The following is a 216,868-nucleotide window of genomic DNA, read 5'->3' as shown; positions in this document are numbered from 1 at the left end:
TCAAATTGTAGGCGACGCCTGGCATTTGTTCTTAACGCGTTGCCATCTTTGTTGTTTTCATTTCGGAGGCGGTGCCCTGTTTCCCCGTGCTGCCGTGGAGGTGGAGGATGGGCTGGGAGAGGGTGCAGGGGCCACCGCTGTAGTTGTGGTTGACGCGTTTGTCACTCAAGGCACGAGTAGTGAAACTAACAATGTTACACAAAAAATGCTTTTAACTACCACAAGGTTTTTTTTTACAACATAACTCGCCCCTATTTACATGAGTCAACTGGATTAGTAAGACCGACATGACAACACAGTTCATACAAAATTAAAATTACTTGGATGGCTGGAGTAATCATAATGCCCTTGATTTAACGCAGGAAAACTTCACCGAGTGTCGAAACTTTTCTGCTCCGGTCTTGCAATGGGATGTTTCATCAATTCTCTTTCGGAGTGCTTGGCTCATGAATGGAAACTGTATTAGCCAGAGAATTCAAGGGATAATGCTCAAAGCTCGTTACGAAATCTTTTGTAGTCCTGCCGTGGAAACCATAATTGTCCTTAATTGTAAAAAAAAATAATCTCATCAAAGTCGCCCAGAATGCACCCCCGGTCTCATCAGATCTCGGATGAAGAAAAGGAGGCGCTGAGCCTGGAGAGTGCTTGGATCAGGATCGTCCATGCGCACGCGTCGTGAGCAGTGCATTTTGCACCCAGCCAGCAGTCGCCATCCCACTCTGACGAGCGTGGTGAATTCTAGATCTGAAGCTTTCGTGGCTGCAAGGATTCATACTCTTTGTTTTTTTTGGTAAAGTCACGTCGGTAAAAAAAGAAAAAAAAATCACGACGTTTCAGAGGCAACACAAGCTTCCGTCTTCAGGTGAAACCGTCACAGCAAAATTGCTGTACACAAGCTTCCGTCTTCAGGTGAAACCGTCACAGCAAAATTGCTGTACTTGATACAGCAATTTTGCTGTAAAACGTGATTTAATTGATTTGTTTTCTTTTTTAACCTACGTGGCTTTACCGAAAAAAACAAAAAGTATAGCGTGGTGAAGTATGGTCAAGTAGCCCCCCCCCTCCCCCCACGATCGCTAAAGGCGTGGGTAGGCCCTCATTCAGCAGTGGATTGACAAACAGGCTGCTACTGCTGCACGTACGTGCCCACGCACCGCAGAGGTGTGGGAGGTTTGAGTGCATGGGACGCCCCATAGTTGACCGCCAGGGGGCGAGAGAGACCCTACCCAGGCCCGTGGCATCGGTGCAAATAAGCCGAGTTGGTGCCTCGGGTCGGTGTTTCGTTAACTTTCTTAGAAGGAATCCGATGTAAAACCAGCGCGGTGAAGTATGGTTAATAATATCGGCACGGAGAGGCACTCATCCACCAGTGGATTCGCATCGGGATGTCCACCGCCCGTCACGCCGTGCCTTTTATTAATTTAGATAACGTCCATTGCAACATTGTATCGTGCCTTCGAACAAATCTGCAATGCGTCCGACTCCAGGGTCTGGTTCGTACTCTAATTGGTGGACCACCACGAGGCTTGCCAGGCGGTGTCGGTGGGGCCAGGAGACAGAAGTGATGCGGGTCAACCCGGTCGTGTGTCACGTGGTCGCTGCGTCTTCCCCGGGTCCACCACCGTCCTCCTTGCCACCCAAAGCCCAAAGTCACTCCTGGTCAAACATTCCGCTTTAGCAGGACCCTCCTGGCAACTACGTCTTGAGACTCGGTGAGGATATCCTGAGTTAACAGGTAAACAATTGGCATTACTCCGACTGATGATATGATCTGTGTGGTTCTGGGTAGCCTGTGGCATTGACTCATCTGGTTCTGTGTTATCAGTTTCAAGGGCAATGCAGATATCAGAACACGTTTGTTTGCATGTTCACCACAAACACTTTGTGTGGTTAATGCGGTACTTGATTCCTTGCAAAAGGTTTCTATTTGGTGTTTGAACATCTTAACACAGCAATCTAGATTAACACAGCTCCTGTTTTATTGGCAGAAAGGGTAAAACCTATTCTTTATTTTCACGCATTGATACTGGCAAAGAAGAATCCCGTGATATTGTCTCGTAATATATTTTTTTGAGAATAAATCAATCATGTTGGGAGTTTTATCGGCTTTGAAAACGTAAGTCTCACATTGATCACGTGTAGTGATTTCCTGCACGCGTGGCGTGTAGAGCAATGGGGAGTGTCATTTGAATGCCCCCCCCCCCCGTGCGAATATCCCAAACGAATGATAACCACGGCCACCAGTGAGAGCGTGCGACGGCGATGTTCAGAATAAAAGTTGTTTGTTTTCAATTGACGGGATATTTCGCGCGACGTGGAGTGTGGTGAGTGCAGCGAATGCTTCGTTAGAGGACGGGTAGTACAGGTGTGCATGATAGGTATATGTAGTCGAGGAAACAGTACAGGTGTGTCGTACAGTAATGTAGTGCAGGTAAACACAAGATAGTACACGCGTGCAGTACAGATGAAGAGTACATGTGTATAGTAGAGGTAAGAAGGAGAGCATAGGTATGTAGAACACACCTGTACTACAGCTAGTAGAGGTGGATACTACATTGAGTGCACATATATAGTACAGGTAATAGCATCGCATCGGGAGAACAGTTATGGAGTAGAGGTGTGTTGTAAAAGTAGGACTTGTAACGAGTACACTTGGTATCGGCACACAATCATGCAACGCCTTTAATAGACTATTAGGGCAAGGTGTTAGCGAGCAGGGGTGAAGGCCGGCAGGGGTGGCCAACACCACGCCCGGCCGCATTTGTCTCCCCAGTAGCGATGTTTACACACCACAACAGGGACTCATTTGAGGCTGAGTCAACCTAGGGGAGGCCCAGGACCAGTTCAAATAATCGTGACTGGTTATTGGCCGTGAGCGGGAATCGAACTCGGGTGGCCGCTCCCCCCCACATAGTCACACGGGCACTTAGACACGCACACAGACACCACACGTACGTACGCACACACACACCGACACACACTGAGGAACAGACACGAACACACAAAGAGACGGCGACACACGCACGCACAGCTGCCCCATCGGCAACAACGCAGCATCACCCCCACCCATAGCAACAGCAGCAACAGCAGCAGGAACAGCAGCAGCAACAGCAGCAGCAACAACAGCAGCAGCAACAGCAGGGAGCAGCAACAGCAGGAGCAGCAACAGCAGGAGCAGCAACAGCAGCAGCAACAGCAGCAACAGCAGCAACAGCAGCAGCAACAGCAGCAGCAGCAACAGCAGCAGCAGCAGCAACAGCAGCAGCAGCAACAGCAGCAGCAACAGCAGCAACAGCAGCAGCAACAGCAGCAGCAACAGCAGCAGCAGCAACAGCAGCAGCAGCAGCAACAGCAGCAGCAGCAACAGCAGCAGCAACAGCAGCAGCAACAACAGCAGGAACAGAAGCAGTAGCGGCCCGAACATAAATAGGAACAGCAGTTCTGCTACACTCAATTAAAAACTAAACTTTGTATTTTTGTATTTTACCAGGTAAGGCTCACTGAGCTCTGTAGCTATTTTGCAGATGCGACCTGGCCACAAATGACAGCTCAGAGGAAGTGGGTCATCATCATCATCGTCATCATCATCATCGTCGTCGTGTGGAAATGCATCGCAGCCAAATACTCTTAAACGCACGATGTCGATTCTAAATGTGGAGGGGGGAAAAAATCGGAGGAGCCGGAGAAAATTCCACGCGACCACGAGGAGAGAGACCCACAAACTCCAAATATACGGCGGGTGTCAGGGCATGGCTCGAACCCACGACCTCCTGCATAGCAGGAGAGGTAGTTAACATCTCCGAGCCATTGTGGGTAGCTCCCGATGTCGCTCTGCTATTGTGGCAGGGGCTTTCAAGGACCCGAATGAAACGTCAATCTGCAGTGGGTTACGATAACCTCTCTGTGTGGAATTGTGTTGGCGTTATCTCCTCGTCCACGTGGGGTTTCTCCGGGACTTCCTGCCGAACGAACAACAACAGCTCGTTGTTGTTGTTTTTGTTGTTAAAAGGGGTTGAACAAACAACCCAACGTAAGCATCACCCTCCTGGCAAAAATAGTAACGGGCGTATTGGTACACAGTAAATGTCTGCTCATTATGTATTGACAAAAAAAGCGAGTTCATTCTCAAATAGGTGAGTACACGGGCGTTCGCATTTCCACTCCACTGCTGGATGAGGGCCTCCCCACACGGGTCGTTGATGGAGGGGGGTTCTTGGGCCATACTTCCCCACGGAATAACAATTTATATTATTCTCGAGAGAAAATTTCGTAGACTTTATAGTTTAAACACTGTGGACTTACATCATCATCAACGTCAATATCACGTTATTAGTAGTAATTCGTATTAGTCGTAATTATAATCATTAATATTACTGCGGTGTTCATCATCATTTATTATGATGAATATCAGATCATGCCCATAATCGGCCCCAATTTACAATGGTTTTGTAATTCCACTGCTGAATGAGGACTTGTGGTATCAGTGGGGGTTGTTTGACCATACTTCCCCACGCTGGTCAGTGTGGGTTAGGTGAAGAGTTGGAGGGGGGAAGGGGGTGGCTCAAAACCGGAGCAGATATCATCACTCGCCGCGGATGTTATCCGTGGCAGGGTATTGAATTTATGTTTCGAGTGCGCTGATCACTGCCCCACCACTCCTCACTTTAATAAACTGTCATTACAATAATGATCACAATCATGTAAGCATCACATCACCATGATTATAATAATTGTACATAATTCCCATCATCATTATAGTCGTGTCACGTGATCAGCATTATCATCACAAATCATCCACATGATCAATAATCATCACCACGATCATGACGTCATTATAAAATCAATCGTCATAATCACATCATCACCCTCAAGTCATCAGACCATCATCGGTTCGGGGTTGTCTCTGCGGGTGTGTGAGTGAGTGTGTGTGAGTATGTGCGAGTGGGTGGGTGTGAGTGAACGTGAGTGAGTGTGTGTGAGTGGGATTTTGTGTGCGTGGGTCAGTGTGTGAGGGTGGCTGTGTGTGAGTGTCTGTGTGTGAGTGTCTGTGTGTGAGTGAGAGTGTCTGTGTGTGTGAGTGAGTGGCTGTGTGTGAGTGGCTGTGTGTGAGTGTCTGTGTGTATGTGAGTGTCTGTGAGTGAGTGAGAGTGTCTGTGTGTGAGTGTCTGTGTGTGAGTGAGAGTGTCTCTGTGTGAGTGTGCGCGTTCGTGAGTGGGAGTGGATTCGGCACAGCCCCGCCTCGACCCCTCGCCGCTGTCGTGGGCTCAAGAGGCTGCAGCCAATCGCCACGACTCGGCGTGCCGAGCACGGGCCAAAGTGCCGCTATAAAAGGGACGCGGCCGCGTTGCCTGCACGCCGACCCGCGCTCAGGAGAGCAACTCTCCTCCACCACCCCCCTCCCCGCTCCCCCGCGCTCTCTGTGCGGAGTCGCTCTCTCTCTCTCTATCCCCGTTGCATCTCTCTGCGTCTCTACTCCACCGCTACAATCCGCACCCCACCACCCCCCCCTCTCACAACGCGCACATATTCATCAACCCACCACCACCACCTCCTCCTCTCTTCACGTTGCGCCCACGTCTCCCCGTCAGTCACTCGCCCATCAACGCGCTCACTCGCCAGGTCGCTCTCGAGCTCACTCAAGGCGCGCGTGCGCTTTCGCTCGGTTGTCAATTCGCTCGCTCCACTCTCCCACTCACTCACACAGTCTCCCACTCACTCACACACTCTCCCACTCACTCACACACTCTCACACTCACTCACACACTCTCCCACTCACACACTCTCCCACTCACACACTCTCCCACTCACACACTCTCCCACACTCTCCCACTCACACACTCTCCCACTCACACACTCACACACTCTCCCACTCACACACTCTCCCACTCACACACTCACACACTCTCTCACTCACACACTCCCCCACTCTCCCACACTCCCCCACTCACACACTCTCCCACTCACACACTCACACACTCTCCCACTCCCCCACTCACACACTCTCTCACACACTCTCCCACTCACACACTCTCCCACTCACACACTCACACACTCTCTCACTCACACACTCTCCCACTCACACACTCTTCCACTCACACACTCTTCCACTCACACACTCTTCCACTCACACACTCTTCCACTCACACACTCACTCTCCCACTCACACACTCACTCTCCCACTCACACACTCGCTCCCTGCTTGCTCTCCACTCGACCGCTCGCTCCACTCTCCACCACGACCACCGCCGACATCCGAGCCGAGCCATGCCGCCCCAGTGCCTCATCCTGTGCGTGTGCCTGGCCGCGTTCGGCCGCAACGTTGGCACCAACGCCGAAGAGGGGGCATCGGTGGGGGCAGCCGGAGGGGCAGCGGCGGCTGCTGCGGGGGCAGCGGCAACGGGGGCGACCTCGTGGGGGCCCGGGGAGGAGCAGCCGGAGCGCGCCGAGTGCACCCCGACGTGCATCTGGAGGGAGCAGAGCAAGGCGCTGCGCCTCGAGTCCATCAAATCGCAGATCCTGAGCAAGCTGCGGCTCAAGCAGGCGCCCAACATCAGCCGCGACGTGATCAGCCAGCTGCTGCCCAAGGCGCCGCCGCTGCAGCAGCTGCTGGACCAGTACGACTTCCAGGGAGACCAGGGACCGTCGTCCAACCACGCGCACTGGGAAGACGACGACTACCACGCCACGGCCGAGACCATCATCATCATGGGCAGCGAGCGTGAGTAGCGCCACGGTCACACGCAGCGCGCGTGTCACACCGCCTCCCACCCCCCACCCCGGCCGCACCGATAACCGCGCCAGCAGCAGCAGCAGCAGCAATGCGCACGCAGCGACAGCAGCGCTCAGCAACCCCCCCTCCCCCGCCGCTGCCGCTGCTATCGTCGCTGATCGCAGCGACAGCAGACGAGGCAAGCGCACGGACTTCACTCGTCGGTGCCACCCTGGGGGGCGGGGGGGGGGGTGCAGCGTTCTGCTCCGCGGTTCCAATGTCTCTCTCTGTACGTGGCCGGGGACGGTGGATCAGGTTGATGACCGCTTGGAGGAAGTGAGTGCGGTTATCAAGTCAGGAGGTGGGTGGGGGGTTACTACAGATTGCCTGTAGGTTGTGTTGGGGGGCGGTACAGATTCCATGTAGGTGATGGAGCGATGTGTCGCCCTGTACGCCCGCGTGGACTAAGCGCTCCTCACGCAGCCGCCCAGAGAGAAGCGGACGCACGCGCAACGCGAGCCGCGCCAGGTGTCACACCTGTTGCCGACAGGTGTGACACCTGTAGCCGGCTACAGGTGTGACACCTGTAGCCGGCAGAGGTCACTCCTGTAACCGGCTTCAGGAGTGACACGGGGACCCGGCAGGTGTCACACCTGTAGCCGGCAGGGGTCACTCCTGTAGCCGGCAGGTGTGACACCTGTAGCCGGCAGTTGTGACACCAGTAGCCGGCAGGTGTCACACCTGTAGCCGGCAGGTGTGACACCTGTAGCCGGCAGGTGTGACACCTGTAGCCGGCAGTTGTGACACCAGTAGCCGGCAGGTGTCACACCTGTAGCCGGCAGGTGTGACACCTGTAGCCGGCAGGTGTGACACCTGTAGCCGGCAGTTGTGACACCAGTAGCCGGCAGGTGTCACACCTGTAGCCGGCAGGTGTCACACCTGTAGCCTGCATGTGTGACACGGGGACCCGGCAGGTGTCACACCTGTAGCGCTTTCACGACGGCGGCAGGCTACCTGTGAACGCCACGTGGCTGTTGTCGGTTTGCGACTGCGAGGTGGCCAGGGGATGGCGGCGGTTACGGCAACGGGTTATGAAATCCATCTGTGCGGAGTTTTGGGTTCGCACCTCGCCAACCCGCCCGCTCGCCCTGCCCTTCTCCCCGTGCGCGTGGTGGGGTTGCCTCTGGGCCTCTGGTTCCCTCCCAACATCACCGACAGATTCGCGTCGGATCTCGTCACCTCAGCAGGGGTTTGAGCCTGGTTTAGGACTCTGCATTTGGTGATCGTCCCGCACGGGATGATCAGGAGAAGGCAGTGCTGGGTGTCTCTCCCTTCGTGTAGAGCACCAGTGCTGTGCTGGGGTTTAACCGGGCCATCTGGTTCCATGGGTATCTCTTCTCGTGTAGAGCACCAGTGCTGTGCGGGGTTTTAACCGGACCATCTGGTTCCATGGGTATCTCCCCCTTCGTTTAGAGCACCAGTGCTGTGCTGGGGTTTAACCGGGCCATCTGGTTCCATGGGTATCTCTTCTCGTGTAGAGCACCAGTGCTGTGCGGGGTTTTAACCGGACCATCTGGTTCCATGGGTATCTCCCCCTTCGTGTAGAGCACCAGTGCTGTGCGGGGTTTTAATCAGGCCATCTGGTTCCATGGGTATCTCCCCCTTCGTGTAGAGCACCAGTGCTGTGCGGGGTTTTAATCGGGCCATCTGGTTCCATGGGTGTCTCTCCCCCCTCGTGTCCAGCACCAATGTTGTGCTGGGATTTTAACCAGACCATCTGGTTCCATGGATGTCTCTCCCCTCGTGTCCAGCACTAGTGCTGTCCGGGGTTTTTCGTCCGGGGTTCTCCGGCTTCCTTCTCCCGCACGCGAAGTCAAAACTCTCGTTCATTGAATTCACGGCCAAACCTTCCACCCCGGCAGCCACCCTCCTCATACGCAGTCTTGCGGTAAACGGCGACGCTCTCGCTGCGTAAACAAAGCGCGCAATTAGCGCAACCGCAGCGTAATCAATTAGTTGATTAGTTCCGGGCCCCCGGGCCCACAGACGGTTCTGTTCGCGAACAGAACGCGATTGTAACGCGACAAACAGGACCACGGAAACGCCTGACCCCCCCCCCCCCCCTCCCTCCGAACTCGTCTGATTCGCAAAACGCGTGGCGGACGTTGGCTCCGTGCGGATCTTGGTCTGAGACGAACCCTCTTCGTGGCGAGTTTCTGGGTCCTGTGCACCGAGTCGAGAACGCGCGGCTGAGACGCACGTGGACTCTTCGCTACATTCGCTCCGTCCTTCTCTGCCGCATCCTCTCGTCTCCCTGCAATCTGTGCAGACGATGCTCGGGTGGATGTTGGGGGCAATCTGCAAGGAGGAGGATGAGGAATGATGACGATGAGTGGGTAAGACAGGCCAGGCTCAGGCGTCCTGGGCGCGTGTTGAGAAAGATCTCGGAAGCGGAGCGCGATTTCAGCCTTGCTTCTGCTGCTACTGCTGCTGCTACTGCTGCTGCTGCTACTTGCATGGGGAGTAGCAGATGTCGCGGCCTCTCTCGTTGCGGGGTGGAGGATTATGATGACAGCAGAGCGCAGCCGATTCTGGAGATCTGCCTGCGCCCAGCTTTGAGTAGGCAACCCCCCCTCCTCGTACGAGCGGTGGGGGTTCCACCCCCCCCCCCCCCACCACGCCGACTCTGCGGATTCACCCAACGCATGCGAAGCAGCAGCAGCAACGCGTCTCGCGAATCGAGGAAGTGGCCAAACATCGTCGTGTGGCAGGGCACCCTCCCTTCGCGAGGGTGCCCTGCCACTCGGTGGAGACTTTTTCAGAAATAAACAACAACAACAAAAGCACGCAAATAAGGCCGCTGCTCGTTATTCATGCAGCCAATTGACGCGCTGGTACCGCCTGGATCGTTTCATCGCAGGGTCGTGAGAGATCGCGACGGTTTGCGGACCCATTCGCGCAGCAGCGGATAGATTGTGGCTGATGATGACGATGATTATGGCTCAGCCCTCCATGCAACTTCCCTCCCTCCATTCATCTCGCCATCCATCCACAGATCCATCATCATCATCCTCCTCCTCTTCTTCCATCCATCTCCCTTTCTCTGCATGCGTCCTCCCTGTCCCATACTCCCCCCTCCGTCTCTCCCCCTCTCGCACTGGCCCCCTGGCCCCGTGCCTCCCGGCCCATGGGGAGTGTTGACAGCCGCCGCGGAGAGATCCATTCTCGGCTAATTACAGGAGCTCGCGCCGCAGGAATGCGCGCGAGCCGCCCTCGTACCCGGACCGGGACGCTAAGCAGCACCAGCAGTAGCAGCAGCAGTAGCAGTAGTAGCAGTAGTAGTAGCAGTAGTATCTGCAGCAGGAGTAGTAGTAGCAGTAGTATCAGCAGCAGTAGTATCAGCATCAGCAGTAGTATCAGCAGCAGAAGTAGCAGTAGTATCAATATCACCAGCAGTAGTAGTATCACCAGCAGCAGGAGTAGTAGTAGCAGTAGTATCAGCAGTAGTAGTGTCAGCAGTAGTAGTATCAGCAGCAATATCAGCAGCAGTAGTATCAGCAGCAGTAGTATCAGCAGCAGTAGTATCAGCAGCAGTAGTAGTATCACCAGCAGCAGTAGCAGTATTAGTAGTATCAGCAGCAGTAGTAGCAGCAGTAGTAGTAGTATCAGCAGCAGCAGTATCAGTAGCACCAGCAGTAGTAGCATCACCAGCAGCAGGAGTAGTAGTAGCAGTAGTATCAGCATCAGGAGTAGTAGTAGCAGTAGTATCAGTAGTAGTATCAGCAGCAGTAGTATCAGCAGCAGTAGTAGTATCACCAACAGCAGTAGTATCACCAGCAGCAGTAGTATCAGCAGCAGTAGTAGTATCACCAGCAGCAGTAGTATCACCAGCAGTAGTAGTATCAGCAGCAGTAGTATCAGCAGCAGTACTAGTATCACCAGCAGTAGTATCAGCATCAGTAGTAGTATCATCACCAGCAGCAGCAGCAGTGGTAGTATCACCAGCAGTTGTAGTATCAGCAGTAGTAGTATCAGCAGTAGTAGTATCAGCACCAGTAGTAGTATTAGCAGCAAAGTAGTATCAGCATCACCAGCAGTAGTATCAGCAGCAGTAGTAGTATCATCATCAGCAGCAGCAGTAGTAGTATCAGCAGTAGCAGTAGTATCAGAAGTATCATCATCAGCAACAGCATTGTTAGTCGCAGCAGCAGCAGTAACAGCTGCAGCAATAATAGGAGTATCATCATCAGCAGCAGCAGTGACATCCAAGTTGTGTCGTGCACCCCTTCGCCTGAGCAATTATCATATGCGCCCCCCCCCCCCCCCAATTTAAATAAGGTCACGCTCGAGGGTGACACGTGTTACAGCGTGACACGTGTGACAGGAGTGACGTCACACGTGGATTAACAACATCAACAACAACAATAGCGACCGGACTCGAACCATCACGCACGGAGCTCGCAGGCCGCTCGCTTTCGGGGTGTCCGGTGCGTTCATTGTACGGTGCATGCGACTTGCTGCCGACCACGTGGAAACTACCTCGTTGCCACTGACTTGGCCAGGTCGTAGTTGGGACCTAAAAAAACTAAGACACAGACAAAGATCCCCCGTGTAGCCTTAACAGACTGTAGGGGCAAGTGCTGTTAGCGAGCACCTATAAAGGCCGGCACGGCACACGAGGGGGTGGGTGGCCAACACCATGCCCGGCCGCCTTTGTCTCCCCAGTGGTGATGTTTACACATCGCACCAGCTACTCATTTTAGGCTGAGTCGACCTAGGGGAGGCCCAGGACCGGTTCAGATAATCGTCACTGGGTGTTGGCCGTGAGCGGGAATCGAACTCAGGTCGCCAGGTTCGATAGCGCAGCGTAGCGCTCACCGCTACACCACCGCTCACCACAACAAACACACCCAAGGTCAAGAGGTCATCATGGCCAATGCCGTCGATACCTTCACGGATCGCCATCGCCTCCTTCCTTCTGCAAAGTTTCCTAGCTGCTGCTCAGTCGACTTCCTTGGTGCGACCTTAGACTCTCACCACCACCATCTGGGTCTAGAGTCGTCCCCTTGGAGTCGTCCCTCCAATGCCCGTGCAGATAAACGAGGCTCTGCTCATGCACCCTGCACATACTCGTCCCTCCCATCACAACCTCCTCCTCCTCTTTCTGATCGAAACAGATGAAGTTGTCACTGCGTGTCTCCTGCACATATCTGTCTCTACACGTAAAGAAAAGCAAACAAAACCCCAGAAGTAATTCCAACACAACCTACAACAAGCAAACTCTGCACCGGTTTCGACCGACAGTGTCTCATCGACAGCGTCTCATCGACAGCGTCAGACTCTTTGTTGTCATCAGTGCTCGTGAACTGCAAGATTTCATAGGCATCTAATCACATCTACAGCGCTTTCCTACCAAGTACTATTGTTAACTTGCAAGTTGCTTACACGATCTTCCTCCATCCTTCACGCGTGTCACACCCATCATCACCACCACCCCCATCCACCATCCTCCTCCTCTCCATCCACACATCTTTGTCTTGCTACGTTCTACCCCCAACCTCCAAGTTGCTTACCCCTATGTGTCCACGCACACACACAAAACGCATACACACACCACACACACAGGGCCACACTTAAATCATCCCCGGCTGGACTGTGGTTTAGAATTTACGTTGGGCCGAGTTTGTGTGGGTGACCCCCAACTCCAGGGTCAAATGCCAGGCTGCCCCGTAACGCAAATCATCCCTGCCCCTTGCCCCCCCCCCACCACCACTGCCGTGCTGGGCGTCCCTACCCCCCCCCCCCCCACGAATTCGTGAATTTATTCCGAGTTGATTTATGGAGGGGGGTGTGGGGGGTGTGGGGGTTGCGTGCCCTTGACGTCACGGGCAGGAATCGAACCCGATTGACTTAGCTGATGGGCGCTCGCTGTGAGCGCCTCCCTCTCCCCTCCCCGTGCGTCCGTCCCCCCCGACACAAAGCGCTCATTCATCGCGCCTCGCAGTTGGGGGGGGGGGGGAGTGGTGTGGGGGGGGGGGGGGGTCGCGCTGTTTGCGAGAGCGCATTGTGTGAGAGAGAGCGAGCGAGAGAGACGGGGGGGGCGGGGCGGTGGAGTCTCCACCACGTGTGCGCGTGCGTGTGTGTTAGTGCACACACGCACGCACGCACGTGTACACGCGTGCACGCGTGCGTGAGTGTATAAGCGCGCGTGTGCACGTGCGTGTGTTAGTGCATACACACACGCACGTGTACACGCGCGTGTGCACGTGCGTGTCTAAGTATATTCGCACGTGTGCATGCAGCGTAAACACGCGCGCGTGTGCGCGTGTTTGTGCATTCACGTGCAAACGGAGGCGTGCGCGCACACATATACACGCGCGCGCGCGTACGCACGTGTGTGTATTTGTGTACACGTGTACACACGCATGCACACTAAGACATATGCACACACACGCGCGCGTGTGAATGTCCTTGTGTGCACACGTGCTCGGGGAGACGCGGGCACCGCGTAATTTTTGATGGGGACACAATGACAAAGATCCCCCGTGTAGCCTTTTAACGCTCTTGGGGAAAGTGCTGTTAGCGAGCACCTATGAAAGCTGACACGGCGCGCAAGGGGTGCATGGGTGTCCAGCACCACGCCCGGCCGCCTTCGTCTCTCCAGTGGCGATGTTTTCCCACCGCACCAGGTACTCATTTGAGGCTGAGTCAACCTAGGGGAGGCCCAGAACCGGTTTTAGATATTCGTCACGGGGAATCGAATACTGGGCGCAGCGCGCTCACCACTGCATGACCGCTCCCCATCATAGACACGCGCTCTCTCACTCACTCGCACACGCACTCACGGATATTGTTACTTACGCTCCACTCTGACACACTTCTATGCACAACAATCTTCATTCGCCACTATGTGGTTGCATCACACACGGGGCTTGTGCCAGACTAGGTGCACTTTGAGAGCACGCAAAGTGTCGAAGGCTCGCCTGCAGGAGGCCACGGGACAGACCCAGGTGCCATGAGTTGACCGGGAAGACTGTGCCCGTCACTGCACCAGCTTGCTGCGTTTTATCCACCCGGCGCTGCGCTAAGTTGTTGTGAGCGTCGCTCCTCCTCCGCCCTCCAACTTGCTCCAGTAACTTCAAAGTGCACATAGCCTGGGACTGCCCAGTAGCGTCCTTCACGAGTATGTTCCACAGAGGCCGATCTTGACACCGCTGGTGCCAGTCATCGGCAAGTCCACTCCGCTCCACGTCCTCCAGCCCATCCCCGCTCCAAACCGTGCCGCGCCTGTTCAGCACCCTCTATTCAGCCCAACATACACACTCACACACACTCTCCCTTTCTCTAACACTCACTCACCCTCGCACACAAAGACACAGATCCCCCGGGTAGCTTTCAACAGCCTGTTGGGGCAAGTGCCGTTAGCGAGCACATATAAAGGATATAAATGTCCGGAGCATGAAAACTGATTTTTTAAAAGATCGCTTTATAACTGATGGGGTTTCCATCGTGTGACAGTGAGCACACGGGGACTTGCAATCCAGAGGGCGACGGTTCTATTCCATCTCCGGGCACGCCAGGTGAAAAAATGGTGCAAGTTCATTACCCCTCCCCCCATCCCCGCCTCCAGCAGTACAATGGGTACATCTGTGAGAAGGAGATTTGTAGCTCATAGGATTACTCCAGTATGCATACATATTCTGATTCCGATGATCGGCAGATCGCGTGTGGTGGCGGTAGGGTAAAGTTTAGGTACGTCCACCTCTCCCACGACGTCTGAGCAATATGGAAGAGTAGGCCAAATACCACTCTCGAGCTGCCTCCAGCGGAGGCTGTTCCGTCGGCAGTGGCGTCTGGGAGACATTGCGCGACTGCACCTTTACCTTTCCACTGAGAAGTGAGAAGCACGTGACCCACGCGGTGACTTACGCCGCCGTGCCGTTTGTTGTTCCCAACATCCCAACGGCAATGACTCTCAACGAACGTAACACACACACACACGTGTGTACACACACAGTGTACACACACGGTGTACACACACACACACACAGCACTCGTGTGTACACACACACACACACGTGTGTACACACACACAGTGTACACAAACACACAGTGTACACACACACACAGCACTCGAGTGTACACATGTACACACCACTGGTGTGTACACACACACACAGAACTCGTGTGTACACATACACACACCACTCGTCTGTACACATACACACACCACTTGTGTGTACACATACACACACCACTCGTGTGTACACATACACACAGTGTACACCACACACAGTGTACACACACACACAGTGTACACACACACACAGTACACACACACAGTGTACACACACACACACAGTACACACACACACAGTGTACACACACACACAGTACACACACACAGAGTGTACACACACACACACAGTACACACACACACAGTACACACACACAGCACTCGGTCTTTTCGCGGCAGCGAGGTTCGCACTGAGAGGAGCCGTGCGCTTCACAGACAAAGATCCCCCGGGTAGCCTCAACAGACTGTTGGGGCAAGTGCTGTTGGCGAGTAATACTTATGCAGACCACCACGGGGTGTGGGTGGCCAGCACCACGCCCGACCACCTTTGTCTCCCCCAAGTGTTGATGTTTTACACACCCCCAGTGTCGACCTCGGGGAGGGGGGGGGGGTTAATCGCTCCTCATTGACCGTACGGAATTCCATCACCGGCACCGCAGCTCAGATCCGTGTCCTCCATCCATCCCCTCCCATCCTGAGCTCCATCTTCTTCTTATTCTTCTCCCCTCTCGCCGTCCTCCCGGCTCCTCCGTTGTCTCCGCAGCCGACCCCCTGGTGCGCGTGGACGGCTCCCCTCGCTGCTGCTTCTTCCGATTCACGCCCAAGATGATGCTGAACAAGGTGGTGAAGGCATACCTGTGGGTGTACCTGCGGCCCGTGGATGCTCGCAGCACGGTGTTCATCCAGGTGCTGCGCCTCATACCGCTCTCCAAGGGCGGCACCGTGCGCATTCGCTCGCTCAAGACCGACCTGGGCTCCCGCGCGGGGCAATGGCAGAGCATCGACTTCAAGTACATCCTCCACAACTGGTTCCTGCACCCCGAGACCAACTGGGGAGTGGAGATCAAGGCGGTGGACGAGCGGGGCAACGACCTCGCCATCACAGCGCCGGGACCCGGCGAGGAGGGACTGGTAGGTGGAGGTGGAGGCTGCTGCTGCTTGTTGTTTGTTGTTGTTGTTGGTGGTGGTTGTGGTGGTGATGGCTGGTGTTGGGAGTGGTGATGGTGGTGATGGTTGGTGTTGGGAGTGGTGGTGGTGATGGTAATGGCTGGTGTTGGGAGTGGTGATGGTGATGGTAATGGCTGGTGTTGGGAGTGGTGATGATGGTGGTGATGGTAATGGCTGGTGTTGGGAGTGGTGATGGTGGTGGTGATGGTAATGGCTGGTGTTGGGAGTGGTGGTGGTGATGGTAATGGCTGGTGTTGGGAGTGGTGGTGGTTGTGGTGATGGTTGGTGTTGGGAGTGGTGATGGTGGTGGTGATGGCTGGTGTTGGGAGTGGTGATGGTGATGATAATGGTTGGTGTTAGGAGTGGTGATGGTGGTGGTGATGGCTGGTGTTGGGAGTGGTGGTGGTGGTGATGGTAATGGCTGGTTTTGGGATTTGTGATGACTTTGTTGGTGGTGATGGTAATGAGTGGTGATGGTAATGACTGGTGTTGGGAGTGGTGATATTGGTGGTCGTGGTGGTGATAATGGTGGTGGCGGAGGTGGGGATGATAGTGAGTAAAGTTCTGGCAATGGTGATTATGGTGGTAAGTGGTATGAGTGGCAAAAACAACCCCCTACCTCCTCGTGGTGCCGGACGGCAACACTATGGTGGGCAGTGCCGTGGGGGAGGGCCAATTTAGATTGCCCTTTCCCTTCATGGCATTTGTAACCACCAGTGGCCAAATGGGAGCTCTGGATGGGTGCGAGGGGCTGGTAACCCCTCCACTTTCAATTAACTACCACTAAACTACGATTCAAAAAACGTATTAAGCTTGTGCCAGAGGCCCCGGGGGGACAGGCATCTATGACGTCTCCTGGCCAAACCTCATTTGGCAGGGCCAGGAGACTGAATCCTTACCCTTGGGGCTCCTCCAGAAACAACAAAAAGCCACTTCGTGTGGCCACGTGGGGTATTCGAACGCTCACTGCGGAGGACAGGCTGCCACTCCTCTGTCGGGAGCTGGATCAGTACCGCCTGGATCTCTGTGGTATTCAGGAGGACCGGTGGACCGGCTCTGGTTCCTGCCACCTCTACTCGGGCCAGGAGACTGCCAAACAACATGGAGTGGCTCTTCTTCTGAACAAAATAATGAAGGGGGCGTGGGACCGTGGCGGTGAGGTGTGGGAACCTGTAAGCCCCAGGCTACTTTGGGCTCGCCTTCCCATCAACCCGAGGCGAGGAGTGGTGGTCATGGTTACTTATGCCCCCACCGAAGACAAACATCCGTGGAGGGATGCAGGCAAGGCCGATGAGTCAGATGCCTTCTATGACCTCCTGTCACAGGTGCTGGCTAAAGTGACCCTCGGGATAGAGTCATCTTGTTGGGTGACTTCAATGCCCGAATTGGTCATGATACTAGCACCTGGTCTGGAGTGATTGGAAGACATCAGCTCAATAACAACGGTAGGAGGCTGCTAGATTTTTGAGCAGCCCATGGGCTTGTAATTACCAACATGCTGTTCAGGCATCGGCGCATCCACACAACATCATGGGTGCATGCCGGGTCCAAACAAGAACATCTGCTGGACTACATAGTGACGGAACAGCGGATGTGGGCCCATGTCCTTGAGACCAAGACCTACCGTGGAGCTGATCTGCCCGCCGACCAACGACTAGTCATCTGTAAGATGCGCCTGCCATTCTTTCACTCTTGTGGTGGGTGTACACCCAGGACCCCATTCAAACCCATAGTGGCCTGGTCTCAGCTAGCTGATGAAAGTTGCAAGCGAGAATTTCATCATCACTTGCGGCTGGGGTTAGCATCGTCCCCCACTCCTTCTGATGTCGAGGGGAAATGGGCTAGGTTTAGGACTGTGGCTCATGCAGCTACAATGGCTGCTTTGGGTACACGGTCTAGACCTCCTCAGAGACCCTGGCTGACAGAGGAGGCTGGCTTAGAAAAAGCGACAGGCCCACTCTAATCGTCTCCAGCATCCAACGTCAGAGAATGAGGAGGTTTACCGCAGCCTTCGCTTGGAGGTATGGAGAGCCGTGAGGTGCTGCAAGGATGGTTGGTGGTTGAGGGTTGCTGAGGAGATGGAGTCTGCCTCAATGGCCCGTGATCAAAAATGGCTCTTCAATTCCATCAAAAAATTTACCTGCAGTGCCACACCTATTACCATCATTAGGGGAAAGAAGGGTGATGCATTTTCTGACCCCCAGGAACAGGTTTGCAGATTTGCTGAGCATTTCTGTGAGATCCTGGGGGAGGGGAAATCCCTCAGCCTGGAAAGCATCGTAGCACAAAGTTGGGATGACTATGCTAAGGTTGCGGTGCCTCAAATATTGGAAGACAAAGTTACCCCCTGTGAATGGCTGGCTGAGGTGCCGTCTGTTGAAGTACTGAAGGCGATCCAGAGCTTGAGACCAGGAAAGGCATCGGTCAGAGATGATCTCCCTCCTGCCAGCCGGAGTTCGACACTTCACTTGGCCTCAACGTGCACATAGCCTGGCACAAGTGTCGTGGTGACGTCACCGCCATTTAGTGGCGGTTGTTGTTGTGTGGTATATCTAGTGTGTGAGTGATGATGGTGATGATAATGGCTGTCGTGGTGATTGTGAGGATGATAATGGTGGTGGTTCTGGCAGTGGCGGTGGTGATAATGGTGGAGGTGATGTTGATAATGATAATGGCGGCGGTGGTGACAGAGGTAATGATGAATGGTGACTAATAATGATGCTGGTGTTGATGGTGATGATGATAATGGTGATGATGGTGGTGATGGCGGTAGTGATGGTGATAAGCGTGGTGGTCGTGATGATCGTGGTGGGTATGATAGTGATGGAAATTGTAAGGATGATGGTGGACGTGTTGGTGGTAGTGGTAATGGTGGTGGTGGTTATATTACTGATGGTGGCAATGACAATGATGTACACGTGTTTGAACCTGTGTGTGTATGCATACACAGTGGGGAGTGGTGGTGTAGCGGTTAGCGCTACGCTGCGCTACGAACCCAGTGATTCGAGTTTGATTCCCGCTCACGGCCAACACCAGTGACGATTATCTGAACCGGTCCTGGGCCTCCCCTAGGTCGACTCGGCCTCAAATGAGTACCTGGTGCGGTGTGTAAACATCGCCAACGGGGAGACAAAGGCGGTCGGGCGTGGTTGCTGGCCACTCACCCCCTCGTGTGCCGTGCCGGCCTTCATAGGTCCTCGCTAAGAGCACTTGCCCCAACAATGTGTTAAAGCTACACGGGGGATCTTTGTCTTTGTGTATACACAGCAATTTTACGTGTGCATGTGGACGTGTGTGTGTACACTGTTGGGGAAAGTGTAGCAGTACTTAGGAAGACAAAGGCGGCCGGGCATGGTGCGAGCCCCCTACATCCCACTTGTGTTGTTTTGCCCTTCAAAGGTGCTACTCACGAACAACACTTGCCCCAGCAGTTTGTTGGAGGCTACACAGGGGATCTTTGCCTTTGTATGTTGTGTACTGTGTCTATGCTCATCCCTGTAGTGTGCACACCCGCCCGTGTTGTCCTGCGTAAGCATGGGCGCCGCGGTGGCTAGGAGATGTTAACTACCTCGCCAGGTATACAGGAAGTCGTGGGTTCGATCTTGACTCTGACGCCTGCTGCTGTGTATTTGGAGTTTATGGCGTCTCTCTCTCTTATCATCATCATCACGGTAGCTAGGAGATGTTGACTACCTCTCCTGGTATACAGGAGGTCGTGGATTTAATCCCGACCCTGACGCCTGCTGCTGCTGTGTATTTGGAGTTTGTGGCGTCTCCCTTCCAAGTGGTCGCGTTAATTTTTCTTCGGCTCCTCCGGTTTTCCCCTCCACATTTAGAATAAACACCACGCGTTTAGAGTATTTGGCTACTATAACTGTCCACGTCATGTGTAGCTATATAGCTAAGTGGGACTTACCTGGTAATACAAAAATAGGAGTTTAGTTAGTTTAGTTTTTTAATACTTCATCAGCAGCAGCCATGATCTATCCACTGCTGCGTCGAAAGCCTCCCCGAACCGTCAGGATCAGTCGTGGTCTCACGATGCAACGGCACGAGCTGGTCCGAGGACGAGAGACGCGTTCGACAGATGCACAATGTATACGACTCCTACAATTTGGAGAGGAAAACGGATGATAAGGCATCGTTGTTGGGGCGCTGCGGTGGTGCCGGCATGTTTACCTCCCTCGCCTGGTACCACGTGACCCCCGTGTGGGTTCCATGCCGGACCCTGGCAATGCCTGTTCTTGCATATTTGGAGTCCACGTGTTCGCTCTCTCTTTTTTTACGATCAGAGGAAACAAGAAGATGCTCGGTGTAGTCGGTACTTTGCCAAGTTCATCATTTCGTTTTTTTTTCAATGCTTTGCTTTATGTGCCCCCCCCCTTTTTTTAAATGAAAGATTTCACAAAATATTTCACGCTCTGCTCTCCTCCTTCTTACCCCTTCCCCCTCTCTCTCTACCCCCTCTCTCCTTACTCTGTCTATGTTCCCCCTGTTTTCTATGTAATATTTGTAATTTTTTATTTCTTTTTTTTTATTTCTCTCCCTCCCCCCGTGGTGTTTGCGTGGATTTTTCTCCAGATTCCTCCGGGTTTGCCCTCCTCCTCCTCCACATTCAGAATCAGATGATGATGATAATATCATGGTGATGATGATGATGGTAATATTAGCCACTGCGATGAGCTGTGATCACGTGTGGCCAGGTCGCTTCTGAAAAAGAGATTCGAATCTATAAAACTATCACCTTTTTTATTTGACCAGGTACGGCTCACTGAGCTATTTTTTTTATAAGCGAGCTGGCTATCACAAATGATAGCTAACGATGTGGACTTCTGGAAATGTAGAGCAGCAGCCAAACACTCTAAACGCGTGGCGATGTTAATTCCAAATGTGGAGGGGAAAAACCGGAGGAACCGGAGAAAAATCCACGCGACCACGGGGAGAGAGACACGCAAACTCCAAATATACAGCAGCAGGCGTCAGGGTTGGGATCGAACCCACGACATCCTGTAGACCAGGCGAGGTAGTTAACATTTCCTAGCCACCGTGGGAGCCACGGTGACGATAACAGCTCAGGAGGCTTACCTGTGTAATACAAAAAAACAGTTTCGTATAGTTTACAAAAAAATTTAATCGGTAGCTTTATTCAGTACATGTACTATCCCTGTTTGTGTTCATGTGCACATGCGTGTGTGTGCTATATACAACTATGTGTACATCATCCCTTGCGTACTCGTGTGTGTGTGTGTACACATTCACGTATACACCCTTTAGCTTTCGCACATGCTGTGTGTGTTTCTGGCGCTTGCGTGTACCTGTACTCGTGCATATTCTCCAACACCTGCGTTTCTACACATTTGCGTACAGCATTTCCATGGCAAACACGTGCGTGGCGCTAACCATGCCCACTTGGGTGGGCGTGCTCGATGATCAGAATCAGAAAGGGTTTTATTCGCCATGAAAGTTCGCACAGACAAGGAATTTACTATGGCAGGAAGGTGCATACATTCAACATGTAGGAATCTTAAAACTTAAATAAGTGGTATACAGTCTAACTATACTAAAGTTACAAAGTCTAACTAATACTAAGGAGCTAAAGTATGTAAAATTTTGAATAAGTATAGAATATAAAATGTGAATTAGCCGTAATATACAATCTTAAATATGGCAAGGTGTAATTTTGTAGATAAAATGTTATAGTAAGTGTAAAAGTCATTCACTTGCCCCCCCAACAGTCTGCAAGGCTACACGGGTCTTCTCTCTCTTTGTATGTGCACCTGCGACGTAGGATAACGATCGTCATTCAGTGTGACTGCAAAAAATGGCGAGCAATGCACCAACAATATTTGTTCATTCATTTAAAAAAAAAATTGGCCCAAAAATCGAAACTTTTAAAGAGCGAAAAGTTTCTTTCCCCGCGCAAGTTTAGCCCATTGAGCGCAGAGAGCTCCGCTCAGCTCGTGACCTCCGCTGCACACCCGGGGCACCCCGTGCCTATTGACGAGAAGCGAAAAGACTCGGTCATCACCGCCTCACTGCCACCTGCGAGTCCCGCGAGCGCGACGGAGACGTTGAGCCGAGACCTGAGCGGGCAGCAGCAGTGCGGGTTTGGGACAAGGAGAAGAGAGGGGGTGGTGGTGGTGGTGGTACAAGCCATCATTCACCCACAGTGGTGAATGGACAATTGCAGACAACGGTTGTGGTTATCAGATGGTGATGAACACGGTAAACATGCCTCAACGTAGCCTCAACGTTGAGCCTCAACGTTGTCTCGACGTTTGCATGTTTAAGGAGAGATGCCGCTCTAGTACATGCATTCATACGGCATGTAAACGTGGACGACAATTTAAAACAATGCAGGAAAAGAATGAATACGCCACATGGCTTCTGAAATGCTTGACAACACGTGTGTGTGTGTGTACGTGTTTTGTGTACGTACGTGTGTGTGTACGTGTGTGTGTACATCGTCGCTGGGGAGAAAAAGTCAGCCGGGCGTGGTGCTGGCCACCCACCCCCTCGTGTGCCGTGCCGGCCTTTATAGGTGCTCGCTAACAGCACTTGCCTCTACAGTCTGTTAAGGCTACACTGGGGATCTTTGTCTTTGTACGTGTGTGTGTGATGTTGGCCACCCCACCCCTCGTGTGCCGTGCCGGCCCTCATAGGTGCTCCCTGACAGCACTTGCCCCAACATTCTGTACAGGCTATATAGGGGATCTTTGTCTTTGTGATGGGGAAGCGGGGAGAGGTGGCGCAGTGGTTAGCACGCTGCGCTACGAACCCGGCTCCCCGAGTTAGATTGTGCTCACAGTCAACACCAGTGGCGGATATCTGAACCGGTCCTGGGCCTCACCTAGGTCGACTCTGGCGGTGTGTAAACATCAACACTGGGGGAGACAAAGGTGGTCGGGCGTGGTGCTGGCCACCCACCCGCCATGGCGGTCTTCATACGTATTACTCGCCAACAGCACTTGCCCCAACAGTCTGTTAAGGCTACACGGGGCATCTTCGCCATTGTCTTGTTTTCGAGAATAGTTTGTTTAATGAATGCGTGCAACTTGAGTCCGTGGCGACGTGAACAATTCTCATTCACGCGTTACTCCATCCTTAAATACATTATTCATGTACGTGATATGAAAAAGGGCCGTTGCCCGAAACGTCGCCTATATTCCCCCCCACTCGCCACCACCTTTAAAGCCACACACACAATCCAGTGTCATTGACGAGTGTGTGGATTGTTTCGGGTTACTCAATCCACGCGCTGACAATGCATCCCCACAAGCAAACAATTGGAAGGGAAAAAAACCCAAAATAGCGGACCCGGGATCAATAATGTGGAGATGGGGGCGGATAATAGTTACAAAAAATATTTTACGTAACTGAATTCCACAACGAAGAGCGCCGTGCCAATTATGAATTTAGCGAAATGAGTGTTCAAAATGAGTGTTCAATCCGTGCCCGTTGTGAACGATCACAATCGGAGGCACCGTGGCAAACGGAATAAAAGCTGAGACGCAAGCTCGGATTGACCCTGAGAGACTTGCACAAGCAGCGCGTGGATCAGAGGAGCCATGCTCGTATCGCATTGAGAGACAGCAAGAGAAGCATCTGTATCCACACACACACACGTGTGTACACCTGTGTGCCCATCTGTGTCTGTACTTGTGTGTAACACGTGTGTGTGTGTGTGTGGGGAGCGGTAGTGTAGCGGTTAGCGCCTAGCGCTACGAACCCGGCTACCCGGATTCGATTCCCTCTCAAGGCCAACACCCAGTGACGATTATTTGAACCGGTCCTGGGCCTCCATTAGGTCGACTCAGCCTCAAATGAGTACCTGCTGTGGTGTGTAAGCATCGCCACCGGGGAGACAAAGGCGGTCGGGCGTGGTTCTGGCCACCCACCACCTCGTGTGCCGTGCAGGCCTTCATAGGTGCTCGCTAACAGCACTTGCCCCTGCAGTCTGTTCACGCTATACGGGGGATCTTTGTCTTTGTGTGTACCCGTGGGGAGCGCTGGTGTTGAGGCTAGCGCACTGCGCCCCAGCCTCTGGGTTCGGCTCGGCCTTAAGTGAGTGGTGGTGATGTGTCAACATCAGTCTTGGCAGACAAAGGCGAGGCCCGGCATGGTGCTGGCCACCCCCACGTGTGTCATGCAGATCTTCATTAGGTGCTGCTCGCTAACAGACTGTCAAAGGCTCTATGGGGGTCTCTGTATGTACCCACATGTGTCCACGTGCGTGCCAACTTGCGTGTTTACTTGTCAACAATTTGGTAACAAGTTAACACAGTTAATGCAGTGGTTCGCTGTGCGCTGAACTACGAACCCGCGACCCGGGGTTCGATTCCCGCTCAAAGCCAACACCGGTGACGATTATCTGAACCGGACCTGGGCCTCCCCTAGGTCGACTCAGCCTCAAACGAGTACCTGGTGCGCTGTGTAAACACCGCCACTGGGGAGACAAAGGCGGCCGGGCGTGGTGTTGGCCACCCACCCTTCATGTGCTCACTAACAGCACTTGTCCCAACCGTCTGTAATGCCTACACGGGGGATCTTTGCCTTTGTTAACGTGTCCATGTACACGCCCCGTACATCTGCATGTGTGTGTACTCGCCTGTGCACCAACCTGCCTATACACCGATGCATATCCACCTGTCTGCACACGTGTTGACACACACCTGCACGTGTGTTCTCACCCTGTGCGTACGTTTGCTGGAACCACTCCTGGAGGTGACGATGGTGTAGACCAGCACGTGCACTCACCTATATGTATATACAGCTGGACACACATGTGTGTGACTCACACACTCACCTGTGTCTAAATGCCTGTGCGACTGCTTGCAGCAATCGTTCCTGTAGGTAGAGGCATTGGACGCCGTATGTGCTCACCTGTAGACACCTGCTTGTGTGGGTCGCAACCATTATTGTAAGGGGTGACGTAACTCTACGTATATTAACCCGTCTATACACCTGGGACACGCACGAGCGTGTGTGAACTCACACCCGTACTTACCTGTACGTCGATACACCTGCGGGATTGTACAACTCGCCTGACGGTGCACACACCTGCGTGTCCACCTGTGGTGCAGCAACCCTTCCTGGAGGTGAAGGTGACCGAGCCGTTCCGGCGCTCTCGGAGGAACATCGGACTCGACTGCGACGAGTCGTCCAACGAGTCGCGCTGCTGCCGCTACCCCCTCACCGTGGACTTCGAGGCCTTCGGCTGGGACTGGATCATCGCCCCCAAGCGCTACAAGGCGAACTACTGCTCGGGCCAGTGCGAGTACATGTTCCTGCAGAAGTACCCGCACACGCACCTCGTGCAGCAGGCGAGCCCGCGTGGCTCCGCGGGTCCCTGCTGCACCCCGACCAAGATGTCGCCCATCAACATGCTGTACTTCAACGACCAGCAGCAGATCATCTACGGCAAGATCCCCGGCATGGTGGTGGACAGGTGCGGGTGCTCCTAAGGGGGCCGGCCGGTGGGGTTCGACCCACCACCGCCTCCACCACCACCGCCACCACCGCCGCAACCGCCACCACCGCCGCAACCACTTCCTTGCTCTTCCCGTCTCGCCATCTCGACCGTCTGCCTCTCGGCTCTCACTTGCTCAGTTTTCTTTTTTGCGGGGTTCGTGGTGGGGGGGAGAAGAGAAGACAGAAGCAGTGTGGGAACAACAACAAAATCGGGTTTTTTTTTAGGGGATGGGGACTCGCTGTGGAAGGAACACCACGTTACCATCGGGGGGGGGCATCAGGGGGGGGGGCCCATGTGGAGTCGTCAGAGGTAAACAAAACGCAGCTTTGCCTCGTAAAAAAATGGGTCCCCAATAGAATTATTTTTTACACCCCCCCGGAGGGAGTGGGGGGGTTGCCCCCTACACCATGGAAGAGGGATGGAGCAAGTGAGTAGTGGATGGAAGGTGTGACCTGTTCTCCGCGTGGCTGAGCAGCTGATGGACGGAGTGGGTGTGTGGCCGGCTGGCAGGAGCATGTACATAGAGCAAGTGCGACCCCAAACACACACACGAGAGAGAAGAGACTATTTTTGTACACCAGGAGAACACTTTATTAAGTGTAACGTAAATAATAATAATCCACCATCTGCAGCATGGAACTGAAGATGCCCTCCCCTTCGTCGAAATTTTGGGTCACGGTCAGCGGCGCTTTTTGTACAAAGCTGTGTAATTTATGCTGCCAGTGCAGCACTTTCCTTCCTGGGCTTGTCTCGCCGCGTTTAATGCGTGTCCACTTCGAGCTCTTGCAGATTATTGTAAAAGCCTTGGTGGTTACAGTTGGCTCTGCGTCTGTCATTCCCTCGGTCAATTAACATGTCCACCAATTAATACCCACACCCGTGGGTTCACCATTAAGCTGATTCGTGATCCCAACCCACCCACACATTCACTCAAACACCGATGCATCCCTCAATTAGCCTAGGAAACAATTTACAAAACGCTGCCATTTCCTCTAACACCAATCTGCCAGCCGATTAGAATACACCCATAAGTAAGCAGTTCAATTACTCCATCCAACCAGACTCTAAGCCCTCCACCAAATACTAACCAAACCAACTGCAAGCACCCTCAGTTCAGATCAGCTGCAAATGTACCAGCCAGTTTTTTTTGCTAATTACCAACCTCGCCTATGAATAAACCTGTTGATGCACCCCAATCAATTTAGGGTTGTTGTAGGGGGGCAAAGAGGGGGGGGGGGGATCACCTGTGCAATAAACCCAGGTGTGTGCCCCCACCACCAACCATCATAAGTAGAGTAACTGGAAGTTACACCAAGTGACCCACCACCCATGTGATCCACCCATGTGACCAATAGCACTCATGTACATGTGTATGTACACCATTGTATATGTATCTATATATATAAAATATAAAGCCCCACCAACCAAGCACACGGACTCCTATCTATGTACAAACAGCAGTTTTGAATGTAAACACTTGAAATGGTGAGGAATGCAAAGATAAGTCCCCTGGTGACCCCTGCTCTCCCAACCCCCCCTTGTCATGACCCCTTCCCTAATCATCGCTCGACCCCCCCCCCCCCCTCTGCCCCCATGAGCCTCGCGGGGACCGGCGCTCACTGTGGAGGTAACAGCCTTGCGCGCAGCCGAATTGTCGTTGGAGGTCCGGCGGTGGAGATGAACAAACCAGGGGCTTCATAGACGAGCCTGCCGGCCTGGCGCTCCTGGTTTCGCGCTGCTTGTGCGCTCCTCGAGGCTAAGGGAAGAAGCGGCGTGTGAATAATGCAACGCCCGTGCGGCGACGTCGCTTCGCCGCGCTCTGCGACTGGATTTAAACGGGTCGGCATCGCCGCCGCTGCAACGACGTGCTGTTGACCCTCCGTTCGCCGCGTGACGTCGCCGTCAATCGAGGAGATAAGGGAGAGGTGGAACCACAGATGTGGAGGTGGCCACGTCGGCGTATGGGGACCGCAGGCACTTTCACGAGTGGCCTCCACCTGAACCCAGACGTCGTCGTCGTCGTCGGCATGGCAAGCCGCTCCTCGTGCTCTCCCTACTGCCGCCCACCGGCACCAGGAACCGGAGTGTTGAACCCGAAAACAAGAAACCGGTTTTAACTGTCAATTTTCTAGAGCTGAACCCAAATAAAATTTTGTTGCTCTGGAATGAAAACCAAAAAAATATATATATGGTTACCGGTTCAATAACTTGCACTTTTTTTTATCCGGGGATGTTAAAAGGAACGCTTGGCTGCAATCCGACAGCTCCTCTGGGCAGTTGTAGCCAATCACCGACTCGGTGAGCCATCGCACGCGCAGAGCCCGTGCGCCTTGGTCGTTCGCACGAGACCACAACGCTCCCCGCGACTGCTGTGATAGGGACGGATACATCTCCGTCTGTCTTTCTGTATGTCTCTGGCTACGTCGTACGGTGCGAAATACGTTGTATATACGTACACACATATGGGTCTCACCGTATTCTGCAACACACGTACACAGATGTTTGAAACGTTTCAAAAACATCTCTCGGCTCTGCAATGAATACCGCATATTATCAGAAAAACATTTAAAAAGATGAAAGATTTAACCTGCTTGAAACCGGTTTTTAACACGGTTAACAATAACACGTTCCATTAGTTTTTGATTAACTAAAACCGTTCCCGAAAATCATTCGGTTTGACTCCCTGCCAGAAAACCATCATGAGCATCCATCAATACACATACAGCTCCCATCAGCAGAACCCACATCACATACACCGACCACTAGCCTCCATCACCACCTCCACTCATCGGCAGCACCCATGAACACACGGATCTCACCATCATCCATTGGCAACCACATCACTCGCACTCATCATCCACCATGAGAACCATGACCAAACTTCACCGAACCACAGCACAATCAGGGGCTCCACTGATGCCGCTCTTGGCAAGGCCATGGGGGACCAGTGACACCCCCCCCCGCCTACGCAGCTCCCCAAATGGTCCCTCCCCCTCCGCATCTCCCACCAGACGACCTCCCACGTGCCAGGCGAGCGGGGCCCACCACCCCTCTCCACGGCGAGCATCGACGGAGGGTCTCGTATTGCGCGAAGGTTCATGTTCCCACGCGGTAGGTTTGCGTGTAGTAAATGTGTTGTTTTTTTATACTGGGGCATGCTAACTAGAGTAGCCTGTATTGCCGTCTTAGAGAAGAGAGCCTTGTTGCAGAGACCAAATGCCACCTTACCGCGTTGCCACGACGAGATTTTGGGGCGCGGCGGGATACGGTTGGAGTGGCGTGCGACGTGAGGATGGAGCTTGATGACGCACCGCCGTGCTCGCGATGTGACAAGCCGAGGTGAAGCGGATGAGTTGACAGAGACGCAGATCGAGAAGAGGCCGCATGGACACGCGATGAGAGGATGCGGCGACGCAACTAAAGATGGAACAATACGCCATGGGGGGGGGGTGGGATTTGGATGTGGAGATGCGACGACGGTGCGTTACAAATCTCGATTGAGGGACCCACCCGCGACGATGGTGGGGGGATGGTGGGGGGGGATGGCGTCGCGCAGTGGAGGCGAACCCTCGGGCGTGTGAAGTGTTGAGCTTGTGTACAGTAGCAGGTGGAATAAAACCGACCCAAAGCCTACGTGCGTCGCCCTGTCCGTTAAAATCTGGAGCGCCTCTGCATGCCTCCACGGAGCGAGCACACCGGCCAAAGTCTACGTAAATCGTCCACGTTGTAATAACGTTTCACATTGGGGGGGGGGGGGGAGAAACGCCGCATCGCGCATTCGCTGAAACTGCGAGTACGGTGCAGCGAGCGAGCGAGCGAGAGAGCGGCGCGCGCCTCCCCAGTTGGCAAACACTTGGTGAACTCTCCGATCGTTATCTGCGCACGGGACACGGGGTTCGCTTTCACGTCCAACACCACCGTCGGTATTTGCGCGCGAGCCAACAAGCTCTCGCCGCCCGGAATTCCGGGGCTCGTTGCCCGAGGTTCGCGGGTCGAGCGCTGCGGCCGCGCCGGTTCGCACTGCGGGTTGCGGTGCGTTGAGCTCCCGGGGAAATGTAGAAAGGCAGAGTGTGTGCCGGAGTCATGGTTCAAATTTGGCTAATTAGTGGGAAAGCCACGTCGCAAGTGCCCCCCCAATTCTGCGAATCCATTGCCGACCAAGTCCGTGGATCACCAAGGGCGCCTTCTTTCAGCGCTCACCTTGTGCCATGCCACGCAAATACAAAGTGCACCTGTGACTTTCTGCGGTTTCAAGGGCCGCTGAAATTAACCTGGCCGATTTGGAAGAAATCTTCAGGGGCATTTTCTGCTCTCGGGACGAACCGTGAACACGTCTGTGGCCGCACAGCTTCTCTAGCGGGGGCAGCAGCAGCAACGACGAATTAACAGAATCCGCGAAATGCAAGCGGCGAGCGCCTCTCATCTCGCAGCTACGCGCCTGGGCCGAGCACCCCGGGTTGCCCCGCGCCAGTCCGACCAAGCAGTCACAGGTGACCTTGCGCAGCGGCGCGCTGGTGACATCACCAGTGTGACCCTTTAATACCCGACTGCGGTGACGTCACTCGGGCGCATCCGAAGGTCACGTTTCTCGCCGACAAGCGGTGCAAACGTCCAGCCGAACGACCCCTGGGTGCGAAGCGACGAGAGAGGCGCCTCTCCACGTCGCGAGGTCGAACCGCCTCTCCCTCTAACGACAGCGGCCGCAGCGCCCGTTACTCTTTTTTCTCGACAGCGCTCCCACCGTGCTCGGGCCAGGACCGCGTAGTCACTCGGCACGACGTCCGACGTTTCGTTCCGCGTGCTGGGGAAGCTTCCTACGGGGAGAGCCGAATTCTGCCGGGCCGCGTGGAACGGAACGCCGGGCGTCGTGCCGAGCGGCGCGCGGTCACGGAACCAGAGAGAGTGCAGCGGCGAGCGTGAACACCTTCGCAGCGTGAGCTCTGTCGTTTAGCTCGCGTTTTTTTCTTTTTACGACAACGCCAGAGCCCGACAATATCACGCCGAACAGGTTAACAACGGGGTACAAACTAAAATCCGCGGTCATCTATTCCGGCGGAACCACACGAAACGGGAAGAAAAAGAAGGGAAATGGGGCCCATTGCTCGCTCCGTTGTTGTTGTTGGGGTTGCCTTTCAAGCAGAGGGTGAGAACTCTGCAGACCAGGGAGAGAGAAGAAAGCTCAGGCAGCAGCAGCAGGCTGGAACAGCGGCGTCGCCACCCACTCTCGCAGGCACGCGGGAGGTTGAACATTTAGCCGTGCGACCCTCGGCAATCACAAATGCCACGCAGCAGCAGTAAGCAGCCATATGTGGCACGTAACCACACAGCAGCCCTGCCAACCCACCACGTACACACACACAGCAGCCCTGCCAATCCACCACGGACACACACACAGCAGCCCTGCCAATCCACCACGTACACACACACAGCAGCCCTGCCAATCCACCACGTACACACACAGCCCGCTTGCCAATCCACCACGTACACACAGCAGCCCTGCCAATCCACCACGTACACACACAGCCCGCTTGTCAATCCACCACGTACACACACGCACAGCTCGCTTGTCAATCCACCACGTACACACACACACACAGCAGCCCTGCCAATCGACCACGTACACACACACACACACAGCAGCCCTGCCAATCCACCACGTACACACACAGCCCGCTTGCCAATCCACCACGTACACACACACACACAGCAGCCCTGCCAATCCACCACGTACACACACACACAGCAGCCCTGCCAATCCACCACGTACACACACAGCCCGCTTGCCAATCCACCACGTACACACACACACACAGCAGCCCTGCCAATCCACCACGTACACACACACACAGCAGCCCTGCCAATCCACCACGTACACACACAGCCCGCTTGTCAATCCACCACGTACACACACACACAGCAGCCCTGCCAATCCACCACGTACACACACAGCCCGCTTGCCAATCCACCACGTACACACACAGCAGCCCTGCCAATCCACCACGTACACACACGCACAGCTCGCTTGTCAATCTACCACGTACACACACGCACAGCTCGCTTGTCAATCCACCATGTACACACACAGCCCGCTTGTCAATCTACCATGTACACACACAGCCCGCTTGTCAATCCACCACGTACACACACACACACAGCCCGCTTGTCAATCCACCATGTACACACAGCCCGCTTGTCAATCCACCATGTACACACACGCACAGCTCGCTTGTCAATCCACCATGTACACACACGCACAGCTCGCTTGTCAATCCACCATGTACACACACACACAGCCCGCTTGTCAATCCACCACGTACACACACACAGCCCGCTTGTCAATCCACCACGTACACACACGCAGAGCTCGCTTGTCAATCCACCATGTACACACACGCACAGCTCGCTTGTCAATCCACCATGTACACACATGCACAGCTCGCTTGTCAATCCACCATGTACACACACAGTCCGCTTGTCAATCCACCACGTACACACACACACACAGCCCGCTTGTCAATCCACCACGTACACACACACACAGCCCACTTGTCAATCCACCACGTACACACACACACACAGCCCGCTTGTCAATCCAACACGTACACACACACACAGTCCGCTTGTCAATCCACCACGTACACACACAGCCCGCTTGTCAATCCACCACGTACACACACAGCCCACTTGTCAATCCACCACGTACACACACACACACAACCCGCTTGTCAATCCAACACGTACACACACAGCCCGCTTGTCAATCCACCACGTACACACACAGCCCACTTGTCAATCCACCACGTACACACACACACAACCCGCTTGTCAATCCAACACGTACACACACACACAGCCCACTTGTCAATCCACCACGTACACACACAACCCGCTTGTCAATCCACCACGTACACACACACACAGCCCGCTTGTCAATCCACCACGTACACACACACACAGCCCACTTGTCAATCCACCACGTACACACACACACACACACAGCCCGCTTGTCAATCCACCACGTACACACACACACACACAGCCCGCTTGTCAATCCACCACGTACACACACACACACAACCCGCTTGTCAATCCACCACGTACACACACACACACAGCCCGCTTGTCAATCCACCACGTACACACACACACACAACCCACTTGTCAATCCACCACGTACACACACACGCACAGCCCGCTTGTCAATCCACCACGTACACACACACGCACACAGCCCGCTTGTCAATCCACCACGTACACACACACACACAGCCCGCTTGTCAATCCACCACGTACACACACACACACAACCCGCTTGTCAATCCACCACGTACACACACACACACAACCCGCTTGTCAATCCACCACGTACACACACACACACACACAGCCCGCTTGTCAATCCACCACGTACACACACACACACAACCCACTTGTCAATCCACCACGTACACACACACACACAACCCGCTTGTCAATCCACCACGTACACACACACACACAGCCCGCTTGTCAATCCACCACGTACACACACACACAGCCCACTTGTCAATCCAACACGTACACACACACACAGCCCGCTTGTCAATCCACCACGTACACACACACACACAGCCCACTTGTCAATCCACCACGTACACACACACACAGCCCGCTTGTCAATCCACCACGTACACACACACACACAACCCGCTTGTCAATCCACCACATACACACACACACAGCTCGCTTGTCAATCCACCACGTACACACACACACACACAGCCCACTTGTCAATCCAACACGTACACACACACACAGCCCACTTGTCAATCCAACACGTACACACACAGCCCGCTTGTCAATCCACCACGTACACACACACACAGCCCACTTGTCAATCCAACACGTACACACACACACAGCCCACTTGTCAATCCAACACGTACACACAGCCCGCTTGTCAATCCACCACGTACACACACACACAGCTCGCTTGTCAATCCACCACGTACACACAGCCCGCTTGTCAATCCACCACGTACACACACACACAGCTCGCTTGTCAATCCACCACGTACACACAGCCCGCTTGTCAATCCACCACATACACACACACACAGCTCGCTTGTCAATCCACCACGTACACACACACACAGCTCGCTTGTCAATCCACCACGTACACACAGCCCGCTTGTCAATCCACCACATACACACAGCCCGCTTGTCAATCCACCACGTACACACACACACAGCCCGCTTGTCAATCCACCACGTACACACACACACAGCCCGCTTGTCAATCCACCACGTACACACACACACAGCCCGCTTGTCAATCCACCACGTACACACACAGCCGCTTGTCAATCCAACACGTACACACACACAGCCCGCTTGTCAATCCACTGCTGGATGAGGGCCTCCCTCCCCCCCGCGTTGCGTCAGAACGCGCGGGCGATATCTGACCATACTTCACCGCGCCGGTCAATGCGGCTTGGCCAAGGCGGGGGGGGGGAGTTGTCTGTGCTCCTCACTTCACTTGACGCTGGAGTGAAACTCGCCAAGTCCCGGGGCTCTCCGCAGTAAAAAAAAAAACACGGAATGCGGCTGCCATCGTCACGGCCCAGCGCTGTGCCCCCCTCGCCCGTGCCACTCTTCATTCGGTTCCCGGGAAAAAGAGGGGTGGGGGTCGAGGGGGATAGAGGGGGGGGGGTGCGACCCGTGGCAGGAACGCGCGTCTCCTTTGCCGTGGCAGGGTTCCCAGTCGTGCCGTGGCACCGTGGGGCAAAGAGCACGGGGGGGGGGGGGGGCAGGAGCGGAGCGAGGCCCTCCCCACCAACTCTGCCACGGCCTCGCCGTTAACAACAACAGCAGCAGCAGAAGCAGCAGCAGCAGAAGCAGCAGCAGAAGCATCAGCGAGCACCAACGCCTTCAGCCCTGCAGAGTTTAACACTCCCCCCCCCCCCCCCCGCTTCACCCTGAACCACTTGGGGTACCGGTCACCGACGACTCACGCGGAGGGACACTCGGAGTCCGTGTTCTCAGCCGTGGCTCTGGCTGAGCGAGTCTGGGACCGTGCTCGGAGCCAGCTCTGGTAAAAGCACGGCTCACTTGAGCCGGAGCCGTGACTGAGAATACGTGACATGAGACTCGCGGGGAGAGCCACGGGCTCGCGCAGAGGGGAGTTGCGATTAAGCGAGGTTTTCTAAAAGCGTAGCGTGTTGATGGTCTCGTCCCGGTCACCGTGAAGCAAAACACACAAAAGTGTGACGAGCGTAACGAACGCCGGCGAAATCCTCACGTATTATCTCTGCCGTGCAAAGTTCATAAACGCGGCAGATACCGGGATATGTTTCAAGGAATGCGAATCAAATTGTATCTTTGCACAAACAGTAAATGACAAAAGGGAGATTTTTTTAATAACATTTCAGATGCAGCGAACAGCTAATTCACTTGGATATTTCTGTGGTGGTGGCCGGCTGCCTCGGAGGTCAGAGGACGACAGGGCCGGCACCGCCGGGAACCTGGGTTCGAATCCGGGTTCCAGCCGTTGCCTCCCGATGAAACCGGCTTCTCGAGTGCAGCGAACCGATGCACTCAGCACCGGTCACGGTCGCCTCAACGGATCTCGGAGGTAGTTGTGCGACATCCGCTTTTGCGCGCTGTTTTTTAACAGGAAGTGGTTGCACCGCTGTCTGCGAGAGGTCTGAAAAAAATCTTCGTCCCGCGATGCCGAAGTATTTAGTGAAATAAACCAACAGTAGATATATCAAAAGAAACACGGCCAGTGCATTTTTTTGTGAATGAGCCAGAACACTGGGGGGTGGGGGGGGGCTGTCTTCGGCAGCAGTAACAACATCGTCGACAAATTTAAACGGAAATAAAAAGCTACCTCGATGCTCACGGAAAACTCGGCGACGGCCGGGACGATCTCATCGTACTGGCGGCATCGTCGTCACAGACACCGGCGGTCACAGGCGTCGCTCGCACAGAGGCAACAACAGCGGCCACCGCAAGACGTCGGTCATCTAGACACCGATCTTACAGGTGTCAATCTCACCGCCGTCGACCGTACACGCGTCGGGCTTAGACACGTCGCTCTGAGAGACGACGTCTTGCACTTCCGTCTTGGCTCCATCGGTTTCGCAAACTTCATCGTCGGTCGGACCGTCGGCGCTTGGGGTCGCGGCGGCGGCGGCGCTTCCGGCGGTGACGTCACCGTCAGCAGGGACGGCGGCGGCGGCGGCAGCGCGCGTCGCCACCACCCGCAGGTACTCGGCGTGGTCGCAGAGGCCGCTGGTCACGCTCTTGCTCTCCTCAAACTTGGGCAGCACGACGGCGATGTAGCCCTCGCACGACGGCTGCCAGGGGGGACACGCGGGCGCTCGTCAGCCGTCGGTTCGGGTGATGGATGGTGGGGGTGTGGGGAGGTTAGGGTTCAAGGGAGTGGCACGAGGAGGAGGAGTGGGCAGCAGCAGCAGCAACACGGGGAAGGATTAATTGGAGCCGTCAGTTTCGGCAAGATGCAGCTGCTGGCGTCACACATGGCAGGGAGCTTTGACCGGCGGCCCACGGGCCGCATCCGGCCCCTAAAGGCCCCGGCAGTGGCCCCCCGAGTGGTTCGCCGAGCAATGCGAAGAGAGAGCGACAGCTTGCCGCTCTTCTAATGTGCAACTGTGCAAGGGCACGCTGTGCCGTCTGCTATCTCGCAGGAAAAATCTGGGCAAAAATAATGCCAAGTTACACCCCGCCCACCCCATTTAATCATTGCACAATGTTTTCCAAAACCTCAACCGGCATGGGTTACAGACTTATCAGTAGAAGTCGTCTCTTCACCTACTGACACATCCTTGTGCGGAGGCTTGCGTCTCACTATTCTGGACGCACATTTCAGGCGTTGCGCAATCGCGGGCATTATCACACTTCGTCATGGGCAGAGCTGAGTGGAAGGAAAGCCAGGATCACGTCTCACGAGAAGAGAGAGTGTTACATCGCGCCATCGTGGGAAATGGCCGCGGCTTGCCGAGTCCTTCATCCAGCAGTGGATTGACCAAGGATTGCTGCCGACAACTACGGCGTAGCATTAGTGCATCTAGGCTGGCGCAAGCGCCGCGGCGACGTCACCACCACTTACGTGGCGAGCATCAGTCGGTGTCGTTGTAGTCGTAGTAATAAAATGACTGTCATCATCATTGTCATTTGGAGAGGTGGCCAAGAGCGCAATACAGCTGACTTCATTGGACTCCCCTTGCCCTGGCGACGACAGCGGGCGCGGGGGGTAGCTGCCAGCCGAGCGCGGGGGGTTGGTCGTACGCACAGGCTAGGAGCAGGCTAGAAGCGGGCTATGAGCGAGCTAAGAGCAAGCTAAGAGCAAGCTAGGAGTGGGCTAGAAGCGAGCTAGGAGCAGGCTAGAAGCAGGCTAGGAGTGGGCTAGGAGCAGGCTAGAAGCAAGCCAAGAGCGGGCTAGGAGCAGGCTAGAAGCGAGCTAGGAGCAGGCTAGAAGCGTGCTATGAGCGAGCTAAGAGCGGGCTAGGAGCGGGCTAAAAGGGAGCTAGGAGTAGGCTAGAAGCAGGCTAGGAGTAGGCTAGAAGCGGGCTAGGAGCAGGCTAGGAGCTGGCTAGGAGCGTGCTATGAGCGAGCTAAGAGCGGGCTAGGAGTGAGCTAAGAGCAGGCTAGGAGCGAGCTAGGAGCGGGCTAGGAGCAGGCTAGAAGCGTGCTATGAGCGAGCTAAGAGCATGCTAGGAGCGGGCTAGAAGCGAGCTAAGAGCAGGCTAGGAGTAGGCTAGAAGCAGGCTAGGAGCGGACGAGGAACGCGCTAAGAGTGGGCTAGAAGCAGGCTAAAAGCGAGCTAGGAGCGGGCTAAGAGTGAGCTAAGAGCAGGCTAGGAGTGGTCTAGAAGTAGGCTAGAAGCGAGCTAGGAGTGAGCTAGAACCGGGCTAGGAGCGGGCTAGGAGCGGTTTAGGAGCGAGCTAGGAGCTAGGACCGGGCTAGGAGCGGTTTAGGAGCGGGTTAGGAGCGAGCTAGTAGCGGGTTAGGAGCAGGCTAGGAGCGGGCTAGGAGCAGGCTAGGAGCGGGCTAGGAGCGGGCACACGCGCGACTTGGCGTTACATAATCAGGGTCAATCAGATGCAGCCGTCGTCATCTGCGCGCTTGTGTTGGGTGCGCGCGGTTGTGCAACGCGCAGATCCCGTTACCCGCTCGCTGGCTCGCTCGCAAACACAGCGGCAGCAGCAGAGTCGTACATGCGCCTCTGCTGCTGCCGCTGCTGTTTCTGCTGCCTTTGCCGATACCACTGCTGCTGCCGCTGCTGTTTCTGCTGCCTTTGCTGATACCACTGCTGCTGCCGCTGCTGTTTCCGCTGCTGTGTTTATTGCTACTGCTGCGACTGCCACTCGTAATGCTGTTGCTTTCGTTGCTTGCTAGCGGCGGTACCGCCGCTGCCGCCGCTTGCAACCGTTGTCCTGCGCGACCGCTAATCGCCGCCGCCGGTGCGCGTTTTGCCAGGGCCCCCCCGCTTCCCGCAAAGGAGGTGGCACCTTGTCTCTGACGAGGTGCGGATTTGCGATGAGGTTCTCGTTCACTTCCACGAGTCGCCCGCGGATGCAGCTGCAGCGGGGGAGACAAAAGCGCACGCGGTGACGTCAGCCACCGCCGCCGCCGTCGCACAGCCCCGCGCTCGTTTTCCAAGAAAACGGATTTTCAACGAACAAACGCTTTCTCCACGGGAGCACCCGGGCCTCGCGCCCCCCATCAAACTTGGGCCAGGGGGGGGCGGGGGCGGAGTGGGATGGGGGTGGTGGGGGGGGTAAGGGGTGCGTGTGGGGGGGGGGGCGGCCGCGTGTCACCGAGCTGCGCTTACACAAGCGACAGGACGCACGGACGCACGCACGGATGGATGGGAACACGACCCGCGGGCCCGGCACACGCGGTTCCAGATGTGCCGCTAACCGTCGCCGAGCAAAAAAACAAGTGACCGCTCGACCCCTGGACGCACGGCTCCCTCGCCGCCCCTGCCATCCCCTGATGCAGCCGCAGCAGCGGCACAAGGGAGGGAGGAGGACTCAAGTGAAGCGAGAAGCCGGCACGCCACATGTTGACAGGCCTAACGATGGAGGCCGTAATTGTGCGTGCGCCTTCACTGCCCAGGTCAGGGTTAGGTCGCGCAGAGAGCCGGGGTATGAGCTGGGGAATTGCTGCACTGCTGCCCAGTGGCATGTGGCCGTTTGTTAGCCCGTGACCCCCACGACCTTGCACCTCTCTCTCTCTATTTTTTCCTCCGGGTGGACGCGGTGACGGGAAGACGGGAAGACGGAGGCTTTTGCCGGGGAGAATAAACGCGGTGGGTTGCGCACGCCCGGTGCTCCCATTCCCTCGTGCACTCTGGATTCTTGGCGGAATACATTTTTAAAAAAATGTTTTCGTCTTAGGGTCCAGGCCAACTTGTAATTAAATGGACAGGATTGAAAAGCTGCGACAATCGTGGCGGAAAAGTAAATAAACGCCCCTAAACGACGTACACGGAGGCGGTACCTGTAGATCGTGTACTGCTCCCCGTTCGTGCAGGTGATGCGGCACAGAGGAGAGAACTCGGTGAGAAACTGCCCGCCCTGCGGAACAAAAACAAACGGGGCCCGAGTGGTCAGATCGCCGCCGCTCTCCGGCGACGCGCCCTCCCGGCCTGTGCCGCGTGGGCAACGGCGTCCGTGACGTTTCGGACGTCGCGCCGAAACGACACGCGGGACGACGACCCCCCCCCCCCCCAAACCCACGAAGAGCGGGCGACGTCCGAGAGCAAGGGGGCCGCGGCAAACGGAACGCGGCGGTGCAACTCGAAATGGGGTCGCGCCACCGAAACATCGACGAACGTTTGCTGTGTTTGGAAAGCAGAGCGCCGAGGTAGGGGGGGGGGGCTGCGGTTGTTGCGTGGTGCGGGCTGCAGCGGTGGTGCGGGGAGGGAGGAGGATGGGGGTGGGGGTGCGCGGGCTGCGGGGGCAGGGGGGCGATGGAGAGCGGTGGGAGGGTGGGGGTTGCGTACCCGCTTGCTCTTCCCGGAGACGCGGTTGTCGAGGCGGCTGCAACCGGCGCTGATCTGGTAATCCACGGCGGCGACGTCGCGCCCCCCGCCCAGCACGGGATGCGACTCGGCCACGGTGATCACGCAAATCCTGGGCGACGCGCCGGAACCGCCCCGTTAAAAACCCCGCGGCGGCCCGCGCGACCACGCGTCTTTATGCGAGAGCGCGGGGGGGGGGGGGTGGGCTTTGTCCGCCGAAAGCCGTCTCCCCGCACGCCGCTCCCGCCGTGCACAAAGGGGAGCGGCCGCGCCTTTCAGCGGCAGCGCAGCGCGCGCCGATTGTGGGTCGATCACTCAACGTCGCCGGGGCTTTTGTGCCGCAGAGGCTCTGGGGCGAGCGTTGTCCGAGGGGATTGTGGGAGCCCGCGGCCTCTGTTTTGGCGATCGCCGCCAGCGAGCGTGCGAGCCGCCGTGAATGGAGCGAGGGTTTTTTTTTCCAGGTAATCTGACAAATTAAAGCAACGTCAGGGCGCAGGTCTCCCGCGGTACCCCGATTCCCCCAGTTAACCCGACGTGGGATGTGCCCCCCCCCCACCACCACCACCCCCCACCCAACCCCCCCTCCTGTCACCGGATGGCCCAGGCCACGGCGAGAGGAATGGAGAGGCACATGGTGCCACCATCATTACCGCCGCCGCCATCATCATCACTCTTCCATTGCTACGAACGCAGTCGCCGTTCCCATGAACTTCACTCAACGGTTCCTCCACCCGCGTTTAGGAGCCCATCCACCACCGGGCTGACTTCGCATTCTAACTTTACCCACGCCACGTTTGACTGCGTTAAACCCGAATAAAGCTTAGTAAATTGATTGTGATGAAGGCTGCAGACTCGTTACATCCAAGTTACACGGACGGATTGTTTCGCCTCAACCACTACCACCACGATCACAACCACCATCACCGCACTGCAGGTCACCACCTCACTTCTCTTTCTGCTTCTTCCTCTCGCTCTGCCGCACTTAGAAATTCGCCTCTTCTCCCAGGTTCTTACAGCCTCCCTCGATCCGAAGAATCGTGGGAACTCGCGTTACACACAACGCACTTTGGTCGCGCCGCTGCTGCTTCGGCGCGAGACCGCTCGGCACTTCGTGCCCCTGGTTCCGTGGCTCGGCAATCGTGATAACACAACCCATCGTCGCACGATCGTTCACCATCGCAAAACGTGGCAGCATGCTGGCGCTCGGCCCGGCCGCTACGCACGAGGGCAAACAGCGACCGTCGTTTGAGCTACCGCTGCCGCTGCCACCGGACCCGGAGCGAGCGGCGTTTTGTTTGCCGATTTCCAAATTCTTTGGACGGAGGAGATAAGGAAGCGATAGCTCACGCCGCTCGCCGTTCTTGGAGCGCCGCGCTCTCCCGGCGCCCGCCGGTCCGGACCGGAACGCCGCAGAACCTGCGCCAGGCTCGACTCTCGGCAAACGTGCGCTTGTTCAGGCCGTGCCGTCACAGCGTGCCGCGGGTCGCTGACGTGGGTCGCTACAACACGGCACCGGTGACAGAGAGAGAGACGCGCTCACGGTGACGCGAGCGGAGGCAACGCGCAGGAGCCGGCTCGTCACGTTCGCTCACGCTTCCAAACTGTCGAGCACCAGCACCTGCCCACCACCGCAAACTTGTTAACCCCCAGCCATCCACCTTCACCTGTCCACCACAGCCATCCACCTTCACCTGTCCACCACAGCCACCCACCTCCACCTGTCCACCACAGACACCCACCTCCACCTGTCCACCACAGACATCCACCTTCACCTGTCCACCACAGACATCCACCTCCACCTGTCCACCACAGACATCCACCTCCACCTGTCCACCACAGACATCCACCTTCACCTGTCCACCACAGACATCCACCTCCACCTGTCCACCACAGACATCCACCTCCACCTGTCCACCACAGACATCCACCTTCACCTGTCCACCACAGACACCCACCTCCACCTGTCCACCCCCGTTATCCACCCGCTCGCCCGCCTGCCATCCCTTCACCACCCCCATCGTCCGTCCTCCCCCTACGCTCATCGCCAGCTCGATGCGAGACTTCGGGCGGCCGAGGGGGGGGTGAGGGGGGGGGCGCGGGGGGGCAGGGGCCCTCGTGAACGCACGCGACTGTTACGTAGCCCCCCCCGGCCGGTTTGTGTTACTCGTCGCCGGCGGAGGCCAGCGCGCCGAGGGAGCCTCGCCGCGGCTCAGCGGTCGCGAGATTTGGCAATGCGCAGAAGAGCACCGGGCGCAGGGAGCCCGGCAGGGATCTACTACACGGGTCCCCAGAGTTGCACCGAGAGCCACAGCCCCCGCGGAAAATGCGGCGCGCTGGTCGCCATCGTTACCGCGTGCTGCCCTCGACAAGGAAAAGCAGACAGCACGTCGCCTCGCACAGGAACCCGTAGGCAAAGGAACCTAAGCACGTACATAGAGACCCATATACGCATTTGCCAACAAACCTATAGGCTTGTCTTGAGACCCATGGGCTTACAGAGGAAAGCGGAGACAAATAAACGCATCGACAGATATTGAAACCCATATATTTATACATGAAGCAACAGGGAAACCAATAGGCTTACATACAGACCCCTACAGACCGATAGAGGTAGAGATATCGAAAGACTTGCATAGGGCTCTAATAACTTTTATGGAAATCTCTATAATTACATACAGACCCATAGACATAAATGGGAATCCAGACTTAGAGAACAACCCATAGTCGTACACAGAGACTACTAAACTTACACAGAAAGCCATCGGCTTGCATAAGACCCAGGTAACAGACGTAACCGCTCGCACACAATAGGTACGCTCTAACACTCAAGCGTGCGTTCTAACACCCATACGCGCATTCTAACACGCTGTGCCAGTTCACTGAATAACATTGTATTTACCCAGCATGCACTTTCCGTGTGTCTTGAAGCAATTTATTTTTTTAGTTTCTATACAGGTTTCGACAGACGTCTTTGTGGCCCTATATAAGCCTATGGGTATCTTTAAACTCGAGGAGGTCCGCCGTGTAATCCTGCAGAGTCAAGCAGTCTCTTTGCCAGGCTACGTAGGGATCTCCAAGCCCGCGGATCGTCGAGTTGTACGTTGCGAGTGCAGGTCACGTGACCAAATTTTTATTTGGTAAATTTCACAGTGCGCAGTGCACCACCTCGTGTTGCGGGGGGGGGGCGACGACTCCAGAAGGTGACGTCATCGTCGTCGTCACAGAGGCATCGGTGGAGTCTCACGTCCACGAGCAGCGTTGCCACGCACAGCGGTCGCGCCGACACCAGTTTGTACCTCTGTCACTGGGAACGCGCCGAGTGAAGCGGGAAATCAACTAACGTGGAGGGTTTTTTTTACCGTACAGCCGTTATTTGCCGTTAATTGGCCAAATAAAAATCAATATAATTTGCCGATAGTTTTTTTTTTTGCGTTTGCAGTCATTTGCTGCTGCTGCTGCTGTTTATCATCGCGGGCGGCCAGTCCGGATTTGAACCCAGGCCTGCAGCGACCGGTTGCCGTCTCTCGGCGCATTGTGGCACATTGTGACGCATCATCATCATCATCCCCCCCCTCCCCCACCGCCCCCCGACCCCGCTGCCCTCCCCGTGCCACCGGGCCCAACTCTCGCAAAACGCCTCTTAAACGCGTCGTTGACGAGATAATTGAACGAGCATGTGCACACGCGTGCGCGTGCGTGCACACACGTGCGCTTACACACACACACGTGCACACACACACGTGCGCTTGCACACACACACACACACGCGCTTGCACACACACACACACACGTGTGCGAGAGCGAGCACACATGCGTGTGCGGGCCTCCCGGCACGGCGGCGATCCCGCGGAACCCAGTAAAAATTCCTTCTCTTGTTCGGCGGTTCCCAATGCGGGGGCCCGACAAAGGCCGGACCCCCCCCAGCGCGACACTCAAGCGCGCCGCTGCCCTTCTTCTTTACAATGGCCGGCCCCACGGCGCACACAAAGTGGCCGGCGAGTCGGCAAGATTAACGGCAGGAACTGCTCCGCCGCAACGCTCTCCGCGAAGTGTCAACCCGGCACCCGTTAACGGCACAGAAGCCCTCGCTAAGTAAACACGCGGCGTGTTGAGCCTGCGAGCCCCCCCCCCTCCTCCTATCTTCCGCAACCCCCCCCCCACCCCCCACTCATGCACCAACGCCCGATGCGCTACCACTCTCTTGCTGCTCTAAAACAATTATTTTTTATTTGACCAGGTAAGGGCCCACTGAGCAATGTAGCTCTTTCTCAGAAGCGACCTGGCCACAAATGATAGCTCAACGAAGTGGGCTTATCATCATCACGCAGAAATTTATAGCAGCCAAATACACACGCGACGTTGATTCTAAAGGTGGTAAGGAAAAACCGGAGGACCCAGAGAAAAATCAACGCGGCCACAGGGAGAGAGAGACACCGCAGACTCCAAATATATAGCAGATGCCAGGATCGGGATCAAACCCACAACCTCCTGCATACCAAGCGAGGTAGTTAACATCTCCTAACCACCATGGCGCTCTGGGGGGGGGACAAGGGGGGTGGCGGGGGAAGAGGGCAGCAGCTCCAACACCCCGCACAATATTTCGATGGCCTAGTTGTGGTTTCAGACAATTTTTTGAGATTTAAAGAAATAACAGGTAATTAATATTATTATTCTTGACGCGTATTTAATTGGAAGTGCCCTAGGCTGCGATTGACTGGTGTGCACAGGGGCGGGACGGTACGGGAGCGCGGCCACTCATTCAGCAGTGGTTCGACCGCGGCACCTCGGCCGCTGACGATTTCATTCCAGATGCAATGAATACGATGCTATGCAAACCACAATCCGCGGTGGCCAGCATGCGGTGAAGTATGGTGAATAAAATCACGAGCGACAAGGCGTGGGGGAGAGCCCTTCCTCTATTGGCAGACATAACATATTTGGATATACTTTTTATTTTATTTAACGGAACTCTAATGTATTATATACACACACACGCAATTTAGTTTTCCGGAATGGTTTTCCACCGCCCTATGCCACGATCCCTCCACGGAACGTTCGGCCGGGTGAGCGCCATCGCTCGGCACCACGGTACCACCTGCTCGGCCTGCACGGACCTCATTTTACGCAACCAGCTGCTCTCTGCTCTGTTCAGTTTGTGTCACGTGTTGCTCAGCGTATAGCCAGCTGCTGCTGTTGCTGCTGTTGCTGCTGTTACTATTGCTGCTGCTGCTCATGTTGCAGGTTCAGCATCAAGAACTGGCAAAAGCAGCAGCAGCAGCAATAAGAGCAGAATACAGCAGCAGCAGCAATAATCACAGCAGCAGACAGCAGCGGCATCAGCAGACGGCAAGAACAACAGCAGGAACAAGAACAACAGCAGCAGCCAGAACAGCAACGGGGTTTGGGGCGTACGAGTAGACGATGGTACACCACCAAGAACAAGACGATGTGATTGTTGCTCTCACCGCGAGCGTTCCTATCAATAATAACGGAGTGCAGGTTCAGCTCCAAGGGGTCAGGTGACGTGGAGCCAGCAGGGTCGAGCACCTGCGTTCGAATCCGGGTTCTCAGACGTAGCCACATTATGGTGCGGTGATCTCACTGGTAACCGAGCAAAATAGCCCCATCACATTACAAAATTTGAACAAATTCCAGCTGTGACAATTTTAATGTCTGGTTTGGCCCGCATGCGTTTAAAAGGCGAGGGCATAGACGACCGAAATCGTCACATCCGACGTATTACAGAGCAGTCCTCTTAGCACACAGTAGTGCACTGCTTGCTCGCAGAGTTCCAAATGCAAATTTAATTGTGCTGTTGACTCGTGCCACCGACACAATTTTGGAAAAAAGGGCAATACTTTTACGACAGAACAAAACGGGAGCAGAAGTTGACACGTGGCAGATATCTGCCTTGCTAGAGTTCAACCTGGAAAATCATCACCATCAACTGTGACCTCTCCACTGCTGGATGACTAACTCCTCACCCCGTTGCTTTCTCGCAAGGGGCAGAGGACTGATGAGGCTCCACTCCGGTCTTTTAGCACTCGGGAGAGTGGTGGCACAGTGGTTAGTACACTGCGCTGAGTATTTTCCCCCTAGGTAGCACGCTGGGTTTTCTCTGGGCACTCCCGATTGTTTTACCGCTCGGAAATATCTCTTCGCTAAAAAAAAGGCAGGTGGCCAAATGTATCGCGATACCGGAACCGTGATAAAAGGGCCAAGCCAAGACTCGGCGCAGTTTTCCTGGAGAGATGAAGACCCTAGTTCACACGGTGGCAAGATGTTAACTACCTCGCTTGGTATACAGGAGGTCGCGGGCTCAATGGTTTTTCCCTACACATTTACAATCGACGTGCGTTTCGAGCATTTGGCCGCTGTAAGTTTCCACGCGAAAAGCCACATCGTCGGGCTATCATTTGTGAAGGGCAGGTGGCTTCTGAAAAACGAGCTGTGTACCACAGTGGGCTCTTACCTGGTAAAAAAATAAAATTAGTAAATAAAAAAACATAGTTTAGTACTCGGATGTGAACGCCTGCTGGCAACCGCGCTCGCACTGCTACTGCCGCCACCGCGATCGGGAAGCCATCGCTCGATCGCCCTCCGCAGGGGACCAATCACAGCGGCGTGGCGGCGCGAGGCGCGCTCACGACGTCCGCCGGGCCAAACGTGCGAAACCAAACGAACCGGGAAAAAAAAATCATCCGTATAAAATTCCAAACATGGCTCATAAACGTCACCTTGCGACACCCTATAACAGGAGGCAATAAATTTCGTTTGTGTGCGGGGATGTGTGGGGCTGGGGGGGGGGCAGTGTGGGGAGGTGCGGGAGAAGTGGGAGGGGGGGTAGGAGGTGGTGCGTATTGCGATGTTAAGGACACAAAACGCACTTAGCCTTATGTTTCCTGCTGTAAACCGGGGCACTAAAGCTTTTATCGTGCGACAAGAACGCAAGGTCATGGGCAATCACACGGGTGTCCGTTATAAAACCCTTAAGGCGGCCGTTAAACTCCCAAACGCTTCTCTTTGTGCTTCGCCTTTGGAGGGAGCTGCCGCTTCCTACACGAGCTGCCGCTGCCCTTTGAAGTGCTGTTCACTTTGAACAATTTGTCCGGCATTCGCGCGGGGATGCAACATCTGTCCCCGCTCGTTCGCTCACTCGCTCACGCACACACGCACTCGCTCGTTTGCTCACTCACTCGCTCACTCGCTCGTTTGCTCACTCACTCGCTCACTCGCTCGTTTGCTCACTCACTCACTCGCTCGTTTGCTCACTCACTCGCTCGTTTGCTCACTCACTCACGCGCTCGTTTGCTCACTCACTCACGCGCTCGTTTGCTCACTCACTCACTCGCTCGTTTGCTCACTCGCTCACTCGCTCGTTTGCTCACTCGCGCACTCGCTCGTTTGCTCACTCACGCACTCGCTCGTTTGCTCACTCACGCACTCGCTCGTTTGCTCACTCACGCACTCGCTCGTTTGCTCACTCACGCACTCGCTCGTTTGCTCACTCACTCGCTCGTTTGCTCACTCACTTGCTCGTTTGCTCACTCACGCACTCACTCGTTTGCTCACTCACGCACTCGCTCGTTTGCTCACTCGCTCGTTTGCTCACTCACGCACTCGCTCGTTTGCTCACTCGCTCGTTTGCTCACTCACGCACTCGCTCGTTTGCTCACTCGCTCGTTTGCTCACTCACGCACTCGCTCGTTTGCTCACGCACTCGCTCGTTTGCTCACTCACGCACTCGCTCGTTTGCTCACTCGCTCGTTTGCTCACTCACCCACTCGCTCGTTTGCTCACTCACGCACTCGCTCGTTTGCGCACTCGCGCACTCGCTCGTTTGCGCACTCGCTCGTTTGCTCACTCACGCACTCGCTCGTTTGCTCACTCGCTCGTTTGCTCACTCACGCACTCGCTCGTTTGCTCACTCGCTCGTTTGCTCACTCACGCACTCGCTCGTTTGCTCACTCGCTCGTTTGCTCACTCGCTCGTTTGCTCACTCACGCACTCGCTCGTTTGCTCACTCACGCACTCGCTCGTTTGCTCACTCACGCACTCGCTCGTTTGCTCACTCGCTCGTTTGCTCACTCACTCACGCGCTCGTTTGCTCACTCACGCACTCGCTCGTTTGCTCACTCGCTCGTTTGCTCACTCGCTCGTTTGCTCACTCACGCACTCGCTCGTTTGCTCACTCACGCACTCGCTCGTTTGCTCACTCACGCACTCGCTCGTTTGCTCACTCGCTCGTTTGCTCACTCACGCACTCGCTCGTTTGCTCACTCGCTCGTTTTCTCACTCACCCACGCGCTCGTTTTCTCACTCACGCACTCGCTCGTTTGCTCACTCACGCACTCGCTCGTTTGCTCACTCACGCACTCGCTCGTTTGCTCACTCACGCACTCGCTCGTTTGCTCACTCGCTCGTTTGCTCACTCACGCACTCGCTCGTTTGCTCACTCGCTCGTTTTCTCACTCACCCACGCGCTCGTTTGCTCACTCACGCACTCGCTCGTTTGCTCACTCACGCACTCGCTCGTTTGCTCACTCACGCACTCGCTCGTTTGCTCACTCACTCGTTTGCTCACTCGCTCGTTTGCTCACTCACTCGTTTGCTCACTCACTCACGCGCTCGTTTGCTCACTCACGCACTCGCTCGTTTGCTCACTCACTCGTTTGCTCACTCGCTCGTTTGCTCACTCACTCGTTTGCTCACTCACGCACTCGCTCGTTTGCTCACTCACGCACTCGCTCGTTTGCTCACTCGCTCGTTTTCTCACTCACGCACTCACTCGTTTGCTCACTCGCTCGTTTGCTCACTCACCCACGCGCTCGTTTGCGCACTCCTGCGCGCACTTGCTCACATAATCGCGGAAGCGCCCGTGGGCAAAATTCACTCTCAGCGCACTCGATCTCGGGAGCCGAGCAGGATTTGAGCTTGTTTAGGAACTGGATGGATGGGTCGTCTGTTTATGACTCTTTTATTGCTACTACGTGTGCAGTACTTGCCGTCTCACGCCAACCTCACTCATCGATTCCTCTCCACCCACTATTGAGGACCATATTCACTGTGGAGTCTCATCACTTCTTTGTTGGACCACAACCACACCGCAGGTCAAAAAGGTAGGTAGGAGCAGGTAGGAGGGAGAGTTTACAAGGGCCAGATGGCCGCAACTTTGTGACCGCTTGCTGTTCGCGAGCACCTATGAAGGCTGGCACGATACACGAGGGGGTGGGTGGCCAGCACCAGGCGCACGCGCACACACACTCCACACACATAAAAAAGACAAAGATCCCCCATGTAGCCTTTAACAGTCTCTTGGGGTAAGTGGTGCCAGTGAAGGCATGGTGCACAACGTGGTGGTGGGGGTGCAGCTGACACCACGCTCGATCACCTTTGTTTCCCAAATGCTGATGTTTGCACACAGAACCAGGTACCCATTTGAAGCCGAGAGTCAACTTTGGGTAGGAGGCCCGGGACCGGATCAGATATTCATCACCGATGTTGGCTGCGAGCGGGAATCGAACTGGGTTCGCCGAGTTCATAGCGCAGTGCGCTGACCCCTACGCTCCCGCACTTCACACACTCACACAATGCCGCATCATCGTCATCATCGTCGTCGTCATCATCGTAAATATCGTTGCGAATGCAAGAATCTGCGGTCACTTCCCGTGTTGAATTTGTGGACGGCAGAGAAGTCATTGGCGACCTGGGGTTTTTGTCCACGAGAAGAAGCCAATCTCCTTCCTAAATTCAACGCTTTGTAAATTCCTTCTCTTGAAGAAAAAAGAAAAACGCAACCGATTCGCCTCGCGCTCTGCGAGCTCGAAACGAATCTACGCGACGGAGTTGCCGACGCGTCGTCGCAACCCCACCAGGCAGGCGGCCGCATGAAGAGCACCAGCACTGGGAAACGCACGGACGCACGCACGCACGGACGGACGCACGGACAGACGCACGGACAGACGCACGGACCGAGGGCGCCGGTAGTGGCACCCAAATCTCGCTCCCTTTGCTGCAGTGCGAGTGGGGGCCCCGTGTTTACACGAGCTGTCATGGGGGGCCTTTCAGCAAGTGCAGCGCCGACCCCTTGGGGCACGGGGGGGCACCGGGAGGGCACCGGGGGGGCACCGGGGGGGCACCGGGGGGCGACGTGGGCCACCGCGGGCGAGCTTCGCGGGGGCGCTGGATTCGGGGTCAGCGATTGTCGAGACCAGGGAGAGCCGGGCAAGTCCTGCCCGTCCGTGGACACTTGGCTCGAGATGACTACGCGCGCGCGCACGCACACACGCACGCGTGTAGCGACAACAATAATAATAATACAAGTTATGTAACGGTGTAAAACGACACGCAACGTCGAGGTCGCGATCAGGGAGGAGCGGGGCCAGGCCCGGCGGTGTCTCGAGCACCGCGCGGGGCAGACGAGATGAGCGGACGAAGCCTTCAACCGCCGCTTCAAAGACGGGGATGGATTGGACGCTGCGAAAGTGCAGCGGGGATGGAATTCCAGATGACTGGGGGACGGCTACGGAGCGACGAGCATGCAAACACACGCACGGATGTTCATGACAAACACGAGTTCAAGCCCGCACACACGTACACACGTACACACGTGTGAATATTGACATTCACTCATCCAAACGTGCATTCCTACATGCCGACTTTCAGGATACACAAGCTAAGCACGCGTAATTTAGACAATATGGACATTCATGACAGACGCCCGATTTGATACACACACACACAAACGGGAGACGAACGCACGTTATGAACCCCCACGACCTGGGATCGTGCGAACGAGCCGATCTCATCGCTCCATCTCCGCAGCGGTGGAATTGCTCACTACGTAATCTGTCTTATTGCTGCCAGCATCTTCCCCATCATCCCTTTACAGCCGTCATCCAGCAGCGGAGAGATCACACCACCCGAACCACACCATTCACCACAACCCCTCCCCATCCACCACGACCATCCCTAACCACCACGTACCACCCCCCCCACCAACAACCACCCCAAACTCCCCAACCACCCAACCACCAAACTCCCCTCCACCAACACAACCCTTCAACCACCATCCCCCCCCTCCCCCCAATACGACCAGAGATTAAATAAAAACACAATGCTCAGGCGCCCACGCACACAATGGCGGCGCTGTATTATCAAACTCCGCCGCTCTGGTGAGCGTTAGCAGACAGAGGTCGCCCCAACTGGCTCAGAGGTCAGAGATCCGAGCTGTCACGGCCGAGGCCCTGGGTTCGAATCCTGGCAGGCGGATGCGATTGAACCGGATTTGAGTGCGCCGCGAGTTGACGATCTCAGTCCGGTCACCGATGACCGTGCAACAAAAAATCTACGCATTCACATTTCGTTCTGCGCTTCATTTGGCTCTCTTCCATCTCTGAACGTCACGCCACAAACGTTACTCTCGCACGCAGAGCGGGTGGGGAAAGTGCTGCCCTCTTACGGAGGTCGCTCAAGAAGCAGAGGGGGAGCAGAGAGGGAAGATGATGGTGAGCGAGAGGGGGAGCAGAGTAGGGATCAGAACGGGGGAGTCGAACCACGGGAGGAGGAGAGTCACTGGAAGGGGTTCAGGGTGACGGGGGAGGGCCCGGGTGGGAGCCGGGCGGCAGAGAGAGAGCGTGTCCCTCCCCACCCACCAACCTCCCCAACCACCAACCTCTCCACCCACCTACCCATCAACCTCCCCACAAACCTACCCACCCACCTCCCCACAAATCTACCCACCCACCTCCCCACAAATCTACCCACCCACCTCCCCACCCACCCCCCACCCACCCACCCACCACCCTCCCCAACCCACCACCCTCCCCAACCCACCACCCTCCCCACCCACCCACCACCCTCCCCACCCACCCACCCACCACCCTCCCCACCCACCCACCAACCTCCCCACCCACCCACCCACCAACCTCCCCACCCACCCACCCACCAACCTCCCCACCCACCCACCACCATCCCCACCCACCCACCCACCACCATCCCCACCCACCCACCCACCACCCTCCCCACCCACCCACCACCCTCCCCACCCACCCACCCACCCACTACCCTCCCCACCCACCCACCAACCTCCCCACCCACCCACCCACCCCCCCACCCACCCCTCCACCCACCCCCCCACCCCCCCACCACCCACCCACCCCCCCACCCACCCACCCACCCACCCACCCCCCCACCCACCCACCCCCCCACCCACCCACCCCCCCACCCACCCACCCACCCACCCACCCACCCACCCACCCACCCACCCACCCACCACCGTGCTGCCCGGGCCCCTGTCAAAGACGCGGCGGAGGCCGTGCTGACGAGCCAAAAGGCGGGCGACCTCTCGGGCGGCCGCTCTCACAGAGGTCACGGGGTGGGTGGGGGGGGGGATGGACGGGGCAGTCATCGGCAGCCTGCAGCTGCAGAGGGCGTGGGGTGGCGGGTGGGCGGGGGGGGACGGAGAGACCGCGGCAATGATGGGGTTGAGCGGGCGATGGGGTTGAGATGGCGATGGGGATGAGCGGGCGAGGGGTTTGGGGGAGCGGTTGGTGCGGCGGGGAGGGGGGGCTCCAGGCCCACGCTCGTCAACTCGCACTCCCCGGCTCCACAAACAGCTGAGGCAGCATTTTGACATCCTACAGGTGTCGAATTAAACCCCCAGCTGCACGGGTTTATTTGGGAAAAATGTGTCCTTTGTGGGAATGTTGCCCGTCACCTGCTGCGGCTCCGAATACAGCCCCTGCCCCCCCCCCCCCCGCGGCCCCCCCTTGACAGCCGTAATTTTAAATAAACCCAACGCACGCATTTTTTCGTTCAGGGACCCCTTGCGGCCTGGGCGATGTCATCGCCTCGCTGAAAAAGTTTATGTTAGGAAAAATAATAATAATGATGATGATCGACGTTCGCAAGCAGCGCTCGCTGGACAAAACACCACTTAATTAAGCTGTTTGTGTTTTGGGACGGTGGTGAAACAAAGGCGGAAATGAGGACCCCCCCATGCGTCGTTCAAGGGGGTTCTCATTAATGCAACGGGGTCCCCCGCTGCATCGCACACGGAAACAAAGGCTCTTTAACGAGCCTGCAGATTTTCTGGGCCATCTCTGTGCGTGCGCTAAGTGTGTGCGTGTGTGCCGTTTTTTTTTACCCAAATAAAAACCTGCCAAAACAAAGAACCCCTCTCCCCACCCTCCTCCTCCTCCTCCATCCTCCACCCTTGCTCCCCACGCAACCCCTCCGCTGAAAAGCCGCTGCTGCTTTGGCTGCTGCTGCTGCGTATAATCCAGCCCTGACAAGTCCAGGGGACTCAGCACAGGAATGTTAACAAGATATAAGCGCGAGTGAAAGCTTTGCAAACAGTGTAACCCGAATCAATATAAATAGCGCAGCGTGCCTGCAACAACGCGCGCTCTCTACCCCCCCCCTCTCTCCCCGTCACTGTGGCGGCACCACCCAGCCCCTCGCAGTCCGGCCCAGGTGTCCGCTTACCTGCTCCGTGACCCCCTGCTTACGTTACCTGCAGCCGCCCGATTTTTTTTTTTTTAAACCCGAGTAGCCTCAGCGTCACGCGCGACCTTAAATAGATCGCGACGGAAATAGACGCGCACACGCGCGCTCCGTCGACGCGTTTCGGCGATAGCGCGCGATCGTGTTGGCGCCGTTGAGCTAAAAAAGAAACCGACATGCTTTTGGGGGGGGGGGGGGGGGTGAGGGCAAGATAGCAGAATAAATATTTGCGTAACGATTAGCCGTGGTGCTTATCTAACGGCAAGGTGGCGTGATGAGGGAGCACGCAGGTGTGAAGTGTTGACCGCCAACACAACCACACAATCACTGTCCCTTGGCGCTAACCTGGGCATTAGAGATTGTACCCCCCCCCCGCCCAAAAAAATATTTGCTCTCGTAGGCACGAATATTCATTCCCACCCCGCCCCTTAAGAACCAATACTCAGGAGGTACAAATATTTGAAAGGGCAACACCGCTCCACCGGAATATTCCCAAATACTCGTACCACTTCACGAACGTTTGTTCACGGTGAGCGCAAGTGGTCACGGTGGACAGAGTAACTTGCCGACGGTTCCACTCGCATGCAAACTTGCGCGCACACACACAGGCATGGTATGCATGCACGCATGGGCTCTCGGATGCACGCACGCACGTGCGGCGGTCACAGCAAGCGGGCTCAGGCAGCTGTCCCGACACCAGAGTTGATCAACTCCAGTGTTCCAAACTATCAGGTGCATGCAGTGTGCAGTGGCCCTAACTAGCGCACTTCCACGCTGTAATGGACCATCGCAGCGCAGGTTGCGACACTTTTCGAGCGCCCCTAAACTGTTAAATTCCCTCCCATCGTCTCTTTTTCAACTTCCTATAGCGACCCAAACGCTCACTCACTCTCGTAACATCCACCACTCGCTCACAACTGTGAACAGGAGATGAGTGCCACGTTAAGCAACATTGGCCATTCAGTGTTTTGGGCCTTTGGAGTTGCGCTCCGAAAAAGATTGTGATGGGGAGGGGGTGGGAGGGGTGGGGTGGCATGGGCCTGGAATGGAGAAACGCCGGTCAATCACGCGGTGCCTTTCAGCCGCAGCGAACGCAGAGCGCGGAACGCGGGGGGAGGGGTTTGGGGGGGTGAAAATCTGCAGGTGACACGCTTCGCATGTTTCACGCCTCGTAACCGCGCCAGCAGCAGCAGTAGGGCTAGCAGCAGCAGCAGCCGCCAAACATCTGCATCGCAGAACAGGACCTTCAACAGAGCCAAGACCAACAGTCACCCAGGGCCAGAGAGGTTGGAGCTCGAGATTTATATATTTTTGCCATTTCCCCCCACTCGCAATTATATTCCGGCCGAAGAGCGTGTAATGGAAAAACTGGATAAGCCACAAAAGGTCATTGTCCAGGGAGCAGGGCTGGCACCTGAGAACCCGGTCTCACAGTTTCCGACCCTACTGGCTGCAGCCGTCGGCTGCCGTTGTTAAAACGCCAATTGCCACGTACCGATTACGAGGGCGTAAAATTGCTGAATGTTGTTCGCTGTCGACCTCGTAGTGCGGTAAAAGGGGCTTTAAAAAAGTGGCAGCTTAAATCGGTTCGGTTGCCAAGCAATCACAGACAGCCACAACCCGGATTCGAACTCAGGTCCCAGTGGTGCTGGTTCAGTCCCTTAACATGGCCCTCATGAGGCCCCTCCAAACCACGATCCGCCCGCCCCCCCTCTAACCCGAGCCACCTGGCCACCACAGCAGTTCGGTGATTTTTAATGGCTCGTCTGCTCGTTTACCCTTCAGCTGAATGTTAATTAATTGTGAATGACGATCGGCGCAAATTGCTCCGCGTCATTTCCATCAATCAGGCTCCGGCCACTTTTCCCATCGGACGGGGCCCGGGCACCCACGAGGGTCGTGCGCCATCGCGGAATGAGCCAAACGAGGGTTAACGAGTCGATTCGTTAATTGGCGACAAGCGGGCTCGCGTGAACGGCGTGCCGCGTGGGCGGGTGGTGCGCCGCTTGCCTGTTGGAGTGCTGCAGGACGCAGTGGTCTTCGCAAGCCTTGCCTTTCATATCTGCACGCACAGCACAAACGCACGCATGCAGCATGCACGCAGCGCACACAGCACGCAGCACACCGCACGCAGCACACCGTTAATTAGTTTTGTCATTCGACACCGACCGCAGCAACGTTAGTCCTGACAAGGCGGCGAGGACACGACGACACGACAGCACGGGGCGTCGAGCGCAGCAGCCCTCGGACGGCGTTCGCAGGGCGGGGGGGGGGTGCGGTGGGGGGGGGGCAGCGTGCAAAAAAAATCAATCAATCATTTAAAATAAAATACTCTCACCCTCGGAACGTAAACATTTGCACGGGCTCTTTATATTCTTTTAAAAAGGTCTCACAATTAGTACTTTGCCGATGTTGGAAAGGTCAAAAAGTCAGTATGTACAATGTCATTAAACAGGGCACTGGCAACTGCAGGGCTGTAAAGCCAAGCCACTGGCCATAAACCAGCAACTGTAGCCCTTAATTAAAACCAAACAGAAATAATAATGGGAATGGGCTTCGGCTTTCAACATCAATTTTGGATTTACTGTAGATGTGCGAGCCTCAGTCAAGCAGATTGCGCCGAAGAATTTCTCCTGGCGCCAGCGCCCGCCGGAGCCTTAATCAGCATTTTGTGGCGGCCGAGGAGCGAGCGTGGATGGAGGAAGCGGCGACGGCGTCGGTGCCCGCCCGCCCGCTCCGAGAGAGGAGGCCTGCCTCTCTCTCCGGCAGGAATGCTAACAACAGTAAATCCTCGGGCCAGGGGTCTCTACTCGCGGCCATAAAAAATGTCAACAGTGACCTGCGAAGCTGCACCGTCCCGACCCCTCGTTAAATGACTTCATTCAACCTCGGGGGCCCCCCCAAGCCATCGGCCGCTCCTTCCTGTGCCTCCATTTCCCCGGGACCTGCTCGACAATAATGGAGTTTAACTGCCACCGCCGCCACGGACTGCCGATGCCACCGTCACAACCGCGACCGGTGGTCGCCACCTTGCCGAAGCCGCCATCCCATCGTCACCGCCTGCCGATATGACCACCACCGCTCCCTCCACCACCGCTCCCCTCCAACACCAACACCAGAGGCACACGTATAATGGGAGGGTGGAGGACGAGCTATGATTTCTGTAAATAAGGGAGCGTTTAGGGCGCCCGGTGTCTCCCGCGGGGTTTCTGAGCGAACTCGTCCGAGTCGCTGCCGAGGGGCAGGACGGCACCTGTAGGAGGGACCCCTCCTCCCCCATCCACTGGGAAGAGGGAGTGCTCTCGCTCATAACATCTGGCAACAGGGCAGCGTTTGTTTAACAGGCCTGTCTATGCTGATGAGACCCAGAAGGTGGAAAAGCAGCCCAGAGTTTGCTTGTTTAGGCAAAGCCTGCGGGGATAACATTGGTCTGCAAGGTCAATGAGCTGCATGACCTTTCAAAACACAAACGTGGAGCAAAAATGTTCAAAAGTGCACAAAGAAGCGCGGAGAAGGGCATTCGGGGAACGACACCGAGAGAGGAACACGTGGATCAGAGGGCATATGCCAGTTAGCGGCATCATATTGACCGTTGTGGTCGAGACTAATGACGGCGGAGTAGCAGCCAATGGAGTGAACACGCCTGAGGATACGTAGATTGGGGAAACTCAGCAATGCAAACCAGCTCGTGTGTTCAATGCAGGACCGTGACAAACCGTGACGGCTAGGGAAGGCCTTTATCCAACCGTTGATAGATCATGGCTGATCAGGATATTTATTTGTACTGGAGGAATCTGATGAGCTATAAAGATCTTTTTCACAGATGTCAAACAGAGGTGGGTCAGAACGTGATGTAACCCTGCATGCCATTGATCAAGATCAATTATCATGATCACGATACGTGCATGCATCGTTAATAGATTATTTTCGATCTTGATTTGAAGCTTTCGTGACTGCAGGAGTCCATACTCTTTGGTTCTTTCGGTAAAGTCACGCAAGTAGAAAAATAGATCACGACGTTTCAATCGCAACACAAGCAATCGTCATCAGGTGGGACAACCACAACTAGTTCAGCAGGTTTTTCTTGCGCTGGTTGACCCACCTGATGACGATTGCTTGTATTGCGATCGAAACGTCGTGATCTATTATTTTTCTACCTACGTGACATTACCGAAAGAACCAAAGATTATTTTCGATTCGCACACGCTGCGACTGGTTCACATGAAACCCTGGAGCCACGAGAGAGGGAGATCCTACAATCACAAAAGATGGAGAATCACATCTTGAATTGAATCGCGCCCACCGAATTGTGACGATCCCTTGAATCACGTGGTGGGGGACATGAATCGTTTCATGGCTCACGGCAGTAATGGGAGGTACCCAGAGGTAAACTAAACTATTTTTATTTTACCAGGTAAGTCCCACTGAGCTATGGAGCACTTTATCAGAAGCGACCTCGCCACAAATGATATCTCAACAAAGTGGCTTATCACGTGGAAATGGCAACCAAATACTCTAAATGCGTGATGTTGATTTTAAATGTGAGGGGAAAAACCGGAGGACCCGGAGATAACTCCACGTGACCACGGGGAGACACGCAAACTCCAAATATACAGCAGGCGCCAGGGTCTGGATCGAATCTACGACCTCCTGCATACCAAGCGAAGTAGTTAACATCTCGCTACCGCAGCACCATGGTACCTAAAGAAAATCCAATGCAACTCTGCACAGATAGATTCAAGAACCGTCACTTGCTCTACAGACTCGCAGATCGGGGGATTTAAGAGTTTTACAAATTTGGCGAATGCGGTTCACATACCTGGCAACCCCTTATCAGTGCCGACCTTATTACAGACCAATTCAGACCTTATGGGTCACCCCGTACCCTTATAAATCTCAACGTTCATCCTACAAAGTCCAATCACAAGGCACAAACACAAATAGACAAACTAAATTATGTGCCCGTATTGAAACGGCTGTACTCCGTATGAACCTGGAAACTCCCTGTACAAGAACACGGGTTAAACCGTGTGGGTTTGGCAGCCTATGAGTTTACTCTGCGCGTTGGGCTTCACGTGGGGAAGAAACCTGAGAACCCGACCCCACCATGCACACGAAGCGTGGATTCGTGAAATCCATCATCGCTGTACCGCCAACCCCCTAAACCCAATCCTACAAACGCGTGGAATTCCACGGCAGACTCCCGTCAAAAATAACTGAACCCCTAGGCTCAATCCCGCTGAGCTTCCCAGATCCGATGGAGATCGCCTCCAAGCAAGATGATTGGGCTCCCATAATGCGCATGCATCACAATGTGCGTTGATTACCACCTCAATGATGCAGTACGTCTACTACGCCTCTGGTTAAGGAACGAAATAGGTGGACTTCTGCACAAATCTGCCTGATGGAGCCAGTTGTAATTACCGGTGAAACGTCGTACTCAGATTGGCTTGGCTTTGCAACACACCGGTGTTGCTGCTGTACGAGTGACGAATTGGCCACGTTCTGTTTAGGTGACACGAAACCTTACTAATTGGCGGTGTCGGGTGGTGGCGGGTTTAACGACACATTATTTTTTTTACGCGATCTAACACCCAAATAAAAAAAACCCTGAATTATGGAAGGTGATCCTGTTGCAGTGGGTTTAAAAAAATAATCACATGCCAGCGTAGTATTAAATAAATACAATTCCTTATAAGGGAAACAAATACCAATGAATAACAATTGAATGATTACCCTGATGCTGCTCTATTTAAGACCGGGAGCAACAGGAGAGCTTCACCATTCTTGCCCGATGAAGCTGATTGTAATTACCAGCGAAACGTCGTACTACTCAAATTTTAAAATGCTGTTGATTCTCTCTTTAACACACCGGTGGGCTAAATAAGTGAATTATTTAGTCCTTTAAAAAAACGTGACACTTTTTTTACTGTTTGGCCGTGTCGGGTGGTGGAGGGTTACGACACATTTATAAATAACGCGATCCGACCCAAAAAACCTATATTATGAATAATATTGATCGCGAAAGCCTGCTACGTGTTACATTCACATGCCAGCAGTTCATCCCCACAGACAACCGCACGGTCAAATCCACAGACGAACGCGGCTGCCTCCCTACAAGCCCATCAGGCAGAGGTCACAACCGGGTACCCGATACCCGTACCCTACCCGATACCCGGCTACCCGTTTGCGACGCTGGTGCGGCCGGGTACGGGTAAGGAATCAAAACCCGTTTGCGACCTCTGCCATCAGGGGGCCACCCCAGCGACGTTTCACGCCCAGCACCGCCCGCAGGCCACGACACCGAGAATCCCGCGGCGCGGCTTCGTAGAGCCCCGCGGCGGCCGCCGCCACGTGCGCGCCACGTGGGGGGGGGGGCAGGTGGTGGCTGCGTGGAGCCCGCGATGGTCACGCGCTGACAGGGCGGAGTGGCAGGCTACAAGGGGGGTGTGTGGGCTGCGAGGAGTAGGCCCGAGAGGACGGGATATCGCCTTCGTGCGGCAAGGAGGCCGCGGTAGATGTCGGCGGCGGCCGGGGTTGGGGGTGGGGAGGCCTTCATCCAGCAGTGGATTGACCAGGGCCCGTTTTGACCCGCGCACAGCGGCGCCTGCGTCGCGGTAAACAAACGCACGTGGGCCGGTCGGGCAGGCGGGCGGGACATCGCCAACCCACACCCCCTGCACAAGCCTCTCAAGGCCCGGCTCTCCCCCCCCCCCCGCCAAAGAGAGGATGTGGGGGGGGGGGTACCTGTCTTGTAATAGCGGGTGAAGTATCGTTCCAGCACGGTGGGGGGCCGTGACGACCCCAGATCTCTCGCGTCCCGGTTCGCGTCCCCGGCCCGGCTCTCCATTGTCGCCCTTCACGAATCCCCCCGCCGCACCCCTCCCCCCACCTCCTGCAGCCCCGCCCCTCCCCCCCCACCGCCGCGACGGGCGCTCGCCCATTGGTCGTAGCGGCGAGGAGGCCGGCGGCCAATGGGAAGGCGGCGCGAGGAGCAAGCGCGCGCGCGCCCCTGCGGTGAGTGGTGGGGGTGGGTGGGTCGAGCGGTGGCACGCGTGTTGGGGTGCAGCACGTGTTGTGGTGGCACGCGTGTTGTGGTGGGTGGCACGCTTGTTGGGGTGGGTGGCACGCGTGTTGGGGTGGGTGGCACGCGTGTTGCGGTGGCACACGTGTTAGGGTGGCACGCGTGTTAGGGTGCAACACGTGTTAGGGTGGCACGCGTGTTGTGGTGGGTGGCACGCTTGTTGGGGTGGCACACGTGTTGGGGTGACACACGTGTTGGGGTGGCACACTGGGACTTCACTGGCACACGGAACTTCTCATAGGGGGGGGGGGGGGAGAGACGGAGCGGGTGAAATCGGCTCGCGTGTGGGTGCTGCTGTGGACGAGAGACTGACTGACGCGGTACGGGAGGATGTGGAGCTGAGTGGACTTGCCGAAGACGTTGGTAACCAGTGGTATCAAGATCGGCCTCTGTAGAGGAGGCTCGTGAAGGACGTTACTCAGCAATTTATAGGCATTCGCCCTCCAACAACGACCGAAGGCAAAGGAGCAACGCTCACAACAACGAGCGGAGGTGGCTAAAGTGCAGCAAAGTTGGCACAGTAGGGGGTAGAGCTGGTACCATCTGCCAGTCATCTCAGCCAACTCATGGCAACCTTGGGTCCTGTCCCGTGGACATGTCTGCAGTGGCCTGGCACAGGCGCCGTGGTGATGTCACCGTCACTTAAGTCGTGAACCGCGGGTAATGGTATATGCCTTCACAGTCGATTGATCATGGCTGACCGCCACAATGCGCCAGAACTCGGGAAGCGAATCAGAACGTTGTAGCCTTGAAAGTGCTTGGACGGGCGACTATCACGTGATGGGCAACCGGGGGTAATGCAACATTATGCGTTGTACTGTACTTCCCCACCCACTCCGCCCCATCTATGCTCCCCGCCTTCACTAACCAGCGTAGTGGTTGTGGTCAAATAACTGACACGCCCGGCAACCACGTGAAGTTTGGCCCTCGCTCATCCAGCAGTGAATTCAAGTTGATTTTCTTCAACCTTCACAACTCGAGATAGCAGTGCACCCTCATCTACAAGGGTGACCCTCATCCAACAAAGGTGTTGCACTTTACAGGTGCAACATCAACAAAATCCAAGCACTCGGTTCCGTTTCATCCGCAGTCAATTTATTTTTTAAAAAAATGTTTATTTATCAATCGCCACCTTTGGAAACGATACAAAACAAAAGAGTTGTCGCGTCAGCTGCGTGGTAAGACGAGGTAAACGATGACACGCCATGTCATACACGTGGGTGGACAATGTGGATTCAAATAAGACCGCGTTTTCACTCTTAATTCGAGCAGTGATCGGACTGATAAAAAATACACCTACTTTTTAAAAACTCAATTATCAGGATACTTGCACAACTATATAGAACTAAAATATGTGATACATTTTACTGACATAAATGCAAACTTATTTCAAGCAGTATAATTGTGGAGGGGGTTTCCTCGAGGGTTCTTGATAACCCACAAAATTACACTTTACAAAGAGTAGGCTTTTGTTGGAGGTAGGCATATTGAATTATAAATTTAACTGGCGATCTCAGCCAAGATTATACAATAACGATCTGATTAATTGTGAAGCTTTCCTCGGGGTTGTATAGTTAAACAAATGTGGGTTATCAAGTTTTCCCTGGAGACCACCTTGACAATTTCGTCGAGTTGATTAATTTCCCCTGCCTATGAATGGAAAGCCCCAAGTGTCAAGCTGTTTCCTTCCTGTCAAACTCTGCTCGTTAACAATTCCACGTGGGCACGCATTACATTGCTAGTGAACACCCCCCCCCCCGCCCGCCCGCAGACACACAACACACACACCCCCACGTACAAATGTGATAGTGTAACGTTTCCCAGTCGCTGCTCGGACGACGAATGCTTTGTGTGTGTACAAGGCAGCGCACAGAAGAATGCGTGCCAGTGAATACGAATTGGTTGTATTAGGCAAACAAAATCACGATCCACAAACCAAGACTCGACTCGTTTGCCTTGAGGGAGAGAATATAAAACCGGAACAATAAAAATAATGCTGGTTTATGCAATGCCAAAACGCTCCGCTCTTTTCAGCTTCTTGATCTGCAAAAACGAAAAGACGCAGAAAGCCAGCGTTTCGGTTACTTTACAATACGAGTGAGCATTACCACGACGATCCACATGGCACTCACAAATACAATTTAAATAGACATTTCCTTTGCAAAATACTTATGGCCTCAATACCCTTTATTGGTAATAAGGTAAGAAATATTCCACCTGAAGACAAGAGGTTTGTATTTTTGCATCACAATTTATGAGCACAGTGCCAAAGGTCCCAACATGCCAAGCGTTCAGTAACAAACAGAACCAACTTGCAGGTGTAATGGATACAAATTGTTAATTTGCTTGAGAGCAAGGTTATAATGAACTTGGGAAAAGAGACAATGGGAGAGAATTCCAAATTTAAGCAGCGCAAAAAGATGTGTGTTTTGTCCTGCAGCGGGGTAGCAGTGGGGATGAGTTGAAACAGTTATCCTGGTAGACCCGAGTCTTCAGCATGGGTGGAGGAATTGAGTGACGTTCAGTTACAAGAACATTGGCTGGAAGCCACTGCACAGCGATTCACTCAAGGCACAGTATGGAGAGTGCTTTACACGACTCGTATTTACAGAGCCAAAAAGGTTGACACGAACACAGCACACGAGCTACGGAGATGGGGTTCAGATGAATCTTAGTCACCTAAGGATGCATTGCATCCTTAGGTGACTAAGGATGCAATGCAAGTCTTCAGAATATACCTCTAGTCCATGTAATCATTCTAATAATATAATTGCTTGTTCATGAAAACCTCACTGAGTCTCAAGGCTTTTCCATGAGGGTCCTGCTATATTGGGATGTTTACCCGATTCCTTCTTACGGGGGTGTTTCGTGTGCAAGAGCTGTGCAGGGGATGACCCTTCTTAATGAAACACAACCAAAAAAAAACAAATATCCCTTACCAAACACCACCACCACCATCAGAGCAGGAGTTGTGGCGCTTGTGATGGCTTCGTGCACGCTATCTCACACCACCGCTCGATCTGCCCAACTCCTGTTTTTGTTGCTATTGCTGTTAAATTTAAATTTGAATGTGTATTTTTCATTTGGGTTTCGGTTATGCAGGTCATTACACGAAGTACCTAAAGTTGAATGTGGATTGAAATGCTACACAAATTCAAAATATCACCATCACCCTTTTCTCAAATATTACTGCTCCGATAAACCAAGGCACAAGAGTGACATTAAATGGCCATGTAACGAGTGTGATTAAGTACCACGGTTAAAATCCGGCGTCCGCCCTGGTCAATACTGCGGGCGTCTCTTTCACAGAGGATGTTCATGATCCCCTGAAGTCATTCACAAGCGTAGGCCATGGTGTGCCAGCGTCATGATCCAATCTTTCCAGATTTGAAAAATTACCCACAAATTACTGAATTGCAATCTACAAAATAAGCATCGGCCGAAACTGCGAAAACTTGGCAGGACCCTCCATAAAAAGGTGTCATGAGACTCAGCGAGGTTTTCCTGGGTAAACGAGCATTATAATAATGATGAAAAGGCCACGTCACCCACCTCCGTGTCTTCGGTAGCGACAGCCGCAGCTGCAGTCACCACCCCAAACCGTTCCTTTCTCTTCTTGAGTTTCCCCTCCACCTCAATCTGCGGAAGGGACGCGCGCGCGCATATACACACACGCGAAGTGTCGTGTCGCTGGCGACAGCACGGACAAGAAACACGATGCAGCGAGCGATCTATCGCACGCGCACGCCTAAAAACAAGCCCAACGGAAAGAATGTTCAAAAAGAGCCCAACTATTTTAAAAACAAGTTTTTTTGCAAACGCATTTGGTATTCTCATAATTTCAACAGTAAGCATTCTATTTTTGCGGGGTTACATTTGGAAGGGGGGGAAATGTGAATCTATTTACCCGGTAAGTTGAGCTCGAAAACGTACACAAGTTGGTTGCATTCTACAATTATAGTAAACCTGGCAGCGGCTCAAAGAACACATTACCAATATAGTTTACTAGTTCGGCTTCCTCTGCAAGAATGTTCCATCCACTGACTCCTCTGACCCTCCCACCCCAACTCCCCACGATCATTAAAAATGATCCCAATGCGCGCGGCCTGGTTCCAATTAGCCGGGGTCAGAGGGCATCTGCTCCATTAGCCTACGGGGCTGTTATGTGGCCCGATGGTGTGAACATATTCATCTGGCGTGGCGGCAGCCTGCGGCTAGCCATCACCCCCTGGGCAGGCAGCAACAACGAAGATCGCGTCCGAGGTGGCTATACCTCAACCCAGCGCTGCTTTAAACGAAGGAAAGTTGTATTCCACCGAGGGAGAGCGAGAGAAATCGTGAAGGAGACATGGCACTTCGATCGAAGATTACTTCTCAAGAGGCTCTTTTTGAAGCTGGGGCCTATTGCACCATCAGCAACTGATTTATCAATCCGAGGCTTTCAGTTGAATGTGCTTCACTTTAAACACTCTCCCAAGCCTTTGTCAAATCATGGTGGGTGACAGCATCCCCACACCATCACAGTTATGGGGGTTGTCTGACCACACTTTAACAGGCTGGTAACTGTAGATTGGTCAAGTGTGGTGGAGAGCCGAAAATACTCGCCACTCGCGGTAGCCATGGTGGGGAATTAAACTCGGATTTTCGAAGTTGCCGAGTTCATCGTGCTACGTGCACATCAATGTGCCACCACTCCCCCCGGGTTGTGAATACGCTGTGGACACGTAGCCCAACATCAAGAGAGGATGCTGCACTCAAGAATCTTCTATTTTAAACCGCGAAGTGAAAGCCAACCTTTTGAGCCACGGTGGAGACATTGACGCCGAATCGCTTGGCACGCTCCTGCAGCTTGGTGGTGTCCACCTGAACAGAGGTCATGCGGTGACTCACTTAGATAATTACAATACGACAAATGTGTGCAAGAGTTATTAAAACTTAGAAATACAATATCAAACGTAAAACTGTTTTCTTCTTTCAATGTACGTTTTAGACGTTTTTCCCATTAATGACGAGCATTGTAGACCTACCGGCAGTTTGGTAGCGCCAACAACACCTGAGAATGAGACACGTTCATACATTAGATTAGAGAACATAAAATGACTTAAGAAAAATAGTGGGAAGGGATGATGGCCACTGGCAGACTAATGATGGAATGGCAGCCGAAGGAGACACCCTGGAGATGTCTGCTCGTGACGAAACGATTAAATCGGCTGTGTTCAGGCGCTAGACGGATTTATCATCATAAGAACACGAGAGATATTGACAGCAATGGGAGGCCCTTCATCCAGCAGTAGATGTATCATGGCTGATGCCAATGACAGCTGTTTACATATAGGGTATTTCATATTGGATAGAGGAGACTCAGGATATGGGATCAATACCTGCTTTGTTCGTTTCGGTGGTTACAATCCCAAACCTGAAACAGGAAAAAAAACCGTGTTAATTCAAGGTTCACACACTTGTAAAAAGCAGCACCTTTTAAAGCGAGGTACTACACAAAAAATTATATTCTCTCGTAGATAAACACCTAGCGTGTGTCGCAGGCTGTCCGATTAACTTAAGTCATGAAAAAAATACTGTGAAGTTGCAGTCATGGATATGTCACTGATATTTTGAATTGGGGTACGTTAAATGGCATATTGGTCAGTCACCAATAAATGGAACAATTTGAAGAATGCACAACAAAGCCATGGAGAAAAGTATGGTCACACTGACTGTTACGTAATTGGGCTAGGGCAGGGCATTAAACTAAACTACTAAACTGTTTTTATTTTACCAGGTAAGGCTCACGGAGCTATAGAGGTCTTTTTCAGAAGTGACCTGGCCACAAATGATAGCTCAACAAAGTGGCTTATCATCGTGTGTGTATATTTATAAACGCATGTTTCTAAATGTGGAGGGAAAAACCAGAGGAACCGGAGAAAAATCCACGCGACCACGGGGAGAGAGACATGCAAACTCCAAATATACAGGAGTCAGGGTAGGGATCGAACCCACGACTTCCTGTAGAGACCAGGCGAGGTAGTTAACACTTTCGCCACAGTGGCATCCAAGGGACAACGGGCGATGGTAGGGACATGACGGTGACAGCTAAAGCAGGGTACACGTCCGAGAGGACATATGCGATGGAGGTGAAGTGATTAAAATCAGCTCGTGCACAGGGACATGGACAGATTGTTGCATCACGAGGCTGTGAGCGACGGCTTGGGAAGCTCCTTTATTGGGCCAATGATGAGCGACGTGGATTGGGACGCTGCGGGACCTCACCGGGCTGCGCGGGCTGCCTTCTTGGCCTGCTCGTTCATTTCCACGTTGAAACGCTTCGCTCTGGTCTGCAGCCGCTAAAAATAAATCAAATAAAACCACGCGAGGCTGAGAGCGCAGTTTTAAACAAAGTGTGAAACCAATAAATCCACCGTTAAAGTAAAACGCATGTATAATAACCAGCTCTTCAAGGTTTTCTTTCCTTACACAAATGTGCGAACCAAACACACGTTAAACTAAATAGCGCCTTTAAATTTTTTTTACATTTGTTTTGAGAGGGGGAAAAAAATGTTTAAAGTTACCTCTGCTTCTGAAGTTAGCACCACGTCCTGGACCTTCTTTACTGCTGGCTTCTCAACTCTATGACAACAGCAGTGGCAATCAAACAAAATGTAAAGAACAAGAATCATGTATATAGCTATTGAAATGCTTTCCTCAACTGTTTTATTAGTAGCACAGAAACCGAAGAGTAACTAGGAGGTCAACAACATTTTCATATTTGCAAAGTTACTTTTAGCACTGGTTTGCATCTCCAGATGTCGGTTTTGCTCATATTGGATCATCTTTATGACAGTTATTGTGACCTCACGTTACCACTGGACAGGATAGGGCAATGCATTAACACTGTCGACCGAGTAAGCAGTAAAAACCAAGCTATTTGAAGTGCAAAGCACGTGGCGGCAGAGTGAGGGAAGCTCTCGTACGGTTTTGGCAGCTCTGGAGGAGCAGGTGGCTCTTCTGTTACTTCAGATAGCTCCTCCTGTACCAACAGACAGAAAGCAGAAGTCCCATTGGCACAGAATCAAATACGTGCAGCAACTTACACACTGCGACATCACAAGGGTGAAATATCATGGTTATGAAACGTTTATGAGGGCGTATAGTCTATCAGTTTAATTACCCGGACCTGTGAGATCAGTGTTATTTGGATGTAGCTTACTTTAACAGTTGCTCATAACGTTGTACACAGTGGACAATCGCAAGTTGAGCCGAGAAACAACGCAGTGGTGATGGAGTCAATACCTCGGTTTCTTCACCCAATGCCTCCTCTTCATTCACCTCTTCCACACCGTCATCACCTGGTAACACGAAGCAGTGAGATCAATTCCACGCTCGCCACAAGCATCCACTGAATGGACAAGTGTGCAAAACATGGGATAAAGAGGTGCTAGCGGTCTCAAAAAAAAATCTATTAAGACTAATATCTGTTGAAGCTAAAACTGTTCAAGTGTTCACTTCAAAGTGCTTAAGGTAAGAATGTAAAGTGCAGTGTCTCTGTCAGACAATCTCTCTGCAATCGACTCCACTCTGAAGGAGGTCCACTGCTCAATATAAATCACAAGTATGGTGACATCACCTCCACGACGTCTCACAAGGGGTGGGGAACATCCAGCAGTGGATGTACAAAGGAACTGCAAACTATCTCAAGAACTTGGCAGTGTTCAAAATTAAGGTACGTTCAACTTATTTCGCACCGTACGTAGCCAACCGTGCTAATCGCAGCTGCGAGACGCAAGACGTCTCGCATTTTACTCGCGTTTATTTGTGCACTTCTGCCAATGCGGCGACAATTTTGCATTTTTTGCTAAGTCGCAGAAATCAGGCAACCCCCCCCCCCCCCGCCGCATACTACGCGCTGTTTCCAGTCGCGCAGTACGAGCACTAGCGCCCCCGCTGTACCGTGCTCCAGGAGGAAGGACTGCAGGCGCTTGAGCAGCTCCTGCTTGTTGCCCTTCGTGTCCAACCCTCGCGTCGACAGCTCCTGGCGCAGCTCGGGCAGCTGCGAGCGCAAACGGAACAGAGCGTGTTCAGTGTCCTGGGCAATTGGTTTCGCGATTTCACGCGTATGCATTTCACGATTAAAGCTATGGGTTTTTTCTTCCTAATTTTACCAGGTAAGGCCCACTCGGCTATATAGCTCTGCTCACGAAGTGGCTTATCATGTGGAAATGTATAGCAGCCGCCAAATACGGGAAAAACCGGAGGACCCGGAGAATAATTCACTCTACCACGGGGAGAGAGACACGCAAACTCAAAATATACAGGTGTCAGGGTATGAATCGAGCCCACGACCTCCTGTATACCAGGCGATGGAGTTAATATCTCCTAATTCTAGATTTGAAGCTTTCGTGACTGCAAGGATTCATACTCTTAGGTGTTTTCGGTAAAGTCAGTAAATCTAGCTGTGACCATCCCACCTGATGACGGAGACTTGTGTTGCCTCCGAAACGTCGTGATTTATTTTTGTATTATTACTTTTATTAACTTTAATTGTATTATTTTTTTACCTACGTGACTTTACAGAAAAAACATAAGAGTATTAACATCTCCTAGCCACTTTATGACCTAATCGGAATCATCCTCTGAACGGACAATGAGTCGTCCATGAGCTATTCACGCACAACCAGATTATTGCTTGCCGAGACTATAACTTGTCTTGTCAAGGGAGACCTGGACCACAACAAAAACCCCACAGTGCACACGCGTTGTGATCAGTGTTTGAATAATTCGCGTGGCGGCGTTGTGCGTGCGTTGCTGTGTGTACAAGTCCGCGCACACACGCGAATGCCATGCTGTGTGCGCCACTAAAGGACTCAAGGGCCCAAGTTGACGCCTGTGAACAAGAAGCCGTCGTTAAACCCCTGCAGCGAAGGAGACACGAGCCTGACCACGAGCCGCGTGCGTGCGTGACCACCACAAACGCACGGACGCGGCCGCCCTTCCTCACATGCACTGCATCGTGGCCAGACGCACGGACCGGCGTGGCAAGGCCCTCGACCCAGGCAGTGGCTCTCTCGAGCGGCCGACGCTCGCACGCCACGAGGGGCCAAACGACAGCGGGGGGCCACGGCGCTCAGAGCAGTCGTGAGTCGCCGGCACGACGCGGAACTCAACAGACGGCCCCGAAGCGTCCCAGCCAACGCCTCGCCTAGCGCAGCCTTCGCTAGGCCGCCACCACCACCACCACCACAAGGCCCGGCCCCTGGACCCCCCGTGACTTCCCCACCGTAGCGCGTCTCCTACCCCACCAACCCACCGCCCCCACGCGTCTCTGTGTCGTGCTCCCTGCGCCACCTTGAGCTTGGCGATGTCCACCACCGCCTCCACCGCGTCCACAGCCTCCTCTGCCATGGTCGTCGAGAACGCGTGCGGGGGGGGGGAAGTCGGATCGGCGTCGGCGGCGACTCGCAACCAATGAGAGGCGAGGACACTGGAGGCGCGAGGCAAGGTCGCGCGATCCCATTGGTCCTTGGTTTCCCCGGGGGGGGGGGTGAGTGCGGGGGAGGGGGCGCGATTCTTGGGTTTCATTGCTGCGCGCGCGAGATCCTTAGGTGTCAATCGATTAGCTGTAAAGCCGATGAGCTGTAAAGCTCTTTTTTACACAGATTTTTTACGATGTTGTTGTGAAGGACTGTTGGCCAGAAACATCGTCTTTGTGTGTGTCTTTTTTATATTAATTTAATAGTCTTATATTCACTAATGTGTTGCGTTTCTGACGTTTCACGGTGTTCTAGATTTGAAGTTTTCGTGACTGCAAGGATCCATACTCTTTGGTTCATTCGGTAAAGTCACGAATGTGAAAATAAAATTAAAATAACTAAAGAGTATAAATTTCGATTTAAAGCTTTCGTGACTGCAGGGATTCGTCTTCTTGGTTCTTTCGGTAAAGTCACGTAGAATGGAAATAATAAAATAATAAAAATTAAACATTAAATTATTCTCACGACGTTTCGGCCACAACGCAAGCAGCCGTCCTCAGGTGAAGAACAGGTCTGTCGGGGTGGACGCTGTCTCTGCTTGCGTTGTGGCCGAAAACGCGCCCCCCTCAGTGAGGCAGATGTGATGGCTGCCTCCCCTGGTGATTTTTCATTGCAGTTTCATGACGAGACCAGCGAGCCTAAATATCTTAATACACATACGTGACATAAGTTACCTGGTGTATGGAAGGCGAGGACATGAAATGAAGGGCTCTACAAACATTACATTGGTGACATACTGAGATAGTAACAGGCACGCGCTTATTGCCCGCGCTCCATCCAGTTACTGAGGTGTTGCGCAATCAGAGGGGAGGCTGAGCTCGTCGCTGCCTCACCTCTCGTCTCTTCCTGTATTTGCAGCGGAGCTCCGCAAATTTGGCGATTTTGACTATACAAATGATTGGAATCGTACAGAAATTACATTTATAACACAGATGAGTGGAAAAATCTTAGTATTTATTTTATTTGATTATTCTTTTTTTTACTTTTCGTAACAGCTGTTTTCATTGGAGTATGACAGGCGAGGCTCTGCCTCACCTGACCGCACGTCCCTGTGTTCTAGAGTCTTTGAGTCTCGGTCGCAACGCACCGACGTATCCATCGGATTTCACAACTTCATCGTTTTGCCTTCGGTTCCAGCAAATCCTGCGACGAGTCGATGGTGTCAGTGCGTGGAAGGTGATAAGAGAGGTTGGTTGTGTATTCATTTAAATTCCGTTTGGTTACCCAGGAATGCCTCGCTCAATCCATTTCTTTTTTACAGGGGAGCGATGCCGATGTTGCTGCTGGATGTGGAGTCCCAATTGAATCGTTTGCGGGTACATTTTGCAGCATTTAGACAATACCAGTTGCATCGCATGGTGTTTTAGGTATGGGAGGAAACCGGAGACCAGGGGGAGAGAGAACCATACACACTGCACACACAAAGGCTTCTTTCGCACCGTACGTAGCCAACCGCGCTGATCGGAGGCGCGGGTGTACGACAAGAAATTAAACACAAAAATCGGTTCATAATAAACGAGTTTTCAATCTCGATGCAAAAGTGCATGGGCGCGAGTGTTATCACTGCCTACGCCACCAACCCTGTTCTTAGAATATTGAACTTGATCATGAAAAGCCACAAACGCATGCACACACACACACCAAAGTGCTGAACGCACGTGGTCTTCGCAGCCGATATGACGCTTCGTCACGTATTGTTTTGAGTGGAGGCCAAATAACGAGCCGACCAAATGTGTGCCGTTAAGCCCCTCCGCCACCCGACACTGCCAAACAAATTACATCGTCACGTGTACAGACTTTTAACACGCAAACTATATCACCTGCATCTCATTGCTATGCTTAGTTGTGAGAATTGTCCTCCAGCGTACGGGTGAGCTGATACAACAGCAACCGAGTACGTTCAACGCTTGTGCACATGCCAATTTAAGTCGTTTGGCGGGATCGGATGGTGGAGGATATAACAAGCGCTCTCTCTGCCCCTTCTAGAAACATCGTTAGCATTTACATGGCTCGATCACTCGATGAGCCGGGCTGCCTGTTTGTGCACAGCACGTGGCACGTGAGGCACTATAAGTGTATTAATTGTAGCTTTAATGAGCTGGGTCGGGCTGGGTCGAGCTGGTTTGGTTTCATGGGAACGGGCTCTGGTTTCACTGGTGTCGGTGTAGCGCCAACAGAGGTTATCAACATCAGCTTCGCAGAGGGGGGGTGGGGGGCGGTCGCCAATTATGCGAAACGCGTCCTTAATTATGCGTGAGAGTTGCACATGGAGGAGGAGGAGACGCGGGGAGAGTCATCCTTCTCCTCACATGAACCTCGCCCCTCATCCCTGCTCCCACCTCGATTCCTTCCCCGTTGCTCCCTCCGGCTCCTCCCCAGAGTCGAGCCCCACCACCACCACCCGACCCGCTCCCCGCTGCAGGTGGTCCACGTTATGCAGGGGGACAGGCACGCGTGCGTAGGTAATTACGGTGTATAAATAGAAGCGAGACGATCATTTTCCTAGAACCCCGTGCGCATATTCGTGGCTTAATGGCACACGCGGCACGTGCGCTTCATGCAGAAAGTCTGAACCGAAGGTTTGTCCGCAGTCGTTACATTTAAATGCGGCAGTCACCCAAGGGCGATATCATTAACGCGCGGTGCAATGCCGTGGGGTTTGCTGCCGTAGAGTAATGGATATCACATTGGGCATTGCAACCAAGAGGTGTCGCCGGTTCGATCCAGAATCGGAATATTTATTTGTACTGGAGGAATCCGATGAGCTATAAAGCGTTTTTACTCCGCACAGATTTGAGCTCCCGGCGCGATAGTTGATACGATGGAAACATTTCTTAAATCCACCCACACACGCAGGCAGGTCGCGTGCGGTGGGGTAAACCGTGGGTACTCTCTTGCAAGACTTCCTGCGAGCGTGGAGTGGCTCAGATAACCTCTAGAGCAGCATCTCCAGAGCTGCCCTCTTGTGGAGGGTCGCTTCCGTGGCGTTGAGCAGGCGATTGCAGGGCCGCACCTTTACTTTTTAGACTCAATTATTGTGCTGCTCTAAATTGCCACGTGATAGGCCACTTTGTTGTGGTGAACATTTGTGGCCAGCTCGCTTCTGAAAAATAAGTTACTTGCTCAGTGTGCTTTACCTAGTGAGATACAAAATAGTTGAGTTTTATTTGTATATATTTTTAAAGTGACTTGTTTACCATTCCTCGACTTTGCACTCCTATCGTGTTGTTGTATTGTTTGTTGTTGTTGTACCGTTCTGACCCCGTGCCCCTACTGGACATCTGTGATAACGAGCTTTATAGCTCATCGGATTCCTCCTGCAGTATAAATACATATTCTTGATTCCGATGTTCCAATACCGTACGCTGTTTGTGCTTGGTGAGGGTTGCTGGATCAGGCAGAGATTGACGAAACTTCCAAACCCTGGCCAGCAATGACTGCGGTACACAAGCGCATTCATGAACCCGTCTGTGCAGCGCAAATGTTTTGAGTGTCACCCCCCCCGCGGATGCGCGCCGTTTGGGACTCAGGGTTGTCCGGTTTCCTCCCCCAAGGGATCGGCCCAAACATCACAATGCGGCAGCACCCTCCCCGAGACTCGGCGAGGCTTTCCAGGGATCAGTAAAATGAAATTGCATTGTATTGAGGTCGTTTGTCAATATTTCGAGTCTCGTTCTCGAAACATTCTGACCGCGCTGTCTTCGACGCATTCGTCGCGAGTGTAAGAATCGATGTTCTTCGAACATCCTACTTACGAACTTTCAGAGATACCAACTAACCTCTCCGTATGCCCAAGTTACCTGTTCGGACCGAGAGTCGTAAGTTCAACCGCTGCGCAATAGATGGCGGTGGAGGCATCTACATCTGCAGAACGTGAAGAACCAGTGGCATCTACATCTGCAGGGGATTATACAACGTTAAAAAGCCATGTTGCCCGTGTTTAGTGTACATGCCGTACAACATGTTTGGAATCGACAGGGGTAAAGATGGACTTACGAACAAATCGACTTACGAACAGACCTCTGTAACCTAACTCGTTCGTAAGTAGAGGAGTCCCTGTAATGTATGCAATCGGGTGGCCGATCTAGCCAGCCACTGGAGGCTGCTACATTCACCACGAAGTAAAAAAAAACCCTATCGATTCTGGAGTGGAATAGTAAGACACCGAGTCAGTGGTCGAAATGCAATTGTCGACGTCCTTGCATGAAAAGGTAATCGTCCTGCAGCCTATGATCTATAGAATAGTAATAGGACCTCTTCTGATTAGTGTCGGGAATGGCTTACTGTTGCATACCGACCCATGTTGACCAACGCCCCGAGTACTCAAGCCAACATACACGTCCAATTTCAATCACCTCTTCTCAAAACGGCGGTCGTGTAAAATCATGTTCTCCTACGAATACGTGCTGCACACATGGACACAGATATGTATGTGTATATATAGATCTGACCGCAAGCATCATTAATTCAAAATGTAACATCATGTTTCCACTCATTTCCCCAAAGCCCCTTCATTCCGTGACCGGCGCCCGGGTCAGGAGTTCAACTCGAACCCGAGCTCCCACGGGTTCAGTTCGCGAGCTGCGAGCGCGCACGTGTGCGTGCTCGCAGCTGCGGGACCCAGTTTCTTTCCAAGAATTCATCCGCGCTCTCCTCTCTCGCTCTCTCACTCTCCCTCCCCTCCCATCACTCTCTCCATCGCTTCTTCACTCTCCCTCCCTTCACTCACATCACTGCCATCTCCATCTCTTACATCACTCGCAGGACTACCAGCACTCCCTCGCACCCCCCCCCCCCCCCATATCTCCCAGCTTTTCACATATCTCCTTCGTCTCTCCCATCTCCCTTCGTATCTCCTCCCCCCCCCCACTTCTCTCTCAAGCCCCCTCCTCTCCCCATCTCCACCCCCCCCCACTTCTCTCTCAAGCCCCCTCCTCTCCCCATCTCCACCCCCCCCCCCCCACTTCTCTCAAGCCCCCTCCTCTCCCCATCTCCACCGCCCCCCCCCACTTCTCTCTCAAGCCCCCTCTCCTCATCTCCCCCCCACTTCTCTCTCAATCCCCCCCTCCCCCCAATTCTCTCCCCATCTCCCTCCTCTCCCCATCTCTCCCCAGGACACACAATTAGCGCCGTTACTCGGCGTTGGCGGGTGGCGCTGAATACGTCGCGCGCTGTTTACACGGGGGAGGTTGAACTCATGCCAATTGGGCCACCGGGGGGTGGGGGTGCGAAGAGGGGCGGGGGAGACCCCTTCTGGCATCACGTGCAGAGGCGTGGGTGCACGGGAGCAAAGGAACATACACGTGTGTGCACAAAGACAATGATCCCCCGTATAGCATCAATATACTGTTGGGGCAAGTGGTGTTATCTGGCAAGGCACACGAGGGGGTGGGTGGCCAGCACCACGCCTGGCCGACTTTGTCTCCCAATTGGCGATGTTTACACACCGCACCAACTTCTAATTTTGAGACCGAGTCGACCTAGGGGAGGCCCAGGACCGGTTCAAATAATCGTCACCGGTGTTGGCCGTGAGCGGGAATTGAACTCGGGTCGCCGGGCTCGTAGCGCTGCGCTTCGAACGCACACTCACTCTTATACACACACACGTGGACTCGACACACTCAAACTTACACTCATACAACAAGACTGTTGGGGCAAGTGCTGTCGGGGAGCGGCATACAACGGCCACCATTCGCCACCGAGTGTCGGTGACGTCACCACAGCCACTGTGCCAGGCTAGGTGCACTTTGAGGCGATCACGTGAAGCGTGGAAGGCTCGCTGCTGGCAGGAAGTCACGGCATCGACCCAGGCGACTGACAGAGATTAATGACATGTGCACCACCTGAGATTCCACTGTGTCAACACGCACAGACGCTGCGCACCTCGAGTATCCGACACGTGGCATCTCGGTCACCTGACTGCAGCCCTGCAATAATTACTATAATTATCAACATCTCCGATATGGAGATGTTGAAGTCCTTTCGCACGTAGCCAACCGTGCACATCGGAGATGCGACTGTTGGGGCAATTCTTGTAAGCGAGCTTACATGAATCCCGGCCACGGACATTCACGCGCTCACACACTCATTCGCCCACACAAGCACATGCAGACACACCCACACACACCCACACCTCCATTCATTCACAAACCCACAATCACACGGGCACACCTATATACATATAGACCCACAGAGGCAAAGATCCCCCGACTGTTGGGGCAAGTGCTGTTAGCGAGTACCACCTATGAAGGCCGGAACGGTGCACGAGAGGCGATGGTGGGTAGCCAGAACCACGCCCGGCCGCCTTTGTCTCCCTCGTGGGGATGTTTTTTCACACATCGCACCATGTACTCATTTGAGGCTGAGTCGACCCGCGGGGTGTGGCGGACGTGAAATGGTTGTGGCTGACACCATGCCCAGCCGCCTTTGTCTCCCCCAATTCTGTTTATACACCGCGCCAGGTGCTCGTTTGAGGCTGAGTCGACCGAGTGGAGGCCCAGAACCGCTTCAGATGTTCGCCATAAGCGGGAATGAATCAAACTCGGCTCGTCCGATATCGTAGCTCAGGGCGCTAACCACTCGCAATTCCGCTCCCAACAAAGACAAAGATTCCCCGTAAAGCCTTTAGCAGACGGTTGGGTCAAGTGCTGTTAGCGAGCACCTATGAAGGCCAGCACGGCACATGAGGGGGTGGGTGGCCAGCACCATGCCCGGCCGCCTTTGTCTCCCCAGTGGCGATGTTTACACACCACGTACTCATTTGAGGCTGAGTCGACCTAGGGGAGGCCCATGACCAGTTCAGATAATCGTCACTGGGTGTTGGCCGTGAGCGGGAATCGAACCCGGGTCGCCAGGTTCATAGCGCAGCGCGCTAACCGCTACACTACCGCTCCCCAACACACACACAGACACACGTTAAAACACGCACGCACGCGCTCACACACCGCTGCAACACAGCGCTTCCACTGGGCCCTCCACACCTGATGCGTTTCTTGACACGTGGCTCCCTGCGCGCAGCTGCAGCAGTAATTGTGGAGTCTCCCTCTCCTCCCTCTTCTCCCTCCCCTCCCTCCCTCCCTCCCCTCCCTCCCCTCCCCTCCCTCCCGTCCCCTCCCTCCCTCTCTTCCCTCCCTCTCCTCCCTCCCCGCGTTGTTTTCACAGATGTCCGAGTGAGCTGCCTCATTTAGCGCGAACAGGCGCGCGGAGAGACGCGCTTGGACCACGTCCAGAGCAGATTCAAGTGCGTGAATGCGCGCATTTAGTAGCCGCATCGCCACCTGCTCCAGGGGGTGAGGAGGGGGGGGGGGGTAAGGGGAGAGGATGGGTGGGGGGGTGAAGGACCCCAGTTAAACCCCCCCCTATCCCCCCCCCCAACCATCCCCTCTCCACTGCCAACACCTGACTAACCCCACCTAGTCACAAACACCACCGCGCTCCCCCCGCCCCCCAATCGCCTCCCACCAGACCCACCCTCCACATCACTGGGGAGCAGAGATTCCAAGAAAAGCGTGTTCAGCCCTACCGTGACCTACTGTCGCCATCACCAACGGCAACCCCATCAACATCATCGCTATTCTACCCCCCATTAACAGCAACACTGCCGCCATCACCAACAGCGACATCATCAATATCACGAACACGATAACCATCTCTGTGATCATCATCAGTAGCAGTATCACCATCGCAATCCTAAAAACAGTATTAGCATCATCATCATCCCCAACAGAATCATCACCACCACCAACACACAACAACCGCCATTCGCCACGAAGTGGCGGCGACGTCACCACGACGCTTGTGCCAGGCTAGGTGCACGTTGAGACCACGTGAGGTATCGAACGCCCGCTGGTCACGGGACAGACCCAGGTGCCACGGGTCGACTGACCGAGATGACTGGCTGATGCACCACCTGTGCCCCCCTACTGTGTACCAATTTGCTGTGCTTTAGCCACCCGACGCTCCGCTCGTTGTGAGCGTCGCTTCTGCAACGCACACCAACGCACACCAACACTACCACCACTCTCAAGGTAAAAGATCCCCCGAATGGCCTGAATATATTTTTGGGGCATGTGCTGTTAGCGAGCACCGATAAAGCCTGGCACGGCACATGAGGGGTGGGTGGCTAGCACCACACCCGGCCGCCTTTGTCTCCCCAGGGGTGATGTTTTGTTTACACACCCCACCAGGTACTCATTTGAGGCTGAGTCGACCTCTGGGAGACCGAGGACCGGTTCAAGATAAATCATCGTCACTGTTGTTGGCCCAAAGCGGGTGACCCTAACTTGGGTCACCGGGTTCGTAGCGCAGCCTCCTAACCACTACACTACCACCACCATCGTCATGCACGCGAACGCGATCACCACTTAAACGTTTTCTCGTATTCACCCTGAGCTCCGCCTCCTGTGTAAAGTCCTTCACAACTCGCTCCCGATGATCGCGGCGGTGAATGTCCTCACAGCGGGGTGACGATGATCCAATTTCACATTTCCCATATTTCAGGCGGCTTCTCACTCGGCGAGTGACTCCGCGCATCTCCTGGAGCCTCCGACGGGTCCTGCGTTCCCTCCTTTCGCCTCCTCCTCCTCCACCCCCACCCCGCCCCGTGTCTTCTCTCTCAGCGCCGCCTCCTGGCGACGGCGGCCGGTGCAGCGATGTCGCCCCACCTCGCCCCGCACTGCGCGGATTTTGAATGAATGATGCCACCGCCAGCCGATGGTCGTCGTTGTTTTGGCCAGGAAAGCGTCGCCGAGTCGCAGGACTATTTCATGAGGGTCGTGCTACAGGAGGACCCGTGTCTGACAGCGATGGGTATTTGCCTAGAAACATCTTGAGGTTCACCAGCATTGTGCGTCGTCCTTTCCCCGCGCCTCTGGTTAGCATGGTTTCAGTGCCGGACTAAGCTAGTGCGGGGCCTGTAGCATATGTTATAAAGGGGCCTTAAATAAATTAAAAACACAAAAATATTCAAACACAAATGTTTCACTTGCATAGCAAAGTAATTGTATTTTTAATTTGCTATACTGCCAGATAATACGACAGATCACTAACCTTAAACACCCAGTCGTTCATAAAAGTCAAAGGCGGGAAAGTACTATAGCAATAGAGCAAGTGCAGAATCACTGAACCGGAATTGATAGCTTGAAAGCATTTAGCGCGGGACCCTTCAAAGTGCGGGGCCCGTAGCATATGTAGCTACTTTTGCTACTACAATAATCCGGCACTGCACGGTTGGCTTCTTACGGCTCAAAATAAATTCAACACAGCTACGGACATTGGTGGATCGAGTGGCAACCAGGCCACACTTTCTCTGCAGGAGGAAGAGGACAGCCATCAGCACCTTGCATGGTCGGGAACCTCCCTCCCTCCCGAGCGGCGAACGCTCTCAGAAACTGGCCCGTGGACTGGAGGCAGTCAAACAAGAGGACTCGCGTCTGACTGTCCGGAGATGACGTCGCTACGGTTGGATAAACATCTTATTGTGGGGAGATCTTTCCGAACCCAGAATCGTTTATATGTTGTCTAAATCCCAAACGCCGTCGTGAATGTTCGAGTGGGCTGTGTGTCCCGGATAACTCCTCCACCAGTTTTCAATGGATCAGGAGTCATTTGAAATCCAATGATGCGAGGTTGTTGTGAAAGAGTAAAATTTTCGTTATAAAAAATGTTGTGTTGCTCATTAGCCAATACAATTTGGGGCAAGTGCTGTTATCGAGTAGCAGCACCTACCAAGGCCGGCACGGCACGAGAGGGTGGGTGGACAGCACCACGCCCGGCCACCTTTGTCTCCCCAGTGGCGATGTTGACACACTACAGCATCAGGTACTAAACTGAGGCCGAGTCAGTCTGAGGTCGAATTGGACCCTGCACTGCTTGGCCAATCAAAATTGGCCAATTCGGCGTACAGCCCCTGCACTGCTTATCCGAACTACCATACGCAGGAGTGGGCAAACAGAAATAACAAGAATAGCCTTTTTTGCGAATTAGTTAAACAAAAAAAATACATCTCAATATTTCCAGATCCGCAATGCACGTCACTACGAAGCGGTTCTTACAGAGCCGCAGGCTGACGACCCCTGCCCATAGGCGAGTGGTCCAGTGCATCTCTAAATTCAAACAATTTTTTTTGTTACCAGCTATGGCCCACTGAGCTATGTATAGATATTTTTCAAAAGCAACCTGGCTATCACAAATGATAGCTCAACGAAGTGGGCTTATCGCGTGGAAATGGACAGCAGTCAAATACTCTAAACACGTGACGTTGATTTTAAAAGTGAAGGGGAAACCCGGAGGACCCGGAGAAAAATCCACACGACCACGGGGAGACATGTAGACTCCAAATTTCCAGCAGGCGTCAGGGTCGGGATCAAACCCACGACCTCCTGCATAGCAGGCGAGGTAGTTAACATCTCATAGCCACCACCGTGGCGCCCCTCTGCATCTGAACGGGCTTGCGCCATCGCGACAAGAACGCGAGAGGACGACGTGACGTGTTAAGAAAACGAAACAAAAAAAACTTTATTGGCAGAAAATCGTGTAAACTAGAGTCCATGATCACGAAGCATAAACCAGAGGCGCGCGCGCACAAATGGAGCAAAATCGACGGCGGCGAAGCGAGACGCCTCATGCACAGCGGGGGCGCGCGGGGGGGAGAAACGGCGACAACCACAACTTGGGATGCCGTGAGAAAGCGAGGGCGACTCGCAAAGCACGGAGTTGCGACAGACGACGACGAACGAACGGCAACACGCGCGGCCTCCTGCCCGCGCCAGCCACATTCAGCGGATGGATTGTGTGTGTGTGTTAAGATGAAGGGCGTCGCCTCGAAAACTACTCCCCCCCCCCCCACTAAATATAAAGCGCATACAATCTAGTTCACAATATCGCGTACAATCTGGACAATGCAACTCCCTCACCCCACCCCCTCTGAATGAATACTTAACACACCTCCCTTTCAGTATATGTACTGTTGAACTCTTCTTACTGCTCACAAATAAAATACAAAATGAGGGCGAGAGAGACCCACCCCCTGCAAACTCCCTGGTATGCACACTGTAGCAAAACGCCCGGCCTCCTGTGGACGGTGCCGTGTGTGTTCCTCCACACTTCTCAACAACAACAACAAAACATGCAATCAACCTGAAGTGCTTCAAGGCTGCTTAGGGACAGCTCGAAATTGAGTGCTCTTTGTTGCTGGCCGCTTGGCGTTTCCGGCCTTCAGGCCTATGCTCAGCAACGTCATTTACAAAACAATAAGAATCAGGTAGAATCCCTGACATGTTGCGCACCGCCTGGAACATTCAGGCGGTAGACATTCCGACTGCCTGAAGATTCGAGAGGTCGGATCGCAAAGTTCGAGTTGTCCCCGAGTCGCCTGAAATGTTACAGTGAACCCATCCACGCTAAGTTTAGATGCAAGGTGCACCCATTTGAGGTTCCACGGCGGTTTCGCAGAGTGCACCCAAGTATCACGGACAATTCACGTCCTCCAGCCCCATTGGCATGGTGCTCGCAGTTCGGGCCGAAACTGTCTTGGATGCACTTTGCAAAAAGGGCTTCATGCGGTCAACTCAACAACACAACCATCACCCACCGTGATTCGGTTCAAACAAAAGGAGACAATCAAAGAGAGCCCCCCCCCCCCCTCTACACTTTGTTAATTCCAGCAAACACAAAAACCCAAATCGAAATAATCGGTAGTCGAGGCCGAGATTCGGCCACGTGCGAACAACAAGAGACGTGAATTCCGAACGGAGAAGGGGGGAAAAACAAAAATCACAAGCGAGAAATCGCAGTACCCGCCCACCTGTGTCAGCCGCGAAGGTCAATCAAGATTAATGAGCGAACCCAGCCTAGCGAAGGCACCGTTCTGCTGGGGGGGTCATTAACGAGCTTAGCGCACCCACGACACCAGCTACTTTGCTCGGGGGAGAGGGGGGGGGATTAGGGGGGTTCACACACGCCCCTCGGCATCAGCAGCACTCAGCTAATAATCACGATAATTATTAATCAATTAATATAATCGCAGGCTAATTCACTTGACTGGGCGATAGGCGATCTGGATCGCCGGCCCAGCAACGCATGAAGCGGTTAGTATAATAGTACTGTCTAGTCGATATGCGCTCTAAGCCTTATCTACACACGTGCTGTTGATTGTTCAGTCGCGCGATAACGTCAACAGTAACGCGTCTATTACTGTGATTTTGGCATGGAAACACGTCGTCATTCGCTGCATTACTACATTCATGTGCCTATGAAGTTATGGCTTATCTCAGTATGTTTTATTTTTTATATATATAGGGACTACTAAACCTAACGAGAAAACGCGAACGTCCCAACAAAAACAAGATTAAAACGACGACGACGACGACATCTCCGTGAACAACCAAGGCGTAGACGCGCGTTGAAGCGAAACACTCTTAAATAAATGAGCGTCAGGTTTCTCTCTCTTTGTTTTACGAATGACCCCCCCCCCCAAAGTGTAGCCAAAAAACCCCAAGCGATGCACAATCACATAAGAGGGAGAAGTTCATAGTAAACGAGACACAACCAGTGACCCACAAATGTGTTGTAACGTAGACCGTCACACACACGCGAAGCGCGGCCATTTATTCAGTAGAAATGTGAGGGTAGAATGGCTCAGGACAGTACAAAATTAACAATCCGTTGGCTGCAAGTTACACCTAGAGATCCTACTCTACTAGAGGCCACAGTTTTGGTGAGATACATTATACACTGGCCAGAGAAATATTCATTTTTATTTATTCAGAAGGGAAAATAGAAATTAAAACTTAAGGGGGGGAGGAGGGTACCGCATCGGATACCGTCACCCCGCTTCTCCCCTTTCCAGGGCCGAGGGAGACATACGGGGGGTTTCATTTCTCACGGAATATTTTCCGGGACCCCCCCACCCACCCACCCCCACGAACTCCACCCCACCCACAGACCCTAATATATATTTTTTCCAGAGTTCAGTCCCGGACAGCTCCAGCTGAAATTAAGCCCTGATGATAGAACCCACAATCACCATGGATGAGTTGGCAGTCGAGTTTAAAAACTAGGAGTTTCACGTAAAACTGTGTGTGCAAGGTTCAGTTAAAATGACGGATCTCTGTTCAGCTCTCCATTCCGAAACAGAAAAAAGCGACTCAAGGTCACGTGGTTTTTCTCTTTGTATCGGTTCACTTCGTGACAGTCAAACTTGTTTGAACGTTTTTTTTGTTTTGCTGAAATCAAACATTACTTATTTAAACGCCCTCCAACTTCTGTGAACTTTTTCGAAGTCGGCCAATCTCTACTCTCCTCGTGACCCGCCAGCTACCCAACATCGCTCCCGTCCACTGCGTCCCGTGTAGTGAGGGTGGACATCAAAAATAGAAAAATCTGTTCCGACATGAAGTGTCCCAATCATGACGCATGCTAAAACAGAACGGAACGATTAGTCGTCTTTTTTTTGGCGATAAAACGTGAAGTACTGCTGCGGCGTTAGAATGCCCTTCAAATGAGGTTAAATATAAAAATATTTAACTACAACTACATGCTCCCCTGCGGCTCTCCGCGGTACTATGTGTGACCTCTGAGAGCGCTCCTCAATCACTGAAGCAGGATTGGCTCGTAGGTGGCGGGGGTGTGGAGGTGGTGGTGGAAGGGGCACGACACAGCCCCCCCCCCCCGCCCGCCTCCACGTTCCCCATAAAAGTCGTGCGGACGGGACGGCAGATTTTCCCTCTACATTCCTAAACACGAGCTCCGCTGCGAGTCTCCTCGCAAGCACAGTATATGCCCCACCGCCACGTCCAAATCGAATCATGGCCTTTGTCCTCTCACTTCTCTCAACAACAACAACACCAACAACACCAACAACAAAACAACAACCTGACTGCAACTCTTGAGCAGGTCCCAACCAAAAGCCTTGCTGCTGGTGCCACACACACACACAACGGCGACTTGCGGACGCGAGATGGCGCCACGAACGGGCACTGCGCCACTCAAAGTTGTCGACGCTCGACAATTGCTTGAAATCGATGCTCCCCTGTGGCGAGCATCGTGGGTGATAAAAGCTACACCTGTAATGCATCGCCACATAGAACAAATGTTTATAGTCTCTCGACTAACTTCTTGAGTCTTCCTCAACGTATGGGAAGTCTCGTCTGCCTGATGAGGGCCCCACAAGTGATGAAACCGGTTTTTTAGCGCACCAACACATGATGCTGGTGAACCACGCGCATGGGAGGCTGAACAATACCGTGCAGGCTTCCTCGCTTGATGTCGGCCAACTTATTTCGACGCAAAATTCGCGATGCAGTTACGCGGCCCGACGTGGGGACGGGACAGCGTGCGCGCTGGGTGCGTTGCTACTCGATAGGCAGCTGTCTCGCGCGCGGCATTGTGTGGGTTGGGGGGGGACTTTGCGACCTTTCCAAATCGAGATTTCTCGCTTTTTTTTTTTGGAACGCATCTACCGCATGAAGCGAGGGAAATTTGCGTCGCAACTTTTACGTGGAAACACCAAAGCGGACGGCGATTTTTTTTGTTTGTAATCGAGTGCGGGACTTTATGGTTGTCGGCTATGTTTCCATTGAATCCTCTCGGCACAATTCCCGTTCTGCGCATCTACAATTAGACAAGGCGATAATGTGGTCGCTTCGCGTGCACATTTCCCCGTGAGGACTAGATTAATGGTGCAAAAAGCCCGATTCAACATTCGGTAGCAAATAAACTAAATTTACTCCAGAAATATGCCAATGTTTCACGAATTCCATAACGCACATATTGTAACAATGTCCCACTGTTTGGTATGAAGGACAGACGACGCAAGGGGTTCATCATCTGGGCATACATCGACAAAGCTCTTGACTGAGAAAAACGTAAAGCGGCTTTTTTGTGTGAAAGTATGAATCGGCCTCCAGGGGCGCGTACCCTCTTCCGGAAAGAGAAGTCTTGGTCACGTCCACAGGTGTAAACGCGCAGTCCGGAATGCGCAGAGATCAAACAAACAGGATGAAGAGATAACGTCTGCGGTGAGAAAAAAAAACGAATTCCGAAAGCAATCTTCTACACGTCGTTTTACCGATACGCTTTACGTCTTCTGGAAGATCTTTGTGATTCGCCATGCGTTTCATCGAGCCACACAAGCGAGGTTGGGGGGGGGGGTGCAAGAGAGATATGGGGGGGGGGGATGGCTGCCCACGGGATCGTGAGCTTCCTGCTAGTTTCCGAAATAGCAGACGGGGAAAACGCACGCGCAACGCACGCGCGACGCACGCGCGACTCACGCGCATTAAGACGTGAGACCACTGCACTTTTGTCCAAATGCGTTGACGGGCTAAACACTCGCAATGGAAACATAGCCGATGTCCGTTCGGCGTCCGTGAGCACCGTGGATGTGAGTTCGATCCCTCGCTCCCATCATTCACAAACGCGTTTCCACACCCCCACTGGGCCCCTCCCCCTGGGAGGGCCGCGGTGCTGGAGTTCGCGTCTCGCTCCTCCAACGGCTGACTCGGGGCGCCGTGAGCACCAGCACGGGAAAAAACGAACAAAGAAACGAGGGGCGGAACAACCCTATCCTGAACTCAAAAGTCAACCAGCCGACATCATCCTCAACACACTCGGGGTCCAAACGCACTACCCCCGAATCCACGAGTGAACTAGCGTCAGTCTCGCTTGCGCCTTCACATTGGACAGCTGACACTGGGCAGCAGTGTGGCCATTATCCCAGACCTGGTGCAGATACGGGCAGCGTACATTATTAACACTACACATCGTTTGTTGTCCTTCCCCCGCACCTCCCGCTTAGCACGGTTGTCTACGTACGGCGCGAAATAAGTTTAACATACATACGGACACAGCCGCTAGCGCTAGGAACTACCCCCCCCCCAACCCGAACAACATCCCGACATCTAATCGTACTAGCCACCTACATCACGAGCCAACAAGACTCAATAGCCGCACGCGGCGCTAGCGCTAACCCCCACACGCCGACGAACCTCTCGGCCCCCTGACCCCTGATCAACGAGTGAAAGAGCCCTTAGCACCACTCCTGACCCCATTCGTCAACAAACTCAACTTTACACCTGACCCTATCCAAAGCAGTCGCTAATACCGTCTCGAACCACGAACTTTATCCCCTGCACCCTCTTTCCCTTCCCGTTCATTTTTTCCCTTTTGTTGCTTACGGCCGAATCCGAGCCGGCGTAAAATCTGCCGCCCGGACCTCCGACCTCCGCCCAAAACTGAAGGACGTCAATGAAAAGAAAAAACACCGTGCGTGACCCGGGTTGTTTTGAAACGATGTGCGACGTTTAAAAAAATAAAGGCCGGTAGGTAGGAACCGACGAACGTGAAGTCCTTAAGAGCTTGTTTTGTGTTTATCTGAGCTGCCCGAGCGTTCCCTGATACTTGAAGGTATTGAAATACTGTAGTGAGTGACACGGCCACTGCTGGTGACACCAGCACCATGCCGGCCGAGCGGCCCAAAGGCACGCACGGACCGGTAGGCCCGGCACAGGCTCAACAAAGCTTGTACCAGCGCTGCGAGTCACCAGGCGCCGATATGAACAAGTATAGCCGGTAAAAACCCCAGTGTGTGGCCCAGTGTGTGGCCCAGTGTGGGCCAATGTAGGCCACAGTAGGCCAGTGTGGGCCAGTGCAGCGCCGCAGGCACGAGTGGCGGAGCTTACGCGGCGCGGCGGCCCGAGCGGGGACGGACCGAGTGATTCAACGAGTCGACTGCAGGGCGGCGGATGAGCCGGCCGCAGCCTCTGTTCTAACTGTAAAAAATTGCTTTAAAAAAACCTAAGAAAAGAGTCCCTCCTGCCTCCCCCCACCACAGCGGTAACATTCACCTGGCACCGAAGCCGGCGGGGTTACGGGCCCTGCGTGCCGCGCGAGGGAGGGCCCCCACAGTCGCAGGGTCCCCGTCCACCCTCCCTCTCCCCCCACATCGTGGCGACGAGGGAGATGATGCCGCCACCCGCAAGCATAGGTCCAGGTGGTCGGCGTCGAGGTCACTTTTAAGGCGTAATCGGATGAGTACAAAAATTCATTTTGAGGTTGGGTGCATGTATACAGCAGGGGCTGCTTACACTCGAATGTAGTGGCTGTTCGGAAGCCAGCTAACCGGTCAGCATGAGTTTTTTTTTTCGATGTGTGTAAGAGCTTGCATATGTCTGCTGAGGAGTCCTGTTTGCGTGGACAGCCTCAGGCAAAGACACTTGGTAGGTACGCTGGCTAGCTCAGGATAAGTAGATGCCTGTTGAGTGGTTTTGTAAGCAGGGATTGTTTTTTCATTTGGGCCCAGCCACACCCGTGCCTAAAGGAACCCGGTCGCTCTTTGCTACGGCCCCCCATTCACATTTCTAGTAGGGAAACCCGGTCGCCCGACAATCTCCTAATCTTTTGAACCTCGTCCCCTATTCCCCAAATTATGCTCAGTCGAAGTGCCCTGTACCGTCTATAATCCCCAGCCTAGTCAATAATCCCCAGGCCCAGTGTAGTCTATAATCCCCAGCCCCAGTGTAGTCTATAAGCCCCAGCCCCAGTGTAGTCTATAATACCCAGCCCAAGTGTAGTCTATAATCCCCAGCCCCTGTGCAGTCTATAATCCCCAGCCCCAGTATAGTCTATAATACCCAGCCCAAGTGTAGTCTATAATCCCCAGCCCCTGTGCAGTCTATAATCCCCAGCCCAAATGTAGTCTATAATCCCCAGCCCCAGTGTAGTCTATAATACCCAGCCCAAGTGTAGTCTATAATCCCCAGCCCCTGTGCAGTCTATAATCCCCAGCCCAAGTGTAGTCTATAAGCCCCAGCCCCAGTGTAGTCTATAATCCCCAGCCCCAGTGTAGTCTATAATCCCCAGCCCCAGTGTAGTCTATAATACCCAGCCCAAGTGTAGTCTATAAGCCCCAGCCTCTGTGTAGTCTATAATCCACAGCCCCAGTGTAGTCTATAAGCCCCAGCCCCTGTGTAGTCTATAATCCCCAGCCCCAGTGTAGTCTATAATCTCCAACCCCAGTGTAGTCTATAATCCCCAGCCCCAGTGTAGTTTATAATCCCCAGCCTCTGTGTAGTCTATAATCCCCAGCCCCAGTGCAGTCTATAATCCCCATCCCCTGTGTAGTCTATAAGCCCCAGCCCCTGTGTAGTCTATAAGCCCCAGCCTCTGTGTAGTCTATAATCCCCAGCCCCTGTGTAGTCTATAAGCCCCAGCCCATGTGTAGTCTATAATCCCCAGCCCCAGTGCAGTCTATAATCCCCAGCCCATGTGTAGTCTATAAGCTCCAGCCCCAGTGTAGTCTATAACCCCCAGCCCCAGTGTAGTCTATAATCCCCAGCCCCAGTGCAGTCTATAATCCCCAGCCCCAGTGTAGTCTATAAGCCCCAGCCCCTGTGTAGTCTATAAGCCCCAGCCTCTGTGTAGTCTATAATCCCCAGCCCCTGTGTAGTCTATAATTCCCAGCCCCTGTGTAGTCTATAAGCCCCAGCCCCTGTGTAGTCTATAATCCCCAGCCCCAGTGTAGTCTATAAGCCCCAGCCCCAGTGTAGTCTATAACCCCCAGCCACAGTGTAGTCTATAATCCCCAGTCCCTGTGTAGTCTATAATCCCCAGCCCCAGTGTAGTCTATAATCCCCAGCCCCAGTGTAGTCTATAATCCCCAGCCCCAGTGTAGTCTATAATCCCCAGCCCCTGTGTAGTCTATAATCCCCAGCCCCTGTGTAGTCTATAAGCCCCAGCCCCAGTGTAGTCTATAAGCCCCAGCCCCAGTGTAGTCTATAAGCCCCAGCCCCAGTGTAGTCTATAAGCCCCAGCCCCAGTGTAGTCTATAATCCCCAGCCCCTGTGCAGTCTATAATCCCCAGCCCCAGTGTAGTCTATAAGCCCCAGCCCCAGTGTAGTCTATAACCCCCAGCCCCAGTGTAGTCTATAATTCCCAGCCCCAGTGCAGTCTATAACCCCCAGCCCCAGTGTAGTCTATAAGCCCCAGCCCCTGTGTAGTCTATAAGCCCCAGCCTCTGTGTAGTCTATAATCCCCAGCCCCTGTGTAGTCTATAATCCCCAGCCCCTGTGTAGTCTATAAGCCCCAGCCCCTGTGTAGTCTATAATCCCCAGCCCCAGTGTAGTCTATAAGCCCCAGCCCCAGTGTAGTCTATAACCCCCAGCCCCAGTGTAGTCTATAATCCCCAGTCCCTGTGTAGTCTATAATACCCAGCCCCAGTGTAGTCTATAAGCCCCAGCCCCTGTGTAGTCTATAAGCCCCAGCCCCAGTGTAGTCTATAATACCCAGCCCCAGTGTAGTCTATAAGCCCCAGCCCCAGTGTAGTCTATAATCCCCAGCCTCTGTGCAGTCTATAATCCCCAGCCCCAGTGTAGTCTATAATCCCCAGCCCCAGTGTAGTCTATAATCACCAGCCCCAGTGTAGTCTATAATTCCCGGCCCCAGTGTAGTCTATAAGCCCCAGCCCCTGCGTAGTCTATAATCCCCAGCCCCTGTGTAGTCTATAATCCCCAGCCCCAGTGTAGTCGATAATCCCCAGCCCCAGTGTAGTCTATAAGCCCCAGCCCCTGTGTAGTCTATAAGCCCCAGCCTCTGTGTAGTCTATAATCCCCAGCCCCTGTGTAGTCTATAATCCCCAGCCCCTGTGTAGTCTATAAGCCCCAGCCCCTGTGTAGTCTATAATCCCCAGCCCCAGTGTAGTCTATAAGCCCCAGCCCCAGTGTAGTCTATAACCCCCAGCCCCAGTGTAGTCTATAATCCCCAGTCCCTGTGTAGTCTATAATCCCCAGCCCCAGTGTAGTCTATAATGCCCAGCCCCTGTGTAGTCTATAAGCCCCAGCCCCAGTGTAGTCTATAATACCCAGCCCCAGTGTAGTCTATAATCCCCAGCCCCAGTGTAGTCTATAATCCCCAGCCCCTGTGTAGTCTATAATCCCCAGCCCCTGTGTAGTCTATAAGCCCCAGCCCCAGTGTAGTCTATAATCCCCAGCCCCAGTGTAGTCTATAATCCCCAGCCCCTGTGCAGTCTATAATCCCCAGCCCCAGTGTAGTCTATAATCCCCAGCCCCAGTGTAGTCTATAATCCCCAGCCCCTGTGTAGTCTATAATCACCAGCCCCAGTGTAGTCTATAATTCCCGGCCCCTGTGTAGTCTATAATCCCCAGCCCCAGTGTAGTCGATAATCCCCAGCCCCAGTGTAGTCTATAAGCCCCAGCCCCAGTGTAGTCTATAAGCCCCAGCCCCTGTATAATCTATGTATCACTCCCAGCCTAAGCACCCAAAGCGGTAAGGGTGGAACGATCACCCCCCCCCCCTCCGACCCTGGTGATTTGACAAATTGTCTAGGTTCAGGGTCCGGATTCGCTTCAAGAACGGACCACAATTTTTCGTAACATTGCGCTGAATGTTGGCGGCGTTGGTGGCTGCAGAGGGAGTGATGTGAACCCATTATGCCCGATGCACTCGAATCAGAAAAAAAGTCGATTCTTTCGCACGCGATTTGATGTGCGTGTCGTGAGCTTAAAAATCTAAATTTTATCGGATGCAGCGACGAGTCGTTCCACCCCTACGAAGCGGTAACCCCCTAACCCTGTGCAGCTCATCCCCTCCCTCCTCAGGCTAAGGCCATCTCTCAAACCCTGCTCAATCCACCTGTTAAACCATTGCTTGGGTTAAGGTGCGTACATTTACAAATCTGCAGGTGTGCAAGTGTGGTCAGCTCGCGGGCATATGCGTGGGTGTGCGAGTGAGCGTGCAAGTCTGCGAGGGTTTGAGTGCGAGTGAGCGAGCGTGCACTGGAGTGAATGAGTGCGTAATTGAGCGTGCGTGTGAGTGAATGAGTGCGTAATTGAGCGTGCGTGTGAGAATGCGTACGAGCGCCGTTTGCATGCAAGTATGCGTGCATGAGAGCGAGTGGTTTAGCGTACGTTTGAGCGAGCGAGTGAGCGAGTGAGTAAGTAAGCGAGCGAGCGGTGTGTGCCTGGCTATCCCTGGCTCGGCCACTGTGAAAGAACGGGCCGGTTCAGCAGCTCCTCCATGTGACGCGCCACATCCATCGAGTCCAAGTCGAAGTCCGTGTCGGGCTCCAACATCATCTCCCCACTGCACGTGTAACACGCGCACACGTGCATACACATACACACACACACATGCGTGCACACGCATTCACAAACAAGCATACACATACATGGACGCACACAAACGCACACAAATATCTTAGACAACAATCTTTGACCGTGAAAGACATCTAATAGAAATAATACGTTGTCATCAATTCCTGCATTGGGGATTTTGGAATGTTTCATAATACAACTTCTAAGGGGTGAAGTGGCGACACAGTGGTGAGCACACTGCAATATGAACCCAGCGACCAACATCAATGGCGAGCGATACATTCACTGGTCCTGGACCTTTTGCGCCATTCACCAGCTTGGTGAAGTGTCAAGTAACCCTAATGATTGACAGGATGTGGGGGGGGGTGGCCTTCATCCAGCAGTGCAGTGACAAAGGGCTGCACATATAATTTACGAGAATGCTCTCATATCCTTTCACCGACGTTGACCTGAACCAAGAGGCAACTCTTCGAAACAACAGATTTTTTACAATGTTGCGTTGGCAGCGGTTCACAAACAACAAAACAGTCAACAACACCGCCCACTAAAAAAGCACTCCTCCCAGTAGTAGATATCGGCTCTCGTGTTGTACTTCCGAGTCCGAGACTTCGCGAGCCGACGCTTCAGTCAGCGGTGCCCACACTTGCCTGGGCGCGTAGGTGGCGAAGGTGGCCTGTGTGCTCACAGGCGACATGGAGGAGTGGTCCAGCGTGTAGGGCGTGTTGGGCGCCGAGCTATCCGAGTACGCCGTGGCAAAACTGCGCCATAACAAAAACAACGCACAGCCGCTAACCTCAGCTCTCCGCGACGCACACTCGGGGACTCGCTTTCTCCATGTCGTCGGTTCGTGCGTTCAACCCGCACACCTGCATACTCCTCCCGATTTTTATTTTACTTCCAGCCCACCACGGAAGTGGATATCACACAGCTACCTCTGAGATCCCTTCGAGTGACATGTGGTACGTGCACTTATCACTCGCTCTGCATATGAGAGTAAGATTTGTCGCTTGACAAGTCAAGCCAGCATAGCAGAACAAAACCACATTGAACGTGATGGATTTTATTGTGCAGTCAATGGTGACCGGGCTGAGACCATGGACTCGCTAGACCTTGAGGACGCGGTTTAATCACAGGCGGCTGCCTGGATTCAAACCAAGGACCTCAATGGTGCTGGCTCAGCGATTAAAGCTCTGATCCAACTGATCACTCCACCCCCCTGTGACCTCCTCAGTTTTTGGTAGAATTCCCATTTTCCGGCAGGGTCCAGAAATATTTTCCGGATTGCTGGTTAAGACTCCAGTACGTGGCATGTGACTATTAGCCGCAGCCACAGCGAAGGAAATACTGGATGTGGTGTACCGGGTGCGGAAGTATATCTGGGTCGCCTGCAGAGCGGATCAGTCGGCACACGTGACTTAGTAGCCACAGCCATAGCGAGAGGCACGATGGACGTGGCGTTGCCGCGTGCGGCAATGTTTTTCCGAGTCATTGACGCAGACAGTTAAGCGCTGACGAACAACATTTGTTTGTCAGTGGCTGTAGCGAACCGCGCTGTGTGTGCGTGCATGCTTGTGTACGCGTGTGCGTGCTTGTGTACGCGCGTGCGTGCTTGTGAGAGCGGTGCTTGCCAACAAAGCCGAGGACACTTACTCGGGCACCACCTGCTTTATCTCCGGCTTCACGTAGCCGTCGTCGTTCACCTCACGCCCGTTGGCTGTCGGGAGTAAAAACAGGCACATTGAACGTTCATTTGACGAAATTCTAGCAAACGTATTCTTAGGTTTTTTCGGTAAAGTCACGTAGGTAAAACATCAAAATTAATAAAAATAAAATAAAACAAAAATCACGACGTTTCGGAGGCCTCCGAAATGTCGTGATTTTGTTTTATTTTATTTTTATAAATTTTGATGTTTTACCTACGTGACTTTACCGAAAAAACCTAAGAATATGAATCCTTGCAGTCACGAAAGCTTCAAATCTAGAATTCTAGCAAACGCTCTCCCTCTCGCCAGGTGGGTGGGCAAGTGCTGCTCCCAACCGGCGACTGGACGTCGCGTGTAAGCGTCTCGTAAGTATCTCTGTGATATCATGTTCCCTTCGGCTGCACAACCCCACGAAGGTCTGTACAGCTCTGCCGCTACGACGATAATCACAATACACCGGTATGTAAGTCCATATATTGAACTTCAAACGTGAGACCCTTTTAAACTCCTGCCGGTCCACGGGCCAGTTTCTGAGCATTCAGTGCTGCTCAGGAGGTCCAAACCATGCAAGGTGCTGTCTGTGCTGTCTGTCCTCTTCCTGACTGGTTGCCACTCACTTCAACCAATTCGGGTTGGGCTTGTTAGAACCAATGTACGTATCTATGTTGAATTTCTTTAGTGCCGTAAGTAGCCAACCGCGCTGATCGGAGGTGCGGGGGGAAGTACAACACAAATGCGTAGTGTTAATGTACGCTGCACGTATATCTGCATCAGATCTGGGCTAATGTTCCACACTGCTGCCCAGTGTCAGGGCACCACGTCGAGCGGGCGACGCCGAATGCACCGTGCGGGATGGGGGGGTGGGGGCGGTACGTACGCATCAGCGGCGTGTAGTACTTGGAGAAGGCGTCGTCCTTGAGCCGGTCCGGGTACAGGAACTGAAGGTGGCTGAGATCGCTGATGCGATCGGCCAGCGAGCGGATGCTGAAGTCCTTCGCGGTGTACGGCATGAGGTTCCACACGAGCCGCTCGCCTGCACCAAGCACGCGCAAGGACAGTGAACCCGCACGGAGCCTACGCAGGCGTCGTTAGCGTGCACACAACGAAGGCCAGAATGGCGCGAGACGGGGATGGTAGGCACCGGGTATTCGTAACAAAACGGATTTGACCCACGGGGGGAAGGACCGGTTCAGATATTCACCAACGATGTTGGAAACGAGGGCAGGAATCGAATTCGGGTGGCCGGGTTTGTTCTGCAAAGCAAGCCGTAACGCTCGGTGACAAATTGTTGCTTTAAAAATAACCCGGGGATGCGGCAAGAGGTTACGAATCACTGGTAGCCGACCGCTTTATAGAGTGACGTGGTTGGCAAGGGCGTGCGTGCAACCGTCAATATGCACCCCGGTTGGTGGGGTTGTCGGCGACCCATGCGATGGTGATGCCACCGATCTCGGAGTCGCTGTAGCGCAGCAAGAAGGTCCCATTGGGCTTAGACAGGAGCATGTCCGACGCCTGCTGCTTGTTGGCGAACCCCAGGATAGCCCTGCGCACGGAGGGGGAAGGTGGCGGCGGCGACAATTAAACGTCGTCTCTGTACCAGACTCGGAGACGCATTGGGCTCAGATATAATGTCTTGGACGAGCACAAAATAAATTCTGCTCCAGAATCATCAGGAAAAAGTGTGCCGCTGCAGGAGGCGACACAACTCGCCGTCACTTTTGTGCTTTTGCTGCCAACACTGCCGTAAGTTGACGCCACTTTAGCTTAAACGACTGAAATGCAAACATGATGAATACTGTTTCACTGATGACACTTTACAGTCAATAGTGTGTCAATGGCTTGCGTAAGATTTCTAATCTGTGTGCTAATTTTACTATCTCAAACTGTTATCCAGGAACATTGGTATACACACAGACTTTGGACTGATTTTAAAACTTTCTAGGTATCATCAGTAGAGTCAGGCTTGTACTGGTAGGAACGAAGTGGACCAGACACCAATAGATTATATCGTCCGTCCGTTTGTCCGTCCGTCCGTGTAGCAACATCGCCCCCTACTGCAAACACTTGGCATGACCCTACAAAAACTTTAGACTCAGTGACGCTATCCTGGCTAAACAAGTGTAACATTCCCTTATAATTCCCTCAGATAGCTTTAGATTAAAACATTTAAATTAATGAGGCTTTCCTGGCTAAACACGTGTAACATTCCCTTATAATTCCCTGAGATAGCTTTTAATTAAAACTTTGAAATAAAAAAAAAACTCACAGCGCCCTAAGGCCTACAGCTAGGCCTAAAGCCTAGAACTAGGCCTGAAACTCTCCCTTCAGATCGTACCCACGCGTGTGTGAAAGGGAGTTAATGTTTAACAATGTTACATTCCCTCATGTTTTTAAATAGAAACATTTACATTTAAAGCTTTTACATAAATAATTAAAACATTTATATTAGCAATTAACTCACGGCGGCCTAAGGCCTACAGCTAGGCCTAAAGCCTAGACCTAGGCCTCAAACTCTCCCTTCGTATCGTACCCCCGCGTGTGTGAAAGGGAGTTCATGTTTAACAATGTTACATTCCCTTATGTTTTTAAATAGCAACATTTACATGTAAAGCTTTTACATAAATAATTAAAACATTTATATTAACAATTAACTCACGGCAGCCTAAGGCCTACAGCTAGGCCTAAAGCCTAGACCTAGGCCTCAAACTCTCCCTTCGTATCGTACCCCCGCGTGTGTGAAAGGGAGTTAATGTTTAACAATGTTACATTCCCTGATGTTTTTTAATAGAAACATTTACATTTAAAGCTTTTACATTAAGAACAACTCCCTACCCTCCGATCGTCGGCGGCTCTCCAGCCGGGCCAGGCCTGGGAATCTCTCCCCCGCTTGGGGTGTACTGGGCGGGGCTACAGCGGCAGGGGGCGGGGCTACGCGGGGCTGGGCGGGGCAACGGCAGCAGGGGGCGTGGGCACGAGGTGGAGGGCGGGGCTACGCGGGGTTGGGGCGGGGTTACGGCGGTAAGGAGCGGGGCAATGAGCTGGGGGCGGGGACACCGAGATGGGGCGGGGCCATGGGTGGCCGGGGCAGGGTTACGCGGGTGGAGGGCGGGGCCACGGGGCATCCACTTATTGGCGGCCACTTTTTGCCATTTCATTTTATTATAGCCATTCCATTGTTCGGTCCTACCAGCCCACCCCGCAGGGTCCTGTTTAAACAAATAATGATGTGCTGCTAGATGTTATTGCAAGCTTACTCCACCTTCACAATTGGCCTGTCACTGCAAAATATAATATTGTAAAACATGATACATTGGACTCGACTCTTTCAGGCTCTCACGAGGGCAATTTCATGGAAATCATTACTGCCAAAAAGAGTAGTTGTCAAAATCTGGACAAGTCTGATCACTGTGGGCAACTGGGCATGGCAGTTTTCAATCAGAACATAGAAAGAATGCCACATGACTACCCGATGGCGTGTGCTCTTGTAGACCAATCACTGCTCATCAAGCACACTTTTCAACACAATCCGTGTTCGTTTGGCAGGCAGAACGATAAAGTAACTCTATGCCACTGCTGTATGGAGTTGCTCGTAGTTAAATGCATTGCGGGCAACAATTGCCCAAATATTTCTCGAGAATACCGTGCCCTCGACCGTAGTATGTACGTACGCATCTCGAACTGTGCTAATGGAAGGTGCGGGGGAAGGACAACAAAACGTTCAACCATGTGGTTGAACGAGTTTCAAATTAACGGCCCGTTTTCCGATACAGCAGTGTACACAGCGACCATGGTGGTGTACACAAGGTTTATTTAGCCCCCCGACCACCAAAGAATATTTCTTTCTCTGCCTCGGCCACTAACCCGTCGTTCCAGTGCTGCTTGAGGTGCTTCTTGGTGAGCTCCATGACCCCGTCGAACCACTGCCAAAACGTGAAGTTTCGGCCCTGCAGGCTTTCCTGGTGTCAGAAGGCGCACGCGCACAGCACAAGCGGGTCTTCAGCACGCGATGTACGGCAAAGCGATCCATTCGATTGCAATACGAGTTCAGCCTAAAGGCCACTTTAAAGACTTTTTCTCCCGCGAACAAAGTTTGAACATCAAGTCGGACAGCCTGGTAGACACAAAAACCTACATACGTATCTATTTCCCATAGACACGTCGCTTCGACGCATCGCTGATATTGGTACGGGACTCGTTTCCATCCTAGCCCTGACACGGCTCAGCCTGGGGTACCCTACCCTGTTGAACTGCGCCCAGGAGATGGTGAGGTTGCAGTAGTCGTCGGCGTGGGTGGACGTGCTGTTGAAAGCCTTCTGCGCCAAAAACACGATGTTCTCCTCCGAGAGGCCCCTCTGGCTCTCCACGCTGGCCTTCAGCTTCATGTTGAGGGCATCCACCAGCTGGGGCCATGCCACCTTGTCCGGCACCTGGAACGGCACGCGGCCCTGCCGGCGTGCCGGAGGGGTAGGGGAAGGGGTCCAAACGAACGTGCGTATGCGTGGGTCAGTTGCGATGCTATACACAAGGGCGAGTAGCGATCTTGCTTATTGAACTTCCTTCGGCAAGCCTTCCCCGCTGATAATATGTACACTCCAGATCTTTAGCCTTCTCCGAGTTACTCTAATTAGACCTAATGTCCTCCTTTCTTCTAAAACAGGGGTGAGGAACCCAAGGCCCGTGGGCCATACCGGGTCTGCGACTTTGATCCATGCAGTAGGGGGCAGCACCTGCCCACCAACCCCGCTACACAGCAATGATCATGGCACCGCAGTCACAGTGACAATTTTCATTCTGAGAGCTGGAATTTAGCCAAATTAAGTGCAGAAGGCAATTTCACGTGGCCTTATTTTAGTACATTCATTGCTGACCAGGCTAAAATCACCGACTCAATAGACTTTGGAACCTGATTTAATCACAGGCAGCTGCCTGGATTTGTACCAAGGATCGGAGGCCGTGCCAACTCAGCGCTCTGACCTCTAAGCCACCCCCAGCCACCTCTGTTGCGCATGTTTTGTACGTCACCGCAGTGATGTTACTAGAGGGTGCCTGATACTCGATGATTTTCTCTTACCGTAAACACAGCCTCCTGCTTATGTTTGACAGCCCAGAACACACAGCCTCGTTAAATGGCAAAGCTCCAATTCACATTCGGCATTGCGTTCTGTCTCAGGTTATCTAATTGCAGGTGACATGAGCCAGCGATTAATTAATTAGATTATAGGGAGAGAAGAGGCAGCACTTAATGCTCCAGTGGGTTCCGCTGGTCCATCGCCAAACCACGGAGGCTGCGTGGATTTCTTGGCTGGGAATCCAAAGGCAGGCGGCGTTCACCACCTGCCAGAATTGGAGCCGTGGCAAGCAAGTGCAAGCCTATATCCGTGCATATAAGAGATCAGAGGCTCGTGGTGGCGTTGGTGGCCGTGAGCGGCATGTGCGTTGCGCACCGGTTCGGCAAAGGCGTTGTCCCACAGGACGGTGGCGGTGGCGTTGTTGTCCTGGCTCCCGTGAACGATGACCACTACGGGCAGGGACAGCGTCTACACGCAGCACACACGCAGCACACATGCAGCACACATGCAGCACACAGGCAGCACACGAGCAACACGGGTGACTCCTGGGTTTGGCCAGCCCATCCATGCAGCGGGTTTGGAGGTCGACAGTCAACACGTGCCAGCAGTTCCTCTTGGCACAAGCTCTCGCAATGTTTAAATTATATCGTTTCATTATTTTACAAATTTAGAAATCGCTAAAACAGACCACAAAGAGGTTTCAAAGTGCTGTACGGCATAAAAAACAGCTTTAATTAAAGGTCATGAAAACACAGTTTGGAAATTACACTGCCCCCTAATATAAAAAAACCCAGATTTCTCCAAAATTAGTAAAGATATCTTACGAAATAAAAATCTATTGAATTTAATTCTACAAGGCGAGTATCTCAGAGGTCAGTGCTGAGCTGGGTCCACTACTTGTCACCCTATCCATCCCCACAATGTCCACCTTTGTCTTCATATTACCCTCCCGTGGGTCGATTTTTCCAAGATGGAGGAGGTACAGCATTGGGACTCCCAGCGAGTGTTACAGGCCTGCAACATGCATGTGGCGGCGCGTGCATGCCGAAACCGGTAGCTCGGGGTGTGTGTGTGTGTGCGCGTCCTTACCCGGACTTGAAACACAAGCTCATTGCCCCCGATGCTGAAGTGCGACTGGAAGAGGATGGTGAACTTCTCCTCTGTGACCGACTCCGCCCCACGCCGGTCTGAGCGTTTGATCTTCTTGAGAGACTGGACAAAGACAAGAACACAGAGATCCCCTGTGTAGCCTGCACAGGCCGTTGGGGCGAGTGCTGTCAGCGGAGCACCCATGAAGGTCGGCACGGCGCACGAGGGGGTAAATGTGTGGCCGGCGCAATGGCTGACCACCTTTATCTCCCCCGTTCTGTTTACACACTGCACCAGGTACTCATTTAAGGCTGAGTCAACCGAGGAGAAGCCAATGAGTAATTGAAATCATCACCACGGGTGTTAGCCATGGCCAGGAATCAAGCTCGGACTGCCGTATTTGCAGTGCAATGCGCAAAATCACTACGCTCGCGCTCCCCACTAAAACACGCACACACAAACACACACGCGCCGGCGTGCCTGCATCAGGATTAAACCACAGAGTGTTTGACTCGCCCTCCTAGCTCCGCATCTGCCCTCTCTGACAAGGGGGTGCCCCCCCCGCTACCTGCGAGGTTGCGCGGCCAAAGCCAGAATGCCGCGTGCAACCGACGCATCCAAGCTCTTGCCGGGGCGCTCACCATGTTCCTGAAGTTGGCGGTGAGAGTCCCTGTGGCCTGCTGGAACTCCATGACGCTGCAGTTGTTGAGGATGTCTCCACTGCTCTCACTGTACGAGCGGACAAGGAGACCATTGGTAGGAGTTTAGAGCAAAAGTGTTTTGCAAATGTAAAGAATAATGAAGAAGTCCTGCGGACGCCGACGTATACACAAATGACTTTAGGAAGCGCATTGTTGTATTGCGTTCAAGCGCGACTAACTTCCTCGTCCCATTAAAATAACGTCGTTGTTTCATGAACCGCATTTGTTCCCAGAAACGGTGAAGTCTCGGCACCAAAGTGTGAGTCTACCAGTGCTGTGCTTTGTCAGTTTTGTTGTATAGGTGCGAGGGCCTGCACATTGCTACAAGCCGATTTGGATCGGCTGCAGTCCTCCTTACACATGCGATGGCAAAGATGCCTGTCATTTGACGGTTCGACTTTGTCAGAAATGTCACCATTGCATCTGCGACCATTTTCCTAGCGATCGAGAGCTTAGTTTGAGGGAGACAGCTGTCACTGTGTGGACACGTCGCTCTGTCTTGATGGGCAAGCTCCTGCAACAAATTGCGCACTTCAGTTGGCGGTCGACGTTCGAAGTGGACTGCAATCCTCAAAGGAATGGCGCCACCCTCGTGGTCACCACCCACCCCCTACCCGTGATCCGTGGATCAAACAAATCACGTGAGACGCCAGTGTATGGCAGCAAGAGCAGCTTTTGCAAATACTGTCGCAAGAGGTTACACGTTTGTCCTTTGCCGATTATGCGTGATGGAGCAATTTCGTGTGACACAGATCAAGGAATCGCGTTTAACCTAAACTGAGAACCACAACATGGTCTATCAAGATGCAAGATCTCAGATCAAGACATGCAAAGCCGTGACTCAACCGCATCCGGTTCTGCCGCTCACCAACAACAAAACGGACAACACGCCCTCCTGGCTCGTGGTTGTCAAAGGCTGTGATGCAATGGAATTAGCACGGGGCTGGCCCTCTGTCGAATTTCCTTTTTCGTCGCCCGGCGCTTGGACCCCCCCCCCGCTCCAGCCACCGATGATTACCGACACAGTCGCACCCCCTGCGTACACTCGATAACTACCCCGTTGCTCTGGCTCCCGCCGACGTCACGTCGGGCCCCGGCGGTGGCGGCAGGAGCCACTCACTTGCGCGTGTTCTCGTTCTTGAGCAGGGCTTTGGCCTGCTGCTCGCTGATGATGGTGGCCACCACCTGCGGCGGGTTCATGTGCACGTTCAGCTTTCCGCCCACCAGCAGCCGCACCGTCGCAGCAAACTTGGTCTGCGTCTTGAGCACTTGCGGCGGCTGCTTCTCGATAATGAACGTGCTGCGTGGGGTGTGGGGTGATGGCGGACGGGGATTACAGGTGCAAACATCTCAGTCATGTGTCTACTTCGAAAACCGACGAACTGGCATGAGCACGTTAACGAGAGGAAAAAGGCAAGCGAGAGCATCGCGTTAGCGCGCTAAAGGTGAGCATTTTCCGCGTGAACATTGGACGACGGTAAGGTACGCGTTAATGTGTTGTCACCCAATAGGCGTTTCAGGGTGAGGAAAACTTTCCTTACCCCTCGGCCTAACCCATAGATTCTCACGCACACGGTTCGATGCGCGCATTGCGATTGTTCAAGATCATTAATTTCTAAATCCTCGACGACTCGTTGAGATGCGCGGCGGCAGCAGCAGCGTTTGCTCGGCGGGTACCTGGTGACGAGCGCGGAGAGCAGGGCGGTGATGGTGGAGTTGAGCTCGGTGAGGATTTCCTGGCACTGCCCCATGATGGGCAGCTGCTGCAGGTGCAGCTCCACGCGCTTGATCTGCTGCCGGTTCTGCCACACGAATCTCCGCCAGCTTCTCGCACCTGGCACAGCCACGCAGGGACGGGGTCCCGTGTGAACGCTACGGCCGCAAAAGGCGAGCGTACACGTGTTTCCACTTGTATGTGGAAACACGTGTACACGCAGCATGGACACAGACACAAGCGTGCACATGTACACATGCAAAGTCAAGATTCCCCCCATATAGGCATGCAGGCTGTTGCGGCAAGTGCTGCTGGGGAGCGCCTATCAAGATCGTAATGGTGCACGATGGAGCGATGTGGTTATTACCATGGCTGGCCACCTTTGTACCTCCAGTGTTGATATTTACAGCGTGCACCAGGTACTAATTTAGGCTGAGTTGATCGAGGGGAGGCCCAGGACTGGTTCAGATAATTTGTCACTGGTGTTGGCCGTGAGTGCGAATCAAACTCAGGTCGCCAGGTCTGTAGCGCAGCGCGCTAACTGCTACACTACCACTCCCCATACATACACGGGGACAGATACACATGAACACACAGGCCTACACAGACACACAATGGTACACACAGGCACATATAAACGTAAACAAATGTACTCAAGAAGACAGACACACGCATGTGAATGGACATGGACACAAGCACGCCCCGTGTACACATACAGACATGGACAAGTTCACATTGATACATGTGGACTTACAGAGTGACACACTTACAGAGACACGCCACTGATGCTGGGCATGACCGGGAATAAAAATCAGGTCACCGGGTTCGGAGCAGGATTACGCAAACACATGGGAGCGCATGGCAGCACACAAACACATCAGCATGCACACTTGCACACAAAGACAAAGATCCCCCGTATAGATTTAACAGACTATTGGAGCAAGTGCTGTTAGCGAGCACCTATGAAGGCCAGCACGGCACACGAGAGGGTGGGTAGCCAGCACCACGTCCGGCTGCCATTGACTCCCTCTTGGCGATGTTTACACACCGCACCAGGTACTCATTTGAGGCCGAGTAGACCCAGGGGAGGCCCAGGACCGGTTGAGATAATCGTCACCAGTGTTGGTGGGTCGTGATCGGGAATTGAACTCGGGTCATAGGGTTCGCAGCGCAGCACGCTAACAGCTACACCACCGCTCCCAAACATACACACATATATATACAAACGAGCAGATGCGCACACGTGCACGCAACCCCCAGAGTACTTGTGGTGTCAGTGAGTTTGCTCAGAATAATCCAAAGGAGGAAGAGCTTGAGTTGACTTAAGTTTATTGGGGAGCTTACACGATAAATATGGCTTACGTTTAAATGAGGGTTCATTTTCAAAACCAGCTTTAACGTAAAGCGCAGGTTACATTTAAATGTGGATTACATCCTTAATAGGTGGCTCGAATTAAAAAAGCATCTTAACATGAATATTTGATGACATCAACAGATGTGAATGTAGATGTGCGTGTGTATGTAAATGTGCGTGTGTATGTAGATGTGTGTGTGTATGTAGATGTGTGTGTATGCAGAAGTGTGTGTGTGTGTAGATGTGCGTGTGCATGTAGATGTGTGTGTGTATGCAGAAGTGTGTGTGTATGTAGATGTGCGTGTGCATGTGTGCGCTATTTTGGTATTTGTGCGAAATGTTAACGTTGTAGTTCTAGTGCTGCACTCTCAACTGGACGACCTGAGATTCTCCGCCACAGCTAACATCAGTCGCAAATGTGTGAACTGGTTCGGTGTGTACATAACATCCGCACTGGGGAAACAAAGGTGGCCAGCATGGCGTTGTCCACACCACCCCCTCTTGCGCCATTCCGGCACTTACTAATAGACTCTGAAAGGCTACAGAGGGGGTCTTTGTCCGTTTAATGCAAGATGCAAGTGTACACAGCGTAACAGGTGCAGGAGTGTGAGCTTCACGGGTGAGGAACATGTGAGTACGTGCAGGAGTGCACAGGTGTGTGACCACAAGCAGCGGCGTGTGGGTGAGTGGGCATGCGTGCGTGCGTGCGTTCGGAGAGGAGGTAGGGTACGGGTTCTGCCCACCAGCCCTGCAGGCAGTCGAGCCCCCCCTCGGAGGGCCCCCCGTTGCCGGCCAGCTGCTGTCGGCGCTTCCACTGGATGAGCTCGTCGTCCAGGATGGTGGTCTGCAGCTTGGTGAGCAGCTGGAACGTCTTCTTGTGCTTCTCCGCCAGCGCCTGCAGGAGGATCGCGCGCCCATTCCGCGGCAAGCGAGCGGAGGGGATGCACGCGGTGAGGATTAACACGGCGTGGCGCAGAGGGCGGGTCTCACGTGAAGGTCCGCTGTGTAGCAGTTAGGCGTCTGATGAATTGGCACGATTCGGAGTCATGTACTGCGCATCTCATTTGTATTGTTTGTTCTTATGTAGTCCCTGTTGTTGGTACCATCACATTCTTATGTCTGTACCATGCACTTTGTTTCGTCTCATTTGCACTGTCTTTTCTTTTGTCTTGTGCCTGATATACACTTTGAATGGTACGCCTCAAACTCCATTATTTCAAAATCATATCTATTACATGCCATCGGTTCAAGAAAACAAACGCACCACCAGAGACAAAATTTATCGATTCCTGAATCAAAGCAAGACCCCTCTGGGTGACAATTCACCGAACCACGGAAGGGAGGAGGGTGGCGTGGGACGAGGTTAATCCTCACGTGCCTATTATCAACGACGCAATTAATAAACCGTCCAAAATCACCAACACTCATTCTCCACGGCGGCAGCCAAAACCTCTGCCGTGGACCCAGCTCATTTGGCGACGGTGGGTTGCTTTTCCGCCACGCGGGGAGAGGTCACCTTGCCGTTCACCCCACAAGTGTCGGCGAGGGCAGATTAACGAGACCCACGGCTATGTCAGTACCTTGGGGACATTTTACACCTGCCACCAATGCTCAAGCCTGCCTTAAAGCACAATGTCGTAAACAACAAACGTGCGTGCGTGTGACCCAGTGGCACTCCCACCAGGCGCAACTTCTGCAGCTGCTGAGCTTCTTGCTGCAGGATGCTGTCCATGTTGACGCGGCGCTGCTGCAGGCTCTGCTGCATGCTCTGCACCGAGCTCTGGTCCTGGGGTGGGCGCGCCGGCTGGGACAGTTGGTGCAGCTGCCCTGCTCCGCACCACACACACGTACACGCAGCCGGGGTTAGCCCCCTGCCCACAGCTTACCTCCGTGGTCCAAGGAAAACGGACTGATACCGCTGGTCAGAGGTCGCAAACGGGTTTTGATTCCTTACCCGTACCCATACCCGGCCGCACCAGGGTCGCAAACGGGTACCCGTACCCGGCCGTACCTGTACCGTACCCGGCTGGGTACGGGTAGGGTACGGGTATCGGGTACCTGATTGCGACATCTGGGATGAAGCCATGTTCCAGGCGCGGGTGGGTTGATTCTAGGAACTTGAATTGTGAGAAGAAACAAGACGTTGGGAAATGAGTGACAAACAGTTGCTCACCAGTGACTCACGGTCTACCCGTACCCGTACCAGGCCGCACCAGGATCGCAAACGGGTACCCGTACCCGGCTGGGTACGGGTAGCCGGGTATCGGGTAGGGTACGGGTATCGGGTACCCGGTTGCGACCTCTGCCGCTGGTGCTCAAGTGTCCCTGTGCACCTGGCCTGGCGCGGGCGCCGTGGTGACGTAACCATCGCTTAGTGGCGAACGGCGGGTGTTGTATTATTATTGTTACTAGCTTGTTTGCCCGTCCTAGGACGGAAGCAGTTATATTTACGAAAAATTTGTCCAGAGTATAACTGTATCTTGTGTAAATTTAATGGCAGTGAATCTTGCACAAAAGTTCGTCATCAAACACTTCACTGCATTTCGATGTAGCACTGTATTAATGGCAGTGAATCTTGCACAAAACTACGTCATAAAACACCTCACTTCATGCCACTGTAGCACTGTATATAACTGACCTTCAATTTGTTCAAATTCACTGCTCTGATACTTTATTCTCTTCTGCTTTCGGTCGCTGGGGTTGAAATAAATTTTAATTCGATACAATATCTGGAAAATCACCGAGAAATGTCTATTTTATCATAATGTAGAAGCGTACTTACTTTTTGTCTCAAGAGCTGAAGAAATAAAAACACCAAATCCACTTTGTTGCCGCGTAGAATTATTTATCTTACTCACTTTCAATAAAGAAACGTCAAACTTAAAGCGAATATGCGAAAAAAAATGTCTTTCCGCTCGACCTTCTTCTGCCTGAGTGTAAAAATCCACCTGCTCATGAATATTAATGACGGGGGGGGGGGGGGGGGGGTTGCGGCATGTGGAGTGACGTCACGCACATTACACACACACAGACATTCTTGGCTCATTATAGTAGTAATTGTGAGTGTGCGTGTTTATCATAAGTGGTCACTAACAGCACTTGCCCCGTCAGCACAAAGTAGATTATCTGACGGAGCCTTTGTCTGTTTATATGTTCGTCAACAAAGTCATGGGACGGAGAGGTGGCGCGCATTGGAGTGGTGGCACAGTCATTGGTGCATTCACTACGAGCCCGATGATCTGAGTTCAATTCCCGGCCACGGCCAACATTAGCTGCAAGTGATATCTCTACTTTCCTGTCGCTCTCCAACCCCAACACGGTGAAGAATGATCAAACAACTTGTCCAACAGTGAATCGACAAAACATTGTTCGGAATTACTATCATCTGAATGGCAATCCCAAACAAGCCTGGGGTGACTTTGTCCGGACGGTCAAGCATCGGTTTCTTTCGCCAAATATCCACGGGTGAACTGACATGTGGGAAGAAACAGGATTTACCCGGAACAAAACTCATGCATTCCAGAGGGGTAACACTTAAAGAGGCCCGCACAGATAGACTCGACTATCCACGCACATACCTTGAATGCGCAGGCTCTCCTGGTAGTGGATGATGAAGTACTCCTGGCTCTGCTGCAGCATGCGCAGGTCGGTGTCCGTCTCGTTGGTCATGGCGCGGAGCTCCTCGAAGGTGGCCGTGATCTGTGCCTGCTTCTGGGACATGCTGTCCACGGGGCTCAGCGGCGTCCCCGGCTGAACATCACAAACACAGAGATCGCCCCCCACCCGTGAAGCCTTTAACACGCTGTTGGACCAAGTGCTGTTAGCAAGCAGCCAACAGGGCCGGCACGGCGCACGAGAAGGTGGTGTGGTGAAGCGTGACCTCTAAATAGCATAAATACAGTGCTCTTATTTTCACAATAAAAAAGGTAAACATCTCTTCATTGAAGGTGGAGAAAAATCTTTAAATAAGAATTATAGTCCTGATAATTGGTTGACATACTATGGCTCAGGTAAAAAGCGACATTATAATTATACTCACAATCATCCATATCCTCAAAGGGAAGCAAAAGGAAACCCCCTTGACTTTCTGAAACAAGTACGGTGCCTGAATGGTTTATATAAATAGTTAAAGAGGCGAGTACGTCTTCCGTCACCAACCGTAACGTGTTATGATTTTACAATAACATGCACATTGCAATGACTAAGAGAAAAGACTCGCTGCATATCTATTAAAGTTTGTTTGAAGGTAAACAGAATTAAAATAATGAAATTAATATCTGTCCTCTAATCCGCTGTTCTTTGAAGGCCTCTCCATGCAGCGTCGGTTACGGGAGGGTTGTTTGATCAAACTTGACCACACTGGTCAGTACGTGTCGGTGAAGGCGGGGGAGCACAGATGTTGTTGGAGCAAGTTCCAACCAATGGGGTTTCGCTCTACGCTGTCCTCTGCCCACAACTTAGCCCCGCAGAAGCAAGGCGGGCATGGGACGGTGATGGGGGGGAGGGCACTGTACTGGGCGCCAAATGCGCAAGTCACACCTCTGGCAGCAGCTGGGCTCGCAAGAGCATGTTATCAGCTCCAACGAGCGGATGATTATCGGCACGGAAATCGTTTAGAAAAAAAAAAGAAACCCGTAACGTGAGGCTTTGCAGATGTTTCACGAATGAAATCAAATTCCCAAGGCCACAAAGCGGAGCCTGTTTGCGAGCGCGTAACGCCGAGTGCGGAGCGTCCTGACACGGAGGAGCGGGCTCGATTACCGCAAATCCGCGGAGGCAATTAATGCGCAATCTCAAACGGTCTAATTATGTCGATTAATTGAACCGTTATAAAAAAAAACCACAAACGTGGCGCAGTGCCATGGTGGTGGCACGGCGCAGTGGGTTTACAAATCCGTCGACACCGGTTCGATTCCCGGCCACGGCTAACATCAGTGGGCAAGTGGTATCTGCGCTGCACAAACCCGCCCACACCAACCCCTACGGACAAGTATTGTGTACAGCTACTTGCTTTTGAGGCAGGGGTTGGTGAGTCACGGAGAGATGTGTGAAGCTCCCAAACCTGGTGTGTCGCCATGAGGTGTCCACGAGATGGCAGTATAGCAAGTGGGTTTGTGAACCTCTTTGCGTGGACCCTTGCATACGATCCTCTCGCGTGTGTTGCGTTTCTATTTTTTTAATTCTATTTTTGTCTCGCATGCAAAGATGCCTTCAAATTGAAAATGGCCAAACATTGCAATGTTGGACGCTCCTAAAAAATATTCTTTGAGACCGATTGCGAAAGAAGTTCCAACGTACATACATACGTGATGGTAATTGTGACAGTGATGGTTATGGTAGTTGTGACAGCAGTGATGATGGTGATAAGAATGATGATGGTTGCGATGGTGTTAATTGTGCCAAGGGTGGTGATGATGACAGTTGTGATGGTGGTGGTGGCGCCGCGCTCACTCACGTTGGCCGACTCGCGCACCAGGCGCTGCTCATGGAACAGGATCTGCTTCACCGTCTTCACGAGCTCCATGGGCGTGTGCTCATAGTGAGTCTGAGGTGGGCGACAAGGATGCGGCAGAGCGACACGGATTACACAGCGGAAATAAACAAACATACGCATACGTACCAGAGTACGGTAATCGAAACACACACAGGTGACTCCTAAAGCAGCAGAAAGCACGAATCTGTCAATGGGATCGGTCCTCTGATCATGAGCTGCAGGTCACATGACATCAACATACCGTGTGTATAATGCACACAGCCTTGTTTTAAACGCCAGCTCAAAAGAGTCAAAACTGTGGCCCATATTATTCCAGACAGCAGCAGAACAATAAGAAGGCTGCATACCGGTTTCATTATTTGACGGAATTGTCAGAACCATAGAGCCATCATTGCCCACCGCTGGTTTTGCTAAGGAGGCAAGCTGTGGACAGGTTTCAACTTCTCTGAATCTCCATCAGAAGATTGCTCCCGGTTATGAAAATAGCTCCTTGATTGCCTGGTGATATAGGCAAGAGATCTGCATGTATAGTGTGGGGCCAGTTAAAAGCAGAACGTAACATTGAACAGTTATTACAGGTCGCCTTGGCGGATTGTGGCCATTTAGCTGATAAATGAATTGCAATTTTATGGCAATTGTTGATGGTCAAATAGAACATTGCGTGCTTATTTATCACCTTAATACCCACACAACACCAGAATGGCACGTAACAATTTAGAGCACCGAGGGAGGCGGTTCTAATAATAATGTTCGTTGTTTATCCAGGAAAGCCTCACTTTAGTCCAAAGACTCTTTTTCAGGAGGTTTTCCGCAGTGGGACGTTCAGCCAATTCCACTCACGAGTACGTGGCTGCACGTGGGAGGAAACCGGAGAACCAGGAGAAAACTCGCCACCCATACTATTTAAACGATAATTTGTATTTTTGTATTTTACCATGCTAGGCCCACTGAGCTCGATAGTAGCTCTTTTTTCAGAAGTGACCTGGCCACAAATGATTGCTCAAAAAGGGGCTTATCACCTGGAAATTTACATCAGCCATATATGCATGTTGATTCTAAATGTGGAGGGAAAAACTGAAGTACCCGGACAAAAATCCACACGACCACGGAAAAAGAGACACGGAAACTCCAAACACACAAGCGTCAGGGTCGGGATCGAACCCACGACCTCCTGTATACCAGGCGAGGTAGTTAACATCCTGCCACTGTGGCGCCCATACGAGGGGGGGTAACACTCCAAACTCCGCACAGATGGTTTCAATCGACACGCTCTGCCGTCATCTCGTGGGCATCTCAAAAAACCGGCGAGGTTTAGGAACGCTGGAACGCACAGGTGTGCGTCACCACGCACGCCTAGCGATCACCTGAATCTGTGCACTCCTACACACTTCCAGACTTCCATGTAACCGATAGCTCTGTAAGTTACATGGAAGTGTGTGTGTGGGAGTCAGGTCAAAGCTGGCTGCATATAAGGCATGCACGGTGCGGCTGTTAACAAGAATTCGTCACGTGTAGCTCGGTTAACATGACCCTGTTTCATTGACTAAGCCACGCTGTTTGGATACAATCACAGATGGCTGCGACCGGGTGGTGCAGTAGTAAAGCTACAGCAGCAGCAGCAGCCACAAGGCAAAACTCACAGCGATCATCCAATCTGTAAGGGGTCACTCCTTCTTCTCTGCCATTAAGTTTCCACTACTACACTGACCCAGCCAAGCTGTCCGGGTATATTCACCGGTGACTGCGACTGGGTGGTGTGGGTCGACAGGCAGCTGCAGGCACGTCTGCGTGCAAAACTCACAGTGAGGGGTTGCCCTGTCTCTTCTGCTGCCTGCGACTGTCCAGAAACCCATCCCACTAATCGTCTACATTGCTGCCTCTGTCCCTCCGTTAAAAGTCCAGGGTTAAAACATTCCCCGAGTCCTCCACCTTTGACTGGGGACGTCTGCAGTGACATCTTGGCTCTCGTTTCCCTACCACTACCTCCTGTGTTCTACAAGTGTTTGGTGATAGGGTCGCATTTCATACCTTGACAATCAAAACTGTTACTCAACTGTAATACGGCACCACCCGCATCTCTTTGAGAACACGTGACGGGATATAACGTGTTGTGCATTTTACAGGTTTTTATGGCTGATATAGTAACATCAGCATCTGCAGCGGTGTATCAGTCATAACAGCAACACCTGCATCTGTGTTCTACAGTAATAACAGCGTCACGTGTACGATCTGTGTGTTCTACAGTAATAACAGTGTCACGTGCAGTATCTGTGTGTTCTACAGTAATAACAGCATCACGTGTACTATCTGTGTGTTCTATAGTAATAACAGCGTCACCTGCAGCTGTGTTCTACAGTAATAACAGCATCACGTGCGTATCTGTGTGTTCTATAGTAATAACAGCGCCACCTGCAGCTGTTCTACAGTAATAACAGCGTCACGTGTACTATCTGTGTGTTCTATAGTAATAACAGCGTCACCTGCAGCTGTGTTCTACAGTAATAAGAGTGTCACGTGCAGTATCTGTGTGTTCTACAGTAATAACAGCATCACCTGCAGCTGTGTTCTACAATAATAACAGCGTCACCTGCGTATCTGTGTGTTCTACAGTAATAACAGCGTCACGTGCGTATCTGTGTGTTCTACAGTAATAACAGCGTCACCTGCAGCTGCGTGGCGTAGCTATCAAGCTTCAGCTTGAGCACAAAGACGTCGTCACCCACGAGCTGGCCGGCCTTCCTGTGCAGCTCCTGCACCAGGTTGTCGAGCAGCACCTTGGCGCGGAACTCCTCTTGAGGGTTGTCCACCTCCACCTCATCCCTGCACATGCGCGCGGCAGGTGGGAGTTAGGTTTCGCTGTCCACCTTCTATTCCCATAATCAGGGGATGATCGGTTTAACGATCAGCCCGCCCACCCACCCCCACTCACATGGAGATTTGATGGATTGTCGCGAGGCTGATTAGTGATTCAAGTTGAGAATCAATATATTTTTGTTAAACATTGGGGTGAGTGGATAGTATATCGGTGGAACGCCGATTCAATTGATTGAAATCTATTCTTAAGCTCACAGTGCATTGTGGGTGAAATTATTCACTTTTACAGCATTCCAAGGAAATCTTCTGCAAGTATCGTGTGAATCCACCGATACAGGCCTCCCTATGCTGAATTGACCATGGGGGTTGTTTAACCACACTTGTTGTTTAACCATACTTCACCATGTTGGTCAGTGCGGGTTGGAAAATAGACGGAGTTCTGAGCACAGTGCGCTGAATGGAAATGGGTTAAAATGCAATATCATGCACGGCACTTTGTCAATCCACTGCTGGATGTAGGCCTCGCCACCAACGTCAACCACGGCCAGGGATTTAATTCACGTTGCCATGTGGGTATTATTTGAACATCCGTCATTGAAGCCCGATAATATTATAAAATCCTGCTGCTGATGGTGATTATGCTGACGAAGCTGACGATGATGCTGATGATGTTGATGATGTTGATCGTGCCAGGGTGGAGCCCTCACCATCTCTGCTGCTCCACCCACTGGCACACGTAGTGGCGGACCTCGATGGGGAAGTGCTGCCCGTAGAGCGACTGCATCTGCCGAAGATAGTCTCCCTGCAGCTGTTGGGCCTGGCTCCACAGTGCCATGGTCGCCAGCCTCCCTGCTACACGGAACAGAGCAGCAGCAGCAGCAGCAGCGGCAGCAGTAGCAGCAGCGGCGGCAGCAGCAGCGGCACGGTAAAACAGAGTTCCCGACGCGAGCAATGTGAATGCCTGGGGCACAGCGAGAGATCGCCATGCGCGCAAAGCCACGAGTTACATCGTCGAACGTATCACAGGGTGTCCATCGTGCGCACCTGCACTGCACCGTATCCACAAATGCATGCGCCACACTGCATTGCACATGCACGCTGCGTCACGTGACGCACGACGCACTCAAAAGTCAAATTGATTTCTTGCTCAATTGAGCATTGAGGTTTTGGTGTCCATCGCCTATCTATAGCCCTGAGTCCTGCGGCAAGTTTATCTATCGGAAACCCCCCCTCTGATCTTCGCACCTAATAGACTCACAGTGATAACATCACCTTACTATATTTAGGACTGGAAACAGGAGGATTTCTTCACAATTCTGGAAAAAATTGCCTGATGAAGCTGGTTGTAATTAACAGCGAAACATCATACTCAAATTGTAAATGTTCTGGATTTACTCTCCAACACACTGGTATGCTGCAGTTGTAATTAATCGCCACGTTTTCTTTCCATGACAAACCTCATTAATCGGTTGTGTCGGGTGGTGGTGAGTTAATGACCCATTTAAATTTCCGCGATCTAACCCAAAAAAAACCTTTTTTATGGAAAACGACTGTTGACTACCCCACAAAGTTGTACGTATTTTATTAACGCTGGAGAAATTATGGGCTGAGTCGACCCCCAACCACGATTTGAACTCTCACATTACATTACATACACGCTACATTTCACACACACCCGCAGTACAATGCATAACACTCACTCACACACACATGCTACATATTATACAAAAGCCACATTTCACACCAGCACATAGAATGCATAACAAGACAAAGACAATACACATGCAAGTGCTATATCACACATACACAAGCTGCCTTTGTTCACACATGCATACACTACATCAAAGACAAAGATTCATGTGTTTGCCACACAGACTGTTGGAGCAAGTGCTCTTAGCGAGCACCTACTAAGGCTTGAACAGCACATGAAGGGGTAGTGTGGTCAAAACCAGGCGCAGCTGCCTTGAGTCTCCCCTGTGATGTTGTTTAAAGACTGCACCAGGTACTCATTTGAGGTCAAGTTGACCTAAGGGAGGCCCCGAACAGTTTCAGATATCACATGCCAATGGTATTATCCATGGCCGGGAAATGAATCCAGATTGCTGGGATCATAACCACTGTGCCACCACCTTTCACACAAACAAATACTGCTAACATTAATCCCATGCATGCAATTTGGTTCATGAATAATAAAGAAATTAAAATATACAAACACATGCTCCATCAACAATTGCTTTTCACCACTAAGCGACGTCACCACGGCTGTTGTGCCAGGCTAGGTGCACATTGTGTGCACATGCTGCATTACACACACACACGCACAGCTACGCAAGTTGTTATTGTACGTTACGCAAATTGTAAAGCTACTCTTGCAGCTCTTTCCACTACTACCTCCCCAAATCCCTCATCTCCAAAATCCAGATGATCCAGGATACCGCTGCCAGACTCGTCACCCGCACCCGCAAACGAGACCACATCACCCCAATCCTCCAATCCCTCGCGTCCAGCTCCCAATCCAAGCCTGGCTCGATTTCAAGATCACACTTACTGTCTTCCACATCCTCCACGGACTCACCCCTGCATACCTCTCTCCTCTCATCTCACTTCTACTGCCCTTCACACACTCTCCCACCTCACCCCTTTCATCTAACTCCTACTGCCCTTCATGCACTCTCCCACCTATCCCCTTCTCATACTCTCCTACCCCTTCCCTCTCACCTTACTCTAAACTCCCCTCCATGCACACTCCCGTAGATCTCCCTTCTCATCTTGCTCTACTCCCTTTCGTGCCCTCTCCGCTCCAACAACCGAGGCTTTCTGTCGAAGCCCCCATTCAGTGTTCACAAGGAGTCAGGTAGCTCATGCTTATATGCTTCAAACAGTCGGCAACTCCCTTCCCCCAGCCACCCGTGCTGCCAACTCCCTGCCTTGGTTTTTAAGAATCAGGCTCAAGACCTTCCTCTCTTCTGTCTAGAAATTACTGCCTCGCTCTCTTTCTCCCTGTATATACAATGAACATGTTCAGGTTCAGAATAAGAATATTAATTTAGACTGGAGGAATCCGATAGAGTTATTTTTCACAGATGTCCAGGTAAAGCCCACTGGCGTCTATTTTTCAGAAGCGACCCGGCCACAAAATGAAAGCTCAACAAAGTGGCTTATCACGTGGAAATTTATAGCAGCAAAATAATCGACATAATCTCAATGCATGTTTCTGTAAAGTGTCGTGAGATGCGGTCGCATTTGGGCCTGGTGACATGAATCCACGTTGCATTGTGTGGTTTGTGCAGATCCTTTCCAGTTTAGAAAACACGTCCACAAGTGACCGCTTGTTTTTTTCAATGCCCGAGTACTGAAATCAATTCGTATTGTGGTTGATTTGAGATGAAATGGAGGTCACATGTGGCTACTCCACAGGAACGGAATTGTAATAATAAGATCAAACGAGTTTAGAGTTTATAGTCATCTATCAGGCGAGAACTGAAGAGGGACCAGCGTGGCACCATATGCAACAATGACCACAGGCTTTAGTCGGCCAGCAGGGGAAAGTGACTGCAATGTACAATGCAAATTGAGTGATTTGCGGGGTAATTATCGAATAAGGCAAATTTGGACCCTGATAGATGCCGGCACTCAGTGCCTACCTAACCGTGAAGCAGATGGCGCGTAGTGTTACTGCGGTTGCGACACCGGCAGAATTGATTAGGGCGGCCGCTGGATTAGAAACTGCGAACCTCTGAAACGAGCGGCGAAAGGTGCTCCCCCGCTGGGCCGTGTCACAGCCCCAGTGGTAAAACAAATTATCAAATACGAGACGTGGCGATGACACTGGCTCTTTCGTGTATCACACGCTGGCCTGCTGTGTAAGAAAAATGCGTACGAACCATAAAAACCCATTGCTAGGCTCCCGAGAAACTTGGTGGGTATCAGGTTTCCGTGTCCCACGCTCTAATTCCTTCACCGTAGATTTGACCGAGTGAGGAAAGGAATATATTGACTCATGTGTCAAATCCATCGGCACATCGGATTGTCCGTGTAACAATCGATTATTTACCATTCACACAAACTACGTGCCAGACATTACACTTTGGCTCGCGTGACTTCGAAAGAGATGGAACAAACGACAAAGTACAAACGGAATGGTAAAAACAAGATGATAAAAAAGCTTCTATTCTTAGAGAGAATCGTGACCATGAATCACGACCATCGCCAGGTGGTGGTGGCGGATCGTCGCATGCCCAATGCATGTATGTTGGTTGTGTGTTAGACACGACAGGCGTAGTGAGCAGTCGCCACCCATTGACTCCCCGGCAAGATAATGTAAAAAAAAAACATACGGCGAAACTATGACGGTAAATGAACACCAGACAACCCAGCCGGGTACCAGACGGACACACCTTTGTACGCAGTGGTACGAGGAATGCCCGCTCTCTCCTGTGTCTGTAATTAATATTGTGGTAAAGGGCACTTCGCGTGAGCAGACATCTCTTTACAGCGATTTACTTTTGCTGCAAAGACACGCAAACGTGCTCTTGTTTCACTTCCCCGTGGCTCCGTGCCAAGTCAATGTCAAGTGGCAATTTCTTATTCTTCTTCTTCTTCCTGTTTGGCCTGGGGTCCTTAAACAGGGGTCCTACAATTAAAAAAAATGAATCCTCAGCTTCGTGAGATGACGCGAGTCGCCCTCCACCGCCTTCCCCAAAACGCCTGCCTTTTTCCGTCTCCCTTTCATCGGAGGCACAAACCACACCAGCCCCAGGCCCAACCAGCCACCCGGTCTAGCGCCAGCGGCTAGGGCCCCTTGCCCCCCAGCATAAAGCTACTCGAAGTTGTAGGCGTCCTTTATTCACATTTTACATATGATGATGTTGTCCGTCGCATGACAGTCAAACCGACGTTTAATACTCGGAGCTGGAACTTAGCCAAAGTGCAGAACCAAATTGTAATGTATTTGTTTTTGGGTGTGTAGTCATTGGTGACACGTTTGAGGCCGTCAACTTATCACAACTGTGAAAGCCAACTTCCATCACATGAAATGCATTTAATTCAATATAATGTATGATGTATGTTTTCGATTTCTTTTTTAACGCCTCATCGTTGTAATTGTATTTTAAGTCATGGCTTTTGTACTTCTGGTGACCCAGGCTTCTCTTGCAAGTGGAAATATGCTGCCTCGTGAGCTCTCACATGGCTAAATAAAACAAACTTGAAACTGTAAGCCGGTCCCGATCTGAATTCGAAACCCGAGATCTCAGCGACGACAGCTCAGGGCTCTGACCTGCGAGCCACCCAGCCACCTCTAATTTAATTGGCGCGTGTTACTCGAGATTCGGTGATGGCTACACGAAGCAGAAGCAAAAAAAGCGCACGCTGGTGTGTGCGCGTGTGGGGTCATTTCCTATGTTCCGGGGAACCGAGCTACACTTCTCGGTGGTGTGTGGCAACAGTGCTTTTCCTGTCCGGTCCGCACCATTATTTATTTACTGCTGGCTACCACACACTCGGCGGCGACACAACCCAACGACGCTAAAGCGTGCATGTCACTGCCGTTCTTGGACGTCCTCTTAAGCTCCCCGCATTGTGATGGCGGTGGTGGGGGAGGGCAAGCACCAACTTGAATTTGGGGTTCTTAACGATGCAGCGGCTCTCTAACGATTCGATTACATTTTCATAATTCGAGGTCGCGATTTCATTCGAGCGGCGGTTATTTTTTCGGCTCGTTTTTTTCCCCCGTCTCATCTGCAGTGGCGTAGTCACTGGGTGTGCCGGTGGTGCACCTGCACTGGGGACCAAGGCCCAGGGCGGGCCCCAGTTTCCGGGCTATGATGAGAGGAAGGAATTCAACAAGGGATCCCCCCCCCCTTTCCATTTCTTGCACCAGGGCCTATGCCAACCACGTTACACTACCGCTTCTCTATCTGAATGGTCTTTTCCACTCATTAACCTAAATATAGCAACTGCACACCCATTTGTGGGTGGCCTAGTGGCAAAGTGGTTATTGCACTGCTCCGTGAACCCAGTGACCTGAGTTTTTGATTCGCAGCCTTGGATTACATCCGTCGCGAGCGATACGAGAAATGATGACCACCCCTCACCAAGCCGCACTGACCAGTGTTGTGATGTACGGTCAAAAAGCCCCCCACGAGCCATACAGTGTGGAGAGATGCTCATCCAGCAGTAGAATGTGCATACATGCACAGGGCAGCTCACTATGGCTGAAAGTCTCTTTTTGAAGGGAGGCCTGTGCGAGGCAAAACAATATAGTCACCACGTGCTAAAAAAAATTCAAACAACAGTGCATAAAGTAAAAAAATAATGGATGAATGGAGCTTATTACGATAGAGCACTGGTGCTTTTGGTGCTAGTGGTGGAGGATGTGGTGCTGCTGGTGGGATGGTTGCTGGTGGTGCTGGTACAGATAGTGGTGGTGCAGCTGGCAGTATTGGTGCTGGAGGTGCTAGCGATGGCGCTGGTGGTACTGCTGCTGATAATGGCGATGCTGTCGGTGATGATGATGGCGGGGGCGGTGCTTGCAGTGCTGGTGGCGGTGATGCAAACGGTGGTGGTGGTGATGGTGGTGGTGGTGATGGTGGTGGTACTGGAGGTGCATTGTCAAAGTGGCCTTGTCAAAAGAGAAGATTGTGCGCTTAACAAAAAACTCAATCTCAATTTTAAAATATCTATCGACTCCCCGGGGTTCCAAAGGTTGGGTCACAAAATCCTTCGGGCGATAATGTAAACGCTCCTAGGAACCCCCGTATTATTAGGTTTCGTTTACCGTTCAGATTATTATTGCCGTGCCTTTTTCTTTTGGTACAGGGGTGTAATTTGAGCGCCAGCGTGGGCTCACAGCTTGTACACAGAAATCAAAATCGATACAGATAACAACACAAATTAACGGGAAAGAATAATATTACGAATAATACGAATAGAATGACTAATCCACTGCATTGAACAGCATCTGAACAATCGGCTGAAACTGTACAAAGCCACAATCGGACGTTTCAAATTCTTCGTCAAATATTTACTTAACATTTTTTTTGCATTTTTATATATTTGCTATTGCTAAAAAAAAGAAGGCAGGACAAATGTTTTGGTGAAGGTGAAAACCCCATCCAAAACGAAGGCGATAAAAATGAAAATGTAATAAACAAAGGTGGTGCTAAAAAATGCGGGTGCTGTTGAAGCGGATTTTAGGTTTATGTGTGTGACATTTTAAATATGTAAGGGAAAATAGTTCTACGATCGCACTGTCGAAAGCTGTTCGATTTCAGGGGATGATTGTGAAAGACGGAACTTCCACAGAAAAATGTTCCTCGACGATCTTTTGGTGAAAACCACTGGGACTGCATCAATTCACCGATTAAAACTACATTCGTACGCACTCAACAAGTGCTTCGAATCATGCTCGTGAGAATTAATCACTTGTAACTTGTGCAACATATAAGTCAGTTAGTTATCTAAATTTCTGAGTCAGCTGGCCAGGATTGGGCACAACTTAGCCCACGACTTTTATCCCAGTCCACAGGACAGCACAGACTAAGTGTTTCAAACCTAAGATTAACACGAACAATGGCATATTTAAGAATCACAGTTAAGAGACAAACAATAAGAGTTTAAATGAGACGCTATATACCAATGTTACATTTAGGCTAACAGAGGCGATACAACTTTAGCACACGAGACAACAAAAACAGGAAATTAAATAAACGAGATGGGGGAAAAAAACAAGGCAACAAACGTTCCCAAGTACAAATCGCAACCCCGAATCATCGAAACAATGAAATCACTGCCAGGTGGGAAGATATGGACTTGTGTGTCTCTTAAGCAAAAAAACGTCATGGCATCGCAACGCGACTCGCCAAACACACCGGAAGAGAACAAAGCACATCGGGGCACGAATAGGGGAAGCGATAGAGGTGTAAATAAGTAATATTTAAAAATACGTTCTTATGAAATGTACTAGTAATGGAAGAACTCCACGACTCCAGGAAGTGGGCCCGAAGCTTGCCATAACGTAAGGGACCGTGGCCAATTACAGCCAACGTTAGTTGAGCGTGGACAATTAGACCCGAGCCGAAGCATAATATATAAGAAATAATTTTTAAAATTAAATATTTTTAATGATAGAATATAGTATTGTCATCAGTATGACATAAGTATACCAAGTTTGCAGTCGATACCACATTGGGAAGTGGGTTAAAATTGAGTTACAATATTTGAGGATACAACAACGACAACAACAACGACAACAATAGACAGATTCAGTTAAATGAAAGCTTATAAAAAAAGAAAAACTAAACACGACCGCCGTACGGACACAACAGTGACCCAGACGTGCACAGTAGGGGACACGGACGCTCAGCCGAGAGTCCCAGCACCAGGAAGGCCCGAAAGCTGTCTTTTGATTTGTTTAGACTGCCTTAAAAGTCAGCAAAATATACGCAGTATAATTAATCATGGTTAAACACGGTAATTGAAGAGTGTGAATCATCACGTGGGTAAACACGTAAGGAAATATCATATCAAGCGTACGGATTTGCTCATGTAACGCTTTCCAACATGCGTTGTCTTACTGAGCAGTTTGGAAAGCGATGGGAAGCTGTCAGGGCAAAATGTGTTTGCATATTTATTGCCTTTTTCATTCTGGTGTTTAGTCTCTAAAGTTTTGAGAAACACTTTAATCAATTCAGCCGGTTTTCAATAACAGTGATCTAACCTTATGTTACGGGTTCGTTCATACTGGATCATCTTTCAGAAGGTTATCGTGCCCCTTTGTTACAGACGGACGGAGCTCATGCATGAAGGCCTTTCGCCCCGTGCTAGACAGCGTCAAAAACAGCGACTTGCGGTCCCACCTGCCATAAAAGTGGCTCAACGTGAAAGCGACGGCCGCCATTCAATCATCTGGTGGTGGGAAAACCATTTCGAGTACTCGATGTAAACAACGTGGCAACGCTTCCATCAGGCGACGGATCGCACCGTACAGGGCAATGAATCACACAAAGGCTCGGGGCAGTCACTCACGCGTGGTAAAATGCCCCCTTGCTCGGTGGCCAATGTACATATTTTGACAGGTACTTAATGGATTGTGGAAAGTGAATCGCCGCGCTCTACCCGAGCGGCGGGGCTGGGGTTGATTTCGTACATCAATAATATTTTATTAATGTTGCCGCGCAATGCCGCACGCTCGGAGTTCATTACGTTTGTCTCCTGATGGCTACGTGGGACGCATGCGTCTCTCCCTGCTTCTTCGCTGCCTGCTTCTTCGCTGCGCACTGCCCCTGATGGCCACCGCTGAGATTTGGAGCAAAGGAAATATCTAACGGCAACGATAACAAAACGGAGCGGTTTCCTGCTGCTCAATTGCGCAAGCTGCGACCTCCTCGACAAAAAGCCCCAGAGCCAGCTCGGGAAATTCCAAGTTCCGATTGTGAGGATGAGTCTCTCCATACAACAGCCACTGCTGGGCTTGCCCCACAAAGTGCTATTCACTTTACTGACCCCCCCAGCTTAGGTATAGGGCTGAGTCAACTCTTGCGCAGTACTTTAAAACTTGACAGAGTTATTATCTCTATAAAATATAAACACGTCTTCCGTGTCTGCACAACATCTTGAGATGCGATTACATTTAGACACTATGTAACATCCAATCTGTCTTCCACTAAGACAGTTTGGATGGTTCAGCCCTGCAAATGCTTACTCATACCACTGCTGACGGGAAGGGCCTGCGCTAACCACTTCCTGCGGAGGGAGCTGGTAGGAACGTTGGGTTGCTCGGTCAATGGCCAGGGTCAACGGCGGCGTGGTGCATTTCGCAAATATGCCCGACTGTGAGGGTGGGCACAAGCCGGCGTGAGTAGGTTAAACGTTGAGTTTTATAAGGGCACCACGAGGTGACCAGCCCCTCCCCACCCAGCCCCTCCCCACCCTCCCCACCCAGCCCCTCCCTGCACGACGGACGGACACAATACTACCCTGTGGGCTGGTGGAACCAGGAGGTTCCTACCAGTAAAAAGCGTTCCAGAGAAGCTCTCACCATGCTCGTGATCCTATGGTAATGTGGTGTCACGGTTCGACTTGATAACCGACGAAATGTAATTTTGTTGACAGGAGGTGGATTGCGGAGGATGAAAAGCATGAAGTGTTAAGTCAATTGTGCCGCCTTCTGTGGGGAGATGATCCAATAAAAACTGTGCAAAGTGGCTTGTAAAGTGTTCCATGTGACCATGGGTTATATAAAAGATAAAAAAAACATAGTTTAGTTTTATTTGCATATATAGTGATTTTTTACCTTGACTATAATTTGCACTGCTATCCTGTTTTTGTATCATTTGTTGTTGTAACATTCTGACCCGCCCCGACTGGACATCCGTGAAAAAGAGCTTTATGAGAATATTGATTTACACTGGAGGAATACGATGAGCTATAAAGCTCTTTTTTACTGATGTCCAGTACACATTCAATCTCCGGTTGACCCTGCCTGCCAGGTTCTCTCTCTGTGCGAGAGCACCTGGAGGAGGGGAGCGAGACGAAGATAACAGTCACGGCGCTTCCTGGCTGCAGCTGATTGAGAGCTGCTGTCGAGAGAGAGGGAGACCGCTTGGGGGTGGGAGGCGATTGTGTCAGGAGGAAACCCCTCGGGGTTTGCGGAGAAAAATGGATGTCATTAGGTGCAGTCGAGACAGGCGCTGCCACACCTCACTCGGCTTCAAAGTTCGCGTGGCGTTCCACATGTGTGGAATCGCATTCGCATCGACGCCATGTCCACACGCAGGGCAGCGAGAGGCGGCGTGGAATCTAACACGCGGGCAATGCTAAACAAGTGTAAAATTAGGCTGTTTCAACTTTTGAAATCGCTGACTCAAGTAGCGTGGAGGTGAAGATGTATATAACGCACCGTCTGCATTAATTTCTGATTAAAAGTAATCGATTTTTACTTGCAAATTTGCTGTCACGCGGGTATTGAGTCCAAGAGCCCCAACGAGTGAGGAGCAGTTAATAATGAAACCATCGTTGTCACGCAGTGTAAAAAAAAAAACAATCGCAGTTATGTTTAGTAGGATTCATAAGCTTCAAATCTAGAATTAATGTTTAAGTAGGCTCAGTGAAAATGTTTGTGATGGGTTATCCGCTGTGTAAACGGGGCCAATGATTAACTGCGTAGCAACCCCCACGGACAGACAGAGCCAAACATTAACAGGTTTACAACTAAAACAGTAGGCAGTGTGTCCACGTGGCTTTGTGACCACACCATAATTTGGGGCCATCTCTAGAAATGCAATCCTATTTGTTGGCAAAGGAACCCCGACAACGCGGAAATGGAAACAACTCCGCACGTGAATCTTTGGCCAAATTTATGAGAGGGAAACAACGCAATGCTGTCACCGTGAACACACAAGACCGCTAGAAAGGGAACTATCAACCAGCCAGTGCTGATATCTCAACGCTGTGTAGGAGTTATTCTTACAAATTTGGCCCCAGAAGCCTGAAAGTAAATGAACCTACACTATGGGGACCTCATTTGCCAGTAAAAATATGATAATTGGTTCTTTACCCTTCTATCTGGCAACAAAACTGACACCTTTTTGCAAGGAGTCATGTTTGCATAGACCGCAATACCTGCAGTCATAATACAAACAAAAGAACATAACTCTGATAATGTGCACTGTCCCTGAAGTTGATTGTGCGCCTTTTGGCGTCATCTGGTCCAACCCATATGAGACTAGGCTCGAAGGAAAGCTGTCTCGGGTGTGGACCAATCAACTTCAGGGACAGTGCACATTATCAGAGTTATGTTCTTTTGTTTGTATTATGACTGCAGGTATTGCGGTCTATGCAAACATGACTCCTTGCAAAAAGGTGTCAGTTTTGTTGCCAGATAGAAGGGTAAAGAACCAATTATAGTAAATGAACCGTCAAGATGAATGGTAAAAATGCAATGTTAAACCGAAACCATGATGCCAACTGCCCCATCGCACAAAGTGGGATTGCATAAATCTAATTAAATGAGAAATTACTTTCGAGCAGTATGGGGGGGGGGTTCCTGTCCTGGTGTAATGGCGAGCATATTGGAATTGCAATCTATCGGTCGCCAGTTCAAAAGTTGAAATAATGGTGCAAGTTTCTTAAAACCGCACTATTACCAGCCAGCACATTTGGACGATTGGCAGGTCGCCTGCGGTGGATTGTACCTTGCCTGGCATACAGGATGTCGTGTGTTCAATCCCGACCCTGACGCCTGTATATTTGAAGTTTGCGTGTCTCTCCCCGCCCCGTGGTCGTGTGGATTTTTCTCCAGGTCCTCCGGTCTTTCCTTCCACATTTAGAATCATCACGAGTGTAAACTATTTGGCTGCGCTAAATGTCCACGTGATAAGCCCACTTCGTTGAGCTATAATTTGTGACCAGGTCGCTTCTGAAAAATAGCTACATAGCTCAGTGGGCCTTACCTGGTAAAATAAAAAAAATTGCTTCGTTTTAGTTGAGTGAACAGGTAACAGTAGTGCTGCAACTCCACCTCTTACTTCCTTGACATCTGTGAAAAAAGCTTCATAGCTCATCGGATTCCTCCAGTATAAATATTCTGATTCTGATATTTCCTGGCACCAGGATGTATGGCAACTTACCCATACGGCTATTATGTTCCTGGCAGACACAGCGTAGTTTATTTGAGTGTTTATTTGTTCGCTCGTTAGCTCCGGCACGAACTCTTGCCGCCGGTACAGCGAGAGAGCCGTCGCGTCAACGTGTTTCTCTACGCAGGAGGGATAAGGCTTGACCAGCGAAGATGCGTGTACATAATGGTCCTAGAGCAGGGCTCCGTGGAGAGGGTAGTGGGACCGGACCCCCTTACATGGTGGCCTCTCAACACCCACGTGCGAAGCCATCAGAGGAAGCCCACGCTTTGCAGCGACCACAAACGTAACAGACACACACACACAGCGCGATGCACGCACACACACACACACACAGCGCGTGCACGCACACACACACACAGCGCGTGCACGCACACACACACAGCGCGTGCACACACACACACACAGCGCGTGCACGCACACACTCATCTGGTGTGTTTACGACAAACGCGCTGCGGAATTCAAAGTGTATTTTGAGATAGCCCAAAACTGGCGACATGTGATTGCCGTGCGAGGAAATGTATGTAAAATGTGATGTCAAATTATAAAAAGCCATCTCTCTTCTTGCTGGACAGAAATTGTGATTGAATTTGATGGCTCCCGTTGACGAGAGCTTTGAACTGAGATAACCCCAAAGTGAGGGATTTGCAATGGAGTAAAAAGCTAATCTAAAGAGTCAACAGGGGCAGATGTAAATGCAAACAAGGGTGGTGGGGGGGGCTGCCCAAGTCAGGCTCAGAGAGGGAGGGAAAGTGTGGAGTCTTTTTTTTACAAAATAAATCAGAGCCCACATTATGCATGGGTGATGGAAGCTGAAAACTGAAACTTGTCAATCAAAGGCTGGATGAGTGGCGTCGTGGTGGCGAGATGTTAACTCCCTCGCCTGGTATGCAGGAGGTCATGGGTTCAATTCCGACCCTGATGCCTGGATATTTTGCACGTGGATTTTTCTCCCGGTTCCTGCGGGTTTCCCTCGACATTTTAAATCAACACGCATTTAGAGTATTTGGCTGCTATAAATTTCCACGTAATAAGCCACTTTGTTGGGCTGTTATTTGCGGCCGGGTCGCTTCTGAAAACTAAATATATAGCTCAGTGGGCTTTATCTGTAAAAATAATAATAGTTATAGTTACTTGAGTGAGACGGGACGTCGTCTTACAGCATTACACTCTCATTTCAGGTCTCAGTGCGTGAATAATAACCACTTGCAGGATACGCGACGAAAACATCTTCTGTTACATTTCAGCCCTTCAGGAGTCTGCAGACAGGACACGCACAACAACGAGGGGGTCCGTGTGGGTCGAGTCGACTCGAGGAGGCGTAATCAGGCCGCGCCGAGCGGATCTCCGGGGCTGAGAGACCGTGCGTGGACGGAGCAACAAGATCCCACCGTGTGTGCTCGTGTGTGGAGAGCCAGGGGAGCGGTCGTATAACGGGTTAGCACTACGAACCTGTCGACGCGAGTTCCATTCCCGCTCACGGCCAATACAAGTGACGATAATCTGAACTGGTCCTGAGCCTCCCCAAAGTCGACTCAGCCTTAAATGAGTACCTGTGTAAACATCAGCACTGGGGAGACAAAGGCGGTCGGGTGTGGCGCTGGCCACCCTCCCCCTCGTGTACCGTGGCGGCCTTCACAGCTACTCGCGAACATCACTTTGCCCCGACAGCCTGTGAAGGCTAAAGCGGGAAGGGATCTTGGGAGGCTGTAGAAAACGAAAATCACTCCACTTTGAAAATACCACTCTCTTTGTGTAGAATATCTTGTTGTAAACGTGCGTGAATCATAGATTTTTGCTGTGCGAGGAGTGCTGTTGTGACACCCGTGGTTATTGTTTAAAGTCAAGTATCGTTGGCATGTTGCGACGTGATTATTGTGGGCTCCTGGATATCATTTCTGGGGGGGGGGGGGGGGTAGGGATTTTGAGCGATTACAACTTTCTCAAAATCTTTAAACCTGCTGCACTACTTGCACGATTGCTCTGAACTCGCCCATAGTTTCAACAAGCAACCGCTGTTTAAATATTCACTTCGGTTGGGACATACGGACCGACGACGCTTTCCGCAGTGACAAGATAAGAGGAAGAGAAATCCCCCACCACACCCCATTTCTTGTCGACGCATTATCTCGATCCGGCTCACTCATTCAATGCGTCTGTATATGAACACATTGCTTGTCAAAAGCTCGCTGGCAGTGACGCACAAATATAACGAGAACTCAACGTATTCGTCAATGCCGCCGACTTGGATTTTAAAAAAAAATTGGTGACATTTCAGAGGAGGGCCATTCCCCAACACGTCACATTTTATATAAAATGTATACATTTAGAGGCTTAAAAATGGTGAATGCGATGAAGTTTGTTTGAGTCTATTTGTCCACTCTGGGGCTGCGGGGTGGAGGCTACATTATTCCTATCAAAGGAGCTCCAGACCTACGAGCCCGGCGGCGGTTCAACATAAAGACAAAGATCCCCCGTGTAGCCTTAACAGACTGCCGGGGCAAGTGCTGTTAGCGAACACCTACGAAGGCCGGAACGGCACACGAGGGGGTCTGTGAACAGCACCATGCCCGGCAACCTTTGTCTCCCTAGTGGCGATGTTAGACATTGCATTAGGTACTCTTTTGAGGCTGAGTTGACCGAGGGGAGGCCCATGACCGGTTCAGATAATCGTCACTGGTGTTATCCGTGAGCGGGAATCGAACTCGGTCGCCATGTCCGTAGCACAATGCGCGAACCACGATATTACCTCTCCCCACGCGGTAGTGCAGCAGTTTAACAAACACACCCCCCCCCCCCCCCCATTACAAAAGCAAGACATTTACCCTTATTTCATTGTCAATACATTTTATGATTTTTTTTAAACCCCCAACGCCACCATGTTTTTCAAGCGCACGCACCCACACGCTAAATGGACAAAAATAGCCGGGCTTGCAGAAGCGTGTTTGCGTGCTTTCCCTCGCGCCACCGAGCAGTTCAAATCACCCCTCAGCCAGCAAGCACTCATCCCTGTTCCCTCCTCCTCGTGACACCACATCCTGTCAGCTTTTGTGAGAGATCTTCACTTCAGGTGTTAAACTAAAACTAAACTATTTTTATTTTAAGGGATAAGGCCCACTGAGCTATATAGCTCGTTTTCAGACGCGACCTGGCCACAAATGATAGCTCAACGAAGTGGCCTATCTGGAAATAAACAGCAGCGAAATAATCTAAACGTATGTTTCTGAATGTGGAGGGAAAAACCAGAGGACCCGGACAGAAATCCACACGACCACGGGGAGAGAGACATGCACACTCCAAATATACAGGCGTCAGGGTCAGGATTGAACTCACGACCTCCTGCATACAAGGCGAGGTAGTTAACGTCTTGCCACTACGGCGCACCCTTAAGATTCTTCCAGCAGAGACGATCGTATGGCTCAGAGGTCAGTGCGGCACTCCAGAGAACCTAAGTTCGAATCTGGATTTCAGCAAACAGTGATGAAACCGGTTTCTCCAGTGTAGTTAGTTTATGGTCTCAGCCGGTCACTGAGAACTCGACTAGAGACCCACAAAATCAAATTGAGGACCCATCGACTTACATAGAATAATCTGTAATTAAACCAGGTTCTCATGTATAGTTAGTTGATGGTCTCAATCCAGTTAATGATGACCCACAGAGACTCAATGCCAAACACAGAGACCGGTAGACTAACATTTAGACCCATACCACTTACACACTGCGTTGGGATTAAACTGGATTTTCAAGTGGAGTGAGTTGATGATATCATGCCCAAAAAAACCCACCACAATTCATTTGGTTTCTACTTTCACAACTCAAAGCACCTTACATCACGTTTCATCCCAACCATCGCAATGCCCAGCTACAGTCTATCCAAGGGGACCCTCAGCCGTGTGGAACAGCACCAGCCTGCAAATGGGCATTAGTCTGCCAATAGGGGGGGGGGGGGTCGATGTCGTTGTAGTTTTCTCCCAAATCAGTAATTTGTGAGTAATTGATAAAATTTGGACCATGACGTGGCACACAGACAGCGTGTATTTAAAGTTCAACTTCTTCTTCTCCTTTGGTATGGCAGGAGGGAAAAGCCAAGAGTTGTTAAAGCACACGCAGCATTTCCCGGGGCAGCCATTGGTGCTTGAATCGCTGCAACGAGCGGCAAACACGCGATTGCTCGCTTGTGACGCCGCGCCAAAAATTATGAATTTTTTTTTATAAAAATACCATTCTTAGCAGCTTCTGACTAATTACAGCGAAAGAAAAGACGGATATACACACCGGCTGAGAGGCGGTGGTCGAAAGTGCTTTTGTCTCGAAGTCCTGCGTGCCAGCTTGCAATTTTGCGGCTATGAACTTCTGTTTTGTTCATGACCAAGTGGTTTTTTTTGTATAAAAATTAAGCCGCGTGCCTGATGCAAACTTTCCATGAATGAAAAGCACAAATGAACCCTTCCCGTGGCTTTTTAGAATTTGTGAATTACACAACATTTTTCTAATTAAGCGCCGATAATGATCTCTTCTCGGTTCACTCTCGTGAAAACGAGGCTGTTGCAGTAAAGAGTGACACAGGCTGTATCGGGAAACCACCAAAAGGGTTCAGGGAGCCAGTACGCCAGATTTTGGGGAAAAACAAGACCATGATTTTCCCTGCCTGCTCCGCCCTGATACTCTGATACCATGTGGTCACATCGGCAAGGCAGTCAGCCCCTCGATCGCACAACTTCAGACGATAAGCCGAGTGACCACGGTAAAATGAAAGCTGCTATGACGGGACTTCTCAAGACCGAACAGTTGATATTTATTGCCAGAGAATAGGGGAAAGCATATTCTCGCAGTTGATATTTCATACTCTTTGACAGAAAATAACATTGACACGAATACCACCAGTGCCCGTGACATGATACACAGCAGTGGCCACTCGGCAATGAAGAGTATAAGAGTGCTTTCTCTGTTGCAGCAGAGATGAGAGATCGGAATCCCAAGGAGCGACGCTACAATGTTGCGGCTATGTCGAATGGAAATGAGGAGGAATGAAACTATAAGCCTTAGTGTAAGCACTAATGCTCTCCAGAATGTAAGTGAGCATAGAGATGGATATTATTATTCTGGGTTCTTTCGGTAAATCTTGCTGTAGATTTCACACCTGATGATGATTGCTTGTGTTGCAGTCGATACGTCGTGAGAATTTTATTGATTTATATTTGTATTATTTTCCTTCTACGTGACTTACCGAAAGAACCAAGAATATGAATCCATGCAGTTACAAATGCTTTAAATAAAAATTTATGGACATTATTGTTAAGCTTGTATCCCCGAGAAAGCCGAACTGATTCTGAAGACTGTTGTCAAGAAAGTCCTGACATGTTTTGACAGTAGGGGGCGATGTTGATTTGCGTAGATCCAATTGAGCGAGCTACAGGTTATTTTCCTGAATTGAGATGTTTTGGCTAATACCAGTTGTATGTTTTGTTCGTGTAAATATTTATGACGACAATGACAAAACAGGTGGAAAATGTCTTATCTTTGAAAACGGGCAGGAAAGCATCACCACCCCCTGCTAGAGACATTTTGAAGATGCTCTGCCCCGTTTGGATGTCTGGTTGAGGTTGCCAGCAAAGTGGCCACTTGACAGACACGAATAAGCGGGACAATATCAGGGTTAGAGGAATATCTCTCCAGACCGGAAGAGGGAGAACTAAATGTGTATGCATTGTCTTGAGTGCTGTATTAATACGATGACGAAAAACCGGGACTTTTACTATTCCAAGAAGATTTGCACAATTCCCAGGACAGCAAATTCAAAAGCGGACATCCTGGGAAAATTCTGCTGGGACAGGTGGCAAATATAGTTGTGGGAGAGTGCTATAGCCAGTTATTTCATGAGCGCAAAGCAGATATTTTACTTGTCGGTACCACCTGAGTTGTCATAACGTTAATGGTTCCAACATATTGATTAATGTGATGTCCATTTAATAATAGTCTTGCAACCTTATATGGGTACCAATTTCTGCTCTGGCCCATGGCCCTAAGTGTTCTCTGCCATAGCTTTACGTCCAGGCAGCGGATGCACCACCACGACCTGCTATAGACACCCTGAATGGGCTCCACCCTGCGCGCACGTCTGGTTCAAGTCGCGAGAGAGTGCTTTAGCCGCTCTGCTCTGGCTGTAAGGTTCTTACACATCCCCTCTGTAGTCAGAGGGCACTGATCACGCTGGAACAGCCGGCTCCGCTAAAAAGTACTTCATTTATTTTTAGTCCATGGCCACTCTGCATTACAGGCTTTTTGGCGGATGTACTGAGCAAACGTAATATATATATTTTTTAAATACCCAGACACATAATGGAATTAATCGCGTTTGGGCCACGCCGATCTGTAGATCTCGGCAAGGCAACGGTCGGAGCGTGGTCGGGAACGACGGTTCGCGCGGCAAAAACAGCTAGGGGTCGCCGAGGTGGCGACAACGCACCCAGAGCGTCCGCCACCAACCGGCGCACGTTGTTTGCCAGAGCTGCTGCTGGACGGGGCTTACGAGCGAAGTGACAAAAGCGGGAGAGCCATGGAAACAGCAAGCACTGCGCCGTCACTCCTCACGAGGGCTGCATCCCTGCTTACACAGCAGCCCCCCCCACCGGCCCCCCGCCCCCCACCGCAACGACTAACATGAAGAAGATATTGAATAGCCGGGCAACGATTCGGGGCTGTAACGATTCACTGATTAATATGGATTGTCGAGCTCACGAAAGATGCATGATCCCAATGCATGCACATTTTCCTTAAATGGTCGCGATACGCAGAGGAGGTATCATGCTTGTTAACTCACGCAGAAAATCGCGTGCAAGAATTTTTCAGCGAATGCTTTCAGTATGTAATGGGTTCTCGTGACCCTTGCATCCGATGCATTCACTGCATCCACAAAAAAGATAAAGAATCGATTCTAGAATTAAAATCGGAAAAATGTATTGTGGCAAATGATCGAATGTCCACGCAGGTGAATTGTTACACCCACAATTGACAGGTTTCGGATTAGGCGCGTATCGATGCATCAATTTATCAATTAAGAGTTATTCTTACGCACACGATGCTGCAGATACAAAAACGTGACGAATAAGAATCAATACTTGAATCCAATAATCACCCTGAACTGTTGAAATTCATCAAATCACTGGGAGGGGGTAGGGGAGGATGAATCATCGCATGCCTCGTAATGACCATCCAGCACAACAGACTGGAAAAATGAGAAATAAGACCAACAGGATGGTAAAAACAAACAATTAATGAAAAAATACATGAATATTCATCGAATCTCTAGGGGCAGGGTTGAACCATAACATGCTCAAAACAAAATTTTCCATAGACCAGCACAGAACACACTCCACGGCAGGCCACATCGCAACACAACTTCTAATGGGCAGCGCCACACTGGACTTTCAATCCAGAGGTCGCCAGTTATATCGCCCTGCACGGCAGTTGAAACAATGCTGCAGGTTTTTTTTTTATCTCCCTCGTCTCCAGCCACACAGCAGTATAAATAGGGCTCACCGCGGCTGTCCAATCGGCAGGTCGAATGCCGTGGATTCAAGTGTGGATGCTCCCACCTCTTCGAAGACATCTCGTTGGCGTGTGTTACATCCGGCTCAAAATTACACTCCCTCGAATGAAAGTCCTTCCACCGGCAACAGCGATAAATTTCAGGGCTGCACCTTTACTTTTTTACTTTATAAACAAAAGAAAGGCACAACGCACATGCACTAGGAAATGCTGAGGGGGGGGAGGGAAGCATTGAGCTGCCCGTTCCAGAAGGTGTTGCGCCGTGGCCTGCCTTGGGTGGTAACCGCTGGCCGAGTAAACAAAAGAGGGAAACGCTGCACATGAACTCACTCACAATGCCGTGTCAGTACATTTTTTTTCTACACCACCGCTAACCAAAATATCACGTGACTTACCGAAAACGATTTCAGCTCGCGCTTGGTGACATTTAACGTTCCAACAATGAAGCCATCGCCTTCATGATTTACATAAAAAAAATCCCACATCATCATCAGCAGCAGCCATGATCAATCCACTGCTGGTTGGAGGGGTCCCCATGACGTCACCATTAACCAGAATCCTGCTGTAACAATCCACCTAGGACGTATATACGAGCTGGTTTCACCATTCCATCTCCACAGTGGACGTTACCTCTCGGACAGCAGTGGTTAGCGACGAGCACTTTAAACCTAGTCACCTGAGTTCAATTGTAAGTAACAGGTAATGTAAGTAGCCCCTGACATCTGAACTGAACTTTGCTTCCAACCACTTTCATCAACTTGCACTGGGCAGCTTAATGAAGATACGAAAAACGAAGACTCCTTATGACCTTCACAGCGTGGGGGAGACCCAAACAGAGCAGTGGATTGTCAAAGGAATTTCAATTATTTAAAGCTATTGTTACGATTCCAATAACAATAAGATTGTGTTTTTTTATTACCACAACGCTGTAAAGTACATAAACAAATCATGTGTGCTGTGTAATTCACAAGAACATTGACTCAGCAGTAGATTCTGCATCATTAATCTACGCCGACAACAGTAACCACTACCTTTTATGCAATGCAGACTTAATTAATGAACTCATACAAACAAATCGATATCGCCGGAAAAATAAATCAGACAGTCCTCAAGAGCATGTCAGTTTCTAAAGCACTTTGGTTGAAAGGTTGGCCTGTGAATGTTTTTCATCTCATCTCAAATACCAGTTCTGATTCTTGTGTACAGTGCTTGAAAAACTGTGCTGATTTTTGCCCACGCAACATCGGCACTCCGGAACATAATCTACGCAGCTCACCCGCGTGATTCCCTGAAGTGCTCCCTGTTTGGCACCTCCGCGACGATGCCGATGATGTGATGCCGCGACGAGGGACACTGCGCAGCACAGCACCTACACCAGCCAGCCTTGCACTGCGGTCTACTGGAGGAGTACTTAGACTGTCTGGCACCGTTCAGGGTTTTTTATGATGAGCTAAGCCAATGTTACCGTGACTCAGACTGACTCACGAGAACGGGCTTTATTTTTGTTTGGGATAAAGTTTATGCAAGCTTCAAGAGAAGGCGAGAAAAGACGTCGATCCTCCAGATGCCACCCACTGGATTTCCCATCGCAGAAGTCAGCAGAAGTCAGCAGAAGGGGCAAAAACAACAAAAAAACGCATGCTCTTCATAGCTCTGTCGTGACTACCGCTGCTGGTGCTGCTAACCAAGCGGGCATGTGTGTGGGGGCGGAGCGATTTGATCACATCGTCAGGGGCTCAGCTCAGTGGGACAGAGCCCACGCTCCGATTACGGCGCTAATGCCCGAGCCATTTTCATTTTGCTAAACTTTTGCTGCGGCCGAAAAAATGAGCTCCAGTGTTTAGTCTGAAGCCCCGTGGTGTTTATGCTGCTTCAGAGGAACAAAGTTAAAAATACTATTTGCTCAACATCGTTGGTATTTACCACATCTGGAATTTATTTTTCTCTTACTAAAATGTTTCGCTGGTCGAAATATTTTATGTGCACATCTAACAGGGGGCTGCAGACACGCATACCGAATTACATTACCACATATGACAAGCCTATTAATTTCAAACAAAGGTCAAAACTTGAACTCTGGGGAAAAATCTCATAAGAAACAAATTGGCTATGGAATACTTTCTCGTCGCACGTTAAAATACTAAGCCTCAAATGGGGCCCCCCCCCCTCACCACAACTCAATTTAGTTACTTCACATCGGTCTCATTTCGGTAATTGTTAAAAGAAAATTTCGATTATACCTGCACACACACCGCATTTATTTCCATGACGGATAAAACAAGCTCAGTAAATTAAACCCGCAGACACGCCTCGCCATGTTTTTAAATATTTCGCCAGTCATCTGAACAATGTGAAAAATGTGTGTATCCTTGGAAACGGTCAGAAATCCCGTTGTTTTAAACCAGTCGCCCGACATCCTGAACTGAAATGGGGATTCGTATCGCCGAGCACAAATCTGACCAAAACCTCAAAAAGAGCGGTGTTCATTTCATCAACAAAACGAGTGCCGAAAATAGTCGTCGACGTAGCACGTTTTAGTTTTGGCCGGCCGATGACTACGAGGGGGCGAAAGTTATTCAGCGCGACGTGTGACTACGACCGCCTACCACCGATAAAGGTGGGCGACTATTAAGAGTCTAACTTAACATGAGTCAATGAAGGTGCAGGTTGAGATCATTTATATTGCAGTTCACCGAGGAAGACCAAATATGGTAAATATATATATGACTTAAAGCTTTCGTGACTGCAGGAATACATATTCTATGGGTCTTTCGGTAAAGCCATGTGGCTTTACCGAAAGACCAATAGAATATATATGCATGTTAATGCCCTCTTTGGCTGACCTAACAATATCAGTATTGGGGACGGGGAGAAAAATTCCGCAGCCCTCGCCACGAACATTTCATGAGAATGGGCGGACTAAAAATTTGACTGCTTTCATCGACTAGGCTAAGGGAATGACTAAATGAAAATCCGCAGGCGAGAAAAAAAACACTTGAGTAAAATTCCACAGGATGTTGTTGGAATATATTAAGACTACGACTAAAATAATATAAATGCTGACTAAATTAACACTGCCTCGGCGGGCGGCGCGGGGGTCCAAGGTATACGTCGTTTTGTTTCGTTTAAGATCCAAAACCCAGAATACACCCCACACCCGTTCCCATTCAAATGTAAAACTTACATCACAAAGGCACACTTAGCGCCGCCAGACCATGCACTTACAAGGAAGCACTTATCCTACCCCTAACGCAAATAAAAAAGCCCTCCGTGTAGCCAAGTACAGAGCATCGCTGGACCTTTCTTTAACTTACCCAGGTTACCATGGAGCATGGCAAAGCCCATTAGCCCGAGTATGTGCGTCAGGCTGCTGCGTAGGTTATCGTGGTTGTACTGCATAGCTCTCCAATCTGTTTTCGGGTTGTACCGTGCATATGTTGTTCTGCATTATGTCTGAAATTCGCTCTGTGCTGGGAGTTTCTTCAGGAACTGAATTCAGTTCTGCGTGCTGGGGAGTTTCTTAAGGCAGTCAAGCGTGGTGCTAAACACGAAACATCAAACGTCGAACAACGCACGGCATAACCAAGGAAACACAATGGAGAGGTCGTCTTAAGCTTGCTCAAGGAGGCAACACAACACCTGCTGACTAATATTCCAACCATTCTCGCTTGCCAAAAGGGCTCAAGCACCGGGGGCAACTGTGGCGAGCGGCTTGCTAGTTGCACATAGCAGATAATTACCAAGGCCCTTCATGTGTGAAAAGCTCAAGCATGCCCCCTTACCAATGCTTTCCGTGGCAGAAACTACCAAAATATAAAGCATCTTTTCCTGCAGTCATGCACATGTTCTGAGATTGCACCACAGGTTTCCGGTACACTTAAAATACTTTCAATAACCAAATGGACCTAAACAAACGTAAAACAGTTACCGTCAAGTGTAAGGTTAAGTTTATGCAGGAAAAAAAACCCATGACATTTTTAATTGACCGTAACGATTCAAAAGCGGTGAATCAGTGAGAAATGAACCCACAATCAGTTAAAATGTTGGCAGATCGATGGATAACTGTGATGGGATTAGAGACGTGTGGCCAGATAACTGCGAGATGTTTTTGGAGGTCAGCTTTAATTATAATTGTTTTGTTCACAGAACCAACACGTTGTAAATCACATACGTTAGTGACGACTCGTATTTTGTAAACAAACAGCGAGCTCACAGTCGTCTTGTAATCCTGTTTAACAGACATCATTACTACTGCGCACACTGCTTTGTAGCTCGTAACTCTAAAGTAATTATTCTTTCAGCTCCGTTGACATTACTTTCAATCATGTTCCATCGATGCGGCGGGCATATTTCACACGCAAGGTCCCTTGCACTCAAAATCACGGGCGTGTGCCTTTTTAAAATTCCAGCAGAGCAGCAACGAACCTTTCCGACTGCATTAAAGCAGACAGATTTCAGATTACGTCCCAGGGACAACTTTGCGGTCTCCATCGGGCGGTGCAGCTGGCATCGCTTGCTCGCCGTGAATACGAAACGCAACCTCGTGTCTTTACGCCCCATCTCAGCTCGTACGGCCGACGGCGGAAAACAACAGACCGAGCGATAGTTAGCCTGTCCGCATTCCCGACAGCCACAGGCATGCAGTGACCCACTTATTCGAGAAGCCTACTGAGGGGGCGTGTGGGGCAGGCTGTGTGCCTGACCCGTGGCCCGCGCCCGTCACCACGGACCCCGTCTCCTGCTCCCCTAATTGCCGCCTGCGCCACCGCCCTGCACATGTTCGGCAGCCGCGCCAGGTTGTCCTGAGCTGCACTTGGGCTTTTCCACATGACCACACACTGGCGCGTAGCCGTGGCTGGAGTGGAGAAAGAAAGATTCTTGCTGCGCTCCGCCAGGCGTTAACAAACTAATTTTGTACCTGGCGCAAAACAATTTGACGGGGTTAAGGTGAACAATTGATTGTTTAGGCTCGGTGTGCGAGTATAGTTCAGGATTGGTGTAAGTGAACAAGGGTAGGAGCAGAACCCCGGTGGCGTGCGAGGATGGAAATATGTTTTAATGGAGCACGTTGTTTACGGCAGCGGAGGAAACTGCAGTCCTTCAACTGCAGTGGCACAAATTACAATGTCGTTGTTGGCTATCGTGTGGGATAGAGTTACAACTACATTGCAACAATCAATGAAACCCCGTGTTTTTATGGTCTTTGCTAATCCAACAATCTTTCACTATGTGCCAGTACTCAAACAAAACACACCTTTCCCAAGAGATAGGTAGTGGGGGAGGGAGAGAACGGAACTTCTGAATATGAGGAAAATATGAATAAAAGTTGCACACTAAAACTTTACAAGTCTTTCTCTGATATTTAAATAAATATAGTAAGGGGAACGGTAGAATTGTGGTGAAAACACTGTGAATAAACCTGGCGACCCGAGTTCTATTCCTGATCAAGTCTAACATCAGTGGCCAATAGTATCCGAAATGGTTATAGGCTCCCCCATATAACCAACCTGCACTGACCAGTGTGGTTAAATATGATCAATCAACGCCATAAGCAATGCGGCATAAGGAGTGGATTATCAGGGGGCTTCATAATATCACATTATTATAAACACAGCAAAGAGGTAAATACTTTATTATAACACAGAATTCTGAAGTGTCAAGAGTTTACAGTATATTTTACACAACAGTTTATAAAAAAGGAAACATTTGGTATAGATTACCGTGTACATACTTAGACATGCAGTATATGCAGTCTACACTTATAAATATACACATGCGTGTATTTTTACGACTGCACTCCATAAGGATTTCACTGTCCCCGTGATCAAAATAGCGAGGGTTATTACTCATCCCTGTTGTCAAACCTGCGTGATAAACATTCCATGTTCCTATGACAGATTCCACTCTCCTCCTCAAGTAACATTCCGCACTTAAGAAGAATCAAGCCAGTCTCACAATTTATCGCAAAATATACCTCCCCAACAATAACAATGTTTATTTACATCGGCGGTCCAGAATCACTGCTTGAAATTCCACGTTAACATTCCGAAGGACAGTGTGACCACGTGAAAACAACAGTTGCCTTCTGACCAAGTGGAGAAGACGCATAAACATGTGGATGTGTACATGTACAGCCCTTTGGTCAATCCACTGCTTGACGAAGGCTTCACCACGACACACGGGCCATCGGGGTTAACCGACAATGTCGTCACGTTGGTCAGTGCCAAAGACTCGATTAGCTACCACTCAGCATTGATGTTAGCCGTGGCTGGGAATACAACTCTCATTGTGTCAGAGCTGCACTGTGGTACTAATTGTATGGACCAATGAAGGATAAGGCTGACAACGATCCTGTTCTGGATTTAAATTCGCAATGTCATCACCACTCAGTGGATAGGGAAATCCCCTGCCATTCCAACTAAATTCACCACGTGCAAACACAACACACCTACTATATATACTCTTTCGAGAAAAAAACCTGAAAAGATAAATTCACTAAACATACATGTAGAGGAAAACAGAAACGAACGATTATGGAAGATACTATGCAAAGGGAAAAACAACCCTTAATCTTGTAGATTACGTGCGTGCCAGGGCTGTGTGTTCCGGGCAATATGACACGAGTTCGGTGATTGAAAAAAAACGTTCAAGTGACTCTCAGACACTCTCCAGTGACATCACGGCGGTCGGACTTCCTGAAATTCAACGTCAAATGTCGTGACATCAAGCGCACGCCAAAAACTTCCTCCAAAGTACATTTTGTTCGATTTAGAGAAGCTTCAAACTGGTGTATGACTGCTCTGGAGAACACATTACAGGCTTGTTGCTACTGGAGCAGATCTGTTTGGCTTATTGATAGGGCCGCTTAAGGGAGGATGATCGGGGAGAGGTCGCGCATTCCTGCGCCATGGAGCAGTGCCACGTAACGGTCAACCATAATAACAGCCTTAACAAACAGAACAATAATAAGCATAACAATAACCACAATGTTCACGATAACCACAATAATACCTACAACGATAGCAATAACAACAATAACCGTAACAACCAAAACAATTTTAACAACAATGACAAGCACAACCATAACAACAACAATAAACATTCACAAGGGCAGCCAGCTGCTTAGAGCTACACCAATCTCAACCACAAAAATAACAACAACAACAACACAACAACCGAAACAACTGCAACCACTATAGGCACGACAGCGCCAGTCGTAACGATACGCCGACCACAACAGCAACCACAATAACACCCACCACCACCACCACCACAATAACAACAACACGATTCACAATCACAACAACCACGTAAAGGCGCAGCCAGTGGCTCTGAGCCACAATCTTTGGTAACTCCCTCAAGTCAACCTCGTAGATTCAAACCCTCAGTCAACCAACAACCCATTTAGCCACTCTAAAGTCACCTCCCAGACACTCAACTCGTCACCTTTGAAGCCAACCCTCCTCCGCATCACCTCAAATTAGTTACCATCTCACCCCCTTCAAGTCCTTAATCTCGTTACCTCCCGAGTCACCTTCTCCAATCGTCTCAAGTCACCCCACAAAGTCGCTCGTCTCAAGTCACCCCCACCAGGTCACCCTCTGGCTCTGTCCGGGGGCGACTGCACCTCCGCGGGCGAGGGCGTCCAGGCGAGCCCGAGGCTCCAAGGCCGGAGGCCGCGAACCCCCGAACCGCCTCAGCAGCAGCTACTGCTGCTGCGGCTGCTGCAGCAGCAATCCCGACTGGGGGCGGCGCGGCTGGTGAGGCTTATCCCCTTCACCTCGCACGGCTCTCACGGACCGTGAGAACCCGGCAAGGAACGGCAGAACGCGAGGAAGGTAACGCCGCGTGAGAGACTGAACCCAGGGGCGGGTGGTTCCAGTCGTCGGCAGCAACCAGTTTCCTCCTTCTGCCTCACAGTCGCGGGCCATCGCCACCATCACTGTCATCGTCGCCATCGCGCGGCTTACCCAAGTGAGAGCGCGGTCGGAGGCGAGGAGGCGAGCGAGAGGCGTGCGGGAGCTGAGGAGCCGAGGTCCGCGGTCGCCTCCTCCTCCGCCTCCCCCCTTACTCACAAACCTCGCGCAGGAAACCGTAAACACGGCCGTGACGTCACCGCACACGCCTGTCAATCACCGCCGAGCCACGCCCACCAGCGTCGGGTTTGTGTGGGGAGGGGCGGGGGAAGTAACGCCCCTGAAGATGACGTCATCACGCGACAGCTGTCAATCTGCAGCCGCGAAGCCTCGCCCACTTCGCAACTGCGTGTGCAGGGGTGACGAACAAGGGCCAGGTCTCGGAACGTCGTCTGTTATTTGTATTCCTTTTAAGGGCCATACAGTGTTGTTGACGAACTTGTTGAGTTTTTTGTTCTTTTGTACCTTTGCATCACTGCCAATTTAGAGAAAAAGAGCTTTGTAGTCTTAGGTTTTTTCGGTAAAGTCACGTAGGTAAAAAGAAATAATAAAAAAAATAGAAATAATAGTAGAAATAAAATAATAAATCACGACGTTTCGGAGGCATCAGGTGGGACCGTCACAGCTAAATTTACTGTATCAAGTGAGGCAAAATTCCAAGAGACAAGCTCTTAAATACAAGCTTTATAGCCCATCGGATTCCTCCAGGATAACTAAATAGGCTGATTCTGAATTTGTTTGACTGGAACAAAAATATATAACAGGCGACGTTTCGGGGAATGCCCCTCAATAGCACGTGAATATAGACACCCGATTGATATAGCGGATAATACGAGTTGCAGACTGCGCCTTACATCGTGGGGCCTTATAAGAATGAACTTTAAAAGTCAGAATCTTTATTTCTCCTGGAGGAATCCGATGAGCTATGAAGCTCTTTTTCGCAGATGTCCAGTAGGGGCGGATCAGCAAGTTACGACGACAAACAATGCCGCAAAACGATGGGAGCGCAAAGTACTGCAGAGGAAGCGGTCGGCAAGTCACTAAAAACAGGATATAAGTACAATTTTGATTTAAAGCTTTCGTGACTGCAGGGATTCATTTTCTTGGTTCTTTCGGTAAAGTCACGTAGAAGGGAAATAATAAAATAATATTAAATTATATAAATATAAACAATAAATATACAACTTTTTTCAAATGTTCTTGCTGTGGATTTCACACCTGATGACGATTGCTTGTGTTGCAGTCGAAACGTCGTGAGAATTGTTATTGTTTAATATTTTTATTATTTTATTATTTACCTTCTACGTGACTTTACCGAAAGAACCAAGAATAAGTACAATTTACATAAGTACATAAACTCCTGTCGCTTTTTGAACACTGAAATGCAGCTAGAGCAAGGCAGCAAAACAACAACAATAACAACAACAGTCGCTGACCACACCAAGACAACATACGGCACCTCAATAAAATTGCACATTAATAATTCATAATAATGCTATTTATAACGCGCCAGATTTAGCTAAATTTAACGATCGATACACGGGTAAGGATCAAAGACTCCCGATAAACAATTTTGAATAAGCATACGAATGGTTGACACCGTGCGTTTCTACTGAGTAACAGACAAAGTGATTTCGAAAAGTTTTCTGGTTTGGCCATGTTTGTTTATGGTAGTACGGAGTCAGACTGATGGCCTTAATCTAAGTTGTCTTGTGGTTGTTGTTGTTTGACTTGCATCCCACTGGGATTTTTGCACACAGCGTTGGTGTACGGTGTTTTTTCTGCAATATTTTGCTGTCTTTTCTTGGATTTTCTGTTTGCACTTAGTCACATATTCACTTTAAGATGCTTTCTTGTTCATGTTTTGTTTTTTGTTTGCTGCGGTTGCACCCGATTCAAGAGCCGAATGGCTCACAGGGCTATACCTAATAAATGAACTTGAACTAAATAAAAAACATTAAAGCTCCAATCACCCGCTGTGACTTCATCACGCAGCTCTTAATTGTGACGTCTAAACGCCCCAAACGTGACGTCAAAAACGCGTCAGCTGTCTATCATCGCGACAAAGCCACGCCCGCGACGTCGAACTCGTCTGGCGATTGGCCCCAGGATTGCGTCACTAATTTTCGGTTTAAAACGCTCTCAACATAGCAAAGTTATCCAGAATGCGACTTTGCAAGCAATACATTTAATTTTTTTTTATACAAATGCGTTTGTATTCTTGGTTATTTCGGTAAAGTCACGTAGATAGAAGTTTTTTTACATTTTTTTTATTATTTTTATAATAAACTATTCGTATGCTCATTTTTATAATAAAATAAAATAAATATTGCAGTTTTATTTTTCTATCTACGCGACTTTACCGAAAGAACCAAGAATATGAATTCCTGCAGTCACGAACGTTTTAAGTAATCAAATGCGTTTATTTCGTAATCATTTTTAGTTTGTTGTTGAAGGGTTTGTGTTGCTCACATTCATAAAAAACATGCATTGAGATTATATTATTTTGTTGCTATAAATGTCAAAATGATGGGTCACTTTGTTGAGCTATCATCTGTGGCCAGGTCGCTTCTAAAAAAAATATGTTAGTACTTCAGTGAGCTTTACCTGGTAGGATAAATATTAATCTAGATTTGAAGTTTTAATCTAGATGTGAAGTTTTCGTGACTGCAGGGATCCATACCGTGGTTCTTTCGGTAAAGTCACGTAGGTATAAAATAAAATAAATTAAATCACGACGTTTCGGGCGCAACACAAGCGTCCGTCATCAGGTGGGACAACCACAGCAGGAAACAATTGCTGAGTGGGCAAAAGGGCTGATGCAACAAGAGGCCATATAGGCAAGAGAGGGGGGGGGGGGGTGAAGGAGGAGCCAGGAAGGAGAGACAGGGAGAGTGGGGGGTGCGGGGTAGGGGGAGTGGGAATTGTTTAGGTTTATTTGTATGCGTTTGGGTGATTGGTTTATTTGTATGCGTTTGGTTGATTCGTGTACCTTTCTTGTACTTTGCGCTAGTATCGTGTTTCAAATCAAGATTCAAATCAAGATTGTTTTTGTACTGTTTGTTCTTGGAACGTTCTTACTAGGGCTAAACGATTAATCGATTTAAAATCGAAATCGCAATTTAAAAAATGCGATCAGCAAATTGCAAAGGCTGCAATTTTTTGCGATTTGAAAAGTCCTATTTCTTTCTTATTGGAATTGTTTTATTTTTTATTATTATAACTTTATTTAACTTAACAATTGTTCTGTGTTTGATTGTTCTATTTCAATTAATTTTTTTATAAATACATGTTGGAAGCAATTAATCTCGTTTAAGTTCTCATCCTTGCATTAGAATATATAGAGCAGTTCATATTTTGATGATATCGTGTGGTAATGCTCCATCACATGCTTTCTTTAGGGCCTAGTCTCACATGGTGTTGGACCAGATGACGCCAAAGGGCGCACATTATTAGAGTTATGTTTTTTGTTTGCATTCCGACTGCAGGTATTTTGGTCAATGCAAACATAACTCCTTGTAATAAAAGGTGTCAATTTTGTTGCCAGATAAAAGGGTAAAAAACCAATTATCGCATTTTGAGTGTTAAGAAAACTTCGCGGGCTTGGGTGGGACACGTCGCGGTGATGATGGGCGGTGGTCGAGACGAACGACGGAGTGGTCAGAATCACAATGTTTATTTATATTTCTAGATTTGATTCCAGATTTGACGTTTTCGTGACTGCAAGGATCCATACTCTTAGTTTTTTTTAGGTAAAGTCACGTAGGTAAAGAAAAAACAAATAAATTAAATCACGACGTTTCGGAGGCAACACAAGCTTCCGTCTTCAGGTGGAACCGTCACAGCAAAATTGCTGTATCAAGTGAAGAGAGCTCTAAGAGACATGACCTTATATACTGGTTAAGGAGAGGGGGAGGAGCCAGGATGGGCCGTGGCGTGGCGGGGGGGTAAGCTGCAGGAGGAATCCGATGAGCTGTAAAGTTCTTCTTTACAGATGTCCAGTGGGGGCACGGGGTCAGAAAGTTACAAAGCGTGGAACACGCTCGGTAGGTGCGTTCACCGTGGCAGAGACGGGAGTCATGAAATCATCTGGTGTGCATGAGCCATCTGGATTGCTACGTCGTAAAGACTGTGAGAGATAGCAGATGGGTTTCAAGTGGCCTTCATCCAGCTATGAATTGACAAATTGCCATGGTGTAGAGGATTGGTAACGCAGTGGTTCGCGTGTGCTGCGCTATCAATCAGACTACCTGAGTTCGAGTCACGGCCACGGCTAACATCAGTGGCGAGTGATAGCTGAATCGGTCCTGACTCACCTCCCACACTTCACGGACTCGTCAGCGTGATGAAGTAATGAGTATCGTCAAACAAGCCACCACGGCCGACAAACAACATCGTGGGGGGGAGGGGGGGGTAGAGGAATCATCCAGCAGCGGATTGACAAAGTGGAGAGGGAGTCTGTAAACATTACATTGACTCGGCGACCCCGTGTGAACCGGGGAAGGGAACGATTCGTAATCTTTGGCAGCGCGAGCGATACGTCTCCATAACTGCGCGGTGGAATGAACGGACACTCGTGGAGAGAAGACTGCTTATCCCCAATGAACCCGGCACGAAATGTTTGTTAAAAAACATTTTTTTTTTAATTCTTTCTTGCCAAGAAACCTTCCCCCCTCCACCACCACCACCAGTCGAGCCTCTCTCGTGTGCATGGCAGTGCGAGGCTCGAAGCGCGGAGGCTGTTTTCGTTGGAACGCGGCTCTCTTTCTAGCTCCAAGTCCTATAACGCCGCGACTACTTCTTGCACGCTTACAGACGGCGGGGATTTAATATTCCAACGATTAAAATTAAAAAAAGAGACTTGGGATTATTTCGTGGACGATCCGTGTAAAAAATAAATTAAAATAATCGTGGGTGCAATGAGCAGCTATTTTCGTAATTATCACCAGGGACTAATTTTATCCGGAGCTGTTCGGGGATAAGCTCCGGAAAATATTACAATGTTTAGTCAACCAACACCCGACAATTGGTGGGTGTGTAGGGTCCAGGAGGCTGGGTTGGTCCACAAAATATTGCATGAGAAATTAAGCCTTGATCATCAGCAGCCATGGCCAATCCACCACTGGATGAAGGCATCGCCAAGTCGCAGTCACCTCTCACGATCCTGCAATGTTAATAATCCTTGCTGGACGCCTTTCTCAGACGTGTCCCGTTCCTTGGCTCCCCCGCCCCCCACCCCACCATCATTCCTGAGCATCGTCCATTCTCTCTTTTAGCGACGTGTCCTGCCCAAAGCCACTTACTTATATTAACATTTACCATTAAAAAAAACCACAACGGATCTCTACATCCGTTTATCAATCTACCGCTGAATGAAGGATATTCTCCCAACGCAGTGTCGGTTATGGTGTCGCTGGACCGTACTTTACCGCATTAATAAGTGCAGTTTTAATGAAGGGGAAGGATGATGTTGGTGTTCAGGACGAGTGCAGACATCACCCGCGCCAACTGCTGTTAGCTGTGGCTGGGAATTGAACGCTGATCGCCGGGTTCATAGCAGTGCGCTAATCCATTGTCCTATTACCCAGTTATAGAGGTCATATATCTTCACGAAAATAAATCATTGCGGCTACAGGTGGCTGCCAAAGTCATCTTAATAATGTTGGCAACATGACATAGTGATGAATGCGTGGTATGATTGAACTGCCAAAACCTACATTTTCTTAAATACACATTCAAGTCATTTTATAAACCACGTGGTATTTATTTATTGAGAGAGTACTCGATGGTGGTGTTCATGGAATTTCACATTGTGGGAGTGTAGAATAATGCTTATATAGGACATAACCAGTGCCTACACATACATGATGGTCTGGCTACTTTATCATCATCATTGCTCAATGTCCAAATAAACAAAACGCATGTGAATTTTTTTTTTAATCAGCGACTTTTTTTTAACAAGATAAAAAAAGCATCGATTTTAAAACCCCTACGATTACGGAACCAAAGGCTACAAAAGCAAACAAAGCCAAATTAAATTGAATAAAACATATAAGGGGGGTCGGGGGAGTTCAGAGATCAGAGCACTCAGCGGAAATCGCTGAGATTACAAAGCAGCCGCCTTCGATTACCCGGGTTCTCAAGTGGAGTGAGTTGATGGGCTTATGCTCGGCATCACCGATTACACAAAAACATCTCAATCGCATTTAATGCGATTCTCCCATTGATTTTGGTAAATTTCCACCTCTGACAATTGAAATAATCGGGTTGACTGTCACGCTACGAACATTATTACCATTATTGGCAGGGCGTGCAATCTCCCCTACTTTGTGGAACAGAGGTAACTTGAAGGGATGTCGGGAGCACGCCTGTGATATCCACTTCAATGGGGCAATTCTCCAACACGAAGGGTCGCACTGCTATGCGAGAGATCCGAATAGATATTTTATCTTATGACACGGCGCCGGAAGCACCATCAGGATGAAATTGGTAGGAAAGGATAAAAATAGATAGATGATGAATATGAAACCAGACTTGTGATGTATCTATCTGGCCCTGTGACCAAAAATCAGAAGCACGTCTTGTCTCATGAGCTCTGAACTTTCATAAGCGGTCCGCTCTTCTCAGTGTCAGTTCAAGGGGAAGAGCATTCAAAAAAACACGATTCCCAGCGTGTGTCAGTCATCACCCGGGATACAGGCAGGTGGTGGGGGTCACGCCATTGAAACTTTACACGCATGCTGCCTTGGTACCCAATGGCGCTCGTGCATACAAATGCACTCACACTGCAGGTCAAAAACTCCTCTTTCTCTTTTTGCTTCTTTCTACTTTGGAATTCCCTCTCCTGTCGTTTGTTTCCTTGAGTTTCCTATAACTCTTGTGCAATTCCAGAAACATCTATTGACCCTTTAAGAGTGATATTTGTTACCGGCCTCTTGGCATCGTGGACTTGTGCTTTCATAACAATTACTACGATAATGAGCCAAGAATGTCTGTGTGTAACGCTCGTGACGTCACTCCACGTCGACCAGCCCCCCTCATTCATAATCATGAACAGGTTACGTCCTCCACATGGACCCCCCCCCCCTCATTAATAATCATGAGCAGGTGACGTCAATCCACATGGAGCACCCTCCTCCCTCATTAATAATCATGAGCACGTGATGTCACTCCACATCTACCAGCCCCCCTCATTAATACTCATGAACAGGTGACGTCCTCCAAATGGCCACCCCCCCCATTCATAATAATAAGCGGGTGACGTCACTCCACATGGGGGGCCGAGGCGCCTCCTCCCCCCTCCTCGGCGTCAACTTACAACCCTCACGACAAAGGCAGAACCCTGACGTCACGTGATCTCTGTAACGCTGTTGAGACATCAAAGTAAAAAGGACGTCGTGATGAACAAGGGATTTTAACCTTAAAATGAAATAAGTCCGTGTCACCGCGGCCTTACAAATTGCACACGAATGGATGCAATGCATATCACGTCGCGGTCTGCTTTTCGCTTGCAAGTTTCAGATCTACTGCAATCCTTGGGCGGGCTAAAGGCGAGTGATAAAAAGGATCAAATCATGTACACAGCTACTACCAAGCAAATTAAAACCCAACTAGCAAGAAACCACTGAACTGAATAAACAAATAAAGAAATGGCAGCAAAACACTCGTAATTTTTTTTTTAACTGTTCAGTTTTTCTCCAAAATAACTCCCAGTCCGCCATCTTCTGCAACAGTAAAGTCACGAGGGAGCACGTGTTTTCGCCGTTTCGTGAAGATGTAAATCTGCCCCCACCCCACCCAGTGGTGTCGGCTGCACCGGACATCATACACACGCTGCTCTCTGTCTGACCGCAACCGTTGGCGCTAATTAATGTCTCGTCTGCCCCAGCACGGAACTGGGCTGGGGCTACATGATCCTTGGGTGTGATGCCGTGCACTGCCCACACATCATTTCAAGGAAAAATGAAACTCGATAAAGACAAATAGCTCTTATCTACGAGATAAATGTCCAGACTGCGTCCCGGGGCCATCTGACAAGAATTTGAAGCTCCATTACTGTATTCGTTTTTAAAAAAAATGATATCTAACGGTTCACTGAACACAACCCAAAGGCCTAAGAACAGCGGAGAATAACAGGCAGCAAGATGAACGTTACAATGATTGAGATAACAAGTTGACACTTTCGTGAATTGAGCAAGGTTTCAAGAACATGGGGAAAAAGAGACGATGGGAGGCAATTCAAAAGTGCATCTACATGAGGACAGAAGTAGAAACAGAAGTGTACCTTTGACCTGTAGGACACAGCATGGATGATCGTGCCAATTGCGTCCCATAACGCTGTACATTAATAATACAGAAGGGCCATATCATGTACACAGCTACTACCAAGCAAATTAAAACCCAACTACCAAGCAACTACCAAACTGAATAAACAAGAAATGGCAGCAAAACACTCGTAATTTTTTTTTACGGTTCAGTTTTTCTCCAAAAGCACTCCAGTCCGATATCTTCTGCAACAGTAAAGTCACTCCTAGGGAGGACGTGTTTGTGCCGTTTCGTGAAGTGTATCTGCAGGACAGAAGCAGAAAGAGAAGTGCACCTTTGACCTGTAGGACACACTATGGATGGGACAAAACCGTCATTCCGGTAGACCAAGTCCTCAAAACGGATGGAGGAATAAAAAAAAGATCTCTATATGGTGTGGCACTGCTCAAGTAAAACAAAAGCAATCAGACGAAACGAATGTGCCTAAACGTTTTACATAGAGCCAGATTAAAAGGATTCCTTTCAAATCGTAGAAAATTAGAACCCACCTCAAGGTAGTTAATTCTCTAAAGAATGTTGGTCAATGTGACAACATTCATGGGTATTACTTCGAGCGGATAAGTGGTGCCACTGTTAGCACAGGGCACTATAAACCTGGCTTCCTGAATTCGATTCCCAGTCATGGCTAACATCAGTGGCGATCGATACCTGAACCAGTTCGGCTCTCCCCGTTCACCAACCCACATTGACCACGGTGAAAATATATGGGCAAACGACTCCCAGAAATCACACTGCGTGGAGAGACCTCACGTCCAGCAGTGGATTGACAAATCGCTCTAAATGTATATTTATTCTCACTTGCACGAAAGGGCATGTTGTCTGCACGACCGCATTGAACTAGTTTGCATGCGAAGTAAACTTACGTGTCATTCCAAAGGCAATCAAGAAGACAGCGGAGGCGACTACCCCAACCTGGTCGCCACCCTTGGCATAAGCCCCCTTTGAAAGACGTGTCACTCGACCGGGGCAACAAATGCCCCTTCACCAGCGTCAGCGGGAACCAGAGGAAAAGAAGCCAAAAAAACGCCATTAATCAATCGGACACGCGTTTCACTGCACGAAGCGCCGCCCGAGATCCTGAGATGACCTGTATTTACAATTAGTCATCCGGCTTAAGGAATCCAGATGCGCTGTTGGGTTTCATGCACGCATAACATTAAACGTTCGTTTTTAAATGTAATTTATACTCGCGTTCATCGCGCTTTGGTGATGTGTAGATTTTAGGGCATGGTGGTGCAGGCTTGTCATCCATCACTTTAGAGGCAAGAGTCGTTGCACTACAAGGTGACAGAGATGTCAGTACAAAAATTGGTTTGTGAGCCCATCTGTTTGGATCTTTGTGTGTTATCCCCTCATATGCACGGGTATTTTTTTTTTCTGAGTGAATAAGAAAAGACACTGGCGAAACATACCAAAGCGGGTCCCTCCTGAAATAATCTTAAGACCCAGTGAGGCTTTCCCAGATAAATTACATTATTATTTGAACACATATGAAGAGGGGGTGCAGCGGTGTTCAATTGTAGTTAAAATATTTGGGATGGGTTCTCCAATTTTAGATCTTGAGCTGGCCCACGGTCCATTGCTCCACGTTTAAGAAAAGCCATCCAGACACTTTGTACGACATCTTGATTCACTGCAGCCAACTCTTGCTTAGTAAAACTGAACACATCCAGAGTGTGGACAACCTGAAAATTACCAAGATAATTTTTTTTATTCATGTAAAGTTATTAACACGGACAATTTCACATAATCCAGACGAAAAACAGGCTTAGTTGAACTGAACATTACCAAACTTTCCACACACGACCCTCCAACAACAACGGGTGAAACGCTGCAAAGCACTTAAGCAATTGATGAAATGAAAAATGAGAAAATTCCAGCTGCATTAGAAAGAACGCTATACCAGCAGACTATTTGTGTTGGCTGCAAAAGACTTAACGATAATGAATGCAGCATGGTGACTGGTCGATGGCTTGATGAGAACAGTTGCTGGTGTTGATGGCCTAAAATGACCCCATTAAACAAACACATGCGGTGCAGTAGTCCAGCTGTAGGCACAGCTGGAAGGGAACATGCAGATTTCATACATGACCAAACCGATACACGGTGAAAATTTCCATTACCTCATTGACTTTATTGAAAAGCAATAACTTTTGAAAAAAAAAAAGATTTAAAACTGTATCTCGTTGCAGAAGAGTTCCATCAACCGCACGTGCGAACGCTTAAAATGCACGTGGGGATTTAACGTGGAAAAATGTAACACTTGAGTTGCATTTTTAGGCCGATGGAAGGGAGCACAGATGATTTACGGTCAACCAACCCCCACGAACCGCACATCTTGGGCAGGCCTTCAACCAGCAGTGGATGATCACAGCTGATGATAATGATGGAAAGGAGCAAATGCACTCCAATGAAGCTTCTTCACAACTGTTTTGGATGTTCCTTGGGCGGGGAGGGGGGTCACTCTTCCAAGTCCTCGTTACGACCATGACGAGCCTACGGGTCACGATGCCACGACATCACCACGCGACGACGTCTCGGCCATCAGGATCTCGCTCCTCACTCGTCCTCGTCATCATCCTCGTCGATGATCACTCGCTGCCTGGGCCGTCTCGCCGGTACGGCCTCGTCGCCCGAGCTCGAGTCGTCCAGACGGGTGACGACGGGACGACTTCCTGGGGAGTCCTCCATCTCATCTTCCACCTTGTCCTCCATTGCCTCCGCCCCCGGCCCCTCAACCAGCACGCCTGCTGCTGCTGCTGCTGACGCACGGAATCAATCCCCGCAGGGCCGGTCTCAGAATTAAACGCAAATAGCAGAGATAACACCTGCATGGCGCTGTCAAACACGCATGCGCTGCGTACCATTAAAGGCTCTCAAACCTGATGGGAATAATGATGATACGTGGGGTTCATTTTTCACACTGCTGCACGGGCACTTAATGAGTCAGGCCCCTGTTGCCAAGGCAGCTGTATCTGATGTGTTTTATACAATTAATGTAATGGCATGACTGGGTCCGTTTTTCAACAGCACGCATTATGGATGGATCGGTCAAAGTTGATGCGAAAGCGCGGAAAAATCCACGCAGCCTCATTTGGCTTCACGCTGTGCAGCCCGAGTTGAACCACGCGGTAAGAAATGTTCGGCGTGCGCCAGCAGGGGATGGGGTGAGGGAGACGATGCAGGGATAACAGCAGACAGAGCAGACAAATAGGACTGACGGTATGCGGTCTGTTACACAGAGCAGTGGTGGAGCAAAAAGGTACAACACCACAATCGTCAAGAATACTGCCCTAAAAGGAAAACTAAATAGACAAGTGACTTTTTGTGCAATAGTCCTTTGTCAGAGCAGAGAGCGACAGAGGCCGGAGAGACGGAGTGAACAATAGTTGGAGATTGCATGGTACACCACGGGACCCTGATGAAAATCTGTTTAATAATGTTTATATTTGAAAACTCTTACATTGACATATAAAGTTATCCATTAGCATATATTTAGTCATAGACTATCCCTTCAAAGGTCAAAAATGCATCTATAAACTAATTTTGTACAAAGAGTCAAATTATCTTGTATAGAAAAGGATTTCTAGGGCAGATAATTTCTCTTCATATATTGTTTCCTATATTCTTATATAGTTTTTCGTCGAAAAAGGACACCTCTAAAGACAGCGTCCTTTGCCTGTAACATCTGGCTGTTCACCAGCATTGATTCAAGCAAGCCTGAATCTGCTGATGAGACCCCCTATGCCAAAACCGCTCCAGTCTGTTTGTGTAGAACTGACCTTTCCAAAATGACGAACTCCCCAGAACGCCGTGCGTCTGATGGGATGTGTAAACAAGAACAAACTTCAGATATGACAAGGAGGCGTGTTGTCTGCTCATTAGATACCCTCCGTGTCGTTGTTGTCGTCGTCGTCGTCGTCGCTGTCGCGCAGCAGACGGGTACGCTTCGCCGGTCGCTTCTCCCCTCTGCCCCTGCGGATGAAAGCGCGCTCGCATGAGAGGGCCGGCAACCCATTTCCCCGACTTCTGCACGTCAACATGTCATCTCGTGGCCTCAGTGGGGTAGTGCAATTGCCGCTTGTCGCGGGGTTCGGGCCCGGCAGCCGCCCTGGTTGTTACCGCGGTTTTAAATATCCACAGAAAATCCACTGCGAAGCCGTCTGCTTCACCGTGGATATTTTGTTTCACAGTGGACGTTAAAAATCCCCTCTCAATCCAAGTGATTATGCCACTGTGTGGCGGCGTCATGGTCCGAATTGGCTAAATTCGAAAAATTAACGTGCAAATTATGCACCGGGGATTACACATAGCAGCAATTATCGCCCTCTACTGGCAGACTAATGCCTGTTTGCTGGCAAAGTGCTGAGTCCCCTTATGCCCAGAGGGATAGCTGCAACTGAGGGTGCCCTTTCAAATGTTTGACAAGAGATGTAAGTCACGCTCATCACATGCAAAGCGCTCCGAGTACCCCCCGGTGCTCTCTCAAAACAAATCATGATACTGTAGTATTATCTCGTATGCCCAGGTTCGACGGAAACTCTTCACCTCTTCTGCTCCTCCTCCTCCTCCGAGTTGGTGTTGCGATTCCTTCTCTTCTTTTGCGCCTTGTCTACTGGCACCTTTGCTGGATGTAAACAGGGGTATAAGGAAAGTATATTTACCGTACGCCGATGGGTTGCGTGCCACAGCATGCAATAACGCGTTGAACCGTTGATTCAGAGCCATTCTCACGCTTACGGTGCATTATCCTCATCGTGCGTATGACAATCGATTATTTGAAATTGTCTACGTTACATGCAAGTGGTTCACACGATTCCTGTAGCCACAAAGAGGCGCGGCATTCACAAATCTGTTAAAAGGGGAATCAGTTCTTGACTGAAATTCTATCCACGATTGTGGAAATGTATGCCATTGCAAGGCAGGGAAATCGTTACATGTCCTCGTGAAACAATGTGCTATGCATGGCTTGCTGACCTGTCCATAGTGGACAACTGTAAAAAAAGAGCTTCATAGCTCATCGGATTCCTCCAGTCTAAATAGAGATTCTGAATGCTCCGAATACATTGGTTACATTCCACATTACAAGTATTCTAAGCATGATAGTCTTGAGACAAGGTGAGGCTCTCCAGATAAATAAATGGCATTATTTATGATTATTATCACTGTAAAGCTATAATGCCTGCAGTCACATTTTGAGGAGTTCCTACCACCTCTTGGGTACGACATTTTAGCACTGAGTGACAGAAAGATGAACCCAAGTCAGAGACACCATATTAAGAACACATTCCTGCGGAGGGAGCTGGTAGGAACGTTGGGTTGCTCGGTCAATGGCCAGGGTCAACGTCGTCGTGGCGAATTCCGCAAATATGCCCGACTGTGAGGGCGGGCACAAGCCGGCGTGAGTAGGTTAAACGTTGAGTTTTATAAGGGCACCACGGGGTGACCAGCCCCTCCCTACCCAGCCCCACCCCCCACCACCCAGCCCCTCCCCACCCACCCCCTCCCTCCCCAACCTCCCCTCTCCACCCAGCCCCACCCCTCCCATTTTTGGATGCACGACGGACGGACGGACACAATAATCCCCTGTGGGCTGGTGGAACAAGGAGGGTCCCACCAGTAAAAGGCTTGGGCTGAACACATTTGAAAGAAGAGTTGATAGTCTATGATCGAGACTAACAATGGAGTGTCAGAGGAGGAAACGCATTCGAGACCGAAGAATTTCGATCTTGTGTAGGAGCTAGATAGATTGTTCCATCACAGGACCATGGAAGACGGTGATGGCATGGGGTGACCTTCATCCAGGTGTAGACCAATCATAGCTAATTATGATATCATGACTCTGCCAAAACTGATTATAATTTGAAAAATAAACCGATGGGCTGAAAGAAAATCTGGGGACGCTTACCACGGCGTGATCGCGGTTCCCTCTGTTTGCGCCGCTTCAGGAGGGCCTGCAGGGCCTCGGCACGTCGTCCGCCACTTTGCGATATGACGCCATGTCCCCCGTCATCGTCATCCTTGTCGCTGTCATCGTCGGGGACGCGGGCATGAGTGGACAGCGGGGGTGGGGACGACACTCGGCTGGTGTCGCTGTTTATCCCGCGTCGTACGGGGGACGGCACAGAGTCCGCCGCCGCTCCCCACGAAAGCTCCTCTTCGTCGGAGCTCTCATCTTGCGCCTCTCCTTCAGCGGCCGAATCGTCACTGACTTCGTCATTGTCTCCGCTGTCGGCGCCGTCACCGCCACCAACGTCAGCGTTGTCATCATCGCCATCATCATCCGTGGGGGCGCTCAGGCAATCGGAGATCTCGCGCAAGCGGCCAGGAGTCAGTTCTGCCGGTATTCTCCAAAACGTCTCCTGTCCACACGCACAGAAATAAGCACTTTAAGTGTATTTAAATTAAGCAGTTGACAGCTCAAGAGACAAGGATAGTCTCATATGCAAAAGAGATCTGAATCACCAAAATAACAAAATCAAATAAAAACCAGGCAAATATAAATCATAGCAGATGCAATAATTAAATGCATTTGCATAACAGGGAAGACAATTCACAGATATTATTATTATTGTATGGGATATATAAATCCAAACCATATTGCAAAGTATCGCCACTGGTCACCGTGACAGGGAGGAACAGCGTACTTCGTGATTGGCCGGCGAGCACACGCCCAGCGCGCGGAGCAACCGACGGAACACCCGGTTCTCCATGGCGTCCTCGTTCTCCTCCGAGAGCGGCACCATTGGCACCGGCAGGGAGATCCCTGCATGTCAGAGTGGACGGGGGTTAGATAGATGTCACCAGTGAACCACTCAACATCACGCAAGAGCTTCGCAGGGGGCAGCTGACTGAACGGTCTCTGCTGTCTTTGGCCGGGCAGCTTGGATGCCAGAGAGCCGAGCTGGCACCACTGAGTTCCTGTGTTCAGATCCGGGTTTCAGCCGCCCAACTTGCGGTTAAACAGGATTTTAAGCATCGTGAGTTGATAGGTCTCAGCTCAGCTACCAATGACAGCTTTGAGATAAAAAATGTTTTATTGGTGTGAATGTCATGCGGTAAAAATTACTCTAAGTGGCACGGCAGGTGGACCAGAGGTCATATGAAGGGATCTCAGAGTTAGCTTTGTGATACCTGTGCTTCTGTAGGTTCTTCTCTACCAAGAAGGGTGCTACTGCTCTACAAGAGAGCTGAATGCGTACTTCGTGATACGACGCCATTTTCAGAATCAATATAAAATTGGGGAAAATGTCTAAAAAGCAAAAGGACTATGGTGTCCCACCGTCCTCTTCCCGGTCATCGGCCGTCCGTCTCAGGCAATTTCCAAGCCACAGTACCGGCTCCACCAGCCCTGCCAAAGAAATTCACACACACACAGGGCATCAGAAAAGTCAGTAGCGTAACACATCTCGTATTATTCTTTGGTTTTTTCGGTAAAGTCACGTATAAAAATAAAATAATAAATAAATTAATAGCATACTATTATTTAATTTATTATTTTATTTTTATACGTGACTTTACCGAAAAAACCAAAGAATAATTCCTGCAGTCACGAAAGCTCCAAAATTAAGACATCTCGTATTAAATGCTGTCAGAAATAATTTAAATAAAAGCACTCGGAATAGTGGTGTAGCACGGTCGGCATGCCATCCCCCCTCCTCCCCTTCTCTGTATCCCTATGTTTGGGCCCCAGAGCAGTTACACCGCCTGCACGCTCATTAGCTACGGCACCGACTCGGGACGCAATAGCACCTCCTTTGCGAGCCTTCGCCACCAGCTTGCGCAGCTCAGCAGGGCTGGTTTTCACAAGCGGTCGGGATTTTCTGCGAGCATTCCGGTTGACTCCCTGACTCTTCCCGGGGCGGACGGGCCTTGCCTGGGCGGGCCCTGCCTGGGCGGGCCTTGCCCCGGCTCGCTGGATAGGTTGATCGTCATCGCTGCTCCCTTCGTCCTCGCTGCTTTCTTTCTCGTCGTCGGAATCCACATCTAGATGATCGTGGTCATGGCCCCATGGGTCGGCATTGTTGTTTGAGTTGGCCTATAGGTGCAATGACAAGAAAACAAATGCAGTCACAGATGCACACACGCATAATTGTCTCAAGGCCCTAATATATGCTAGATAATGTCCGACGAAGAGGGATATAATGACCGATTCATTGATATAAAATAATTCGTAACTTCACAATGGATACGTCAAATCTTAAGGGCGAAGATTGTTTATATTTGAGTCACGTGTATTGCTTGTAATTGGTTCTTAGAAAACATGGAGTGAATATAGGTAGTAATCCATCACAAGCAGAAAGTAATAAGATTTGTGTATTGAATGTATGGATGTAAAAAGGCAGTGAATTCTAATAAATGCATTCCTAAGTAAATAAATTCTAAAATAAAATCATCATCATCAGTATCGCCATGAGCCATGATTTATACACCTCTTGATGAAAGCCTCCCCAAGTTATCATCATCCCTCACACCCTGGCGCTACAAAAAATAAGAAAATGCACACACACACATGCCCAAAGAAATGAGGTGCACAGGACTGCAATATCATGGGAACTCCTTTGCCAGTACCAAAATATGAGAATAGGTTTTCCCCTTTTTTATGGCAACAAAACAGGAGTTAAGATGTTAAAACACCAAACTGAAACCTTTTACAAGGAATCACGTTTGCATTAACCACAATACTTGTGGTCAGAATGCAAACAAAAAACATACTCTGATAGTATATGCATTGTCTTTGAAACTGATTGGTCCACACCAGAGACAGCTTTCTTTTGAGCCTCGTCTAAAACGGTGTTAGACCAGAGGACGCCAAAAGGCGGAGCTAGACCAGAGCACGCCTTTTGGCCTTTTGGTGTCCTCTGGTTGAACACCGTTTGAGACTAGGCTCGAAAGAAAGCTGTCTCTGGTATGGACCAATCCGTTTCAAAGACAATGCATATACTATAAGAGTATGTTTTTTGTTTGCATTCTCACCACAAGTATTGTGGTTAATGCAGACGTGATTCCTTGTAAAAGGTTTCAGTTTGGTGTTTAAACATCTTCACACCTGTTTTGTTGCCAGAAAAAAGTGGAAAACCTATTCTCAGGACTGCAACAGCGCTGCATTTGTGTGCAAGCGGAAGTGCTGCCAACCTTGCCAGAGGACTTTCCGGAGCTCTTCGATGGGCGTTTCCGGCGCAGCTGTGCCCGGTCAGACACCAGGCCCATGCTCAGCAGCTTGTCCGCCACCTTCTTGCGCGACCTCTTGGCTGTCAGGTTGCGCACGATGTTGTCCAGCAAGTCTGTGGCAGGTCAGAAGAACACTTACCACCATCAGGGCCGTCAAATACCCCCCCCCCTCCCGCACGACCAGGCACCACAGTCAAACGGAAGCTCCAGCAACAACACGCGCATTTACGCGTTTAAATGAAAGTACATGTGCAGTACAATGTGTTGCACGTCCAACAGCTCCATACCTGTCTTGACCATTTAAGCGGCCCCACCAATCGCAGTGAAACTGTGACACTCTACATACATTCACAAATTCGACCTTTTTCACACACAGTGCTGAATTCTTAATCTTATGTACATCTGCTTACAGTAAAGCATTTTTACATGTTCGAACCGATTTGCAAACACATTTTGTTGAGTACTAATTTTCTCTACATGTTCACACATATGCCTACATCTAAGTCCCCATCAAGTCGGATATGCGACATTATACTGTCCAACTTGTTAGTCCGTTGCTGGATGAAAGCCTCCCCATGCTGAGCAGGTCTTTGGCAGTTATTTGACCATACTGACCTCTGCTAGCCTACAACACCTGTGAGGCATGGTGATGGCCCATCCGAGAACTACTCAAGTTCAAACTTGCCTATCGTCGGACACATTACAAGACCAAGCGCATTCCAGATGATTTAATCATAAGCAAATTACAGTGTTTGAATAAGGAAAAATAAAAATTTGATGAAGAACCATAATTACAGTTTAGAGTCTTTAATCACTTCCTCTGATCATAGATACATAATTAATGCTTATTCAAAATTAAGATGGAAATAGCCTGGTCCTAATCAAATGTTCAAGCTACGCAAAAAAACTCATTAAAAACTAATCGGCCACAGTGCCAGTGGTAGACACTCCTGACAAGTCACGAGACTCGGCGAGGCTCTCCCCCATGAATCAAAATATGTATCTACACTGGAGAAATCCGATGAGCTGTAAAGCCCTTTTCCACAGATGTCCAGGAGGGGCAGGGTCAAAACTTTAAAATAACAAACGATACAAAAACACGATAGGAGTGCAAAAAATATACAAAACTAAATCTTTTTTTTTTTTATCTTACCAGGTAAAGCCCACCGAGCTATTAGCTTCTTTTTCAGAAGTGACCTGGTCACAAATGATAGCTCAACAAAGTGGCTTATGTGGAAATTTCAAGCAGCAAAATAATCTAAATAATCTAAACGTACGTTTCTAATTTACTTGTTTACGTCACTGTTGGCGGAAGTGGCTCTACTAAGGGGAGCATTGATAAGGCCCTTTCGAGGATATTTTGGCCTATTCTTCCACGATGGCCAGACGTCTTGGGAAGAGTATGCAGTACCCACACTTTACACCTACCACACATGACCTGCCGATCGACTGTGGTGAAACTATTCATGGATGGGCAAAGGCGGGGGCGGGCTTCAGAAATTGGGTCAATGTTTCCACTGCTGTGCCAAGAGAGAGACCCGCAAATATCTGGTTTGCAAATTCAAGTCTAATAACCATGACACCACAATACATCCCTCAGTGAATAACTACATAATTCTTATTAAATATAATACCAGCTGTGTGCAATAACAGTCGGAGTCATGGTGACTTTTTAAACTACTCAATTAAATGACTCTATTATGTGTGGTTGTTTTTTTTCAACACAGTTGCCAAGCAAATAACCCAACGGTGCAAATACGTCAAGCAGACAGCAACAAACAGCACTTTCCTCTCAAGTTGTGATAGGTAAGCGTTAACATGTGTCTTGAATTGAGCAAGGTTATTCGAGCTTGGGGAAAGAGACGATGGGAGGAAATTCCAAAATGGAGCAGTGCGAAGGAATCATCATACTCTTTGGTAAAAAATGTAAACGCACTTAAACGGTGTGCTTTTGCTAAATTGTCCCCACCTGAAGAAGGACGCTTGTGTTGCGCCCGAAACGTCGTGATTTAATTTATTAGAATTTTTTACCGACGTGACTTTACCGAAAAAACCAAAGCGTATGAATCCTTGCAGTCACGAAAACTTCAAATCTAGTGCGAAGGAAGAAGCAGAAAGAGAATTGTGACCTACAGTGTGATGGTCACAGTGTTGGATGAGACAAAACAGTCCAATTGGTAGACCGAGTCCTCAACACGGGTGGAGGAATCAACGAGTGAAGTTCATGGGAACGGTAACTACGACAGTCGCGATAGAAGAGTGGTATAGAGGCGAATGAATGCCGGTAAGCCAGTGACTGCAGTGAGAGCGTGGTTGAAGCCAAGTGCTTGCGCCAAGCGGTCACCATCGGATTCGTGGAATTCCTCGAAGAGACGTTGCAGCTCCATCTCCTGCTCCTCGCGCCACAGCACCAGCTTGGCGCCCTTCCTGCCAGGTGAAGAAAACACCTGGCGTCAGCCCACCGCACAGCATCCGTAGCATTCACCCTGCGAGATTGAGCATTCCCCCCCCGCCCAGGTGGAACAGCTATTGAAAGACGCTTGTGCCGAACACAGTGCCACAGCCCACTGCAGGCCAATCCCTCGCCAGTTCATCATCAGGGATTAATGTCAGCTGGGTCTCAGGATGGGCAACCCAGAAAACATTTCTGCACCCGGAACACCACAATCAGAATGCCTCTTGCTATGAACGTGATTACTAGTCAGGTTCCACCTACTCTAGGCACCAGTTACTTGGGAAATATTCAGTGAAGAATAAAGGCCCCGATTGTCATCAGCCATGATCAACCAAATTTGGCCAAGGCCTCCCCAGCAGTTGCCATTTCTCATGGTCTCATGATGGAACATCCAACCAGCTCCTGCACTTGAGCCGAATTAATTGTTCCATCTCTACAGTGGACAAACGCTCGGGCATGTTCCCTCCTTTGGCTGCAACTCCGTCATTGGTATCGATCATCGACCATCAAATTTCAAGTAACATGTCCTGCCCAAGCCCACTCTCAACCACGCAAGTGGCATTCAGCTAGGGGCAGTGGGTGATTTACGGCAGGGTGTGGTTGGTGGGTGTGACGTGGTGCTCCCAAGTGACCTGCGCTTGAGTTCCTTGGACGAGTTGACCAGACCCTGCCGCACCAGCTGGGTCACGATCTGCTTGCGCGTCCTCGTTGCATCCACGATGCGCTCCATGATGTGGTCTACAACATCCTTATCTTGACTCCCTGGTACACAGCACACGAGAGAAACACACACACACATATGCACAAAGATACACACAGGTACACAACAAAAACAGCTGCCATACGCTGCTAAGTGACGGTGACTTCACCACAGTATTTGTCCTGGGCGAGGTACATTTTGAGGCCACATGAAGTGTCAAAGGCTCATTGGCAGGTCACACACAGATCCAGCTGTTTTATATATTCTCAGAGATGACAGGCATATGCACCACCTGTGTTCACGACAGACACACGAACAGATTCACATAAAGTTCCCCCGTGTAGTTTTACAGACTGTTGGGGCAAATATTATTATTGAGCACCTATGAAAGCTGACACGGCATACAAGAGGGTGGTATGACCATCAAGACGTAAAAAACCATGTAAAAAGTAACAAATTCTTCAATAGAATCTTCATAATTGACATTATCACAGCAGAAGTGGTCCGGAGAATCGTTAATAACATCCCACAACTGACCTCCAATCTGGTCCTGGAACTCTGAAAACAGCTTGTCAAGCTCTGCCTGCTCCTCCTCCGTCCAGCGTGGGCCCTTTTTGCTCAAGCCACTGCACACACGCGCGCACCAGCACCAATTGGAACGCGCATACAGACATTCGGGGTGATGAAAGTGGACAAATATTCGCAATATTTTTTTGACAAATACCGAGTTTGACGACTGCACCTCACCCTCCATCATGAGCCGATCCGTAGCCCTCGGTCATCTCGTGCACATTGGCCGGCGACTTCCAGAACAGTAGCTCCACAAAGCTCTTGTTGTTCTGTGCCGCCACTTCGAAGAACTTACGGACAATGTGACACGCGAACTTGGACAGCTCCTGCGACAAAAAAACCACGCAATGTGCCTGAGTGTTACATGGACATTTTATCTCTGTAGAAATGTTACTGTGACTCATGCACTGCCCATATGTTCACGTTTAATGCCATGAGACTCATCAGTGAAGGTCCCCCCATGAGAATGACCTGTGGCTCGTTGGTGCTGGCCTGGCTGTGCCGGCTGTCCCTAGTGCTTATTGTTGGTGCTGTGTCTGCCATGACGGCCCTTTCCTTAAACCCGCCCATCTACCCAACAAGTTGGTAAAAACGCAGCCGAAAAATAATCGATGTGAATCGGTTTGCCACCAATCGTGAATTTGTTAACAATTTGTTGCTGGATGGTTGAGCTGTCATGCAACTGTTACCTGGTACACGTGAGCGGCGGGGTCCGCCAGTATGGCCTCGAAGACGCGGAACGCGGAGAGCTGGAAGAGGAGCCCCTCCATGTGCAGCCCCACGGTGACACGATGGAGAATGACCACGATGCAGTGGTTGGTGTGTGTGCTGTTCTCACGGTAGCCCCGCAGTAGAGACATGCATGCCTTCATCACGGGTGCGCTCGCGAACCTGCAAAGTGCCAACATGTCAGTCGTTAGAACGGGTGACCACCGCACACCAACGATCAAAACAAACTGTGCATCCGCGTGGTATACTTATTACAGCCCTTTTGTGAAATCCACTGCTGGAGGAAGGCCTCTCCACGCCAAGTCAGCCATAAGGGTTGTTTTACAGTGTGGGTTAGTGAAGGGGACCGGTTCAGATTTTGTTTGCCGTTGATGTTAGCCGTGGTCAGGAACTAAACCCAGGTCGTTGGGTTCTTAGCACAGAGCGCTAACCACTGCATCACAAATCTTCCCAACGGCCTCTCACCCGGTTTTAGAGGTCATCTATCTTAAGAAAAATAAATCAGTGGCCACAGGTGGCTGCCAAAGTCATTTTAATAACGTTGCCAACATGACATAGTGATGAATGTGTGGTATGATTGAACTGCCAAAACCTACATTTTCTTAAATACACATTCAAGTCATTTTATAAACCATGTGGTATTTATTTATTTATCGTGAGAGAACTAGATGGTGGTATTCGCAGAATTTCACACTTTATATCCCATGTTTACATAGGACATACAGTGTACCTATACATACATGATGGCCTGGCCACTTTATCTCCATTGCTAAATGTCCAAAAAACAACAGGAGGTGAATATGTTAAAACCAAGTAAAAATTTTACAAGAGAAAATAAAACATCTATTTTAAATCAACTACAATTGCTGGATAACCAAAAGATACAAAAGATCCTCTGCACTATCGCTTCCCTTTTTCTGTTTTAAAAACTATGAACTCACGACCTTAAGATTTAATGTGTAATAATGAGCATCACAGTATTTTTGCGCAGCTCGAGTTCGCTTGACAGAAAAAAAAAGCGCCGTGCACGCGGTGACGGGGCGGTCACGTGACCCTTGGTGCCTACGAAGGGGCGTTGAGCAACGTGTACCACTCAAGTACAATTGCATCACTTCACTTCATAAGTCCCAGGAACATTTTAATAGGGGAAAACTGCCATCATTTTTCAGTGGAGGAATATGTCATTTCGCCCAGGTGTGTTTCAATGAGAATGTCCCCGCACCGCTTAATGTATTCCGTGAAGTTGAATTCCTTCTCGCTGACGGACACGGCCGCCACCTCCTCGTTCTCCTCCTCCTCCTCCATCTCCTCCGGCCCAACGTCATCCTCCGCCGGTACGTCTTCAACCACCGATGCCGAGAGGGCAGCTGGCACACCAACAAACCGCGCACGCCTACATTGCACATCTACCTCTCTGCTTTGAAAATGAGGTCCTGAGCACAGGCCGAGAGGGCCCACACTGCCGAGCGGCTTCCTATAAAAAAAATATTGTGATGTACAAAAGTTCGGGCCAGGCCAGGAAGCCAAGTGGGGTTGACCAATAAATAGATAAACCTGCTGCCAGAACGGCAAATCGAGTTTATATTTGAGTGATGTAGCTCACTGAAACTCGTACATGTGCATTTGTCTGGTTACGATTGCACCTTATGCACGCACATGTGCATGCAGGTGTGTGTGCACGTACGTACAGGGCAGCTTTGCGGCATGGATCTGTCGCAGGAGTTCCAGCTCATCCTCCGGGGTTATCCCCACCGCCCCAAACACCTCGCCCTCGGGCCAGACCTCCCTACAATAACCAACAGCACACAAAGCCCATCCCATATCACACATACAGAAGCCACCTGCTGGGTTCTGGGTCAGTGTTTCTCAATTCCAGTCCTCGTGACTATCACGGTCTGCCTTTATCTGATTACCAATATTTTCTATTCATAAGCAAGTTATGCCGGTGTCTACTACATGCAATGTATTTACTATTTTTTACAGTTAAGGCCCACTGAGCCATAGAGCTCTTTTTCAAAAGTGACCTGGCCACAAATTATAGCTCAACTAAGTGATTTTTAATCACGTGGTTCAGATAATCGTTACTGGTGTTGGCTGTGAGCGTGAATCGAACTCCTGCAGTCGGGTTCGTAGCGCAGGACGCTAACCGCTACACTCCCCATATATTTACCTTTTTTACCAGGTAAAGCCCACTGAGCAATACAGCTCTTTTTCAGAAATGACCCAGCCACAAATGATAGCTTAATGAAGTGGTTTATCATGTGGAAAATTATAGCAGCCAATTTGTCGAAATGCATGTTTCCAAATTTGGAGGGAAAAACTGGAGGGCCAAGAGAACAATCCACGCGACCACGGGGAGAACAAGCAAACTCCAAAATATAGAGCAGGCGTCAAGGGTCGGGATGGAACCCACGACTTCCTGTATACCAGGCGATGTAGTTAACATGCCTAGGCAGAGTCCGGGGCTGTCCGACAAGAATTTCAAGTTTCGTAAATGAGAAATTATGACTGCAGTTAAAGTCCAGAGCTTTTGTAACATCACTGAACCAGTCCAAGTGATGCCAAAGAGAAGTCACTAGAGCTGAAAAGGGACTTTAAAATATCTGTTTCTCATAAACGAAGCTTCAAATGCAAGACGTACATTCGGGGACACACAGGCATTAGACAAGTAACAATTCCAAGTAGTTTGTGGTTCAAGTCTAGAACTAACGATTTATTTTACCTCATACGTACCATCTCACAAGTACAATTGGCAAAAATATAAAAACTAATCAGTAATTTACTTTCACGATTTGATGCATACATATCACGAGCATAAGAATACACGTCATATAATGTATCGACAAATGGCTACATGCTACATATTAACTAAATAAGAGCTACTGTTTGGGGGCCTTTTTGTCTTTTAACCAATACCGCTCGCAAAATGGGAATGCTGGAGTAAGCCGACTGGTGGTGGCGACGATGGAGGGGGGGGGGGGGGGGGTACACGCACCTCGCGGAGCGCAGCAGGCCGACCGCGGTGCCGGCTTGCCCGGCGAGCAGCGCCGCCTGGATACGAGCGGTGGCTTGCCCACGCTGCTCCTCCACAGGAACCTCCGACGCCGCATCAAACGGCACCGCGCTGTCCGGCACGGCCTCCGCACCCTGTGTGATTTCACCCTCTCGTAACCTTGGTGGGTGCTATAGCTGCTTGTAAATGTCCACAACAGTTTATATACAAAGTTGGGGAATAAACAATTCGGATGGCACTTATTATTGTCACGTCTCAATCGTATTGGTGAATGAGGGCCACATCACCTCGATTTTAAAATCTCACCAGCAGTGCCATGAGCTAGTGAACACAATTGTCAATAACATTGCCTCAAAATAATAAAATGTATAATAGCTGACTTTTTGGGCAATGGCCCTTCTTCACAGCAAGACCATCAGCCGAACACGGGGAACATCACGGGACCTTGTGCCGAGAGGAAGAAGTGCACGCATAGGTTGAACATTGACCTCCAAAACCTGGAGCTCACGCCACTGCATGGATTACGGTGAAAGGTGCCGCCCTACAATTGCTTGCTCACACTGCTGGTGGAAACGCCTCTATTAAAGGGAAGGTTATAGAGCCTCTCTTGAGGGTTTTTGGCCTACTCTTCCATGCTTTGCAGACGTAGAGGTTACCCACCGTTAACTACACCACAAACAACCTGCCAATTAACTTAATTTGATGGATTGATGCAATACCCATCCTGCCTGTGTGTGTGGCCCCTTTGGCTCACCTGTGCATAGGCGATGAGCTGCTGCGACAGCTGCTGCCACTGGGCCTCGCACTCCTCAGGGCTCCTCTCACTGCTGGACGGCTGTGCCTGCGCTCTGCTCTTCTTTTTGCGCTTCACTCGCTTCTTCTGCAATGCGAGCAGATCCCAGAGAAACAGCAGCAGCGAGCCAGTGAGTGAGAGAGCAAAATGGTCCAAAGTTATCAGCCGCCAGGTCGAAGGTACTCAAGGAATTGAGTTTCTACATTCGCCGTTTTGGTGGTGTATGCCTGTGATCCAGCAGGACCCTCATGAAAAGAACCTTGAGACTTTGCTGGATAAATAAATTACATTACTATCATTATTTTACGATTTCTAAGCAATGGCAAACATGAATATGAACATACAGGCCGCGGCTAACATCAGTGGTGGGTGATATCTCAACTGGTCATGACCACCTCTTCACCAACCCACATTGACAATCCTGATGAAGTATAACCAAACGATCCGCATTACAAACATGACATGGGGAGGACTTCATCCAGCAGTACATTGACAAGTGGTAAATCATGATTATTAACAATAATACAATTTCAATGCATAAATCATTGGATGGCCATGTTTCGACAAAACGTCTGCACACGTGAGCACGCACACGCCCGCACGGGCCCACGTGCCTGCACGACCACGGCTTTGCGGCCGCGGCAGAAGCGCTGTAGGAGGCGCAGGAAGGTGTGCGTCGTCTCCACGAGGTCGCGCAGAAACGAGCGCGGCTGCTTCGTCTCGTCAAACTTGCGGAAGAGAGTCACGAACAGCTCGCGGTACTCCATCACGTAGAACAGGTTGCCTGCGTGGCGCCGACGACAATGAGCATTGCATTATTGCAGCGTCGCCTTGGGATGAAGGGAATGTATGTGGAACTTCTGTTGCACCGTACATAGCCAAGGAAAAGGACAACAAACTAAACACAAAAAGCAGTTCAAAAGAAATGAGTTTTCAATCTCGATTTAAAAGTGCATATCTCCAGTGGCTTCCTAACATCGGAAGGAAGAGCGTTCCAGACGGCTGCAGAAGCGCATCTGAAAGCGCGCGATGCAGTAAACGAACACACTGCCCCTCTGACTAGCACGGTTGACGACATACGGTGTTGAAGCAGTTCAACATACATAGACTGCCGAGCGACTCACTCTTAATGACCTTGGCGCTCTCCCGCACGCTCTCCTCCTTGGACCTGTCCATCTCCTCCAGTGTCATGATGAGCTCCTGGTAGGCTTTCAGGGCCAGGTGCATCCTGCCACACACACACACACGATCCCAACGCAGCCACACCGTCACGACACAGCAGGAACCTCATGTGCTCCCACATTCACTTCTCCGTGCGTATCAAGATTCACGAGTGACTCTCAGATGCAGCAATTCAGCCACTACCATTTTACAAATGATCACGATTCATGGTCATGATTCATTTAGAAAATTGATTTGTTTGGTTAATTGTGCAGTATGTATAATCAATAGTGGCTGCAGGGTTTCCATAAAGCAACCACAATCAACTATCAAGACTGTATAAAATAATTGTAATCAACGAATTCAAATCTTGTGGAAGCACTGACGACACCATCGTCTACATAGCAGTGAACCACCGTGAACTCCGAAAATGCGATGGAGCCATCGAAGCAATCCAAGGCACATCAACTAAGCCTTTGTCTGGCTAACTAATATGGATATATAGACTTCTACCATCAATCAACCAGACAATCTGGAGCAAGTTGATTGATGATCCAGCACTCACTGATTCACTCCAGTCACTTGCTCGTTGCCAGTCAGTCGCTTTATCACGACAGCTATGGGAATGGTTCCCACGAACTACTCATTGATTTCCTCCGGCCTACCACTGTTTTGTTTCATCCATCCTGTGTTCAACCACCAAACTGCAGATCAAAACACAAATCTTTATACTTCTTTTCTTACACTACTCGACTATCGAATTCCCTCCTCGTCGATAAAAACGTGTTAATCATCCCGTCATACACACAAGGAAGATATGATCATTACATGCGAGGAACAAACACACACTCGCGCGCACACACACCTGCGGGACCACGGCAGGGCGTCCTTCTTCTCCATGAGCATCATCTCGTAGCAGTTGGTGAGGTTCTTCTCGATGAAGTGGAACGTGCGCACACCCACTGTCTCGGACACCAGCTCGGGGCGGAACCCTCGCAGCCGGTTGAACTCCATGAAGAAAGCGAGCGCCCACATGTAGTAGCTCTCGTCATTCTGCTGCCCCTTCTCGAGCAGCAGTGTGTCCTGTCGCCCACAGCAGGACAGCGTGATTGTGTGGGTGCGCTGGTATTATGTTGAACTTATTTCACACCGTACGTAGCCAACTGTGCGCATCAGAGATGCGGGGGAAAGACAACGAACTAGGAAGCAGGCTTCCTTCCACATGGCTCTTTTTATGTACATTGCCATATTTACTTTTGGGGTGAAGCACTAGAAGGGTGGTTCGTGCACTGTCGCTCTGAACCCAGTGAGTGGAATTCAATTCCCGGCCACAGCTAACACCAGTGGCGAGTGATATCTGATTGGGTCCTCAGTCCACACTTCACCAACCCGTGCTGCATCAGCGTGGTGAAGTATGGTAAAATAACCCCTACGACCCACAATGTGGGGAGGCCCTCATCCAGCAGGAAATTTCTAAAAGGGCTGTGCACATATTACATATGACCCACTAAATATTGATTAGAAAAAAAATATTTTCAGTTAGTTTGAAATCTTCCCAACGCTGCATTTTCAGTTTGCCGTGCAATTAACACGCCCCATGGATGGCCGTGTGCAGCACCCCGTGTGTGGCAAAGAGTCAATGGAAGGGACCTCAGAAGTAGTTATGTGAAGTCTCTATTCTATCATAGGCCGTTCTCTCTACCGCGGCACAGTTGCATCCAACAGCATCACATTGTCTGTCACGTTGTCCGCTCGTTGCAGTGTTTAAAACGCCTCTGTGCCCGAGGTGCCGCATGCTACTCCACTATTTTGTAATATTCTAAAACATTGGTGGCTGTGAGCACGCTACGACTGCCGCACCTTCACATTGTACATGAGGCGGTTGTAGCAGCCATCCAGGAAATCTATGCAGAATGTGCGCAGGAAGAGTCGCACGTTCATGGCCGAGCGGCGTCGCTCTTCGGCCTCGGGCGCCAGCAGGCGCCGTTTGGGTCTCCGCTGGGGCTCCTTGCCGATGTCGTGGCTGTATCCCGCCAGCTGCAGGAAAACCGCCAGAGTGGCACGGGCAAGGACAAGGGTTTTAAATTAAATCCTCATCAATTGTTCTACTCGTTACCAAGCATCCGTGACCTCGATGTTAAAGCTATTCCACTCTGCTATAACTTTGGTGAACTGTCCTGGTGAAATTTATAATACTTTCTGTTCATCTGATTCTGTCTATCTCAGTTCCTTTTTCCTTCCATTAAAAATAAAAATCTATATTTTTGCAGGTGTCCCCAACACACCGATAGCTCTGTTGTCAAAATACTTTAATTCCCATCTTTATAGTTTCCCAACATCTGAGTTCCATCTGGCATTTTCACTAATCCCTGGTCGTACACTTTCATAGCTTCTACGTGCTGTCCAAGAATTACAGTAATCCTATGCAAAAGCTGCAATCTTCCTCCTATGTGTTGTATTGATCATCTGTTTCACAATCATTACAATCGCACAAAAAACAGTTTTATTGAGCTTCATTTTGTTGTGACTTTAAACAAATAACCATAACTTTTTTCAATATCCTGCCAAGGCCCGTGGTGGAATGCGACGCAAACGTGTTGTGGCCTTGGGATATCTCACCTTTTGAACGCCCAGGTGAAACACCAGGTCGTTATCGCTGATGGATTTGTGACCTTGGACCACGTACGTGCCCACAAACCGAGAGTGCCTGCCAACACAAACACGTCCAACTTTGAATCTAGAGGTGGACAGAGGGGACTAATGTATCCCAATAAGTGTTCAAGCAATTGTAAAGTTAATACTTAAAACTTCAGTGAAAAATGTGTGAATGAACGCAGAAGATACTACCTGGCCCAACAATTAAACACGATATGATCAACGCAAATATTGCTGAAGGAAGTACAGTTGGATGTGCTGGGTGATTTTAATACAGTTTTGTCTTTTTCCCCAATTGTATCGAGATTGTGTTATAGGCATCATGTCACGAGACAAAAAACCCATGTGGAAATCTCAACCCGATTGATGTGCATCAATTAATCGACGCATCGTTACAAGCCTCATGCCTATGTTTCACACTGTGCGCAGTGACCGAGCAGGTTGACCGCATATGTTTCGTGGTTGCGCTGAATAACTTTCCGACGCGTTTCCGGATTGCACTGCGCGTTGCTGGACAGGATGTCCGACGTGTGTGTAGCTCCGGGTGCAGCCCAGCACGTTACGCAAAGAAGCCGAACCATTACGCGGTACAAACCAAAGTAACGCGGGACAGCTGCCCGAGCTGTCGCCCGTAACCACGCGCGCGCCGCACCTGGAGCTCCGGTGCCACATTCGGTTGCGCTTCTCGGCAAGCTCTCTCTGCCGCAGCAGCTCCAGCTCCGTGGTGTCGGCCTCCTTCTCCCGTTCCGGCCTCGCTCCGCCCGTGCTCACGAGCTGAGATGGGGTCTGGAAGACGGGGAAAACCGCCCACACGCGATGTCTCGCACCGGTCGGTGAACGAGCGTGCAACAACGCTGGTTTGTTCACGAGGCAAATACAAAAATTTTCGCACCTCTAGTAAATTTGTTGTCAAGACGACGGACAAACTCTTGCACTTTGAGATACATTGACAAATATACGTGACGTACTTTTAGATGCGTTGGCCACATTTATGTGACGTTCAAAAGTGCCGCAGTAAGTATCTCTTTCAAGGAAAATCCCGTTACATCCATGACAATTAAATGTATCACATTTACATATTAAGTCGCTTTTTATTTCACCAAGGTTATCATTATATATATTACATAGGTGTAGACATGCGTGTGCACGTGGCAGCACCTGCATGCGGAACATGAGGCAGACGATCTCCAGCACATGCATGCACCACTGCTGCTCACTGGGCGCGCTGCACAGGAAGCGCAGCAGGTCGTCCATGCCGCTCATGTGCAGCGCCCACAGCACGCGGTCGTGCAAGCTGGCGTCGTCATCCACGTTCTGGGGAACACGTGCAGTCGAAACGTTGTGAGGGAGGCCGCAGCCCAAAATGTTCTATCGTAACAGGTTCACCAGAATTGGTTCACACAAGCCTAACTATGCTGATGAGATGGTGTATGACAACACTGGTCCATTGTGTGCTTGTGCTGAACCAATGATGCTAAATATATGCATTCCAAGAAGGCTGTGTGGCTGATGGAATGTGAAAAATATAAATTTTCATATGGAGGGACCAAAATTAGCACGGTTGGCTATGTATGGTGCAAAATATGTCCTATATGCAAACATTCAAGAACTGATTATTTGATATTCACGTCAATTGTGTGCAATTAGTCTTCTCGGATTGGCCGACGTCTAGGGAAGGCCTTCAACCAGCAGTGGACTGATCATGGCTGACAATGATAATGGTCAGAATGAAGAAGATATAACAGAAGAGGATCAAATCTCACGTAACTCACAATCCGTAACATTCATTGTCAAAAAAAAACCTATTTTGGGACATACGTACCTTCTCCAGGGTAGGATCTGGAGGCACGTGCATGACATTTCGGACAAGCAGGAGCATACGTTCTATCAGTAGCGTGTCTTCCTCTTGCCTCTGCTCCCATTCCTGTGCACAGTGAACATAGCAATTAGTGGAAAGAGGCCTCCACAACCATTGTACAGCATACGGCCTTGTGTTCAGTTATGCAGGCTACGCTACGCCGTGAAGATGTTTGCGTGAGCGAGAGTTAGTTCATGTGAACTGACCAGCTGAAGTAAGTTGTAGAGGGTCTCGCTGAGGACGGTGAATACCTTCTCGTTGGCGAACGCCTATGGAAAGCAGACACACGAGGAAGTCAGATTCACATGTTTTCTGTTTCAGCAAGCAAGACCTGTTAAAGCCCCCCGTCAACCTCCGTTAAAAGGGGGGGTTTCTTCTTACTCTTAGGTTTTTTCGGTAGTCACGTAGGTAGAAAAATAATAGAATAGAAATAAAATAATAAATCACGACGTTTCGGAGGCAACACAAGTCTCTGTCATCAGGTGGGACCATCACAGCTAAATTTACTGTATCAAGTGAGGAAAAATCCAAGAGACAAGCCCTTAAATACAAGTTAAGGGGGGATGAGCTTATCTGAATGTGGTAGCCAGGGAATGGAACGTGGGGGCGGTGGGCGGGGCTACAAGCGAACAATCGGTGATTGTCGACCTGTGCAAGAGATCAATCGGTATACCTCGACCTTCTTCTCCACTGCTGTCTCCACTGCTGTCTCCACTGTCTGGAACTGCAATCTTACATTCCACAATGCTGACTCTACCCACAAGTTAAGTCCAGGCTTAAGACCTCCCTCTTCTCTTCATGACAAACAATGTTCACCTTGCCAAACGTCCTATTTAGAATAGTAGACTAACCTCTTCCATACCTAAAAGTGCACAAAGGGATGTAAGGCTGCAACAAATATAGAAACATGGTCCCTTATTTTTGCTTTGACCCAAATGTGATACAATTCTTGTACAGCAACTGCAATGCTCCCTTCCCACCTGCTTGTACGCCTGCAGGTGGCAGGTAACCGCCAGGTAATGATGGCGAGTGGTGGGGTCGGTAGGGACCTTTCCAAACAGCACGATCGCTGGCTGAGTCAGGTTCACCAACAACCTGCACACAGATACGCACGCTCAACCACCGCAAGCACGCGGACACAAGGGCACGTGGTGCCACTGCTCGTATGCACTCACATCAACGCCGCGGTGTAAAGGTGTGTGCACACCTAGGTGATCTTTTGTCCATCATGGTTGCATGCAACTTAATCGCTTATGTGTGGACTAGGGGTTGTTTGGGGGTGCCTGCAGCGCCCCTCACAACCATTTACAGCCTTCGGCCAGGAAAGTCACCAAAAAAATAGCACACGAATGACGCATTCACGCCAGCATCCGATGCTCCGTTTTGAAGTTTTAAAATGAAACATTATTGAATTATATTATGTTTTGAATGAGATCATTGTACTTCTTCATTAAAAGCTTATATCAATTTACATCTGGAAGACTTAATTGAAAACGACATTTCGTGTGAATTTTCTCTCGTCGTTAAGAAGATGGCCTTGCTGGGGGTTCGGTTCGATGCGGACTTTCACCTGTTTGGGATTGCGGGATCGAGATAAGGCGACATAGAGCTGGCCGTGCGAGAAGAACGTCGTCTGCAGATCGATTCCAACGTAATCGAACATCTGTCCCTGCGCTCCCGTCATTCATGCAGGGGGCGCGTAGGTTTGCAGCGCCCCCTGCATGAAAATGACTAAAAGTGCAGCGTTGCCAGTTGCACAACCGATTTTTGATGGGGAGACAGACTCTACCTTCAAGTGATTTGCCCAGTGATTTGTAGTGACGTAGTTCATCACATGCACGTTTGTGGAGAGACAGATATATGGATATGTTGTCTGCTTATCTATTTTGCTACTGATATTCTCCACAATGACGCTGATGATCATTTCGTGCCATGGTTAGGCAAGAGATCATTCAGGTGTCGACGTGACACAATCGGCGGTCACAGTCACCTGATTATTGCCTGGAAGAGGACCTGGTCGTTGTGGTGGTAGAGCAGGAGTGGCACGAGGTCGTTCTGCAGGATCATGGCATCTCCCAGCTGCTGGCGTATGTCCTTGCTGTCATCCTCACGGCGCAGGAAGCGAATCAGGTCCTTGACAGTCTCTTCAGCATGTCGGGGGAAAGGGTTAGATACAGCGATTGCATTTTACTCTGAGATTCAAGAGCAAAGCCACATGCACTAGCAACGCATAACTCGAGACAAAGGTTGTTATTTTTTTTTACACAAAAGCGATCCAAAAAAGCAGTCTTTCTTAGAATTCCTTGCAGGTCATAGGTCAATATAGCATTGCTGCCAATACAAAGATTAGAACAGAAAGACTAAAGTTTAACAGTAGGCTTTCACGACCAATATTATCCATAAGAAGTTTTTGGGTAAGATCGCGTGAATATAAATGTGTCGTTAAACCCGCCACCACCCGACACAGCCAATTAGTAAGGTTTGTCACGTAAACAAAACATTCCAATTCGTTACTAGTACAGCACACCTGTGTGTTGGAGAGTAAACCCAATTGTAAATATCTGTGGGTTTACTCTCCAACATAGCAGTGTGCTGTAAAAGTAATGAATTGGCATGTTCTGTAACTATGCACAGCTTCGTAAAATATTACTTATTTATAGACTAGGTCGAATGGTTCGACACATACATGAAACTGAATGTACCGTCGCCAGCCCAGGGTGGATGAAATAGTCAAGTCTGTCTGAGTACACCGTGGCATTTGTACCAGCACATACATTTAATTTCCTTGTAACTAAATCTGGCTCGGACAAATTACTGTACTTTAAAAAAAGCATTAACAGTAAAAAAAATGACTTACAGTCACATCAACATACATTTAGGGTGACTATTGCACTGATATGTAAACAAAGAAGGAAACACGTCAAATGATGTTGTAAAGTAACTGAGATGTCCATCTGACATCGTGGAAGCACCGCCCAGTAAACACGGAACGTTGGGCCGAAGTTGGTCCAACAGTTCCAACCACCTCGCCCCCAACGTTGGCGCAACGTTGAATGCTTGCCGGGTCAGGACCCAAGCTGCAGGATCTATGCAAACGATCCGCCACTGACCCAAGCAGTCCGGCTCCTTGTGGTAGGTGTCTCCCTCCAGGAACCCCAAGGCGCTGCATGTGGCCAGTAGCTCACAGTTCATGGTGGCCATCCCTGCAGCAGGTTCACTGGGTGGCCCGTTGCCGGGTGGAGGGCTTTCAGCGGCTGTGTGCACGCAGTGACACTGCGGGACACACACAAAACAAACACACATGTTGATGGTAAAGGAGCCCGGAAATGAGAGTTGTTTCGGTAAAGTCATGTAGCTATAAAGTAAAATAAAATAAATCACGACGTTTCGGGCGCACTTCAGCAATTGTTTCTTGCTGTGGTTGTCCCACCTGATGACGGACGCTTGTGTCGCGCCCGAAACGTCGTGACTTAATTTATTTTATTTTAAACCTACGTGACTTTACCGAAAGAACCAAAGAGTATGGATCCCTGCAGTCACGAAAACTTCAAATCTAGAACGAGAGTTGTTTGTACGGTAAGACCTCGCTTAACGTGTGTTCAGACTATAACGCGTTTACGCTGTAACCTGGTTCTGCCATTAGGGTAAAAGTTTTGCCGTTACAAAGCGGAACGTGCCCGTTATAACGCGATACGTGCACCGTTATAACGCGATACGTGCACCGTTATAACGTGACACGTACCCGTTATAACACGATACGTGCGCCGTTATAGCGCACACACCCGTTATAACGCGATACGTGCCCCTTACAACGCGGAACGCGCCCGTTATAACGTGATACGTGCACCGTTATAACGTGATACGTGCACCGTTATAACGCACATACCCGTTATAACGCGATACGTGCACCGTTATAACGCGACACGTACCCGTTATAACGCGATACGTGTACCGTTATAACGCGATACGTGTACCGTTATAACGCGATACGTGCCTGTTACAAAGCGGAACGCGCCCGTTATAACGCAGGAACGCGCCCGTTATAACGTGGTTTGTGGGCGGTCGAACTAATTTCTTGAGCTGCGGGATACAATACCCTCAGTTATTTGTCTCGACATCTTACTCTGTGTACGTTACGTCGTATCTCGCCAAACTCTATCGTTACATTATCTATGGACAAATTGTTTTCAGTTAACGCGGCATTTTTCAAGAACGCATCTAACCGCATTAAACGAGGACTTACTGTAAATCGAAACGCATGCATTTAATTTCGAGTGCTGCCATTAGGGTTCACACCTATTGTATTTAACATCTCTTCCACACACAATCTGGGACGATGAGGCGATGACTCAACTACAAGTTGTACCAAGACTACGTTTAGCGGTCGATGTTTCAGGTCACCTTTAAACATGTTCATGAATATATATTTTTTATATTTTATTTTATTATTTCCCTTCTACGTGACTTTACCGAAAGAACCAAGAATATGAATGCCTGCAGTCACGAAAGCTTTAAATCAAAATGTTCATGAATGATCCGTATTATTAGCTTTGTGTGCCTGAGGGAAATGAGGTTATGTTAATCTGGTCACACACACACACGCAGCTACCTAACTGCTACGTTATAATACGATGCAGGGGAATAATCAAGTACAGGATTAGTACACGGAGCATTGGTGAAATGTTTCCTTTCACAAACCAAGCGTTGGCCGAACGTTCCATGTTTATTGGAAGTGCGTCTTATAATCCAGTACAAAACACGTCGCTTCTGATGAGCGCCGTGAACGTAACTCAACGGATTCGCGTACGACGATCTACAGCGACGACAAACAATACAGGTGAGGGAATAATGAGGAAAAGGTAATCATTTTAATCGTCATGTTTACCTGAAACCCGATCGACGGATCGAGCCTCTGAGGAGAAGCGACTCAGATCCGGGAACCACTTCCCGCCAAAACTCGACTCCCGGCTCACGTGGGTGGGCGAGTTCACCGCAGTGATCGACAATAAAACATTTTTTATACCGCAGTATTATTCGATTACAAAAACAAATTAAATTGATTTAAATAATTACTTGAAATTGGCTAAATACGAAATGTTTGATTGTTTGTAGTTACTGCAATTAGGATGCTGCCTGAGACAATTAAAATAATGGAATGGTCCATTCGGCTGCGTTTGTGTGGGGTCCCTTCGCGTTTGTAAACGTTTATGGCTGTCAGGGTTTAATGTAACGCCCTTATTACGAGTTGGATACAAAGACGTACAAAGTATAAATGTAAAACAAGTATAACATAAATAAAATTTTACATATAAATGGGATCGATGTATTGGTTAAGCTATAACTATCACTATGCACCCTGGTTTCTTCAACTGCGTCATGGTGGCCGAGTGGTTAAGGCGTTGGACTCGAAATCCAATGGGGTCTCCCCGCACAGGTTCGAATCCTGTCCATGACGAGTATTTTTGTAACTGAAAAACCTTAATTTCCAGAAGCATTCACTTGCGAAGGTTGTTGTTTGAGGATAAATTCGCATTTTTTTTGTAAAAAAAAAGATGCCATGTTATTGAGAAAATGTAATCTAAACCTAACGTGGCCTGCGGCTGCAGTGCACATTGGCTGCCGCAATACATGTGACCGCCAGGTGGCGCAATGGTCTACATTTCTATTACGTCGTCTGTTAACTAAATAATAAGAATATAAATAAATAAGAGCCTTTCAGGAGGCCTGAGTCAAAAAGTTCTAGAAAGTGCCCCCCCACAGAATTGGGGGTAAGAGGTTGATTCAACTGGTTTCCAAAAATTGTCGAGCACCCACAATTTTTTTTTCACACCCTACATACAACAGAGTCAGTAGTATCTACATGCCTACACACCCTACATACAATAGAGTCAGTAGTATCTACATGCCTACACACCCTACACACAATAGAGTCAGTAGTATCTACATGCCTACACACCCTACATACAATAGAGTCAGTAGTATCTACATGCCTACACACCCTACATACAATAGAGTCAGTAGTATCTACATGCCTACACACCCTACATACAATAGAGTCAGTAGTATCTACATGCCTACACATCCTACATACAATAGAGTCAGTAGTATCTACATGCCTACACACCCTACATACAATAGAGTCAGTAGTATCTACATGCCTACACATCCTACATACAACAGAGTCAGTAGTATCTGCACACATGGGAGGGGACATCAGTTGGGGCGTGGCGCGAAGCCCTCCGCAGGAGTTAGAATAAGGCAGCCGTAGGTCGGCGACCTTCTAGCAGTTTAAAACGCTGCTTGGATGTAACGCTTATAATTAACATTTTATACAAAACCATGATTAACAATGAGTGGCAGAGAGACGCTGATTGCTCATTCTCTCCAGAGTCCTGGGATCGTTTTAAGTTCGTCCAAAAATCAAAAGCAATATTTCATGCTTGACAATTTTCATTCACTCGGTCGGTCATCCTTGAATATTTCTGTGAATAATTTCGTAAATGAACACGAAATTGGACAGGGGGGGGGGCCCGTTTCGTTCACTGCGCCATGCTCCCACGTTGCACCGCGCCGCAACCCATTGGTCTGTACCACGGTGCCACCTTCGCCCCATCATCCCGCGTCCGGCATCGTAACTTCATGAGCCAACACAACCGGCTGGATGGCGGACGGGCGAGAGGGATGTGGGCACGCCTGGACGACTGGCCATTCGGGCAGCAGCTCGGGCAAGTGCTCACTGGGCCCGTCCATTCCGAGGGCCGATGGTGCCGGTCTGTGCGGGGAAATTGCAAATGAGATCAGAGTAAAAAATGTTTTAATTGATATGTGTTATTACCTTTCACGCGTACGCCTCATTGCTTATTTACGCTCTCAGTTGGGATTAAAGTCCACATATATTCGGCAGCCCCAAAGATTCTTCCTCACCGGCCCATTTGTTTTTTTGGATCAGCCCAAATGGGCCAATGAGGATCGCATGGCAATTCAGGCCGCTGTGTTTACAAATGCCTGGGCCGATTTGTTAGTTCACAGTCCGTCATTGGATGTGGGCATTTGTGGCGGCACCCGGCTGAAGCAAAGGAGGAAAAAAGCCCAAGTTGTTGAAAGGGCCTCGTATTCATTTATGGGTGCACCGTTGGGATGAGTTTCCGATTTAATAAATACATCGTATTTCAGATCTCTAAGGAAAATGTTGGATCTTGTTCAGACTTTCGGATCGTTTACACGACGTGCTCATGTCAAACGCGGTTGTGCTTACACAAAGTCAGGACCCGGTGCCACGTGCCACGTGTTCTTGATGAGAATGGTTATGCCATGAGTTTGGCCTCACGGTGACGCCACGATTTCCGGCTCAATAAAAAAAAATGTTTTCCCATTAACCAATATTTCAGATCTCGGCTCAATTTTCAGACATTTCAGATTCATATGAAAAGCAGTCAAACGTCCACAGTGCACTAAACATCATCTATAACTAAAATCCTTAAAAAATGTTTGTATGATATCACCGTAATTATTTCACATAACTGTGATGCTGTATAACCAAGTTACGCCGCTTGTCCGTTCTAAAATGTTTGTTGTCAGGCGACGCACCCAAAAATAAGTTCTGCTTCGGGCACCCAGTGGGCCGGCACCACCAATGGATGTATGGGCTGGCCATGGGGGAGGGTCCGGGTTCACCATGGTGATCTGCACCCCCTTGGCAGAAGCAGCAACAGCACCGTATAGTGTGACTACGTTTCTAAACGAGGCTCGCACGCACCATGCACCGTCTCACTTTCACCACGCATGCCAATTGCATTCGCGCAAATAACCGGGCACACGGGGGAAATGGCGCCTCCAATTCTTGCACGGCCGTGGGAGGCTCTGATGGAGTGACTGACGTTGCTGCTGCTGCTGCTGCAACTGCAGCAGAGGAATTGGACGCTGAAGAGGTCACCAGAGTGTGGATCAGATGCACTTGCAGAACGTGAAGAGCTTATGACTAATGCGCGCACACACATACACAAAATCAGCACACACGCAGTCAACACGCCATCAGCACATGCATCTTCACACAGACAGCCCAATCGATATTTTGCCATGTGTACGTTTTCTGATCGGTGTTCCTTTTTTTAATCTGTCAATCCAATCAAGAATTTCTCTATACTTCTTAGTGCACGCGTGAGTTTTTGTTCCAACTGTTTCATCAATGTCCATGTTTCTGATCATTGTGTCATAACAATTATTTGGGCGAAGCTACGTTGGCAGTGACGCACAAGCACACATCGCAAAGCAACTCAACACATTCCTCAAGAACGCTGCCTTAAATGATGTCAGAGGTGATGTTTCGGGCAATGGCCCTTCTTGACAGCACACAGAGAGGCCAGGGAGATAAGTAACCTCTCCGAGCTCTCGATGGTTCACCCAGGACATTCGGTCCACTGCCTCATCACCGACCCCACCGTCTTCCTGACTTCGACCTGCCACGCTCGTTACGGGCCCCGCGAAGCAGGTCCCATACCGGCCACCCCGCGGCAAGCGTGACCAACATCCATGCTCTTGATGTGGTCAGCGAAAGACCGAGACATCGCAAATTGCCCACGAATGCCTCCCGACCAGTACTCGACGGTAGACCCAGAGCCCTCCGTCCACGCTACTGATGAAGCGGCTGTCGCATGGGTCGGCAAGATGAGCAGACGATGATTATTATTCATCATAATAATTAAAGGTGTCTAGCGGATGTCTTTATATACGGAGAATGTGTTTATATCGCAGATACACATCTCACTCTACTCCCCTCCACGCACTCTCCGACCTCTCCCCTCTCATCTCACTCTACTCCCCTCCACGCACTCTCCTGCCTCTCCCCTCTCATCTCACTCTACTCCCCTCTACGCACTCTCCTACCTCTCCCCTCTCATCTCACTGTACTCCCCTCCACGCACTCTCCTACCTCTCCCTTCTCATCTCACTCCACTCCCCTCCACGCACTCTCTTACCTCTCCCCTCTCATCTCACTCTACTCCCCTCCACGCACTCTCCTGCCTCTCCCTTCTCATCTCACTCCACTCCCCTCCACGCACTCTCCTACCTCTCCCCTCTCATCTCACTCTACTTCCCTCCACGCACTCTCCTACCTCTCCCTTCTCATCTCAATCTACTCCCCTCCACGCACTTTCCGACCTCTCCCCTCTCATCTCACTCTACTCCCCTCTACGCACTCTCCTACCTCTCCCCTCTCATCTCACCCTACTCCCCTCCACGCACTTTCCGGCCTCTCCCCTCTCATCTCAATCTACTCCCCTCTACGCACTCCAGCGACCAAGGCCTTCCATTGGAACCCCAAGTCGAGTTTTGCTCGTGGGAGGTCGCGCCTTTTCCCCAGCTGCTCCCATTGTTTTAAAGCTCCATCCCTTGCAGAGCGCCTCTCCCTGTTTAACTTCATGATAAACACCTCCACCTTCCTCTTCTATTCCGCCTATGCTCTCGAATTGAATCATAACCTCTACCATAGTTATACTTTATCACACTATCTTTTTGGTCGTAACTTTGATTTTTATTTACCATTTCTGGGCAGTAACTAACCTTAACTATCATAAGGACCTTACCATAACCAAACATAACGAACCTTAACAATAAAATGTGCGCCATGGGGGCACAAACGACGCTTCCTTCCTTCCGTCCTGGCATAGGGTAGCAAGCGTTGGCGAGGTGCGGTGGCATCAATAGCTTTGAACATGTGAGTGACATCTTGATCTTGACAAACATTCACTGAATGTTCATTCCGCATAGGGAGCAAGTATTCATCTAAACCAATATCAATTTACGCCGCCTCTTGGAGGCTATGACGGTGGCTGGCTGCGCTAAGGCCATATCAGACGACCGCGCAACGCGCGTTTGAACGTGACTCATCGTAAACCATAACCTTGAGCTAAAGTTGGGCTTTCAGTGGCGGCAGACGCTGCCACGTGCTCTGGCACATTTGGCTGTGGCAGGGAATGGCCCGTGACCCCACTGCTGGGAGGATAAAAAAAAAGATCCTGGCAGAGCTCGGCTTGAATCTCAGGCTCGCGTCCGCCGCAGCCTCAGAGGCATGGGCACGGCGCTGCGTTTTTGCCCGCGTGGGCAGTGCTGCGTGGGCAGTGCTGCGTGTGTAGAGTCACGACATTGGGCACGGAGGGCGATCGGTCGCTGCGAATTCCTGGTGTTGAAGCGTGCACCGAGAGAAGAGGCAGATATGCTATTACGTGGATCGGAAACGTGGACATTGGCAAAAGTGACGGAACAAAAACATGGAAGAGTGCACAAAGCAGCATGGAGATATCCGTGCTTAGATGTGCATTGCGAGACAAACAGAGGCACACATTAAACAAAATTATATATTTTTTATTTTACCAGGCTAAGGGTCCACTGAGCTCTGTCGCTCTTTTTCAGAAGCCACCTGGCCACAAATGATAGCTCAACGAAGTGGTGTATCGCGTTGAAATGTATAGCAGCCAAATACTCTAAACGCGTGACGTTGATTCTAAAATGTGGAGGGAAAACCCAGAGGACCCGGAGACAAATCCATGCGGCCACGGGGAGAGAGACACGCAAACTCCGAATACATGGGTGTTAGGAGTCGGGATCGAACCCACGACCTTCTGTATACCAAGCGAGGTAGTTCACATCTCGCCACCGTGGCGCCCTGGGCGAGAAAGCATGCTCAGGTTAGAGAGAGATCCTCCTGCCTGTGAGAAAAGTAAGTGGGCTTGGGCAGGACTGATGGCCGGTGGGCGAGACCAGTGTTGGAGTGGCAGACAAAGAGGGGAGCACGCTCGAGAGTACATCCATTGCGGAGATGGAGCGATAAAATTAGCGTGTGTGCATCTCCTAGATGAATTGTTGTGTTGCAGGACCGTGAGAGATGATGGCGGAATGGATAGATCTTCATCCAGCAGTATCACGTATCGTGGCTAATAATGTGTGTGCGTTGAACTTCGTTCGCACCGTACGTAGTCAACCGTGCTAATCGGAGGTGCGGGAGAAGGACAACAAACTAAACACAAAATTAAGTTCTAAATAACCTTTTAGAATCCAGGATAACATAATGACGCAATAACTATTACAGTGTTAATATTATTTTTAACTTACTATTAATATTCACAGTCGAAGTGCTACTATTATTATTATTAGAATTAGACGCCTGTCCCACGACGGCAACTACGTTGTTGTCAGGGCACATCTGACTCGGGCCCCCGACTTGCGAGCGAGCGAACTTCCCCCCCGGACGAGACGCGATCTTTGGCCAGGACGAACAAACCTCGTGCCAGGTGACTGGCCGGGGGCGCGCGATGGGCGGCTGATGGCCACCACCGCTATTCATAGACCCCGGGGCCTCTGCTGGGGCCGGATTAAGGCATGGGGGCTTCAGGGGCTGTAGCCCAGGGGCCTTCGCCAGCTGGAGCGCATCCAGAGATGAAGTGAAAAGTTATTTAATTTGTGAAAGCTGAATTTTATTTGTTGTTAGCCTTGTAAAAATACATTTTCTTTTTCTTTAACTTTGTCCAGAGATGAAGTGAAAAGTTATTTCATTTGTGAATGCTGAATTTTATTTGTTGTTAGCCTTGTTAAAATACATTTTACTTGTCTTTAACTTTGTCCAAAGATGAAGTGAAAAGTTATTTCATTTGTGAAAGATGAATTTGATTTGTTGTTAGCCTTGTAATAATACATTTTATTTGTCTTTAACTTTGTCCAGAGATGAAGTGAAAAGTTATTTAATTTGTGAATGCTGAATTTTATTTGTTGTTAGCCTTGTAAAAATACATTTTCTTTTTCTTTAACTTTGTCCAGAGATGAAGTGAAAAGTTATTTCATTTGTGAATGCTGAATTTTATTTGTTGTTAGCCTTGTTAAAATACATTTTACTTGTCTTTAACTTTGTCCAAAGATGAAGTGAAAAGTTATTTCATTTGTGAAAGATGAATTTGATTTGTTGTTAGCCTTGTAATAATACATTTTATTTGTCTTTAACTTTGTCCAGAGATGAAGTGAAAAGTTATTTAACTTGTGAAAGCTGAATTTTATTTCTTGTTAGCCTTGTTAAAATACATTTTATTTGTCTTTAACTATGTCCAGAGATGAAGTGAAAAGTTATTTCATTTGTGAATGCTGAGTTTTATTTGTTGTTAGCCTTGTAAAAAAACATTTTATTTTTCTTTCACTCTGTTTTCTTTTTGAAAATATTACTGAGGGCCTCACAGTATCTGTAGCCCAGGGGCCTACACAATCTTGATCCGGCCCTGCTCCTGGCCCACCGCCGCGCTCAAGGCTCTCCGAGGAGTGGCGGGGGACGCACGCATCTCGCTCTGACTCAGCAGACGTCGGCAAAAACCTGCGGCGGCTCCCGGAGCCGCATGCGGACGGCTCTTTTGATGGATTGCTTCCTGACGTCATTTGTTAAGGACCGCCTTCTCATATTCACCACCACGGTGACATTGCCGGCTCTTGGAGTATTCGAGTTTTTTGTTCTTTCTTGATTTGGAGCTTTCGTGACTGCAGGAATCCATACTCTTTGGTTCTTTCGGTGATGTTTGTTCTTGTTTTACCGAGCTATCATTTGTGGCCAGGTCGCTTCGGAAAAAAGGAGCTAATATCTCAGTGGGCTTCAACTGGTAAAAAAAAATAGTTTGGTTTTATTTTTCAATTTTCGTGTGATTTACTTAACTTTTTTATACGCTGCACTCATATCGTGTTTTTGTCTTCTTGTCCTATAAGACATCTGTGAAAAAAGTTTTATAGCTCATCGGATTCCTCCAGTGTGAATACAGATTCTGATTCTGAACTTCGGACAGTGTGTTTATCGTTGGAATTGTACCATGCTTTCGGTGCCACGTAATAATATAAAGGATTTAACTGAGTTTGGGTTTTCTCGTTTGCGCTGCGTAGCTCCCCGTTTGGTATCTCCGATTGTGCCGGCGTGTGGTGGCGTTCGGCGCGGTGTCCGACGTTTCGCTTCGCGTGCTCGGAGCTTCTTGAGCATCTGCACGTGAGGAGTTCCGTGAAGGTAGCTCCCAGCACGTGGGGTAAAACGTCGGACATCGCGCTGACCAAAACACGACGGGAACAGCCACGCAGCGCAGCGCAGAGGTGAAGACTCCATCCAGGTCCTTCCTAGAGAGGAGCGCAACCCTCTCCAACTGTGTGTGTGTTGGAGAACGTCCCACGGAAATGGATATGCCGGAACTGCTACTGAGAATAGTTTAAGTGAACATCCACCGTGGACATGTGGCGAATGACATCGTCTCGTGCGCACGGTGGAAAATAATTGGATTGCTACATTGTAGCACGACGAGAGGTGACGAGGATTTGGCGGTGGCTTTGATCCAGCAGTGGATTGAGCGTGGCTGCTGCTGCTGATGATGACCGCTGCTGGTTGACACAAGGGTGGGGTGGGATGGGAGGGGGCAGCACCTGCTCTGCTAAAGAGAGTAATGCTCGTCGCATGACAATCAAACCGATATTTTTACTTCTCAGAGTTGGAATCTAGCCAAATAAAGTGCCAAATCGAAATTGTTACGGTCATCAACATCGGCTCGCTTGGCTTTGGAACCTAGTTTAATTGGAAATGTACGATGCTTAGCTTGATATATCTATTAGGATTTTAATTTGAGTTAATAATCGGTGGCTGTATGATTGTTTTGTCCGGAATCTGGGACCCCTTGAGCTTTATGGACCCTGAGCTTGTTCTTAGATTACTTTTTCGGATGCCCCTCCCTCCACACCCTCCGTAGCCTCACCCTCTCACCTCTATACTCACCACACCCTGCACCTCTCACCTCTATACTCACCACACCCTGCACCTCACACCTCTCCGCTCACCACAGCTTGCCTTGTGGAATTGGAGCGGGGAGAGAATGCCGGGCGCGTGCCCACGCTGCCAACTCCTGGGTTATTTTTGAAGGCGAAGTCCCTAGGCCATGACTCTCACCTCTTCCACCTCGTCTCCACCTCACCTCCTCATCACATCTCCTTCACGCCATCTCTTCTCATTGATTCCATCTCCTCCGCAGAATCTCACTTCATCTCCTCCCTCTACATCACTACACCTCATCTATTTATATCCACCTCATCTCCTGCCCTCTATCCCACGTCCTCTGCAAGACGTCATCCTCCACTCCGTCTCATCTCACGTCCTTGGCGTCTGATCTCCTCCACCGCCTGCCTTGGCCTCCATCTCCTCTCATCTCCACCTCCGCGTCTGCTTCATATTGTCTCATCGACGCCTCCCCCCAACTCCGTCGCCCCATATCATCTCCTCCTCGCATCTTTCACACCATCTCTGCTCATCTCCAACTCGTCTCCATTTACACTTCCTCATCACCCCAGAACTCCTTCCTATAATTTCATGCGCACCTCTTCACAGCTCCTCTTCCTCCCATCTGCGCCACATCATCGCATCCTGGTCCTCCCATCACTCTCAGCCCACGCACGAATATTCTTCTTTCGCTTCGCATGGCTGACGTGCACGCAGAGAAGCAGCGGCACTCTCACGTGCAGGCGCTCAGGCCAGCGGCGGGGTTCATCGCTGCGACGACTCGGGAGGGGTGGACTCCACTAAGCCGTGTCCACCTCCAGCTACTCCGCATGCATGCACCCAGCGAGACGACAATGCAGACACACAGACGCACGCGCGGACACCACACACACACACGCACAGGTAGCATGCACATTGTACAGCCTTCCCAAGCGCAAGTGCTGCTAACGAGCAGCTATGAAGGCCAGCGCACTAGGGGGTGGTGCGGCTAGCACCACGCCCGGCCACCTTTGTCTCCCCACCGGTGGTGTTTACGCACCGCAGGCTGAGTCGACCTGAGGGAGGCCTCGGACCGGTTAATAATGGAACGAGTGATGCTAGCGAGCAGCTATGAAGGCCGCCACGGCACACGGGGTGGTGAGTGTCCAACACCGCACACAGACGCACTCGCACAATGCGTATGCTCACGTGGGTGAGTGTCAAGGCTGGAGGAACGTCACCTGTGTCAGCAACACGTGGCATGTCCACACACGTGTGTAACACGTATGCAGCCCCCCCCCCCCTTCTCGATTCTCTAGGACTCTCCAGGACTCGCTCCAAAATATCTGCGCTCTCTGTGTGTCTGTGTCTTTTGCTAATGCTGTCTCTCTCTCTCTCTTCTGTCTCTCTAAACATACTCTTGCGATGTCCCGCCCCGTGCCGCTTGTGTGTGTGTGTCTGTCTCCGAGACTCCGTGTCTCTCTCCCTATCTCCGTGTCGCGCTCTCTGTCCCCGTGTCTCTGCCGTTCTCTGTCTCTCCGTGAATCTCTCCGCGATTCTCTGGATCTCTCATTGACTATGGCCGCCCCCCCCCCCATTTCTCTCTGCGTCTCAGTCTGGATTATGTGTCTCTGCGTGCGTCTCTCTCCCCCGTCTCTCCTTGATTCTGTCTCTGTGTGCGTCTCTGTCCCCGTCTCTCCGTAATTCTGTGTCTGTGTGCGTCTCTCTCCCCGTCTCTCTGTGATTCTGTCTCTGTGTGCGTCTCTCTCCCCGTATCTCCGTGATTCTGTCTCTGTGTGTGTCTCTATCCCCGTATCTCCGTGATTCTGTCTCTCTGTGTGCGTCTCTCTCCCCGTCTCTCCGTGATTATGTGTCTCTGTCTGCGTGTGTCTTTCTTCCCGTCTCTCCGTGATTCTGTCTCTGCGTGCGTCTCTCTCCCCGTCTCTCCGTGATTCTGTGTCTCTGTGTGCGTCTCTGTCCCCGTCTCTCCGTGATTCTGTGTATCTGTGTGCGTCTCTCCCCCCGTCTCTCCGTGATTCTGTGTCTCTGTGTGCGTCTCTCTCCCCGTCTCTCCGTGATTCTGTGTCTCTGCGTGCGTCTCTCTCCCCGTCTCTCCGTGATTCTGTGTATCTGCGTGCGTCTCTCTCCCCGTCTCTCCGTGATTCTGTCTCTGTGTGCGTCTCTCTCCACGTCTCTCCGTGATTCTGTGTCTCTGTGTGCGTCTCTCTCCCCGTCTCTCCGTGATTCTGTCTCTGTGTGCGTCTCTCTCCCCGTCTCTCCGTGATTCTGTGTCTCTGTGTGCGTCTCTCTCCCCGTCTCTCCGTGATTCTGTGTATCTGTGTGCGTCTCTCTCCCCGTCTCTCCGTGATTCTGTCTCTGTGTGCGTCTCTCTCCCCGTCTCTCCGTGATTCTGTGTCTCTGTGTGCGTCTCTCTCCCCGTCTCTCCGTGATTCTGTCTCTGTGTGCGTCTCTCTCCCCGTCTCTCCGTGATTCTGTGTCTCTGCGTGCGTCTCTCTCCCCGTCTCTCCGTGATTCTGTGTCTCTGTGTGCGTCTCTCTCCCCGTCTCTCCGTGATTCTGTCTCTGTGTGCGTCTCTCTCCCCGTCTCTCCGTGATTCTGTGTATCTGTGTGCGTCTCTCTCCCCGTCTCTTCGTGATTCTGTGTATCTGTGTGCGTCTCTCTCCCCGTCTCTCCGTGATTCTGTGTCTTTGTGTGCGTCTCTCTCCCCGTCTCTCCGTGATTCTGTGTCTCTGTGTGCGTCTCTCTCCCCGTCTCTTCGTGATTCTGTGTATCTGTGTGCGTCTCTCTCCCCGTCTCTCCGTGATTCTGTCTCTGTGTGCGTCTCTCTCCCCGTCTCTCCGTGATTCTGTGTCTCTGTGTGCGTCTCTCTCCCCGTCTCTCCGTGATTCTGTCTCTGTGTGCGTCTCTCTCCCCGTCTCTCCGTGATTCTGTGTCTCTGTGTGCGTCTCTCTCCCCGTCTCTCCGTGATTCTGTGTATCTGTGTGCGTCTCTCTCCCCGTCTCTCCGTGATTCTGTCTCTGTGTGCGTCTCTCTCCCCGTCTCTCCGTGATTCTGTGTCTCTGTGTGCGTCTCTTTCCCCGTCTCTCCGTGATTCTGTCTCTGTGTGCGTCTCTCTCCCCGTCTCTCCGTGATTCTGTGTCTTTGCGTGCGTCTCTCTCCCCGTCTCTCCGTGATTCTGTGTCTCTGTGTGCGTCTCTCTCCCCGTCTCTCCGTGATTCTGTCTCTGTGTGCGTCTCTCTCCCCGTCTCTCCGTGATTCTGTGTATCTGTGTGCGTCTCTCTCCCCGTCTCTTCGTGATTCTGTGTATCTGTGTGCGTCTCTCTCCCCGTCTCTCCGTGATTCTGTGTCTTTGTGTGCGTCTCTCTCCCCGTCTCTCCGTGATTCTGTGTATCTGTGTGCGTCTCTCTCCCCGTCTCTTCGTGATTCTGTGTATCTGTGTGCGTCTCTCTCCCCGTCTCTTCGTGATTCTGTGTCTTTGTGTGCGTCTCTCTCCCCGTCTCTCCGTGATTCTGTGTATCTGTGTGCGTCTCTCTCCCCGTCTCTCCGTGATTCTGTGTATCTGTGTGCGTCTTTCTCCCCGTCTCTTTGTGATTCTGTGTATCTGTGTGCGTCTCTCTCCCCGTCTCTCCGTGATTCTGTGTATCTGTGTGCGTCTCTCTCCCCGTCTCTTCGTGATTCTGTGTCTCTGTGTGCGTCTCTCTCCCCGTCTCTCCGTGATTCTGTGTATCTGTGTGCGTCTCTCTCCCCGTCTCTCCGTGACCCCCACTGTGCCTGTCTCCCGTCGTCTCCGTGCCTACGCCTCTGGGGTTCCCCGTCCATCCCCACCTGCGATTTCCGCACCCTTAATGAGCTCGCCAATTAGGCTGATGGGAGGTGGAATGGAGTGGGCGAGGGGCGGGGCTGCCTCCGCGGGGTGGGTAGGGGCGGGGTTCACCTACATGGACCCCACCACCACACACCTGGGCCCACCACGTGAACCCGCAGGAAAGAGTCGAGTCGCAGAGGAGTCGCATGAACACGTGTTTATTGGGATTTCGTAGCGCGACAGTCGTCAAGAGATAATTAGTAAATTAATAAACACGCTCATTCATTAATCGTGTAGACAAGTTGACACGACACCGCGGCGGTCTGGAGCACCGAGCGTCGGGGCGTGCGACGATCCACACAGAGCCGACACCGCGAGGCTCACTCCTCGCGATGAACGCACCGCAAATTGGGTTCATCGCGATTCGATTATCGCGACTCGCGGGCGGAGATTCGATTAAATTCTCGATGTGTGTTTGAGTGTTTTTATCTCGTTCCTATTGTCAGCCGCGTTCGCTCCTTTAGCCCAAATGCGCCATCAATTTTCACGGTGTAGGCGCTGCGTCAATCCGGATTGCATTGTGCAATTTGCATAAATCTCTGATAATGGATTAAATAGACAAATCGTTACATGCCTGGGGCGCGGTAGGTGGGGGGAGGAGGTCGAGGAACAATGAGTGGGGGGAGAGAAGTATTTAAAAGAATACCAGATAAGGCTCACTGAGCTATGTAGCTCTTTTTCAGAAGCGACGTGGCCACAAATCATAGCTCAGTGAAGTGGCTCAGCACGTGGACATTTATCGCAACCAAATACTCTCAACGCGTGATGTTGCTTCGACATGTGGAGGAAAAAACCGGAGGACCCGGAAATACACAGACGTCGTGGTTAGCATCGAACCCACGACCTCCTGCATACCGGGCGAGGGAGTTAACATCTCCTAGCCACCGCGGATCCCAGAGTTAAAACGCGAGAGGGGGAACGCGCGGAGGGAGAGGGGAGGGTGGGGGGGGGCCGAGATGCGTGGGGGGCTGGGGGGGGTGAAGGGGAGAGGCAGAAGTCAAGATGCGGGGAGAGAGAGAGTGGGGGGGGGGTAAATCGTAGATGTCGGGAAGAGGGGGAGGAACTATACCAGGAGTGGGGGATGAGGCAGCGGGGGGTAGTGGGGGATTAAAGAGCATGGGGGAGGGGTAGTCAAGATGCGGGGGATGAAGGGAGGAGGAGGAGAGGGGCAGGAGGGGGGCAGGAGGGGGGCAGCAGCACCACGCTCTACGTCATCTAAAGCCACGCGTCACCTCGAGGCGCCACATCTGCTGACTCGGCATGCATGCTGCAAATGAAGCGTGACGCGGACGAGTCAAACCCCCGCTTGAAACCGCGGGTACACAAACACATCAGCCAACTCGAGTCAAGGCGAAGGGGCGGTGCTCGAGGGCAGTTCTCGAGGGGCTGCGGGATCAGGGGAAGACGGGACGATTACAGGGGTCGGAGGGGGTCACGCGACCCCATGCAGACCGTACGCGAGCTGCAGGGAGGGCCGTGGTTGGACATGACAGCGCGCCGCTGCTTATCTTACAGACAGCCAAGCAAAGCCGAGCCTCCGTTGCGCATACGAGACATCGACATCGTCATCAGCTATGGTCTATCCACTGCCGGATGCCAAAGCCGACACCTATCTTCTTACACGAACCCGCCATGCGGTAATGCACGCAGCACTTGCGCACGAGTTGATCTCATCGTCATCATCATCGCCACCTGTGTCGTCGTCTGGGACGCGTTCTGCACCCCGACCGCTGTGGTCACGCGACACTGCTGGATGAAGGCCACGTGTCGCGACCGTGCTGGATGAAACCGGTTATGACTTCTCGTACAAAGCCCTAATGGATTCATCGAGCCCCCAGAGGATGACGGTCTGAGTCGAAGTCGGCCAGAAATATACATCTCTTAAGATTCTCACGGTGATCATCATCTCTGCTGGTGGCCCTGAGCAAAATGATGGATATTCCACGTTATCGTGGCGGGGGGCACGTTCGTCCATTATAGTATAGCAATTGGTGTCGGCTTAAATGGTGCTATGTTACTAATAGGGGTTTTCCCCTTTTTTCTGGCAACAAAACTGACACCTTTTGCAAGGAATCATGCTTACATTAACCACAATACTTGCAGTCAAATGCAAACAAAAAACAATACTCTGATAATTTATGCATTGTCTTTGAAACTGATTGGTCTACACCAGAGACAGCTTTCTTTAGAGCCTAGTCTCATATGGTGTTCGACCAGATGACGCCAAAAGGCGCACAGTTCAAAGACAACGCACTATCAGAGTAATGAGAGCTCGGGGTGAGCAGCTACATAATGGGACCTCTTTGCCAGTACCAAAATATACTACAGTAATAGGGTTTTTCTCCTTTTTTTTGCATTTGACTGCAAGTATTGTGGTTAATGTAAGCATGATTCCTTGCAAAAGGTGTCAGTTTTGTTGCCAGAAAAAAGGAGAAAACCCCTATTAGTATATTTTGGTACTGGCAAAGGAGGTCCCATGATGGTGCTATGTTGTTTGATGTTCTGATGCTCACGGGATGGTCAGGGAGGAGAGGTGAACACACTCCGCCCCTCCACTCCCCCCATCATCGCATTGGAATAGTCCAAACCGCGTGACGCAACGCAGGTGCTCGGTGATGGGTGGACGATACAAGTTGCGCGCTGGGGGACGATTAATAGTGACAGGTGCTGCCCTTACACTTTTATTAACATCACGAAAAACCCACACTCAATAAAGCAAGCAGCCAAACATCAATAGCAGGACCCTCCTGAGAAGGGGAAAGTAAACAGAAGCAAGGCCCCGTACTATCTGCACGTAGAAAATAAAAACTCGTTGGAGCCCATCGGCCTATTGGCTTTACAGACCAATATCATCCAGCAGCATTTTGTTTAAACAATCTCTGGAGCGGTTTCAACCTTCTCGGTCTCATCAGCAGAGTCAGACTTGTTTAAAAAATAAGTGCTGCTGTGTTACCAGATGTTGTTGGCGAGGACACTCTCTCTAAACCAGTGAGTGGTTCTTATTCTTCTTGTTCTCAACCTGGGGTGCACGCATCTCGCACCCACTGGAGATGCCCTTTCTGGGGGATGCGAGACACGGCCAGATTTGTTTTTTAAAGGTAAATAATCGAAAACACAAATTAAGCACTGGCACGTAAGAACAACTGACTTTGTTTCATCAACCTCCGATGTATTGATCAACTTTACACATTGTTTGAACGATTGAGCACCAAAGGGATGCAAGGCTGCAGTCAAGCTTAAGAAGCACTGCTCTACACTAACGGGTATTGAGACTCATTGAGGCTTTGCGTGGCAGCGATTCGCGTCGGCGATCTAAGCACTTTGGAGCCTAAGGGTCGGTGGATCACGCAAAGATCGGTGAGATTTACAAACCCGCTGAGCTGCGAGGTGGCCATGAAAACGCGCAGCGCAGCACAGTGGGTTTCGTGAACTCGCCTGCTCAGCTGTCCGAGTGTCACCCTCCACGTATGCGTGGTGGGGTTTCTCCCGGGGTCCCACTCCCCCCACCCCAACACACACACACATAAACCAAACGCGATTAGCTTACAAAAGAAATGTCCCATTTTTCTTTTTGTTAAGGCGCTCTTCCACCTCCAACCCAGCTTATATATAAGCTCCTAGCTTGGCAGTGTCTCATTCTTCACCTGAAGACGGCTGCTTGCGTTGTAGCCGAAACGTCGTGAGAATTATTTTATTATGTTTTATTTTTATTATTTTATTACTTCCCTTCTACGTGACTTTACCGAAAGAACCAAGAAGAAGAGAAATGTCCCATTGTCGCAGGGACCCTCTTGAGAACTAGTTTTGAGACTCAGTCGAGGCGTTCCGGGGTAAATGAACTCCATCACAATCATCATCAGTGGCGGCTGGTGGGCAAGTAGATTGTTGGTTGGGTAAAGATTCTCTCGGGGGGTGGTGGGGGTAGGTGGGAGAGGAATCGGTGGGGGGGGGGGGGGCAGTACGTGGGGGTTGTAAAGGATAAAGATGCAGCCTTGCTCGCACCACTGCTGCCAGAAGGGCCTCTACTACTATAGAGGGTATTTGGTCTCCTCTTTCACGCTGACCATGTATGTATGCTGAACTTGTTGTGTCGCAGGAGCGTGAGAGATGATCACAGCACGGATAGGTCTTCATCCGGCCAGTATCACGTACGGTGGCTGATAATGTATGTACGCTGAACTTCTGTCGCACCGTACGTAGACAACCGTGCTAGACCAGACGTCTTGGAAGAGGTGGGGCTACCCACACTTTACCCCACCTGCCCGATCTGCTGTGGTGAATCCACCCCTACTGCTACCAAGGGGCGGGGCTGGGCTTAGCGGTGGTGGGTGGGGGGGGCTGATTTAAGAAACTGGCACCATTGTTTCAAGTGCCGCGCCCGAAGATCGAATCTAACTGTCCCTGAAAGTTCAGTGTGTTCACGATTACAACCAGGGAAGTCGGAGAGGGTAAAAATTATTCTTCTTGTTTCATCATTTTGATTTTGGCATAAATAAAGGCCCGTAGGTTTCACTGCTCAACCTGAAGCTACCATCATTATTATTGTTGCTGTTGTTGAATCTTCATTTGTTGTTGTTGTTGCTTTGATACGTGCATTGCCTTTGTACTGTTCGCCTGTTCGCGTTCTCTGGTCTAACACTGGCGGTGGGACAAGGCAATGGAGGAGGCTGGTCTCTGCTGTAGTAGGCCAATCAGTTTCAAAGACAATGCCCATATTAAATTTCGATTTAAAGCTTTCGTGACTGCAGGGATTCATCTTCTTGGTTCTTTCGGTAAAGTCACGTAGAAGGGAAGTAATAAAATAATAAAAATAAAACATAATAAAATAATTCTCACGACGTTTCGGCCACAACGCAAGCAGCCGTCCTCAGGTGAGAATTATTTTATTATGTTTTATTTTTATTATTGTATTACTTCCCTTCTACGTGACTTTACCGAAAGAACCAAGAAAATGCCCATATTATCAGAGCACGCTTGTTTTTACGTGTCGCCACGCGTACGTGTGTGGCTCATGCAGACTCGGTGTCTATTGGTGTTTGAACATCTGAACGCCTCCTGCGGTATTGGCCATGAAGGGGCTAAAAGCCTATTCTTCTCATTTCACCATTTGATACTGGCAATACAGGTCCCGTAGATACATGAAAAGGTTGTGTTGTTGTATTTTTCTGTGTTGGTGTTGTCTTGTCGTAGTTGTGTTGTTGTTGTACTGTTATTGTTGTTGTGTTGTTTTTGTAGTCTTCCTCGAGTGGCGCCCGGTTCCAACCGGCCCCCTAATGGCGAGCCGACACTGAACCATCAACCTCCACCAACCTCCACCACCACCTCCACCACCACCATCATCCCTATAAACAAAGCAGCGCCGTGATCACCATCGCTCACTGCTCGGAACTTTTGCTTATAAATCTCACGCAGCACGAGTGCTGGGCCACACCTGCACCAGCCTGTTGGCTTTTGCTCAGCGGAGTAGCCCCGTAGCCTTGGAAGCTCATTTTCACATCAGTGAACATTACATCACCCCGACTCCCATAACCCTCCCCGCGGCTGTTGTGCTGCACCCATATCTGCTCCCCCACACCCCCCACCACAAACCATCTCCACTACCCTCACCGCAACCCTCAGCTCGCCTCCGCACCACCACCCCCCCCCCCCCGTCCACCTGGCGAGATTCACACTCTGCTAGGACGTGTGCGCTGCTTGCCAATGTGCGCTCGCAGGCACATGAAAGACGAGCAGGAGCCGCCGCGGCCGCCGGCAATGAGACAGAAGCGAAAATTTGCCTCGATAGGTCGGGCGGATTGAGCCTCCGCGCACGAGCGAGCGAGCGAGCGAACGATGCGGAGATCGTTAATGCCGACGAAGGATTTTGTAAATCGTCGCAAAACTCTCCCTCGTCCTCATCACCCTCCTCGTCCCACAGCTTCATCTCTGTCCATCCGCTCCGCGTGATCTCCACGGCGCCGCTCCCCTGCTCGACGTCACCCACTCGGCTTCAGCTCCAACCATCTGCTCCACGCGATTCGCCTCCCAGTTCCACATCCACAGCTCTGACCCACGTCATCCTCCACGGCACCCGTGACCCAGGCGATCCATTCAGCTCCATCTCAATCCACGCGATTCTTTCACTTTCTGATAAACCCATCTGTTCCGTTTCATCCCGACTGATTGAACCCATCCGCTAATGCCATCCCCGCATCCCTCTGATCCACGCGTGATCCAAACAGCTTCGGCTCCAGATCCATCCCGCCGCTTCATGTAATTCCCACGGCTCCCGATCCACGTCCGCGATCCTCATCCCCCCCCCCCACCTCTTCCTCCATGCCTCCATGCCACGTGACTCAGTTCACTTCATCCACTCAGATCCCAAGTTCTAACGTCATTCTCAAAACACCACTCAAAACACGCCCCCCTCCCCCCACCCCGAGCGCGCCACGGATTCCCCTGACGGCCACGCCGCGTCGCGCGACCCAGGTCAACGTCTCTCGCTCCGTCTCCTCCGCCTCAGCGCCGGCGCCTCCTCTCACGCCTTCTGCTCCACGGAGGCGAGCGCCGCCGGAGCCTCGTCGCCTCCGCCCGGCGCCGGCGGCGCGATCCGAACCGCGAAGGTCGGTGGCCCCGCCTCGCTGTGCGGCTCCTGGGAGTCGGGCGGCGGGGTCTCCACGCGGTGGCCGTGGTCGTCGGGCAGCGCCTCGCTGCCACTCAGGATCTCCACGTTGTTGGGGTCGATCTCGAAATCCTCCACCTCTACGGCGTCGCCCTCCCTGAACTTCTTGACGGTGAAGCTGAAGGGCGGCACCTTGAAGGACGAGGTGTTGGAGCGCGCGCCCTTCTTGTGGTCGGGCGTCAGCGACTTCTTGATCTTGTCGCGCTTCTCGGGCGGCACGATCTTCCTGCCCAGCGTGTCCACCTTCTTCTCGATGTTCTCGCGACTCATGGCCTTCTTCATGCTCTCCATGCGCTTCATGCTGGACGAGCGCTGCGACGCCGTGGAGGACGACGGCGTCCCCGGGGCGGCCAGGTCCGCCGGGACCTCGGCCGCCACCCCGTGAGCGTCCCGCGCCTCGACCTTGTCGTCGTCCTCCCGCCGCGTCTCCCCCGGAGTGGACGGAGCCTCCCCGGCCGAGGCGTCGCCCGCCGAGGACGGCTCGCCCCCGCCGTGCGGCTCGCCCGCGTCCGCCGACGCCTTGCGGCGGTGCGTGAACGTGCTCTTGATCTTCTCGCGCTTCTCGGGCGACACGATCCTGTTCACCTTCTTCTCGAAGTTCTCCCGAGAGAACGCCTTCCTGATGCTCTCCACGCGCTTCTTGCCGGTCCGGCGCAGCTTCGACGCCGTCGACTCCACCTCCTCGATCATCTCCACGTCCTCGTCCGACGAGAGGTTGAGCGCCTCCGTGTCCGCCTCGAACGGGTTGGTCGCCTCGTCCACGATCTCTTTGGGAGACGCCTCCGACGCCGGCGCCTCGGCTCCGTTTCGCGGCTCCGCTCCGCCGGCTCCAGCCGGTGGCTCCGCCTGCGGCAGCGGCGGCTGCTCCACCTGCGGCCAGCTCAGACTTGGAGCGTTTGCTGCTCGTCGCGATGGAGATCGGGGCGTCGGAGCCCTCCTGAAACACACAGAGCGTGCGCGCACGTTACACAGATTGCTTTGGTTGCTCGTCATCATCACTTGTTGAATCGTCATGATCCTCAGGACGTGGGGAGGAAGGTGCTGTGTGTAGATGGCAGGAGCGGGAATCACCTGACTCGAATTGAAACCCCGGGATCGAGATTTTGGGTTCCATATTTCAGAACCAAATTCCAGGTTCAGATTCCAGTTTCAAGGTACTAAGCCTCACTACCCCGGTCACAGATCCCACGTCCCATCTCTCACGCCCTCCGTTCAAATTTGGGCTGCGGTAAGGGCCACCATCACCAATGGCACCACCAAAACCACCACCAACACCCGTGTCCCAGCCAACGTTAAGATCACCATCGCTCGTGACTGCCCGCGTGGGTTTTCGCGGTGCTGCCGTACGGCTCTCCTAGGTGCCTTCGGTTCGTGCCGTGCGTGGTCCATGCCGAGCAGCATCACAGAGTGATCATCGCCTGGTGCTTCCCACCCCACACGCAACTAAAACGATTTTATTTTGTATTTTACCAGGTCAGGCCCACTGAGCTATGTAGCTCTTTATCGGAAGCAACCTGGTTCACAAATGATAGCTCAACGAAGTGGCTTATCACGTGGAAATTGATAGCAGCCAAATACTCTCAAAGCGTGTTTCTAAATGTGGAGGGAAAAACCGGGGGGAGAGAGACACGCAAACTCCAAATATACAGCAGGCGTCAGGGTCGGGATCGAACCCACGACCTGCTGCATACCAGGCGAGGTAGTTAACATCTCGTCACCCTCCCCCCCCTTCATCGCCCCCACCCTACTCCCCAACCCTACCCCCCAACCCCACCTCTGCCCCGAGGGCGTCAGAGTTGAGCTGCCAATGCCTCCCACTCACCCCACCACCCTCACTCCCCCAGAGCGGGGGGGCGGGCTTACAGAGACAACAATCAAAGCGCTGAGCCGGCACGAGGCGGGGGGCTCGAGTGGGGGACGGGGAGCGGATAGAGTTAGAGATAGGGGTAGAGATAGGGGTAGAGTTAGAGATATGGTTAGAGTTAGAGATAGGGGTAGAGTTAGGGTTAGAGAGAGGGGTAGGGGTAGAGATAAGGGTAGAGTTAGAGATAAGGATAGGGTTAGGGTTAGAGAGAGAGGGGTAGGGGTAGAGATAGGGGTATAGTTAGGGTTAAAGATAGGGGTAGAATTAGAGATAGGGCTAGAGATAGGGGTAGAGTTAGAGATAGGGGTAGAGTTAGGGTTAGAGAGAGGGTTCGAGTTAGAGATAGGGTTAGAGATAGGGTTAGAGATAGTGATAGGTGAGTGTGGATTGGTGAGACGGGGCAATAGCGGTTCAGACGTCACTCGCTGCTGATGTTGAGCATCGACGCGAATTGGAATCGGGTCACCGGTTTCATAACCATTGCGCAACCGCTCGCCGACTATATATAAGGGTTATCAATCTGTATGAAGTGCACACGTGTCTAGACCACACAGTTTTTTTATATCAAATAACGCACAGCAGATAATTAGTTGATAAAAGCAATCCCGACATTTCACTTGCCAGAGCCACGCAGGGTGTCGACCGTTTTTTATCCTATAGCCCAGGGGTCGGCAACCTACGGCTCCGGAGCCGCATGCGGCTCTTTACGGGCTGCTTCTTGACGATATGTCGTCAAGAAGCAGCCCGTATTGGAAAGAAACGGCTCTTCTTGTTATTTTGGTTGCCGACCCCTGCTATAGTCGAACAAAGTTTTGCTGGCAGGCTGACGGGAGGGAGGGACGACCGGGCCACGCCCATACTTGTTATTTACAAAAAAAATATATAGTCCAAAGACGACACAAAACAAACTTCAAACAAGTTGTTGCTTTATCAACTGTCCTTTGTGTCAATCCACTGCTGGATGAAAATACCACATCAAGCCAATTCACGCGCGCTGGTCACCCAAATAATTCATAATCGGCAGCCATGGTCAGTCCACTGCTGGATGACGGCCACCCCAAAACGCCCTTCATCTCTCACGACCCCCTCTTTGTTAATCGTGCACCGAGCGTCCGCTGCACGTGAGCTGCCCACCTCGGACGCGCTCCACTCCTCGGCTGCCACTCCGTTGTTACCCTTGACCACTGCCCATCGTCCCATCCAGCCGTGACGTATTACGTCGAAGCCAACTCTTGGAACGGGTTGAATGATTTACACCATTGGAACCTCATTTGCCAGTGAAAAATATGATAATTGTTTTTTTACCCTTTTATCTGGCAAAAAAACTGACATCTTTTTTGCAAGGAGTCATATTTGCATAGACCACAATACCTGGAGTCATAATGCAAACAAAAAACATAACTCTGATAATGTATGCACTGTCCTTGAAGTTCATTGGTCCACACCCGAGACAGCTTTCCTTAGAGCCTAGTCTCACATGGTGTTGGACCAGATGACGCCAAAAGGCGCACAACTCAAAAACAATGCACCATCAGAGTATGAGAGCTCGGGGTTCTAAGGAAAGCTGTCTCGGGTGTGGAGCAATCAACTTCAAGGACAGTGCATACATTATCAGAGTTATGCTTTTTTTTGCATTATGACTGCAGGTGTTGTGGTCTATACAAACATGACTCCTTGTAAAAAAATGTGTTAGTTTTCTTTTTTGCCAGATAAAAGGGTAAAAAACAAATTATCGGGTTGAATGATGTTACGAACCTGCATAGGTTATCGCATCAAAGCCCTCCTCTTTCTGTCTCTCAATATAATTCCAAACGTGTTGCCTCTTCCCACGTTTTTCTCCGCACACTTTGCCGTTGTCTGTTCAACATTGTTGTGTGCATGCTCGTGCTTGTGAATCACGCTGTCATCGCAGGTCGCTAGCACGTACTTAATGAAACAAATGTAGGCACATGGGCATCTTACATTTCACACAAATATCTCGCTCCCACTAAACGTTCTTCCACTCCATGGGCCACCAATTCCATCTCTTAGCACTTGCACGCACACACGCGCGCGCCCGTGTACTCTCCAATGCACCTGCCCGCGGCCGGTTTCCCACAAAACCCGGTCCGTGGATTCCATTCGGAATCTGGAGCCGCTGAGAGGGTGAATAACCTGGGCCTCTCGGACCCTGGGCCCCGGGGAGGAGCGAAATGGGGCCGCGTGGCTCGAGTTAAATTTAGAGAAACACTCATCAGCTCCAGTGCGACGTATGTCGCTTTCTATAACCAGGGCGTGATCCATTTAGCAGTCGCATGGTGGGAAACTCTCCCCACTCCCCCCTCTCTCCCTGTGTTGAATCGCCAAATGATTCAGTGGTGCTGCTGCTGCTGCCGCGTTGTTGGCATTGGTGCCCAATTATAAAACAACAATACAAAAAAAACTGAACACATTCGTGAAAAAAACACAGCGGCCTTAAAGGGAAAAATATAGAAATGTTATAAGTAACGTTTCGGACAATGATCCTTCGTCAAGCGACATGCACTGCTAAGAAGGGGCATTGCCCGTAACGTCACAGACGACTGTACGGTTTACACTTTTTAATTTAAGGCCACAGAGTTATAGACGAATGCCGTTGGGTGATGGAGCTGATGGTGGCGAGGTTTGAGAATGGAGGTGACGTGGCCCCAGTTGGCCAGGTTGTGTCTGTAGCCAGAGCCACCACGTGGCCACCCGCTGGCAGCATAGCAATGGAGCTTCTTAAATACATCTGTGCGAATCTATTGGGAGCGTTCCTCTCCCCGGCTTGTCGGCTTTCCCGGTTCCCTCCCACGTGCTCCCAAACTCTCGCTAAATCCAACGCATTGGACTCTCGTCGCAATGTAGCAGGGCCCTTCTGAAAGGCAACCGCAAGACTCTGAGGCTTTTCTGGGTAAATCAATCCCATAATGATTATTGATCTTGTTTATGAGTGAAGCGTGCAGGTCGCTAGAGAGTGTTAACATTGGCGCCGGAGGTGATGTCTATTCCCCGGGGCCCATGTGCAGGTGGTACGGGGGCCCATTGAAGCCCCAATGACTGGGGTCAAACCTCATTCGCATCACCGACACCGAGGTTGCTGCTGTGAGTGGTGGTTGTGGTGGCGCAAATATCTCTCTCAGCGCCCTGCCCTACCGACTGTCCCTGCTCCCCCACTGTTCCCCCGCCCCTCAGCACCCCTTGCATCCCAACACCCCTGTCCCACCTTACCCCCGCCTCCGCGCACCGCTCCCACCCACCGCCCCTCCCCTCCGCACGTGCCCCCGGAGAACACCCTCACCTGGTAGACCATGATTCGGAAGTTGTTCCTCTTCATCAGCTCGGCGTGGTTGGCCTCCAGCTTCTTTACCTCGTGGCTCTGCTTGTCGAGGCGGACACGCACGTCCTTGACGTTCGCGCTCACTTTGCGCGCCTTCTCCAGCACCTGCCTCACCGTGCCCGCCGTGGCCGCGTGCGCCCGGCAGAAGCCCTCCACCTCCGCCTCGATGGACTTCACCGTGCCCTCGATGTCCCCCTGCCGCTGCTCCATCTTCAGCTGCGACTCCTGCACGCTCTCCACCGTCTTGAGGAGTCGCTCGAGCAGCGCGTGGACCCCCGCGGTGTCGACGGCGACGCCCGCGGAGTCTTTGGCGGCGGCGGAGGCGCTCAAAGACGACGGCGTGGCGCGTCCGTCGCTCTCGGCCCGGTGGAGCTCCTCGACGGCCGTGAGCTCCGCCCGAGGCGGCTGCTCGCCCATGGTGGACACTCGCTGGGCTACCCCCCCCTACCCCACCCCAATGATCTGCTCGCCGACTCGTTGACAGCGAGCACGCACTGGCTCGCTCGCTTGCTCGCTCACCTAACCACCTGCTCACTCGAGTATTCGACGGCTGAATCGACGACTCGCTCGCTTCACCCGCGCTCTCTCGCTCACTCGATGTCGCGCTTGCTCAACAACAATTCACTCCGCGCTCCCTCGCTTCGCCAAACTCACGCACGCACTCGACCAATCATCTACCCACTCACCCTCTCGCTCGCTCCTCCCCTCTCGCTCGCTCACTCCGTCTCCCTCCCTACCACCCTCTCACCCGCTCCTCCCCTCTCGCTCGCTCCACCGGACCCTGCGTCCGTCACGGCCGCGCTGGAGGGACGCGGAGCGAGGATCCGTGCGCGGCGCTTTGCAATCGCGACTCAAGCCTCCTCGTGCCCCGCGGAGCTGCTATTGGGAGGGACCAAGGGGGAGGGATGAGGTGGGAGTCGCAGGGAGGCTGGGAGGGGGGTTAGGAGGAGAGCCGGGGAGCTTGGGGAACCCACTCGGGTAGGTGGGAACTGGGGGGGGGGGGGGGGCTCTCTCGCTGTACACGGTGGGGGGGGGGGGCAGAAGCGGAGAGCCAAGCACGCCCAGAGCCCGGCTCAGGTTTCTCGCCGCCACGAGACAGACACTATTCACAGAGTCTGCGTGGAGAGGGAGGGAGGGGGGGGGGTACGGGGGAGAGGGGTGGGGGCGGTGAGTTGCGGGTAGGTGGGGAGAGTGGACACGAGATATGGGGGGGGGGCCGAGGGGAGGGGATCTCTCTGGTGGGAGATGCGATGCAAGCGGTGGCTTTGAGGGCCACACCGCTCTCTCAGTCAGCATCGGTCTCGCTGATTCTCGCGTTTTGGGACCCACCCATCCACCCCATCACAAACACAACTCACTCACCCCATCCCCCCTCTCTTGCCTAACCCCGCCTCCTGCCCCCCTCCCCGCTACCGGGAATTAAAATTGAGAGCGGAGCAGAACATATTTGCGAGTGTTGCATTGGGATGTTGATGTTTAATAAACAGACGGTATCATCGCTCCGAGGGCCGGTCAGACATCATCATGGAGCTCAAAACATCGCCCTGTTTACACGCTTGCGTCCGTGTACTATCCGCAGTAATAATAATCATCATCATAACAAAACAAACTAAATACGTCGCCGACAAAAAAAACGTGTTTGCTGTTTCCACATGAATCAAAACACCGTCTCATCACTGCCTCTTTGTCCCTGAAGCCTTTGCACGCGCGCACACTGATGGACTCGTTCCCCTTGAGTGCTCGTCAGCTGGGTGCACACAGCACCGGTGGCTCGGTGGAACGTGCAGCCCTGCGGAGATTGGAACCACCGTGAAGTGGAACCAAGGTCAGATAATGCGAACCTTGTGTCGTTGAGATGCTGGGCTCGACTCCAGGGTTCTAGCTGTCCAACCACAGTGGTTAGAGCAGTTTCGGCGAGTCGATGGGGTCATCGTCAATGACTTGCACGTGATGTCCGGTATTGTTCGGATGATAAGACGCCCCCGGAAAATAATACGCACCCAAACGTGTACCCGATGTCAATAAAGTTAAATAAATCTGGTCACACACACAGTGGCCGAATTATATATAAAATATCAGAAACACGTACTTTCTAGATGATAAAAAAACACATTATTTGGTGATGTTGCTGCTGCTGCTATGTTGGCAAAGTTGAAAAAACACAATGAACAAAGCCACGCCAACACTTTCGTCGATAACCAACACAACAACGCTGCGCGTGTCTGCGTGTGTGTGGCCTGATGAACATCTAACCTATTATTATCAATACATAACAGGCGACGTTTTGGGTAAAGGTCCCTTTCTTCGCAGCACACAAATGCGATTGCAAGACGCACCCTGCCCCCCTGTGCTTTAACGCAATCGTCGGGTCAGGGTTGAGCCTTATGGTCCAGAGAGTTTACGGTGCATTTCAGTTTGACTGCCATGCGACCAACATCTTCCTTTCCCCTCCGCAGCAGGGCGTGCCAGAGAGAGAGAGAGAGTTCATCGCCGCATGGTGCGTCGATGAGATATGTCGCTGGGCAGGGCTTCTCAGAAGCTGTTCCGTGGCATCAACTTCCGCGGGGCGTTCTCTGCCGCACGCCACGAAGGTTGCTGCTCATTGCGAGAGTCGTCTCGTTTCGTGGACGTCGAGAGCAAACCATTGCATGGGATAGCGGAAGAGTCAAAGACATAAATATATAATACAATAGGCAAGTGCTCACACAACGCGTTTCCGTGAGAACGCAGTTCTTACATCAGGGAACACTCTTTGCACGACGCGGAACGCGCCCGTTATAACGCGGTTCATGAGCGGTTAACGACGAACTACATTGTTGAACTGCGCGGCTGAGCGGTGTGATACAGTACGCAGAATGACACAGTCACACGGTGGCATACCCTAAGTGATTTGTCTCGCCATCGTATTGTGTGCGCGTGCATCGTATCTCGCCAAACTCTATCGTTTGTTATCAATGGGAGAAGTGTTTTTTCGCTTAACGCGATTTTCGCTTAACGTGGCACTTTTCAGGAACGCATCTACGCCGTTAAATGAGGACTCGCTGTAACCGAGAGACAGGGCCCACCACGTCGATGAATGCAAATCAATCTCAATACCTCCCCTCCCTCGAACCTCCACCCCCATAGCCCGCCCATCACTCTGCTCATCGCCACGGTCACCAAAGTGAAATCGCGCTCACTTCGAGACGATGCTCAGTCCCCTGCGTACAGCTCTGTAGAACCAGCGCTGGGAGCCATTCCACATTCCTGTGCCGGGGCGGCGACGGCGGCGGCGAGACTGTCCATAGGACGACCGCTGCTGACTTGCGTAACGAGCTTCGCTAATTGCTGGGAGGGGCTTATTTAATGAACGAGGCCGGGCTCGTCCCGGGCTCTTGGCGACTCTTTGTCTCTCTCTCCCCTGACGCCGATTTCACCCGGCACCGCGTGGCCGAGGCCGACCCCTGCCCAGCGGGGAGCCCCCCATGCACCTACCCCCCCTTCTTTTATTGCCGGGATTTGGGGTGAGTGGTGGTGGGGGGCAGAGTGGGGGGGGGGGGTCCCAAACGGGTCCACCACCGTGGGGAGATGGAGCCTTTAAATTATTTCTAGTGCAGGGCGCTGGGTGGGATTGCGACATCGCATGCGGGATGGTGAGAGACGGCGACGACTTGCGGGAGGAGGAGGCCTTCATCCAGCAGTGGATTGACCGTGACCGCTGACGATGATCGTGTTTGTTTATTTCCTGCACAGCTCTTGAGGTGATGACACCACCGCAACCTCCCTCGCCCCCACAATCATTAGTGTCACCTCCACGCGGTTCGTGTCCCCCGCGCACGTTCACAAACCATCACCGCGTGTACGCCATCATGGACCCGGATTAATGGTAGCGGCGTAAGAAGAAGGGGAGCGCGGGCGTGGGGGCAGCCCGACAGTCTTGGTGAGCCAAGGGGGACGGGGAGGGGCGGGTGGTAAGGAGAGGCTGGTGGGGGTGGGGGAGAGAAAGGGGGGGGGAGCTACATTCACGCGACCCCGATTCCAATCCCGGACAATCAGCACGCGTGATTGCGCGCGCCTAATGCGGCTTAATCCGTTACGTTAAGGATGTATTGGGAGGGAAATCTGCTGTTGCTTGCGCCCCCCCCCCCACACCCCCCACCCTCCACTGTTGTTTGTTTTGGAAAACAAAGAAGGGCAGGTGAGCCCATTTCACGCGTGGGTTAATGGGTCAGGCGAAGTGTAAACACGGCCACGCGTAATGAACGCTGCTCGTGCGACGCGTCATTTCTGTTTGCGGGTCTCTTGGTTTCCGCGGAGTGCTGTTTCCAGTAGCATTCTGCTCGCCCAGCAGCATTTCTCACTCCAAGTCTGTCCCTGCTGAAAGCAATTAACGCCGTCTGTTTAAATAGAGCCGATCCAACGTAAGACTGAGAGCTCGGCGTGCGCGCGTCAGCACGTGTTCCTTACGCGCGTGCACGCGTGTTCCACGTGATGCGCGTGCACGTGTCGCACGTGACGCAGGCAGCGTCGGGTTGCTTAGCGCGTCACGTGGCATGCCTTAAACAATCATCGGGCGCGGGAAGCGTGGAGTGGAATGAGTCAATTTTTATTTGAATGGGCGGAAAGACGGAGCGTGGTCGGTGGTGGGTCGAGACGCCTGGAGGTTGTAACGAAGAGCCTGACTCAGGCCAAGCTGCACTCACGTGACTATCCACTGCTAGATGAGGGTCTTCCCAGGCCGTGCGGGTCGTGAGCGGTTATCTGACCAGTGCCGCCTGATGAGGCTGGTTGTAATTACTGGCGAAACGTCGAAACGTCGTACTCGAATTGTATGAACTCTCCAACACACGGGTGTGCTGGACTAATTGAGGTGTTTTGTTTACGTGGCAAACCTTACTGATTGGCTGTGTCGGGTGGTGGCGGTTTTACCGACACATTTATATATTTACGCGACCTAACCCCCCCCCCCCCCCAAAAAAAAACCTCTTAAGGAGAGGAGACGCCACTTAACATCCTTACAAAATCGGCATTTCGATCAATCTACTTGCTGTGCTGCCAACCCGCTCGCATGGTCAGCAGATGTGACAGGCGAAACACGCTACCCCCCACCCCCTCCCCTCCGCTACCCCCACCCCGCCCCGCCCCTCACTCTCTCCGCGGTGGCGGGGGAGGGGGGTCACGGTGTCAGGTTCAGCGAGGAGACAAACAGGACGTGGGATGGCTTCGCAGGTTCATGATGGCCGTGTCAGGCAGGCTGAGCCGCTGCCGCCGCCGCTGAGATCCTGAAATTGGGATCGGCTTGAGGTGCCCGTCTCTGATTAAACGGGGCCACTTGAACGACGGTCTCAGGCCCGGCCACCGACGACTCGCACGCAGCAATCCGCTCACCCACCCACATAGCCGTAGAATTACAGAGAGACCACGACATTGACACACGCTCGTCCATTGACATCGCCACCCATAGGCGTATACAGAGACTCATATTTGTCTCTCTTGTGATGACTGAGTTGCGATGGGGCCGAGTTCCCGAACGATCAAACAAACAAACGTAATGACATGCCCCCTAATCATCGACGACCGACTACATTGCGTTCGATGCATTGGCGCATCGATTGCTGCCGAATCGTGACCTTGACCCCCATTGTCAGGGGTGCCGCGTGCGGGATCTGGCGGCGATGGGGCCCGCGTGTGTTGAGTGGGACGGGGAGAGGGGGGGGGGGGGGGGGTCCGAAGGGAGCAGACACGGGGACCGCGGTGGGGGGCGGACCGTGGTTTTACAAATATAGCGCGGCGGGGGGGGGGGGGGGGCTGGAGGGGGGGGGGCGATGACGAGGCCACGTGGTAGCCCTCGCCGTGTATGGAAGCGCACACCGACCCTGACCTGCCTTAGTCTGGCTCAGCGAGCAGCGCTAAGGGGAGACGGAGCAAAAGGGCTTCGCGGGGGGGGGGGGGGAGAGGCCGCGCGGTGACGTCACAAAGACGATAGCACGCTCCCTGCACGTGCACTCGACATGTAACAAAGGCGCGTCGATTCGTCGATTACAGTTACACTCGCCTGCTTGTCACGACAACGTACGGGCGCTGAATCGTGCTCAGTAAAACTTTGATAATTATTCGCGACTCCTGCGAGAAGTGGCGAATGAGGTTCGTGTGCGGCTCGCGGGTTGGGGCTGTTACGTCGCAAGCTCGCGACGGATGGCGGGGGAGGTTTATTTTTTTAATCCAGCGGTGGATCGAACATGGCCTCCAATAAACACGATTATATTTAAGCGGTGCGGAAGTGGCGAATTGGTCATCGCTCTGCTCTGTGAATCTGGCCGGCCACCTGAGTTTGATTCCCAGCCATGGCGAGCATCAGCGGCCAGTGACATCTGAACCGCTCGTGGGCTCTCCCACCGTTACCCGCAGGCCCGGTTGGACTCAGCCCTGGCTCGGTTGAACGCGGCTCGATGCGACGCTTAACTTGAGCCGGCTCTGAGCAATGGTCACAGCCACCATGGCGCTGTCAGGATTGCCGTGGAGTCGAGCCGGGGCCGAGCCAGGGCCGAGCGAGCGGCTCACTCGACGCTCACGTGGTCTTTGTGAAGCCATCGAGGGGCTCGAGCACGCGGCCCCTGAGGGCGATGGAGCGAACACAAAACTCGTGCCATCGAGACGGTGGAGGGGGGGGGGATAAGGCCGAGAAAGAAACAATGCAGAGGAGACGAAAGTACAGTGATTCTTGGACATTGAATTCGTTGGGATTTTTGGGGGGGGGGGGTGGTGAATTTGTGAATGTGTGTGGGTGGGGGGGGGATGTGTGAATGTGTGTGGGTGGGGTGGTGGTGGATGTATGAATGTGTGTGGGTGTGTGGGTGGGAGGTGGTGGTGGTGGATGTGTGAATGTGTGGGTGGGTGGTGAATTTGTGAATGTGGGGGTGTGTGGGTGGGGGGTGGTGGTGGATGTGTGAATGTGGGTGGGGTGGGGTGGTGGTGGATGTGTGAATGTGTGGGTGTGTGGATGGGGGCGGTGAGAGGGGGTGCGGGGGGGGTGTGGCGTTGTGGGTGGGGGGGCATTCCATCCCCAATGCCTACCATGGACATTCACTGCGTGACTGTCTCTGGGTTGCGAGGGGCCGGGGGGGGGGGCCCGTGGTTGTGGGGGTCGCTGTGGTTCGGGCCCAAGTTTGTCCCCCATATGGAGTTGGATACCGGACACCGGCGCAGGAATAGCCTCGCTGCCCTTGCCGGGCGCCACGCCCCACCTCGTTATTTGTGCCCCCCGGTTGTGGGGGGGTAACTCCATCCCCCCCCCGCCCCTCCCCCCACTACCCCCCCCCCACACCCCGCCCCTCCCCCCCATCCCGTGGCATCATTGTCCCTGCCTATTGAGACAATTCATCTTTATCCCGACACATGACCTCCAAGCTCTACTGTTACAGTCCCATGCTCAACCCGGTGGTGGGAACTCCACATTGCTGTGGGCGGGGGCGCGTCTGTTCACAGGACAACCGACGTCGATTGCCTGCAATGTTGTACCTATTTTATCGACCCGAGCAGGAATGGGCTGAGCTTATTACATGCTGCACCCATGGGTATTGTAGTACCACGTTGTGTGAAGTTAGCGATGGTCGTCCTATGGATATACCTGCCCCGTCCATGTGAATGTGGAAATGTCACCACTGGGTCATGGCTCTAAAGAGGAGCTAAGTCCCGCTCGACGTTTGTTTGACTATAACATAACTTTGTATTGTGGCTCAATATAACGGATAGCGATTATCGGTTATTATGTTAACATCCTAATCTGCATTTATTTAGCTGCCAAATGAGACCCGCGTCTCAAGACTCTGCACAGTGGCTGCATTCATTTTTCGAGAGAGAGAGAGAGAGGCAGTCAGTCATAGGCAGAGGTAAGAAGGGATGACCTTGAGCCTGAGCTTGAACTGGGACAGGGCCTCGACAGCACGGGCGACTGGTGGAAGGTAGAGGAGAGCGATGTTCGTACAATTTGGTATTCGCGGAAATCGAACATCGCGAGGCTCCTGAGAAGGCGCAGCGTGTCACAGACCGTGTATAGTGTGCGGGAGTTTCACAGCAGGGGGCAATGTTGCTACTCGGCACACGCAATCTATGCTCAGTTTAAGTTCCATTTATTTGGTACAGCCCTGTAAGCCATTCGGCTCTTAAATCGGGTGCAACCGCAACAAACAAAAAACAAAAACATGAACAAGAAAACATCTTAAAGTGACTAAGTGCAAACAGAAAATCCAAGAAAAGACAGCAAAATGTTGCAGAAAAAGCACCGTACACCAACGCTGTGTGCAAAAATCCCAGTGGGATGCAAGTCAAACAACAACAACCACAAGACAACTTAGATTAAGGCCATCAGTCTAACTCCGTACTACAACAAACAAACATGGCCAAACTATGTGATTGGTGGGTGTGGTTGTTGTTTGTTGTTGTTGTCGTCGTTGCAAATTTCGACTCCGGCACACGTGGTTCCAATACTTTGTCGGATAACCTCACCGGGAGGACTTTAACGTCCTCTGCGAAGCAAAGGGCGCGTGTTATGTGGCTGCCGTGTTCTCCGCATTACAAAAACGCTCCGGAAAGTAAAATACGCACCACAAACGTGTGCCCGCTGTCAAAACAGTTTTACAGATCTGGTCACACGCGCACATGCACACACGCACGCACACGCGCACACACCTACCGGATTATTATCAGACGCACCCCCATATTTGAGCTTTTTTTTAAATACAGGGGGTATGGGGAAGTGCGTCTTATAATCCAGAGAATACGGTGACGGTATTACAGTCGCGTTATTAACCAGGACGGGCACTGGGCTCGAATCACGATGTCCCGCTGCAAGTGTCAAGCGCGCTGCCGGTTCATTTTCAGGTGAGTTCCCAGTCGCTTTTGTTTAACCAGGTGGAGAACCCTGGAGACCGGGATGAGCGTCTCGCTTGCAACATTGACCTGGGGCATCGGTCTGGTGCCAGTATGCTGCTGGACAATTCCCAATTGAGCAATTTGCGGTGCCATTTTCGAATTTTTGGCGACAATTCGAACCCTGATCGTGCAGGTTTTGTAACTTTGACGCGGCGGTGATGCCCGGTAGGTGAGAAAAAGAGAGCGATGATCTGTGATGAAATAGTTTAATAGCTCATCGGATTCCTCCACTGAGGAATACAAACAAATCTAATCAGATGATGATTTTGAATAGGCCCTGTCCGCGTGCCGTTGTCCCCCTCGTCCCGCGAGCTGCGCGGTGACGCACGGGGCGCCGGGTCGAGCTCGTTTGATGCCCCATTCAGCTGTCGCTGGCTCCAGGCCCGCTCACGGCCCTTTCCAAAAGAGTGACATCAGCAACCCCACGCCACCACGCGTCAGCATTGTGTCAAGGCTGCGCCATCCGATCTCTCTCTCTTGTGCCGTGGTGGGGTGAGGGGTGGACGTGTGGCATTTACCACTCCCACCTCACGAACATTCGGCAGCGTCTCTCGCATGAGCAACGGTGGGAACGCGGTTTTAATCGTCGTCGTCGTGATCAGCAGCAGCCATCGTCAATCCACTGCCGGTCTCCCCAAGCCGCGGCCAACTATCAACAACGCACCCGGCACACGCGCGCGAGTTTCAAATGGAACGGGTAAAAAGTTAAAGGGGCAGTCCTGCAATGACTTGCCCGCGTCACTGCTGGCGGAAGGGCCTCCACGAGATGACTCCCCAGAGAGAGGGCCCCTCTGCAGGTCATTCGGCCTACTACTCCCGTACACTCACCAGCGGTCTTGGAAGAAGAAGGGAGCACCCACACTTTACCCTACCACACGCGGCCTGCCGATCGACCCATTCATAACGCTGGATGGAGAGGGGCGAGGCGGGGTTCGGTTAAGACGCGTGCAACATTGTTTCACCTGCCGCGCCCGGGAATCGAACCCGGCGGGGCCTCTTGACGCGCTAGTCCGGTCTGCACGCGTGGAAGCATTTGTTGTTGTTGTTGTTGTTCTTGCCAGGCTCCCTTGAGAATAAAATGCGAATCTCGGGGTTTGGCGTCTTGCTTAAATCAATCGTGCGGTGGAAGCGATCACGAGACGGCCCGCAGGTGTCTTGCGGTAACGCGCACAGCGCACCCAGCCGCGTCACCTGCCTGCCGTGACCCGTGCCGCGCTTGCACGTTGTCTAAACCGAAGGGCAAAGACAAAGATCCCCTGTGTAGCCTTAACAGACTGTTGGGGCAAGTGCTGTTAGCGAGCACCTATGAAGGCCGGCACGGCACACCACCCCCGGCCGCCTTCGTCTCCCCAGTGGCGATGTTTTACAACACACCGCACCAGGTACTCATTTGAGCCTGAGTCGACCTAGGGGAGGCGCAAGACCGATTTGGATATTCGCCACTGTTGTTGGCCGTGAGCGGGAATTGAACTCGGTCGCTGCGTTCGTAGCGCAGCGCGGGAACTTCGTGTGTTGGCGCAGTGGTGAGCGCGCTGCCCTTCGCCGCTAACATCAGTGGCGAATATATGACACTGTACCGCGCCTCCCATTGTTCGACTCGCGTGCAAGCTGAGCACCTGGCGTGGTGTGCAATCGCCGGCTCTGGGGAGACAAGGCGACCGGGCGTAGTCGCGGCCACACCACTGCCTCGTGCCCGCCTTAATAGGTGCTCGCTAACAGCGGTAACGTACTTGCCCCAACCACTCTAAAGTCTTCGCGGAGCGCCTTTGCCTTCGTGTATGTTAATGTGTGTGTAGAGTTTCTTATTTGCATTGTTAGGCTTGGGGCTTGGAGTTGTCCACGTGTTAAAAGCAAGGACTCTTGACACGTGCTCCCTGCCACGTGTCACGCGTGCAAGCCGCACCTCCCGTGTGTTTCCATTGCAAAACGTTGAAAATAGAATCCCACAGGAACGTCAAAGTGATGCCCTGTCTACAGCCCCGGAGCCAGTGGTGGGAATTTCACGTTCCTCTAATGAACCGGGCGATGTTACGACTATCTGTCCTCCCAAACAATAAATGTCCGCGTAATATCCCAAAATGTACAAATTTCGGCTAGCCTCTGACAGGGATGAGTCTATCCATAGGATAACCACCGTCGGTTGAGTCCCTCATAAAGTAGTACGACTTTTATCGATCCTGACTCGATGATGGGCTAAGTCAACCCATTCCCCAACCAGGATTTGAACTCGCGACCTTTGGATTACGAACCGCTCCCTCTACCGCTGAGCCACCTGCCCAGAGTTTTTTTGATCCACTGCTGGATGACGGCTTTCCTGGATCGCCTCGATCGTCGGGGTTTGTCTGACCATACTTCACCACGATGGTCAATGTGGGCTACCGGGATGAGTGTGACTCGGCTTCTTGAACGGGCGCGGCTAACATCAGTGGCAGGTGAGATACGAACCAGTCCTGGCCAGTACCACCTCATTCACGAACCCTCACTGACCAGCCCCCCACGAACGACATGGCCCGGTGGAGAGGCATTGATCCAGCAGTGGATTGACAGAGGGGACGTAAAACGGTGAAGGTGCAGCCCTGCAATTGTTAGCTCACGCCAGTTGCTGGCGGAAGGGCCTCCACGAGAGGGAGCTCCAGAGGGTATTTGGCCTACTCTTCCACGCTGACCAGGCGTCTTGGAAAAGGTGGGAGCACCCACACTTGCCCCCGCCACGCACTCGTGACCTGCCGAGCGAGTAACTGGAGCACCCATTCATGCCGCTGTGTGGCCAGGCGTGGCCGCACCTGGAGATCGAACCGGCGAGTCCAGCGTGCTCGCCACATCTTGATGGGTGCGCACAGCTCCTGTTGGCCTGCACCTGGTTATAAGCGCCATTCTAACGTTGCCAGAGAGTTTTTTTTTTTTACTTACACGCGACTCCCAGAATTAGCCCAAGCATCTTTTGAGAGGGCTCCGATTTCTGCCGCCACGATATTATTATCGTCGGCGGTGGGCGCTGGCCCCTCTGAAATGCACGTTAAATACCCCCCGCACGGCAGACAGCCCCCCCCCCTCTCGTAAGCGTTACCCCATTGAACATTTTAACAAAAATCTCAACTCGATATATCGTAGGCGACGTTTCGAGCCACGAATGGGCTCTTCTTTCTCGCGGACAGCAGATATTGTTATCGTCCTGTGGCGTCATAACAGAGAGATTGACTCTCGACGCAGGCCTAGAAAGGACGGCCCATTGCCCGAAACGTCACTTACACGACATTGCTTCACACGTCTAAGACTTACACGGAACCCTATAGCGTTCCATAGAGACCCTGAGACCCATCAACTTACGTAGAGACCTTAACGAGCTACAACGCCTACGCAGAGACCTTATATACTGTACCTACATAGAGACCTATAGAGACACACAGACACACACACATAGACGTTACTACACAGACACATAGAGACCCATAGGCAAACAACTATCCGCAAAACCCAAAGACTGACAAAGACCCGGAGACTTTAAACGGAATCCACGGAGGGTGGGTGAGGTGATGAGGTGGAGGGGCGGGGGGGCGGGGGGGCGGGGGGGAGGGGGGGGGGTGAATCCGCCAGGCACCTGTTCCGTTTTTACTGCAAGGATGTGAAACACGCGGGGCCAGTCGAGCGAGACCTCAGACCTAGAGAGACCTGGGTTCGCACCCCGCACCCGACACCACCTCCCAACACTGGAGGTAGGCGCAGTCATTAGGGGCCGTCCATAAATGACGTAACGCGATTTTGGACGATTTTTGACCCCCCCCCCTCCTTGTCACACGGCGTCACAAAAAGTCAGACCCCCCCCCCCTCAAATATGACGTCACAAAGCTCTGCCCCCCCCCAAATAAAACATGTTTCAAATCGCATTAAACTATTGTCATTGTCATGCGTATTTATTGCGGCGCTGCATTCTGATGTTGTAGGAGAAAACATTGATTATAAAGTCTATTTAATTAAGTAGAACGTGTTGTCTATATTCATTTAAAGTTGCGCATTTTATGTGACGTCACATTTCTCACCCCCCCCCCCCCCGCCCTTCGTCACACATCGTCACAAATGTCTGACTCTCCCCCCCCCCCTAAGTGCGTGACGTCATTTATGGACGGCCCCTTAGTCCCGTATGCTCCGGATTGTAAGACGCTCCCTAAACGTCGTTTGCTTGAACACAAATGGGGAAATACGTCGTATGATATAGAGAATACGGTAGAATTGCTCTCACACTGTGTGATTTACTAATTGGTGGTGCGGTAAGTGGCCAGGGCACTGCACTGCAACCCTTGTGTCAACCCACAGCTGGCCGAAGCGCACTTGACCATTAGTTTGTCAAGCCGCTCAGAAGGAGTTCTGCCATGTCCGCTTCCGCGGGGGCGTTCTCTAACACGGGTGGGTGCGCGGCACCGCAAAGGCTCTTGGGCTCGTGACGCGAGGCCGATGGCGCGAAACATCGGACAAAACGAATCATAGTGCTCAACATTTGAACGCGGTCAACAACAACAGCGAAGCGATGTTTGCCCTCGTTTCCAACGATGCTGCTGCTGCTGATGATGCCGCTGGTTTGGTGGCGATTCGAGACCCCCTTGGCTCAAACTCCCAGCTCGCTCGCGAGGAGGGGAGAGGAGAGTCGGGGAGACGAGGGGAGACCAATCTGAGATGTTGGGAGATACATCGCGGGGTATGGAAGAGGCTGGGAGGAGATGCGAATGGCGGGGAGGTCAGGTTAGACACGGGGAGGAGACGGAGAGGGAGAGACACAGGGAAGAGAGAGGATAAATGATCCTCATGGCAGTACCTCGGGGTACCAAATAACACAAAATGGCCGAGGCAATTAAATATTTTATTTCTGGGACACTATTTTTTCCAGGGGTGTACTTCACTCCGCGACTGGGGTACCAATCAATCCGAAATCAGTGCTACTCCGCGATATCGAAACGCAGCGAGGATGATTGCGCTGAAACCCTGAACGCTCGCCTGCACCGTGGTGGTGCATCGTGTACAGCTCGTCGAGATGAGTCGACTGCCACATCGCCGATCATCAACAGACTAAAAATGACTGCATCACGGACATTGTGCGAGAGCCGGGGTACTATGTTACCCCAGGGTACCGCCATAAGGTTCATATGAAAGATATGTTGCGGTACATCGAGGCGAGGGGACGGGTTGGAGAGTGCTAGGATATGCGGGGAGGCGAGGGGAGGCATGGGGAGGCGAGGGGAGGCACGGGGAGGCGAGGGGAGGCACGGGGAGGCGAGGGGAGGCACGGGGCACGGATCGGAACGCGGCGTGAAGTCGCGGTCTCGGCCACCGCCTCCGAGCTTCAACTGAAATCTCTCCTCTGGGTCAGTGATGCATCATGGGAAGGGCGTTGACCCCGATCCGCGGGGGCTTTTCTGGGCTCAGCACCCAGTGGCAGACCCCCTCGCAGACTCCCACCCCCCCCCCCTACCTCCATCACTCACTCACGCCTCCACGTACACGCGAAAGTCCTGGGAAACATTCTTTTTGGAGAATATTTGACATTTCGAATGCACTTCCCACGTATATTTGGGGCTTCGCTGGGATGCTTAGCGCTGGGGGATCGGTGCCCGTTTCTCGTGGGTGCGTAGTGATGGGCTCCCCCCCCGCCACCCACCCTCTCCCCCCAAATCTCACTCGAGCCACGCATCACGAATCTCAGCATCTCAAATCCCTCCTACATCTGCCCACATCGGTCCCTAAGTCCGACCACGTGCACACGCGGGTTTGTTATTCCGCTGGACTTACTTGAACCCAGGTCTCGCGTGCGAAAGGGACACCCCCTCCCCCCGCTCGCTCCAAAGGGGTTCTCACCTGGCCGCGAAGGTGATCAGTCGAGTCACGTGATCGAATGGAAACCAGAGAGGGGGGGGGGCATCAGAGAACGAGGCCGTGGGGACGACCTTCGCGGAGATGGAGCTACGCGATCAGCTGGCGCGCAGGATGCGAGACGGAATGTTGCACTGCGAGAAAACGAGATATGGCTTGGGGGGAGAGGGGAATTGCTTTCATCCAGCAGTGGATAGATCAGGGCTACTGATGAGTGTTGCTACCCCCCCCCCCCACATCGCGCGAGGCGGGAGTGTTTGCCCCGCTGCTCGGGTTTCCTCCTCCCACGTGAGTAACGATCACGACTTATCGTCGTTAATTGGCTGTACACATCTTGATGTTGTCCTGCCACCCCACCGCGCCTCCGATTACCACGGTTGGCTACGTACGGTGCGTAAGAAGTTCAACACACATCTTAAAAATTTTAAACCCCAATGCAGCAGTGGCGGCGGCAGGACCCTCCTGAAAAAGAGGCACGCGACTCAGCGTGGTTCCTCGGGATACACAAATAATAACATTTCGATTTAAAGCTTTCGTGACTGCAGGGATTCATCTTCTTGGTTTTATTATGTTTTATTTTTATTATTTTATTATTTTCCTTCTAGGTGACTTTACCGAAAGAACCAATAAAATAATAACATTGTTGATTACCGTTCTTAGCGTGTGATTATTTAGGTCTCGACTGCAGGCGGTCTCCCAGCGTGCGTCTCTTTCTCTCTGCGCCGTTCGTCGCTGTTGGACGATTCGCTCCGCCCCTGCGACCCGTGCGCTCCACGAGCCTCCCTAAGAGGATGGAGGCTCCCTCACCAGGCTGGCTTGCCGGCTTGTGGTCCCATTGAATATCTCTCGCGCTCCCCTCGGTATGTGGCACGTGGGTTCCCAACTCCTGGCTGGCTTCTCCCTATCACAGTGTATTTATCGCTATATGACGTGGGGGGAGGGGGGTGGATGTTCAACTTGTATGTCGACCTTTCTTTAGCTCCGTACGTAGCCAACCGTGCTAATCGGAAGTGGGCGATGGTGTTAGGGGGAGGGATAGGGAGGGAGGGGAGATATGGTGTGGGTGGGTGGGGGCCGGTCATCATTATCTCTGACACAGACGCAGAACCCCAACGGGACCTGCCCCGTGGTTCCGCGCAGAGTCCCCAGTCTCGGCCCCCCTATAGACGGGTCCCCGAGTTCCCGGCTCCCCGGGTTCAGTATCTCCCCGGGCCGCGCCCGCGCGCTCCCAGCAGCCGCGCGCGTGGCGGGGAGGAAGGGGCGATAAGGGGGTGGCCGTCATGGCGACGGGGTGTGTACGTGCGCGTGAGTGCGTGTGCATCTCGGCGTGTGCACGTGTAAGCGTGAGACCCGTGTGTGTATGCGTGACTGTGACTAAGCGTGTGTGTGTCATGGGGAGCGATGTATTGTGCCGGTTGGAGCTCTGTGCTACGAACCCGGCGACCCGAAGTTCTGGGGACAATCGGCGACGAATATCTGAATCGGTCCTGTGGCTTCCGTAGGGTCGACTCAGCCTTAAACGAGTACCCGGTGCGGTGTGTAAACATCATCAGCACTGGGGAGACGCAGGCGGCCGGGCGTGGTGCTGGCGCGCGGGCCTTAATAGGTGCTCGCTAACAACACTTGTCCCAACACATTACTTGGTGGCGCACGAGCACAACCAAACTCTCGACACATTTGTCAATAACACTGTGGCGTTACAAGGGATAAAATAGTCGCTGACGTTCCAAGCAATGGGCCTTCTTCATTGCACACTTGCCCCAACAGTCTGTTAAACATCAGACGATGGGGGGGATCTGTGTCTCTGTTCGTGTGTGTGGCTCGAACCGTCGCGAGGGCTGTCTTCACTGCAATTCCTACTTGTAACATGGAACATGCCTCATGCACCACACATCATGCATCGACCACGCGTGTTGCGCAGGCATCTCGCGCGTGGTGGCGGCGGCTCGCGCGCGGTTTTCACTTCGATTTAGTTTTACCCTCATTATTTTCCCCTGTCTGTACGGCCTCTTGCGATAATGTGGTTTCATATATGAAGAGGCTTGTGATGCACTCAATAAAATGTAATTCGAATAATAATAATGTGTGGGATGATGATGGTGCCGATGATGGGGTGAGACCCATCAAGTGCTGGGAGGATTCTCACGACAGCAGATCGCAGGATTGTGAAAGACGGCGGCAGTTTGGGGAGGAGACCTTCATCCAGCAGTAGCTTGCTCATGGGTGATGATGATGAAGATCAACTGAGTTCGGCTCCCGCTCGGGACTTAGCCTCTTGACCTTGCCACCGCGAGGGACCGCGGCGCGCTCTGACCACTGCGCCACTCATCCCCAACGATGACAATTGGGGGGCGCTTAATGAACGCGTAAATACGTCTTACTCACCCTCAGGGACCCGCTCCGATCCGCGACTCACCCCGTGGGCCCCGTGATGAGTTAATGGGGTCC

General features: G+C 51.3%; 6 protein-coding genes and 1 non-coding gene across 8 annotated transcripts; 2 read left to right on the top strand and 5 right to left on the bottom strand.

Annotated features, from left to right (window-relative positions):
• The first annotated feature begins 6,264 nt into the window (after window positions 1-6,264).
• GDF11 (growth differentiation factor 11) lies at window positions 6,265-26,850 on the top strand. Its single transcript, XM_061577274.1, has 3 exons — window positions 6,265-6,718; window positions 15,551-15,918; window positions 25,038-26,850. The coding sequence occupies exons 1-3, from the start codon at window positions 6,265-6,267 to the stop codon at window positions 25,416-25,418; spliced, it is 1,203 nt and encodes a 400-aa protein (XP_061433258.1). The 3' UTR covers window positions 25,419-26,850.
• A 7,952-nt stretch (window positions 26,851-34,802) lies between these two features.
• ABITRAM (actin binding transcription modulator) lies at window positions 34,803-59,847 on the bottom strand. Its single transcript, XM_061574856.1, has 6 exons — window positions 59,712-59,847; window positions 54,975-55,026; window positions 39,441-39,570; window positions 38,936-39,012; window positions 37,942-38,011; window positions 34,803-35,766 (listed from the first exon to the last, which is right to left on the bottom strand). The coding sequence occupies exons 1-6, from the start codon at window positions 59,812-59,814 to the stop codon at window positions 35,434-35,436; spliced, it is 765 nt and encodes a 254-aa protein (XP_061430840.1). The 5' UTR covers window positions 59,815-59,847; the 3' UTR covers window positions 34,803-35,433.
• Window positions 59,848-61,126: 1,279 nt separating this feature from the next.
• SARNP (SAP domain containing ribonucleoprotein) lies at window positions 61,127-69,497 on the bottom strand. Its single transcript, XM_061574867.1, has 11 exons — window positions 69,388-69,497; window positions 67,993-68,092; window positions 67,336-67,391; window positions 67,017-67,072; window positions 66,615-66,672; window positions 66,316-66,389; window positions 65,430-65,464; window positions 65,076-65,101; window positions 64,843-64,911; window positions 63,601-63,687; window positions 61,127-62,091 (listed from the first exon to the last, which is right to left on the bottom strand). The coding sequence occupies exons 1-11, from the start codon at window positions 69,442-69,444 to the stop codon at window positions 62,050-62,052; spliced, it is 660 nt and encodes a 219-aa protein (XP_061430851.1). The 5' UTR covers window positions 69,445-69,497; the 3' UTR covers window positions 61,127-62,049.
• Window positions 69,498-89,678: 20,181 nt separating this feature from the next.
• Window positions 89,679-138,858, bottom strand: LOC133356808 (signal transducer and activator of transcription 5B-like). Its single transcript, XM_061574507.1, is given in 20 exon segments — window positions 89,679-90,668; window positions 91,327-91,437; window positions 92,330-92,393; window positions 93,260-93,415; window positions 93,783-93,925; window positions 96,244-96,338; window positions 96,621-96,827; window positions 97,827-97,919; window positions 98,541-98,663; window positions 99,182-99,269; window positions 100,362-100,541; window positions 100,919-101,052; window positions 101,054-101,075; window positions 103,053-103,204; window positions 103,991-104,136; window positions 105,888-106,059; window positions 107,765-107,854; window positions 110,467-110,623; window positions 111,325-111,466; window positions 138,775-138,858. Coding segments are annotated over 19 exon segments (2,379 nt in total). The 5' UTR covers window positions 111,453-111,466; window positions 138,775-138,858; the 3' UTR covers window positions 89,679-90,550.
• Window positions 138,859-148,731: 9,873 nt separating this feature from the next.
• Window positions 148,732-175,134, bottom strand: TIMELESS (timeless circadian regulator). 2 transcript variants are annotated; one of them, XM_061574289.1, is made up of 30 exons: window positions 175,036-175,134; window positions 173,261-173,423; window positions 172,141-172,294; window positions 171,131-171,245; window positions 170,357-170,419; window positions 170,115-170,216; window positions 169,451-169,606; window positions 168,945-169,078; window positions 168,257-168,344; window positions 167,498-167,674; window positions 166,503-166,720; window positions 165,601-165,704; window positions 165,091-165,260; window positions 164,438-164,563; window positions 163,666-163,817; window positions 162,359-162,456; window positions 161,893-162,037; window positions 160,631-160,832; window positions 160,119-160,267; window positions 159,909-159,997; window positions 159,304-159,433; window positions 158,561-158,643; window positions 156,181-156,329; window positions 154,798-155,083; window positions 154,328-154,396; window positions 153,693-153,811; window positions 152,954-153,407; window positions 151,594-151,672; window positions 150,935-151,020; window positions 148,732-149,807 (listed from the first exon to the last, which is right to left on the bottom strand). In XM_061574289.1, exons 2-30 carry the CDS (start codon window positions 173,349-173,351, stop codon window positions 149,605-149,607), a joined length of 4,191 nt encoding a protein of 1,396 aa, XP_061430273.1. In that variant the 5' UTR covers window positions 173,352-173,423; window positions 175,036-175,134; the 3' UTR covers window positions 148,732-149,604. The 2 variants fall into 2 exon arrangements, with proteins under 2 accessions (XP_061430273.1, XP_061430282.1); XM_061574298.1 differs by having other exon boundaries at window positions 148,732-149,804.
• A 389-nt stretch (window positions 175,135-175,523) lies between these two features.
• Window positions 175,524-175,605, top strand: TRNAS-CGA (transfer RNA serine (anticodon CGA)). The gene has a single exon. It is a non-coding gene; the product is annotated as a tRNA-Ser (tRNA).
• Window positions 175,606-194,178: 18,573 nt separating this feature from the next.
• On the bottom strand, window positions 194,179-200,589 carry LOC133356958 (caveolae-associated protein 1-like). The gene is given in 3 exon segments (XM_061574685.1): window positions 194,179-195,284; window positions 195,286-195,387; window positions 199,613-200,589. Coding segments are annotated over 3 exon segments (1,536 nt in total). The 5' UTR covers window positions 200,069-200,589; the 3' UTR covers window positions 194,179-194,306.
• Window positions 200,590-216,868: the final 16,279 nt, after the last annotated feature.

Source organism: Lethenteron reissneri, chromosome 7 (genome assembly GCF_015708825.2).
Source record: "Lethenteron reissneri isolate LAM-NWPU_2019-01 chromosome 7, ASM1570882v1, whole genome shotgun sequence".
Lineage (NCBI taxonomy): Eukaryota > Metazoa > Chordata > Hyperoartia > Petromyzontiformes > Petromyzontidae > Lethenteron > Lethenteron reissneri.
This window is presented reverse-complemented; position numbering and strand designations above follow the sequence as displayed.

Bases quoted from the DNA above. Each gene is read 5' to 3' on its own strand.
- SARNP (XM_061574867.1), bottom strand. From the start codon at position 69,444: ATGGCAGAGGAGGCTGTGGACGCGGTGGAGGCGGTGGTGGACATCGCC. The intron at 67,392-67,992 runs GTACAGCGGGGG...TCGTGTTACCAG, and splicing joins GTCCTTCCTCCTGGAGCACG to GTGATGACGGTGTGGAAGAG. The intron at 65,465-66,315 runs GTGAGGTCCCGC...TTCCTGTTTCAG, and splicing joins AAGGCAGCCCGCGCAGCCCG to GTTTGGGATTGTAACCACCG.
- ABITRAM (XM_061574856.1), bottom strand. From the start codon at position 59,814: ATGGAGAGCCGGGCCGGGGACGCGAACCGGGACGCGAGAGATCTGGGG. The intron at 39,571-54,974 runs GCAAGCGGCGCA...CGCGTCGCCCAG, and splicing joins GTCCTGCAGCACTCCAACAG to GATTTGCGTGATCACCGTGG. The intron at 35,767-37,941 runs GTGCCACCTCCT...CCCCCCTGGCAG, and splicing joins CGCACCTCGTCAGAGACAAG to CCGTCGTGCGAGGGCTACAT.
- TIMELESS (XM_061574289.1), bottom strand. From the start codon at position 173,351: ATGGCCACCATGAACTGTGAGCTACTGGCCACATGCAGCGCCTTGGGG. The intron at 153,408-153,692 runs GTACGCTGTTCC...GCGTGTGGACAG, and splicing joins GCTCGCCGGCCAATCACGAA to GAGACGTTTTGGAGAATACC. The intron at 151,673-152,953 runs GTAAGCGTCCCC...GTTTACATCCAG, and splicing joins GGAACCGCGATCACGCCGTG to CAAAGGTGCCAGTAGACAAG.
- GDF11 (XM_061577274.1), top strand. From the start codon at position 6,265: ATGCCGCCCCAGTGCCTCATCCTGTGCGTGTGCCTGGCCGCGTTCGGC. The intron at 6,719-15,550 runs GTGAGTAGCGCC...TTGTCTCCGCAG, and splicing joins CATCATCATGGGCAGCGAGC to CCGACCCCCTGGTGCGCGTG. The intron at 15,919-25,037 runs GTAGGTGGAGGT...CCTGTGGTGCAG, and splicing joins GACCCGGCGAGGAGGGACTG to CAACCCTTCCTGGAGGTGAA.